Below are 288358 nucleotides of genomic sequence, written 5' to 3' on the forward strand. Positions count from 1 at the left end.
TTTTATATTTTTTGTAGAGATGGATTTTTGCCATGTTTCCCAGGTTGTTCTTGAACTCCTGTGCTCAAGTGATCCTCTCGCCTCAGCCTCCCAAAGTGCTGAGATTACAGGCATGAGCCACTGCACCTGGCCCTAGGATTTCATTATTTTTAATGGCTTAATAGTATTCCACTGTACATATATACCACATTTTCTTTATCCACTCATCTGTTGTTGGACAGCTAGGTTGATTCAATTTCTTGGCTATTGTGAATAGTACAGGAATAAATATAGGGATGTCTCTTTAATCAGTTTTATTGACATATAATTTATATAATATAAAATGCATATGGCTTATTTGTGTAAGTTAAAGAAGTTTTTGTATGCATAACAAATGTATATGCCTATGTAATCACTACCCCAATCATGATGAACAATATTTCCTTGTTCCTTTCTGGTAAATCTTTCCCTATCCACAGCTGCTGTTCTGATTTATGCTACCATAGTTTAGTTTTGCCTGTTACAGAACTTCATATAAGTGGAAACAAACAGCATACACACTTCTATATCTGCCTTCTTTCACTCAGCATAATGTTTCTGAGATTCATCCATGTTCTCGTGCATCTCTGTCATTTATTTTTTTATTGACATATAGTATTTCATTTTACAAATATACTACAATTTGTCTACTTAGTTTCTTGTTGATGGGTGTTTTGGGATTGTTTCCTATAGGAATTTTAAGTAAAAGTAGTGTTATATGCAGTTAAAAAACATACACATCACTGAGCAAATCCATCTTTTGATTTTAGTTAGCTTTTGTTTTTCTGTTCTACTCACTGCTGTTTTCTTTAGCTTGGGTGTTTTCCACATCCCTATTACCTTTATCATTCATCATCCATCGTTACTGTAAACAATCCACCAGAGTTCATCGTAAATAGGGCAGGTGTGACCCTAGCAACCCCTCCTTCATTTGAGGTTCTAGTTCCTGATGGCAGTGCTATCTGGTTATAACCTTTATAGGTCTATGTGATGCAAATCATATATTCTAATTAATTAATTGTGTTAGGAAATCTTAGTAGTAAGAGAAATGCCTGTTTGCCATTCCTGGATATTCAAGCTAGAAACCTTGTTTGAAGTATAAACAAGAAGGACCGTGAGTGAATTTATTACCACTCTTATGTTAGCTGGTCTTGAGTAATTAGCCAGGAAATATTTGTGAATGTAAACCTGGAGATAAAATAGAAAATATACCAGATATTGGGATATTTGATATATATATTTATGAATTTCATATTCACTCAACAAGCGTTTATATTTTTTTGTTATGATTTTTCAAAAACAAATAATGTGACCGGATACAGTGGCTCACACCTGTAGTGCCAGCACTTTGGGAGGCCAAAGCAAGAAGATAGCTTGAGGTGAGATGTTCAAGACCAGGCTGGGCAATGTAGCAAGACCTTGTCTCTAAAAAAATAACAATAAGTAAAAAAAAAAAAAACCACACTATAGATACTGTTGAAACCTTTCATACTATTTCATAATTCTATTTCCTTCTCCCCTTCTTAGTGAAGACCACTGTCCTGAATTTGATATGTAACATTTTCATGCGTGTGTGTGTATATATATGTATATATCTACACTTTTAATAAATACATATCCATAAATGATTTTTAGTATTGTTTTGCCTTATCAAACATTACATAAATGGCATTATCTTGCATTTATTATTTTGTAGCTAGCTCTTTTGCTTAACCTTAGGTCTGTGAAAGTTCTCATGCTGATACATATAGTTCTAATTCATTTTAATGTCTCTGTAGTATTCGACTGAATGAATGTGTCACAATTTATTCATCCATTCTCCTATTGATTGTCACTCAGGTGGTTCCTACTTTGGTTATTACAAACAATGCAGCAATTATCTTTTTTTTTTTTTTTTGAGACGGAGTCTCGCTCTGTCACCCAGGCTGGAGTGCAGTGGCCGGATCTCGGCTCACTGCAAGCTCCGCCTCCCGGGTTTATGCCATTCTCCTGTCTCAGCCTCCCGAGTAGCTGGGACTACAGGTGCCTGCCACCTTGCCCGGCTAGTTTTTTGTATTTTTTAGTAGAGACGGGGTTTCACCATGTTAGCCAGGATGGTCTCGATCTCCTGACCTCATGATCCGCCCGTCTCGGCCTCCCGAAGTGCTGGGATTACAGGCTTGAGCCACCGTGCCCGGCCCAGCAATTATCATTTTTATGCTAGTCTGCTTATATACACATGGAAGAGATTCTCTGGGTTTTTACCTAGAAGTGGAATTGCTAGGTTTTGGGGTATGTGCACCCTGCCCATCCTCCTTACCAGATGTTTTCATAGCTTATTAACAATTATTTAACTTCAGTTTCTCTGAGAGTTTATGAGTGCCTTGTAATAGAGTTTAGACTAAGTCAATATGACAGAGTTACAAAATACAGTGGTCCAAACAAAATAGAGTTAGTTTTGTCATGTATTATAGTCTAGAGTCCAGTTCAGGTAGATGACTTTGCCACATGAACGCAGGTTCCTTGTGCCATATAGCTCTGACATTCCCTAGGGCAATGTTCTGCAAACTACAGTCCTTAGGCCAAATCCTGCCTACACTTGACTTTTTTACAGCCATGAGCTAAGAGTCGTCTTTATATTTTTAAGTGGTTAAAAAAGAAACAGAAGAGTATTTCATAACGCATGAAAACTATAAATTTCAGTGTTTATAAATTAAGTTTGATTGGAACACTGCCATTCCCATTTATTTCCATATTGTCTAGGGGTGCTTTTGAATTACAGCATCAGTATTGAATAGTTGGGGCAGAGGCTATATTGCCCACAAAGCCTAAAATATTTATTATCTGGTCCTTTAAAGAAATAATTTGCTGACCCTTACCTTAGGATGTTGTCCATGTCTACATGGTTCAAGCTAGATAATCACCACAACTTTACTCCAGCAATGGGATGGAGGAATGAGGAGTGCAGGACAGCCAATTTCCTTTTCAAAAGATTTAATCCTCTCTTGTCTCATTGGCCAGAACTTAGGTATCTTTTTCTTTTATTGTTCTAATTTCTTCAACTTTATTTTCCAGCTTTAGTTTCATTATATGTATATAATATGGTTTGGCTCTGTGTCCCTGCCCAAATCTTATGTCGAATTGTAATACCCAATGTTGGAGGAGGGGCCTGCAAGGAGGTGGTTGGATCATGAGGGTGGACTTCCCCCTCGCTGTTCTCATGATAGTGAGTTCCCAGGAAATCTGGTTGTTTAAAAGTGTGTAGCACCTCCCCCTTCTTTCTCTTCCTCCTGCTCTGGCCATGTAAGACGCGCCTGCTTCCCCTTCACCTTCTGCCACGATTGTAAGTTTCCTGAGGCCTCCACAGTCATGCTTCCTGTACGCCTGTGGAACTATGAACCAATTAAACCTATTTTCTTTATAAATTACCCAGCCTCAGGTAGTTTTTTATAGCAGTGCGAGAATGGACACACACACACACACATACATAATTTAGATATATAATATATATATTCATTTATGCTATCCAGTTTTTAATTTCTAAGAGCCCTTCATTTTTCAATCTTTAAATGTTCCTTTTCTAGAACCCTGTTTTGTTTTGTGGATGCTGTTTTCTTATCTCCATCTATCTTGATATTTAACGATATTTTAAAAGTCTTCCCCAAATCATCTCTTTCCTCCAAATCGCTTTTTTAAAATTTTTATTGTAAATAAAAACAGATGCAGAATATAAACAAAACAAACATATATAGCTCAGTGAAGGACTGTATGAAAACATCCTTTTAACTATCACCCAGATCACTAAACAGAACTTAGCCAACTACCCCAGAAGCCCTTCCACGTTCTCCATTCCAATGACGACTTCCTGATTCCCATTCTAAGTAACCACTATCCTGATTTTTGGTGTAATCACTATCTTACGTTTTAAAAATAGTCTTACCAAATCTGCACATTTTGATATATCTTTTTAAGTCTTTTAAAATCTGTTAGTTCACCCTTCAGATCTTTCTCTTCTTTATAATTTAGCTGTTGAACTCAGAGAATAACATCTGTAATTTCTCATAATCTGAGTTTTGCTAATTTCACATTTATGTGGAGTCCACCACATTTTTCTGTCCTTTGTGTTTTTGACAAATTGGCAGGTGGATCCAGAGACTGCATCAGACTCAGATTTGATTTCTTTGGCAAAATTTTAGGTGGTGTTTGGCCAGACTATGGGAGGCAAATAGTGTCTGGTTGTCTCTTTTTTTGTGATATGAACAGATATTAATGCTTAATGCCTATATTTATCAAGTCACGGAGGTTGTAAAGTTGTGGTATTTTAATTCTATAGTGTTTCCTACTCATTAGTTGAAATAGTTTTATATAGAACAATTATCCTCATCTACTATTGGGTTACCCAACAGTACAGTTCATATGATTCAAACATATTAGACGGGTTTCCATCCTTTGTAACTTTTATTAGTTTGGCTAAGCTGGAATTACGTTTTCCAGAATCCCCTTCCCTCCATGGCACCAGGTGAGAGTTGGCCAAAAGAGAAATTTGTGCAAGATTTGGAAGACAGAAATGAAGTAACTGTTTCACTCTCTGAAGGTCGTTGTTACATGCAGCGAGAACTAGACATAGAGGTGCCTGCTGGTTCCAACTTATGCTTGCTTTTCTCCATTCAGAGTCCAGCTCTTCTTCCCAATTGCCAGTAAGAGTGAGTAAACCCAGGCTAGTATTACAGGTTGCCAGATAAGATGCAGGACACAGAGTTAAATTTGAATTTTAGATACACTATATTTATTAGTATAAGTATGGCCCATGCTCTATATACACATGTATATATATGTTTTACATATGTGTGGTTTTATGCATATTTCACACATATAATTTACATACATATTTTACACACATTGTAAATATACACATACAGTATGTGTGCACGCATGCATGTGCAAAATCTGGCTACCCTACCCTAGATCCACCACTAGATGCAGAGGGAAACAGCTTTCCAGAGACTTCTCTATCAGCAATCCTTTCCATTCCCACTCTGGCAACTGGATACGTCTGACTGTTTAGTGACTTTCCTCTGATCTTCTAACTCTCTCTGGTCCTTACTTTCCCAGCCGCTTTCCCAATTATGTATGTTTGACCCTTGAATAACACGTGTCTGAAATGTGTGGGTCCACTTATATGTGGATAATTTTCAACCAAACACAGGGATGTGAAACACTCCTATACAGAGTGCTGACTTTTCATATATGTGGGTTTCACAGGACTGACTGCGGAACTTGAGTATATTTGGATTTTGGCATACACTGGGGATCCTGAAACTAATTCCATGCATATAGCCAGGGATGACTGTAGTTTTATTACTATAACAAATATCTTCCTCCATCATACTCATAATGGTTCAGTTTTCCTGGCTAAATCCTGACTAATACAATCCTGCAAATACAACCAAGGCTTTCATGCCTTGTCCATAAGGTAGACTGTAAAATTTGAAAACCAAGTAAAACAGTGTATATATTTATATGATTATTCAATTCTGAGTCATGTAATGTTGGGCCAAGAAATGCCAAGACAGTCAGTGTACTAAAATTACATCACATCCTCTATGGATCCTAATCATTTTTTTTTTTCTGAGATAATGTGTCACTCTGTTACCCAGGCTGGAGTGCAGATCAAGGCTCACTGCATTATCTACCCCCCAGGCTCAAGTTATCCTTCTACCTTAGCCTCCTGAGTATCTGGGACCACAAGCATGCACTACCAAGCCAGGCTAATTTTTCTATTTTTTGTAGAGATGGGGATTTGCCATGTGATGTGGTTTGGCTCCGTGTCCCCACCCAAATCTCATGTTAGGTTGTGATCCTCATGTTGGAGAAGTGGCCTGGTGGGAGGTGATTGGATCATGGAGGTGGACTTCCCCATTGCTGTTCTCATAGTGAGTTCTCAAAAGATCTGGCAGTTTAAAGATCTGTGGCACTTCCCCCTTGGTTCTCTCTCTCCTGCCAGTCATGTGAAGATGTACTTGCTTCCCCCTTTGCCCTCCTCCATGATTGTATGTTTTCTGAGGCCTCCCCAGCCATGCCTCCTTTACAGCCTGTGGAACTGTGAGTCAATTAAACCTTTTTTTCTTCATAAATTACCTAGTCTCAGGTAGTTCTTTATAGCAGCATGAGAACAGAATAATATACCATGTTGGTTTTGAATTCCTGGGTTCCAGTGATCCTCCTGCCTCAGACTCCCAAAGTTCTGGGATTATAGGAGTGAGCCACTGCACCTGGCCTGGATCCTAGTCTTAAGGTGAAATGGATATTCTCTATGTGGGTGTTTTATGGTATTTTCTTAAATCCATCAATTGAATAAAACCTGTTCTATTTCAGTTTGCTTGATGTTTGGATCACGATTTTTCTGTACATTTAAAAACTTTTCCTGGAGTTTTCTTTTATTTATTTCTCTCCTCATCCTCTGCCCCTTTCTTTTGTCATTAGAATTTTGAAAAAAAAAAGCCAGATGAAGTATTGGAGAGTATATAAAATCCAATTTGTTGTTACTTAAATATCTAAAGCATTGCAGCCCTGTTAGGATAGAAAATATTAAGAAGACAGAATGAGACAATCAAGTGGTGAAGCAACCTGGATGTGGGGGTATAGACTCAAATTAGAAGGAAAAATTAGGAGTGTATAAGTTGAATTCAGTTTTTTGTATTTGGGCTATGAGAGCACACCACTGGAAAATCTGAACATGAGGGTTTCTACTAGCATGATGACTATTAGAAAAAGCACTCAAGTTTTCCATCCACATTGCAGAAGGTATTAGAATCCCAGGTCCCAGCCAAAAACTCTGGTCAATAAACAGATTAAATCCTGTGTGATAGTGATCCCAATTTTGGGAAAGTATTATTACTTCCATAGTGGGTACCTTTTTAATGTTGGGAAAGCTTAGAATTAAGTATAGACATCATTAAATAAATGAAAATGAAAACACCTGTACATTCATGTTAAGTTCAGAAATGGTGTTTTTGTAATCATTGAGGCAATTTGTATATGTGGTGTTTTAAACATTTGTAATGTTTAAGATAATTTGACATATAAAATTATCTATCAGATTAGTTTTATGATTCCAACTGAGTAATTGATTTTATACTTGTGTTTTCATCTTGAAAAGAAGAAGAATGCTCTAAGTTTCTAAGCAGTATTAGAATGTTCACACAGACTTAAAGATTCACCCATATTTATAAATTTCATTTATTGTATTTACTAGAATTGTTTAAGTACTTGTTTAATTGTTTAGTGCTTGCTAGGGTCATTTTAAGTATTTAAAAAGAAAATTAGACATATTAAATGTACAAATGCAGCTGAAAATGTTTAAGAGAATTTAGTTAAGTTAGAAATTGGACTGACTAATAAGTAGAATAATATTTGTAAATTTAAATTAAAAGTTAAGGGAAAACCTAGCTTTTAAATTTCCTAATTTAAACAAATTGAAATTAAACAAACAATGTAATCATAGTCTTTGTGTGTGTGTGTGTGTGTGTAGAAGTCACCTTTAATCACACTAAGAAACTTGCATTGTCAGTTTCTTCTAACTTTATTTAACTTTGTAATATCTTGAGATTTTTTTTTTCTCCCAAACTTATCACTATGCCATTTATCCCATTGAAGGCACATTTCTTTTTTAGATTCTCTGTTTTCCTGTTCTGATCTGGTCCGATTGTTCCTGAGGCCTGCTGCACAGCTATAATACCAGAACTTCCCTCTCTTGCTTTTCTCAGATAAATCCACTGTTTTCTACATCAGGTGTGACCAAGACTGCAAGTTGCCCTTCAATTTCCATTCTCCCTTTCTAAAATAGTGACAAATCCCTTCATTTTTAGATGGGCAAATAAAGATAAGTTCTGGCATTTCTTGCAGGTAGGTGTGACTATGTTACTAAGTTCTGGCCAATGGGATACAAGTGGAAGTAACACTTGCAATTTCCAGATTGTGCCCTTCTTAACCCACTTCATCCTGTTGCCTGGAACATAGATGTATGAGGGTATACCAGCCTGGAACATGCATATGAGAGGAACAATTTAGGTAAGATAAAACAACAGGATGAAAGAAGCCCAAATTCCTGATACTGTGGATTCCTGGTTGCTCATTCACATTGTTTAATTAAACAAAATATTTCAACCCTTTCTTTTGAAATAATTTTTAACTTAAAAAAAGTTGTAAAAATAGTACAATGAATTCTTATATATATGTAAATGTCTTACATATAACAAAAGCACAATTATCAAAATTAGGAAATTGATATTGATAAAACACTCTGATTTCATCAATGGAATTTATTCAGATTTCACCAATTGACAACTAATGTCATTTTCCTGGTCTAGAATACAATCCAGGACCATATGATGTATTTAGTTGTTAAGTCCACTTTAATGTGACAGTTCCTCAGTGTTTCATTGCCCTTCATGACCTAACACTTTAAAAGAGGACAGTCCAGTTATTTTGTAAAATGCCACTTTATTTGGGTTTGTCTGATATTTCTTTATGATTAAATTTGGGTTATGCATTTTGGATAGAAATAACAAGTGATGTTGAGTCATCAGTACATCATATCAGGAGGCACATGATGTTGCTTTGTTCCATTACTGGTAATGTTAGTTTTGATTGTGTAGTAAAGTTGCCCATGTATTTTTAAAATTGTGTTTAAAATACAGTCAAATTCTAACAGATGTTATACAAAGAACAGCTGGTACCATTCCTACTGAAACTATTCCAAAAAATTGAGGAGGAGGGACTCCTCCCTAACATATTCTATGAGGTCAGCAGCATCCTGATGCCAAAACCTGGCAGAGACACAACAAAAAAAGAAAACTTTAGGCCAATATCCTTGATGAATATCAGTGCAAATAGCCACAACAAAATACAGGCAAAATGAATCCAGTAACACATCAAAAGCTTGTTTACCACAATCAAGTAGGCTTTATCCCTGGGATGCAAGGTTGGTTCAACATATGAAAATCAATAAATGTGATTCATCACATAAATAGAACTAAAGACAGAAACCACATGATTACCTTAATAGATGCAGAAAAGGCTTTTGATAAAATTCAATATCCCTTCATGTTAAAAATTCTCAATAAGCTAGGTATTGAAAGAATACACCACAAAATAATAATAGCTATCTATGACAAACCGATAGCCAACATCATACTGAATGGACAAATGTTGGAAGCATTCCCCTTGAAAGCTGGCACAAGACAATGTGCCTCTCTCACTACTCTTATTCAATATAGTATTGGAATTCCTGGACAGAGCAATCAGGCAAGAGAAAGAAATAAAGAACACCCATATAGAAAGAGAGGAAATCATACTATCACTGTTGGCAAATGACTTGATTCTGTATCTAGAAATCCCCATAGTCTCAGCCCAAAAGCTCCTTGATATGATAAACAACTTTAGCAAAGTTTCAGGATACAAAATCAATGTACAGAAATCACTAGCATTCCTATACAACAACAAAAGCCAAGCTGAGATCCAAATCAGGAAAGTGATACCATTCACAATTGCCACAAAAAGTATAAAATACCTAGGAATACAGGAAATTAGGGAGGTGAAATGTCTCTACAATAAGAATTACAAAACACTGCTGAAAGAAATCAGAGATGACACAAACAAATGGCCAAACATTCCATGCTCATGGTTGGAAAGAAAAACTATCATTAAAATGGCCATACTACCCGAAGCAATTTATCGATTCAATGCTACTCCTGTCAAACTACCAATGACATTCTTCACAGAGCTAGAAAAAATCATTTTCATATTCATATGGAACTAAAAATGATCCCAAATAGCCAAGGTAATCCTAAGCAAAAAAACAAAAACAAAAATAAAACAAAACGAAACAAAAACAAAAGTAGAAACATCATGCTACCCAACTTCAAACTATACCACAGGACTACAATAACCAAAACAGCATGGTACTGGTAGAAGAGTGACACGTAAACCAATGGAATAGAACAGAGAGCCCCGAAATAAGGCTGCACATTTACAACCATCTAATCTTCAACAAAGCTGACAAAAACAAGCAATGGAGAAAGGACTCCCTATTCAAGAAGTCATGCTGGGATAACTGGCCAACTATATGCAGAAGATTGAAACTGGACCCCTTCCTTATACCATATATAAAAATCAACTCAAGATGAATTGAAGACTTAAATATAAAAGCCAAAAGTGTAAAAACTCTGGAGGACAACCTAGGCAATCCCATTCTGGACATAGGAATAGGCAAAGATTTCACGATGAAGATGCCAAAAGCAGTCGCCACAGAAGCAAAAATTGACAAATGGTGTCTAATTAAACTAAAGTGCTTCTGCACAGCAAAAGAAACTATATAAACAGAGTAAACAGATAGCCTACAGAATGAGAGAAAGTATTTGCAAACTATGCAACTGACAAAGGTCTAATATCCAGCATCTATAAGGAACTTAAACAAATTTGCAAGAAACAAAAAAACCATTGAAAAGTAGGCAAAGGATATGAACAGACATTTTTCAAAAGGAGAAATGCCTGTGGCTAACAAGCATATGAAAAAATGCTCAATATCAGGGGTGCACCCAAGATGGCCAAATAGGAACAGCCCCAGCCTCCAGCTCCCAGCATGAGCGACACAGAAGATGGGTGATTTCTGCATTTTCAACTGAGGTACCAGGTTCATCTCACTGGGGCCTGTCGGACAGTTGGCGCTTGTCCGTGGGTGCAGCCTGACCAGCGAGAGCTGAAGCAGGGTGAGGAATTGCCTCACCTGGGAAGCACAAGGGGGAAGGGAATTCCTTTTCCTAGCCAAAGGAAACTGAGACACACAACAGTTTCTGGAAAATCGAGTAACTCCCACCCTAATACTGCACTTTACCAAGGGTCTTAGTAAACGGCACACCAGGAGATTATATCCCACACCTGGCCCAGAGGGTCCCACGCCCACGGAGGCTCCCTCATTGCTAGCACAGCAGTCTGAGATCTAACTGCAAGGCAGCAGTGAGGCTGGGGGAGGGGCACCCACCATTGCTGAGGCTTAAGTAGATAGACAAAGCTGCCGGGAAGCTAGAATTGGATGGAGCCCACCACAGCTCATGGAGGCCAGCCTGCCTCTGTAGACTCCTCCTCTGGGGACAGGGCATAGCTAAACAAAAAGCAGCAGAAACCTCGGCAGAGGTAAATGCCCCTGTCTGACAGCTTTGAAGAGAGCAGTGGATCTCCCAGCACAGAGGTTGAGATCTGAGAATGGACAGACTGCCTGCTCAAGTGGGTCCCTGACCCCTGAGTACGCTAACTGGGAGACATCTCCCACTAGGTGCAGACCGACACCTCACACCTCACATGGTGGGGTACACCCCTGAGACGAAGCTTCCAGAGCAAGAATCAGACAGCAACACTCACTGTTCAGCAATATTCTATCTTCTGCAGCCTCTGCTGCTGATACCCAGGCAAACAGGGTCTGGAGTGGATCTCAAGTGAACTCCAACAGACCTAGAGCTGAGGGTCCTGACTCTTAGAAGGAAAACTAACAAACAGAAAGGACACCCGCACCAAAACCCCATCAGTACATCACCATCATCAAAGACCAAAGGCAGACAAAACCACAAAGATGGGGAAAAAGCAGGGCAGAAAAGCTGAAAATTCAAAAAATCAGAGCACATCTCCCCCTCCAAAGGAACGCAGCTCATCGCCAGCAACGGACCAAAGCTGGATGGAGAATGACTTTGATGAGTTGAGAGCAGAAGGCTTCAGTCAATCAAACTTCTCAGAGCTAAAGGAAGAACTATGTACCCAGCGCAAAGAAACTAAAATCCTTGAAAAAAGAATGGATGAATGGATAACTAGAATAATCAGTGCAGAGAAGACCTGAAAAGAACTGATAGAGATGAAAACCATAACATGAGAACTACGTGACAAATGCACAAGCTTCAGTAACTGACTCGATCAACTGGAAGAAAGAGTATCAGAGATTGAAGATCAAATGAATGAAATGAAGTGAGAAGAGAAGTATAGAGAAAAAAGAGTAAAATGAAATGAAGAAAGCCTCCAAGAAATATGGGATTATGTGAAAAGACTAAATCTATGTCTGATTGGTGTGCCTGAAAGTGACAGGGAAAATGGAACCAAGTTGGAAAACATTCTGCAGGATATCATCCAGGAGAACTTCCCCAACCTAGTAAGGCAGGCCAACATTCAAATTCAGGAAATACAGAGAACGCCACAAAGATACTCCTCAAGAAGAGCAACTCCAAGACACATAATTGTCAGATTCACTGAAGTTGAAATGAAGGAAAAACTGTTAAGGGCAGCCGGAGAGAAAGGTCGGGTTACCCACAAAGGGAAACCCATCAGACTAACAGCAGATCTCTCGGCAGAAACTCTCCAAGCCAGAAGAGAGTGGGGACCAATATTCAACATTCTTAAAGAAAAGAATTTTCAACCCAGAATTTCATATCCAGCCAAACTAAGCTTCATAAGTGAAGGAGAAATAAAGTCCTTTACAGACAAGCAAATGCTTAGAGATTTCATCACCACCAGGCCTGCCCTACAAGAGATCCTGAAGGAAGCACTAAAAATAAAAAAGAACAACAGGTACCAGCCATTGCAAAAACATGTCAAAATGTAAAGTCCATTGATGCTAGGAAGAAACTGCATCAACTAGCAAGCAAAATGACCAGCTAATATCATAATGACAGGATCCAGTTCACACATAACAATATCAACCTTAAATGTAAATGGACTAAATGATCCAATTAAAACACACAGAATGGCAAACTGGATAAAGAGTCAAAACCCGTCAGTTTGCTGTATTGAGGAGACCCATCTCACATGCAGAGACACACATAGGCTCAAAATAAAGGGATGGAGGAAGATCTACCAAGCAAATGGAAAAAAAAAAAAAAAGCAGGGGTTGCAATCCTAGTCTCTGATAAAAGAGACTTTAAACCATCAAAGATCAAAAGAGACAAAGAAGGCCATTACATAATGGTAAAGGAATCAATTCATCAGGAAGAGCTAACTGTCCTAAATATATATGCACCCAATACAGGAGCACCCAGATTCATAAAGCAAGTCCTTAGAGACTTACAAAGAGACTTAGACTCCCATACAATAATAATGGGAGACTTTAACACCCCACTGTCAACATTAGACAGATCAATGAGACAGAAAGTTAACAAGGACATCCAGGAATTGAACTCAACTCTGAACCAAGCAGAGCTAATAGAAATCTACAGAACTCTCCACCACAAATCAACAGAACATACATTCTTCTCAGCACCACATCACACTTATTCCAAAACTGACCACATAGTTGGAAGTAAAGCACTCCTCAGCAAATGTAAAAGAACAGAAATTATAACAAACTGTCTCTCAGACCACAGTGCAATCAAACTAGAACTCAGGACTAAGAAACTTAATCAAAACCGCTCAACTACATGGAAACTGAACAACCTGCTCCTGAATGACTACTGGGTACATAACGAAATGAAGGCAGAAATAAAGATGTTCTTTGAAACAAATGAGAACAAATATACAACATACCAGAATATCTGGGACACATTTAAAGCTTTGTGTAGAGGGAAATTTATAGCACTAAATGCCCACAAGAGAAAGCAGGAAAGATCTAAAATTGACACCCTAACATCACAATTAAAAGAACTAGAGAAGCAAGAGCAAACACATTCAAAAGCTAGCAGAAGGCAAGAAATAACTAAGATCAGAGCAGAACTGAAGGAGATAGAGACACAAAAAACCCTCCAAAAAATCAAGGAATCCGGGAGCTGGTTTTTTGAAAATATCAACAAAATTGATAGACCGCTAGCAAGACTAATAAAGAAGAAAAGAGAGAAGAATCAAATAGACGCAATAAAAAATGATAAATGGGGATATCACCACCAACCCCACAGAAATACAAACTACCATCAGAGAATAGTGTAAACACCTCTATGCAAATAAACTAGAAAACCTAGAAGAAATGGATAATTTCCTGGACACTTACACTCTTCCAAGACTAAACCAGGAAGAAGTTGAATCCCTGAATAGACCAATAGCAGGCTCTGAAATTGAGGCAATAATTAATAGCCTACCAACCAAAAAAAGTCCAGGACCAGACGGATTCACAGCCGAATTCTACCAGAGGTACAAGGAGGAGTTGGTACCATTCCTTCTGAATCTATTCCAATCAATAGAAAAAGAGGGAATCCTCCCTAACTCGTTTCACGAGGCCAACATCATCCTGCTACCAAAGCCTGACAGAGATACAACAAAAAAAGAGAATTTTAGACCAATATCCCTGATGAACATCAATGCAAAAATCCTCAATAAAATACTGGCAAACCGAATCCAGCAGCACATCATAAAGCTTATCCACCATGATCAAGTGGGCTTCATCCCTGGGATGCAAGGCTGGTTCAACATACGCAAATCAATAAACGTAATCCAGCATATAAACAGAACCAAAGACATAAACCACATGATTATCTCAATAGATGCAGAAAAGGCCTTTGACAAAATTCAACAGCCCTTTATGCTAAAAACTCTCAGTAAATTCAGTATTGATGAAACATATCTCAAAATAATAAGAGGTATTTATGACACACCCACAGCCAATATCATACTGAATGGGCAAAAACTGGAAGCATTCCCTTTGAAAACTGGCACAAGACAGGGATGCCCTCTCTCACCACTCCTATTCAACATAGTGTTGGAAGTTCTGGCTAGGGCAATCAGGCAAGAGAAAGAAATCAAGGGTATTCAGTTAGGAAAAGAAGAAGTCAAATTGTCCCTGTTTGCAGATGACATGATTGTATATTTAGAAAACCCCATTGTCTCAGCCTCAAATCTCCTTAAGCGGATAAGCAACTTCAGCAAAGTCTCAGGATACAAAATCAATGTGCAAAAATCACAAGCATTCTTATACACCAGTAACAGACAAACAGAGAGCCAAATCATGAATGAACTCCCATTCACAATTGCTTCAAAGAGAATCAAATACCTAGGAATCCAACTTACAAGGGATGCAAAGGACCTCTTCAAGGAGAACTACAAAACACTGCTCAGTGAAAAAGAAGAGGACACAAACAAGTGGAAGAACATACCATGCTCATGGATAGGAAGAATCAATATTGTGAAAGTGGCCATACTGCCAAAGGTAATTTATAGATTCAATGCCATCCCCATTAAGCTACCAATGACTTTCTTCACAGAATTGGAAAAAACTGCTTTCAAGTTCGTATGGAACCAAAAAAGACCCCACATTGCCAAGACAATCCTAAGTCAAAAGAACAAAGCTGGAGGCATCACGCTACCTGACTTCAAACTATACTACAAAGCTACAGTAACCAAAACAGCATGGTACTGGTACCAAAACAGAGATATAGACCAATGGAACAGAACAGAGTCCTCAGAAATAATACCACACATCTAAAGCCATCTGATCTTTGACAAACCTGAGAGAAACAAGAAATGGGGAAAGGATTCCCTATTTAATAAATGGTGCTGGGAAAATTGGCTAGCCATAAGTAGAAAGCTGAAACTGGATCCTTTCCTTACTCCTTATACGAAAATTAATTCAAGATGGATTAGAGACTTAACTGTTAGACCTAAAACCATAAAAACCCTAGAAGAAAACCTAGGTAATACCATTCAGGACATAGGCATGGGCAAGGACTTCATGTCTAAAACACTAAAAGCAACGGCAACAAAAGCCAAAATTGACAAATGGGATCTAATTAAACTAAAGAGCTTCTGCACAGCAAAAGAAACTACCATAAGAGTGAACAGGCAACCTACAGAATGGGAGAAAACTTCTGCAATCTACTCATCTGACAAAGGGCTAATATCCAGAACCTATAAAGAACTCAATCAAATTTACAAGAAAAAAAACAACCCCATCAAAAAGTGGGCAAAGGATATGAACAGACATTTCTCAAAAGAAGACATTCATACAGCCAAGAGACACATGAAAAAATGCTCATCATCACTCGCCATCAGAGAAATGCAAATCAAAACCACAATGAGATACCATCTCACACCAGTTAGAATGGCAATCATTAAAAAATCAGGAAACAACAGGTGCTGGAGAGGATGTGGAGAAATAGGAACACTTTTGCACTGTTGGTGGGACTGTAAACTAGTTCAACCATTGTGGAAAACAGTGTGGCAATTCCTCAAGGATCTAGAACTAGGAATACCATTTGACCCAGCCATCCCATTACTGGGTATATACCCAAAGGATTACAAATCATGCTGCTATAAAGACACATGCACACGTATGTTTATTGCAGCACTATTCACAATAGCAAAGACTTGGAATCAACCCAAATGTCCATCAGTGACAGACTGGATTAAGAAAATGTGGCACATACACACCATGGAATACTATGCAGCCATAAAAAAGGATGAGTTTGTGTCCTTTGTAGGGACATGGATGCAGGTGGAAACCATCATTCTGAGCAAACTATCCCAAGAACAGAAAACCAAACACCGCGTGTTCTCACTCATAGGTGGGAATTGAACAATGAGATCACTTGGACACAGGAAGGGATCATCACACACCAGGTCCTATTGTGGGGAGGGGGTAGGGGGAGGGATAGCATTAGGAGATATACCTAACGTAAATGACGAGTTAATGGGTGCAGCACACCAACGTGGCACAAGTATACATATGTAACAAACCTGCACGTTGTGCACATATATCCTAGAACTTAAAGTATATATATAAGAAAAAAGCAAGAAAGCAAGAGAAATAAAGAAATATTTAAATACTTCAATATTTTAGATTTTTGCCATCATAAAAAAAAAGAAAAAAAGAAAAAATGCTCAATATCATTATATCATTAGAGTAGTGCAAATTACAACCACAATGAGATACTGTCTGACACCAGTTTGAATGGCTGTTATTAAAAAGTCAAAAAATAGCAGATGCTGCTGGGTTTGCAGAGAAAAGGGAACACTTATATGCTGTTGGTAGGAGTGTAAATTAGTTCAGCCACTCCGGAAACAGTGTGGTGATTCCTCAAAGACCTAACAGCAGAATACCATTAGACCTTGCAATCTCATTACCGATATATACCCAAAAGAGTATAGATAGTTCTACCATAAACACACATGCACGTGTATGTGCACTGTAGCACTATTCACAATTGTGAAGACATGGAATCAACCATCAGTTCCATACTGGATAAAGAAACTGTGATACATGTATACACCATGGAGTACTATGCAGTCATACATATACACCATGGAATACTATGCAGCCATAAAAAAGAATGAGATCATGACCTCTGCAGGAACATGGATGAAGCTGGAAGCCATTATCCTTAGCAAACTAATGCAGGAACAGGTAACCAAATACTGCATGTTCTCACTTATAAGTGGGAGCTAAATGATGAGAACTTATGAACACAAAGAAGGAAACAATAGATACTGGTGTCTACTTGAGGGTGGAGGTTGGGAGGAGGGAGAGGAGCAGGAAAGATAACTATTGGGTACTGGGCTTAATTCCTGGGTGATGATGACATAATCTGTACAACAAACCCCTGCTATGAGTTTACGTATGTTACAAACCTTCCCATGTGACTCCAAACCTAAAATAGAAGTTTAAAAAATTGTGTTAAAATGCATGCAACATAAAATTTGTCATTTGAGTATTCAATTCAGTGATATTTGAGTACATCTGCAATGTGCAATGTTTAGTCCTAGAACATTTTTATCACCTGAAATGGAAACCTCATGCCCACGAGAGCAGTCACTACCCATTCCTCACTCTCCCAAGCCTTAGCCGCCACTAATCTGTTTCTGTCTCTGTGAACTTGCTTACTCTGAATATTTAATATAAATGCAAGAATACAATATATGGCCTTTTGTTTCTGGCTTCTTTCTCTCAGCATATTGTTTCAAAGTTCATCCATGTTGTTACATGTATCAGTACTTTATTGATTTTAGTAGTTGGTTATGTTTCATTGAATGGTTATTGCCCATCTTGTTTGTCCATTCATCAGCTAATGGATATTTGGGTTGTTACCTTTTGGCTATTACAAAACAATTCTGCTCTGAAGATTTGTTACAAGTTTCTATGTGACCATAGATTTTTAGTTCTCTTGGGTATATACCTAGAAGCAGAATTGCTGGGTTATATGATAATTCTGTGTCCAGTGTTACTGAGGAACAACCAAATAATTTTCCACAGTGGATGCACCATTTTCTTTCCCACCAGGGAATGAGTGAGGGTGATAATTTCTCCATGTCCTTTTCTGTTTTTTGATTGTAGCCATTCTAGTGGGTGGGAAGTGGTATTTCATTGTGGTTTTGATTTGCACCTCCCTAATGACGAATGATGTTGAGCATCTTTTCTGTATGATTGGTAATCATATGTCTACTTTCATTTCTGATTTTAGCGGTTTCTATTTTCTCTCTTTTTTCTTAGTCAGTGTTGCTAAAGGTTTGTCCATTTTGTGGATCTTTTCAAAGAACAAACTTTTGATTTTATTGATTTACTTCATAGTTTTTAATATACTATTTCATTTATATCTGCCTTAAAATTTATTATTTCCTTCCATCTACTATTGTTTATTTGAAAGCATGTTGTTTAATTTCTACATTTTTTTGTGTTATTGATTTTTAGGTTTATTTTATTGCAGTCAGAGAAGATATTTTGTATGGTTTTAATATTTTAACATTTATGGAGACTTATTTTGTAGCCTACCATATGGTTTATTCTGGAGAATACTCTACTTGCACTTGAGAAGAATATATATTCTGCTATTTTTTGCATGGTCTAGTTGGTTTTGTTAGGTCTAGTTGGTTTATAGTGTTATCCTCTATATATTTATCGATCTTTTGTCTACTTGTTCTATCCACGATTGGAAGGGGGATATTGAAAAGTTTTTTATTGTACACCTATTTTTTCTTCCATTCTGTTAATTTTTGCTTCATATATTTTGGGACTCTGATGTTAGGTATGTATACATTTATAATTGTCATACCTTATTGATAGGTTGACTCTTTTTATCAATATATAAAATCCCTTTTTGTCTCATAATAATTTTTGACTTAAAGACTCTTTTGTCTGATATTTGTATAGCTACCAGAGCTCTCTTTTGGTTACTATTTACATGGAATATCTTTTTTTGCATGGAATATCTTTTACCATCCTTTCACTTTCAGCCTATTTTTATCTTTACCTCTAAAGTAAATCTCTTATAGACAGCATATAGTTTGGGTAATGTGATTCTTTCCATTCTTCCACTCTGTCTTTTAATTGCTAAGTATAATCCCTTTGCATTTAATGTAATTACTGATGAGGAAGGACTTACTTCTGTCATTTTCCTATGTATTTTCTATACATCTTATATCCTTTTTGTTCCTCAGCTCCTTCATCACTGCTTTTTCTTTTTTTCTTTTTCTTTCTTTCTTTCTTTTTCTTTTTTTTTTTTTTTTTTTTTTGAGACAGAGTTTCGCTCTGTTGCCCAAGCTGGAGTGCAGTGGCACCGTCTTTGCTAACTGTAACCTCTGCCTCCTGGGTTCAAGTGATTCTCCTGCCTCAGCCTCCTGAGTAGCTGGGATTCCAGGCGCATGCCACCACGCCTGGCTAATTATTGCATTTTTAGTAGAGACGGGGTTTCTCTGTGTTGGTCAGGCTGGTCTCGAACTCCTGACCTCAGGTGATTTGCCTGCCTCGGCCTCCCAAAGTGCTGGGATTACAGGGGTGAGCCACTGTGCCCAGCCCATTACTGCCTTCTTTTGTGTTTAGTTGATTTTTTCAGTGTACCATACTTTCTCATTTCTTTTTCTGTATATTTCTCAGTTACCTTCTTAGTAGTTATCCTAAGAATAACAATTAATATGTTAAATTTATAAGAAACAAGTGTGTGAATTAATATTAACCTGGCTTCAATAGTATTAAAAACTTGTATATACATCTCTGCTCCCATATAGGGCCATCCTTCCCTCTTTATGCAAATAATGTCACAAATTACATCTTATACATTGTGTGCACATTAGCATAGATTTATAATTATTGTTTTATGCATGTGTCTTTTAAATCACTTAGGTAAAAAAGAGGCATTACAAACCGAAAATACAATAATATTAGATCTCCCCAGTTTTATTTTCATATAATTGAGAAATAAATATTATATATATTGAAGGTGTACAACATGCTTTTTTAATATATGTATTCTACATTTACCTATGTAGTGGCATTTACCAGTATTCTTTATTTCTTCATAGGGCTTCAAGTTACTGTCCAGTGTGTGCTTTCATTTCAGGCTAAAGAACTCCTTTTAGTATTTCTTATAGGACAGGGATACAAGCAATGAACTTCCTCAGCTTTTGCATATTGGAGAATATCTTAATTTCTACTTCATTTTTGACGGATACTTTTGTCAAATACAGAATTATTGATTGACCAGTTATTTTTTTGTTTCAGAGGCACTTTAAATATTTCATAATACTGCCTTCTGGGCTTTATGGTTTCTGAAGTGAAATTGGCTGTTAATCTTTTTGAGGATCCTTTATGTGTAATAAGTCACTCTTGGTGATTTCAAGATTCTCTCTTTGTCTTTCAACAATTTGATTACTAAGTGTTTTGGTGAGTTTAAATGTTTTACTGAGTTTATCCTACTAGATATAAATTGAGTTTCTTGGATGTTTAGATTCATATATTTCATCAAATTTGGGAATTTGGGGCCATTATTTCTTCAAATTTTCTTTCTGTTCATTTCTGTTTTAAAAAATTTTAATATATTTATTTATTTTGAGAGTGGGTTATGAGACTGGCTAATTTTTCAATTTTTTTTTTGTAGAGACAAGTTTTGTCATGTTGCACGGGCTGGTCTCAAACTCGTGGGCTCAAGCGATCCACCTGCCTTGGCCTCCCAAAGTGCTGGGATTACAGGCATGAGTCATCGTGCCCAGCCTGTTCATTTCTTTCTGTCTTCTCCTTCTGAGACTCCTATTATGCCTAAGTTGACATACTGGATGATGTCCCACATGTCCTTTAGGCTCTATTCATTTTTTTAAATTCTTTTTTCCTTCTGCTCCTCAGACTGGATAATTTCAATGGGCTTGTCTTCAATTTCTGTCATTCATTCTTCTGCCTGCTCAAATCTGCTGTTGAATAGCTCTAGTGAAATTTTCGTTTTAGTTACTTTCTTTTAGGCACCAGAATTTCATTTTATTCCTTTTTAATAATTTCTTTTGTTTTAATTGGATTTATTCTTTTATTCTCTATTTGGTGACACAGTGTTCTCTTCGTTTCCTTTAGTTCTTTGTCCATGGTTTTCTTTAGCTCCATGAGCATGTTTAACACACTTGATTTAAAGTCTTGTCTAATAAGTCCATTTTCTTCGATTCCCTCAGGAACAGTTTCTGTTGTTGATCTCATATTTTCCTCATAACAGACCATACTTTCCTATTTCTTTGTATGCTTTATTTTATTTTTTTAAATTAGAGATGGGGTCTTGCTATGTTGAACAGGCTGGCCTCAAATTTCTGGCCTCAAGTGATTCTCCTATCTCGGCCTCCCAAAGTGCTGGGATTAGAGGCATAAGACATGAGTTACAATATTTTGTGGAAAACTAGACATTTTGAACATTATTATGTGGTAACTCAGGAGATTAGATTCTCACCCCTTCTCTTGAGTTTTTGTTGCTGCTTGCTTTATTTATGCTTATTTGTATAGTGCCTCTTCTAAACTATTTTTGTAAAGATGATATTCTTTGTTGTATGTGATCACTGAAGTATGTGGTCCATTAGCTTGGTGGTTAGTTATTATTTTGACAGGGTTTCCTTAAATGCTTAGAACAGGAGAAAGAAAAATCTTCTCTCAGTCTTGACATATTAGCTCTGTGTTGGGGCACTCATTCATAGCTTCACCACATTGCTTATAAGTCTGCCTCAGCCTTCACTTCATGCTTGTGCAGAGCCTAATGGTCATCCAGAGGTGAAAGCTTAGGGTCTTCTCTGGCTTTTTCTGTACATGTATCCATCCTTGGGTAGTCTTACAGTTTTCTCAATTTGTCAGTATATCCAGGAGCTTTAAAAAGTCATTTTACCCACATATAACCCCTTTCCTAATCTCTTCCCATGCTTCTTGGTCTATCTATTGCTTGTCCCCACTGTTGTTCCTCGGCACAGTCCACTGTGGCCAATACTTGTACCTTTACGTGTTTATGTTAAATGCCGCCTTAGAAGTTGTCCCAGCCCTGGGAATGCTCTGAGTCATGTAAAACAAAGGCAAGCCCATGTGCCTGTTCTTCAGTGGGCCACCAGATTGGTAGAAATGGACATCCAGAATTATTTGAGAAACAGTTCTGTATTGCTCTTTCTGGTACTAACAACCTTCACCAGGAGTGTGGGCTGCTATCCTTAGAGCCACTGCTGATCTGAGAGTTGGGGGATGGTAGGCAGGCCATTTTAAATGCTACATCCCTCTCTTACCCATGTTGCAGCCACTTCTTTCTTCACCATGCCTTCCCTAGTGATTGTACATTTTTGACTAGATTTCAGAGTTCTGCAAAAGTTGATTCTGACAGTTTTTGACAGTTTGTTAGTTGTTTTTGTGGATGGAGCACTGGAGTTCCCTTGCCATTTTCAGTGATATTACAATCCTGTTCTTTTTTTTTTTTTTTTCAGAGTCTCGCTCTTTTGCCCAGCCTGGAGTGCAGTGAAGCGATCTGGTCTCACTGCAACCTCCACCTCCTGGGTTTAAGTGAGTCTCCTGCCTCACCTTCCTGAGTAGCTGGAATTACAGGTGCCTGCCACCACGCCTGGCTAATTTTTTTATTTTTAGTAGAGATGCGGTTTCCCCATGTTGGCCAGGCTGGTCTTAAACTCTTGACCTTGTGATCCACCTGACTTGGCCTCCCAAAGTGCTGGGATTGCAGGCGTGAGCCACCACGCCTGGCCCCATTTATTTTTTTAAGAAAAATTACTGGGTAGCTGGTGTGGATTTTCCATTTGCTATTGCATAAAGCAGCTTTGTTTTCCAGGTACATCTCTCCACTGATGACTGACTGGGATATCTGACAGGGATGTCTTTATGTAGTAGGGTCGGGATGGGGCCTGGTTGCTTGGAAAGTTTTGTTTTGGGGTGAGTAGGCTGGAAATTGGCTGTTTGGCTATTAGCCTTCTAAATGCCTAGTGAGAAGGATATTTCTCTGAGACGCCTATATTCAAACCAAAAGTTTTAGCTTTATTGATAGCATTAATTTCTTTTCAGATAAAAGTCTTCTAGTTTTTGTTTGTTTTGTTGTTTGTTTGTTTGTTTTTTCTTGTTAGCAAATGCCAGTAAATGGTATTCTGGTAAGGAATTTGGGAGGAATATGGCAGTGGGGACTGATGCAACTGTTCTGTTTTACAAATCTTCAATTCCTCAATTTAAAGCCCCACTTCTCATTCCTGTTCCCCTCTGTACTTGCTGACTTACAGTCCAGAGTATCTCCAGGATTCTGCCAAATAGGCTGGCTCCCATCTCCTCTGGAGCTTCCTTATAACATTTTCTAGGCTGTGGTTTTATCTATCTGTTTCATCTGCCAACTCGCTCACATCTACTTTCCTTCTTCCAGAAACGTGTTGGGATCTCTTTTTGTTAGTAATTTCCTCAACTTCTGTCTAATTCTTTTTGCCCTTGGAGGTTTATTCCCTTATGTAGTGCTGTACTTTTATATTAAGGGAATCTAGGAGGCTTTGGGAGCAATGTATGTAGCTAGTCCACCATCTTGAACGGGGGACAACAAATAGTTTTGAGTACCTTCCCTGTACCGGGTACTATTCTAGGTGCTAGGAGTGTAAACATGAATGAAACTTATTTCATGGTATCAAGGAGCTCATAGTGTGGTGGCATAGGCAGTCGCATGCAATGGATATTAAAATGGGACTTGTCTCCAAAGCTGAAAACAAAGGGTATTAAGGGCTCACATATTCTAAAGAGAGGTGACACACCATTTTTACAGAACTTGCTAAAAAATAACTTCCAAAATATGATCTGTGTCCATTAAATGTCTTGAAGGCACATAAAGGAAGCTGGCGATTGACTGATAGGAGAGTGGTAGAGAAGATAGTTTTGAAGAGAGGTATGGGAATGCTATGGAGTTTCTCCTGCTCATGGGGGAGTGGAGGAGATGCTTCCCATTCACTTAAGTGGAAGGCGGCTACAAGAGAATCACTCCAGCATCTTGACATGTGTTCCCTGGGGATTGACATTTATAGGAACTGGCAACTTACTCGTACCTAAAAACGAAGTCTAGAGGTGAAAGAGGCTATGGCTACAGCAGCCTGTGAAAACAGAGGAAAGAGAGAGGGTTACATTTGCAGGGAGCTGTACTTCTGCCAGTGTATGGGCGAAGCTGTCTGTTTCCCAGGGGCCAGAGGTGGTCATCATGATAGAAAGTTAGAGTTGGATCATCTTATTAGGGGTCTCCCCTAAGAGGATTGCTTAGAGGTATGCAGTGATCCAAACAGAGGAATGGACTGATGGAAACCCGGGACAGAGGAGTTGAAAAGGGCCTGCCAGATGAAGTTGCCTAGGCCAGGAAAACTGCAGGTGAGAGATCTCCAGTGATGGGAGGCTCCAAGGAACCCTTTAGAGAAAGTGTCAGCTTTGGACATACGCCACACTCTTCAATCAATGCCAGGTTAAAATTTAACCAGTCAAGGAAAGCTCTTTTTTTGGCCCTTACTTTTTCTAGTCCTTCCCTGGCAGACTTCTTTCAACTCCTCTGTCCTAGGATTCCATCAGTTCATTCCTCTGTTGGAATCATTTCAGAGTTGGAACAGCATAGGGAGTGTGTGTGGTGGGGTGTGTGTGAGGAGGGATCAGATGAGGAAATGGACCAATGGGGAAGCCAACCATGCTCCAAACCCTTCCCCTACTATGTTTCTTGGCTGAGTTAGACCTGAGCTTGGGGAGGAGATAAGCTTGGAAATGGGTGACAGATTGAAGCTATAATATACTAGACTGAACTGAAAACTTTAATGCCTGAAAACAAAACTATGTTTTAATATCTGAGAGTGACTGAAAAATGTATGAGATCTGTCTGAAATTTTATGCAGGGGTGGGGAAAAATGATTCCACAGAGCTTGTGATGTGAAAGAATTATATTGCTTTCTGCTTACACCCTACTGTGTCTAGCTCATTCAAAAAACTAGTTTATATAAGTGCTACACTATATGTATAGTCAAGGTTCAGTGAGTAAGTAGCACACAGAAGAAAGTAATAAACTCTTTCCAGGGAGGCCAGGGAAGGCCTGACACTTTCTCTCAGAGGAGTTAGTGTTTGAGCTGGGTCTTAAAGAATAAGAAGGAATTTCTTAGGTGAGGATGAGGCGGGAGGACATTTCAGAAAGAGGGAACAGCATGCACAAAAGTAGGAGGTGTATGTGGGTGATTGCATGTGGTTTGGTGATTCTGAATCACTGTAGTGTAAACTGCTGTTGGGTGGGGAGGGAGGTCATACTTGCATTTTAAAAGGCCACTTTTGTCACAGTGTGTTAAGTGGGGTAGTGAGAATTGTGGAGACTGGGAAACAATGTCATGTTAACCCAGACAAGGAGAGCTCTTGGTTATCTAGAAACATCCTAATAATAGACTGACCTACATTTAAGAACATTTGAAGCCAGGCAACGTGGTGCCTGCCTGTAGTTCCAGCTACTCTGGAGGCTGAGGCAGGAGGATTGCTTGAGCCCAAGAGTTTGAAGCTGCAATGAGCTATGATGGTACCACTGCACTCCAGTCTGGGTGACAGAGCAGATTCCATCCCTTAACAATTTTTTTTCATCTAAATATAGTAGGATTCCCAGCTTGAGTTCTACCTGGGAGTTGGACCTGTCTGGGCTTATTCAATGAACCGCAGGGATGGGCAGCCATGTCTTTTAGCATCAGGTCCTGTAAGGTCCCCCTAAAGTGAGCTCATTCTAAGCCAGTGGTCCTTAACCTGAGGTTCACAAATAGAATCCATGGGGTCTGTGAACTTGGAAGGGAAAACAATTACATCTTTGAAACTTAGTGTTTTTCCCTAATTATGAACATACACAGAAAACTACCGTGGCATTAACCATATCTGTGACCCTGTCATGGATAGAAATCCCAGATATTTTCATATCACATTGCATTTTTTTCAGATGTCTCAAAATGCTATTTACTCATGCATTACTTTGAGTTATTGTGGTGTTTGATCTGCTGCTGGATCATTTAATGTGTTAATAAAAAGCATACATGCTATATAAAATTTGTTCTAAAAATAGTTAGATAACTATATCACAGTGTAACGGGTTTCCTTTGTAATCCTATGTATTTTGTTTTATGCATTTAAGAACATTATTCTGAGAAAGGGTCCATGGGGTTCACTAGAGTGCCAAAAAGTTGCATGGCACAAAAAAATGGTAGGAAACCCTGTTTAAGGAAAAAAGAATCACCCAAATTTGTCTCCTTGTCCACTTACATGCAAGACTGAGTAGCTGATGATGAAAAGGGATACCTGCATGCTCCCTATGAGAAAGAGACTTTTGTTAACTTATACTAGCCACTCTCCCTTTTTTCAGTAAAAAAAGATAATAGAGCACAAGCGGACTTCTTCCCCACTTTTTAGCAGAGCACCACGCAGATCTGCCATCTCTAGGCTCCTCAGCTGCAGCAAGACATCAAGGAGCCTGGTAGGAGATGCCATGAAATGCCTAATGGGGGACAGTGATGCCTGGCTGATGCCATAACGTCCAGCTAAGAGAGTGGGGAAGGGAGGTGGAGGCAGAAGAAAGAAATGGTAGGAACCGCATGGTGGGTGATTGGACAGCTGGTTAGACTAGTTTGTGCTTACAGATGATATCCACTTCCTAAGAATGCCTGGAGACACTCTGGGGAGCTTTTAAATGAAGAAGCCCTCGACCCACAACAGGTCCCGGGGTGTGATGTTCCCTGCCCTGTGTCCAAGTGTTCTCATTGTTCAATTCCCATCTATGAGTGAGAACATGCAGTGTTTGGTTTTCTGTCCTTGTGATAGTTTGCTCAGAATGATGGTTTCCAGCTTCATCCATGTCCTGCAATACAAAAAAACAGTAAAATTTGGTGATTGCATTTAATAGAACCCCTTTTACAATCCACAGGCTAGAGAAACCTGAAGAAATTTGGGTTCCAAAGCTATTTGTTGTGGGAATGACAGCCTGATTATACTGGTTTTATTACTTTTTATATGAAAGAGAAAAAACAAGTGAGTTCTCTCTTTCATGTTCAATATTCCATTAGTTGAACATCCGCTACATGTGTCCATAGAAATATTTTATGTTCTGAGAATAACTTCAGAGTTTGAGAGCATATTTCCCCCAGCGTTTGCTTTAGAGCTTACTTGAATAATCAACTCCCTGTTTTCAGAACAAATCTTAGTTTTCATGAACATCAGTATCATCAGTCATTCATTGATGGATATTTGAATGGGAAAAGTGCCAGGTGTTTCAATTTCATCCCCAGCAGGTTTACAATTAAGCTGTTAGTAGTTTGCTGTTGGTTTAAAAAATTTTTTTGGTTTGTTTTATGACCAGAAAAGGAATTCCCATAATCTATCAGATGGAGATGTGCTGCTGGAAATGCTGCTACCTTGTGACCAAAATAAATAAATAAATAAAAATAAAAATTTGCTGGGTTTATCATCAGCTGTGTCCATTCAGATTTATCAATAATAAATTGAGGTTCCTTGCATTACAAATGTGGCCTATTCTTTTTTTTATTATACTTTAAGTTCTAGGGTACATGTGCACAAAAAGGTGCAGGTTTGTTACATAGGTATACATGTGCCATGTTGGTTTGCTGCATCCATTAACTCGTCATTTACATTAGGTATTTATCCTAATACCATCCTTCCCCCTGCCCCCCACCCTGTGACAGGTCCCAGGGTGTGATATTCCCCACCCTGTGTCTGAGTGTTCTCATTCTCCTTGTTCAATTCCCACCTATGAGTGAGAACATAGGGTGTTTGGTTTTCTGTCCTTGTGATAGTTTGCTCAGAATGATGGTTTTCAGCTTCATCCATGTCCCTGCAAAGGACATGAACTCATCCTTTTTCATGGCTGCATAGTATTTCATGGTGTATATATACCACATTTTCTTAATCCAGTCTATCATTGATGGACGTTTGGGTTGGTTCCAAGTCTTTGCTATTGTGAATAGTGCTGCAATAAACATACATGTGCATGTGTCTTTATAGTAGCATGATTTATAATCCTTTAGGTATATACCCAGTCATGGGATCACTGGTTCAAATGGTATTTCTAGTTCTAGATCCCTGAGAAATTGCCACACTGTCTTTCACAATGGCTGAACTAGTTTACGTTCCCAACAACAGTGTAAAAGTGTTCCTATTTCTCCACATCTTCTCCAGCATCTGTTGTTTCCTGACTTTTTAATGATCGCCATTCTAACTGGTGTGAGATGGTATCTCATTGTGGTTTTGATTTGCATTTCTCTGATGACCAGCGATGATGAGCATTTTTTCATGTGTCTGTTGGCTGTATAAATGTCCAGCCAACAGACACATGTATAAATTTTGAGAAGTGTCTGTTCATATACTTTGCCCACTTTTTGATGAGGTTTTTTTTTTTCTTGTAAATTTGTTTAAGTTCTTTGTAGATTCTGGATGTTAGCCCTTTGTCAGATGGATAGATTGCAAAAATTTTCTCCCATTCTGTAGGTTGCCTGTTCACTCTGATGGTAGTTTCTTTTGCCGTGCAGAAGCTCTTTAGTTTAATTAGATCCCATTTGTCTATTTTGGCTTTTGTTGCCATTGCTTTTGGTGTTTTAGTCATGAAGTCCTTGCCCATGAAATGTGGGCTATTCTTTAAAGTAGGCCATGTTATTAAATAAAATGATATGCAACAAGTACTTAGAACAGTGCTTGTTGCTACAGAGCAAGTGCTTGATAAATGTTAGCTATCATCATCATCATTGTCATCATCATCATCCAGCCCAAGAAGTGCATATTTAAATATACACCCTAAGTTGTTGTCTTTCTATATAGATTATATGTGTGAGCAGAGGGGCAGAGAATTAAAGTGATAAAGAATGTGTCCTCACTTAGGTGTGTGCTGGCTTTCTTGCAAATTCCTATGGAAAAGGAGATAAACTAAAGCCTCAGTTTGCTTGGCAAGCGCTTCATTTGTTTACGAGAGCATTTGTTAAACCCTTTTCTGTGGAAAATTAGTCCTGTAAGATCCTTAAGTGAAAAGTGATACCTTTCTGAATAAGTTTATAAAGTTCTCCCTCTACCCCACCTTGGAGGGTCATTTATCCTTGAGTACATTAAGCAAGCTGAGAAGACCTCCAGAAAAAAAGGCTATTTAATTTTTTAACCTCAATATGGCAAAGTTCCTTGACTACATAACTTCTTTTTGTTGTAACACTTCTTAATATCCCCAGGCACTAGTGTTTTACATGTAGTGGGGTGTCCTATCAGAGATGATTATTTTTGTCCTCTTCTGAGAAAGGAATTTCCAGTCACTCTCCATGCAGGCAGAGTGACAAGGGCATCTTGGAACAGGTCTTCAAGAGGTCATCTTAGTTATCCAGTGTTCACTAGACAGATGTGTGTATGTCTGGAGAGAGGGTAGGCCATTCACCATACATCCATGGAAAGAACTTCCAATCCATTTGTTGAGACTTGGAGTTAGGAAGAATGATCAAGATAGAGAAGGTCATCCTTTTCAAGGCCCACTGTCAGGAAAGGACAATAGTATCCATAAAATAATGTATCAAAAAACCAGAGTGTGCTCTGTCTGGTGGGCTGGCTCTGGTACTGAGTAAAGAGGAAGAAAGGGGATGGTGGTGGGATTGACTATATAATTTACAGTGCCCAGTGTAAAATGAAAATGCAGGGACCCTTGTTTAAAAATTATTAAGAATTTCAAGGCTGGGCGCGGTGGCTCACGCCCGTAATCCTAGCACTTTGGGAGGCCAAAGCAGGCAGGTCACCTGAAGTCAGGGATTCGAGACCAGCGTGACCAACATGGCAAAACCTTGTCTTTACTAAAAATGCAAAAATTCGCTGGGCATGGTGGTGCATGTTTGTAATCCCAACTACTCGGGAGGCTGAGGCAGGAGAATCACTTGAACCCAGGAGGCAGAGGTTGCAGTGAACCGAAACTGCACTACTGCACTCCAGCCTGGGTGATAGAGTAAGACTCTGTCTCAAAAGAAAAAAAAAGTATTTCACGACAGCAATAGTGGAGCATTAAGCCAAATATGGGGCCCTTCCAAACACAGTGCTCTCTGTGACTGCATAGGTTGTATACCCATGAAGCCAGCCCTACATTGTGGTCTTGGGTTTTCTGAGTCTGTACACAAAAGGACTGTCTGGAAGTGGCTCTACTAGGTCTATATTAAGACCTGCAGAAGTAATTGAGTATGAAGTGAGATTGCTGGTCACTAAGAGGTGTAATGAGATGTACTGAGGGACTTCTGGTCCTAAAATGGCAGTATAGAGACATCCTGGCTTCACTCTCCCACACAGAAAAACAAAAGCAGATATAAAACACTGAGATATTACCAGCAACAATCCAGAGCGCAGGTATGAGGACAAGACAGTTCCCAGGGCCACCAAGTAGTGGAAAAACTCTAACTAAGTGGTGGTAAAATCAGACTTTCACATCTGTGATTCCAGTTCTGCCAGGCACCAAGTGTGTGGAAAATCTCGCTCCAACTTATGGTTTCTATGCTGGAAAAAGTGAAATTGAGGTAGTGAACTAGCTTCTTCACTTTCTTGGGTTCCCTGGCAGGAGACCTGTCGTTGCCTTAACCTAAGAGATGCATCTTGACTGCCTGAAGGGAGAAATATCATTGAAGACAGGCAGAGTCAGGAGAGATGGGGCTACTATTTTCAGCCCTGGAAACTCTGCTCTGTAACTCAACCAAAGGAGATACCAAATCAGAGTAGCTGTTCAGCAGCACCACACTGTAAGAAGTACATTCTGCAGGTCCCCTGGGCATGAAGACTTCCCATACTGCTGGGATAATCCCTTTGGGACTTCCCCATTTGCAACAGGCAGTGCTCCAATCATTTACTAGAGCTGAGGTGAACCTGGGGTTAAGGTGCCACCTAGAACTGAAAAGAAGGCAGTGGCCTAGTGGCAAAGATTTGCTAAGCATATTCAAAATTGCTAACATATTGCTATTGATGCTAATATAAATTGCTATTGATGCTAATATGAATTGCTAACATATTCAAAAGGAAAACAAAACAAGCCAGAAAAAGAAAACTGGAATAAATAAAGAATCATTCAATGCCAAGACATAAATGTATAAACCAACAAAAAACAATAGCAAACAGGGAATCATGACCTCCCCAAAGGACAAAGCAAAAATCCAATGACTGACCCTAATAGGATGGCAATTTATGAGCTCTCTGACCAAGGATTCAAAATAGCAGTTTTAAGGAAACTCATAGTGAGCTCCCAGGTAACACATAAAAACAATTCAGAAATTTAGCAGAGAAATTTAACAGGTATTGAAATTAAAACAAACAAACAAACAAAAATCTTGGAAATGAGAAATGTATTTGGTGAACTGAAGAACTCTTTAGAGGCTCTAGACAGCAGAACAAACCAATCAGAGGAAAGAATTAATGAGCTCGAAGAAAGGGTATTTGAAAGTGCACAGATGAGAAAAAAGAAAAGAGAATGAAAAGGAATGAAGACCACCTACAAGATATAGAGAATTATCTCAAAACACCAAATCTAAAAATTATTGGTATTCAAGAGAAAGCAGAGCAAGAGAAAAGGGTAGAAAGCTTATTCAAATAATAACAGAAAACTTTCCAAAACTTGAGAAAGATATAAATATCTTGGTACAGGAAGGTCTTAGACCACTAAGCAGATTTAACCCAAATAAGACTGCCCCAAGGCAGATAATAATCAAACTCTCAAAGGTCAAGGACAAGGAGAGGATCCTAAAAACAGCAAGAGAAAAATAACATATAATGGAGCTCCAATTTTTCTGGAATCACACTTCTCAATGGAAACCATATAGGCAAGGAGAGAGTGGAATGACATTTTTGAAGTGCTCTAAGAAAAGAACCTGCCATCCAAGAATATTGTATCCAGCAAAATTATTCAAATGTGAAGAGAGATAAAGTCTTTCCTAGACAAACAAAAGCTGAGAGAATTCACCACCAACAGATCCATCTTACAAGAAATGCTGAAAGCACTTCTTCAGTCCGAAAGAAAAAACACTGATGTACAAAAGAAAACATTTCAAGGTATAAAACCTACTGGTAAAATTAGGTACGTAGGTGGCCCAGCATGGTGGCTCATGCCTGTAATCCCAGCACTTTGGGAGGCCAAGGCAGGCGGATCACGAGGTCAGGAGTTTGAGACCAGCCTGACCAACATGGTGAAACCCCGTCTCTACCAAAAATACAAAAATTAGCCAGGTGTGGTGGTGCGTGCCTGTAATCCCAGCTACTCGGGAGGCTGAGGCAGGAGAATCACTTGAACCTGGGAGGTGGAGGTTGCAGTGAGCTGAGATCGTGTCACTGCACTGCAGCCTGGGTCGACAGAGCAAGACTCTGTCTCAAAAAAAAAAAAAAAAAAAAAAAATTACACAGGCAAACCCAGAATATTGCTGTATTTGTGGTGTATAATCTACTCATAACCCTAGTATGAAGCCCAAAACACAAATCTATCAAAAGCAATAGTAGCCACAGTAACCTATTAAGAGATAGGTAATACAAAAATATGTAAGTTGAGATAACTAAAAGTCAAAATGGGGGTAAATTGAGTTAAACTGCAGAATTTCTTTGTATTTTTTGCCTTTGTTTGTATTATTTGTTATCTAAGATAAGTTGTCATCTCTTTAAAATAATTTATTATGTTTATAAGATGTTTTTTGTAAGCCTCTTGGTAACCACAGCACAAAAGTCTGTAATAGATTCACTAAAAATAAATGCAACAAATTAAAACATACTAACAGATAATCACTTAGCCACAAAGGAAGACAGGAAGAAAGGAGGAAAGGAAGAGAGGAGTCTCAAAACAACCAGAAAACAAGCAACAAAATGGCAGTAGTAAGTCTTTCCTTATTAATAATAACACTGAATATAAATGGTCTTAATTCTCCAATTTAAAAAACATGGAGTGACTGAATAAAGAAGTAAGACCCAACTCTGCTGCCTTTGAGAAAGCCACTTCATTGATAAAGAACATGTGCTGAGAGTGAAGGGGTCGAAAAAAATATTCCATGCAACTGGAAACCACAAAAGAGCAGGAGTAGTTATACTTACATCAAATCAAATAAAAGACTGTAAAAAAAAAAAAAAAAAAAGACAAATAAGGTCACTATATAATGATAAAGGGGTCAATTAAGCAAGAGGATAGAACAATTATAAATATCTATGCACTCAACACTGGAGCTCCCAAGTATATAAAGCAAACATTGATAGATCTAAAGGGAGAGATAGGTTGTAATATAATAATAGTAGGGAACTTTAATATCCGACTCTCAGTAATGGACAGATCATACAGAAAATCAACAAAGAAACAGCAGAGTTAAACTACATGCTAGATCTAATAGCCTAACTGATATTTCACATTCTTTTCATCAGTCTATGAAACATTCTCTAGAATAGGCCGTATCTTAGGCTTCAAAAACAAGTATGAACAACTTACAAAAAATAAAAATCATATCAAAGTCATATATCTTTTCTGACCACAATGGATTAAAACTAGAAATCAATAACAAGAGGAGCCTTGGAAAATATACAATGCATGGAAATTAAACAACATACTCCTGAGTGATCAATTGGTCAAGGAGGAAGTTTAAATTTGATTTTTAAGAAAGAAATTTAAAAATTTCTTGAAACAAATGAAAATGGAAATACAGCATACCCAAATCAGTAGGATATGACAAAAGCACTGCTAAGAGGGAAGTTTATCACCATAAGAACGTACATAAAATATTGGAACGACTTCAAATAAACAACCTAACAATGCATCTCAAGGAACTAGAAAAGAAGAACAAAACCAAACCCAAAATTAGTGGAAAGAAAGAAAGAATAAATACCAGAGCAGAAATAAATGAAATTGAGGCTAAAAAACAATATAGAAAATCACTGAAACGAAATGTTGGTTTATTGAAAAGATAAACAAAACTGAAAAACCTTTAGCAAGACTAAGAAAAAAAAGGCCCAACTGAAATTGGAAACAAAAAAGAAGACAAAACAACTGAGACGTCAGAAATACAAAGAGGCCAGGCATGGTAGCTCATGCCTGTAATCCCAACATTTTGGGAGACCGAGGTGGGTAGATTGCTTGAAGGAGTTTGAGACCAGCTTGAAGGAGTTTGAGACCAGCCTGGCCAACATGGCAGAACCCTGTCTCTACAAAAAATACAAAAATTCAGCCAGGCATTGTGGCACGCCTCTGTAATCCCAGCTACTTAGGAAGCTGAGGCATGAGAATTGCTTGAGCCTGGGAGGCAGAGGTTGCAGTGAGCCAAGATTGTGCCACTGCACTCCAGCCTGGGTGACAGAGGGAGACTTCACCTCAAAAAAAAAAAAAAAAAAAAGGAAGAAAAGGGACTGTCTCCAAGCTCATTCTATGAGGTCAGCATTAGCATATCAAAACCAGACAAGGACATAACAAAAAAAGAAAACTACAGGCCAATCGCACTAATAAACATAGATGCAAATATCCTCAACACAAATACTAGCAAACTGAATTCAGCAACACATTAAAAAGATCACTTACCATAATCAAGTGGAATTCATCCAGGGATGCAAGGATGGTTCAACATATGCAAATCAATAAATGTGATCAATGAATGTGATACAGAGTTGAGAATAAAAACCATAGATGCCGAGAAAGTATTTGATAAAATTAAGCATCCCTTTATGATAAAAACCCTCATCAAAATGGGTATAGAAGGAATGTACCTCAAAATAATAAAGGCCATATATGACAAACCCATAGCTAACATCATACTGAATGGTGAAAAATCAAAGGCCTTTTCCTTTGAGGACTGAAACAAAACAAGGATTTTCACTTTCACCATTATTATTGAACATAATACTGGAAGTTGTAGCCAGAACAATTAGGCAAGAAAAAAAAAAGTGCATCCAAATTGGAAAGGAAGAAGTCAAATTATCGTTGTTCACAGATGACATGATCTTATACCTAGGAAAACCTGAAAACTCCACAAAAAAACTGTTCAAACTGATAAATGAATTCAGTAAGTTTGCCGGATACAAAGTCAACATATGAAAATCGGTAGCATTTCTTTCTTTCTTTCTTTTTCTTTTTTCTTTTCTTTTTTTTTGAGACAAGAGTCTCTCTCTGTTGCTCAGGCTGGAGTACAGTGGCATGATCTGGGCTTACTGCAACCTCTGCCTCCCAGGTTCAAGTGATTCTTGTGTCTCAGCCTCCCGAGTAGCGGAGACTACAGGTATGTGCCATTGCACCCAGCTAATTTTTGTATTTTTTGGTAGAGATGGGGTTTTTCCATGTTGGCCAGGCTGGTCTCAAACTCCTGGTCTCAAGTGATCCGCCCGCCTCGGCCTCCCAAAGTGCTGGGATTACAGATGTGAGTCACTGTGCCCAACCCAAAAATCAGTAGCATTTGATATGCCAACAGTGAACAATCTGAAAAAGAAATCAAGAAAGCAATCCTATTTACAACAGCTACAAAAATATAAAATACCTAGGAATCAATCTAACCAAAGAAATGAAAGGCCTCTACAAGAAACTATAAAGTTCTGAGGAAAAAAAAATAGAAGAAGACACAAACAAATGGAAAGCTATTTCATCCTCATGGAATAAAGAATTAATATTGTTTAAATGACAATACTACCCAAAGAAATGTACAGATTCAATGCAATCCCTATCAAAACACCAATGACATTCCTCACAGTAATAGAAAAAATATCCTAAAATTTATATGAAACCACAAAAGACCACAAATAGCCAAAGCAATCCTGAGCAAAAACAAATCTGGAGGCACCATACACCTGACTTTAATGTTTACTACAAAGCTGCACTAACCAAAACAGCATGGTACTGGCATAAAAACAGACACATAGATCAATGGAACAAAATGGAGAACCTTGATGTAAACCCATGCATTTACAAGCAACTGATCTTCAACAAAGGCACCACAAACATACAAGGGGGAAAGGACAGTCTTTTTGGTTAATAGTGCTGGGAAAACTGGATAACTATATGCAGAAGAATAAAACCAGATCCCTCTCTTACATCATACACAAAAATCAAATAAAAATGATTAAAGACTTAAATCTAAGACTTGCTAAATTCAACTCCTAGAAGAAAACATTGGGGGAAATGCTCTAGGACATTGGTCTGGGCAAAGATTTTTTGTGTAAGACCTCAAAAGCATAGGTAACCAAAACAAAAATAAGCAGTTGGGATTACATCAAGCTAAGAAGCTTTGCAAAGCAAAGGAAACAATCAACAAAGTGAAGAGACAGACCACAGAATGGGAGAAAATATTTGCAAGCTATCCATTTGACAAGGGACTAATTATCAGAATATATAAGGAGCTCAACTCAATACGAAAAAAAAAACCCAAATAATTTGATTTAAAAATGGGCAAAAGATCTGAACAAATATTTCTCATAAGAAAACATACAAATGGTCAACAGGTATATGAAAAAATTCTCAACATCACCAATCATCAGACAAATACAAATCAAAACTACAATGAGATACCATCTCACCCTAGTTAAAATGGCTTTTATAAAAGAGAGAAGCAATAACAGATGCTGGCAAGGATGTGGAGAAAGGGGAACCCTTGAACACTGTTGGTGGGAATGCAAATTAGTACAGCCACTATGGAGAACAGTATGGAGGTTCTTCAAAAAACTAAAAATAGAACTACCATATGATCTAGCGATTCCACTACTAGGTATATATCCAAAAGAAGGGAAATCAGTATATCAAAGATGTCTGCACTCTCATGTTTATTGCAGCATTCTTTACAATAGCCAAAACATGGAATCAACCTAAGTGCCATTCAATGGATGAATGGATAAAGAAAATGTGGTATATATACACTATGGAATATTATTCAGCCATAAAAATAATGAAATCCTGTCATTTGCTGCAACATGGATGCAACTGGAGGCCATTATGTTAAATTAAATAAGCCAAGCACAGAAAGACAAATATCACATATTCTCACTTACATGTGGGAGCTAAAAAAAATGGATCTCATGAAGATAGAGAATAGATTTGTGGTTACAAGAGGCCAGGAAGGGGAGGGAGGGGGGATGAAGGGGACAAAAAAGAATATAAGTGTATTTATTACCACTGAACTATACACTTAAAAATGGTAAAGATGCTAAATTATATATGCATATTTTACTTAAATAAAAAATGCATTGAAATCAGTTTCTTGCAGCAGCAATCCAATGTTTTAAATTTTTATTGCTGCTATAACGAATTACCACAATCTTAGTGGCTTAAAACAACATAAATCTATTATCCTATAGTTCTGTAGTTTAGAAGTTTGAAATAGGTGTCTTTGGCTAAAATTAAGGTTTTTGCAGGGTTGACTCTAGGTGAGAATCCATTTCCTTGCCTTTCCCACTTTCTACAGCCCACTTATTTTCCTTAGCTTGAGGTTCCTTTCCTCCATCTTGAAAGCCGGTAATGTTGCATTTCTCTGTGTCTGTACTCACATCTCCCCAGGACTCTACTCTTCTTTCACTTTTAAGGACATTGGGCCCCCCCCTGGACAATCCCAGATAGCCTCCCTATCTGCTGATTAGCAATCTTAATTTAATCTGCAATAGTAATTTTCTCTTTCCATGTAACCTAACATGTTCACAGGTTCCAAGGATTAAGACATCTCTGGGGACCATTATTCTGCCTACCATACTCAGAGATAAGCAAGACAAACTGGACCTTGATTTTAAAACAGATTATTGGAGTATAACATGTAAAATGTGCTCAAATCTTAACTGTACAGCTTGATGAATTTTCACATACATATATAACTATTTAATTTGTAAATATACACCTGTGTAACCACAACTCGACCAAGGAATGAAATATATCCAGTACTTCAGAAGGCTTTTATGTGCTCCCTCTCAGTCACTATCCATCCCCCAGGGGTAACCACTATTCTGTCTTCTATCACTGTATCAGTTACCTATTAGAAAGCATTCCAAAACTTGGTGGCTTAAAATAACAACCATTTGGCTTTTAATTCTGTGGGTCAGAATTATAGGCTTGACTCAGCTGGGCAGTTCATCTGCTGGTCTCACCTGAGGCCACTTAGGTGACTGCAGTCATTTGGCAGCTTGACTAGGGCTAGATGGTCTAATATAGTGTTATGCGTATGACTGTGGTTGGTGCTGGCTATCAGTTGGGCCTCTCTCCCTCCATTTGTGTGCTTCACCCTCCAAGAGGGTAGAGTGGGCTGCTTTACATGATAATCTCAGGGCAGCAAGAGGGCAAGAGCAGAAGAATGCTCGGAAGTTGTACAATGTTATCCCTGCTGCATTCTACCGGTTAAGTCACAAGGCCATTTTAGATTCTAGGGGTAGGGAATAAACTCGTTTGATGGCAGGAGCTGCAGAAGAGCGTGTGGTTATTTTAAAAATCCACCTCAATTACTGCTATGGCTTGACGGGTCCCCCCAAAAGCATGTGTTGGAAACTGAATCCCCAATGCAACATTATTAGGAGGTAGGGCTTAATGGGAGGTGTTTAAGTCATAAGGGCTTCACCTTCATGAATGGATTAATGCCAATTATAAAAGGGGTTGAGGCTGAGAGTTTGACCTCTTGCTCTCTTTTGTCATGTGATGCCTTCTGCCATGTTATGATGTAGCAAAAAGGCCCTCATCAGAAGCTAGCACCTTGATTATTGACTTCCCAGCCGCTGGAACTGTAAAAAATAAATTTTCGTTCTTTAGAAATTACCCAGTCTCAGGTATTCTGTTATAGCAGCCCAAAACAGACTAAGATAATTACCATATGTGTTTCCTGTTATTGAATGTCATATAAATGGAGCATACTGAAAATACTGTTATGTCTAGCTTCTTTTGCTCAACATATGTGAGATTCAACCATACTTTTGTATGTGACAGTAGTTCTTTTCCATTGTTGCTTGTCATATTCAATTGTATGACTATACCACTATGTATCCATTCTACCATTGATAAATATTTGACTTGTTTCCAGTTTGTGGCTATTATAAATAATTCTGCTATTAATATTCTTGTGCATGTCTTTTGAAGGGTATATGTACTCAGTTATCTTGGGTATGTATCTAGAAGTAGAATTGCTAAGTCAGAGGGCAGCTTAATAAGCTTCAGAAGATATTCTCAAGTAGTTTTCTTAAGTGGTTGTGCTATTGTACAGACCTGTCAGCAGTGTATGAGAGTTTTGTTTGTCCCACATCCTTGCCATCACTTGATGTTGTCAGCCTTTTAAATTTCAGCCATTTTGATAGATGTTTAATGGTATCTCATTGTTTTCACTTGCATTTCCCTGATGACTAATGATGTTGAACACATTTTCACATGCTTAATGGCCATCTGGCTATGTTTTGTGATGTGCTTATTCAAGTAGTTTCGTGAAATGCCATTTAAAAAACTGAGTTACTTGTCTTTTTCTTGTTGATATGTAGGAGGTGTTTTTTCTAGAGTCTACATATGAGTCTGTTATTGTATATATGTATTACAAGTGGCTTGTCTTTTCCTTCTCTTAATTGTGTCTTTTGCTGAACAGAAGTTCTTAATTTGAACAAAGTCCAATTTATCAATATTTTCTTCTATGATAACTTTTTGCATTCTGTTTTGAAATCTTTATTCCAGTGGACCTTGATTGTAAGAGTTTTATAGCTATAACTATTATGTTTAAGTCTTTGGTCCATTTTAAATTCAGTTTTTTATATGGTATGAAGTAGGGGGTCCAAATTTATTCTCTGGTATGTGGTGTTTCAGCAGCATTTGTTGAAAAAACTGTTTTTCCCTATTGAATTGTCTTGGAACAAGACAAGTCTTTTTCTGTCCCTTTAGTGGGAGTTTCTATTTCAAGGACACCAGCTATCTTTGTGTTGGATCATCATTGTCCTACATATGTGTTATTTTCTAATTACTTTAATCTCATGGGCATTATTTTTTGCATTTGCTGTAATTATCTCAAGTTTTACTTTATGCCGTAATTTGATTTTTTAGTAATATCTATTCTGTTTTCTTGTTATTTTTAATCTATTTAATAGATCTGTTAAGGTTCCTTTTTTTCTTATTTTTTTCTTCTGTAATCTCCCCTTTCTGCTTTTTCTGTTGTTATATTATTTGTCTTTGAGCCCTTGGTTTATTAAATTAATATGGTTGTTAAGTTCCTTTATAGCACAACAATCCTATGGGGAATATACCTCTATTCTTTGAATTATGTTATTTTTATAGTCTGGATTCTTTTTCCATGATATTTGTTTTCATTTTTGCAGAGTTAACTTGGTTATGCCTAATGTGAAAAGCTTCACTTAGCTCTTCTATTTGCTCTGACAGAGTTTAGGTACATTCTCCTTGGCAACCTTCCCACCTTATCTGGGATAATTTTGTTTCTCCCTAGGAGTTAGAATTTGGAAACCGAGTGCTGCTTTCAATTTGCCTTTAGGCCTTCTGGTTTCTGGTAACGGTGAATAAGTTTATTCAGACCAATTCTCCCACTGAAAACAACAAAAAATTTTGGATACAGTATTAATGATGGCTTCTCAAAAGCATTGAAGATTGACAATATAGTAAGAAGTTACCATGTCAAAAATGAAGAAAAGGTGGTAAAGAGCAAGGAAGCTCACCATTATTAACATATAATATAGACTTCAAGGTAAAAACATTACTAGAGATAAAATTCTTACTATGTTTGAAATTTTTATACAAATAAATGTTTTGATTTGCCAGAAAGACATAACAATTAAAATTTTTTATGCTCCTAATAACATAACTTCAAAGTATAAAAGCAAACATTGAGAGTACAAGGAGAATTAACAAACCCATAGTCATAATGGTAGATTTCAGTATACTTCCTTCAGTAATTGACAATACAGGCAGAAAAAATTCTCTCTCTGAACAACATAATGAATACATTTTTAAAAATAAATCTTTTATTTTGGAATAGCTAAATATATAGAAAAAATTGCAAAGTAGTACAAGGAGTTCCCATATTCTCTTCACCCCACTTCCCCTGATTTGAACATCTTAAGTAAACTACAGTACATGTGTAAAAACTAAGAAACTAACTAATGTACAGATGTTATTAAAATTTCACTAGATTTTCTACTAATGTCTTTTTTTCTTTTCCAGTAACCAATCCAGGATATCACATTTCATTTGGTTGTCATGTCTCCTTATCTTCTTTGATCTGTTACAGTTTCTCAGTCTTTCTTTGTTTTTCATGATCTTGCTGATTTCAAATGGTCAGGTATTTTGTAGAATGTCTCCCAATGTGCATTTGTTTGATGTGATGTTTTCTCATGATTAGAGTTATGAGTTATTGGAAAGAATACTATAAAGGTGAAGTACCCATCTCATCACATCATCCATAGAAGTGAAGTACCCATCTCATCGCATCATATCAGGGGTACATGATTTCAATATGACTTATCACTGGTGATGTTAGCTCTGATCATGCCAGGTTTCTCTACTGTGAAGTTACTATTTTTCCCTTTCCATACTCTATTCTTTGGAATTGTGTCATTGATCTCAGCCCACATTCAAGGAATGGACAGTTACGCTCCCCTTACTTTAGGGTGGAGTATCTACATAATTTATTTTGAATTCTTTTGCATAGGAGATTTGTACATTTCCCCCATCTATATATTTATTCTATCATTTAGTTATATCAGTATAAACCCTTATTTTATTCTTTGTGTCATAAGCCAATATTATAGTTATTAATTTTGTTGCTCAAATTGTGCAATTAACAAAATTGATTTGATAAAAAAGATATAGATTACTATGCCAAAAGCATCAGAATTAAATAGTTTTCAAGCACACATAAAACATTTATCAAATATGACCACGAACTGGGCCATGACAGTCATAATACATTTCAAATAATTGAAATCGTGATGTGTGTTTTCCTACTTCAGTGCAATTAAAATAGATATCAATAATAAAAAAAGAAAATCCTCATAATTTCGACAGTAAGGAATAGATTTTGAAATAACTCTTGTATCACAGAAGACAACATAATGGAAATTAGGAGATATTTTGAACTACATGACAAGGATATATTACATATTAAAACTTGTGGTATGCAGTTAAAGTACTACCTGAAGGGAAAGCTACAGTCTTAAATATCTATATTAAAACAAAGAAAGGTTCAAATTTAATGAACAAAGTTCATGATGTTAAAAAAGAAAAAGCCCAAAGATCGTAGAAAGAAGAAAACAAAAAGGGTAATGTAAAAGACAAAATACACCAGATAATTAAGAAGATGATTTGAATCAGGCTATTGCAATCCAGTGAATGTACCTCAGTGAAGAATGTCTCAAAGAATAGGAAGGGAGCCTGGAGGTTTTAATAGAGGCAGATAAAGAAGGAAACTGTAAGTAAGTCTTATGGGACATGAGGAGGATAGAGATGGGTCTTTTCTGCATTGTGGAAGAGTGGAGGTGGGTGTTTTATTGGGATATATGAGAGCATGGTGGTCCTTTACAAGTTAGCCAGAGCACAGAAGGGTAGGAGTACACGGCTCAGATAATGTTCAACATTGTCAGTAAGAACAAAAATATACAATGGACTCTGGGGACTTGAGGGGAAGAGTGGCGGGTGGGGAGGGATAAAAGACTACAAATATGGTGCAGTATATACTGTTAGGGTGACAGGTGCACGAAAATCTCACAAATCACCACTAAAGAATTTACTCATGTAACCAAATACCACCTGTACCCCAATAACTTACAGAAAAAAGTACATGGAAATGCGAAAAAAAAAATCATTTCTACTTCAAAGAAAAAAAAAAAAGAACAGAAATTGACTGGGCACAGTGGCTCACGCCTATAATCCCAGCACTTTGGGAGGCTGAGGTGGGCAGATCACCTGAGGTCAGGAGTTTGAGACCAGCCTGGCCAACACTACTAAAAATACAAAAATTAGCTGGGTGTGGTGGCATGCGCCTGTAGTCCCAGCTACTCAAGAGGCTGAGGCATGAGAATAGCTTGAATCCAGGAGGCGGAGGTTGCAGTGAGCCAAGATGGCACCACTGCACTCCAGCCTGGGCAACAGAGTGAGACTGTCTTAAAAAAAAAAAAAAAAAAAAACAAAAAACACCAGAAAAACAAAACAACAACAACAACAGAAAAACCCTGAAATTAATAAAATAGAATACAAAATAATAATGCAACAGATGCAACAGAGTGGACCAGCAAAAGTCATTCCTTCTAAATGAAATGGAGAAATCTCTACCAAGACTAATGAAGAAAATAAGAAAACGTCTACTCAATATCAGAAATGAAAAATGTGGTATCACTACTTATGCTGTAGATGGTGAAGAGATGAGTATATTATAAATGAATATATTGGAAAATTTAGATAAAGTTTAAAAATTCCTAGAAAATATTATATAACAAAATGGACTCAAGAAAAATTAGGAAATTTTGCTTCTATTCACTATCGCAGACCACATCTCTGTAATTGGAAGAAAATTACTGAAAGTTGCCAGACTTTTGTCGAGACTCCTTCTTTCCTCAGTATTAATTATGAAAGTGAAGGTGGGTTTAGAGGCATCATAAACTTTTTCTCCTGGTTCTCTTTTTTTAAAGTTTACAGCATAAGGTGTTTTCCTTTCCTTGTCTGGCTGCTGGTGATAAATTTGGGCAGCTAAAAAAAGTACTTTTTTCTTAATTTAATTAGAAATCTTAACACAGAATACAACAAAATAAAACAATTACATAATAACCCCCCCAATATTTTTTTTTAAAGTTCAGCTTTTTATTGAACACATTATAAAAGAGGATTAGTCAAAAAGACCAAAGCCCATGTCATCATCGGACTCCTCAGATTCTTCTTTCTTTGCTTCTACTTTCTTCTCCTCAGCTGGCAGTCCTTTGGTAAAAGCCAAGTACATGTTCTATGGTAGTGCAGCCACATACATTGCTTTCTAATAGTCTAATTAATATATGGTTAAAGAAGAGAAAAAATCTGGAATAGTGCGCATGGTGTGTGGTCAGAATATAGCTGATACAAACTCTGAGTTCACAGATCAACTGTATCTGGATCATGTGGTGAGCATTTTGAGGTCCCACTCTTTTTTTTTTTTTGAGATGGGGTCTTGCTCTTGTTGCCCGGGCTGGAGTGTAATGGCATGATCTCGGCTCACTACAACCTCTGCCTCTTGGGTTCAAGCAATTCTTCTGCCTCAGCCTCCTGAATAGCTGGAATTACAGGCGCCCACCACCACGCTCAGCTAATTTTTCATATTTTTTAGTAAAGACGGAGTTTTACCATGTTGGTCAGGCCAGTCTCGAACTCCTGACCTCAGGTGATCCACCCACCTTGGCCTCCCAAAGTGCTGGGGTTACAGGCACGAGCCACCTTGCCCAGCTGTCCCGTTCTTAAAAAGCCTAATTGAGTAGGTCTGGGACCACACCTTGAAATCTGCATTCTATAAGCCTATTGAGTGATTGTCCATGGACAGTTGGCTTGGGAACCACCATCTTGTTTTCTCTTTCTTAAGCATCAGTTGTCTTAACTGTGCTATCATATTTTAGATGGCCCTGTTTAGTAAGTTCCCAGAATACAGAAATTCTGTATTTGTAGTCAGACTGAAGTATAATCTTGTAAGACTTTTCTGGAGAACAATTCAGTAACATCTAATAAAATTGTAGATGCATGCATCAGGAAATTCCACTTCTAAGTATATACTCACAAATGTATACCACCAGTCGTGTACAATGTTGTTAATTACAACTGCTGCTAATGATGATAATACTGGAAATAACATAAATGCACATTCAAAGAGTGAGCAGCAGTTAAAATGAATGAACTAACCTACAGTTATCAACATAGGAAGATATGGAAAATATCATGTAACAATGCAAATTTGAAAAAAGTTGATATTGTTTACCACAGAGGTAATACTACATATTGTTTATAGATAAATACATATCTATAAAAACATACACAGGAAGGTATATGGCTTGGGCTACTTTTGGGGATGGAAGGCACAAGGGAGGGAAGGAGAAAATGTGATACAGGAGGACTTTAGTTGTATCACCAACATCAAATTTCTTTAAACAGTTCTAAAGCAAGTATGACAAAGTGTTCACAACACTGTTAAGTCCACCACTTCCTAGCTGCGTGATCTTGGGCAAATTACTTATGCTTAACCTTTATGAGCCCCAGTGCCTCTGTCTGTAAAATGGGTTGATAAGTGTACCTTTAATACATGGAGTTGCTTTGAGGATTAAATGAGGTAAAGGCATTTTTTGTGTAATAACCCCATAGTAAACACTCCCTAAATCATGGCTGTTATGATGAGTAAGAAAGTGTTAAAAGCATTCGCTCAGATGTGGGTCAGTAAAGGCAGATGGGAAAATGTACATTCCCGAGAGAGACGACATATGGCACTTTAGAGTAAAAGCCTCTGGTGAGGGCACAGGGCTCTGAGTGTGCCCTTGGGCAGAGAGCAGGGCTGATTTATTTATTTATTTTTCTCCTTTATTGGGTGCAGTGTCTGTCTGTATGTGTGTGTGGTGTATGTGTGTGTGTCGGGGTCGGGGGTTATATTTATTATGGGAGTGAGTGATGAGTGCCTTTACCTGGCACAAGGCACTGTGTGATCTGGATTCTTCTAAACTCAAATCCCAAATTTCTAAAGAATGTGGTGGCACCTTCAGAGAGTGATCTGCTTTCTAGCCACTGCCTTGTGGAAAGCAAGATAATAATGGAGTACAGATTCCAGGCACTGGACAAATTGGTGACGAAGTCACCATCCTCTCTTCTTAGCCATGAGTGAAGTCTGAAAGGAAAATTGATTTCTTCTATCAATGGCTTTTGGGCCTGTCCTCCTTAGATTAGGAAATTTTGGTAAAATCCTACTGGATCTCACTGTCTAATAGCAATCTGTACTTCATTGCTCAAGGCTCAAGACAGTGGTGGAAAAATGACAATGATAGCTCAAGTGGCATTTCAAAAAGAGATTGTAGGGTGGTGTGGGGTTGGGCTTGTCAGTACTGTCCTCACCAGTGCAAAATAGATGCTGACTTTACCTCTTCCGGTTTATTCAATAATCAGATATAACCTACTGGACCTTCAGGTATCCAGTGCTTTCAGAAGTCACCCTCTTGCCATTAGATCAAAACCAGAGTAGTAGTCATTTTATACTCCTAGTATCGATGTATTTATATTAATTTTTGTAAGTGGCACTATTGATAGGCTATTTCTAATAATTGCTAAGGCAAAGGAGCCTGTCAGTTTCCTCCAATTCAAGTCCAGTAATTTTTCTTAAAGGTTGTTTCCCCCAGCCTTTCTGTACCAGTCAGTCTATGCTTATCCTGGGGTAACTAACTGCTCATAGATCTGCAACCTACTTAGTTACTTCCTTTATGTTTCAGCCTCCTACCTTCTGCCCTAACCTTAAGACTCTAGATCCTTGGAGATTCAGCATCCATTCTTCTTTGTTTCATACCCCTCTACTTGGCTGATGAATCATCTGCCCCTGCCCTTCCCTCCAAGAGTGGTGATCTAAGTCTGACTTGCCAGCCAGTTAGTTGGCTAGAGCTTAAATGACCCAGAGTTCCTGCTTCCTTGAGTCCTCCAGGCCACATTGGCATGTAAGCAGACATAAGAGATTGTTTGTAGGGGCATGTTTGTGGTGGGGGTGGAGGTGGGAGGTGTAAACTTGTGAATGATTTCCGTGAAAATGTTCAGTAGGGATGTCACTTACAGATACTAAAGGGCTAACAAGTAGAAAGAAAATACAAAAACCATTTGTCTATGGAAAACAAATTTATGTCTGCTTACTCTTTATGGCTAATTTTACCACATATGCAATAATAACCGTGAGTGTTGTCAAGATGGGTCTGATGAAATTGATTGTAAAGTATGTTCACTTACAATGTGCCGTTGTGCTCAGCTGTGCTCACACTTGCGTTGATTATTGACTATGGGCTTCTGCCCATGTATTCTGCTCACATGGAAACAAAAATTAAGGGGATGTGACTCTAGTCTTTTTGAGATTAACTGCCTAGCTGCCTCCTTTCTTTTCTTTTGGCATCTGTTGGGTAGCTATATTGAATAGGTCACTGTGGGTACAAAGTACAAGAAAAGAAAGTATATGTAATAAAAGGTGTAAATTTTCCTAAAGTGGCATGAAAATTGTTCCTCAGTACTCAGCATATATAGGTTATATTTACTCTATATGCCTTTTCTCTATTCTATTTACCACCTTTGATTCCTAGGAGATTAAATCTGCACAAACGTAGATACATACTAATACTATGAACTTTAAAATGTTATTTTCCTTCCTTTATCATCAATGATTATCATTTAGAGTTGTTATGAAGGCTTTGTGACAGAGCTTATACTAAAATTGAAAGTATAAGAACTTACTGAAAATCATGTAAAAATTAGCTATGTTTTTAATGTGGTTTCTCAGATTGATTAATTTATGCAATTGAATTGTTCTACCTCTTGAAACATACATTCACACTTTGCAAACTTGCACACCTGCAAAGTAAAGTGTGGTGGTATTTTTGATATTATCATTGTTTCATCAAGAATGATAACTCAGCCAGGTTACCCTTTAAATCTCATTTTATAGGCCATTATATATCACCTTCCTGTCTCAATATAGTGGAAATTGATTCCATAAAGGGCTCAAAGGCCAAAAGTACTTTAAACTTAATAATTTAAAAACACATTGGCATTTATGAAGTGTTGTTACATTAATTTGGAAATAGTTTGAAATTGTTATAAAGTTTAACAGTATATGAAAGCACTTCCCCAAAAGATAGATACATCAGTTTGGATACAGTCAATTTTTTTCCTTAGGGAAGTATGTGTCTTTAAAAAATTGTTTTTCTCTGAATTGAAAATATGACAAGAATATTCCCTTATAGCTTTCAGTCTGACTTTTAACCAAGATTCTAGAACTCATGAAATAGTCTCTGTTTTTCCCTTTTTCCTTCCTTTTTCACTATCTTCTATTGCTTTGTTCCCTCTTTTTGGCATTTATAAGCACTACATGTAATAGGAACCATATCAGGTGCTAGAAATCCAGAGATGAAAGGACACAATCTCAGTTCTCAAGGGACTAAGTCTAATTGAAGAGAAAGAAGAATAAAAAATCTAATTACACAGTATTGGTGGTGTAGTGGTCAGGAAAAACTTCTTGGGAGAGGTGGTGATTGAGCTGGAAGGATGAGTGATAGCTGACAAGGAGATAAAATGAATCTTACTTGGGATATTAATAGGTTTGGGGTATGATAGCTCTCTTTATACAAAAAGTGGCAGAGTAGGGCAACTGGGGTCTCTATCCCTTCATAAAAGCATCTAATGGAGCTGGAAAATACTGTTAGAATTAAGTTTTGCAGAACTCTAGAATCTAGTCAAAGCATATAACAATTAGGGGAAAGCTTAATGAAGAAAGAAGCTGCTGCCTTGCAGTAAGGGAGTTCTCTGGTGTTTCAAATTGCCTGTCTCCCTTTCCGCACACACTAGATTGGAGGCAGCCATGAAGACAATAGCATGTACTCCTGGTACAGGATGACATGTGCCAGATGGAGCAATATGGACCTTATTCTCAAAGAATTGTGGTTGTGTGTTTCAATCTGTCTGGTAGCTCCTTGAAGGACAGATGTAAGGGCTTACTTCTGTTTTGCCCATCTGACTCAGCTTTCCAGGTGGCATTTACCAAAAGCATTTAAAGGCAAAAGTATTGGCTGTAGCAGCCTGGGACAAGAGATAGCAGTCAGGACAAGCAATAGATAGACCAAAAATCCTGGGAAGAAAGAGGGTGGGAAAAAGAGATATGTGGGAGAATGAGGGCCTTTAAAAACCCTAATGTAAATCAGGGAATTGAGAAAGCCTTGTACATGCCCAAGACTGGACATGCTCAGAAAAAGGCCTGAGAAGACCCCATACTTCTACTTGTTGCTGACTTTCAGATTCGCCACAAGCAGGAAGTAAAGGCAAAGGCAGCATTATAAATGATCTGGGTAAGCATTAAAGGAGTTTCCCAAAAGAGTCAATCCTTAAAGACTGGGAAAATTTAAAAAATTCTCTCTTCTCTTCTCTTCTCTTCTCTTCTCTTCTCTTCTCTTCTCTTCTCTTTTTTCTTTTCCTGATGGAGTCTAGCTCTGTCGTCCAGGCTGGAGTGCAGTGGTTCGATCTTGACTCACTGTGCAACCTCCATCTCCCGGGTTCAAGCGATTCTCCTGCCTCAGCCTCACGACTGGCTGGGATTACAGGCACTCGCTGCCACGTCCAGCTAATTTTTGTATGTTTTTTTAGTAGAGATGGGATTTCACCATGTTGGCCAGGATGGGCTCCATCTCCTGACCTCGTGATCCGCCCACCTCAGCCTCCCAGAGTGCTGGGACAACATGTGTGAGCCAATGCTCCCAGCCTTCTTTCTCTTTTCTTAAAAAAATATTTTTGGGGCCAGGAGCGGTGACTCAAGCCTGTAATCCCAGCACTTTGGGAGGCTGAGGCAGGTGGATCACCTGAGGTCAGGAGTTCGAGACCAGCCTGGTCAACATGGTGAAACCCCATCTCTACTAAAAATACAGAAATCAGCTGGGCGTCGTGGTGGATGCCTGTAATCCCAGCTACTTGGGAGGCTGAGGCAGGAGAACTGCTTGAATCCAGGAAGCAAGGTTGAGGTGAGCTGAGGTCCCGAACACTGTACTCCAGCCTGGGCAACAAGAGCGAAACTCTGTCTAAAAAAAAAAAAAAAAGGAGGTTACAAGCCCAAAATACATTAATCCTGTCTTGTATATTGACCTACATTGTTATCTTTACCATGTGGTTTTTGTTTGAATTCTAGTTACTGTCTAGTGCAGCCCAGAGGACTCCCTTTAGCATTTCTCCTAGGGAAGATCCAGATCATGGATGAGCATTTAGTCAAAAGGAAAAAGAGATACCCTCTGAGATCTGGGTTGACCAGATAAAGATGGGAGTGAATTTACAAGGACTTCATGGCTCAATTACTTGCTTTTCTTGATGACAGGGACTATAAGTTCACCTGTTCAGGAGCTAAGGGAAGGGTGCAGATAGCATGACTGACTCTATGGAATGTTTGAAGTAGTAACTGAGAGTACAAGAGATGGAGCTGAGACAAGAACAGCACCCGTATATACACCTATCCAACTCCATCACCTGGCTAGGGATTCATTCTATGATACTGGATATTGTCCTTCCTAAGCTATTGGAAACGGGTTCTGTTGGGACACTACAGTCTGCAGCACACCCATTTTCCCTGTGGGGAGCGCTGTGCCAAAAGAAGCTGGTCCCAGCAGGCCTTGTGGGTCCCAGCCAGCCTTGCGGCACGACTCAGCTTTTCTCTGTGACGTGTCGCGGAGTCGCCCATAGGGTTCGGTGTGGTGAGGGGGGCCTGGTTCTCTCTTTGTGAGAACAAGGGAGTGAGGGAGGAAGGAGGCCGAGGAGGAGGCCAGGACTGAGCAAGGACTAAAGTAAGACTGAAAGGGGAGGTGAGGGGCGGACTGGTTGGTGGCAGCAGCCTGTACCGGAAGCGACGGCGGCAGCCGAGGCGACGCACTGTGAGGCAGCTGCTTGACTAGGCCGCAGCCGTCATGGCGATGAATTTTGGGGACCATGCCAGCGGGTTCCGCCACAGTGATGTGATCAGGTTCATTAACAATGAAGTCCTCACGGACGGCAGCGGCCCAGCCTTTTATGTGGCCTTCCGCTCGCGGCCGTGGAACGAGGTAGAGGACGGGCTTCGGGCCATTGTGGCTGACTCGCAGGTGCCGCGCGCTATCAAGAGGGCCTGCACCTGGAGCGCGTTGGCTTTGAGTGTGCGAGTGGCCGCGAGGCAGCGGGAGCAGATGCTGTATCACGTTCGGCGGCTGCAAAGGCATGTGGAGGAGCGCCAGGTGACCTCCTGGGCTCTAACGTCCCAGTTGCAGCAGCTGCGCCTGGAGCATAAGGTGGCGGCAACACAGCTGCACCTCGCGCAGGCTGCCCTGCAGCAGGCGCTGAATGAGCGTGATGGGCTGTATGGGAGGCTGCTCCAGGTCGAGAGGTTTCCCCAGGCCGCTCCACTGACCCATGAAATAATGTCTGGGCCTCAAGCAGAGCAGAATGGGGCTGCGGCATGTCCCCTGGCTACAGAGCAGCAGAGAGATATGGTGGCCATGGGGACACAGCCTAATGCCCAGATGCCAACCCCAACAGATGCTCTTTATGTGCCAGGACCTCTGAGTCTCTGGGCCCAAGGCATGCAACCTCCTCTGCCAGTGCCACATCCATCCCCACTCCCACCACGATTTCCAATGAAATCCCCATTTTTGCCACCTCTACCACCTGCTGTAGTCATGGGGGCAGAAGCAGCAGCAGTCCCACTTCAGATGCCTCCTACTGAGATCCACCCACCTTGCCCGTGGCCTGCAGTGGGCTTGCAGGAGGAGATGGCCCCTCAGTGGTACCAGAGAAGCTACATCCAGGAGGAAGATTCCAAAATCCTTCAGGGGTCATTCCCCTTAGAAGACAGCAGAAGCCACAGTCAGGGAGAAAGTTCAGAGAGGTCCCAAAGAATGCCCCTCCCTGGGGACAGTGGGTGCCACAACCCGCTGTCAGAGAGTCCCCAGGGGACAGCTCCACTGGGGAGCAGCGGATGCCACTCCCAGGAAGAAGGTACAGAAAGACCCCAGGGGATGGTTCCCCTGGGGAACATAGAAAGACAAAATCAGAAAGAAGGTCCAAAGAGGGCCTGGAGGATGCGCACCCTGGTGTTTCGCAGGAGCCGCAAACCAGAAGGTTCAGAGAGGCCTCAGGGGACTGTCCCCCAGGGAGACAGAAGTTACAGCCAGGAAGGATGTTCAGAGAGGGCCCAGGAAATGGCCACCATGGTGTTTATCAGGAGGCGCAAACCAGAAGGTCCAAAGAGGCCCCAGAGGACTGTCCTCCAGGGAGACAGCAGAAGCTACAGCCAGGAAGGAAGCCCAGAGAGGGCCCAGGGGATGGCCACCCCGGTGCTTAGCAGGAGCTGCAAACCAGAAGAAGGTCTAGAGAGACCCCAGGGCACTCCCCTGGGGGACAGCAGGAGCCATGGTGTCAGAGAAAGCCCAAAGAAATGGCAACGTCGGAGGCAGAAGGCCAAGAAACCAAAAGTGAATAAAGTCTCAGGATCCCAGCAACAGGAGAAGCCTGCCTCATTTCCAATTGCAGTGAATTGGAAATGCCCATGGTGTAAAGCCATTAATTTTTCATGGCGTACAGCCTGCTATAAATGCAAGAAAGCCTGTGTGCCATTTGAGAGTGGAGGACAAACTCACTGATTTCAGGAAGGTAAGTAAGAATGGACATACTTCAAAGAGAAACCAATTTCCTAAGACCCTCTTCTGATTAAAGTATAACTTATTTACTTCACAGAAAAATTGAAACCAAAATTATGGAGAAAATTAAATAAAATAATGTATTATCCCATTACCCAAATTAGCCATTTAAAAATTGTTTTGGATACACATACATACAAATGTATATGTATTTATATTCTAATTTTATTCATTTACTTGAACAGAGATGGACTACTTTTGATTTCTCCTGATTGCATTTAAATTTTGCAGGTGGTGGATTCTGGATGGCTGATGCTGATTGTTTATACCCTGGAGAAGCTGAAGTCATGAAGCCTTTTCTTTTCCTTTTTGTTTCATTCCTTTTCCTGAAAATGCCATGTATGTGGCTGGGAGCAGTTGTGTGATTTTAGAGTTAGAAGCTATGTTGAATTTTAGGAACAGTATTTTCCTTTAAAATGCTATTATTCCTTTGGAAACAAATTTTAGAAACACCACACTTCCTTGAAAATGCTATTAATCCTTTTGAAACTACTGTAATGTTCATGTTTTCTTCATTTTGCTTTGTTGGCTTTATAGGTGAGGTCCTATTTCTGTATCTCAGCTCCACCAAACTTGCTTGTTGCTGAGGAAGCTGAACCTGTCCCATTAGAAGATCTTCCTAGGCCAAAAGAAATAACACCTCACTCCTAATGGACCCACACCTCAGTGAGACTGACTGCAAACTTACTGTATGCAGCAGAGAGGAGTAAGAGGAAGTCAGAGAAGAAGAGATGATTTGACACTCATTAGGAGGAAAAGGAAGAGCAGAATTGTTTTGTTAGAATTGAATTTTTCCATTGGGACAAGGAATTAACTTGGAAGAGTTTGGGGGTTTGTAATGTTCAGTTCTATAGATGATAGCATTTCATCTATGATTTTCACTTCATTTAGATGAATTTCATTTAGTTTGTTAAATAGTTATTGTCTAATATGTGTTAGGAGCTAGACTTATAGGTTGTTATTTGGTGCACAGATCATAATCCTTGTTGCTGAGTTGGTTAGAAGATAGGAGAGAGCGTAATTTGGGATACAAATTAGATCAGGGGTATCTTCTTTGCCTTGCATGTAGTGTTGCCTTAGGTAAAACCAATTTAAATAACATCTAGATCCATTTTTGCAGTTGTGTGGGCAATGTGAAAGAGACTTGCATGAGAGGTCTTGAGTAACCAAACTGCTAGTCTCAATGGTTTGCAGGTGAGACAAATAAGCAGTGGCAAACTTCAGGAAAGTGGCCTTACAGAAGTGCAGGCAGGGCTTTTATGATTTTCTGCTGATTTCCTCCTTTGAGAGGGACAGATATTTTCCTGGCTGCCCATAAGCCTGCCTGAAAGACCACTGGGGTGTCTTGAAGAAAGACAGTGCTCTGAGGAGTATTCACTGCACACTCCAGCCCTCAGCCTTGGGCTGCCCCCATTCCAAGTCCCTTTCTAGTCAATAGGTGGTTGAAGAACAAAATGGATTTCAAGGACAGACAGACAGACATAAGGGCTGTGGGCTATGGATGGTGTTTCTCTTGGGAGGACTAATTGGGTTAAAAATAAAACTGGACTGGGGCGAGCACTCTTGGGAATGCCCCTGGACCCTTCCTCTTTGGTATGTTCTCTGCAGGCTCCCCCAAAGCAGCTGTTGCAAGGCAAGGCGGGATCCAGGGTGAAGCTCAGGGGTGGTGGGTTAGATCTGCCTCCAGTACAAGCTAAAGATATCTTCAAGTTTCCCTGTGAGATCCCGCCCAGCTCACCAAAATCAACCTTTGTCGGGGGTTTTCTGATCCTAACTAGTAATAAAGAGTGTGCACTTGACTGCTGTGTCTTCTGCGTAGTGTGTATCTCATGGCAAGTTTTCTCAGAGGTGAAAGCTTAAATCTGCATCTTTCCTCCATCCTACTGAAGTTCAATCTCATTTACTACTGGACGGGTCTTCCTCTTACGAGGAATTACCCAAGAATTGGGGGGACTTCTATAGGACCTTCAATCCATCATGATTGTCCTTTCTATCCTCAGTCCAAGTCCATATGGTCCTGTGAAGGTTAGCATGTCTTCTACTTCAGAGTGGTGGGGCAGGAGGGGTGAGTTGGAGAGGGTGCTTCTACCTAGGCTTGGAGCTCTGATGCCTGGAGTCCAGCCTGCTGTGTACCAAGAAGCCATTTCCCTGAGATCCTGTCTCCCTGAGGTCCCCTGATGTCCCATGAACAGAAAACTTCCCTCCTGCATTTCTGTCTTCCAAGTCACTGTACCCTCTCCCCTATGCATAATCCTATCAAGTTGTTTAGAATTCTGGAAAACAGCCAGGCTGTAGCCTGTCTGCTCACAAGACAAATGTTCCCTGAGGTGAAGGGGAGTGGAGGCCAGCTACCTGCTTGGTATGGGCACAGGAATGGGGACAGAGAACAAAAGTGACCTTGCACTACTAGCATTCTCACTTCCCTCAGAGTCATGATTACTGGGAGGGCCTTGGTTACTTTGGAGGGGAGCACTTCACAGGAAGGGATCCATTAGGGATGTCAGACCCAAGGCTAGGTTTTCTGGATTGGAGGCTGGTTTTATGATACTTATGTGGGCTGATAGCTCCTTGGAATTTTGGGAAGATGGGACACAGATGAGACTTGGACATGTTTCAGCATAATCCATTTTCGCATACCAGCAGGCTTCACTATAGTTGTTTCTTTTATGGCTTCAAAATGGACTCTGTTGTTAATTGGCATGCTTTTAGGCCTTTATAAAACAGACTCACCCTGTGTATAGCTTTTATATATTTTAATATGATTACACAGTCTTTCAGGGTCAACCTTTTTCAAAACAATCGGAATCATTGAGGCTGTCAGATCACTACTCTCTTCCAGGCTGCATACATGCAAGAAAAGGCAGCAGGTTTCTGTGGCATAAACCTGGGCTTTGGAGACAGAGAAAACTGAGTTCAACTACTTGATCTATTATTCAGTAGCTGTGTGACCCCAAAGAATTTACTGAAAGTCTCTGAGCCCCACAAGTGTTAGTTCCCTTTCTCTATCTTCAGGGTTCCACTCTGGATCCTGTGGTCATGAGTATGTGAGATTATTAATCATAGTAAGAGATACCATTAGAGTGTTTACTATGTGTTAGGTACTTTAAGGACATTGTCCCTTTTGATGACTGTGAGGTATTATAGGTACCTATATTAATAGTTTTCAAAGTGGGTACTATTGTCCCCAATTTACAAGTGTGGTAATACCCAAATTTGGGACTTAGTGAAGCCTGGCTTCAAAATGAAATTTTACTAGTTCCAATGTCTGTACACCACCTAAGGTTTTACCCTTACTGAGGGATACTGTGCATTTTAACAGGGATCATAATACCTAAACCCAAAGAAATGACTGTGATGGAGGGACTCTGAGGTATAGTGGCAGTTTGGTGGTTGTGGAGCTGCTCTTTTAGAATATCTCAAATTTTGGCTGGGCGTGGTAGCTCAAGCCTATAATCCCAGCACTTTGGGAGGCCAAGGTGGGCAGATCACCTGAGGTCAGGAGTTTGAGATCAGCCTGACCAACATGGTGAAACCCCGTCTCTGCTAAAAATACAAAAATTAGCTGGGTGTAGTGGTATGTGCCTGTAGTCCCAGCTACTCAGGAGGCTGAGAGAGGAGAATTGCTTGAACCCGGGAGCTGGAGGTTGTAGTGAGTGGAGATCACGCCACTGCACTCCAGCCTGGGTGACAGAGCAAGACTCAGTCCCATTTAAAAAAAAAAAATCCCAAATTTTGGGATATGTGATCGATAACCCAGGATGCCACTGAGTAGGGCCATTTATTATCTTAGTCACCAAGACTGCAAAATAAGGGCAATGATTTAGGCAGCAGGCATGACTTGTGTTGATTCAGCAGACTGGACTTATGAAAAGTTTATATCTGAGTTCAATATTAAGATAGGACACATCTTGACTGCTTACCTAAAGTCTGTCTGAATTATTCAGTTTTTGTTTTAAGTGAATAAGGTGCCAGCTGTAAAAGTCCAATATACTCTGTGTGTGTGTGTGTGTGTGTGTGTGTGTATATATATATATATATATATAATATTTTTCAGTGAGGAAGGAGGGGAAAATTAGATTTTGAAAACATCAGACTCATGTTGCCAAACGGGGATGTTTTTTACATTATGGTGCTAAATCTACGACAGAATGGCAAATAAACACATAACTTCCTTATCACATGCTTTGTAAAGACTCAACACAGAATGGTAGCGGCTGCTTCTTATGTGGTACAGGCGCTGCATAACACTCTTCAGTGGTTTCTTCACTTCTAGCATGTGATAGAGTCAGTGCATCCACTGGCACTAAAACTCACATACACTTAATGATACTCAACTGCCCTAGCCTGTGACCTTAAGAGATTGCTGTTGAACAGATTTTTCTCATTCTCTATACTGTTTATTCTTTGGTGTTTAAGAAAAGCGTTCAGAAATAGTGAAATAGACATAGGAAGTGTTGCTGCACTGGGTATTAATAACCCCAGGAGACCTAGCAAAATTTTTTGAGTACAACTCCCTATTTGGTTCGCTGTTGGAGGCACTCTCTTCAATGGACTTAAGAATTGCTCTAGTAGGTCAGATCCTGGTCCATTTAGGCTAACTTCTCTGGGGCATAAAGCAATTGTGGAAAAGCACCATATCATCCTGAGTGATAATTTTAAAGGTAAGCAATGCCACTAGAAATCTCTAGCTTGTTTTATTATTTTACACATCAAGTAAACAGCATGCATTCAGGGCAGGATTGTTATAAGCTGGGCAATATGCTTTACTCTGTGGAAGTGATCTTTGTTACCCTCAGTGACCTTGTATTCTATTACAAGAAATAAGGTAAATATGCAACAAACAGTTTCAGTCTTTTCATCAATTGTTCCATCATATTTTTTTGCTTGTAAATGCCAGTTTTTAAAAGATTCTGTATGCATATCAAATGACATCAATTAATAAAAGATTACTTGTTCGTTTAAAATTAAGAAAACCTATATAACTATAAAGTTCTCTCATACAAATTCTAATCAAATATAATTATAACCAAAAAGCAGCCACTTGCCATTTTTCATTTAGGATTTTGGTGAGGATTCAATGAATTCCATTGTTTTTATTATTGCTATTATTATTATTACAAGCAGCCTAATCCCAGGCAAATGGACCATTTTACTAGGCTCTTTGTAATATTGACAATGTTTCAAAATCAATATTACCTTCTTAAAATTCTATGAACCTTGGGAACATAAGTTAGGAACAACCTCTGTAGAAAGCTAGTAGTTTTAATATGTGTTAAATGCCAGTAAGTGCTAAAGGATTTTTGACAAGTGCAGTATATACCATTTTGGGTCCCAAAGCTTCCATGATAGCCAGATGGTTCCAAATTGTGTCCACAGTCTACAAAAAGGTTGCTAGGAAAATTGGCTTTGTTTTGTTTCAAAATAATATGTGGTATTACAGCTTCACTTGAGACATTTTCCAGCACTTTGTTGCTTGTGTCTATATATACTATTTTAGATTTTACTCTTTATTCTGCACTACATTATAAAAATAATTTCACACAAGGCCGAAACCTATGATTACTTTTGTGGTAGGCAGCAGTAAACCATACCCCAGTGTTTATAAAATGATGACAATGAGCTATCTGAGGATTTTGTCTGTATTTAAAAGTTTTAGGAGATTTAATCTCATTTATTTTTTGCTTGATATATATATTTGTTTTGGTAGTTTCAGTGAACCATATTGGTTTTAGGAAGGAAAAAGATTGGGCAAGTATTGAAAATTTCATACCTTTACCACTACAATTCCTGATATTGTCTAGACAGTTTTGAAACTTCAGAACGTTTATGACTTGCTTTATAAAAGACTCATAGTATTTAACTCCTCACTGATCAGTGATTCTAGCATTTTTTTCATGAAATATTTATTACTGAGAAGGAAAAGCAAAATAATGTCAATGTTGCATATGTAACTACAAAATGCATTTAGAAATTCACAATTCACCACTAGCTGTTTTGTTTGCTGGGTTATAATATTTCATTTGTATTTATAAAACTGCTTAAGGAAATGTTTATAGTTCATTTCATTCCATTGCTTTGCGAAATTTTGGTATTTGTGATGTACAGATCAAAGTGGTCATCTGTGTTTGAAAACATCAGAGATTTCTTTAAAAATGTTCAGGCAAAAATATATAGACAAAATAACAGTCTCTTGGACTTTAATCTTTTCGATTAAAGCTCCAGTGGTGGAATTTTGTTCTTGAGCTTTCAAGAAAGAGAACAGATTTTTTAGATGAAAAGCTGCAGACTCATTTACAAAGACGTAATATTTTCTTGTGCCGATAGCATACCCTGAGGGCCCCCACCCAGGGTAAAGAGAGGCGGAAAGAAGATTCTGTCACGACCCAAAGGCAACTGGTTGATGAGGCCAAATAAGTACATGATGATTTATTTGTGTGTCAGGTGCCAAGGTGTGGGATGTGAAGAGTTGTATCTATAAACCAAAATGAGGCAGACCACAGGGTAGACGTTGGTAAGTGATGAATGTGAAAGAAGTCAATGTCAGAAATGATACACTTCTTGAGGCAAATTAGAAGCCACACTCTCTGCAGAGGCTTCTCTCTATAAAGGGAAAGAAGAGGGGGAAAGGAAGGCAGCTAACTAGGTGCCAGGTACTCTTTTAGGTTCTGGGTGTGCTAAGAGGAATATGACATCATCTCTGTCTTCCGGGAGTTCACAGGCTAATAGGAGAAAATAATATTGTGTATTTGTTAGGCTCCAGGCACTCTGCATATACCATCACATTTATCTTCATGGAAAAAGATAAAAACTAGTGGCCTTCATTTGGTCTAGAAAATGTTCAAAAAGGAGAATGGGGTGATAAGACCTTATCTGTATATCCAGGTCTTCCCAGGAGAGAAAATATCCTTATCACTTTAAAAACAAAACAGAACAAACCAACCAACCCCAGACTACTCAGTGTTCTGTTACTTTGGATGGATGAGCTTATGATCCTGATTCCAGACCCATAAACCCAGGAAACAAACCTTGACTCTGAACTGAAGACCCTTCCAAGACAGTAAATAAAGAGAACGAGGCTAAAATAGTATATCCAATTTGATAAGACATATAGTTATATATAGATACTCTATGGGTCAGGGCATGGGACCAGTTGACACTTAAAATATAAGAAGAATATTCTAGAAATCCAGATTACAGTTGCTAGATAGGAGACTGAAGCTTGAGCAATCCAGTGCAGTGACCCCTGAATTAATGTTGGGAGGCAGAAGAGGATAGTGGTGAAGTGCACAGGCTCTGCAGTCAGTGGCCTGTGTTCATATCCTGGGTCTGACATTGACCAGTTGTACCACCTTGAATAAGCTATCTAGGTTCTCTGGGTTTCAGTTTCTTTGTCGGTAAAATGAGACTAATAATAGTATTTGCTTCACAGGGTTGTTGATATAAATAAATGAGATAATACATTCAAAGTGCTTAGAAGGATGCCTGGAATGTAGTATGCAGTTAACAAATATTAGCTGTTGCTATTATTCCGAGAATGAAACCTCAGAAGCAGGCAGAGTTTCAGCTAGAATGAGGGAACTTCCTTTGAGTCGTGAAGGAGGCAAAATTAGTGCAATTAAAAAAAAAAAAAACCTGTACATAGCAGACAGAAAGATAAAAACACTTGCCATCTCGAATAGATTGTGCAGGTTAGAATATAAGTTGAGTTAGATATGCCACTACTATGTCCCTAGAGCCCCATCCTTTCCTCTATCTTAGCTCTTGTTAAATGAATTATAAGTGTCTCTTTGCTTGTCTGTCTTCTTCACTGGACTATGAGCTACTTAGGGGCAGATACTGTACTTTTCTGTAACCTAAGTACCTACTATAATGTCTGGCATATGGTAGATGCTCGTAAGTGTTGGTTGAAATAATAAAAATGTTTAAGACAGGCTTAAATAAACACACACAACAACCCTGTCTCTGGCTTCTCACTTAAAAAGGGCATTTAGAAAGATTGGCCTCATAGGTAAACCCAGAGATTATCAAAAGGAGGTGCTCTTTAACAAAAAAAAAAACCCCAATTCTTTTCTTTAATCATTTTTGTAAAGGAAGTGAATTTTAGTAAGTGCTGAGAGAATGTGTAAACTCACCACAGGTAACACTATCATAACACTGTCACAGGAGAATTCACACCTATAGATGAGCTAGTGGAAGAACAAAGTTAGTTTTGAAAGGTCAGAGAAAAAGATTTTGAAATGTCAGAGTCACTCTATAAAACTGACCACCCTTGGCATTATTCCTTTAATCTACCTGGGTTTGAGAATAGCCTAGGGCATTTGAAATGAAGACAATTAGCACCTCAGACAGGGCTCCCACATGCAAAATCCTGTCACCTCTCAGAGACCTCAGGAGTTGACAAGTTTGGATAAGAAGATACTTTCAACCTTGGCTGGCAGTTTTTCTAAAAATTCAATGCTTTTATATTTGATTTAAATGGCATCTATATTCTAAAAGGTTGTAACTGTGAAGCTTTCTTCCTCCATTCTATGATTTTTCCCCTTAGGTTACTGTAAAATGCCAAGAATGAAAATATTTCCTTTATTGAGGGAGATTGAGGAAATAGGTCTTTATTCTTGTACACAAATAAGTTCAATTCATTTCCCCTCTGTTTCTCTCTAAAGCACATATGGCTTTTGTTTAGAGAATAGAATGTTAAACCTAGAAGTGACCTTAGGGGTCATCTGCTTAAATTCCATTTGACAGATGGAGAAAATGAGACTCAGAAGAAGTGATTTAGTGGCAAAACATGGCGTATATTTAAACTCTCCTAATTACTGGAATACTGCTCCTTCCAATTCATCTTGTCATTTCAAAGATGACCATAGGCATGTAGAACCAATATTGTGTGTGTGTGCATGTGTGTGTGTGTGTGTGTGTGTGTGTAAAAGAGAATTTCAGTATTTTTTCTTTTATTGAGAGCATTAATTTTATTCTTTCATTCACACAACAAATATATGTAGCATCTACTACTTGCCAGACACAGGATACAGTGGTGAGCAAAGTACACAAAATCCCTCCATCATGGACCTTACATTCTAGTGGGGGAGACAGACAACAAATAATTAATTAAATAATTCTGCTCCTAAGTGGTTTATACTTGTATTTGGGGTCCATTCTTCCTAACTCTTTCTCTGTTGCTGCCTCTACTATCTTCATTGCTCCCCTCTTTCATTTTCTCCCATTTCCTCTCGTGTGTATGGGGAGAGAGAAGGAAGAGAGTCATTTCAATTCTTCTTTTCTCTACACTTCAAGCTCAGTGTGAAGTTTTGAGTTTGCTAAAGTCAGGTTTAGTACTGGTGTAGGATTATAGTGAAGATGTCAGTATTTTTCATCAACACGGCACTAGTGGGCTGGCTCAGCTGTCAGCTTGCTTGTAAGATGACAATGAGGTACTGGATGTGAAAGTTGTACTATTACCTTATAATTTATCTGTTTTTAAATGCAATTTTAGTTGTACTGAACCCTGTCATACCTGGGTGCTTTGACAGGTGTGCATTTTAGCAACACGGAACAAAACAGAAAGAAAAGAAGAATGCACGGTATGCTTGTGCTGTCAGATCCAGGTTGCTCTGTTCCTAAGTTTATGGATGATTTGTTCAGAATTGTTAAGAGACACACAAAAAAAAGGTTAGGTTTTGTTTTCACTTATGTGACACCAAATGTTCTCACAGTTCACCTCACAGGTCGACTGTTGCTCATATGGACCGATACAAAGGGATCCACTTCTCTGTCTCCTCCCTTCTATTTGAAATTCCACCATTTTGATTAATTCCTCTGGGCTAACCATTTGCCTGCTCAATATATGGAGAGTCCAAGGTGGACAACCTTTCAAATCCTTAATGTTGGAGTATGCATTCATATATCAGATTAATTTCTTCCTTGATACAAAGCACGAAAAGGGGTAAGAGGTGGAGTTGGTCAAAAACATGTGAGGAAGGAAGATGATAAGATAATATTGGTCCAATTCCCCAGAGCCATCCCCAAATGTCACCTTGAATGCTTTTAAAAAAAAATTCTTAATGCTGAAAATGACTAGTAGGAGACTTATGTTTATACTTTGCATACTAAGGCTGGACACTCTTCAATCAAGAAGAAAAATTGTTACCAGCTACCACTGAAATCTTGGAGGATTGTTCTTAACCCTAGTAGATGAAGAGCAAATATCTGCCTTTGGTGCAGGTCAGCTCTGTACATCCAATCCATTGGTAAGCCACGTGAGGAATTAAGTGTCGTTCTCCCTGTTGAGCTTCCAGGCTTGCCATATTCTCCAAGAACTACACACTGAAGTTGCAGAAAGCATATAATAGACGACATAGCTTCAGCTATTTAAGTTCCAATTTTAAAAGTACTTTACATAATCTAAAGGTACATGTATAAGACCATTCAGCTTCAGCAATAAATAAAGTCTTACTCTAGTGAAAATGCAGGAAGTTTTGGGGAAATATTACCTAGCACATTTTGAAATAGAAGCAATGCTTTATTTCAGAGAAGAAAATGCAGATTGAAAGGTTTTAAAATATTAAAGACAGTTTAGCATCAATTGAAGAAATAACATTTTCTAGAAACAACAGAGAATAAAAGTTACAATAATATTATCAACAACTTGCAAATGATTCAAAACAGATTTTATGGCCAAAATGCTGAAAGTTGGGCCCTATACACCAAAGGGCACATACAAATGCATATAAAGGCAAAGCACCAGTTAAATGATTCACAGTCTCATGTAAAGCCCATCAAATAGATAAATCTGGAAAATCTTTGGATGTACATTGTGACTTTTGTATCTCAACTAGCACTTTGGGACCTTGGACAAGGTGTTAGGAAAGAAATCAATATTTACTCAGGACCAAGACTTTCAAGATGACTGCGTGAGGTAGAAGGAAGAGGGAGAAGAAGAACTTGCCCAAAGTTCACTGTTAATCTACTATGTCCGATTCTGTGGGAGTCTTCATGGCCATGTTCAGTAATGATTGCATACTGACAGTACTGATAAAACCATCAGTGTTTTGTTCTCAGAGCTTTTGATCCTTTCATTTTGTTAGTATGTTTTTGCCCTACATGATGGGTCCACATACCGACAGAGACATGTACAACTTGCCTCTATCATCAACTCCTTACCGGCTAGTTGAGCTAAGTTATTCCTGGTGGCCTCTGAGTAAACTGCAAGAACAGAAGCATTACTAAGCATCCCTGTCTGAGTGCAAGGGTGTGTGTTGGCAGTACAGCCCCAATCTTGCAAAATCCTTCTTCCAATGTTCCTTCCCGCTCTGTATGAACCCTGTGTTGGGGGGCAGGAGATGGAAGCCCTTGGCAAGCTCGATTGAACTAAGCTACTAAATTGCTGAGCTCGTTTTAGTTGAAGTGTGAGAAGGAGGTTTAAGGCAAGTAGACAACATCCTGTTGTTTGGGTGCTTCTCTCTTTTTTGCACATCTGGCTGAACTGGGAGTCAGGTGGTTGACTTGTGCCTGGCTGCAGTAGCAGTGGCATCTCCCTTGTACAGTTCTCCTCCTCGGCCTGCCCAAGAGTCCACCAGGTCATGGACGCAGTGGCTGTGTATCATGGCAAAATCAGCAGGGAAACAGGCGAGAAGCTCCTGCTTGCCACTGGGCTGGATGGCAGCTATTTGCTGAGGGACAGCGAGAGCGTGCCAGGAGTGTACTGCCTGTGTGTGCTGTGAGTATGATACAGTGGGCATGGGCCTGCTGAGGGTGTGGGCGGTGGGCAGCGGCAGCTGGGGCCAGGGTGGAGGCCGAGGCAGGCAGGGGCGCCGGCATTAGCAGCTCGCCGACGACGCCTCCATGGTCCGCCCTCAAGTCCAGCCCAGGGCCGTGGTGAAACACACTTTCGCCTGAGTCCCTCGCTGGGGATTTCATTCCCTGGGCCACCTGCTCTCCAGAAGGCCCTCACCAGAGCCTTTTGGGGCAGCCGCAGAGAATACCCTTTCGGGTGCTGAAATGTGGTCTAGAGTTTACCTTCGCTCCAGGAAAGACCCAGGCTCCCCACTTCTATTTTGAACCCTATCGGGTGGTGCCCTGGGAGCCTTACTCTAGCTCTCTTTAAACGACTTTTGAAGTGTCATCCCAAAGGAAGGGCATGACATTCAGGGAGAGGAGACACATTAAGAAACAGAGTCAATTACTTTAAGAATGCAATGCCAGTAAAGTCGAGATGCTGAGAGAGGAGGGGGATGTGTATGAGTAAAATCACCTCTCTGGATCTGCTGATGTAGCATCCTTTAGAAAAGTAGTGGGGGGTGGGGAGGGGCAGGGGATTTCAGAAATAGGACCCTTCTTGATAAACGTTAGGACTCACAATAGTCTTAAAGGGAATGGAGGGAAAACACCCTTGTTATGATTCAGCTTTGCCATTTGCCTAGGCATGTCTCAGTCTAAGGCTTCATTTTGAATCAAATTCATCTGCGTCTTTGCTCCAGGGCTCCGGAGTCAGGCAGATCTGAGACTTTCTCCTGTGCTAGTCAGATGTTAGGCTTGTGACCTGGGCAAATTAACCTCTCAGTCCCCCAGTTTTCTTATCCATTGAATAGGTATCATATTACTGCCTACCTCATAGGATTGTAAGATTAAGTGCTATAATGCAGTAAAAAAATTAGCACTGGGGCCTGACACCTAGTAAATGTTCAATAAATGTAAGCTATTGGTATTGTCATTATACCAAAAATATATTGTTATTTTATCTTCTCTTTTCAGTTGATTTCTTTTAGGAATCATGGGGGCATTTCTAAGGAAGGACCTAGCTCAAGCATTATTGTCAGCAGGATAAAAAAAATCCATGAAAACAGCAGCCCTGCATAGTAGGTTCTAGACAGAAACCAAATGAGGTTAAATGCTTGGTAGTAAGTTCAGCATCTGATGATACCCCACAAGAGTTTGAAATACCTTATGGGTCAGTGAAGAAAGATTATCCTGATGCTGGTGCTAGAGGATTTTCACTGTATATTGGTTTTCAAAAATGGTCAAGCCTTGTTTGTGGCAGCTCTCAGGTCATGCTAAATACATTTTTCATAAAGGCTTCCAGGGAAATACGTGGAAGTTATTGAATGTCTTGGGCTTGAATCTTTATGTTTTGCTTATATAATTATGTTCCCGTGTGGAACCTAGGGAAGGGCAATGAAAATCAGCTAGGATTCTTAGGCTCTTTTCTCATTGAGAGAAGGTGGAGTGAGTGGGTGGGTGAAAGGCGCTGCTTTAGGGAAACTGACAAAGGAGATAATGTGCTCCTTAACCCAAAGGTGAAAAAGAACATACAAAACAAGTCTGGGCAGGGGAGGGACAACAGGGTATAGTGAGAGGCAAGATACACCTAAGACTTCAGCCTCACCAGGCTCCTGGCCGTTTCTCAAGCTCCTCAAAAATGCCCCCACTTAGGATTTCTGTGCTTATTGTTCCTTCTGCCAAAAATACCTTCAGTTCACATGTTTGTTCAACTGCCTCCTCCCTCAGAGAGGACTTGCTTGGCCACCTATCTAGAACAAGTGCCCTCTCTCTGTCCCTGATACACTCACTCCATCTCTTTATTTTTGTTCAAAGAGCTTTAAACTATTTGATAATTTGCCTGTTTACCTACTTATTGCTGGGCTGTCCTGCAAAAATATAATCTCCATGAGGACGGAGACATTGTCTCCATCACCAGGAACACAGGAACACATAATAGGCACTCAGCAGATATTTTTGAATTAACAAACTGTTAAGGCAAATTCTATTCTTTACTGCAAGAAAAGGAATGAACATCGAGAGGTTAGGGTGTGGACCCTGGGAAAGTCACTCAAATTCTCTGGGCCTCAGTTTCCATATTTATAAAACAGGAATAGTAATGTGTATCCTACCTTCTGCAAAAGATTGCCTTAAGTACCATATACAAGAGAGAAGGACAACTTTAGCCTTTTTCCTATGTGGGCCAGAACCACATGAGGAATTAACTTAGGCAGGTGAGAAATTCTCAAGCATTTAAGTTTTTGCCCAAAGTGAATCTTGCATAAATGCTTTTTTTATGACTCTCAGTTCTCCATGAAAACTGCCTTGTGAAGTAGCGGAAAATACTAGACAAATTGGGAGTTCCCTTACGGTGTCTTTCAAATGGTACACTGGGGACTCAAAGTCTTATGAGACTGTTTGGGTGATAGCCAGAATGTACTGCAGAGGGAAGATATAAGGATACATTGCCTTTTATCAGTTTCTCAACGTTTTTGAGTTGAGTGTCCCTTTTGACAAATGTAAAAAATTCATTCCCTCTTTTTGGTGCTACACTGTAATTATAAAATCAAATTTTATTTAGAAATAAACCATGTACTCATTTTAAACCAAAACACTTATGCTTATGATATGTAGTCGAAATAACAATATAAATGGTGTCACGTACACATGGACAACAAGGTATAGCTGACAAACATGCATTGAATGTAGGGTTTACTCAGAATGGTTTCTCATTCTATCTTTTGTTTACTCCTATTAACCAAGAAGATTTAATTGAGCTATAGTTTTTATATTTTTATTGTAGAGATAATACATTTCATATGCCTTTCAAACTGTACTTTAAACTGTACTTTCAAACGATGCTTGCCCTTTTCCCCAGTTCTGAAGCTCCTAATCATGGCTTTCAGATATGGCCTTTTCTTCTGTTCTGGTTTAGAAAATTGAACTCCTTCATAAAGCACTAAAGGAGTTTTCCATTTGTAGGATTGCTCACCTTCATTTTAAGTGATAAGTTTTTCTTTCAATTACTTTCTCTAAATAAATATAGATTTTTGTATAAGTCTATTAAAAATAGTTCCTTATACCTATTCGTTATAGAAAAATTGAAACATATAGACAATAGAAATTAGAGAAGCATCTATAGTTTTTTTATTTTTTTTCTGAGATAAGTTTAGTTTAATCTTGTTTTTTTTTTTCAAATTTTTACATCTACTGAAACATCATGTGTAAACCAATACAAGAAGGTTGATTCAATATGAGGATATGATTTATTTATTTTTGCCTTTCCAGATAATTTTGGGAAAGAAGTCAAGTGAGATAAAACATTGAACATACGTGTGAAACTAACTAAAGACTAGCTGTAAACTTCAGATAATCATTGTATTAATGAATTAACACTTTTTTTCATATCACAGTGCCTAGACTGTGATCAAAAAGGTGTTTTTTAAAATCAAACCTATCTAGGCCAGGCATGGTGGCTAACGTCTGTAATCCCAGAACTTTGGGAGGCCAAGGCGGGAGGATCACTTGAGGCTGGGAGTTCAAGACCAGCCTGACCAACATGTTGAAACCCCCTCTCTACTAAAAACACAAAAATTAGCCAGACTGGTGGCGCACACCTGTAATCCCAGCTACTCGGGAGGCTGAGGCTGAGGCAGGAGAATTGCTTGAACCCTGGAGGTAGAGGTTGCAGTGAGACGAGATCACCTCACTGGACTTCAGCCTGGGTGACAGAACGAGACCCTGTTATTGCTAAAAATTAGGTGAATTTTCTTCTATATTTTAATAAGATGAATTGTTTTTTGCGCACGTGTGCTCTCACAATTGTATTCTTACGAGTGACATATTTGACTACTAAAGAGTTTGATTTTTGTATGTGTCAAAAAAAGTAAGGGAAAACACCAAACTTAGAAAAGATACCTTACAACAGATCAAGGATTAGTTTGTGTGTGTGTGTGTGTGTGTGTGTGTGTGTATACACAAATTTACGTGTGTTAAAAAAGTATGATTGTATTCTTACAATTGTATACACTTCCCATTTCCCACTTAACATGAAAAAAATACACTCATATATAATGTTCTTAGAGACAACTTTAAGATGTTATTTTTAATGGCTGCATGGTAGTCCAGCTAGCTAGTAAGTATACCATATTTTGCTTAGCCAGTCACCTACTTTTAGACATTTGACTCATTCCATATTTTTGTTATTATAAATTCCATCAGGATGTATATTTCAGCACATTAAAGTTTCCTTGTATTTATGATTATTTCCTTATAATGAATTTCTGAAGTGGAATTTCTAGGTCAGAAAACATAAACAGCTTAGGATTCTTGATATATACATGATCATGAGATATTTTCCCTAAATGGTTATTCCAATCTACATGCTCACCTGTAATGCATGAGTGTCCGTTTCACTACACCCTCACTAGAAATGGGTATTATAGTTAAGAAAATTTTCCTTTGACATTTGGTGTGTCATTCTTTATTTTATATTTACATGCTATCTCTTTATTTTTCTCATTTTATATTCCTTTGATTAGTGACTGTCATTTTATATGGTTGTTAAGCTGTTGTATTTCCTGACATGATTTGGCATTTTGTGTATTTTTCTCGTTTAACTAGTTGAATCATACTTTTTTTTTTAACACACTGTATTAGTATATATATAAAATATATTAATCCTATTATATATAATATATAATATCCTATTGTATATATAATATATTATATATAATAGGATTATATATATAATAGTGTGTATATATATATATACACACACACACACACTAATCCTTGATCTGTTGCAAGGTATCTTTTCAAAGTTTGGTGTTTGCCCTTACTTTTTTTGACACATACAAAAATCAAACTTTTTAGTAGTCAAATATGTTACTTGTTTTCTTTGTGTTTGATTTCTTCCTTGGCTAGAAAGTCCTTTCCCCTTGAGGTATGCCATAAAACTTCACTGCAGTTTTTGTTTTAAATTTATGGTTTTGTTAGTTTACATTTACCTTTTTAATTCCATTTGGAGTTTTATTTTGATGCGGATAAAGGATCTAATTTGATTTTGTTTTCAGATAGGTAGCAATTGTCCTAATATAATTTATAAATACAACTTCCATTCTTCATTGATTTGCTAGCCGACTATACCATATATTAAATTCTTATATATAACAGTTACTGTTTCTGGACTATCTATTTGTCTCAATTGATCCGTTTATTCTTGCACTGATAGCACTATAGTATGATAATGTTTTAATACATTTTAAAAATTATTTGCTATTCTTATCTGTTGGTTCTTCAAAATGAAATCTAGAATCATTTTATTAAGTTAAAAAAAATCCATTGGACCAAATGTTTTAGCTCTCACATTCGAGTGAGAACACATGATATTTGTCTTCCTGTGCCTGGCTTATTTCACTTCACATAATGACTTCCAGTTCTATTTACATTGCTGCAAATAACAGGATTTCATTCTTTTTAATGGCCAGATAGTATTCAATTGTATATACATAGCACGTTTTCTTTATCCATTCACCTGTTGTTGGACTCTTCCATATCTCGGCTACTGTAAATAGTACTGTGATAAACGTGTGGGCACAAGTATCCCTTTGATATATTGATTTCCTTTCCTTTTGGTAGATACCCTGTAGTGGGATTCCTCAGTCATATGGAGGTAGAGAGTAAAATGATAGTTACCAGAGGTTGAGAAGGGTGGAAGGCGATGAAGAGAGGCTGGCTAATGGGTACAGACATACAGTTAGATAGAAGAAATGAGTTCTAGTGTTCAGTCGCACAGTAAGGTGACTATAGTTAACAATATCTTATGTATTTTAAAATAGCTAGAAGAGACTAGTTGAAATGTTCTTACACATAGAAATGATAAATATTTGACATGATAAATATCCTAAATACCCTGATTTGATTATTATAATGCACACATGTGTTGAAACATCACACTGTACCCCATGAATATGTACAATTATTATGTACTAAAATTTTTTGAAAATACCATTGGGGTTACATTAAATTTATTAATACACTAAGAACGAATTGTCATCTTTAAATGATTTAGTCTTCCCTTCCCATAAGTCTCTCCATTTATAATTTTTTCCTTTATATCCATCAATGAAGTTTTATAGTTTTCTTTTTGTATGTCTTACACATTTTTTTATTTCGAGTTATTGTGTGTATGAATGTGTATGCTGCTTTTAAATATAAATGGGATCTGTTTCCACTATATTTTCTGTTTCATAGGAAAGCTACTGATTTTATGTTCTGTTCTTGTATTTATCCAGTGTACTGAATGCTCTTATTAATGCAGATAGTTTTTTTTAAAGTTTATTCCCTCTGTTTTTTTAGATACATCAAGTTTCTTTTCACCGACGTACATATGTGCTCTCAGATTTCTTCCATTCTCACCCTCAGTGTAGACAGCTATTGGGGAAGTTCTGACTGCCCAGTAGGATTGTTTGATGGTGATAAGAGGAGAACTAATTTAAAATATTTAAAATAATTAGCTCAAAAATAGTTTATTTCCATAGTTGGCATTCTTCTGGACATATCTGCCTTTGTTTGCTACTTATCTGATGGAAGATTTGGAAGAAGAAATGCTGTTATAATTCTTTAACGTCAAGGACACATAATGAAGTCATTTGACATATATGTCTTTAGATAAAAGCATAATTATCTTTTTGTCCTTTAAGTTTTAAAGGTACAACTGGGAATAAAGTGCCTGTCAAACAACTGAACTGGAGAAATGGGGGAGGAGCAGTGATGAAATAAAATTCCAGTTTATCAGTTGCACTAAAGGGGAACAGTGTGGCAAAGAACTTGAAATTATAACTTCATTTAGTGAGAAATTACAACTGACATTTAGTTTTTGAATTCAATTGGATATGTGCCTTAGTGCCACATTTATCTTCATGATAACTTAGGCCACCAACATTGTTTTTGATTTCCTGAATACAATCCAGTGGTAAAGTGAGCCTGAAAACCAGCCTAGGATTAAGTTTGCCACATATAAACCATCAAATGGATAATTCATGGCAAATAAGCCAAGTACTGACTCCGGCTGACAATGTAAAATTAAAGTTGCAAGATTAGTCTGAAGATGTCATTTAGCTTAAGCAAAGGGGGAGTCTGGATTGATCTCTTTCAGGCTCTCCCCACCTGGCCTCTTCCCTTCAGCTCCCTCCACTGCCCTCCTTCTCTGGGTGGACAGTTCCAGCTCCATGTCCAAGCAGATTCCCTCCCTTTTGAGAATTGTGCTTTTGGAATTGTGTTAAAGACCAATTTGTTAATACATTCCCTCTAGTATAAGAGAGGGGCAGCACAGAATGGTGGTTAAGAGCCCAGATCTTCCAGCCAGATCTCTGGGTGTGCATCCCAGCTCTGACCCTTAACTAGCTATTTTACCTTGAGCAGGTTACTTTAACTTTCTGTGCTTCAGGTTTCTTACCTGTAAAACAGCAGATGGTGATAATGAGAGTACTTACCTCACAGGGTTGTTATGACGATTATGACATGAGTTAATATTTGTAAAGTTAACATGTAATATGTGTTTTTTTTAATTGTTTGTTTGTTTTTGTTTTTTAGACAGAGTCTCGCTCTGTCGCCCAGGTTGGAGTGCAGTGGCACGATCTCCACTCACTGCATGCTCCCTCACCTCCAGGGTTCACACCATTCTCCTGCCTCAGCCTCCCAAGTAGCTGGGACTACAGGCACCCACCACCACGCCCGGCTAATTTTTTTGTATTTTTAGTAGAGACGGGGTTTCACCGTGTTCGCCAGGATGGTCTGGATCTCCTGACCTCGTGATCTGCCCGCCTCGGCCTCCCAAAGTGCTGGGATTACAGGCGTGAGCCACCACGCCCGGCCGTGTTTTTTAATATAAATAAAAGCTCTATAAATAATTGTAATACAAAGTTAGACCCACATAAGTATACATAAATAAAACTTGATATGAAAGTTCGGGGGAAGAAGTGATTATATTTATTTTCATGACTTATCAAAATATCAGATAGTTTTACCGTCAGACTTGAAGTTGAATGACTTTCAACTGTTTCAAAAATTAAAATTCTCTCTGAAAGAATAAAGTTTGGGCCATTGGAAGTTTGGAAAGCTCTTGAATCAGAGTATAGTCTCAAAAATAATGGCTTTGTGTGGGATACTATTCCTCTGGATATAAAAGTTCTGAAACATTTGTTAAAAATCATTATAGTAGGCTGGGTGCGGTGGCTCACGCCTGTAATCCCAGCACTTTGGGAGGCCGAGGCGGGCAGATCACGAGGTCAGGAGATCGAGACCATCCTGGCGAACACGGTGAAACCCCGTCTCTACTAAAAATGCAAAAAATTAACCGGGTGTGGCGGCGGGCGCCTGTAGTCCCAGCTACTTGGGAGGCTGAGGCAGGAGAATGGCATGAACGCGGGAGGTGGAGCTTGCAGTGAGCCCAGATTGCGCCACTACACTCCAGCCTTGGCGACTGAGGGAGACTCCCTCTCAAAAAAAAAAAAAAAAAAAAAAAAAAAAATCATTATAGTTGTGTCTGAATTTTGTATGTAGCATTAGTTCATATAGACATAAAGGGCATAGGTACTGGCTTGCTTTATTTGCAGTGTCATGAAGAAGTCAGGTGTAGCTAAACTTTTTCTTTTGTGTAGTCCTTGAAGTGGTATAAAAAAGGAATTGATGTGGTTTTTTCAGTTCTAAACCAGGATCTGTCCCCAACACTGACCCACTGAGAAAATAAGAAACAAGTCAGGTTGGTTGCTTCTTGTCCATTTCTAACCTGAACACTTTTTTACAGTTAGGGACAACTTTTGATGAAATAAAGACAAATTTCAATATCAGCAGAGACTAGATTAACACATGCTTTATAGTAATTAAAATAAATTAATGGCAATGATAAAACTCCACCGTTCTTTAACAATTATTCATTTTCTGATTTTTTTGGTGATGCATTTTAAATTCTAGGATTATCAAAAAGTCCAAAAAAACTTTAATGAGGGAAGGAAGTTAAAATTACACGACATTGCTGGTTTGTCTGTATTAATGAAGGGAGTCAGAGGAAATATAATCCTAAAGGGGATGTAACAATTTAAAAAATGAATTATCTTTTTATGAGTTGTGATTTGCTTAGGCTAGGTTTGTAAGCCTCCAAATTGTAATTCTGCTTGTTTTTTTTAAAAAAGTATTCACTTAAATAACTATAGGAAAAAATAACATGCAAGAATGCATTTATGTTAGTTTAAGTTTACTTCTAGTGTATATATACACAGGGACAGACAGTTTTGAATAGTTGTAATCAGAGTGGGATCTCCTTGTGCCCACTTTTTACACATACTATCATTTTATGTCAACATAGTCCACATACTTAAAGTTTTTTTGAAAACCTAGGACTCTAATACTTTTGAATTTTGGCATAATATTTTATTTATTTATTTATTTATTTATATTTTTTGAGACGGAGTCTCTCTCTGTTGCCCAGCCTGGAGTGCAGTGGTGCGATCTCAGCTCACTGCAACCCCTGCCTCCCAGGTTCAAGCGATTCTCCTGCCTCAGCCTCCTGTGTGGCTGGGATTACAGGTGTGTGCCACCACACCTGGCAGGTTTTTTTTTTTTTGTATTTTTTAGTAGAGACAGGGTTTCACCATGTTGGCCAGGCTGGTCTCGAACTCCTGACCTCGTGATCCACCCACTTCAGCCTCCCAGGGTGCTGGGATTACAGGCGTGAGCCATCGTGCCCAGCCAGCGTAATATTTTAAACCTTCACCTTTGACAGAGAAAGTGTAATTTTGAACCATTTTTTCTGCTGTAATTCCCTTATTTTTTTGTAATTTATATATTATCTCTAAATTGACAAAAATTGTATATATGTATTGTGTACGACATGATGCTTTGAAATATGTATACATGTGTAATAGCTAAATTGGAATAATTAGCATACGCATTGCCTCACATACTTATATTTTGTGATGAGAACACTTAAAATCTACTCTTAGCAACTTTCAAGAATACAATACATTGTTTTTAACTATAGTTGCCATGTTGTACAATAGATCTCTTGAACTTGTTCCTCCTGATCTAAATTTTTTATCCTTTGACCCAAATTTCCCAATCCCCACCCTGCACGCCCCTACCAGCCCCTGGTAGCCACCCATCATTCTACTCTTGGCTTGTATTAGTTCAACTTTTTAAGATCCTGTGTATAACTGAGACTACGCAGTATTTGTTTCTCTGTGCATAGCTTATTTCACTTTACATACTGTCCTCCATATTCATCCATGTTGTTGCAAATGACAAGATTTCCTTTGTGTTTAAGGCTGAATAGTATTCCATTGTGTATATACACCACATTTTCTTTATCCATTCATCTGTTGATAGACATGTAGGTTGATTGCATTATGTCTTGGCTATTGTGAATAATGCTGCAATATACATGAAAGTGCAGATTTCTCCTTGACATGATGATTTCATTTCCTTTTGATATATACCCAGCAGTGGGATTGCTGGATCATATGGTGGTTCTATCTTTAATTTTTTGAAGAACTTTCATACCATTTTTTATAACGGCTGTACTAATTTATATTTCTACCAACAGCGTGCAAGGGTTCCCTTCTCTCTGCATCCTCTCTTATTTTTGATAATAGGCATCCTAACAGGTGTGAAATGATATCTCATTGTGGTTTCATTTGCATTTTTCTGATGATTAGTGAGGTTGAGCATTTTTTCACATACCTGTTTGTCATTTGTATATTTTCTTTTGAGAAATGTCTATTCTGGTCCTTTGCCCGTTTTTAAATGGGATTATTTGTTTTCTTTCTATTGAGTAATTTGAGTTTCTTATATATTTTGGATATTAACCCCTTATCATATGTATGGTTTGCAAATATGTTCTCCCATTCTGTAGGTTGTCTCTTCATTCTGTTGATTGTTTCCTTTCCTGTTCAGAAGCTTTTTAGTTTGTTGTAATCACATTTATCTATTTCCGCTTTTGATGTCTGTGCTTTTGGGGTTATACCTAAAAACAATTCCCCTATTTTGAGTAATTATTCCTTATTTAGGGGTACTTAGGTTAGTTCAATGTTTTCATAATTAAAATGGGCTAGTATGAAAATCTTTGTCAAATTGCTTTTTCCTCTTGACTTGTTTCCTTGGAGTATATGAAGATAAGCAAGGTTATGCAGTCAAAAATATGTATGGTTTTATAGCTCTTATTATATAACTTGCTCTTATTATATAACTAGTGATTTTCCATGGACAGGGACAGAGTATGTTTTGTTTGAAAAGGCATATTCAATATTTTAGTTTAATTTTATATTACAAAATTACTGGTTTATAATAGAAGCTATAGAAAATAAAACTAAGAAATATTATTGGGGAAGAAAGGAAAAAATGGTTCAGAAACACTGTCCTATGAAGACTGAAATGACTGACAAACCTTCAGCTTATACTAAAATAAAATTGCATTCTTAAAGCATAGACTGAATGACTACGGAGGAGGTGGTACAGAAGTACCCTGGGCAGGTGGAAGAAGCCCGATTGACATCAGGGAAGTTGCCATCAATATTCCCAATGAGATGTGGGCGTTCTCTTTGCATTTTAATCAGTCCTTCTGTAACTTTAATGTTCACACAAATCACCTGGGCATCTTATTAAAATCCGGATTCTGATTTAACAGGTCTGGGTGGGGCCCAAGAGTCTACATTTCTAACAAGCTCCCAGGTGATGTTGATGCTGTTATCCTGGGAATGCAATTTGAGTTGCACTGTTTTAGATCTCTTCCATGTATGACATATAGTAAGAGTTGACTACATGGGATCCTTGGTCAGTTACTTCAGTAACTTGAAAGTGAAAGATATAAACTGCTGGCCTATTTGAGGAGTGAGACAATTTTGCTCATTCAGAAATTGGAGGGGTTGTGGGGAGAAAGAAATTGTTAATATTAGATGAGTTAATCATGAGAAGTTTTATGTACCATTGACACCAGGTTGTTCAGAAACTGAAGGAGGTAGGAACTTTTGAAGTGGTACTCAGGTTCCTGCTGCTTAACTGAAAGTGAGATAAGATCAGATTCGTTAGGAAACAATTCTCAAAACAGACTCATTTACTTTGACTAAATACGTCTGAATGATAGTAGGGAGATAGAATCATTGCATTGTTTAGAGACCCACTGTTTTAGAAAGTGGAAAACTTGTTGCTTACCATTCTGCTTATTTTGTTGCTGAGATTTTAAATAATGAATCTCCACATCACTCTTATGATGCTGAATTATTGCCATTAATCGTTTCTCATAGGGAAAATGGAACTAACAACCTATGCTGTTTCACTGCTTCCATCTCCATTTTGCTATATCGCTTTAAGAAAATCACTTAAAGGCTTACGTTGAGTTCCCATGGTAAAAAATGGAAATCAAAGCTCTTGCCTTGTTCCCCATAGAGTACTTGCTGAAGTTAGTGGGCTTTGAGGTAGATTTCAAGTGTTTAAAAAGACAAAAGACTTTAACATTGTAATATTGTATATTTATTCAGCATATTATATATAGGCATATATCAAGCTATTTTATATATGATCTAAATATTCTGGAAATCCTTTGTAAAAAATAAAACATCATATAATCCACATCAGTAGTTAAATTGACCTTTTGTTTAGTGTCATGAATCAAGTAAATCTGAATAGTGTATTTCAGATATTTTTTGCCCTTTGGGTAATCAGTCCTGATGGATATTGATGAAAGATGTAGTAATTTTTTTTTTTTTGAGATGAAGTCTCACTCTTGTCACGTAGGTTGGAGTGCAATGGCGTGATCTCAGCTCACTGTAACCTCCACCTCCTGGGTTCAAGCGATTCTCCTGCCCCAGCCTCCTGAGTAGCTGGGATTACAGGCGTCCACCACCACACATGGCTAATTTTTGTATTTTTAGTAGAGATGGGGTTTCACCATGTTGGCCAGGCTAGTCTCGAACTCCTGACCTCAGGTGATCTGCCCACCTCAGCCTCCCAAAGTAAAGTGCTGGGATTACAGACGTAAGTCTAATTTAATTCACGTATTTAAATACTTTTATTTCCAAAGGAGGTTAATGGTAAATGTGATCATCAAGTCAAGCATGACCTTCTGCTTGTAAACACATTGATTTTAACCAGAGTTCAGTGCGTGTCCTGGCTAGGTGTGGTGGTTCACACCTGTAATCCTACCACTTTGGGAGGCCTAGGTGGGAGGATAGCTTGAGGCCAGGAGTTCAAGACCATTGTGGTCAACAGAGCAAGACCCTGTCTCTGCAAAAACTAAACTAAACAAACAAACAAACAAAAATTTGCCAGGCACAGCAGTGTGCACCTGTAGTGGCAGCTACTCAGGAGGCTAAGGCAGGAGGATCGCTTAATCCCAGGAGAGCAAGCCTGCAGTAAGCTACGATCACCCTGCTGTACTCCAGCCTGGGTGACAGAGCAATACACCATTTAAAAAAAAAAAAAAAGCACGTGTCCTAACCAAAGATCTCTATTGACTCAAACTTGTGCCCAAGAATAGCAATCAGAAAGTTTATTAAATAAATGATTTAGTTTCACATTCAATTGATTCACAATAGATTTAGATTCACATTCAAAATCTGAAACAATTCATTATAAAGTTTACCTTACGGTTTTATGAGGTAAAATTTATTAGGCAAATTAAGTGGCATTACTATATATACTAAAATATAACAAATAATCTGTATCAGTACAGTGTGGGGATCAGGAACTGGGGATCTAGAAATGGGCCTGATTCAAATCCCATTTTTGCTTTTTAATCTCTAGTCTGATTTTGGTTACTTAACATATCAAAGTCTCAGTTTCCTCATCTATAAAATAAATATTACAATATAAACCTAATAGGATTTTTGTGGGGTCCAAAGGAGATAATGCATGTACTATAAACTTAACTTTTTTTCCTCCTAAATTCACATGTTTAAACCCTTACTTCCAATATGCTTGTATTTGGAGATAGGACCTCTAGGATGTAATTAAGGTTAAATGAGATCATAAGGATAGGGCTGTAATCTGATAGACTTGGTGACCTTATGAGGAAAGGAAGAATGCATGTACAAAGAAGAGGTCATATGAGCACACAGCAAGAAGGTGGCTGCCTACAAGCCAAGAGAAGAGGCTTCAGAATGAAACTTACCGTACTGGCACCTTGATCTTGGACTTCCCAGTCTCCAGAATTGTGAGAAATAAATTTCTGTTGTTTAAGCCACCCTGTCTATAGTATCTTGTTATGGCAGCCTGAACAGACCAATACAGATTTTGGTACTGAGAAGAGGAGTACTGCTGTAACAAATACCCAAAAATGTGGAAGTGGCCTTAGAACTAGGTAATGAGTAGAGATTGGGGAAGTTTTAAGGTGTATTCTAGAAGAAAGCATAGATGGCTGTGAACAGAATGTTGGTAGAACTGTTTATTCCGATGAGGTCTTAGATGGAAATCAGGAAGATGTTACTGCAAACTGGGAGAACTGGGAGAAAGGTGTTCCTTGTTACAAATGGTAAAGAACTTGACTGAACTGTGTTCTAGTATTTTGAAGAAGGTAGAATTTGTTGAGTAAAAAAATTGACTATTTATCTGAGGAGATTTCTAAGCAAAATGTTGAAGGAGTGGCTCAGTTCCTCCTGACTGCTTATGGTAAAATACAAAAGGAGAGAGATGAATTGAAGAAGGAATTGTTAAGCAAAAAGGAACTGGAACTTAAACATCTGGAAAATTCTGAGTCTTTATGTATTGCAATAAATGAGGAAGCTTGTGCTGGAGACAACACTAGGGTGTGGCTGGATTATCTATCACTCCTTAAGATTACTTATGATATTAACCACCATCTCAGCAGAAGTCAGGAATAGAGTTTGGATAAAAGCAGCAGAAATATTACCAGTTTGGACCAAAGAGAACAGGACAGTATGGTATAGTTATTTGGCTGCAAACATGGTTTATCCTTCAAGAAAAAGGGAAGAACGACCCTGAGGGTGATTCAGAGATCACCAGGGCTGCCATTCCTACTATAGGCCCAGAGTACACAGGCCTGGAGGCTAAGGCTGCCTCTACCTTGGTTTCAGAAAGTGAGACTGACATCCAACAGAGCCACATGGGTGGGGCCATCACCCTAGCCAAAGGATGTGGCCACCTTACAGAGCTGTGGGGGTGATGCTGCTTTCCCAGTGAACCTGAAAGGCAGAGTATTGAATCAAAGAGGATTATTCTTGAGCCTTAAGAGCTAATGGAGTTTGCCTTGCTAGGTTTTGGACTTGCTTAGGACCTGCAACCCCTTTATTTCTTCCAATTTCTCCCTTTGGAATGGGAATGTCTATTGTCTTCCTGTAGTACCATTATATTTTGGAAGCACATAGCTTGTCTGGTTTCATAGTTTCACAACTGGAAATAAATTTTGCCTCAAGATGAATAATACTGCTAGTCTAACCCACATCTAATTTTATTTAGATGAAACTTTGGACTTTAGATTTTATGTTGATGCTAGAATTAGTTAATTTATTTTGAGGCCATTGGGATGGTATAAGTGTGAGAAGGACATGAGTTTTGGGGGTCAACAGTGGAATGATGTAGACTGAATTGTGTTCCCCCCTAATATGTTTAAGCTCTAACCTCCAACATGACTGTAATTGGAGATAGGGGATAATTAAAGTTAAATGAGGTCATAAGGGTGGGGCTCTAATATGATAGGATTGGGGGCCTTATTACAACAGAGAAGGCTGTGTGAGCACACAGCAAGAGGTCAGCTACTCGCAAGGCAAGAGAAGAGGGCTCAAAATGAAACTTACGTTGCTGGCACCTCGATCTTGGACTTTCCAGCCTCCAGAACAGTGAGAAAGTAAATTTCTTTTATTTATGCCATTCAAGGTATGGTATTTTGTTATGGCAGCCAAACAGACTAATGCAGAAAGTAAAACTCTTGGCATGTAGTAGAAATCAATTAGACAGATATGCAATATAGATATAAACTGAGTAATGGGAGGGAATATTTATCCCATTTAAAAGGATAAGCTGCTTTTAGGAAAATAAAGTTACAGCTAAGGCACTTTGGAGATAGTCCTAGTTTACAGCATTTTAGAGTTGCTCTTCCACAAAAATATAATAAAAACAAGCAGCACTTGTTTTGAATTCATATTTTTTTACTATTATTTCATTTATAATATATTATAGAGTAATATAGTAATACAGTTATGTGCAATATAGCAACATTTTCCTTAATAACGAACAGCATATACAATGGTGGTCCCATAAGATTATAATGGAGCTGAAAAATTCCTATCACCTACTGATGTTGTAGCCATTGTAATGCCACAGCACAGTGAATTACTTATGTATTTGTGATGACACTGGTATAAACAAACCGACTGTGCTGTCAGCTGTATAAAAGTATAGCACAGGCCAGGTGTGATGGCTCACATCTGTAATCCCAGAACTTTGGGAGGCTGAGGCAGGTGGATCACCTGAGGTCAGGAGTTCAAGACCAGCCTGACCAATATGGTGAAACCCCGTCTGTACTAAAAACACAAAAATTAGCCAGTCATGGTAGCGTGCACCTGTAGCCTCAGCTACTTGGGAGGCTGAAACAGGAGAATTGTGTGAACCTGGGAGGCGGAGGTTGCAGTGAGCTGAGATTGCGCCACTGTACTCCAGCCTGGGCAATACAGCGAGACTCTATCTCAAAAAAAGAAAAAAAAATAGAAAAAAGAAAAAAATGTATAGCACAGACAATTATATACAGTACACAATAATTGATAATGATAACAAATTACTGTGTTACTGGTTTATGTATTTACTGTACTACACATTTTATCATTATTTTAAAATCTACTCCTACTTATATAAAAAATGTTAGCTGTAAAACAGCCTTGGGCAGGTCCCTCAGGAGGTAATCCAGAAGAAGGCATTGTTATCATAGGAGATGACAGCTCCCTGTGTGTGACTGCACCTGAAGATCCTGCAGTGGGATAAGATGTAGAGGTGGAAGACAGTGATACTGATGATCCTGACCCTCTGTAGGCCTAGGCTAATGTGTGTATTTGTGTTTTAGTTTTTAACAAAAAAGTTTAAATAGCAAAGAATACATAAAATAAAAAATTTAAAAACAGAGAAAAGCTTATGGAATAAGGATATAAAGAAAAACAGTTTCGTATAGCTGTACAATGTGTTTGTGTTTTAAGTGAAGTGTTATAAAAGAGTCAAAAAGTTTAAAAAGTTTAAGAGTTTATAAAGTAAAAGAATGGAAGCTAAGGTTAATTTATTATTGAAGAGATTTTTTTTTTTTTTTTTTTTTTTTTTTTTTTTTTTTTTTTTGAGACAGAGTCTCGCTCCCTCACCCAGGCTGGAGTGCAGTGGCGTGATCTCATCTCGCTGCAACCTCCACCTCCTGAGTTCAAACGATTCTCCTGCCTCAGTGCCTCAGCCTCCCAAGTAGCTGGGATTACAGGTGTGTGCCACCATGCCCAGCTGATTTTTTGTACTTTTAGTAGAGACGGGGTTTCATTGTGTTAGCCAGGATGGTCTCGATCTCTTGACCTCATGATCCGGGAAATATAAATATTTTAAAATAAATTTAGTGTAGCCTAAGTTTACAGTGTTTATAACATTCTAGTAGTGTAATGTCCTAGGCCTTCACATTCACTCACCACTCACTCATTGACTCACCCAGAGCAACTTCCAGTCCTGCAAGTTCTATTCATGGTAAGTACTCTCAACAGGTATACCATTCTTTATCTTTTATACTGTATTTTACTGTGCCTTTTCTATGTTTAGGTAGGTTTAGATACACAAATACTTACCATTATGTTACACTGCATACAGTATTCTGTACAGTAACATGCTGTACAGGTTTGTAGCCTGGAGTAATAGGCTATACCACATAGCCTAGGTGGTATACCATATAGGTTTGTGTAAATACAGTCTATCATGTTTGCACAACAATGAAATCACCTAATGATGCACTTCTCAGAATGTATCCCCCTTGGTAAGTGATACATGACTGTGGCAATATTATATTGCTATACATTAAAATAGTAATTTTATAAAAATATAGTTATATTCATATTATAGTATTACATCCTTATACTATTGCTATTATATTTATAACAAATATTATTAATATTAATAATTATGTAGGCCTGATAGTGTATTATCCCAGTGAAATGTTTTCACCTTAAGGTTCGATATGTACTTAAAAATAAGTCTATTGTTTGTTAAAACTATCTAATAATTCATGGTTTTATCAATTACAACAGGTCCCTGTTGTAGTTTCTTTCTGTCCAAATAGTCTCTCAAGTTGACAAATCTTTAGGAGCATGAATTTCCATATTTCAAAAAATGAAAAGATAAATCTCACTGGAAACTGTGGTTGGGCAGTTACAATATGGAGACAAGTTAGATTCACTATGCTTTGCTTCCTGTGAATGCAATGGCACCATATACGTGTGTCCTAGTATAAGTGACATTTATATGTAATATTAAGCTTAAATTTACAGTATCCATTGTCCTTTTGGAATATTCTAGTAATGGAAGTTTATTCTCTCACAGGTATCACGGTTACATTTATACATACCGAGTGTCCCAGACAGAAACAGGTTCTTGGAGTGCTGAGGTATAGTTTTATTTATTTTTGCTTCTGGGGGTGTCAAGGAGGTGTTTGAAATTTAGGCTGGTTTTATAAAAGAGCAAATTCTACATTATGAAGTATTCATAAGGTTGAAATATTTAAAGCTCCAATCAAAAATTGTTCTTGGGTCATTAAGAAAGCTTTAGAGAATTTTGGTCCCAGTCCTGTTTAGCCACCATTTTGCAGAGTTGTATGACTTCAGGAGAAAGATAAAAATGTTGAAGGGTTATGTCAAACTTTTAGTGACTATGTGAAATCTTAGAAAGCATATCAAAATCAGGTAAAATAATTAAATGAACAGTTATTTACCAGATGATACCAATATGAGTGTTGGTATTATGGGAGATTAAAAACCATGATGCTTGTTTTCTAAGAGACTACAATATCCTTGGGAAGTTATAACTTGAAATTAAACAGTTATGAGTGGAAGAAACTCAGCTTTGGGAAGAAACTAGGCAAATCTGGGTTCCAGGTCTGGTCTCCCCTCCTCTCTGATAGGTCTATGATCTTGGGCAGGTTACTTAACTTTTCTGTGAGCCAGTTTCTTCATTTGTAAACTGAGCCTAAGAATCCTCCCTTATGCACAGGGCTCATTTTGAAGAGTAAATAAGATAACACACATAAAGAAGCTCTTTGCCATGGGGCCTGGCACACAGTGAGCCCTCAAAAAAGTGAACTCCTGAAAATTGCCACAGCTCCTATTAATAACTCAATCTATACATTTAAAATTTTCTGAAGTCTATACTTCAAAAAGTTAAAATAGCTCTCCCGTTTACTAATTTATCAGTAAATTGGAAAGCACAAATTACAGACCACAAATGTTTTGAACCACTGAGATGAATTAGGCCAAGTTTTCAAACATACTGTTGCTGTATTATGTAAGGATTATTAAAACTATAATACTAACTAAAGATAAAGTTATGCCATTTCTAATCAAAATGATTTATAGTTGTTTATTTAAAAAAAATTCTCTGTATCACTGCAGAGATGATTGAATAAGAAATTAAACTTTATTATGAAGAAAGTTACATGTAACATATACTGACAAAAACACACACACACATATATGTTTGTATATTATTTCACCAGAAATAGCTCTTCTCCATAGAGAAATACCCTTCAGCTGCTGAAGAATATTATGTAACAACAGGATCTTAAATTCTTAGGGTTTAACAACTTTGTTTTTAAACTTTTTTCCTGCATTTTGAGTATAACATCATATGAGATTGTTACATGCTTGTGATCATGTTAAAGAAGAGAGGGCTTATTGAACACAAATGCCCCCTCATCCTGTTGTCTGATCTGACCTTGTTTATTTAATAATATTGTAATTTTCTGCATCAAGAGAGCAGAAGATTGGCATGACTTATCCCCAAATAGAAAATAGTTTAAAAAGTTCTTTAATTTTTGAAATGCATATTGCGTTTTTTTCTATCTACTAAATTTACCTTATTAGCAGTGCTGTTCTAAGGTGAATATTAAACTAGTATATATTCTCAGAGCTCATACCACCTGACTGGAAGAAATTTCTCTAGAGCATATTGAAAACCAGCTGTGATCTAATACATGTTTCCATGGATAACTAAGAGGTGACAGTATGGGAGATGTGCAAATTTGAAGAATAGCTGAGTTCAGTGACAGGATGAGAGTTGTCAGTGGTACAATTCTTGTGATAAATGTATTTTCAAAGCTGGGTAAATGATAGATATTAATACTGATTTTTGGAACAATGTTTTAGTTTGCCATGCTGCAGGAAAAATCAGGGCAGTAACACGCCATCATCTGTGCATATATTGTGCTAGAAATGTAGGTAAGTGAGATTTGTTTTAAAGAGTGTAATGAAATCGAACCCTGGCCCCACAGAATTATGAAAGACAGATATCATGTGTATTTCTAGTTTTAGAGAGATTTTTAGGTTAAATCATTGCCTAGTGTATTATCTTATATGACTCAGACTAAAATTTTGCTAAATTGTTAATTTAGATAATTCTACAATCTACTTTCCCTTATTAATATGTGAATTGTTGGCAATACATTATTTAAAATGTACTGACATCACAACAGTGATGTCACCCTGTTGACATCACTGTCTTCAGGCTTTACTGGGTATATGATCAGGAGATCAGCAGATGTTAAATAATTGTCCTTATTAATCTAAGTAAAACACTGTAAAATAGGCCAGTCATTTGCTTATGAAACATCAGATCCCCAATTCAAATAGCTTCCATACCTCCAGTGCTATTATTCCTCTCTGTTAGCATGGATAATCAAGTGTTAACTACATATCAGTACCCATAAAAATGATGCTTCTCTGTTTTGTTTTGTTTTGAGGCAGAGTCTCACTCTGTCGCTCAGGCTGGAGTGGTGGAATGGCACGATCTCGGCTCACTGTAACCTCTGCCTCCCAGGTTCAAGGGATTCTCGTGCCTCAGCCTCCCAAGTAGCTGGGATTACAGGTGTGCGCCACCACGCCCGGCTAATTTTCATATTTTTAGTAAAGCTGGGGTTTCACCATGTTGCCCAGGCTGGTCTTGAACTCCTGAATTCAGGTGATCCACTGGTCTCAGCCTCCCAAAAAGCTGGGATTACAGGTGTGAGCCACTGTGCCCGGCTATGCTTCTGTTGATAAATGGTTTTACAAGCCACAAGAACAGCCAAAAAGATGTGTGGTTTGAAATCTTTCCACACTTGGGGAGTGTACAGTTTCTCTTCTGGTTGATGACCCTAGCTTCGCTAGATCCTGTTTGACCCAGTTCTAATCTGAAAGGCAAGAGACTGGGTCCTGGGATTCAGAGCCAGTTCTGCCTCTGGTTGTCTGTGTGACTTTGGGCAAGCTGATTAATTTCTTTACATTCACATTTTCTTATCTGTCAAATGGGAATAACTGAATAAGCCAATAACTGCCATTTTGTGAGGAAATAGTGAAGGCAAGAGATAGGAATGTGCTTTGCAAATGAAAAAGTGCACTGAGGAGAGTATAAGGAGGCAATTTGTGCCTATGGCCTGCATTTGCAATTTGGAGATTCTATCTTGGAACCAAAGAACTGTTTGGATTTCTGCAAGAATGGCCATGTTATTTTGGATGAGTTCTCAATCAAGCTTTAGGAAGGTGGAGGGTAGGTGAGAGAGTGGGGTGGAGCTGGGTGAGAGAGTGTTCTACATCTACTGTGAACATATGGGGGAACACTAATATAGAGCTAAAGAGAATTTTTGTCATGTTTTCAATGAAAAATTACCCCAACATAAGGAAATGACTGAGAGTTACTATGGATAGTGTAGTATGCTATCTTCAGCATACCGCTGTCTAGCTGACAGAAGTCTTCATGCCAGCCTTCATGTTTTCTCATTAAATTCTAAAAAAACAAACAGCTCCCACCTCAAAAATCTTCCAGATGGAATAGCTGAAAAACAACTTAAAAAAAAATACTAGTCATTGTTCAATTGCTCATAGCAATACTACTTTATTTTATGTAAAATGACAGTTTTGAGCTGATGCCTGAAGCTTGGCTCATAAGCTTTTGCAGGAAATTGTTGTTGATTTCAGGCAGTGTCTTTGCAAGACAACTGATGTCAGGAAAGGAATACATTTTAATAGTTACCTGCAAATAACTGTCTCTTTAAAAATACACAAATAAATAAAGGTGACCTTATATAGTCTTTCATTTTCATGTCATAGAGAAAACCTTGTTACAGTGACATGCTGATGAAGAGAATAATTTTGGGAGTATAGGGAAGTTTCCCAAGGAGGAAAAATTTTAATGTGAAGAATGACGCAGGAAATATTATGAGATGAAAGAGTATGAGGACTGAACTAGCCGTGCACTGTGTGTATCATAACAGCCAATTTTTAATTTCCTGTGTAGCATTTTATATTGTGGGATGATGGCAGGGAGGATGGGTTGTTGGTTTTTCTTTTGTTGTTGTTCCTCAGGCTTTTTATTAATGACCTGTAGGATCTGTTTTTTTTTTTTTTTTTCCTGTTTAACTGCATCCCCTCTGTTGGTGAATTCATTGTGGGTAATGGCCTGTATACCCTTAGAGGTTTGAGATGTCTGATGGGGAGCAGGCAGGAAGGGCAGGGCGATGAGCAAGAGCTTCTACAAACTAATACCACCCTTGGGAGAACTGAAATGACAGCTCATTAGCTCCTCTTGCAGGGAAATTCAGCCAACCAAAGTAAACTCTTCTGGAATGTTGTTTTTCCTTCTTTCTTACGTTTTCAAATATTTCAACAAGTTACACAACTGTTACCTCTCTTAGCATCCCTAGCACATTTTGTAGGTCTTTTTGTATCATTTTGAGATAGGTAAATAATTTTCTTGGCCTTTTATTTTCCAGACAGCACCTGGGGTACATAAAAGATATTTCCGGAAAATAAAAAATCTCATTTCAGCATTTCAGAAGCCAGATCAAGGCATTGTAATACCTCTGCAGTATCCAGTTGAGAAGAAGTCCTCAGCTAGAAGTACACAAGGTACTACAGGTATGATTTACTCTTAATTTTTGACAGGGTTTGGAAGCTCAGATTTATGAGTCAACCTATTCATAACCATATAATCAATTAGAAGTTATGTAAGAAAAATGCAATGAGAAAGTAGATGTAGCCAGCAAGTCAAATGAGAGGTGACAATTTATGTGCTATAATTTTAATCTATTACTCTATAAACTTTTAATAAATCACTGTAAAATCATCAAAAATTCTATAAGCCCATAACGTTTTAACTGCTCTTGTCTGTCTCATCTTGTTCTTTCCTGTCCCTTTTATAGGTAGCTAAGTATCATTTCACTTCACTAATTCAGACACAAATAATGTGAAAGATGGTATAATTCAGAGAACACCTGAGCTGTGCTTTACCTTTGCTTAGTAAACTTTTTTTCCTACAGGGACATGAAAGCTAATGTTAGCCTGGCACACACGATTCTGGTTTCTGAATCGGTGGTGCTTGAATTAATGACATTTTTCTGAAGCAAAGGAAATTAAATAGTAGACTTTATTGTTCCACTGGCACAAATTATTACATATCCTGAGCAAACCTATTTTAGTGTATGTGTCATGCTAAAGACTGAATACCAGCCAATGTCTGTAGCTATCTGATACGTGACTGTTTACTCCTCTATTGAATGGGGTTTATCATTTGTTTGGAGTAAGAGGATCGGCCTTGATTGAAACAATAAATATTTATGATAAAAGAAAATGAATTGTTATGTCCCTTTTTGACAGGGACCTAGGCTCAGGCATAAACTGACAATTAGACTAAGTGGTGAATTAAATTAATGAATATCCTTTTTAATACAAATGCAAATAGAACTCTAATTTCCAAGTTGGCTAGTTGTTTTTTTCTGCCTAGTATTCCATTCTTCATAACTCAATTTTAAATAATAGTTGCTTGTGGTGTATTATTGTGTTGTGTCATTGTGAGTTTTATGCAGTTGGACATTTTATAAGTATGCGTTAATCTATAATTTTAATAGCTTGCAAGTTTATTTTTTCTTGATTTTTGTTATTTTTCTTTAGGGATAAGAGAAGATCCTGATGTCTGCCTGAAAGCCCCATGAAGAAAAATAAACACCTTGTACTTTATTTTCTATAATTTAAATATATGCTAAGTCTTATATACTGTAGATAATACAGTTCAGTGAGCTACAAATGAGTTTCTAAAGCCATTGTAGTCCTGTAATGGAAGCATCTAGCATGATGTCAAAGCTGAAATGGACTTTTGTACATAGTGAGGAGCTTTGAAATGAGGATTGGGAAAAAGTAATTCCATAGGTTATTTTCAGTTATTATATTTACAAATGGGAAACAATTTAAAGCATAATGAATACTTTATAAATGATTAATGTCAATTCTTGCCAAATATAAATAAAAATAATCCTCAGATTTTGTGAAAAGCTCCATTTTTAGTGAAATATTATTTGATAGCTACTAATTTTAAAATGTCTTGCTTGATTGTATGGTGGGAAGTTGGTTGGTGTCCCTTGTCTTTGCCAAGTTCTCCACTAGCTATGGTGTCATAGGCTCTTTTGGGATTTTTGAAGCTGTATACTGTGTGTTAAAACAAGCACTAGAAAAAGAGTGAAGGATTTCTGTTTAATTCGAAAGCAACCTTCTTGCCTAGTGTTCTGATGTTGGACAGTAAAATCCACAGACCAACCTGGAGTTGAAAATCTTATAATTTAAGATACGCTCTAAACATGTTTATCGTATTTGATGCTACAGGATTTGAAATTGTATTACAAATCCAATGAAATGAGTTTTTCTTTTCATTTACCTCTGCCCTAGTTGTTTCTACTACATGGAAAACCTCATTTTGAAGGGAAACTTCAGCAGCTGCAGCTCATGAATAACTGATTTGTAACCAGCCTCCTTTTGAAGTAACCCTACAAAATCACTGGAAAGTTTATGATTATATTAAGTTTTTAAAAAAATTCCAAGTGATTGAAACCTACATGAGAGTCAGAATTTTATGTGGTATTTTCTTCTCACATTTATATTTTCATGATTTGTGATTGATTATATGTCACTTTGCTACAGGGTTCACAGAATTCATTCACTCAACAATATAATAGGACACTGAGGGTATAGAAGTAAAAACACCTGGTCCCTGCTCTCAGTTCACTGTCTCGTTGGACGAGAAAACAATAACGATAAAAGACAGTGAAAGAAAATAACAATAAAAGACAAGGAAACAATAACAATGAAAGTTGATAAGTACGTGATAAATGAGGTTCCCGTGTGTAGGTAGATCTGGTCTTTAGAGCCAGGTAGATCTGGTCTTTAGAGGCAGAACGAGTCAATGCAAATACTCTGGTCCGTGGGCCATATGAAAAGGCTAAGCTTCACTGTAAAATAATAACTTGGAATTTTGGGTTGTGTATGAGTGTTGGTGAACTTGGTTTTAATTAGTGAACTGTTGAGAGACAGAGCTACTCTTCATGTACTGTCAAGACCTGATTTCTGAGCATTTAATATGGATGCTGTGGGAGTGAAAAAGTGGAGTATGGCCCCAGTAATGCATTATGGGTGGTTTACCATTTCTTGAGGTAAAAGCATCACTTTAACTTGTAAAGGAATTTAAAAATCCTACTTTCATAATAAGTTGCATAGGTTTAATAATTTTTAATTATATGGCTTGAGTTTAAATTGTAATAAGTGTAACTAATTCTAACTCTATAATGTGTTCATTCTGGAATAATCCTAAACATATGAATTATGTTTGCATGTTCACTTCCAAGAGCCTTTTTTTTAAAAAAAGCTTTTTTTGAATCATCAAGTCTTTCACATTTAAATAAAGTGTTTGAAAGCCTTATTTACCTAATTTGTCTTGAACTATTCCTTATAATTCCTTATAAAATATTCAGAGACTGATGCTATTAATAAACCAAATAAAGGATTGATGATTATCTTATCTTTTTGGAGTGATTCCCTGGAAAAGGTAAGTGCTTTTTCGATTTTGTTGCTGTCAAAGTTCCCAGTTGATGAGCCTACTCCCTGTCTTCTTTGGCTGGCCTTTTATTCATCAAGTTTTTTTTTTTTTTTTCACCTTTTCTTTCCCAACATGAGCATCCCTGCTATTTTCCAGTATGTAATAACTTGCACCTTTACAGAAAGGTCATATCCTTGCCATATCTAAAATATTGCCATGCTAACATATTGTAAGATGCTGAGTCAAGGTAGAAAAATGCACAATATATTTCCAAGTGTGCAGCTCTCTTCAGAAAAAAAAGTGTGTCAGCAAGCCCAAAAAGGAACATGACAGCTTATCAAATACTTATTCATTTCCTCTGAAATTTGCTCTTAAGAGATAAGGTCAGTACGGAGACAAGCTTAGGTAATTGTCTGTTTGGCTGTTACAGGCAGGGAAACTTTGTGGTAGTGCACAGGTAGAATAAGTCTATAAAGAATGCCTCTGATTAAGTCCTCTGCTCTAAATAAAGGGCTGGATTTAAGATATTCTTTGGGGTAGAATGGACACAGAATTAAAAATGTGAGGAACAGCTTTAAATTCTGTTAATAATGTTTCAACATCAGCTTATGTTTTATTTGATTCACTTTGTTAAGCTTAGAATCCAGTCTACTACTAGTACAACCCAGATTTGCCCTTGAGCATTTCAAGGTTATGGGATGCCTGGTCTTCCTGTTAGGATGCCATACATTCAACTTTGACACTTATATTTTCTCTTGCAGTAAATGGGGTACCATTATTTTGCAGTTTGCAACTAGGGGGGAAGTCAAACTACCCAGTTTGGATATTTTCCTAATTTGGGGTCATTGGCCAAACTTGTAGTAAAAGGCTAATTCTTATCATTAGGTCATTTAGTTCTTAAATGAAGGTTTTTTTTTTTTTTTTTTTTTTTTTTTTTTTTTTTTTTTTTTTTTTTTAACGTAACAAGATACAATAAGCCTGACCAACTGTTTGGATAGAACCCATTAACATATATGGAATTGAGATATATATACATCTTGGTTGCACACATACACACAGAAATAGAACTGTTTTCTCACAAGATGACAAAAGGCTATAGTACGTATCACATTCAGTATTGGACAGAGAGAGTAAAAGCAGGAGTGCATGAGATCTGATTTTTTTTTTTTTTAGTCACCTGGTGGGCCATATAAACATTTTTTTAAAAATTTTTATTTTACTTTAAGTTCTGGGATACATGTGCTGAATGTGCAGGTTTGTTACATAGGTATACATGTGCCATGGTGGTTTGCTGTACCTATCAACCTGTCATCTAGGTTTTAAGCCCAGCATGCATTAGGTATTTGTCCTAATGCTCTCCTTCCCCTTGCCACCCACCTCCTGACAGGTCCCAGTGTGTGATGTTCCCCTCCCTGTGTCTATGTGTTCTCATTGTTCAACTCCCACTGTTTTTCATCTTTGTCACTGATTATCCACGTGACCTTAGGTAAGTCAGTCTGTTACTGTTATTGTATTTGCCAAGTAGGAATAATTAAGTCGTACTAACCTCACAAGATTATTAAGGTACAATAATTTACATATATATATGTGTGTAGTTATATATATGTATAACTTTAAGGTAGTAATATTACTGAATGTTTAAATAACATTGATATTCACAGATCTCTAAAAAGGAGAGTGAATAGGGAAGGAATATACAAAAATCTCCTATTTCCTTTAATAATTATCTCCCTATAGGAGCTCCTGCCCTTTTAAAAAATACCCTGAGTGTGAGGTGGGATGCATATTTTGAAAAAAATCCAGATGATTAATACTAACAACCCCCTACTCCCATTATTTTTTACTGATGGGTTGTGTTGAGATGATCAAGGTTGTCTTCTGCTCCATGATTCTTTTCACTATATATATACATAGTGAAACACACACACACACATAAAAAAGCAGCAGGGCATTTTGAAGTGTAAATTGCAGGATTCCAAGTTTCAGTAATGGGCTGTTTGGACTATATGTGCTCCGCTAGTATGAAGATGAATTTTTGAAGATCTGTTGGCCAGATTTTCCAGCGTCACTTGTAAATGTCTTCTTGTGAAAAACAAGTGCCAAATGGCAATTGTAATTGCATAGGATTTTTTTAGTGTTTCATGATTGCCTCCCCTCCCTGACACCCTTCCCCACTGGCTGCCGCCCCAACATCCATTTTTTTGCCAGTGTGTTTGGACACCCTGAACTCCTATATCTCTCCCACCCCATTTTTATAATTTTTTATTTTCTTTCTATTGCTGAGAAAGGCACCAAAAGCAGAGCGAAGCCTTTTTAAAAGTCATAGCCTAGAGGCATTTACATTTGCAGCAGCTACTCTTCTTTGTTTATTAAATGGTCATTTGTGTCAGAGATCCTATTTGTATGAAAAATAAAAATGAAGAGACGTCTGCCTAGGATTAGTGACTTTTTTATTTCTGTACCTACATTTTCAAGATGATGTGTTTTTATTGTTCCCTGTTAGTGAGCCACTTGTCCTATCTAAGGTGACCAGACTGACTTGAGAAGGCAGTTTGGCGCATGAATAAAATGGGACACATTTTTCATTGGCAATTTTATTTTTTAAAAATGAAATATTCAAAGTACTTTTCTTTCAAATATCAACACATAATGTTTAACTTTAAATATTTACAGCATGTTGTTGTGATGCTCTTGTAGAAAAATGCATGCTTCTGGCCTGAAAGCCAGAGCAAAATGCAAAAGACCATTTAACTGCAGCCAGAGAACATGAACCTGTACAGTATCCAGTCACTTTTCAGCACAGGAGAGCAGGAATACAAAATTGGAACCTATTGTTTCCTAGCAACATGGCTCAGACCATTATAACACAATTTTCAATATGATTAGAACCTCTAACTGTTGTTATACAGAAACGGAAAACTTGACATACACTGTAAACATCTTTACTTTTCATGAGAAAGTAAGCAGCTAAAAAGAATGTTTTTCTGACATAAAGGCTATACTTCTCTTTTTCGCCTTCTCTCTTACTGATGCTTTTGCCAGAAGAATAGTAAAGATTTAGACGTTGTCATGATTCATACAAGTAAAATATTTTTCAAGGACACAATCTGATATACTAACATTTATTTAAGAGGTTAAAGTCCACCACTAAATCTAAGGAAAGATTTTTAACTGCCAAACACATTTCCTTTGACAAATAATGTAAGATGACAACTGCCAAGACAAAATCCACAGCAAGTTTAACTCTAAGTATTTTCAGTTACTGTTTAGAAAGTAATTTCTTCATATAAACAGTAGTATATTTGGTCCTTAATAGCTTTCACATGAAGGACACACTGAAATAATAGTCACTATTTATGGTTGAATTCTTTTTTGTTGTTTGTTTTCTGTATTTTTAAATTTCACTTTGCTTTTTTTTTCGTTTTTTGTTTTTTGCTTTTTTTCTGTTTTTTTTGTTTGTTTTTGTTTGTTTTTTTGTTTGTTTTCTTTGCAGAAGAAAGAACCTTTATAGAAGGCTGTGGAAGAGCTGAAGTACTAGTCAGGTCAGCTATGTGTATGTGAATTTCTTCAAGAAAACAGGAATGCTCCATTCAATCTGTAGCCTTATGTCTTTCCACAAGCTATATATAATATGCTCCAATCTCTCCAAAATTTTCTTTTCAATACTTCATTACTATACTTTTGCTTCTATTACCAATGAACTCCTTTACAATCACCCTTACATGGACACATCTTCATAAATGCAAAAACTTTGCCCTGACTCTCTTAAGTGATATTATAGTGGGGCCTGGTCTAGTTAAAAATACACTTTTAAAAAAAGAAAGAAAAAAAGAAAAAGAGTCAAAATAACATGATGGAATGCTTGAAACTGTGTCAACAGTGATCAAAAAGTCTCATGAAAATTATAACTTAATTTCATACCTCTCTACATAGGTAGCATGTGAATTCCAAATTATACATCATTGTCAAGTTTTCATACATTTGGCTATGTTGTATATATTATATATATGCAGTCTATATATTATCGATCATCTAGATAAATTGACAGCAAAGGACACACTTATTTCATACATTTTTTGGGTTAAAAATAAATCATATACCTATTTATATGGCAAGTGTTTTGTTGAAAGTTAGTATGAATTGAGATTTACTTCCCTTTCCTTCAGGAGTCATGCTTCTAATCAATAACGATTAGAATGACAACTAAAAATAAACATATTTAAATGTGTTAAACTTTGAACTTTTCAGTTCATTTGGATCTCTAGACTGTAGTGCAAGAGTGAAAACAAAACAAAACAAAACAGAAAAGCACAAACAAAATGGGCTTAACTAGGAAAAAGAAACAACCATGGAGTATTCCTTGCCTCCAGCCCAGAATGTTCTTCATAGGAGAGTCTAACTACTATGCTCTCACTTTAACTTACTCGAATGGTGTGTGGCTGTGCAGTGTCAGCCATCTGTCTGCTGGGTATGAGAAATTCATATGTTTCTCTGAAAAATGCTTTTACTTTCATCAGGAAATGCAAATGAATTGTTCTTTCAATAATTTAAACTTCAGAACTGCAAGTCAATGAAGGCATTCTTTCTATTCAGCTGAATAGGAAGTGATATACTCAATATCTCCATGTTCTTGTTAAGAAATGCCAAAATGTTTCTCTTCGATTTACTACTCATTAGTGCTAACCTTTTTTTTTTTTTCTTTCCTCCCTCGAACTTTAGGAGTTGTAAAAAGAATAATAATAGTTCAAGGCAGTATTAAAACCACAGCTGTAAGTAATAAAAAGTGCATTTCCTGAATATAATACAAATGTAACTTTAAGAAACTAAAGGCACGAACCAACTAAATATGTATTACAAACTAGAAATCCACAGTTCAAGGTAATCACTATTAAGTAAAAGCTTCAAATACTTGTTTCTGATGGATACTTAAAGCAGTTTGAAAATGATACATCATCAGTGAATTGCAAAAAAGTATAATTGCTTAAAATATAAGCAAAATAGACTCTAATATTGACATTTTGGATTCGTGATAAAATACATAATCACATTTATGAATGCACTCTCTATATACAGTTCACAAATTATTTTTCCATTAATTTAAAAGAACATCAGAGGTTCTAGGAACTTAAGGTCCTTTTTTAGGTTGATGTGGAGGTATTCAAATTTTCAACAAGTTTGTTAGTAATTTTAGAATTCCCATTCTGAATAAATACTGTACCATTAACACAGGCCTGATTCAGGAAAAACCCAATAATATGATTTTAGTATGGATTAGCAATATATCAAGTTGGTATGTTTCCAGTTATAAAGAGAGATGAGTTCATCATGAATTCTCTTTCTCAGAATACATGTGTAAGTGGTATTCTAACCCAAAGGTTTTGAAAATGAAATGTTTGAATACACCCTTCCCTACTGTTTGCCAGGGTCATTTCCTTTCCCTTGCTTTCCTTTGTGTAGTAGGAGGCAGATTCTTGAAAACCTTAACATGAGCTTATGACTTTGCATATTTTCAAAGAAACTGTCATCGCAAAGCAAGGCAATGACCCCACACTGCATTTAGGTAGCAGCTGGAAAGAATCCAAACTAACATTCCATCATAAATTTGCCTTCAGACATAGCAAATGTTCAGACTCGGTGATGAAAGTGCAGAAGCTGGCTCAGGGGAATTTTCTACGGGCCACATTGTGCTGTCATGTATTTTCATTTGTGGTAACTTACAATTACACAGCATTTTACAAACTGTCTCTTTGTCACTGGGCACAAATCTTTCAGCTCACCAAGGGGCTTCTTTTACTGCAGGATTCCTAGAGATTGAGAAACTGCAGCTGATATTAACACTAATCCTGACCTTTCTCCAAATTTTAAATGATCACAGAACAAATAACCCGTCCTGGAAAACAGTTATTTTCCTAGGCAGTAGAGATGATTAAATAAAAATAAATGGGTAAGGACGGAGAACGAAAATAACTAACCATATAAATTATTTTAGTAAAAATGAGTCTGCGTCTCTATAATTAGTTGAAATGTTTTTGGTTGGAAAGGATTCACTTGATTCGATTTCCTGAGTATGGCTGGGAGATGTTCAATACAGAATTGTACATTTGAAAGATAAATCTAAGTGGGCTGAAACAATGTGGCAGCAACTGCTGTGATGTTTGGTCTGGTCTTCCCTTTAGTACTTTCACTTAAGTACTAGGTGTATTTTTTCACAGTTTTGGCTCTTATGAATTTCTGCAGTAGTAGTTAATGTATGTATCGGCATCCCAGGCACGTATGCCTGCTAAAGCCTCTTTTTGTTTTTGTACCAGAATCATACTTTTAAGTAAATTACCTTTCATGTACACAAAACCATTGGATTAGTGTATAGATGCTGAATCACTAATGTGAAACTATGACCAAAATACATCCTATATATAAATGAGAAATTCCTACCCAGGTTAATAAAAGCTACGTTTACATGATACCAATACAGCTGGACAACTTAGTAAAAAGTTGAGTCAAAACAGGTTGTGTGAGAGAGGTCACGCTGGCCAGCTGCTTTGGTATCACGTACACATGAGCAAATAGTGGCTATTCAGTCTAGTTACCACACCCACAGGGAAGCATGGTAGACAGAACCCAGCCACCACATGCCAAAACACAGCACAACAATATGGCATTTACTTTAACAAGCAAGGAGGAATAATCAAGAAGGAAGGGCAATTGGGTCCTGACTCTAGGAGATGGTGGCTGAAGACATTTTACACCTGTTTTTAAGTTTCCTATAACAGATCTGGAAAATGTGAAAGGGCTGGCAGTCTTTTGAAATGCAAGGTTCAGATACTACTGCACCACCTATTCAAATAGCCCACAATTTCTGCCAACAGTTAAGGATGAAACTGCTTGTCACAATAGAAATAGAGAACCTTGGGTTCTTTCTGGATATTGGAACATATGCATGGCTCGGCAAATTGAAAGTGGTGCTTTCCGAAAACTGTTTTTAGCTGTTTGAGTTCTACTTGTGTTATTTTGAATACTGCCACACAAGAAATAAAAATCTCTGTCATTTCTTAAAGAGTTTAAACAAACAATATTAAAATACCATCTTCCGTCACATTGAAAGGCAGTTGGATATGTTTTTCCTCCATATTTACATATACAGAGTTCTGATCTAGAAAACCAATACAATAAACCATTTTATGTTTTAAAAACAGGCAGTCTTTGGTGACGCAAAGGCAGAGATTTTTTTTGTTACCTCCTGCCTATTTCGCTCTGTCTCATAAAGTGAATATTGTTGGCACTGTCAGAAAGTTCTAAATACTGCTCAACAGACAAAACAAAATACCCATCATAACCTTGTACCCGCCCAGTGCTCAAAAGCTGCTGCTTTTCCCCTTCTGTCCATGCCCTAATCCCCTCTTCCCCCTCTTGCAGCCTTCTTTGTTCCTTAGTCCAGGCCTGGGCCACAGCACGCTGTCTGGCGATCTCCAACACGTGATTCTTTTCCTCTTCGACAGTTGTCCCGTACCGGATGTTGAAGCACAGGGCTCCATGCTGGAGCTGAATATCTGCAAACCGTCTAGTCCTCCCATTCAACACAGAAGTCATCTGGGACACAGTGACATTGACACCATTCTCCAGAATTCGCCTCCCCCCAGTGTTACCAATGAGCACCAGGTCTTCCTCCAGAGATCCAAGCTTAATGAAGTAATGAGTGTCCCTCCCCTCTATGGTAAAATGTAGGTTTTCCAGGTAATGGGCATTATTGAGAATGGCAGCAAGCCGCCTGCTATCTTCATTGGCTACTCCTATAATATCAGCTGTTACTATGCCATCCTTGATGGCAAATTTTATACCTTTCCCAAAAACAGAAGGGACAGCAGCAAACCTTGGTTGCTTCCCTCCTTCAAGGCACCGTCCATCATTGTATCGGGGAGTCATAGGTAGTTGGTCCAAGGAAATGAAATTCCTGAGCTGTTTCTGGAGTTCACACTGAATGCCCAGGATAGTCTAGGAAAGAGAGGCACAGAGCAGATGCAGCATGGAGTTAGACATCTGTCAGATACTTGGTGATTGTGGAAAGGACAGGCTTGCAAGGTTGCTTCCTTCTCTCTTTAATTTGCCAGTGAGTGATTTAAAAATCAGCCAGATTTGGAACCTCTTCATCAGAGATTTGGAAAAGACTAACAGGTGATTACCTAGCATTCTTATGTCTTGGAGTTAAGCATGAAGAAATACATTTAAACTTGAAATCACAGAATTGCAGAGCTGAAAGGCACATTAAGTGGGTCCAGCTCTCCCAAAACACAGGCATTTTATTTTCACTGATTTCACTCACATTGACTAGATGTTATTACTACATGTAGATTAATACTTAGGCACAGCAAGGCACACAGAAATGCATAAGGCATAGTTTCTACTTTAAAGAGTTTAAGACCTTATAATTAACTACGGCAAATCAGCCAGAAATTCACTGATCTTTTTAGGTGGACTTAAAAAAAAAACCTTTTTATTTTTGGCAATTTTCAAACATACTAAGAAATAAAGAGAAAAGACTAATGAACCTCCAAGTATCCATTACGAAGCTTCAGCAATTTTCAACATTTTGCTAAATGTTTTTTAGAAGGACTTTTAATTACAAAAAGCATTTACATCTTTACAAAGGGATGGATTCATAGGACCTATCTAGAACTTCCTGTCCCTTATAATTTTTTAGACTTAAATTTCAAGGTCTCACACCCACATTTCAGTTTTATTGTATCAAGCTCATTTTGTTTTTGCAAACACAGATATTCACATTTCTTTCAGTTGAAAGAAAAAGCTCCTTCTTATTTTCATTTGTACCTCACACGTCTGATGAAATCATCTGCTGAATCTTAAATGTTTTGATGTTCTTATTTTTTCCCAAAACTGTACCCTTGTAATATTCATTATTTTTGCTTCATTGTGCTTATGTATTTTTTCTTTATCAGAATAATTTTATTCTTTTATTCCCATGCTCTTAAGACATCATCCCCTAAATTATTTTACAGTTGGAAATCTGATGTTTTCATGTCTCTTACTGAACAATTTTCTCTAGGTAGAATCCATAATTGCTCTTGGTAGCCCATTTCAGAATTTTAAAAGTACAGTTCCTCTTTCCTCTTATTTACCTATTGCAGCAGTCATCAAGTAACCTGTTAATCTTTTTTCCCCCAAAATTCCAATTCTCTGATCTTTTTCTCATGAAGCTTTTTTTCTACCTTCTCATTAATTGTGCACATTTTAGTGAATATTCAAGAAGACTAAAATGTCAGTAAGCAAATATATGTAAATATAATTTCTAGGTATGGAGTGCCCTTCTGTTGTTTCAGCTAAAAAGAGGTGATAAAACTTTTACTAACCTTTCCAGGATCCCACTCTTGAGTTTTTGTCTGAAGCCGTAGAAGCTCATAAGTTAATTCTAAATTTTCTAATTCAGGTTTGGGAAATCCAGGTAGTACATTGTGTAACTGGAAACCAAATAGCTCCAACCAACTTCTGATGTCTGTGAGACACAATATTAAAAAAGAAAATGAAAAAATCCCATACTTTATAACCTTTGTTGAAGACTTGAAAGATACCTCTCCTGCCTTCAAACTGTTTAGGCAATAGAAGTTAGGAATAAAACTTTTATTTATTTATTTATTTATTTATTTATGAGATGTAGTCTCAGTCTGTTGCCCAGGCTGGAGTACAGTGGTATAATCTTGGTTCACTGCAACCTCCATCTTCTGGGTTCAAGTGATTCTCCTGCCTCAGCCTCCTGAGTAGCTGGGATTATAGGCACGTGCCACCACAACTGGCTAATTTTTGTATTTTTAGTAGAGATGGGGTTTCACCATGTTGGCCAGGCTGGTCTTGAGCTCCTGGCCTCAAGTGATCTGCCTGCCTCAGCCTCCCAATGCTGGGATTACAGGCGTGAGCCACCGCACCCAGCCTAAAACTCCCCTTTATATGACCCACACTAAAACACCTGATCCTCTCTCTACAAGGAAAAATTTTGATTTGTGGATAACCCTGAATTATAAGCTCAGCCTACTACATTGAAATTCCTAATGTGATAGTGGTACTAAGGCCACATGGATCATCATATTAGGTTTATATGATGAAACAGAATCCTGAATTTTTCTTTTACGTAATTATTCATATAAGCATGTAAGAGTAAAACACAGAAACAGCTAAAAAAAATGTAGCAGGATGCAAAAGCATTATGTTTTATGTTAACATGCATGTTTTGCTCACTCCAAAAAACTAAGGAAGACAGCAAATGCACAATAACCTGTGGGCTAACTGTCAGGAAGAGGAAGCATATTTACAAAGGCATTGAGATTCTGTGATAAAATCAACAGCACTGAGTTACTCAGGTTTAGTTTAAAGTTTTAAATAGTTTAAATACCTGTGGTATACTTTGCAACATCTTGAATTTTGCCAACTGGGTAGTTATTTTCAAAGGAGTAGAGGTTGAATGGTTTAGGAAGGAGGTTCAACTGTTTCCATATGTGATGATTAGGCGTTGTCCATCTGCCAGCGACAACATCATAATCCCTTTGCCCCAGGTGCACTAATTTAGTAAGGAAATCATAGAGTCCTCCATGAAAACCAATAATGACCTGAAAGTCAGGGTAAGTGTCATGATAGATATCGCCATAAGGTGTGTATAGTATCTCCTTTATGACCTGACCTCGGCTGCTGAACACAGCTAGTGGGGTACCTGTATTATCACAGGCTACGTAATATTCTTCACCACTGCTTAACTCCATGGCAATAAGGTGACCTTGGAGATCATAATACAGAGATGTAATCTCCGAGCTTGTGTGGTTGTACAAATGAGTAACTCTTATGGGGTTGGTAAGGTCTGCATAAAAGAACTGAAGGTGCTGCCCCAGGCTGGACTTACTCGCGACGCGTCGCCCAAGCCCATCATAGTAATACTGCACAGTCCAGCCAGAAGCCTTATTGTAGGCTTTCTGCAGCAGGCCATTAGAATTATATTCAAAAATGTCATTTCCCCTCTGCCTCAGAAAGCCATCTTCATCCATTTTATACTGAATTTCTCCTAATCTGGTGATGCGGTCTCGGAGGTCATATCGGAGAGGAGTAAGACGAGCACTATTCCCATGGCTTAAGAGGTTGATGTTTCCATTCAGATCATAACTATAACGCCACTGGGTTTTGTCATTTACAGAAACAGTTTGAAGTTGCCCATCAGCATCGTATTCATAGAAGTACCTTGTTATATTGGCATCTACTCCTACCCTTATGTCACATATTACCATGCGGCCCACATTATCATATTGAATAGTCATCCAGTAGGCAATTGCCTTTAGGATTTCATATTGGACTTCAATGACTTGTCCATTGGCACTGAAGATTTTGGTGTGTTTCATCACTGTAGTAGTTATGACCTGATTTAAATCATAATTAATTACACTGAATTTTCCAAACTGCTCTGTTCTGCCAGAGACATCAACATATCGGTACAGATCTATAGGCAAAGGGGTTTCATTGATTACAGCTTGCATGCTGGTGACACGGAAATTGTTGTAGCTGTAGTCGAACCGTGCATTCACAAGACCTTCTTCACTGAATCTGAAAATCTGGCGTCCAATAAGAGGTCCTATAGGAACCGAAACAAAAACAGTAAGAAGCTAGGTGATCAGTGTGGAAGAGTCAGAAAGGTCTAGTGTTATTTTATTTAGTACCAGTGCTTTTATATTCATAATAAAATATTAGAGATTGATCTCTGATATCAAATGCCTGGGCATATTATCTCCTGGATATATATTCTCATAGTGGTAATCCTGAAATATAAAAAAATTAAAATACTGTATAGTTATAGAACATTTTAATTATAGAAACTACAGAAGTAATAACATCCAGTAGCCCAGGGTGATGAAATTGATATTATGAACATGTTTTCTTGCTATAATCACTTGACAAAAATGCTTTCATTTCATTTAACCTTTGCTACAAAGTCAGAGGGTCAGGTTTTGACAAATTCCAGCATTAAAGTAACTGGATTTCGGCATTCTATAAACCCAAAGGGTAAAATACATTAGAAAGTTCTGACTTGTGAAGATATTTTGTCATCAACTGAGGCTTATAAAGGTTACACAGGGCTTGAGCTAGTTTCAGTGAGGCTTATATCTTGCAGTTTCATCTTTGAGAAGATTTGGTGCTGAGCAGGAATGGGTATACGGTTACACTAGGCACTTGGATTTCAAATTACTTGAGAGCTGAAAGAAAGAAATGCACTATATGTTTTTAAGAAATCAGTTTTCATCAGACTATAACATGCTTTAAATTTTCAATGTCAGATACTTTGATAAGTAAAGTGAAAGTTGGGTTGAAGGTGTGTAGATTAATGCTTCTATCTCACACTGTGGTCAGTAAAAACGTCATAAGAAAATAGTGATGTTGTTGTAGACATCATCACTCTTTCACAACAAACCTGTTTGCCTGTATCTGATTGTGCAGATGAATCCGTCATGCATCAGGTGTATTGTCTTAATCACTCCAGAAGACTCTTCATATGTTAATGTGACCTGAGTGGTATCATAGAGCACCTCAGAAAGCCTTGCTTGCTTGGTGTACTTGTACAAGACTCTGCGCCCTGTCCCCAGATGCTGGGTCTGTAGCAATCGGCCATCTCGACTATAGTCTTGGATAAAAGAAGTGCTACTGTCTGGTGGGGTGTAGATGTTCCGGTAGTAGCCCACTGAAAGCATGGTTTGTAAGCTGTGACGCACCATGCTAGGCATGGTGACTGAGAGCAGACAATCTGGTTGGTCATACTCAAAGATATAACGCCGCTGGCTATGTAAGAGAAGCATCACAGACTGAAACGAGACAAAGGCAGAATAGCACATTATGGACAACTAAAGTTGAGGCGATTAAAGAAAATACACATTCATCCATTCAACACAAATTAATCAAGCACTTTCTGTGTGCCAGACACTGTGGCAAATCCTAGTGGATACAGTAGTGCACAATAGTGGTGTCTATCTTCATGAAATTTACAGTTTTAATGGAGGAGAAAGACAAGCAACCAAGCAATTACAATATAGTGTGAAATGTATTATGACGGGGGAGTTACAGAGTGCTTCTGAAAGGCAGAGAAAGACCAACTTACTCAGACTTGAGAGACCAGAAAAGGCTTATTGGATAAAGTGGCATCTGAGTTGAGACATAAAGATTGCCTGGGGATTGTCCAGGCAAAAGCCTGGGGCCAGGGTAGGGAAAGAGTATTCTTGGCAGAGAGCACAGCCTTGTGAGGGTCTGGATATGAGAAAGAACATGGCTTTTTCAGAGAATCAGAGAAATTTTGTGTGGCTAGAGCTTGAGTGTGTTGGGAATGGTGGGAATGGCAGGAGATGACGTCAGCTACGTAGGCTGAGTCCAGATCATGCTAGGCTTTCTAAGCCACACTAAGGAGTTTGGATTCAAGTATGTTGGCAACAGGGAGTCATCAAAGGGTTTCTGTTTTATTTCATTATTTTTTAGAGCCAGGGTCTCACTGTGTTGCCCAGGCTGGAGTGCAGTGGTATAGTCATAGTTCACTGCAGCCTCAAACTCCTGAGCTTAGGCCATCCTCCTGTCTCAGCCTCCTGCGTAGCTGGGACTACCAATGTGTGCCACTGCATCTGGCACTCTTGAAGGGTCTTAAAAAAGTTAAGGGACGGTTGCAAGAGGGCACGTGCAAGCTGGGAGAAACCGTCAAGTTGGTATTTTAGAAAGGTTGCTTCAATGTGCATATGTTTCAGAGGAAGGTAAATGGATGGCAGGGCATTTCACAAATTAATTTATAGTTACCATAAAGTATTGATTGACTTCACGGAGATATCTTCCTAAAAATTGTGCATAAAATATTATTATGGTATTATTATTGTTTTGCAATTGATGTTTTAACTTCACATTTCCATTTGTGTTTTAATATTAGGGAAGCATGTCATTAAAATTGAATGATTCTCTGGTTATGCAACCCCTCTCCCCTAAACTGATCTGTATTTCAGAAACAGTTGTTTGTTGAGGTATAATGCTTAGCAGGTAATAGGTGTTTCATAAATACTGATTGTCTTGTTTTAATTGCAAATACAGACATAAAAGGAGCACTGTTTTAGGGAGGACTGTAATTGACTGACATGTGCATCTCATCTTTTAATAAAAATAAAAATTTCTCATCCTTGGAGATTCTGATATGACTCCCTAGGGGAGCTTTATTCTTCTCCTTTTGAAAATTACCTTTTCAAGCAAAGGGATTTAGTTGAGGGTTATTTATTCAAGTTTGTGTTATGAAAACAATAGGTATAGTTTCATTTTCTAAGCACAAATTATATGTTTATGAATGTGAATTACATAAGTATATGTAATGTGCATTTATATCTTCTAAATATGACATTACATTTTAATATTGAATGTGCTTTCTGAAACTGCATATCCTCCCTACCCTTCTGGGAATTATTGATTTTGAATTGCATCTCAGTACCATGAAGTCAAAGTCAGTGGTTATTTGGTCGGTTGTTCATTCTTTCTTTTCTACCAACATTATGCCTGGAGAGCCAGAGGTGAGCGCAGAAATCCTGTCAATTCGTCACTTGTGAACACCCGGCAGCTTGCCACAGCCTACCATTCCACCACTGTGACCTCTGAAAACCTCCTGAACAAAAGGAAAGAGACTTGGAAATCCTGAATGGGCTTGGAGACATTAAGGGATAACTGCCTCCCTGGACCAAGGCAGAATTCAATAGAACCAGCAAGAAATTTTCCTATGAGTGGGAAAGCAGGTGGCAGGGAGCAGGGGTGGAAAGGCTTTATACAGGAATTGTGGAAAAGCTTTTGCATTATCTCTAGGCTGAAAGTCACATTTCTCAGTTCCTTTCCACTCTCTTCTGTCAACTTGCCGTGAGTAAATGACATCTGTCACCTGTGACACGGGCCAGGGACTATCACCATACGGCCCCCACATATTATCTAGTACCAGCCTGCCTGGGCCATGCCTTTTTCAGTTGCTGTACCAGCCTTTCCAAGTATTTATGGCACGTCATTGTTATTCTCTCCTCTGTTCTCATCCTCCAGCCTGCAGTAAACTACTGCCTGAACCCTGTTCCTAGGTGGTGCTGATGCTGGGCTGTCTCAAAAGCCCTTGGTCTGTTTCAAAGCTTCCTGCCAATGGCAAGAATGTGGATGATGTGATTAGAAATCAAATGAATGTAACTGTTATGTTGCCAAAATACCATTTAGCTCTCATTTGGCTGCTTTTTCACTTTGGGTGGGCATTATTATCAGTTTGCTCAAAAACAATGCTTATGAATCTATCCAATGTCCACAATGCTGCTATAGGATAAAAGGCCATTTCTTATTAGTCCAAATAACAGAGTGGGAGACTTTTATTCTTTTAATTGATTGTGAGGTTCTAAAAGATATAATTGTAAAAGCAACAACAACAACAGCAACAGCAATCATGGCTGTATGCTTATTTGAACGAGACTAGAAATGAGAGCAGAAATTTGAAAAGTTAAAGCATTTGAATGACCACCAGATGGCAGTGTGGCGCCACCTGGAAGCTGAAGCCACAGTCGTCGTTCTGTCCCTCTAGGCAGCCTCTGAAAACGTCAGCCCCAAAGAGGCAATTGCTGTAAATGTATAAGGCTAAAATATCTTATTAAATGATTATAAAATATATTTAAATGCATTTTTAAAATGAAGTTCATAAGAATTATTTTAGGAAACTGAAAGATTTACATTTACTGTAATACAAAATTTTAGCCCACAAGTCTTCAAAATATAATTAACTCAGAGAAGTCTCATAAATCAAGACAGAGAATTAATGACCACATAGAGAAAATTTAAGAAATAATAATTGATTTTTTTAATAGGGAAGAGATCATTAAGCAACCACAGCCATTATCCAAATAATTATTTTTCTCCTAATGGCTACAAACCATTGTGCATGAAAATGATATGCATAACTTTCACTTACTCTAGAGGAGGTCAAACTATTTTTACAAAATTTCTGCATGTTAAGGTGAAAAATCTGCTGCTGCTTTTTAATACATCATGACACAGGTATGGCAAGCAAATTCACATGGTAATACCGGAGTATTTTGTGGTGTAAAAAGAGAAATCCATGTTAAAGCTTGGGAATTCTTAGTTTAAAATATACTATGAGAATCAGCCTCTTTATCCCTGCTCTGCCCCGTCATAGTGAGAGAATGTGCCACAAAGGCCATATTAAAGAGAAGACTGGAAAGAACACAAGGGGATGCAAAACCTCAAGTCACTGAAAAAGTTACATGTTACTTGGGATTTTGGTAAATTCAATGTTCCCTTTTTCCCTCTAGAATCACAATTTCAAAGATGCTTTAATTTCCTCCCTCCCTCCCTCCCTCCCTCCCTTCCTTCCTTCCTTCTTCCCTCCCTTCCTTTTTTCTGCTCTTTCTTGCTTTGATTTACCTCCAAGTGGCAGTAAGTGCTAGCTAGCATTTAAATTCTCTACTTGGGTGCTCTATATTAAGTTATTTCATTTAATTATATCTATTAAGCAAATTAGTTATGATTACTGGTAATAATAATGTTAATAAAATCAATTTTATGACAAATGATTTTTGGAAAGTAAAGAATCATTCCGTAAGTATGCGTTTTGTAGGTTCTGAGTTTTGCATAACAGGATTGCTTAAATCAGTAGCTACTCTTTTAATTAGAGAACAAATTAAATATAAAATCAAGAAAAGAACAAAAGTGAACTCAAAGGTACAAATAAGCTGGTTTGTCTCACTGGTCAGAAAGTTACCAGGACTTGTCTTGATACCTTATTCTGGGTGAGGAAGGTCTTATTTTTGTACACTGCAGACACTGGCAGTCTCACTGAGGTTTTTGTTTGTTTGCTTAGCAATTATTGCCAACTAGGTTTCTGTGGCAAAGAGAACTTATGAAGTTTGCTTCACGTGATTCTTTGCTTAAGTAAATTTGATGGAATAATCAGTGAATTCAGAAAAGAGAAACAATAAAATCTCCTCATTGGTGTCAGAGAAGAGGCTCAGTAACTGCACCCAGGGATGAAACTGAAGTTTTCAATAGGCTCTTATGTTATTGTGCAGATAATCTAAAGGGAAAGTCTTATGAGACCTAGATGTGACTGTCTATAGGCAATTAGCTCAGTTGGTTGGACTCTAGTGTCATTGAGGTTGGAATTACGAGTGCAAACCCACGTATGCTTCTAAGGAGTGCTGGCTACTTAAGTAGTCATGTGGAGGACATGTGGAAAGATTGGTGCAAACCTGTCTTCCTTTCTGGAAAACTAATTCAGCCAATATTCTGTTAGTGATCAGTAGCATCTGTTTTTCTTCATATGAAGGTCATCAATATACACCTTAAGAAATACTTTGCCTATGCACACATACCAGCAAATATTTGGATTCAGTTAATGTTATAACAGGCTTGGCACTCTGTAGGCACTAGTCATACGGTTTTGCCAATCATTCTTGTTACCAAAATTCAAAAGAGGAAAGACCTGCTCTATAAGATTCAGATTTTGCCAGTGTAGAGGATAGATTATAGATTTGATGAATGTCTTTAGCAGAAAAGGACACGAGGTGGATTCAGCAAAGGACTCCTTCCTTTTGCCCTAGCTCCCAAGTGAACTCTGCTTTATCTCCAGGCATTTCTAACTTGGTAAATTCTCCAGCAATAAACTCTGGGAACTAGTAACATGGTTTTATAATGACATATAACCACTGGCACACTGTTTTTATTAACTTTGGGGAGGGTGTATCAGAAAAGTTGGGCATTACTTGGTACCAACAGGGAAATCTGCCATGTGAGCTATGAGCTCCTATGACTTTTCTAAGAACATCTAGAAGCTACCTTATACTGATTACCCTTGAATTCTCAAGGGAAGGCATTTTTCAATTTTTGTAGAAATTAATTTAGGACTGATGAATTCCTAAATGTGTTGAAAGAATAGATTTGGGAAGCAAGAGGCACTATCTTAGGAGATTAGACATTGAGATAGAGATCAATTACTCTTACTGTCCTCTGGTACCAATCTGGCCAGAAACCATTTTGCTCTGTAGGGGCTGATGTTTGACAAATGGTTCCTGTAGTGGGATTAAAATGTTTTTCTATTATTCCCAGACACAGGCCACAAGCTCCCATTATGGATGCTATTGGAGACTCAGTGTACACAAAAAAGTATTACCAATGAGGCCCCACTACCACCATTCCCGCAGGCTGATTACTTTTGGAAATTAGTCTTCAAATGCATACAACTAAAATTTCACTGACTATCCTAACAAAATTAGAAATGCTTATCCTCTGGGTAAAAAGCCTTTTACCAGAGCTGAGTACATTAACACGATTTTATAATTTTCTAGCTATTTTTCCCTCAGTATGAGCTTTCATAATAATAAAGATACCTTTTCAAAAGCATGAACAAAGATGTTCAAATGAGGAGAAAGCTAAGCCATTATTCTTACTTTAGTCTGAAAGAGTACTTGGCAGAGTGTGGGACTGGGGAAAATTTTCAGCTGAAAAACAGTTTATCCTTATAAGTTCAACATCTTTTTGTTACTTTTACAGAACAGAACAGCTGGAACACAGACTTTTCTCCTGCAGGTCCTCACCAAGATGGACAATTAGGGCCATTTTCGATAGTCTCATTCAGAAACTTGAAACTTGTCTTTTACCCCTATGTACTTACTTTTTCTAAGTAGGTATAGCTCCAAATTTTCCCATCAGCCCAAGTTCTTGAAATAATTTTTCCACTCTGGTCATACTCCATTTTTTCATTCCATGTCCCTCTTTGAATAAACGTCACCAATCCCGAAGGTGAATATGTGATGTTCACTTCATTGTATCTGCTTACGGGAGACCACAGAATGGGTCGTCCAGTCTGGTCATAAAGAATTCGAAGGGTGAATTTTCGATGATCATCATAGATCTTTCCTGTGCGGGTTATATGATCAAAATCTATGGAGAGTAGGTTTCTGTTGTGGGCCTATGAGAAAGAAATATGAAATACATTTTAAGCACAGCCTTGTTCCCCTCATTAGAGCACTGACAATCATGAATCCTTTCCTGATTACCCAACGATAGATTCTCTCTTGCCTCTGAAGCCTGATGGCTTCACATTCCACAGATGCCACCTGTCTTTATTCCTCTACCACACTGTACACTCCCGGAGAGCAGGGCTATGTCTTAATTCCCAGGACAGTACTTGGCATACTCTAGACTCTCAATATGTGGTTGTTGATTGCTTTTTCCCCAGCTCAAGCCTGAAGTGTAGTGCTACAGTTTTCAGTAATTACGTAATCTTATTTTATGTAAGTCAGTTGCCTACTAAGGAGTGGGTCTTCCTTCACCCTTTTCACCAGTGAAGTGGCCATAACATAAAATGGTGAATTATCTGTGTGATTAGAAATCAGACAAAAGGAAGACAGTGAGCCCCCTCTAACTCACACAGATTCCCTTCTTTGGTTTCCTCGTTCACCTGGGCTTGGAGTTTTATATATGATTTCACACCTATTATAGGGGAACTCAGGTTGCCTTGCCCTCTAGTTATGGAGTCTCACTTAGCAACACTTTCATGGAGGCCCGTAGGTAAATGAACTAAGTGTTGGTAGGTCCCACAGCATTTGCAAGGCAGCACTACTAACTGTAGTTAAAGCATAGAGTTAAGTTTGGATTCCAAGTTTAGAAACAGTACTTTCACATGGTTCTGGTTCTAGACTTCTCTTACTGTATGGTAGCATTTTCTCTGGGCACCTCAGAACCTTGCAGTAGTCCCAGAGTGATCCTGATTCAAGGGATCTTGAACTGGATTCCACGAAAGACAGTACTCAATGGTGCCTGACTGATGAAATTCATCTGGGTTCACACAAGATAACCAAATAACTAAATGACCTCGTTAAAAAAAAAAAGTTTAAAAAATCAGCAGTTGGACAACTGACCTGATTTTTTCCACTTTTCAGCTAGTAGTGTCAGTGTTTCCTAGATCTACCAGTAACTTCTGCTTTGGGTAGCTGATTACAACACAGTCACTTAGAAAATGCAATCCTCAACTGTTTTGTTGTGTGCGTATTTCAGAAAAAAATAGGTGTTGTTCTTGATTTTAGTCATTAAGAGGTTCAGTCCCTACTGGCCAGTGCACTGAAGAAGGCCCTGTGGAAGAGGGGAGCTTTGAAGAAGGGGTAGGTGGAAAGTGCAGGGAAGGAATTTTAAAATTTATTTTATTTTAGCTTAGTTCAGTTTAGTTAAGTTTTAGTTTTAGTGGGTTTTGTGTTTTGTTGTGTTAAAACTTTTTATTTTTAAATAGTCTGACTCACAAGAAGTTGCAAAAATGGTAGAGGTGCTGTGTACCCTTCACCCAGCTTTTAGGGGACAGACTTCTGATTTGGGTGGAGAGAGTCCTACTGTATCTGGCAGGAACAAAAACAAGAATGAAAAAGGAGAGACTTTGAGGAGTCTAAGTAGCAGTGAACTGTAGTCAGGAGACATTTAAACTAGCTACTTGTCTGTTCACCCGTCATTTCTTCTATCTGGGCCTTAGTTGTCTTATCTGTGAAACAAGAGTGTTGTTACCATTTTACACCACAAACTTGTGCTAAGAATTAAATGAGATTACATATACAGGTACTTGGTAAACTACGAAATAACACTAGTAATTGTTATTTTTATAACATAACTATTACTTTTCTCATTTTATTTAGGCTTGTGAATAGGACCACATTTCAGATTCCAAGGTGATTGTAGCTTAGTGTACTAGATTTATATCTGTCAGAGTTGTCAACATGATCCTGAATGAAATGTTAAATATCTTGTTAATGAAGGGGAGGAGTGAAACTCACATTACGATTTGACTACATTAATCATAGTCAGATTAAACTGATTCACTGGCTACTCAACTAAACTTGATGTTAATTTTAACTTTTGTGGTCAAGGATCTGTTTAACTATCTGAAAGCTATGCAATGTATCCCAAGAAAAGTGCACATAAAATGCACATATAACATTTTTTAAATTTACTCTTAAGGGGCTTTCGGAACCTTTCTGAAAAACCCAAACATAAAACCTTTTCAGGTCTCAGGAATCCAAGATCAACATCCTGGTTCAAAAAGAGTTTTGATCTTAGAGGTCTGGATGGCTGCAAAGCTAATGCTCTCATATCAGACTCTGGTCTTCCTTTGTTCAGAATCTTGTGCTCTTTGCTTTAAAAAGTAACCTTTCCCCCCTACCCCCAATTATAAAAGTGATAACTTTTTCATGGCAGAAAAATTAGAAATATAGAAATGCACAAAGGATATAATTACATGTAATCCCACCATCCAATGAAAATCACGGTTAACACTTCACTGCATTTCATTTCATTTATCTTACTTTTTTGGCATAATCTGTGCATACATTCAAAACATACAACTAGGATTGTATTTAAAATTTTGTGTCCTACTTTTACAGCTAATGTTTTATCTTTAGCATTCCCTGTGTTATTCAATATTCTTAAAATATACCTTTTAATGGTTGCATGTCTTATTACATGATAAACACTTATTTATCTATTCTCCCAAATAGAAATCAGAAAGTAGAGTTTTTGTTTTTTTCTTTCATATCACATGTTTTGCTGAACATTTTTATAAATAAATATTTCCATAATACAGAGCCCGATGAGTGAAATTACTGGGTCAAATGAGACATATTAAAAGACCCCTGAGGCAACCTGAGAGATTACTTTATAGTGCACAGAGGTTGTACAAATTCATACTCTCATTAGCTAGTAGTGGGAGAGGTTATCTCATTCCCTCCTTACTAGCATTGAGTATTATCAGTTAGTTAACTTTCCCAATACTAGAGTGGGAAAATGATACACTGCTGTGGCTTAAATTTGCATTTATTTGATTACTAGTGAGGCTGAACACTTTTTAACACCTATTGGCCACATGTGTATCTTCTATAAATTGTCTGCTCATGACATTTGCCCATTTTTCTACTGGGGTGTGACACTTTGCTTTTTAAACCTCTGTTGGTTTCAGTTTCTTCATTGGTCAGCTGGAGCTAATGATATTTGCCCTTAATTTGAACTTCTGGAAAAAAAAAAAAGAAGACCTATCAAATGTTCCATGCCATGAATTGCATCCAGAATACTAGTGATTAGATGCTTAAATTATCTGGGGGCAAGTGCTGTTTGTGTCAGGGGTAGGTTTAATTCAGGGAGTACAACCACAAATTGGGACTCTTGACTCTTTATACCATCTGTGGCCAATGCATGTAGTGTTGTCTTGCATAAATATACAGCCACCTGTTGTTATGTGCTTATGTGTTGTTATGTGCACCTAAAAGGTGATAAGAAAAGCACATATTTCCTGTCTTTTGATACAACGGGCTTGGAAGACTATAGGAAACCAGGTGTTCTTTCTTGAACTACCCTTCCTGTGGTTTTACAGCCACATATCTCCAACTGTAATACTGTTCATTTACAATAGCTGTAAAATATCCATGTACTCCCAGAGACGGTTGTAACTGTTGCAATTTATGCTATAATGATAGTTAAAGAGCCAAAGTAACAAGTGATTTCCAGTTCAACTAAATTTGTGGTTTCATTTGTCTGATAGATTAAGTTTACTACTCAAGAACACATTTCTTAATAAAGTCATTATAGCTACATAAGCAGGGATCACTGTTTAAAATCCACCACAAAGCAAGCAGAGGACAACCCTGCCTAATTTTCTTTCTCTGCCTGTCAAGACGTCTGCTGCTGTGCTTCTCTGTTTATGGAAAATGCACTCTGATATTCCAGTGGTGCTGAAACACTAGTTTCAAAGTCAGGTTTGGAAGTTAATGTAAAATTCAGCTAAGAGCTAAAAAAGAGTGAAGGGACTGAAGATGCCACAGGTTCCTTCCTGAGTCTCCTGGAGAAACCATGTGTGAGAAGCCTGGCAAAGAGAGTGCTTTTCCAGCTGAGCTCTCCCAACCTCCTTGTTTTTTTTTTTTTTTTAATCTTTTTCGAGCTGGAGTTTTGCTCTTGTTGCCCAGGCTGGAGTGCAATGGCATGATCTTGGTTCACTGCAACCTCCACTTCCCAGTTCAAGCGATTATCCTGCCTCAGCCTCCTGAGTAGCTGGGATTACAGGTGCCCGCCACCATGCCCAGCTAATTTTTTTGTATTTTTAGTAGAGACAGGGTTTCGCCATGTTGGCCAGGCTGGTCTCGAACTCCTGACCTCAGGCAATCCACCCACCTCAGTCCCCCAAAGTGCTGGGATTACAGGCATGAGCCACCACGCCTGGCCTCCAACCTCCTTCTTGAGTACTCATGTGCCACCAGACTCTATGATAGGAATAAGAACTAGGCTGAACACTACCGACTACTGGGGTGGTGGGCAAGGCTAAGAAAGCTCCACATTCATACAAGTGCTTTCCTGAAAGATGATAGCGCTTGACCTAAGTGTGGACCATTAATCTTTATTTCTACTCTTGTTTCAGTATTCAATCTACCCTAATCCTTTCCCTGGAAAAGAGAAGGAGGAAAAAAAAAAAAGACTGAAATTTGGGAATAGCTCCAAGTTAAAAAGGGTATCTTTGGACAGCTGTGCATTGAACAAAACCTTTGAGTTTGGCAACTGACAAGCTACATGGTGTGGTAAGAAAACTGTTTGGTAATAGGTTTTTAATAAGGAAAGATGGATCTATGCTGTAATGCATCCTTTGGTTTCCCTTAGTTTTTTTTTCAGCTATACTAGGAGACAGGCTTGATTATTGTTCATACTAGGACCAGAGAGAAAAGAGGAAAGAGTGTGCTTTGGAGAACCATGAATAGTGTTGCTGGCAGAAATGAAAGGGCCTGTGAAAAGAAGGTATATGGGGAAAAGCAAAGCCCTTTCCTGCTCTTTCTGAGGACTTTGTGTTCTAATTGTTCAAGAGAAAATCCTTTCAACCCTTCTGATTTGAAAGTCATTCAGTTAGAAGAATAACATTGTACTAGGTTGATCTAAAGGCAATTGGTGATATTTAGCTGTTTTTGACCTACACAAAGGGCAATTTGCTATGGTTTAACCGACTACACACTCACACACCCACACCTGTGAATGTGCTGAACTCTGAGCTATGATCACTGCAGTTGATTTTCTCCCCTCCTTAAGGAGAAGGCTGAATTTTCAAGGACACTGTCTAGCATTTTAACTCACTAGACAACTGTGTTACTTGTTTAATTTTTGCTGAAGAACTTGGAAGGTAAATAAGTGAGATGGGCCAAATAGCCATGTCAGAGTTTGGAAGAGCCTGCATTTAATTTTTGTTTTTGAGAAGGAGTCTTGCTCTGTCGCCCAGGCTGGAGTGCAATGGTGCGATCTTGGTTCACCGCAACCTCTGCCTCCTGGGTTCAAGGGATTCTCCTGCCTCAGCCTCCCAAGTAGCTGGGATTACAGGCACCCGCCACCATGCCCGGTTGATTTTTGTATTTTTAGTAGAGACGGGGTTTCACCATGTTGGCTAGGCTGGTCTTGAAGTGACCCAGTGATCCGCCCGCCTTGGCCTCCCAAAGTTCTGGGATTACAGGCATGAGCCACCGTGCCTGGCCTCCTGCATTTAATTTTTATGAAGTTGTGAGAATGGATAGAAAAGTCACAGTTGGGGCCGGGCGCGGTGGCTCACGCCTGTAATCCCAGTACTTTGGGAGGCCGAGGCAGGTGGATCACAAGGTCAGGAGATCGAGATCATCCTGGCTAATGTGGTGAAACCCCGTCTCTACCAAAAATACAAAAAATTAGCCGGGCATGGTGGCGGGCGCCTGAAGTCCCAGCTACTCGGGAGGCTGAGGCAGGAGAATGGCACGAACCCGAGAGGCGGAACTTGCTGTGAGTCTAGATTGCACCACGGCACTCCAGCCTGGTCGACAGAGTGAGACTCTGTCTCAAAAAAAAAAAAAAAAAAAAAAAAAAAAAGAAAAGTCACAGTTGATCTTAAAAAGTACCACATGCTACTTTACTCTCACTAGTTTTAAGGTAATTCGTATTTGATTTTTAGAGATCAATCACTACATTAATTCCACAGATATTTTTTTATTGGTATCTCTTGGTAGACAATCAAAAGCTTACTTAAGCCTACTTTTATTTCACAGAGATGTCTACCAATGAACAGGGCATATATTCAGTATTAGCATCAGCCTCTAATATTTCACCTGGAATTCCCATTTTTTTCTTTCTTTTTGAAAGATGACTAAACTTACTTTTTAAAATAGATGGAATAAATGTATAATTTCTCTAGACATTTTATTCTTTAAAAATTATTTCATATTTAACAAGAATCATTGTATGACATTTATGCAGGATTTTCAATTGTTTGTTTACATAATGGTAGATTTCTAGAAAAGAAAAGTTTACATGACATCATCATAATGTTTGATACAAAACTGCTTGAGTTAGAAGGAACCCTTCTGTTCACTCTTACCCAACTACCCACTGTAACTTACAATCACATACAACTAGTTGTTTCTAATTCTTTTGAAGAATTTGATTCAATAATGTAATTTTTTAACTACCAAGACACTCCCTTTACTTTGCCAACATATAGAACCTTATCACCAGAAAGGATCTTAGGAAATGGTCTTTTGAGCCAGACTGCCTGAGTTCAAATCCTGTGATCTCTGCTTACTAGCTGTGTGACCTCTCTGTGCCTCAGTTTCTTCATCTGTAAAATGGGAATGATAATGATAAACCCATCTGATAAGGTGTTATAAACAGTAAATGAGTTAATATGTGGCAGTATACATGGTAAGGCTTCAAGGAACGCTAATTGCTGTTGTTATGGTTAATACTACCACTAATAATAGATTGCACCATCCATGTCCCTCTTTTTATAGATGAGAAAAGTGCAAAATTATGGGCATACCAGTTCTTCCTCAAAATCATACTCATTTTTCTCACTCAACTTTGGCTATGTTATTTACCTTGGACCTTTTTCTCTCTAAGCTAATTTGCCCTTGCTTGAATACTTTGCTGTTGACCAATTCATCTGTGTAACCATACAACAGATATTTAAATTTTTTATACCACATCATTAATGCTCATATATAGGTGAAATGGTATATGAAATAATTCTTTCTTTCTAGTTATCTTAGTAAGGTTGATCCGAGGTTAACAAAAATAGGCCAGGTGCGGTGTCTCACGCCTGAAGTCCCAGCACTTTAGGAGGCTGAGGTGGGCGGATAGCTTGAGTACAGGAGTTCAAGAACAGTCTGGGCAACATGGCAAGACCCCGTCTTCACAAAAAACAAAACAAAACAAAACAAAAACAAAAACAAAAAAACACACAAAAATAAAAAACAAACAAAAACAAAAAACACACAAAAAACAAAAACAAACAAACAGACAAACAAAAAACCCCAAAAATTAGCCTAGCATGGTGCCATGCACCTGGAGTCCCAGCTACTCAGGAGACTGAGGTGGGAGATTCGCTCGAGCCCAGGAGTTAGAGGCTGCAGTGAGCCAAGATCGTACCACTGCATTCCAGTCTGGGAGATGAAAAACAAAAACAAAAAGAAAAACACAACCAAATATAGCAGGTTCTATGATTTGGAAGCCCCAAGAATTCCTGGACCCCAAAAATCAATACTGCCCAGTAGCCTTGACATGGGAAATCTCCTGTCTCCAGGGGGCTCCTTAGGGGGAAAAGCACTGTTACTTGACTGAAAACTGCAGATATATTTTTAAATAGATGAATCTGATTAATCTATCTCCAGTCAGGCTCCCTATCTAAATTTTCACAAAATAAATGCTTCCACCAAACCTGAGGAGAAGGAAGTTAAAATAGTGTTAAGTGAATGAAAATCCAACTCTGAGCACCCTGTAGCTGAGGACCAAGGCAATTTCTGAGAATAGAGGGAGAGGCCAGAGCCTTCTTGGCTGTCCCCACCAATTCCCCATCATTTATCAGCCTGAGACCCTGTGTTCAACTGAGCTTGTTTCTCCTTCTCAGCTCACATCTGAACACATATGTTTCATTTAAAAACCAATCTATCCTATTCTCAGTTATCTTTGAGTAGAGGAAAAAGTAAATTGTGAGAGTTTTAGATAAGTCCTTGCTTCATTTCACTTGTAAACACATAATAATCCTACTTGATTTTATAATTTTTGTCATAAAGTACTAAGCCCCCTCCATTATTTTTCTTTTAATAAAGGAGGTTGCAGTTCAGGGATTTTGCTATAACCTTACAGCTCAGTCTACAAAATCTTATAAACAGCTCTGGGATCCAAAGCTGGGATAAATCTCATATGACAGCATTATTATCCACGGACATAGCAAGGTACAAACTGGATGTAGTTCCTAAACCAGTATGCTTTTGGTGAATGTCCAATTCTTTTACAATTGCCTCTATTGTTATCTGCACTCTAATTTCTCTATTGTCCAGGAAAATGTATTTATGGGGACAGATTGATGCAGCAGATGAGCAGATACACTGACTAGATGCAAAAGTGCTTTGCAAGGAAGGAAGATGAGTCAAACACAACTCAGGTTGGGGGGAAATGGATTTTTTAAATAAATGAAATTTCAGGATGTTAATGTGACCTATTTCACTTAATGGAGCTGGTGAAGGATGGCTCAGAGGTAACAAATCCCTTGCCTGCTCAGGCTGAGCAGGGTATCATGTTTCCCAAGAGTTTGCCTCCCTCACCTTGAAAGGGATCCTGACTTTGTATGAAAAAAAAATCACTGATTATTCTCCAAAGATAGGTCTATCCTTTTCTGACTTTTTTTTCTTTCCAGCTAAAAGGTCTGGGGGAGGTGTGATCAGCAGCTTTTGGGAACATTTGACATCTATCATCTTACCAAATGGGCCTTTAAATGAACCTGTCATTTTGTCGTTGAACAATTAATGCTTTATGGCTTGCACACTTGCAAATTACAATCACACTTTTGTGTGGGTTTTCAAAAGGGAGCCCCATTTCCCACAGTACAGAAGGGGTTTCTATGTTGTATGACTGGAAATTCTGTCTCAACAGCTCTGATAGTTCCACCTGCCCTCACTCTGAAATGACAGCTTCACTAGAAGAAATAAATGATTCAGTCCAAGGCATTGAGGAACTTGAGAGCATCAGAGAAGCTTATTCTTTGTATGCTTACAAATGGGTCATTGCATATTTTGGTCCAGGAAGAGAGAAAATTGTCATTAGCTTGTCCCTTGAAAAGCTACCAGAAATGAAGGAACACCATCTCGGAAATAATAACATCAGTGGGGAAAGAGAATTTACTTTGTCAAAATTGGATTCACATGTCCCTTTTGGGAGCATATTCATTTCATTAAATTAGAAATGCCAAATCTGGGGAAATCAAGGCACCAGCGTAAACAAAAAATCACTAGGAATGGGGAGAGCAGGTAAAAATTAACCAGTTAAGCAACCTCCTTCCTCTTTTTGCCTGCTTCATGCTTTTCCTGCCTGGAAGCCAGCCAGTTGTCCTGTGCCTCCCACACTTGCCAGTACATTAGAGTCGATTATTTGTCTCTTTTTGTCAGCATTGAAATGAGGAGTCAGGCCCTTCCAAGGTAGCTCCACTGAGTGAGGCAATGATTTATAGATTAATTATTTTAAGGAACAAGGCAGCACAGTGTGATGCAGTAGAAAGAGTGCCATGCTAGGTGAGGACCTGCATTTCAGCCCTGGCTCTGATCCTTAATAGCTGGTTGACTTTGGGCAAATCACTTAACCTATCTGGGCCTTGGTCTCCTTATCTGTAAATTGAAAGTAACAGTTGACGGCTGTGGTGATCAAATAAAATCCTGGCTATGAAACCATTTTGTTCACTCTGAGGCATGAAACATACGTAAATGATTGTTATTGTTATTAGACTTCTAGGGGCATGCATGGTAACACCACCTGACCAATAAGGGGCCTTGTTTTTCAGTCACAGGACCTCAGGGAGTAGCCTAGAAGTGATAGAGAGAAGAAGGCCTTGAATTTGTTGCCCTTATAATCCAGTCCACAAATCTGCTCAACTCTGCCACAGGATCGGAAATGGGTCACATTATAATTAGTACTAACTAAACACTTTACTTCTTAACACTAATGAGTTCCCAAATGTTTTATGACCATTAGCTTCTCAGGATTAAGAACAATTTGGGATATGGGGTGTAAATTACAGTTTATATTTTCTCTCCATTATCTGTGCATATGGAGGACAGAAAACAGGATGGGTTGTTCTAGAAAATGGAAACTTCCAAGGTCACATAATACAGGATGAGTTATCCTAAAGAATGAAAAATCCCAAAGTCACATAGTATATGATTTGGTTCAGAAAGTTTTATTGAGGCTATAAGCTGGGAGAGGCACTAAGAAATCACGTATTCAATACAATTTTTCTGTGATGAGTCCGTGAGGTCGATAAGCCACATGTAAATAATTCTTACTTTCTCTAGTAGTACACTTTTATTTTGCAGGTGAAAAAAAATTGAAGGCATTTCTTAAACCATTTGTAAAATAGGGTATCAAGGCCAGATTCTCTAACTTCCCCATCCAGGGTTCTACCCAGGAGGTCCTATTTCTCAAAGAATTCCGATAGAAATCTTTACTGCTACCCACGCAGAGGTTTGACTATTTGGATTGGTTTCACTTCTCCATTCAGTGGCATATCTGGCAAACATTCCATTAGAAACTTGTCAATAGAATCGAAACATAAAAATTGACTTGTGCACATAAAAAACTTCAGTAGCTTTTACAAACAAACAAAACCAAACAAAAATAACCACCCACTAAAGTCTGTGACTGTGTATCACCAATAGAACTGATTGAAAAGTGAGCACTGGCCGGGCGCGGTGGTTCATGCCTGTAATCCCAGCACTTTGGGAGGCCAAGGTGGGTGGATCATGAGGTCAGGAGATCGAGACCATCCTGGCTAACATGGTGAAACCCTGTCTCTACTAAAAATACAAAAAGAAATTAGCTGGGCGTGATGGCAGGCGCCTGTAGTCCCAGCTACTCGGGAGGCTGAGGCAGGAGAATGGTGTAAACCTGGGAGGTGGAGCTTGCAGTGAGCCAAGATTGCGCCACTGCACTCCAGCCTGGGAGACAGAGCCAGACTCCGTATCAAAAAAAAAAAAAAAAAAAAAAAAAAAAAAAAGAAAAGAAAAGGAAAAAGAAAAGTGAGCACTGCTGTAAATTATTTTGTTCATATCAAGCCATATGACTGGTTTGACTGCCTGTCTCTGGAATTGGGTGGTTGTTTGGTGGTTGTACTTCCACAACCTTAAGGTTACCAAATTTTTACTGTGAGCAAAGAAAATGTAAATGTTAGATATAAGTTCTAAATTTCTTTTCAAAGAATGAATATGTCAGTATGTTCAATTCTTTGCCTTCTACTTTTAAACATAACTTCCTCCTAAAGCAACCTTTTTCAATTACCTACTCCACCGTCTCATTCCGATTACCTGCTCCACTCTAACTCATTCCGATCACCTGCTCCACCCTAATTCATTCACATTACCTGCTACCTGCTCTGTCCTGACTCCCCCCAAAACACTCACCCCGTCATTCTCTTTAAATTATCCAATCGGAATTAGTTTAGTCTGTGTGGTCTAACCCTAGTCAATAGGGGAATGACACAGCAGCACGTGCGTCAGGGATAAGAACCCCTTCCCCTCCCTTGTCCAAGTGTGTGCTCACAATTGCTCCATCTGTAAGGGGGCACCCTTCTATAGAAGTAACTTGCCTTGCTGAGAATTAAAAAGAAAATTTTATATTCGAGTGCTATTCCTTTTGCGGCACCGAAACTTTATATATACCATAAACCTTCCCGGTATGTCAGGCGTGACACAGGTGCTGAAAACAGATCTGGCCTCAATAGTGAGTGATTATTTCCCACAGGCTGGCAGTTGCTCTAGGGCAGATATTGAATGTTACTACATGTAGAAAGTTGGCCACATCATCCTAACACTGGTTAATGTTCAAGAGGAGACAGGTAGACAGAGTGCTATGGCGATTGTAGGCTTTGTGTGCTGCAGAAAAGCTGACTGAGGTCTCTTGGTTAACTCTGGTGAACTGTGCTTGGTAAGGACTTTAAAACTCCCTAATCTATAACTTCCTCAAGGCAACTCTGAGAACCTCAGCCCAATCTCAGTACCAGTCCTTTATCCCTCTGGCCCTGGATATGTATTCATGGCAATGCTATAATTCACTGATTTTTCCTTTTAACTTGCCTTTGCCCAAATGTTGCCTTTTGTCTCACATCCTTTTGTGTGTACCTGCGAGGTATTTCCAAAGAGCTACCTGAAAAGCAGGGACCTCGGTCAACTCAGTGAGCCTGATAAGCATCTCCAGGGCATGCTGGGAGGGGTGCTGGAGGGCCTCCTTTGACTAAACACATTTCTTCAGCCAGACTTTCTTGGTGCCTGAAATTGCTACTATTAGAGCACTTTAGCTGGCTAATGACAAAGAAAGCTCCTATTAGAATACTCATTTAAGGATACTGAACCATTATCGGCCATTAGCACCCTCTTTTGAATTAGTATATCATATAAGCCAGTCAGTCACCTAGAAAAGCTTTGGAGAAATGGGACTTCAGTTTAGGGAGGCTCTGCAGTTAAAAAAAAAAACTATAAAAGTTCTATATCTTGTATAAAGTCAAGCCTTACCCTCAGCCTCCTTTCAAAAGCTGAAACGTTGCCTTTGTTTTGCTCCTTCCTCTGCCGCCACTCGATGAGGTTTGCACTGTGCTCTCCGGGCAATGAGATGTTGCATTTGCCCAGGGTAGGGTTGACTGCCCCTGCCAGGATGTGGGGCTCTGAGCTGAGGTTGATCTCCATTCCGCTGGCAAAAGTGACACGCAGGGAACCATCTGGACTCACCCGATAGGTACTCTGAGTATTTTCTGTAGACAGAAGAGCAAAGGAGGAAGAGGGGGAAGGAAGGGAAGAGCAGGAAGCAGAAAAGAGACAGGTTTAGTTTTAGGAGGCATGTTTGGGAAGGGATAAGCAGGTGGGGTGCTGTGGTCTAACTGCCTTCTGGGCTAGACTACCGCTCTGACAGGCAAACGTGTTCCCTATCCATTTGTGTCTTGTTATTTTCACAGCTGGAGTATCTGTTTCTTGGATAAAAGACTCTTGTCTAACACTGCAGGCTGTTTTTGTTTTTTTTTTCTTTTTTCATTTTTAAAGAATTCCCTCCCTCACTGATTTGTTGGATCAGCCTCCTCAGTTTGACATGCTGGGAGCTAGAATGAGAAGAGTATGAAGTTCAGCTTAGCACCTTACCACCTGGGGCCACCATCACAGTTGCTTACTCCACAAAATACCACTAACAAAAGTTGGGACTATTCCTCTTAGAGTGTCTGGCCTCACCACCTAACAACAGAATGAGGACTTAATGACAGGGCAGAGAGAAAGAAATTTCTCTTTGTGCACTTCTCTAGCTTCTAAGACATTCCTTCCAAATCCTATCTCCCTTCCTTCCTTTCTTCTTCTGTTCTTCCTTACTTTTCTGTCTTCAAATAGAATGAGTTTTTAATTCTCTCATTTCACTTATATTCTTGCTTGGTCTGTATCCTAAGATTTTCCTTTTTCTTCACCCATGTTGGCATTGATCTAGAATGCTAAGCTCAGCTGGAGCCCAGGCTCCAGTTATTTAATATAACCTAGCCAGACCCTGAAAGAGCTTTGCAAACAGCTGGGTGTTGGGAAATGAGTTGATAGCAGAGCAGACTTGGCAGGGATTGAACCTCATGACTCCTACAGAGATGGGCCCAAAGTTGATATGAGAACTTGTAAAAGGTGTGAATTTTGTCTGTGTTTCAACTTCCATAGCTGGAAAACGGGAAGAGTACATCTTCTCAGCTAGAGGTGTATTCTGTTTACGAATGGTGTACACAGGTTTCAGGGTGGATGTTGAAATAGGGGCTGTTATAGACAGATATCATTGGAAACAATCTTACCTTGTTTTAAAATATATATGGTACTAGTTGCCGTCAAGTTGGTTGACATGAGGACATTTTCGCGGTTGGAAGTATCTAGCTCCACTTTTGTCAGCTTCTCCAGGTCACTGTGGAAGCTGCTGACCTCTCCAGTGGGAAACGTTGCGTTGGTCAGATGTCCCTCGGGGTCATACCTGAGGAATGTAACCAATCCCAGCTTTGAAGCCTCTCGGCAGTGATAACAGGCCTTTGCAAAATAAAAATCACTTGGCAGCTAATACTGTTTAACTTTGAGTGATAACAAGTATTATTAACCTTGTTCAATAAGAAGAAAAAGGTCAGAGAGATGATTAATCAAACGAAGGTATTTTTTTGCAGCTTCTGAATTCTTGATGACTTCCTTGAGCTGTGCTGTTTTACAGAAAAAATATATCTGGTAATGAATCACCAGGGTGGAACACTGATTTATGAATCATGTCCTGCTGTGTGCAATGTTGCAGGGAGGCCTCCGTTTGCAATTTGGGTCGATCCCATTAGATGTGATGGATTACAAAGCCCAGCAGAGGGTGCTGTTGTCAAAGCAAAAGAAGGTACAAAAGAGCCCTCAAAGGCTGAGAAGCCAATATACTGACTTTGCGTTATGATGGGAAAATTATAATTTGCTGCTGTTTAAGTTGCCAAATTTGAAATGAATGAATCATTCTTCCAACAAAATGAACAGGCACAGAGGATAATGGAAACATGTTCATTAAAACATTCTGGAGCCCCCTGATCTTGATGTCACTTAAATTTTAAAAATCTTTTTAGAGTATAGTACATAATGTTTTGTAATTTGTCTACATGAGTAAGAGACAAAAAAGGGATAATAGGCTATAACCTATATCTAGAAATATAGTCTAGGGAGTTTACTTTTCAAAAAAAAAATCAGAATTATTGGCAATCTCACTGTCCTCCAAATGAAAACTGCTTCCCTGAAGGCTTTTGATGTGGAGCTGTTCTTTTATTGCCAGTAGAACCATGAAAAATAAACACTTCATTAAAAGTAAAGACATGCACTTGGAAACCCATTACTGTTTTCTTTTCAAGTTCCAAATTACAAAATATTTAAGCACTTTTATTTGCCTTTTAAAATGTTAAACAATTATATTCTTTTTACCCAAAATGAGCAGGATTCAGCCTGGACACAATGGTAGAGACTGGCTGTACTACTCCCTCCCCCAACAAGTACACAAAGTGGCATAGTAATTCAGTATTAATCCATTATATTCTAAAGAACTCAGCCTGGGTAGTTCTCAAATTTTAATAACTATACCAGCCTTTGGAAGGCTTGGGAAAAGTGGTTGGACTGTATTTTATAGGACAGACTTGAACTTGAGCCTATACATAATGCCACCTAAAGTTCAGTTCTGCATATACATGGGCGTATGTGTGTGCACACACGTATACACTATCAGTTAAAACAGTCACATATGTGAATAGAATGAATCAAGTAGGTTATTGACATCACAGATATGCCAAGCCTTAAAATTGGGTGTCTCCTTTGTTTAAATGGATTTCAGCCAAAATGGTTGGCACACTGCTACTATGCAGCTAAGGATTCATTATCAAAGAAAGACTGAAGAGTGCTGTTTGTTTCTGGGGTTAATAGCAAAATCCTTCCCTCTGCAAAGACTGCCCATGTTCTGCCTGCTGTGGGGCTCTGTGGCTACGAGAAGCAGGCTGCTGGCAAGAACAGAGCATGGGAAGGCTCAAATACCCACTTTAGCCCCAACTTTGTCTGTTTGGTCTTCCTTCCAGGGGAGGAAAACAATAATATCCAGCCTTTTAAAAAAAATTAATTAATTTTTTTTTTGAGACAGTCTTGCTCTGTCACCCAGGCTGGAGTGCAGTGGCGTGATCTCGGCTCACTGCAACCTCCACCTCCCGGGTTCAAGCAATTCTCAAGCCCTAGCCTCCCCGAGTAGCTGGGATCACAAACAAGTACCACCACATCTGGCTAATTTTTGTATTTTTAGTAGAGACGTGTTTTCGCCATATTGGCCAGACTGGTATTGAACTCCTGGCCTCATGTGATCCCCCTGCCTCAGCCTCCCAAAGTGCTGGTATTACAGGCGTGAGCCACCGCACCCGGCCCAATGTCCAGCCATTATTCTCCCAAGGTAGAGGAGGCAGGAGTTTGCAGGCAGTAGACAGAGGGAAGCTGCTGCATGCCTTTCTTATCAGGGGAACTGTGGCCCCAACAACCTGGATTATGCAGGCACTTCCTCTCTGTTTCACATGAGGCACCAGCAACTTTGCCTCATTGGTTTCCCTTTCCTGATTTCTAAAGGGATTCCTCAACCCTTGGCAAGCTCACTCTTTATCATTCTTCTAGGAAAGCTGATCTTAGATGCTGTGGATGCAGGTTCCACATGGACTTTGCAACTTGGGGGCAGTTTCCTTCAGTCACACAGCCCCTTGTTTTAAGGGAAGATCTCATATAAAGGTAAGATCAGTGGTTGCATCCACTCATCAGAGCAAGATAACAAGATCAGATACCAATTGAGCATGGTATCCATGCATAGTGGTACAAGGGTCAGAATTCCCAATGAACTTTTGCAGTGACCTGTGGCTAAATCTGGTTTCCTAGTCCACCCACCCAAACACCTTTTCAGCTAAGTTACTGGTGTTCTTTGTCCTAAACATTTTAAAGTTTATTTCCAAGAGCACAGGCATATTCCTACATATTTTGTACCCATTCCTACTTCCAATATTGACAGTAGTATATTCAGAGAGGCAAGCTAAAGATTCCTAGATAAGGCTGTAATTACCCAGATAGATTTAGCTGGGAGACTGCTTCGTGTATGTGTATGTGTGTTTGTGTGTGTGTGCGTACGTGTGTGTGTTTTCTGGTGAAGGAGGCAATGGTTTTGGGAATATTTCCCATGGGCCTGTCCAGTTGTTGGGTAGCTGGAAAGTTATATTGCCTCATTTCCTTTCTGTGGCCAGAGAGGCCAATGAATGTGTACATTTGACTGTAACTCCATGATAAACAGAGCACCCCAACTCCAACACACTCACATACCCCAATTCTGCTAGTCACAGTTAAAGCAATCACATTTGATGGTATCTACAGGTTGGTGTCTCTGATGCTCAATATGGCTTTGGATCAAAACATATAGATCCCACCTCTCTTCTGTTGGGTCATTTCCAAAGGAAGAACAATAGGCAGATGTACACATCAGTGGGTAATTCCTACAACTTTGGAAAGATTGCTCAAAGTGGATAAGAAATAGGGGGAGACTTTGATTTCCTATAGCTTACTTGAGTTTTTTTCCGTCATCACAGGGGAATGCATCTTTCCAGACTGAATGTCGAAGAAACAAGAAATCAAAATCTCTTCTGCTGTGTGTTTCCCTTTGGTGCCTTCATCCTTTGGTGCAGAGAGTACAAGCCGATCTGCTCCAACTGATCCCCTCAGGCCACAGCATGGGAGCAAACCCATCCTCTCTGCCTGCAGGGCAGAGCACTCACCTAACCAGGCTGCAAATTATAGCTGGTGAATTGTGCCATCAGGAAATGACAGTTGCCTTCATAGTCATCAGAAGTGGGTTTGGTAAGAGGAGATTTGATATCAAATTGTCCCTTGCTGTCCTGATTTTACAGAGTTCCACTGTGATGGTCCCAGAGGGCACCAGCCAGTTAAGTATTGAGTACACTCAGCCAGTTAAGTATTGAGTACACTCACCCTTTTCCTCAGCACTGTCATAGGCTGTGTGCATGTGCACTTGAGTGTGTGTGTGTGTGCATGTGCACACATGTGCACCCCAGTGCATTTATAAAGAAAATTCAGAATCCATTCTTGTCCTTGAGAAGCATATAGTTTAGTTGGAGAGATGATATTTACACATGATTAAAAATATATTTGGTCTGGTATTTTCTCGTAAGGGATAGCTTGCCCTTTCCTTTGAGGACAATTTAAGCCAGAGTTAAACTGTTGAGAATAAAACTAGAGGCTCCTACATCTTTGCTTTTAAAAAATATTGCAGATAATAGAAGATAAATTCATTACTTATTCTTTTAAAGGAAGTATGAAAGAGTCAGACCCTCTTTACACTTTCATGTCAGAAAGCTGACCAACCTAATAAGAATTCTTTAGGAAATATGAGATTCCCCTTTCCTCACCAATAAATTCCTTTGGCTTCCTATGATTCAGTTCCAAGTCCGTAATGCCCTTCTATCTTCATTTGTCCTTCATTCAATAAATATCAGAGTCTTGTGCTAGGGACCAGGGATACAGTGCTGAATGAAATTCACAGTCTAGTAGGGCAGATAAGATATCCACACAAATAACTCTAATACCAGAATATTGCCATGTATTTCTGTAAAGAAGAAACTGTAGAATCTCAGAAGAGGCAGAGGTCATTTCCAGCTGGGCTGAGCAGAACAGGAGGAGGAAGAGCAGAAGCAGGTGGTGTTTGAATCCTAGAAGGTAGGTAGAGATTGGGGAGGGGAGGAAGGCATTCCAAATAGAGGTATGAAGAAAGGCACGCTGACTGATGGGATGTCTACTGGAGGACCAGCATTGCTGGAGCACAAGTTTCCTCTAGGAAGGTAGTGAGAGATAAGGCTTAGACAACAAAGAAGCATAGACAGTTTTTCAAGGGGATAAAAGGATGATCCAAACAGTGTTTTGGTGGCAATGAGTCTTGGAAGGGGAGACAAGGAGCAGGGAGAACTGTTAGGAGGCTGCAGCCTCACTTCATACAAGAGAAGATGGTGGTCTGTTGCCTTCGTTAAATATATTGTGATTGCCTATCATTGGGATTTGTCTTCCCCGCTAGTCTGTACAATTCTCACATCTTTAGAGGGAGGACACAGTGTCTCATTCATTTTTATATTCTCTGTGTCTGGAACAGAGTAGATTCTCACTCCATGTACTTGTTGAATGAGTATAATTAGAATGCTGCTAGTGAAAAAAAGGATGTGGGTGGATATGAGAGCCAATGTGGTTATAGAACAGACAGAACCATCGATAGTGCTTCTGGGAGGGCACACTCAGGTTACATAGATGTGCTGTGGAGGTCAGCTAAACTTCCCTACCAGCCTTTGTTACTTCTGTTCACTCTCCATCCTTATTTCAGTTCTTCCCAGAAATACCCACGATAATTCTGTTTTACCCACTCTTGATCCTTATTAAGGGCATAAAGCACAAGGAGAGGTGACTGAGCAAGGGTGTCAAGTCTCTATTTCTAAAGATCTGAAGGAATAGTCAACATTTCTATGTTCTTGTTTAATTGAAATCATTCCCCTGCCTGGAGGCATGGGGCTGAACTATACAATGCCTTAGTTCCTTTTCTACTCTGGGATTCTGGAAGGCATTGGAAACATCACATGTGTTTCGAATGACTGATCATTACATAAGCATTTCTGCATGGGAATCACATCCTATCCCCAGGCAAATATCTCACCCAGAGACATGGCTTGTTTACCTTGCCCCCTACCCCTTCTGATCTTATAAGGGAGAAGGGGGAATCTGTCATTAGCCATCCATGATAAAACTGGTCATTTGTAAAACAGTCTAAAAGGTACCCAGAGATATTATGAAGGCTTCTCCAACTTGTCAGTGGGTGGCATTTTTGTTGTTGTTGTGGTTTTTTGTTTTCTTGATGGGAGGAGAGAATGTGTTAATAAATTCTGGAAACAGAGAATGCAGAAGACCAAGGAGCAAGAGATCATGTAAATGGAGAGTCTCCTTTGAGTGGGAGGGCTTCCCACAAAGGGCAAGGGGCCTGAGGAACTGTCAACTCAGAATGGACCAGCAGCAGTGACATGACTGATGCTTTGGCCTTAGTCTGGGACCTTTTCAGTTTAGTGGAGCAGAATCCTTTGCCAGGGAAACAAACAAGGGCAACCTGGCTACTCTTGCAGCCTTGTGGAGAATGGCTTGTCTGCTGTGTGAGTTGCTAGGTCCTTCCCTCAGATCTCAGCTGCTGCAGGGTTATTACAATTAGGAGCCCACCCGTGCCGCCTCGGGCCAGTATTCCTGCCTTGACAATCAATTCCTTGTTAGCTGTTTCTCTGTGGTCAGCTTTTCCCCCTGACACTTGGGACACTCATGGGCAGTGATGCATCAAATACTAACACTTGGGGTGTGCAATTCTGATCCTGGTCCAAGTCAAATGGAATTATGAAAATCAGTGAACTATATAAACAACATCACACTACATAATAAAAGTCCATGCACTACCACTACACAAGATGCATTTTAAAATCCCATTTGGATTATCCACTGTTCAGGGTCATCTATGTCATTTTTCCTCGTGATCGCCGCAGATAATAGAAAGTTGAATGGATTACTGACTGGGCTACCTTTACACTGCAGTCTTTCATCCTGCCAAATTTCACTTCTGTTTCTCTCGTGCTCATCTCAGAACAGAATTTCTATTTCCACCTTTGCAAACAATTTGTCCCCTGTCCACACAAAGAAGCCTCCCTTTTACCTCAGGGAATTACTCGAGTTCTTTTAGGAGGGCCTGGTATCAGTGGTATGGCAACCTTCTACCGACCTTAGCACTGCTCTGACCCTGACTAGAAGAGTAGGTCAAATGCTGTGTTCTCCAACTTCAGAAGGACAAGAGAAAACTTGAAAGGTGCTCAGAACTAGCCAAAGCACTAGAGGACAAAAGTGAAAAAAGTCAGATATTGTATCAAGACTGTAGGAAGAATTAGTCACATTATGAAGGCTGGAAAGTTGCTCATTTCTGTTTACAGGCAAGAAGGGACAGGAGCTGTGTTTTGTTAAGGACTGCTGTTTAACACCAGAATTGACTGCGTCAGGAGAAGAGGTACCTTCTCCTTTCAACAGATGCTATTTGACCAAGAGGGTTTCAATATAATTCTGACTGGAGTTAAGAAGGTGGGAGAAAGAACAAATGGTTATTCAGCCTCCCTTTTCATCTCCTGGTGCTACCCTATTCCTCTTTTCCTGCTACTTGAGGGAAACTTTCTAGCTCTCTAGATTTTGTATGGTCACTCTCGTAAGCCCACATGATCCTCCTTTTTCTGGAAGGCAGTGTGGCAGCAGTGGAAAGAACACTGGAATAGAAGGTCAAGGACCTGACTCTGGATAAGCCAACTAGCATATGAATGGGCAAGTTACTTCCCTATTCTGGGTCTCAGTTTCTTCATTTGTAAAATGACATCTAATGTCTCTTTGTGGCCATAAATTTTTTATTATTATACTTTAAGTTCTAGGGTACATGTGCACAACGTGCAGGCTTGTTATATATGTATACATGTGCCATGTTGGTGTGCTGCACCCATTAACTCGTCATTTACATTAGGTATATCTCCTAATGCTATCCCTCCCCCCTCCCCCCACCCCACGACAGGCCCCGGTGTGTGATGTTCCGCTTCCTGTGTCCAGGTGTTCTCATTGTTCAATTCCTACCTATGAGTGAGAACATGCAGTGTTTGGTTTTTTGTCCTTGTGATAGTTTGCTGAGAATGATGGTTTCCAGCTTCATCCATGTCCCTACAAAGGACATGAACTCATCCTTTTTTATGGCTGCATAGTATTCCATGGTGTATATGTGGGTGGCCATAAAATTTCATGACTACTCCCATGTGGATGTCTGTGTTTCTCATAACTTAGTGGCTCGAGATTGGCTACTCAACAATGATGTTAGTTGATACCTTTTCACTCACTATTGGCCAAATCCTGGTTACAGGCCTGGGCCCCATTCACCATGAGAATCTTGCCTGCCACACAGTGCCTGCATCAATTTGATGCCAGTGGAAAACAGGCACACAAACTGATATGACAACAAAATTATCTTCTCTCTTCAGCGTCATCAATTTCCCCCTCTATATTAGATCATTTTTATCAGTATACAAATATGCTGCTATTTCTCTCACTTAAATAACTGTTCTGTTTACTCTGTTTCTCCTCCAGCTCTAATTTCTCTGCTCCTCTTTACAGCAAAACTCCTCAAAAGAGTTCTTTACTCACTGTCTCAACCTCTCTCCTCCTAGTCATTTTATATTATTATTATTGAGATATAATTCTCACACCATAAAAATCACCTTTTTAAATTGTACAATGCAGTGACTTTCAGTACATTTGCAATGTTGTGCAACCATCACCACCACTTCTAGAACATTTCTATCACCCCCAAAATAAACCCCATATGAATTAACAGTCACCCCCCATTCATTCTTCTCCCCAGCTCTTGGCAACTACTAATCTATTTTCTGTCTTTTTTTTGCATGCTCAGGGGCATTTATTAAAGTATTTATTATGATGGAAAAAATGGAGATAAGAAAAATATTCAACAATTGGGCAATATTTAAATTACGGCTTCTTTATACCATAGGATACCATTCAGTCTTTTAAAAAATAGCAATATCTACAATCAAACACATTTTCTATATTTTCTGTCTTTATGGATTTGCCTCTTCTAGACATCTCATATAAATGGAATCAGAAGGTTCCTTTGTTTCTGGATTATTTCACTGAACATAATGTTTTTGAGGTTCATCCATGTTGTAGCATGTATCAGAACTTCATTTCTTTTTATGGCTGAATACTATTTCATGACATGGTTATATCACATTTTGTTTGTCTGCTCACCACTTGATAGGCATTTGAGTTATTTATATTTCTCAGCTATTATAAATAATGTTGCTATGAGCATTTGTGTATCCATTCTCTCTTAAGAGAATATTCTACTCAGGCTTTGGTACGCCATGTGTCACAGTGCCTGCTCTTCACAGTGCTAAATCAAATGATCAATTATAAGTCCTCATCTAACTTATCAGGAGTATTTGGAACAGCTGATGACTCTTTCCTCCTGGAATCACCTGTTTTATTTGGTGCTATGGTCAGAATTTGTCCCCCCCAAATCAAATATTGAGACTTAATTGCCAATGTGATAGTACTAAGAGGTGAGGCCTTTAGGGGTGATTAGATCATGTTATGTTTTCTCTACCTTCATGAATGCAATTAGCAATCTTACAAAAGAACTGGAGAGAACCAGCTAGGTCCCTTTTCGTTCTCCACCTTCTGTCATACAAGGATTCAGTAGGCAGTGCCATTTTGGAAGCAGAGAGTAGCCCTCACCAGACACTGACTCTGCTGGCACCTTGACCTTGAACTTCTCAACTTCCAGAACTGTGAAAAATAAATTTCTGTTCTTTATTAATTACCCAGTATAAGGTATTTTGTTATAGTAGCACAAACAGATTAACACAGTTGGCTTCCAAGACATCCCACTCTCCTAGTTTTCTTTCCACTTTACTGGCCTTTCCTTCTCAGTGTCTTTTGTTGGTTCCTCTTCATATCCTCAATTCTTTTTTTTTTTTTTTTGAAACAGAGTTTCGCTTTTGTTGCCCAGGCTGGAGTGCAGTGGCGCGATCTCAGCTCACTGCAACCTCCACCTCCCAGGTTCGAGTGATTCTTCTGCCTCAGGCCTCCTGAGTAGCTTGGATTACAGGTACCAGCTACCACACCCAGCTAATTTTTTGTATTTTTAGTAGGGATGGGGTTTCATCATGTTGGCCAGGTTAGTCTCGAACTCCTGACCTCAGGTGATCCACCTGCCTCGGCCTCCCAAAGTGTATGTAGGGATTACAGGCATGAGCCACCGCACCCGGCCCATATCTTCACTTCTAAACATGGAGTGCTTCATGATCAGTCTTCAGATCTCTTTACTTCATTGTCTATACTCACTTTCATGGAGAGATCTCATCCCATCTCATGGTTTTAAATACAATCTAAACACTAGTACATCTCAAATATCACTCTCCACCCTCTCTCCTCATTCCCAGACTCATATATCCAATTGTCTACCTGATATTTACACTTAGATGCCTAACTAAATTGATCATATTCAAAACTGAATTCCCAATCTTCCACCTCACAATCTTCCAGTATAATGTGTTCCTTGTATAGTCTTCCCCTCTTGGTAAATGAAAACCAGTTGCTCAGATCAAAAACTTTGGAGGTATCTCCGACCCCTCTTTCTCCTGCACTCAATACTCAATCTTTCTGTAATTCCTGATAGCTCTACTGTCAAAATATATTCAGAATTTTAGCACCTCTTACTGGCCCAACTCCCTGGTCCAAGTCATCCTTTTTTGCCTGCATTATTGCAATAGTTCCTCCTGCTTCCCAGTTAGGTTCCCCTGTTTCCACTACACAGTTCATTTTTAATACTGAGTGATTTTTAAAAAATGAAAGTCAGCTTATACCACTTCTTTACTCAAAATTCTCCAGTGGCTCCACTTCTTAGAGTAAAATTCAAAGTCTTTACAGTGGCCTACAAGGCCCTACATGAAGTAGTTCTGGTTACTTAATTGATTTCATGTCCTCATTATCCTTACTCATTCCATGTCCATCACAATGGCTGCCTTACTCTTCCTTGAATGTGTCAGGCTTGCTCCTGCTGCAGGGCATTTATACTTACTCTTCCCTTTGCCTGGAATACCCCTCATACCACTCCCCACCCCTCCAGATATTCGTATGGCTTACTGTCATCTCCTACAGATCTTTATGCAAAAGTCACCTTCTTGGTGAGGCCTTTCCTGTTGACCCAATCTGAAATAAAAACATCTTCTGCTCCACCCACTTGATCTCCCTTACTCTACTAGATTTTTCTCCATAGAACTTATCATCATTTGAAGTTGTATACATCTTCCTCATCTTCCTCCAGTACAATATAAGTTCCATAAAAGTAGGGATTTTTGTCTGTTTTGTTCATACCTGTATCTGCAGCACCTATAACATTGTATGGTATATAGTAGGTGCTCATGTATTTGTTGAATAAACACATGAATGGTTGAACTGGTTCTTTTGAAAACTAGTTAATACTTCAGCCATTTCTTGCTGGGGAACTGAATTCCACCATTAGCTTTCAAAATAGTTGTTTGCCTAATTTCAGCCGCAGTGTGATCTGGCTTGAGTTTTTAAAAAAGACATTAAAACTTCTCATTAGAAATTTTATCTTTTCTAAGGGTAGTGTATTTGAAAACACAGGCTCTTGGTGGTTGAATTCTGGGTATCTATGTGAATCAGGACAAGTTAACTATCTTGTCCCTCAGTTTTCTCATCCATAAAGTGGGCATACTTAGGGGCACCTATCCCATGTTGTTATTATGGGGATCAAATAAAGTCACATATGTAAATTACCTAGCCCAGTACCTGGCACTTAGTAAATCTTTAGCTAACTGTAGCTTTTATTACTTTTATTAAGATGTAAGAGAATTACTTTCAAAAAATAGAGGAAGACTTGCAACAGAAACAACTGAATACATTTTTCTAAGTGAAAGTAAAATAGCTGTCTGGCCTTTTGTACAGATGGCATTTCTTTGAAAAATGATCCAAAACTTGAAGGCCAATTGTTTTTTCCCTTTCTTCAAGAGGCTTTCATGGGACTGGACATATTCTCTATATCCTCCCAAAATAGTCACACTTGGAACCCCTTATACTTTAACATCTCCACTTCTCACATTCTTCAACTTTGATGCCATTCCAGACTCTGAATTCAGATTCCACGGATTAGCTCACTCAGTATACTGGTTAAAAACTCAGCAATTCCTTTTGTGGGGAAAATGCTTCCTGAGTGCCAGCAGACCAGCTTTCTAGATGGGCTGACTTGCAAACAAGGTCATCCATGTCTTAAAAGGCAAGGACAATGGTCTCTATTTCCATGTTACAGCACCTCCTAGTAGCTTGCTGTCAGACATGCTTTGTGTTAGTTCCCCATTAAACAAAGTTATCACAGTTCCAGTCTGTAAATGCCAAAATGTGCTGGATTATTCAACTTGTGCAGGGACCCTGAGGAAGCCCAATCCCATACAGAGCATTTGGCTCTTCATTTTACAGAAGCAGCCAATGGAATGGAGCCTCTCCTATTCAGCATTTGCCCCATATAATTCTTCCCTTGCTTTCCAGGGTCCACTTCTTATATTTGAATTTCTCTCTTACCTCCCACAGCAACTTACACTGAGTTGGGCTGGGCTGGGCACACATTCATTTATTCATTCATTAAACCCCACAGGGCTCAATAAATACTTGTTAAGTCACACTGCTTCTTTGCTGCTTTAGAACTATACTCTAGTTTTGTTATTTAAATGAAATTGTACCTTGTCTTCCCTGGGATGCTGTAAATTTCTTGAGTACTTGTATTTCTACCTCATTCCTGTCTCCTACAGTGCCACACTTGAGTCTTCCTTCATGCAGTCTGTGTTTTTATTATTATGCTCTGCAAACTGCTCTGGAAAAATCGGTCTGAATTCTAGGAATTAGGTAAAATTTTCTCCTTGACTTTTCATTTTTTTATGGTGGTTGTTAGGAGAAAACAACATGCAACACCCAGCAATTACTAAGGCATTTTCCCAGTATATTACAATTTCAAATAAAAACCTAAAAAAGCCCATGTTGAGAATTAGAAACTTACTCATAAACGGTTGTCCATCCATTTTCGTTACTTTTGGTAGCCAGAAGCCCTGTGTTTCCTGGATAGGTCATCAAGGCCAGGTTATAGCCTTGGGCTGAGACTCTTTTCAGGACTCCATTGCTGCTTATAGTCAGCCAGTATACTTGCCCGCCAGGCACCACAAGCCATAGGGGCATTCCACCTGCATCACGGCGAATGTGCACTGAATTGCCATTGCTGCTGGTAATTGCACCCAAGTCACCTTCAGAATTGTAGGTGAAGTTATAAACATAGTCCCTTGTTATCAAGTTCAGGGTGTGTAGGTGGGTTCCATTTACAGTGAACTGGTACAGTTCCTGATCAGCAGGTGAAGCAATCTCATAAAGGTTCATGTCATTCAGGTGGGCTTGGTTCCTGCTGATGGTACGAATTCGAACATTTCCCAGGTCTGCCACATAGAGGGTACCATCAGGCGACACTGCTAAGGAGGAAGGGGCTTTCATCTTTGCATCTTTCGCATAGCCACCATCACCTGTGGGAGAAAGGCTCTGATTTTAACAATTGGCGTCATAAGCATTTACATGAACATACCACAGACAGAAAGCTCTGTGCATCAAGAATCATTTTAAAGGAAACAGTCAGTGAACCAACATTCTCTGTATTCCCTCCCTGAAAGATATGAGCCTATTATTCAAAAGACTGTAATTCTTGAGTCAGTACCACTGCAGATGAACAGTAAGATGCAATTATCTCAGTTACAACAATTTTGTGAAATCCTCAATCCTGCTGTTCAGAATCTATTGCATTGTAAGATACAGGAACTGCAAATAATGATAGCCACGTAAAATTTGGCCGGAAATCTGTGAGTTATGCCTGTCAAGGCTTTCAGGATCTGTTTCAGGACTTTCCAGTCCTACCGTGCCTAGATGCCCTTTCTTCTGTTAATTCCCATTGTCACACTGTCAAAGTACACTAAGTCTATAAGTGCAACAATGATTCAGAACATCAAATTTGATATCTGGAATAAACATTAGATTTGCTTTGACTGAAAGATACCAATTAGCAAAATATCTATAAAACTAATTGTCCAAGAAAACATTGGAAATACTGATCAAAAGTCATGTCGACCAAATTGCTCACTCCTGACTTCTCTGGCCTAAGGAAAGGCAAAGGTTAAGAGAACCATTTGGGCCTGGATGAGCAGTTTAATAGTACTGCATGTAGAATGGAGGGAGGGATTTCCATATCCCAGCAATAATTGTATCTATTGACATTAAGAGGACTGTTTGCCATCTGAGATATCCACTACATGTTTTGGGGAGAAGGGTCTTTTTTTTTTTTTCCCAATTTTGAATAGAAGAAAACTTCACTATGGGTTATGGAGAAAGTCTTAGATTTTTAAAAAGCAATGTATCTAGCAGACCAATGTCCTGAGAACTCTCCATTGCCAGATTTAACTTTGTGCACCTATCCCAAAGGCAGCCTGTTCTTAGTCTCTTTGAGTCTCAAATAGCACATGCTTTTAATCTGAAAACCAGCCACTTATGGGGAAGTAATTTTTTCCTCAGCTAAACCAGAAAATGTGGGTTTTAGCTAGTTTTCCTTTCTCTAAAGTACAGATATTTAATAATATCATGATCTTTCATTTGTATAGTAGTCTCAACTTTTTAAGAGTATCAACATTTTTATTATACTAGTTTATCCTCAGAAGAGCAAGGTGATATAACTGAGACAATGCCATCTTTATTAAACAAATTAAGAAAATGAGTCATGAAGAGATCTTGCAGCTTTCCTAGGGTCACTCAGTGAGTCAGTTGTGAGAACAATTAGGTGATCTGACTCCTAATCCATTGCTTTCTCCACTAGCTCATACCAATGTTTACAAGTAACACTTTCCTTTTCTTTTGACTTTGCTGGGGCACGTTTTTCTTTTCAAAACAGAGAGGGGGAGCTGGTGAATTGCTAAAAAGGTCATACCTGAAAAACAGTCACAGTTTGGATCAATTTTGCAGTCACAGTCAGTGGGGGCACCAGCGATGATGGAGATCTCCCCATTGGTGGTTACTTGCTGAATGCGGTTTACTTTCCTCTCGTCTGTTTCAGCTATGAAGAGCAGCCCGCTGTGGGAGACACTGATGGCCCTCGCTGACTCTAGAGTGGAGTGAATTGCTACCTTGCTGACCAGGAAATGATCAATGCCTGGCACCTGGCAGTGAATGGGGCGTCCTGCAATGATCCGCACGCGCCTATTCTCAGAAATTTGCAACACAATGTTGTTATCCAAGACATACAATGAATTGTCCATAGGATTGACTGCAAGGTCTGTTGGCCACTCTAATCGCACCTGTGAAAAGAACAGAACACATACCGTTAGGTTACCATATCTTTCCATAGGCAGTTTTACCTTGAAAAAAGAAAAAAAAATTTGGCGTATTGTTTCCCCTGTCTTATGAATTTTAGCAACATTGGTGATGTTGGGGAAAGTGGAGGGTGGTGGGGGGATGGTTAATCACATGTTCTGGCAAACATACTTATCATTTATGCCATTTACAATATAATGTAATTTTTTCCAATAATTTCAGAAGGATCATTTAGAATTTTCAAAGTGTGTTCTCTGGACCAGCAGCAACAGTATTATCTGGGAACTTGTGAGAAATGCAAATTCTCAGGTCCCACCCTAGAGCTATTGAATCAGAAACCCTGGAGGTGGGGAACCAAACATCTGTGTTTTGCCAAGGTGATTCTGAGGATCATTGCTGTAGGAATTCTGGTAGCTATGATGACTCAAATCTCTTTCACTGTCCTGTAGATTATAGGAGAGCAAGGTCATATAGGTTTCTGGATGACAGAATGCTGGAGAAGCCAGATTTTACTCAATGAGCAACCTTTTGCAACAGGACCTGCTATTAGCACAGACCTAGCATCCACCTTGTGGAACACTCAGGTACAGTTCATCAGCTGTTGATTTAGAATCCTGGGGTGTAGCACACTGCTTACTTAGCTTGACCTGGTTCACTCCATAGGTTCCCCTTTTCAGCAAAGAAATGGGTTGTGTTTTTCTTTCACTGAGTGTTTGTCAAGTGCCTTTCTCTGGGTTAAGCCTTGTGCTAAGCTTTTGGGGCTCAAAATTGACTATGACACAGTGTCTGTCCTCAAATGATTTGTGGTATAGTAGAGTCTTTAGAGGAACCATTAGGCAATTACTCTCCATGTTATGAAAAGAAGGCAACAGAGAGGGTAAGGTAGCACTTCACCTGGACTAGGAGTCAGGAGGCAAGATATTCCCAGAGAAGGTGGTACCTAAGTAAAGTCTGAAATGAACAGTAGGAGAAGAATGGGGTGGAAGTTGAGCCGGGAGGGGCATCAGAGTTGAGGAAAATCTGGGTACTGGGAAAAGCATGGGTGAAAGTCCAGAGGTTAAAGACAGCATGGCCTATCCAGGTTACTAAAACTAATTCAGTAAGACTAATAATAGGCTGGGTGTGAGGGAGACCTGAGTGATGAGGCCAGGTGTTATGGACTAAATTGTGTCCTCTCCAACTTCATATGTTGAAGCCCTAACCCCCAGTGTGACTGTATTTGTAGATAGAGCCTTCAAAGAGATAGTTTAGATTAAATGAGATCATAAGGGTGGGGATCTAATCCAATAGGACTGGTGTCTCTCCATTGAGGAAGAGATACCAGGAATGCTTACACACAGGGGGATGACTATATGAGGACAGAGCTAGAAAGCAGCCACTTGCAAGCCAAAGAGAGACACCTCAGAAGAAACTAAACTCACCAACACCTTGCTCTTAGATTTCTAGCCTGAAGAAATATGAGAAAATACATTTCTGTCATTTAAGCTATTCAGTCTGTAGTATTTTGTATGGCTGCCCTAGCAGACTAATATATCAGGTGCTCTGGTTTGAACGTGTCCCCCAAATACCATGTATTGGAAACTTAATCCTCAAATTCACATGTTGATGGCATTTGGAGGTGGGACCATATCCATCACCTCAAACATTTATCATTTCTTTGTGTTAAGAACATTTAAAATCCACTCTTGCAGCTAGTTGAAAAGATATAACAAATTGTTGTTCATCACTCTATAATGCTATAGAACACCAGAACTTAGTCTTCCTATTTAGTGGTATTTTTGTATCCATTAAGCAACCTCTGGCTATCCCTATCCATCTTCCCAACCTCTAGTAGCCACTATTCTACTTTCTACTTTTATGAGATCAACTTTTTTAACTTCCATATATTAGTGAGAACATGTGGTATTTATCTTTCTGTGCCTGGCTTATTTCACTTAACATAGTATCTGATATGGTTTGGATCTGTGTTTCTGCCAAAATCTCATGTTCAGTTGTAATCCCCAGTGTTGGAAATGGGTCCTGATGGAAAGTGACTGGATCATAGGGGTGAAATTCTTATGACTGATTTAGTACCATCCCTGCTTGGTACTGTATAGTGAGTTCTCATGAGACAGGGTTGTTTAAAAGTGTGTAGCACCTTCCCCTTCTCTCTCTCTTCCTCCTGCTCTGGCCATGTGAGGTGCCAGCTCCCCTTCACCTTGGCCATGATTGTAAGTTTCCTGAGGCCCCCTTAGAAGCCGAGCAGATGCCAGAATAATGCTTCTTGTACAGCCTGCGAAACTGTGAGCCAATGAAACCTCTTTTCTTTATAAATTACCCAGTCTCAGGTATTTCTTTACAGCAGTGTAAGGATGGATTAATACGTTGTCCTCCAAGCTCATTTATGTTGCCACAAATGACAGAATTTTGTTCTTTTTTGTTGCTAATTAGTATTCCATAGTGTATATGTACCACATTTTCTTTATCCATTCATCTGTCGATAGACACTTAGGTTGAGTTCATGTCTTAGCTGTTGCAAATAGTGTAGCTATCTCTTTGACAAACTGATTTCTTTTACTTTTCTGGATCATAAAATAGTTCTATTTTTATTTTTTTGAGGAAACTCCATATTGTTTTCCATAATGGCTGTACTAATTTACATTTTCCTTTCTCTGCAACTCACCAGCATTTTTTTTTGTCATTTTGATAATAGGCATTCTAACTGGGGTGAGATGATATCTCATTGTGGTTTTGATTTGCATTTCTCTGTTTGAAAGATAATTAGGATTAGATAAAGTCAATCATAAGGGTGGGGTCCCCATGATGGGACTGGTGGCTTTATAAGAAGAGGAAGACAGACTTGAGCTGGCATATTTTTGTCCTCTTGCCATATGATGCCATTCCACTATGTTATGATGCAGCAAAAATGCCCTCACCAGCTGCCAGTGCCATGCTCTTGGACTTCCCAGCCTTCAGAACCAAGAGTTAAATAAACGTTTTTCTTCATAAATTACCCAGTCTGTGATATTATGTTACAGCAACAAAAAACGGACTAAAACATTGGGTAATAGAGAGAAGCACATGTCCAGTTTTGTTCTGATGGCTGTGGGAAGCCACTGAAGGGCTCTAAGTAGAGGTGTGATATAGTCATATTTGGGTTCTAGACAGATCATCCTGGCTGCTGTCCAGACCATATTAGAGGAGGAGGCAAGATAAGAGGGAGGCAGGCAGTTAGGGAGCTCCTGCATGGGCCCAGGTTAGGGATTATGGTGCCTGAACTGGGATGACAACAATGGGCATGGAGAAAAGCAGATGGATTTGAGACATGTTAAAGAGTTGGAAGCAAAAGAACTGGTGTGTGTGTGTGTGTGTGTGTGTGTGTGTGTGTGTGTGTGTGTGTCTGGTGTGCCTTGTGTCAAGTGATGTGCTAGGCACTGGAGACATGCAGGCTAGCCAAACATGGCTTCACCTTAGTTCCTTTATAGACACAGCAATTGATTCGATGCCTGCCCTGACATCTCCTTGATAGTAACTATTTATTCCTGGGCGTTTCTCAGAGAACTGTGTTCCACACCATTCCCCACCCCACCACTCACTTGTCACTCACTTGTCCTCTATTTGTTTTATTTCAGGCTAAAGGCAGAAAAAAAGTCCCATTCATGGCCAAAATAGTAACAGTAATCTAGCCATTTTTCTTTTTTGCTTTGAGTGAAAGCCCACAGAAGTCTTTGTTTTTCTTGTGGAATCTGGAAGTCTGAAAACAAGATATGAGCTGTCATTGCATTTTGCAGCCCACTATTTCCCCAGCTCAAAGAGGCTTACAAGCAATCAGTAATGAAGTAGATAAAGGTCAATCTGAGATAAGGCCCTTCTTCTAATTGTGTCTCATTAGGGAGGGCAAATGGTGATGTTGTGAAGAGGACAAAGGTTGTCTTTGACCTCCTCTACTGCACCATGTGAGGCTCTTTGCCCATGTCTCTGAGTGTCTCTCACATACATCCAGCAGTCTCATTCTGTTTCTATGTTTCGGTGTGCCCTCCACCTCTATCCACATAGACTGGCCTTCTCTGGTCAGTACCAGATGCCTCTGTGCAGCTAGGAATTTGAGTGCTAATGGGGTATAAAAGCTGAGCTTGTGTTATGCATGTTCTACAGAGCCTTTCAGACTGAGGCCATTGGATAAACATTAAACACCAGCCTTAACAGCTCCCAGAGCAGTTTGCGGTGAATGTGTTCCTCAGCACGTCTGTCTGAGGCCTTTGCATGTCAGTGCCCTGCCACTGAGAGGGAGAGTGAACGTCTGCTGCTTTGGAGGGCGCTGACTCCTCCTCCACTGTGTGCCCCTGCCTTGGACCTCTATACACTATCATGCTTGTCCAGAAGCTGTCTGTGTGCACTGGTCCTATGGAGCATAGTCCCCCAGGAAATTAGCTGGGACTGGCTGAGGAAGAGGAAATGAATTCATTTCCGTACAACACTCCTATTTTGATCGAGTCTCAAGTCAGTGACCCAGAAAAAACAAACCTGGCAGAAATGACGTTCTAATTATCCCCACTCTAGGAGCCGAGGCCAGGGCAGAGGCTGGGGACAGCACACACCTGGCAGAAGCCAGAGAAGGAGTATGTTTCAGATTCTGTTTTTAGCTATTAAGGCTGCCTCTGAGATAAAGGCTGGTAGTTGGGAAATAAGCTGTTAAATTCTCCAACTCACCCAACCAGATTTAAACCAATACGATTGGTGTCATGTTTATTATATCTAATTTTGCCTCAAAAATACACCAGCTATTTTGTCTGTTTGTTTTCTTTTCCATGAAATAAGTCACCCTCTGGCATCTTCCTGTGACTAAAGTGCCCTTTGTGCTTCTGAGCCATTTTCTATACAAACTATACAGATTCCCTTTAATTCCCATTTGATTTGGCCAGGCAACTTGTCTATGCAATCTCCGCAGATGAAAGATGTGTGGCTACTTAGTAGCTGAGAGTTTGCCTTTTCAGAAGTTGGACCTCTTCACCTCTCATAGCTTATCAGTTCCTTTTATGTCCTTCTCATGTTAAATACTCCTATTGCCAGGTAAGTTTTCAAGGAACTGGTGCCTTATGCTCACACAACCGAAACACTGTATTTATTACCAAGACATTTTCATAACATACAGCTTGATATAAGGAATGAAGTCTTTGAGCTGATTCTGACAGAGAGACCCTAGAATTATATGATACTAGGGTAGGGATAAGGTTGGCCCCCAATTACTGCTAGCATTTGTCCAAATGATTTCTTGGGGTAAATAAACAATTCTTTTTGGGGGGTGGGAGCAGAGATTGAAGAGCAGCAGCAAAGCTCTGTAAACTCCGCATAGTGACCCAACCTACAGGCAAACTATTTGGCCTAATTTGTGGTGGTTGCCCCACCTTGTAAAAATACATTAATTTGTTTGAAATGTCAAAATGTATTTAAGCTAAACTAGCATTAAAGGTCACTCATGTAGCCGCCAGCTGGTGGAATGTGCCCATCTCCCAACAACCTTCCCTGAGAAATAACCCTGAGCAGAAAGGAGTTCTTGGTCAGGATGTCAACCTTTGACAGCATTATGTCTTCCTCTGCTAATTGAAAACTTGCCTGGAAGGGAGTTGACTCTCAGGTCAACCAGTCCCATGGTTAGTTTAGAGATCCAGCTAATTTTGACCTAAGTAGCAATTTATAAAGCAGCAGAATCCTATAGGGATAAATACATGTTTAAAAGCAATATCTAAATATAATCCCTTGGTTAGACTAAACTAGAAAATGTCTAAATTACGTATAAGCCTAATCCCATACTGTATGCTCAAACCACCATTTGTATACTTGGGCTCCCTCTAACAGTTTGAGTCCTGGTTCCCACCCTTATTAGTGTGTAACCCTGGGCAAATGAGGTATCTTCTATGAGTCTCTTGGTTTCCTTATCTGTAACAAAACAAGGAGGCTAATCATAGTATATCTACTTACAAAGTTATTGTGTGGATTAAATGAGATAATGGTGTAAGTTGCTTAGCCCAATGCCTGGCACATAGTAAGGGATGGCAAGTGGTATTAATAGTAATAACATTTTTATAGTCATAGACCTTTAGAGCTAGGAGGAACCTGGCCCATTAACCATTCAATGTAGCTCCTTTTCAACTGTGTTTCCCAGACTTCAATTGTCCCTGGGCCCACCTTTATGAGTTTTGCCTCACCCCTACATCACCTGCACTATTATTGACTTAATATTTTTCTTTAAATTGACTTTTAAAATGTGAATAGGTGCTGACCCTTCCTTTGAACTGTTATGTAATCAATAACACATGAAATTACAGGCCCAGTCATCTGAACAATTAATAGAAGTGACTACTGTTTACTGAATGCCTGCTGGGTGTCATGTACTTCATATGGTTTATTACTTGATATAAAAATTACCTGAGAAAAACTATTAACATCCCCACTTTCAGATATGTGCTTTTAGCCCCTATGTCATCTGATTCATCATTTAGAAGAGTGGACATATTTCTTCATTCTCATCTCACCAAATCTGGTCTCCTCTTATCCCCTTTTGAATCAACCTAAAGGTTGCTCTCTTCGGTTGTGAAGGTCAAGACTTTTTATGAGTTGAATGATTTATCTTTTTCTTTGTCATCTATTATCTTTCAGTTCAATGCTTTATGAGTTTCGACCACATGCCAGGCACTATGTTATAAAGGTAAACAGATTTCTGCTCTTGATTAGTTCAAGGCAGATACAGAAATAGATAATTTAACATAATGTAGTTAAGTGTCATGAGTGCCATGATAGATATATACCCAGAATGTCATGAAAACACAAAGGAGGGAGTTTGGGGCAAGATTCCTAGAAGAGAAATGTAAACTTAATTTTGAAGGATGAAGCAAAGGTATTGAGAAAAAGCAAGGTGGGAAGGGTGATCATGGCAGAGGGAAAAGAATGAACAAAAGTACAGAAGCATGAAATCATATGAGAGTGAAGGAACTAACTGCTGTCTGGGATTTCTTAGGCATAAAATAAGGTAGATGGTAGTGGTGAATGATTTCTAAATGTTTGCTACAACTAGGTCCAGGTTTCTCCACTGAGACACTATTGTCAGGTGGTTCCAGTCCTGTGCATTGTAGGATGTTTAGTAGCATCCCTAACTTTTACACACTAGGTGCCAGTAGCACCTTACCCCCAGTTGTGGCAACTGAAAATATCTCCAGACATTGCAAAATGTCCCTTGAGGGGCAAAAATGTCTCTTGCTGAGAATCACTGGATTAAGTCATGGAGAGTGGTGTATGCTGATAGCTTTAGACTTAAACTGTGTGTGTTGAGGGGTTTCCGCTTTAAAGTGGAGAGCTGACATGGTCAGATTAGTATTTTAGAAAGATTACTTAGGCTGCATTTTGGGGGACAGGCTGGAAGGAGACCAGACTAGATGCAGGAGAACCAATTTGGAGGACAGCCATTCATTGGTACATTCATCCATTAATATATCCTTCTATCCAACCATCTGACAGATATCTGGGTCCCGATCCAGGTAGACATAGTTCCTGCCTTCATGGAACTTGGAGTCTGGGAAACTGCTTCTCATACTTTTTTGATTTACTGATCCATTTGAGAATCTGATGAAAGCTATGTACTCTTTCCCTAGAAAAAGGTTTCAATGCACTAGAAGGAAGTAATCAGGAGCTCAGGCTCTTGAGTTAAGATTTCCGGAGTCAAACATTCCATCTGTGTCATTTGCTATCCCTGTGACCTTGGCACAAATCAGTTAACCTATCTGAGCTTCTGTTTCCTCATTTACAAATTGAATATAGTAATAATTATCTTTTCAAAAATTATTATTGGAATTAGATGGGAAAAATACATAGACCATCTAGCACAGTGCTTGGTACATTAAAAGAGCTTTGTAGAGGCTGGCTATTTTTGAAAATTATGGAACATGTGTGTATTTGTGCTGGTCCCTGTCTATTGTTCTGTTCCTTGGCTAGTTCATAAACTCTTAAGTTGAATCATATAGTCATGCTTTTAAGGTTTCTCCTGATTCTATGTCACCAGTCTTTTCCTCCTTGTTTATCTATTCCATTCCTTGAGAATCTTTCTAAGCTATATGTCCTCCAAGAAATATTTGGCTGATATTGGGATATATTATCTCAAAAATATCTGTCAGCCAATATCATAGCTAATATTTTAGCTTATTACTTAGACTTCCCACTGTTAATTGTAACAGTACTCTTGGTACAATTCCAACTACAGAAAATGCTACCTTAATTGATTTCCTTTCTTCTGTTAATAAATGTCTATTTATCTCATGTTAGGCACCATGCTAGGCACTAAGGAGCCAACTTTAGTTAGGACAGACTGGATTCCTCCCCTCATAATGTTTATGGTCTTTTGCTGACTTCATTTCTTCGTCTTCCAGTATGTACAAGGGGTTGTTAGTGACATAGAGCAGTAGACTATTTCTGTTCCAGTTTATTCATTTTAAGAAGTTAACATTTATGGAAGTGCCTCAAAAACATATCATGACTGTTACTATATTTTACAATTGTCACAAAGTGCTAATAATTTCTTTTCCCAAAGTTCAAGTGTGCTGAAGAAACCAGTTGTTTTCCAAAAGGTTCTGCCTCACCATTTCAAACATGACACTTCTAATATCCCTCCTTTTCTACATTGGGAGCCTTGTGGCTCATTTAAAAAATGACTCTGTTTGATTTTGATCTGTGAGTCCTCTTCAGTAGGAATTTCCAGGAAGTGTATGATTATCTCTTCTGTAGTATGCCAGCCCTGGGGAAGATACAATGACGGCACTGTGTGCTCTATGCCAGGTGTTCTGCCAGCTCCATGTTAAATTTTTCCGTACTTTTAAAAGCTGACAACTCCAGATTGTTAGCATCACTTTTTGTCAGTTTTCAAATGGCCTTCTCATTTCTTGACACTGATACTGTCTGAGCTTCTTCAAATTTATAAAAGAGGGAAAAAGCCATCTGGAGAAAGTTTGTTTTTTTTGTACTTGGAAAGCATGATGACACCTTTGAGAGTGATGGCCTTTATTGATCTTGCTTTTAAAAAGTAGAAATTATTAGAAGATGAAATACACCAAGATTACATGGCTTTGTCAACAGGGCAAATTATTTCCTATTATCTTAGATACACACGCAGTATCTCTCTGCATAACGGCTGAAGAGTTTGAAGAACCTCTCAACCTTTGGTCAAATTCATTGGCATAGTCTGTTTCCATGGCTTCCCAATTAGAATAACTGACACTTAAGTTGCATTATTCATCGCAAATGAATAGCTAGAATCAATCTAATCGAGAGTAACAATTTGGCTGATCTTGAGAATTATTCTACTGCAGAGGATATAGATTAAATTGCATCTACCCCAATGTTCCTAAAACATTTTGGAAGTGGGGAAAACAAAGCAAAACAAAACCAAACAAACAAAAGCAAAACTTCCAAAGTAGTCCTAGTATATTTCATCTTCTAATAATTTCCACTTTTTGCAAGCAAGACCAATAAGGGCCATCACTCTTTTAGGTGTCATCATGTTTTCTAACTGTAAAAAACCAAGCTTTATCTAGATGGATTTTCTCTCCTATTTATAAATTTGAAGAAGCTCAGACAATATCAGGGTCAAAACAAAATGTTAAATTTGTGGTTCCTAAAATTCCTGTGGCAGAGACTGCTGGTTCTAGGCCTATTCTATCTTACATTCACTCTTTCCTCCTGATTACACTCTCAGTTTTTTGTTTGTTTGTTTGAGACAGAGTCTTGCTCTGTAGCCCAGGCTGGTGTGGAGTGGCATGATCTCAGCTCACTGCAACCTCTGCCTCCCAGATTCAAGCAATTCTCCTGCCTCAGCCTCCTCAGTAGCTGGGACTACAGGTATACACCACCATGACTGGTTATTAATTAATTAATTTATTTTGTATTTTTAGTAGAGATGGGGTTTTGCCATGTTGGCCAGACTGGTCTTGAACTCCTGACCTCAGGTGATCCACCCACCTCGGCCTTCAAAGTGCTGGGATTACAGGCATGAGCCACCACACCCAGCCAATTCTGTTTTTGAATCTGAGTACATTGCTGTTTAGAATAGAAGACATTCCAGCCTTCTTTGCAATTATCTGTAGTCATGTGAAGTTCCAGGCAATAATATGTAAGAGGAAGTGTGCAAGCACCCACACTTACAAAAAGATACTTAAAAAGGCTGCTTAAGGAGAGCTGACCCAACTGGAAGGAAGCTCCTCTTGCCCTTTCTTCCATTCTGCAACGTGGATATACCAGTGAGAGTTCTAGCAGATGTTGTGGACCATGAGGTGGCCTTGAAAATGGAAGTTATGTGTTAGAGTGGCAAGGCAAAAATACAGAAACCTGGAACCCAGATGACACTGTGGAGCTGCCATCTCAGCCCTAAACCACACATCTAGCCTGGCTGCTTTCTTGCTTATATCACTGTCATGTTAGGGTTTTCTGTTATTCTTGGTTGAATCTAATCACAGGGAAGACAGTGCTCTGTTAGGCTTTGGTCTTGACTGGAGTTACTCACTACAACCTTACATTCAAACTGGTCTGACAGATTTCTAGTTTTACATCTCTGGATGAATCACCTATGATTGGAAAATTAAATTAAACTAAATTGAAATAAATTAAGTCTGAAAGAGACTGACGCATGTAGCAAAGTCCACTAGAGCAGCCCTTTGTTAAGAGGATGACTAATTGCTTAAATCTAGTGATTAACCTCAAACTTTCTTGAATACCTAGGCCTCCATCTTTGGGTACTTCAAGCTCTTCCAGCTCCATGACTCATTCATTTAGATCCAGTACTTCTCTCTTATCCTAAAATACTTGTTTCTCTTCCTATGGTCTCTAGCAGGCCTATGAGTTTTCAACGGCAAAGATGAGAACTCTTTCATTTTTGTTTTCCCAGTATCTGGCATTAAGTTGGCAAACGTTTGTTGAATTAAAACATTCATGCTTCATTGACAGTAATGTTTTCAGTCCATGAAAGCATTTAAAAAAATTATAACTTGCAAACAGACTGTAAGAAAAACTATTTCTCATCAACATGTTTGTGTCAGTAAATCTGGGTTTCCAGAGACCCACTGAGGTTAGTGTAAGTTGCCATAAATACCTCAATTTTAAGAAATGCATTTCCCACTGCCTCCATATTTTAACTTTTCTGAAGTGATGATGTATCTTATAGTCAATGTGTATGTTTGATGGAGTATTTCTCCCCATTATCCAAAGATATCAAATTGATGTTATGTCTTATAGTCCATGGTGTCTTAGAATTTAGGAAATATGGCATTTCCATTTTGGTCTGGGGAGTCTGGGAATCCCTAAGGCTCTTTCAGAAAGTCCATGAGGTCAAAACTATTTTTTGATTAATATTATGTGCATTTTGTACAGTGGGGCTTTCCAGAGGCTACCTCAGGCTACCGTATCTTCAGTTTTAAAAAATTCACACTTTTATTTTCTAATAAGGTAAATATTCACATGATAAAACCAACAAAAGAATAGCTCACTGGGGCCCCCAATGATTTTTAGAAATGCAAAGGGGTCCTGACACCAAAATGCTTGAGAATGGTTATCCTAGAGGAAAGAAACAGTGAAAGACACCACTCTATTATATAAGGGTTTCCTTGAAGCTCATTAAGAAAAAAGCATGTATCCCTCCTAAGATAGTTCCTGGGGCCATAAGTCCTGTCCAAAAGCTTACTGAGAGTGGCTGAAAATCTTCACTTCCTCTAGAGACCCAATGCCCGATGGGTACCATAAAAGTTTGTTCTTACAGGCTGCCTCAGAACAATCAGCACGTACACACTCTCTATGAGTCTGCTGTGTAATTGCCACTACCTCATCTTAATAACAGGCATAATTGCTCTGAGTTTCCGTTGACCCTTTCTTGCATCTCCTCTCTGAAGCCTCAATTTTGGAAATGGCACTTGTGAATACACAGAATGTTTAACCACTTCCAGTTTTCAATTTACAGTCAAAGTCATCTATCAGCAGGAGATGAAGGCCCAGTGTGAAAACTACAGAATGTCCTTCAGACTCCACAGCTAATTTGTTTGTAAATTTGATTGTTATTGTAAGGAGAACATATTGTACATGATGCTACTTACATGATGCTACTTGCCGATTTACTATTTGTGTCTCTATTTCTCGGGTTTTATCATTACAGCTAAAGAACTTAACCCTCTCAGCCCTTCTGGGGGTGGGGAAAGGAATATGAAAACGTTACTATGTTTTTTTTTCTTTTGAGTCTCTATTTTAATTTAATTTTACATGAATTCATTAAATATCTACTGTATATCTAGCACTGTGGGGGATACACATACAGAAGGAGAGGCAACCAGAGTATAGTTCCAGGTAATAAGAAATCAAATTTGAGGCTGTGTGATGAGCCCATAAAGTCTGAGATAATTCAGAGCAAGGACAGGACCTCTGCTGGTCTTAACACAGTAGGAAGTGAGACTCTTGTCCTCTTGAGATCCAAGGCTCTGCTTGCATAGGAGCCAGAGACTTATAAAGAAGCCCCTGGAATCATTCTGCAATTTGTTTCTGCTAAGAAGTTGCAGAAACTTGTCTGTTGCAGGTTGTTAATATTATAGTATTGGCTTGACAGGACAGACCAAGCTTCCAATTCCCTTTGGCACCTAAAGCAATTTACAGGCCAGAAGTATGACTGCACGGCTTTTATGAAATGGTCTGATTTCATTGATCAGCCACTATGAGATTATGTTTTCATTTCTGTAGCTACTGCTAACCCTTCTTTCTGTTATAATATTTCAGGAAGAAACTATTAAAAATTTTCACCATGGATATGTTAAGATATAAGTGGGCTGGGCTCTGAATGGGAAGGTAAACATCACAACTCATGATTGTTCTACTCAAAAGTTCATTTCAAGTTATACTAGAATTCCACAGATTGTCTCTCTCATCTTAACTCTGTAATGTTTCCAAATGATAAGGACACTAATAAAAGCAGATGGCCTAATGAACATTTAGAGGGACGATTTAACTGGTCATATTTTCATTAGGCCTCCAGTGTGCTTCCGGGTTTTGCCCACCACTTCCTTGTGTGTAATACAAAACTGCACTCACTCAACAGATGGCCCAGATCAAGCTTCATGCTTCTAGAACTCTGGAGATTGGCCACCTGACCACTTACCATGTGTATAGAATCATTTAAGGAAGAATGCGGGCTACAGACTTAAGCCTGAACAAAAGCAAAAAATGGTGATGAATAGTGAATACCTGAGCTTCAATAAAAGGGGAGGCAAAATCACTCTCACATACAGCAACTCTGGCTGAGGTCTCCCAATAACAGGTTGTTACAGATTCAGTAATGATGAAATCCTCTGTGATAAAAAGTCCACTCTAATTAATGTTTCATCTAAACTGTAAGCATATCTGAGTGACTCCAGTAGCAACAATGACATGAAAATCTAACACCTCATTGCACAGTGTGCTAGTTATTAAGCTATTGTCTCACAACTCCTAACTCACCCGTTTAAAGATGCTGCTTTGTGATGCTGGGGTTGGGACTCAGCAATCTACATTTTTCTTTTGCCAGCTAGATTTCTGATAGGTCCTGACAATATGGAAAATAAAGAGATTCTAAGAAGCTAAAGGAAGGAGAAGGGACTTGATCTTTCCTGCTTGCTTTCTGTTCCTGTCAGTGTCATCTCAACAGTAGCCCTTCATCCTGGAAGCAGTACCTGGCTGCACTTCCAGCTCGTTTCCCTACTCTGAGAATCAGTCTCATTATGCTGCCTCAGAGGCACCAGAAGCAACCGGCTGGCATCTTCTTCTTCTTTTTTTTTTTTTTTTTTTTTGAGATGGAGTCTCGCTCTGTCGCCCAGGCTGGAGTGCAGTGACGCGATCCCGGCTCACTGCAAGCTCCGCCTCCCAGGTTCATGCCATTCTCCTGCCTCAGCCTCCAGAGTAGCTGGGACTACAGGGGCTTGCCACCTCGCCCAGCTAATTTTTTGTATTTTTAATAGAGATGGGGCCAGCTGGCATCTTATTCTCAGAGGACTAGGTCCTACCTCCATGGAGCAAATTCTCCAACTTTCTAGGTTCTGACAACCCCAACCTCTTCCCTTTGTTTCTCCAGAGATATGGTGGCCACTTCCTGAAGATACTATCTCTCATTTTTTTCCCACCCTGTAACATCTGTGCATCACATTCTCTATATTAAATCCTCTCTGTTAAAATAATGAATGCACTTTCTGTTTTTCTGACTGCGTCTTTTTTTTTTTTTTGAGACTGAGTCTTGCTGTATCCCCCAGGCTGGAGTGCAGCTGGCGTGATCTTGGTTCACTGCAACCCCGGCCTCCTGGGTTCAAGCAATTCTCGTGCCTCAGCCTCCCAAGTAGCTGGAATTACAGGCACCCACCACCACGACTGGCCAATTTTTTTTTTTTTTTTTTTTTTTTTAGTAGAGATGGGGTTTCACCATGTTGGCCAGGTTGGTTTCAAATTCCTGACCTCAAATGATCTGCCCACCTTGGCCTCCCAAAGTGCTGGGATTACAGGCATGAGCCACTGCACCCAGCCTCTGACTGCATCTTGACTAACATTCACAACCTTAACCCACGTACAAGGATAGAGGAACAGCAATACACTATTGTGGGTCAGTGGTAACAGAAAACTAGTAAAGGTGAACAGGAAGTAGCAAGGACCATTTTGGCCCCAGAGAACTTATTAGTCAAATAGTTCCCTTACATATTTACTGGCCTAGGCACTTCCTAACTATATAGGTACTTAAATTGCTATGAAAGTCCAGAAATCTACTGTGCTTGCATGTTATAAAGTTGGTTGTGAATGATTTTATCCAGAGCTTCTCTGACTCTGGAAATGCCATGTTTATGTCATTATTCTCTAGAAACTTCTCATTCTTGCAATTTTTGAGAATGATTTCATGGTGGATCACGTGACTCTCCCATATGTTATTTGGAGACACAATTCTGGACCAAATGGTTCATGAAGTTGCCCCGTGACAACATTTCCTATGTGCTCAATTGTTAACAGTAATACATTATATATTTACTATTAAATTTCTTTTATATTCACTCTTGCTAGTTTTCTTGTCAGACATTGCAATTACTCCTTCAGAATCCTCTTCTCATTGATTTGGAGTTGGAAGTGTGTTTTGAGATGCACCAAATGAACCCCTGCTCTTTGTTATGTATCTCAAGATAAACATGTTTCAACAGGTGGAGCCTGTTGGTAACGTTTTGTATATCCCCATGTTTACTTTTCCAAACACACCAACTTTTGCATGAAAAGATGGCATTCCTGCTGACAGCCAAATAACTTTCTCTTTGAGTTGTATTTCCATTTGATAAAGAGGGGTTGGCACTGATTTGTGCACTTTACCCTCTCATAATTAATAGAGAGTTGGAGTAGGTTTAAAGGTACAGTGTAGTCTGAAATTTAGTTAGGCCAACTGGCTTGCATTGGGACTCAGCACAGGATGTTATCCCTAAAACCCGAAGACACTAACCACTGAATTTACTTCTCAAACTCCTGGCATCAGGTGATCCTCCCACCTTGGCCTCCCAAAGTGGTGGGATTACAGGCTTGAGCCACTGCACCTGGCCTCTGACTGCATCTTGACTAGTATTCACAACATTAACCCACATACAAGGTTAGAGGAACAGCAACACACTATTGTTGGTCTTCTGTATCTTAGATACTTCTGTATCTTAGAGAGCTTCAGGTTCACCTCAGGTCATGGCACCTGCTGAGCAAAATGTGTGGAAGACAGAGTGGTTCAAAAGCAGGTTTGCAAGCCTTGCATCTTGTGACTTGCCCTGAACTTTGAAGATGCTTTTCCTCTGGTGCTTAATAGTTTTTATAAGAGCTAACGTGCCATTGTCCTTTGTGTGGAAAGAGGACACTGCTGAGGGAGTTTTATTTATGTGATAAATTATGTTTTCGATATAGCATTGAGCACGGTACTTGACTTTTATTTTAAGGCCCCTGACAACTCTGGCTATTTGCTTGTGTGCAGACATTTCAGCAGAATTTGGATATGCTGGAGCTGAAGATGTTGGCCTGCTGTTCTCTACTTACATAAACAACCTGAGCTGTCACTTTGGAGGGAGCAATGGAAATATCTCTGATAACAGGTTATTATATTGTGATTTTACCTAAGAGATGCAAGCCTGAAAAACGCAGTTAAAAAAAGGTTTAAATAAATTTGGAGAAAGGATACAATATTTAAATGAACTCTGTGGATAATCTCATTGCATTGTTTCTCCCAGTTTATCATTTTGTTAAATTTGTTTTCTTATATAATAGACTTAAGAAAACTGATAGATGTGTTGGAAACATGAATATCTTGATAAAAACAGAAGTCATTAGTCAGAAGAAAAAATTCATGACCAAACTTGCTTCAAAAATCCTAGGACACTGCTTTCTTCTTATGATGTATCAGCTTCTTTCCTTTTGATTTCCCACTTAGCTGGGAGCCTTTTTGTTTTGTCCTGGGAAAGTCATATTCTTCATAGTGACCTAGATAAACTCTGTCTTCTTTCTTATCTACTCTAATATTTATTTGTGTGTGTGTGTGTTAAATTGACCCACTTGGAATGGCTGCAGGCCACCCACTGAATGAGCTGCTTTTTTACTTCTTGATTTCAAAGAGATGGAGGATGATCTAAAATCTTACATTCACAGATGTATAAAACTCATACTGCATTCCAGTCTCAGCTCCATAGTCATCACAACACTATGTGAAAGTAGAAAGAAAATGAAATATTTGGGGCACCATTCAATGACTATAGTGAACATTTATTAAGTGATCTAGATAGAGCTTCACATCAGCATTAGGGAGACAAAACATTCTGTGAAGGTCACAGCAGGTTAAGATCAGTCTCTGGAACATATGTTTGCTATAGCCCATCACACTCACCTACAGATCGATATATGCCTCTCTGTAAAAGGTACACTTATGTGAAAAGGACAGAAGGGAAGATTATACAATTTCTCTATCAGTTCTAAACTTCTTCTTGGTCCTTTTTATTCTAGTTTTGTAAGCTATCAGTTCAATTCTCTTTTGTGAGTAGAAGGTCAAATACTACTACTACTGCTATTACTAGTAATAGTAATAAAAACAATGATAAAATAATAATCTATTGAACACTTATGAGCCAAACACTTTGCTAAGTGATTTATGCATATTACCTAATTGAATTCTCACAAGCTCCCTATGGGGAAAGAAACATTATCACCCCCATTTACAGATACAAAATTTTTTCCCAGGGGCACACACCTAGCAAGTGGTGGATCCAGGATTTAAACCCAAGGCAGTCTATATTCCCATACCATTAAGCTTTACTAACTTTACATATTGGTATAATTACAAAGAACAGTCTACCCTAAAGGCCTGATTTTATCTCTTGCATCCTCTATTAAAGGATTAGAGAAAGGTTTGGCTCTTCTTTGCAGTTCCAGAAGGTGTTTTTCTGCGTTTGACAGAGCCAGGAGACTAGGTCTGGGCTGCATAAGCAATAAATAACATTATGCAAAAATGCATTTGAATTAGAGACTGACAACCACAGATATTACAAAATCAGAAAAACCACCTTGCAGACTTATTTGGTTCTCGTGTCCTCCCATTTTAGCAAGTGTATGATGAATCAACAGAAAATATGTCATGAAGATGCCAATTAACATGTTACATCATCTCTTTTATTTGCAAAGCACTTCATACTTTTCCAAGTGCTTTCACATTAAAAAAGAGAGGCCACTTAATCAACAATTGGGTCATTTATTTAATTAGCCTTCATAAGGAGGAATAAATAACCAGCTCCAAAATTCTAGTGTCAGTTTTTTACATCTAGTACTGAATCCAAAATCATAGAGAACCTTCATTTGGGTCACGAAATAGACAAAAATGATTTAACATTTTTTTTTCTGTATTACCATCTTTCAAAGGAGAGCAGAATGATTCAGAACGAAATGTTATTTTTCTAAAATATAGACCTGGTAACTACAAATCGTGTTTATTTAGCATTATTATGTAATTTTCAGCCATAAACTCTAATGGATCTCTCATTTACAGGTGAGTAATAATGTGGAGAGCCACTAGGGACTCCGAAAAAAGCCTTTTAAATGACTTTTGGTGCTGTTGTCAAATCAGAGTCTAAACAACTCTTCCTGCCATCTCATGCTCTGTGACAGCATAATTTGATTGCTATGTAGGCTGAAGTTTGTGCCACTTTCCTTCCACATGCCTACCTAACTGATGTGGCAAATGTACATATAAAAGCCAAGGTTACATGTAATGCCATATGGTCTCTTTTTTCAGTTCTGATCAGCTCCAACAATTTATAGTTGCAAGTGCCTTTCAAAAAAGAAACTTCCTTCATATGTGTTTTCTCATTTAACTGACATGACCTCCTTAGGAGACATTACATGTTTTTATCACACTTTTTAGTGGTGGAGAAACTCAGGCTCAGAGACCTTAATTAACTTGTCTGAGGTCTCACTGCAAATAAATGGCAGAATATGGACTCACACCCAGGATTGTCTATGCTCCTTCTACTAGAACACTCTAACTTAGTCAAAGGAAAATAGGTGAATTAGGCAATTGTCCAGAGAACTTTGGTAAAACATGCCTCTGTACTCCTGAAGAAATATGAATAATTGTTCCAGGCTTATAAACATGCCTGGTAGAAAGTTTGCTCATTTTTATTCAGTAGTCATCACTTTCTGATTTAAATACTTTCACATTTAAGGTAATTGACATATTGAGGTCTTTGAGAAGAGTGTGGCTAAGTTAACAATGCCTTCCTGCTATGGTTGATGTAGATTGAGCTCCCTCTTTATCTTGTAGGAACTAACACTTCCCCCAGCACTCCCATTTCTGCATTTATAATATGAGCCTTTGGATTAGCAGGAGGAATTGGCTGTGACTCGTGGTTTGACTGAGTGCATGTGGCTCAAATAAATAGAACAGAACATTGCTGATTTAGGATGCTTATGTTTGGACTCCTGCAATAGCCAATTTCTGAGCAGTTAAAATTGCTGCTCTATTGTTGTGGTCTAGGCATGAGAATAGTGAAAGAAAATGGGAAAATACACTGGAGGTTTGGTTGGTATGGCTTTTAATGCCATCTAATCTATTAGTTGATAGTTACTATGAAAATGGTTGATTCAATTGGTTAAACTAACCATGACCAATTAGGATAGAGTAAATGTTTGGCATAAGGGCCACCAAATAACTTTTTTGGTTCCATTCTACTACTCCCTGGGCCTCATTAATTTGCTGTTTGATCTTCTGTCCACTCTCTAATCTTCATCTTATCCTTTATTCACCTCTCTTTTTCTCCCACCTATTTGTGCCTACTGCACACTGGTATTACTGGCCCTTGAGAAATGTGTTTTCAAATATTTCAGATATCTAGCTTTCATCTTCCCTGTCTTGCTGTTTACCTGCAACTCACTCTTTCCTTCTACCACATGTCCTTATGTCTGAATTATCTGGAGTGTGGCCAGAGACCTTTTCTTTGCTTTGACAGTGAGATAAGTTCCATAGTAATGGAAACATTGAGAGGGTGTGGTAGGGGTGGAGGTGGTGAGATTTTCATCTTTGGTGGCAAGAACTTTTAAAATAAACTTTCTTTTCTTTTTCCCCTGGGAGATCCCTTTATTCAGCAAACTTATTATAATTCAGATTTTCTTGATTCCCTACAGAGCTTCACAAAACTCACAAGTCTGTCCCTGCAGGGAATTTCACTTATAATGGCCTTCATTTGAAAGATCTAATTCTGTTCTCTTTCAGTGTGCACATGGGAGAGTGATGGAAGTGCACAACGAAAAGCAAGTAACCCATGAAGAAGTTGAGTTTCAATATCATCTGTATCAGTATCACTCAGGATGATGAAGGACATTCTGTAAACATGAAAGGGTTGGCAAGGGAGAGAGGGAAAGACAATGACAGACGTTAGGCAAGAGTTTAAGAAGGGGAAAAGAAGGTGCCTTTTCTGTTAAATAATTTTTTTTGAGACATTGTTTCACTCTGTCATCCAGGCTGGAGTGCAGTGGCACAATCACAGCCCACTGCAGCCGTGTCCCCTGGGTTAAGGTGATCCTCCCACCTTAGCCTCCCGAGTAGCTGGGACTACAGGCATGCACCACCATGCCCAACTAATGTTTGTATTTTTTGTAGAGACAGGGGTTTTGCCATGTTGCCCAGACTGGTCTTGAACTCCTGAGGCTCAAGCGATCCGCCCACTTCAGCCTCTGAAAGTGTTGGGATTACAGGCATAAGCCACCGTGCCTAGCCCTTTTCTACTTTAAAACTATTGTTTTGTTTTCTTTTTTTTCCACCCAGATTGCTGTAACTTTTCATGCCTGGATGACTATATATATATGTGTGTGTATTTAAAACAACAGAAAATGCTGAACCCAATTGTATAAAATTAAATTGACATGTAGATTTTGAAGAGGAGGCTGCATATTACCCCTTCTATAGAGCTGTGGTTATTTTATCCGAAGCTTGCAAAAAAATCTAAGGACAAGAGAAAGTTGTTTTTTCAGTTATGTAGAGAGCAGAGGACAACCAAGGAAGGCAGAGGTCTGCTGCTTGGGGCAGGTAGTATAATACTGATGGATGAGAGAGAGGGGAAGGTTTTGTTTTCTCTGTTAAGGAGAATGACCACAGAGAATATTGATTCAGAGTTACCAAAGCCCAAAATGGATGAAGGGATTGTAAAAGAGCATCTAAATTCTTTAACTGAGTTCAAGTTTTCTAGCTAGGAAGAATCACTCCTTAGAACATGCAAATTGGGTTTAGAACTTTTTGTATAAGTATTGAGAAATGGTGGGCACTAGAAGACTAGAGATGGTTAAATCTAATTCTTACTTCAAGACAAATCAGAAATGTGCCCCACAACCTGCAAGGAGGGAGCTTTATGTTGGTTTAGAAAAGATCTTCAATTGTATTATTAAACAGTTGTATTTTTAGCTCTTAGATGAGGAAATGATGTTTACAGATACTGTGAGTAGAAACAAATTTTTTCAAGTGGCTCTTATTTCTTTTTAAACAGAGTTACCAACCTGGTAAGGTTTCTCATGATACCTTTATGGATAAGTTGGGGAAAATATCAGTGAAGAGAGTGGATTTCAAACTTGTTTTGACTGCGACACTCACTAAGAACTGTATTTTACACCATTATCCAGTTGAAATAAAAATATTATTAAACAATACTCACCCTCATTACACATGATACACCTTGATTTTTAAAATTGTGTTTTATCTTTTTAAAAAGCTGGTCATAGGCCATTATATTGATTTCCCAATGTATTATGAGGAATCACAATGAATAGGTGAGAGTTCAAACACATGGATTCATAACCTAACAGATAACTAGTCTACTGGTGCCACAATTGCATCTACCTATCCATCAATTTTATAATGGATGAAGGCATAGAAAGCATTCATCAAATACTTAGGCGACACAAGGCTGGGAAGGATAGTGAAAATATTAGATGATAGCAGAAGAATATAAAGAATTGGACTAACTCAGACAACATGGAATTGAATAGAGACTAAGGTAGGACCCAGCAGTATGTTGTAAATCACTAAGTGCAAGCATAAGATGAGGAGATGGGAATGAGAGATGTGAATTTTTAGTTTTCTGTAATCACATCACATCATATGTCAAATCTGTGATATAGCTGTGAAAAAATCCCAGTCAACTTTAGCTGTAGTTTTCTAATCTGTGCCCTTTATTTCTTTATCATTTTGCAAAAGTGCCTTTGAGGTCACTATGCAAGCTACCACTGCATGGAAGTAAGCTTGAATAAAGAAGGTTCTGGGACACCACCTCTTGTTTGAATCTGCTGTTTGCTTCTATTTTATAAATTGAGACTGATTTGTTTGAAGTAAATGTTCTGTGGCTAAAGGTTTTTTTTTGTTTGTTTGTTTGTTTTTTTTTTTGTTTTGTTTTTTTTTACAATCAATGGGCAAAAGGAAAAGAAACAATATAGAAAGGGAGTTGTGACAGTTCCCATTCTACCTCTGAGTACTCAGAGCACATATGGATTATTTTATTCATTCTGGAAGCCATGGTGTCTTCCATCCTGGAAGAATGGTGAAGGAACTCAAAACCGTGTAAAATGAAGTATAGTTAAATGAAGTGTGAATGTGACTTAAGAGGCATGAAAGAGTTGTTTTCTTGTACTAAGAGGGCTGTCATGTAGAGGAGGCAGTTTAATGTAGTTTGGTGAAAATAATGTGGGCTTTGGCATCAGGTTGACTAGGTTCAAATTCCAACTCTGCCATTTATTGGTTGTGTGACCTTGACCAAGTTACTCAATTCTTCTGAATCTTGTTTTTCATATGTATTAAAAACAGGGGAACATAATACCTATCTTGAAGGACTGTCACGAGGATTAAGTAAGATAACATATATAAACATACCCAGTATAGTGCTTGATTCACTAGTAGATTGATCTCATAGAAAACAGATTAAATTTATAATTCAAGAAAGCCTGAACAGTTGCAGTAAGACTGGATGGTGAAAGTTAAAGGAAGACAAAAAGTTAAAGGGATCCAAGAAGAGCTTGTCGTCAGAGGCATTCAAAGATGGAATGTGCTGCCTGGGGGAGGTAGTAAATTCCTTATCACAAGAAGCATTTGAAAATAGGTTGGATTGTTACTACATGGTCAGAATATTCTGGAGAGAAGTCAGGCATCAAATGACTGAGAAGAGTAAGATTCCTAGTGGACTAGTTCAATAGATGTAATATATGAGTACAAAGTTTGCTCCTCCAAAGAATGTTACCTTCCTTCCTGCGCAACTATGGATGATGCTTCCCCTACCCCGTTATACCCATCTGACAAATGGGTGCTATTGGAAACCAGTGGGAAACATTGGAAACCAGTGGGAAACATACAAATCATCCAGTAAGCACTTATGAAGCACTGGCTGTGTATCTGGATGCTCTAGACAAACAGCTCCAAGTGTGTACCTTATGGGCAGTAGGTCAACAGGATTTCCTATGCATGCAAAAGGTCCATCTTGCTTGTGTATCTCCTATTGGGCTGACTTTGGGAAAAGCATTAGGCTGGCTCCAAGGCGTAACTTGCTATCCCATCAAGAAATTTGCTCTAACTCCCAATTCCATTCTAGTCAGGCATCAGATGGAAGTGAGTTACCAGAGCAGGATGATTCAAAAGCAGCAACAGAAATAAAGCACCCAGTCTCTTGATAATCAACTTATCTCCTGAAGTGAGAGGCCTGGTTGCTTATAGCAGTGCTTACAAAGGGCAGTTATGCTTCAGAGTTTGTACTGAGAGCTCAGTTTCAGATTTCAATAAATCAAAAAAAGATATTGATTTTGAACAAATGGATGATTTTATTGTCAAAGCAAATTTCATTTCCTGAGACGATTAGGTTTTATTAAACTCTTTCCTAACTGCCACTAAACACACATTCTGTGAATAAACAGCATATTCTTCAACCAAGTGGCATTTGTCATTCAGCTAAATACAATGATATTTGGTCATCTCCAGAGGCTGGAAAAATGCACACTTGGGTTCAGAACGTTTGTGCCAAAATCTTAGTTATATCACTCAATAACTCTATGGCCATAGCACAATATGTAATCCTTCTGACTAACAGTTTTCTCCTCTGGCAGATGGGGATAATAATACCTACCTCTCAAGGGTGGTTGGGTTGTGTAGATAAAATGGAAGAGTGCAAATTAGATTCTTAGCATAGTTCCTGGCACATAATGAGCTCTCTATAAGTGGTAGCAGTTATTCTTAGACTTACTATAGGACTTAATGATTTGCTAAAGATTAGGACAAGCCCTGAGAACTGATTCTTCTTTGGGCTTAGGTTTGCCACAGAAAAGTGCAGAAGATGAAGGCAAGTAAGATGAAGAGGACCATTCTCTCACATCACTTTCTAACCTCCATAGGTACTATGCTAGCATAGATGGGCCTTTCTTTGTTGGAGATCTTTTGGTTTTGAAATGCTGGAATGCTGGAAAGGTAACAAGAAACTTTGGATATTTGGTTGTATTTCTGTGGAGACACCTTTGTGGAGTTGGAAGGAACTTTGAGAAAACAGTTGGTCCCTTTTCCTGGCTCCAGAGAGGCCTGTATGTCAAGCATTCATAGATTATTGCTATCCAATATTTGCTTGAAAAGTTTCAAAAGGTGGGAACTCCACAATTTTTTTTTTTGTAATATATGATGCTGCCACATAGTGTTAGAAACAGTAAGCTTTTCTTTTTTTTTTTTTTTTTTTTTTTTGAGACAGAGTCTCGCTCTGTCGCCCGGGCTGGAGTGCAGTGGCCGGATCGCAGCTCACTGCAAGCTCCGCCTCCCGGGTTCACGCCATTCTCCTGCCTCAGCCTCCCGAGTAGCTGGGACTACAGGCGCCCACCACCGCGCCCGGCTAATTTTTTGTATTTTTTAGTAGAGACGGGGTTTCACCGTGTTAACCAGGATGGTCTCGATCTCCCGACCTCGTGATCCGCCCGTCTCGGCCTCCCAAAGTGCTGGGATTACAGGCTTGAGCCACCGCGCCCGGCCAGAAACAGTAAGCTTTTCTTAAGGTCTGATTCAAATCTTCATGTTGCAGCATAGGCCTCTATTTTCTCTCCCGTCCATTCCTGTCAGCAGAAACAATGCACTCTCATTTAGACATTTGTCTGTGCCCTCACCCATCAATATATTTTGATTTACTGAAATATGAAACTGAGCACTGTGTAAGCTCAGCTGGATCACTGTAAGTACTACTATAAACAACTAGCGCTTTGCTCTTGGTGGGTGTTATGAAGCTCCCTGCTCAGCTTTCTTCTCTCTAGCTGAAGATGGCCCATGTTCTTAAGTACAGTCATGGGAAACATGGGTTGCCAATCTGTCACACTTGTCTAAACAGATGGGAAGCTCTGGTCATAATGGCTGAGCATCTAGGAAGCTGTGCCACAGACAGGCTTTCTCCTGGTAAACTCTCTGTCAACTGACCCATCAATTTCATTTGGTGTGCTCCAGCTTTAGTCCACCTGTGCCACACCTGGGTGCTGATTTTCCCACACCTGGGAGCTGATTTGTTTCAATGCCAAAGCCTCTTCTTTCCAGCCAAACATCTCAAAGAAGTGATGTATTTTCTGTTTCTCCATTTCCTTACTTCCTACTCTGCCACTGGTATCTGACTCTCATTAATTAGCACTCTATCAAAGGCACTCTTATCAGAGGTTTTAATGCTGTGAAATCTGATGGCTTCTTTAAAAAGCACCTCATTTTTCATGATCCCTAAGCAGCATTTGATACTGACCATTCCCTTTCTCTTGAAAAGCTTGCTTCTCTTGGCTTTTTTGACACCTTCATGGTTTTCCTTCTAATTGCCAGGTCTCCTTCTCTCAGCCTCCTTCGTAGGCTCTCATTCCTCAGTCTTTTCTTGAATACTGGTGTTCCACAGAGCTTGGTCTTAAGCCTTCTCCTCTTTTTTATACTACGTACCGTCCGTGAGAGAGCTCATCCACTCCCCTATTTACCATTGCCATGTGTAAACTAATAGCAATCACAACTCTAATCTGTAGTTAGACCTCAAGCTTTAAACCTGTATCCAATTTCCTGCCAGATATCCCTATCTAGATGCCACACAGGCACTCAACGTACCCCAAACTGAACCCATCATCCAACCATCATGCAAACCTGCTTCTCTTCCTCTTGTATTCTCTGTCTCAGTAAATGGTACTACCATACACATGTTCCCTCTATTCTGAAATTGTCAGTCAACAAGTTCTTTGATATTAGCTCCAATGTTTAACTAATCTATCTACCTTTCTATGATATTTTAGGTTCAGTCATTCATATTGCTTGCCTATGTAGCCTGCGTAAAGCTGAGCAGTGTCATGGAAAGTCTCATCCAGAGTTGTATCCCAAAGAAATATCAGCTGAACATCCAAAAAGCATTGGAAAACAGCTTAATTTTTATAGCAGTCCCTTGGAAAAGGGCTGATCATTTCTATATTGATATGTTTTGTCCTTGTCATACCTGGATTTCTTCAACTGCCTCTTAAGTGGTCTCCCTGCCTTTAGTGTTATTTTGCTTCACTTGATTCTCCATGCAACAGCTAGAATGATCTCTTAAAACTGATTTCCATGCTTAATACTATTTTTAAAATGCATTTCCTTTCTTTTTTTTTTTTTTGGAATAAAGGGAAACTTCTTCAATAGAATAAAGAACATTTACAAAAATATCCCACAGCTAATGATGAAAAATTAGAAGCTTTCCCAGAGCAGGAGCAGGTCAAAGATTTCCCCTCTTACCACTCCCTTTCTTTTTTTAAAAAAAATTTTTTTATTATACTTTAAGTTCTAGGGTACATGTGCAAAATGTGCAGGTTTGTTACATATGTATATATGTGCTATGTTGGTGTGCTGCACCCATTAACTCATCATTTACATTAGGTATATCTCCTAATGCTATCCCTCCCACCTCCCCCCCACCCCACGACAGGCCCCAGTGTGTGATGTTCCCCTTCCTGTGTCCAAGTGTTCTCATTGTTCAATTCCCACCTATGAGTGAGAACACGTGGTATTTGGTTTTCTGTTCTTGCGATAGTTTGCTGAGAATGATGGTTTCCAGCTGCATCCATGTCCCTACAAAGGACACAAACTCATCCTTTTTTATGGCTGCATAGTATTCCATGGTGTATATGTGCCACATTTTCTTAATCCAGTCTGTCATTGATGGACATTTGGGTTGGTTCCAAGTCTTTGCTATTGTGAATAGTGCTGCAATAAACATACATGTGCATGTGTCTTTATAGCTGCATGATTTGTAATCCTTTGGGTATATACCCAGTAATGGGATGGCTGGGTCAAATGGTGTTTCTAGTTCTAGATCCTTGAGGAATCACCACACTGTCCTCCACAATGGTTGAACTAGTTTACAGTCCCACCAACAGTGTAAAAGTGTTCCTATTTCTCCACATCCTCCCAAGCACCTGTTGTTTCCTGACTTTTTAATTATCACCATTCTAACTGGTGTGAGATGGTATCTCACTGTGGTTTTGATTTCCATTTCTCTGATGGTGAGTGATGATGAGCATTTTTTCATGTGTCTGTTGGCTGTATACATGTCTTCTTTTGAGAAGTGTCTGTTCATATCCTTTTCCCACTTTTTGATGGGGTTGTTTGCTTTTTTCTTGTAAATTTGTTTGAGTTCTTTGTAGGTTCTGGATATTAGCCCTTTGTCAGATGAGTAGATTGCAAAAATTTTCTCCCATTCTATAAGTTGCCTGTTCACTCTGATGGTAGTTTCTTTTGCTGTGCAGAAGCTCTTCAGTTTAATTAGATCCCATTTGTCAATTTTGGCTTTTGTTGCCATTGTTTTTGGTGTTTTAGTCATGAAGTCCTTGCCCATGCCTATGTCCTGAATGGTACTACCTAGGTTTTCTTCTAGGGTTTTTATGGTTTTAGGTCTAACATTTAAGTCTCTAATCCATCTTGAATTAATATTCATATAAGGAGTAAGGAAAGGATCCAATTTCAGCTTTCTACATATGGCTAGCCAGTTTTCCCAGCACCATTTATTAAATAGGGAATCATTTCCCCATTTCTTGTTTTTGTCAGATTTGTCAAAGATCAGATGGTTGTAGATGTGTGGTATTATTTCTGAGGGCTCTGTTCTGTTCCATTGGTCTATATCTCTGTTTTGGTACCAGTACCATGCTGTTTTGGTTACTGTAGCCTTGTAGTATAGTTTGAAGTCAGGTAGCATGATGCCTGAAGCTTTGTTATTTCAGCTTAGGATTGTCTTGGCAATGTGAACTCTTTTTTGGTTCCATATGAACTTTAAAGTAGTTTTTTCCAATTCTGTGAAGAAAGTCATTGGTAGCTTAGTGGGGATGGCATTGAATCTATAAATTACCTTGGGCAGTATGACCATTTTCACGATGTTGATTCTTCCTATCCATGACCATGGAATGTTCTTCCATTTGTTTGCGTCCTCTTTTTATTCCATTGAGCAGTGGTTTGTAGTTCTCCTTTGTGAAGAGGTCCTTTACATCCCTTGTAAGTTGGATTCCTAGGTATTTTATTCTCTTTGAAGCAATTGTGAATGGGAGTTCACTCATGATTTGGCTCTCTGTCTGTCTGTTATTGGTGTATAAGAATGCTTGTGATTTTTGCACATTGATTTTGTATCCTGAGACTTTGCTGAAGTTGCTTATCAGCTTAAGGAGATTTTGGGCTGAGATGATGGGGTTTTCTACATATACAATCATGTCATCTGCAAACAGGGACAATTTGACTTCCTCTTTTCCTAACTGAATACCCTTTGTTTCTTTCTCCTGCCTGATTGCCCTGGCCAGAACTTCCAACACTATGCTGAATAGGAGTGGTGAGAGAGGGCATCCCTCTCTTGTGCCAGTTTTCAAAGGGAATGCTTCCAGTTTTTGCCCATTCAGTATGATATTGGCTGTGGGTTTGTCATAAATAGCTCTTATTATTTTGAGATATGTCCCATCAATACTGAATTTGAGAGCTTTTTGCATGAAGGGCTGTTGAATTTTGTCAAAGGCCCTTTTCTGCATCTATTGATATAATCATGTGGTTTTTGTCTTTGGTTCTGCTTATATGCTGGATTACATTTATTGATTTGCATATGTTGAACCAGCCTTGCATCCCAGGGATGAAGCCCACTTGATCATGGTGGATAAGCTTTGTGATGTGCTGCTGGATTTGGTTTCCCAGTATTTTATTGAGGATTTTTGCATCAATGTTCATCAGGGATATTGGTCTAAAATTCTCTTTTTTTGTTGTGTCTCTGCCAGGCTTTGGTATCAGAATGATGCTGGCCTCATAAAATGAGTTAGGGAGGATTCCCTCTTTTTCTATTGATTGGAATAGTTTCAGAAGGAATGGTACCAGCTCCTCCTTGTACCTGTGGTAGAATTCAATTGTGAATCTGTCTGGTCCTGGACTTTTTTTGGTTGGTAGGCTATTAATTATTGCCTCAATTTCAGAGCCTGCTATTGGTCTATTCAGGGATTCAACTTCTTCCTGGTTTAGTCTTGGGAGAGTGTATGTGTCCAGGAATTTATCCATTTCTTCTAGGTTTTCTAGTTTATTTGCGTAGAGGTGTTTATAGTGTTCTCTGATGGTAGTTTGTATGTCTGTGGGGTCAGTGGTGATATCCCCTTTATCATTTTTTATTGCATCTATTTGATTCTTCTCTCTTTTCTTCTGTATTAGTCTTGCTAGCAGTCTATCAATTTTGTTGATCTTTTCAAAAAACCAGCTCCTAAACATGGAAAGGAACAACCAGTACCAGCCATTGCAAAAACATGCCAAATGTAAATACCATCGATGCCAGGAAGCCATTTTTTGAAGGCCAGGATTTTTTGAAGGGTTTTTTGTATGTCTATCTCCTTCAGTTCTGCTCTGAACTTATTTCTTGCCTTCTGCTAGCTTTTGAATGTGTTTGCCCTTGCTTCTCTAGTTCTTTTAATTGTGATGTTAGGGTGTCAATTTTAGATCTTTCCTGCTTTCTCTTGTGGGCATTTAGTGCCATAAATTTCCCTCTACACACTGCTTTAACTGTGTCCCAGAGATTCTGGTATGTTGTATCTTTGTTCTCATTGGTTTCAAAGAACATCTTTATGTCTGCCTTCATTTCGTTTTGTACCCAGTAGTCATTCAGGAGCAGGTTATTCAGTTTCCATGTAGCTGAGTGGTTTTGATTGAGTTTTTTAGTCCTCAGTTCTAGTTTGATTGCACTGTGGTCTGAGAGATAGTTTGTTATAATTTCTGTTTTTTACATTTGCTGAGGAGTGCTTTACTTCCAACTATGTGATCAATTTTGGAATAAGTGTAATGTGGTGCTGAGAAGAATGTATATTCTGTTGATTTGGGGTGGAGAGTTCTGTAGATGTCTATTAGGTCTGCTTGGTGCAGAGTTGGGTTCAATTCCTGGATATCCTTGTTAACTTTCTGTCTTGTTGATCTGTCTAATGTTGACAGTGGGGTGTTAAAGTCTCCCATTATTTTTTTGTGGGAGTCTAAGTCTCTTTGTATGTCTCTAAGGACTTGCTTTATGAATCTGGGTGCTCCTGTATTGGGTGCATATATATTTAGGATAGTTAGCTCTTCTTGTTGAATTGATCCCTTTACCATTATGTAATGGCCTTCTTTGTCTCTTTTGATCTTTGTTGGTTTAAAGTCTGTTTTATCAGAGACTAGGATTGCAACCCCTGCCTTTTTTTGTTTTCCATTTGCTTGGTAGATCTTCCTCCATCCCTTTATTTTGAGCCTATGTGTGTCTCTGCATGTGAGATGGGTCTCCTGAACACAGTACACTGATGGATCTTGACTCTTTATCCAATTTGCCAGTCTGTGTCTTTTATTTGGACCATTTAGTCCATTTACATTTAAGGTTAATATTGTTATGTGTGAACTGGATCCTGTCATTATGATGTTAGCTGGTTATTTTGCTCGTTGGTTGATGCAGTTTCTTCCTGGCATCGATGGTCTTTACATTTTGGCATGTTTTTGCAATGACTGGTACTGGTTGTTCCTTTCCATGTTTAGTGCTTCCTTCAGGAGCTCTTGTAGGGCAGGCCTGGTGGTGACAAAATCTCTCAGCATTTGCTTGTCTGTAAAGGATTTTATTTCTCCTTCACTTATGAAACTTAGTTTGGCTGGATATGAAATTCTGGGTTTAAAATTCTTTTCTTTGAGATTGTTGAATATTGGCCCCCACTCTCTTCTGGCTTGGAGAGTTTCTTCCAAGAGATCTGCTGTTAGTCTGATGGGGTTCCCTTTGTGGGTAACCCGACCTTTCTCTCTGGCTGCCCTTAACAGTTTTTCCTTCATTTGAACTTTGGTGAATCTGACAATTATGTGTCTTGGAGTTGCTGTTCTCGAGGAGTATCTTTGTGGCATTCTCTGTATTTCCTGAATTTGAATGTTGGCCTGCCTTACTAGGTTGGGAAAGTTCTCCTGGATAATATCCTGCACAGTGTTTTCCAACTTGGTTCCATTCTCCCCGTCACAATCAGGTACACCAATCAGACATAGATTTGGTCTTTTCACATAGTCCCATATTTCTTGGAGGCTTTTTTCATTTTTTACGCTTTTTTTCTCTAAACTTCTCTTCTTGCTTCATTTCATTCATTTGATCTTCAATCACTGATACCCTTTCTTCCAGTTGATCGAATTGGTTACTGAAGCTCCTGCATTTGTCATGTAGTTCTCATGCCATGGTTTTCAGCTCTATCGGGTAATTTAAGGACATCTCTACATTGGTTATTCTAGTTAGCCATTTGTCTAATCTTTTTTCAAGGTTTTTAGCCTCTTTGTGATGGGCTCGAACTTCTTCCTTTAGCTTGGAGAAGTTTGATCATCTGAAGGCTTCTTCTCTCAGCTTGTCAGTGTCATTCTCTGTCTAGCTTTGTTTCATTGCTGGAGAGGAGCTGCGTTCCTTTGGAGGGGGAGAGGTGCTCTCATTTTTAGAATTTTCAGCTTTTCTGCTCTGTTTTTTCCCCATCTTTGTGGTTTTATCTACCTTTGGTCTTTGATGATGGTGACATACAGATGGGGTTTTGGTGTGGATGTCCTTTCTGTTTGTTAGTTTTCCTTCTAATAGTCAGGACCCTCAGCTGCAGGTCTGTTGGAGTTTGCTGGCAGTCCACTCCAGACACTGTTTCCTTGGTTATCAGCAGTGGAGGCTGCAGAAGAGTGAATACTGCTGAACAGCAAATGTTTCTGCCTGACCGTTCCTCTGGAAGCTTCATCTCAGGGGGGTACCCGGTCGTGTGAGGTGTCAGTCTGTCCCTACTGGGGGATGCCTCCTGGTTAGCCTATTCAGGGATCAGGGACACACTTGAGGCAGTTTGTCTGTTCTCAGATCTCAAACTCCATGCTGGGAGAACCACTACTCTCTTCAAAGCTGTCAGACAGGGACATTTAAATCTTCAGAGGTTTCTGCTGCCTTTTGTTTGGCTATGCCCTGTCCCCAGAGATGGAGTCTACAGAGGCAGGCAGGCCTCCTTGAGCTGCAGTGGGCTCCTCCCTGTTTAAGCTTCCAGGCCACTTTGTTTACGTACTCAAGCCTCAGCAATGGTGGGCACCCCTACCCCAGCCTTGCTGCCACCTTGCAGTTAGATCTCAGACTGCTGTGCTAGCAATGAGGGAGGCCCCGTGGTCGTGGGACCCTCTGAGCCAGGCATGGGATATAATCTCCTGCTGTGCTGTTTGCTAAGACCCTTGGAATAGTGCAGTATTAGGGTGGGAGTGACCTGATTTTCCAGGTGCTGTGTTTCACGGTTTCCCTTGGCTAGGAAAGGGAATTCCCTTACCCCTTGAATTTCCCGGGTGAGGTGATGCCTCGCCCTGCTTCAGCTCTTGCTGGGTGGGCTGCAGCCACTGTCCAGCACCCACTGTCTGACACACCCCAGTGAGATGAACCTGGTACCTCAGTTGGAAATGCAGAAATCCGCATTTCCCTTCTTAATGCTGTTATTGTCTCCTCATTGTCCAGTATAAACTTCATTATGCTTATAAGGCCCTTCACCATTTCACCCTCACTTACCTTTCTAGCTTCATATCTCACTACTCTTTCATATTCTTTTCGCCATTATGTCCTTTTGGTTCAGGTATAGATGTTAACTGTACCTGTTGAGCCCTTCCTATGCCTGTTCCAGGAGCACACAGTCTACTGTGGGAGACCAGTTGGATGCACAGTTTGCCAACAAAGATCAAATTACATTTAAGCATGGTGATACTAAATTCCAGTAAGGGAATGAAGCAACAGTGAGGACTAGAGCCATCAAGGAAGGTTCCCATGGAAGAGGTGAGGTGTGAGGAGGATGGAGAATGGGATTTGGACTGGCAGAGGTACTTTCAGACTGGGGGAAAGGGGCCACGAGAAGTAGGCCTCTAATAAAGGTAGAGGGTAATAATCTGGACACTGATCAATATAGTATCCTTGTTCTGAGCCAGTCTGGGTGGACAAATTGGAGTTACTTTTTAGTGTGTCTCAGGCACAGAACAGGAAATGGTGGATAGCAGCAGAGTTACTGGCCAAATAATCTGTACATAAAACCTGCTTTCTTTCCTGGTAAATCCTGCTGGCTTCTACCATCCCCTTCTCATACCACACAACCTCCCTTGCCTCCAAAAGATTCTTCTGTATCTCTAAAGCTAAAGTTGTGTAAAGAAAGGGGAAAGAGAGTACTTCAGAGAAACTGAGGCTTGGGATGAAATGCCATAGAGAAAAGTTTCTGTCTCCTGGTTACCAGGGCTTCTTTTCAGTGGGCTGCATTGTACATCCCAACCTGAAAAGGGTGAGGAGATTTTATAGTGGGAATTATGTTTGGAAAGTGTCATGTGAAAAATAACCCTTCTCATGGTGATGATGATCATATGTTCGCTCTACTAAGACAAAGAATTCTCTTTCAACATAACTTTTCTACACAGAAACAGAAAAGTTGTTTAGAGTTGACTGATTGCAATACTAAGTGCCCTGTTTTAAGTTAAAAATATCCCACAAGTGAATCATACATGTGCATCTTCTCTCTCCCCCCTCCTCTATACAAATACATTCACACCCTTCTTTATTGCCATAAATAATGCTCCTTTTCCTTGCCTTCTGCAGCATTTTGAATCATGGAAAGTTAGACTATTCTAGGACTTGATAGCCTGATCCATTCAAATCTCTATTAAAAAGGGTTTGTTCATTTTGTCAGTTTTCCAGGCCCAACTCCCCATTTCACTTTTGTAGTTGACTATATATGAACATTTCTTGAGTTTCGGGGGCAGGGCAAGGGCACACAGAGAAGAAGAAATCCTAAATAAGCTAGTGTTTTATAGAGATGTATGCTCAAGGTGGGTGGAGGTGGCAGGAGATCTTAGGGTCAATGACTAAAGCAAGGTTTCTTAGGGGTGTGTTCCTTTTACTTACTAATATGGTTTTGCTGTGTCCCCACCCAAATCTCATATTGAATTGTAACTCCTACAATTCCCACATGTCGTGGGAGAAACCTGGTGGGAGGTGATTGAATTATGGGGACGGGTCTTTCCTGAGCTGTTCTCGTGATAGTGCATGAGTCTCATGAGATATAATGGTTTTAAAAATGGGAATTTCCCTGCACAAGCTCTCTGTTTGCTTGCCGCCATCCATGTAAGACATGACTTGCTCCTCCTTGCCTTCCGCCATGATTGTGAGGCCTCCCCTCCGTGGGGAACCGTAAGTCCAATAAACCTCTTTCTTTTGTAAATTGCCCAGTCTCGGATATGTCTTTATCAGCAGTGTAAAAATGGACTAATACATTTACCTTGTTTTTCTAGGTTTTAGGTGGTATGACAAATGAAGCAACAGGAATATCATAACTGTGGGGGACACTGCTCATTGCCTCCCCAGTAGAAACCCTTTACTCCTTGCTAACAGAACTCTGATTTTGGTTTAAGAATCAGGTAGCAATGTGCTCAGGGAAGGGGACCCACTTCTAGAGGGTCTGAATCCACTATGTAATCCCATTTCCCCTTTGCCAGTGACCGGTGAAGGCATGGGCATGTGATTCAATTCTGGCCAATGTGACACAAGAAGGAAATCTGCTGGCATCTTTGCTATCTTTGGACCTCTCATTATGTGAGATAATTAAACGTTGTTGTTTAAACAACTTTTAGACAAGTATTTTATTACTTGCAGCCAAGACCATCCTCTCTGATATGCTAATCAATTTGAAAACTCTCAACATCCACTTTAATTTTTTTGAAAATATTATTTAATAATCTACTTTATTAGGGTCACAAATTTATGGAATGTTAGAGCTGGAAGGTTTGAGGACTGTCTAATCTATTTCCTTCATTTCTTGTTTCTGCAGACTAAGAAAGTCAGACATTGAATGTTGGGACTATGCTGTATGCTCTATAATCTCTTTAAATGTCTAACACTGATTTTGTAGAATTGTGGTAAAATCAGAATTTTTGACCCAGATGAGAGCTACACTGAATTTTCTTTTATCCTCACTGGCTTAAAAAACAAAAACAAAAACAAAAACAAAAACAAAACCCAAACCCCAAAAAACAGATTTCCTAAATAACAGTAAAATAGATCTCAGAGGGGATATTGCTTTTACTTAAGAAAACTTCCAAACATCCTAGAAATAGCTATTTATATACACGTGAATAACAACATGCTCATATATTCATTAAAAAAGATGTCTAAAGAGCCGTCATAGTCACTATTTTTCTATATTTCAGTCACTGTTTCATTTAAAAATAATAGAATTACATATCTTAGAAATATTCAATAAATGAGATTGGCCTTACCTTCTGATTAATTCAAGTTTGAGAGACTTTACTTAATTGTATGTCAATATTCTACCTGACATTACTTCCATCTTTGCTTACCATTTTCTCCCAACTAAGCTTTTCTAATGAGGAAAAAAGTAACTTACATAAACAGAAACTTCTGCTATCTGGTGTTATAACAGATATACCAGGCTTCCATTCTACCTAATTTCTACATGAGAAAATTGTTATCCATTTCCATGATGCCAAATGACAATAACACTTGAAAACCAGTGGTGCCTACCTGAGTGATGTCCATTCCTGAGTCACAGCTCAGTGGTTGTGTGGAAGTTAGACCATTTGAGCCGATTACAGTTGCGATCACAGCATTCTCATCAATTTTGCGAATCATAGTCCCATCCACAAAGTAAATGAATCCATGCCTATCAACTGTGATGCCTGTTGGGAAAGAGCAAATGAGCATTAGTAGTCTAGTGAACCACATTTGTACTAAGTTCTGTATTTTGAAAAAAGCTATAGCAATGGAAAGGCATTTTAAAGACATATAGATTAAGTTTTGCTCAGCACAGACAGTACAGTAATGGGAGAGGTTTGTTGGGGCATACATTCACTTCTTTGTGTATTGAGAAGAAATGACAAAAAGTCACATGCAGAGATAAAGCCAGGTCTAATAATTTTGTTTTGTCCAGTTTTACATTTCCACCCCCTTGATACTTGCTTGCCCCCACAATTAAAAATCATCTTTAAGTGGGAAAAGACAGGGAGATAATGTATATTACATTTCTTTTAGGGTGCTGATGCACACGCTGCTGCTTATTTTCATGATTGCATTAGCAAATAACTGACTTGAAAAGCATTATAATTATTTTCATCAATTCAGACTTTGTTAAAAGGGAGTTTGTAATAACTCTGATAAACTGGGCTGAGTTTTTTCTCCATATTATCTATTAAGGGGGGTTGGAGAGCAAAATTATAGTATCACAAAGGGAATGGCTAAGTTTCTAGAAAAGATAAAAGCTGATAAAAATTTTCAGAGTTTTTACACACTGTGTTGATTACAGCCTGGTTTCTTAAAATTTTTATTATAATAGCAGTTCGAAGGCTTGGGTTCTAATACTGAATACCCCACTTACAACTAATGTGTGACTTTGAGTCATTCATTTGCAAATTTCAGACTCTTCTTTGGTAACATAGGGACGGGATCATCTGCCTTATTTAGCTAAAGTGATCTACTGCTCTGGTTTGGCTGTAACTGAGGCAGAGATCAGTTTTAAAGCTAGGACCATCCTTGACAAACCAGGATGAGCTGGTTACTCTATATCTTGTTTTTTGTTGTTGTTGTTGTTGTTGTTGTTTCTTTTTTAGGGAGTTTTGCTCTTATTGCCCAGGCTGGGTACAATGGTGCAATCTCGGCTCACTGCAACCTCCGCCTCCCAGGTTCAAGCAATTATCCTGCCTCAGTCTCCCAAGTAGCTAAGATTATAGGTGCCCGCCAGCACGCCTGGCTAATTTTTTGTATTTTTAGTAGAGACAGGTTTTCACCATGTTGGTCAGGCTGGTCTCAGACTGACCTCAGGTGATCCACCTGCCTTGGCCTCCCAAACTGTTGGGATTACAGGCGTGAGCTAGCGGTCCTGGACCTAGGTTGTTATATCATATGAAATAATACATATAAAAAGTATCAGATACACTTTAAGAACATATGGCTCTACTCCTATTTCCCTCAGAGCTTTTGACAGTGCTCTTGAAAATAACCACATGGCATTTTTCAAACTAGTCTACAATTTAGTCTTTTCCTCACTTCCCTTTATTTAGGTTTGGTGAAACTCATTGAATGGATGTTAAAGTCAGAATTTCTGTGCTAGCAAGCATGTCCTTTTAACACAACACAACACACAAACACACACACACACACACACACACATGAATTTTCTGGCAAAATGTGAACTCATCTAGAGTCATTTTATAAACCCAACTTAATAAACTGCTTTTAGATGAACTAATTCATTGGCAGGAAGTTAATATTAAGACTTGGCTTTATGGTATACTTTGATTAATCCTGATGTTCCTCATGAAGTATTAATTGTTAACATCTATAAAAGTTACAAATTCATTTTAATGTCCCCTGAATACTTCTAAAGTCATCTATGTTTTGGTGAGTTCTCCAAGGAAACCATCATATCCAAACAATGGATTTCCATGTCCATAAATCCCTTTATGATTTTTAGAGGCATAAGGACCCTTAAGGTGGTTTATAAAAAGACTTTTAAGACTGGGGCAGGTTAAATGATGATGGCATATGAACAATTATTTAATATCTAGAACATTTTGGGTGAGGATGAACCAAGGGGGAACTTCTGCCTGTTATTTTTGTGTTTTGGCAACATCAATTTCTTGATTGCTTAAAATTTGGTGTGGTTTGTGACAGACCTATTATTTAGAATCACCTTCTATGACCACTATATTAAATATTGCTGAGTATAAAATTTCAAATTTGGCTGTCATAAGGGGATAGACTGAAAGATCAAGACTCAAGACTCAAGTCTGGAGACGGAAGGACTGAGAGGAGTTGTGCTCGACATGTACGAAATCATGAATCATTTACTAAGCACTATGATTTCTAAATCATAGTGACTGTCACTATGCTAGGCTCTGTGAGGGTATGAGGACAAAGAATCTGGTGACACTGAAACTAAGACTAAGAGGAATACTCTGGAACTTTAGTAAGTTAAGGATATTAAAAATAAAATGAAGTGTTGCTCTTCTGAGAAGGTAGTAAACCTAGAGGATCTGATCCTCTAAAAATTTGAGCAGCTTCACAAAAGGTATAGAGAAATAAATGTATTCTTAACTAGTATATGTGGGAAGGTCTTTACATCTCTTTGCTGATATCAGGGAGGACAATTCTTTTCTTTGACTACCACACTTCTCATCCCATCAGAGTGCAAAGTTTAGGATGATCCAGGGAGGATAATCTGGGACTTTACACAGTGTTCTTACTTTTACTTTTTGTGAAGATCTAAACACTGTGAACTTCTTTCTCTCTGTTCATGTCAGCTGAATTCCACAGATGAGTGCCCTTTGAAATAAGTCTGGGCTTATTAAATACTCACTATTTGCCTTCAGGGCTTATTCTGCTGACAGTTTGTGGAATATTTTCCTTTCATATATTTGTGTAGCAACTTCTTTTATCATGGTCCAAATTCCAAACATACTTCTTTTTCCTTGAGAAGCTTTAATTAACTTTGATTGGGTTACACTTATGTTTGGAGTTGAAAAAGAAATAGTAGAAAAGGCTTTGAGGAAACTATGTGATAGGTGCTTCATAAATGTACGTAGGCATATTTTATATGTACATATTTTCCTCTCATTTGCCTTCCCTTACCAACCAATCAACCTACCAACACATAAATTCCCCAAACAACAATTTTGCAACCTCTTTGCTGGTGAAGTTTAAGGGGTATTTAATTTTCACTGAGGATAAAAATCAAATTGGAAACCCCAGGCAGGAAAAAGAGAATAATATTTGTCCATCATTTGGGGAGGTTTCCCCTCCCATAATGCTTATTGTTATAACCCAGGGATAGTGATGACACAGTAGATATATTACTGCTTGTCAGAATGAGTGAAAGGAGGTGACACATTCCCAGTATATATTTTAAGCTTTATTCTTTGGAGATGGGCATGTGAGTGATTTCAGATCACATAAAGCCAACTGGGGCTAGCAAGATCTGCAGATTCAATTTACTTTCCAATTTTGATATTGTTGTGCCCAGATCTCCAAAACTTGGTAACCAATGTTGTGGGCATAATTTGTTCCAACGGTCAGGTTCATTGATGTGCTCACTGACAGCATTTTCATTAGCACTTAAAACACAATCAAAGGTACAGTCTCTGGATGAGAAAAGATTTAAAGATTTAAGCCGTACTAAGAAAACCACTTCCAGGTTTAAAAATTTTGAACCAGAATTCATTTACAAAGCAAGTAAAAATATAGAGATCTCCGATATTACCACAAGGTTAGGCAGTGATGCGAGGCAGGTGGAGGTGGAAGCGGGAAGAAAACACACAATAGCTTGAGTCCCCTCACTTTAAATCTGAATTTAAAAATCCCCCTGCACCAAGGAAAACATCGGCCTCAGATGCCCAGACAGCATGTTTAGCTTGGAGCACATTTTTACATTTGGGAGAAAATAAATAAATCATTGTAAATTAGTGCATATAATGAAAGTACTGACAGACCATAACCTGGAAGTGTGAATGCTGCTGTCTCCATTCATCAGCATTAAGCCCTAACAAGCTCTTTCTATGGAGAGACCTGCTCATAAATAAAGCGCATCTTGTAAAAAAAATTATTCACAACATCCCATGCAAAGTAGGGGATATTATATAATATGCGAACTGCAGGCTCTTTTCTTTGTGAAGCATTGCTCTGTATGAAACCGCTGCAAATTATAGGCGAAATTATTTGACTTCTTCCCTTGTCTTATTATCCTCCAATGAATAAATACTATAATTCTTAAGAAGACAATTGCCTAAAGCTGGGGCAGCCTGGATAGTTACTTATAAATTTATCACCTGTGAGGGGAAAAAGACGTTACTGATCAATACTGAAGGAACAGGGGCATCCTGATGTAATCACTGAGAGTCCAGATGTGGTGCTTAATAGCCTGCAAATAGTAGCTAAAATCCCAAATTAGAAAACAGTGAAGATCACAGTTTTTGGCTGTGTAGAATGCCAATTTCAAATGTTGGCAGAAGGCATCTCTGTACTTAATTTTTTAAAATTACAGCTGTTGAGGCCACCTACATTTTTATTATTTCTATATAAAAAATGAAACATCTTTCAGAATATAAGCTTTGGAAAGCAGTCATAACATTTTCTTCATCTATAGCCCTAGCAACAAGAAAACTGAAATACTGGATGTTTTTTGGCCACAATCTGCTGTTTAATTTTATGAGACAAAGATAAATGGTTAAATCAACTTCCAGGGAAAGTCCTAAGCCTAATATGGTGTCAGCTCAATCTCCAATACTGAGAGTGCTGAATTGTGTAACTGATTCAAAAATATTCTTTAAGCCAAAGAGAATTTTTCTTTGTTCATGTGCATTCCAATTCTCTGAAAATTGGTATTATATGTGTGGTATATATGGAAACTCTACTAGGCAGAAAAGTCCATTCTTCAACCCACCTGACTACTGTCCACTTAATTACCCTCTGGGATCAGAAAGGGCCAAGTTACTTATGCGTAATAAGCCTGGTAAGTTCTCTCACTGTGTAGCCACTAAATGGAACTTCTAGAACTTGGAGGGTTTACAGATTTCTGTGTGTCAATAGAGGTTGGAAGGAGGCAGAACTTAATGACCAGCTGAGATGATTTCACTGTGTGGTTAACAATGGCATCATGATTTCTCCAGTAGGAAACACTAATAAACTCACTGTAATATTATATGACTAGTGAATAGTGAGTTATTTAATCAGATATTTTGTTTAGTAAAATGCTATAGTACATTCTACATAGTAAAGGTAATTTCCAAAGAACATAAACACAAATTTAAAATGATAAGCATTCAAAGTAATATTCTGCAGACTGGAACGTCTTCTTTTGATTACTCAAAAGGCACTTCAAAGGGCTTCATAGTCATTATAAGGAACAATAAATTTGTGGGCTAGTTAACTAAGACTTCGGATTGAGAGAAAGACACGATGCCAGTGTTTAGCATTTGTCTTGTCTTCAGCTCCTTCTGATCCTCTCAAAGCTTTAGACTTCAGTTTTGCCATAAGGCAAAGTGAATGGACAGACCTTTTAAATCCACCAACCACTATTTTTCTTAAAGCTTACTGAGAAAAATGTTTTCCTGTTTACTCATTAACTTATTCAAGATTTATTTTGCACCCTCTATGTGTGAGGCACTGTCCTAGGCAATGGGAGTACAGGAGACTATAAAACAGACATGGCATTGCTCTTAGAAAGCCTGGAAACTGGTAGAGGGAGACAGAGAAATAACCACGCAATTACAATGCCATTAGATAAACACTAGTTTGGGGTGAAGTCCAAGGTGCCATCGGAGCATCCTTGGGGGATGGGCTGGGGAAATGAAAGTCCCAAGTGATTTCTCAGACTTAAGTGATAGGTAAGCTGAAATTTGAAGATCCATGTTGAATTCTAGATGAGCCTAGTATGTATGAAACCCAGGTAAACACCACTGAAAATCCATGAAAGATGACTAATATTACTAAACAATAATCATTTCCATTTGCCAAGAATACTATGATATTTCAGGTACTGTGCTGGATTCCTTACATAGATTTTCTCATATAATCCTCACAACAGCCCTTTGGAGTTGTACTAATGTAATGTTTTATTTATTTTTTATTTTTTTTTTTGAGACAGAGTCTCGCTCTGTCGCCCAGGCTGGAGTGCAGTGGCCGGATCTCAGCTCACTACAAGCTCCGCCTCCCGAGTTTACGCCATTCTCCTGCCTCAGCCTCCTGAGTAGCTGGGACTACAGGCGACCGCCACCTCGCCTGGCTAGTTTTTTTGTATTTTTTAGTAGAGACGGGGTTTCACCAGGTTAGCCAGGATAGTCTCGATCTCCTGACCTCGTGATCCGCCCGTCTCGGCCTCCCAAAGTGCTGGGATTACAGGCTTGAGCCACCGCGCCCGGCCAATGTAATTTTCAGATGAGGAAATGGAAGTGCAGAGAGGTAGAGTAACTAACTCCAGGTTACATACCTAGAAAATGCTGTTTAAAGCGATGGGTAAAGGACTCTCTGTTCAGTAAATGGTGCTACAATAACTGGCTAGCCATATGCAGAAGATTGAAACTGGACCCCTTCATTATACTGTATACAAAAATTAACTCAAGATGAATTAAAGACTTAAAAGTAAAACCCGAAACTATAAAAACCCTGGAAGAAAACCTAGGCAATACCATTCCAGACATAGGCATGGGCAAAGATTTCATGGTGAAGACGCCAAAAGCAATTGCAACAAAAGCAAAAATTGACAAATGAACTTTTATACAGCAAAAGAAACTATCAACAGAGTACATAGGCAACCTATGGGAGAAAATTTTTGCAAAATATGAATCTGACAAAGGTCTAATATCCAGTATCTATAAGGAACTTAAACAAATTTACAAGAAAAAAAAAACAACCCCATTAATAAGTGGGCAAAGGACATGAACAAACACTTCTCAAAAGAAGACATACATGTGGCCAACAAGCATATGAAAAAAAAGCTCAACATCACTGATCATTAGAGAAATGCAAATCAAAACCACAATGAAACACCATCTCACACAAGTCAGATTGGCTATTATTAAAGGTCAAAAAATAACAGATGCTGGCAAGGTTGTGGAGTAAAAGGAACGCTTATACACTATTGGTGGGAGTGTAAATTAGTTCAACCAGTGTGGAAGACAGTATGGTGATTCCTTAAAGACCTAAAGACAGAAATACCATTTGACCCAGCAGTCCCCTTACTGGGTATATACTCAAAGGAATATAAATCATTCTATTATAAAGACACATGCACATGTATGTTCATCATGGCACTGTTCACAATAGCAAAGATATGGAATCAACCTAAATGCCCATCACTGATAGACTGTATAAAGAAAATGTGGTACATATACACCATGGAATACTATGAATCCATAAAAAGGAATAAGATCATGTTCTCTGCAGGGACATGGATAGAGCTGGAGGTCATTATCATTAACAAACTAATACAGGAACAGAAAACTAAATACCACATGTTCTCATTTGTAAGTGGGAGCTAAATGATGGGAACACACAGACACATAGAGGGGAACAATATACACTGGGGCCTATTGGATAGTGGAGGGTGGGAGGAGGGAGAGGATCAGAAAAAATAACTAATGGATACTAGGTTTAATACCTGGGTGATGAAATAATCTGCACAACAAACCCCCATGACACATGTTTACCTATGTAATAAACCCGTACATGTACCCCTGAACTTAAAGTAAAAGTTGGGGGGGGGGAAAGAAAATGCTAGTTTAATAAAAGTTTGTCTGAGTTTAATGCCCATTCTCTTAACCACTATGCCATGTAGCTTTAATGAGGTTATCAATTGCTTTACCATGGGGGTGGGGTACAGACTGGCTTAAGAAGGTTCAGAAACTCCATGAAATTATCGGTAGAATGTTTTGTGTATGGGTATTATCATGGGGAGAGAGAGTCCACTGGTTTTGTTAGATTGTCAGAAGGATCTCTGACCCATCCCAAAAATTGTTAAGAATTCGTGTATTCCTATAGATCTCTTAGACTTCTTCAGAATTATTCTTAAAAGGTATTCTGTGGCTTCATCTTCACAGAGCTGATGAGTTTCAAGAAAGTACTCAAGAGCTTCCATGTGGTGGGGAGTTTGGTGATTTTACTATTATCATGTGAACTACCACCTAAAAAGGAGACCCCACGCAATGGGATATCAACTCACCTAGGTCAAAACAGCTTTTATTAAAAAAGATAGGGAATAATGAACGCTGGTGAGGATGTGGAGAAAGGGGAATCCTCATATATTGTTGGTGGGAATGTAAACTAGTACAGCCATTATAAAAATGGAATGAAGGTCCCTCAAAAAACTAAAAATAGAACTATCATATGATCTAGCAATTCCACTACTACTACTGGGTATATATAGAAAATAAAGGAAATCAGTATATCAAAGAGATATCTGCACTCCCGTGTTTACTGCAGCACTATTCACAACAACCAAAATATGGAATCAACTAAGTACCCATCAATAGATGAATGGATAAAGCAAATGTGGCACATATACACAATAGGATATTATTCAGCCATAAAAAGAATGAAATTTTATCATTTGCAGCAACATGGATGGAACTAGAGGTCATTATGTTAAGTGAAATAACTCAAGCACAGAAACACAAATATCACATGTTCTCATTGATATGTGGGAGCTATAAAAGAGAGTAGATTAGTGGTTACCAGAGGCTGGGAAGGGTAGGGGAGGATGAAGAGAGGTTGATTAATGGGTATAAATATGCACTATGATAGAAGAAATAAGAACTAGTGTTTGATAAATCAGTAGAGTGACATAGGTTATAATAATCTATTGTATATCACAAAATAACTAGAAGAGAATAATTTGAATGTTTCTAGCATAAAGAAAAGACAACTATTTAAGGTGATGAATACCCTAATTATACTGATTTGATCTTTACAAATTATACAAATGTATGAAATAATCACACATAGCTCCCATATATATATGTATCAATTAAAATTAATAAGGTCCTTCATTTTCAGTATGGCAGAGACAATGCTATGTGTTCATGTCATCCCGTTTCTCTTTCTTTCTGAGAACAGAGTTAGATTACGTTTCTTAGCCTCCTTTCCAGTTAGATGTGGGCAAAAGTAATGTATGCGACTTCTAGGTCTGATCCTTAACGAGATGTCTATTGAGTTTCTTTATGGATTACTACCTTCCACTGTAGGCTGACTGCATGCAGATCATCCAGTAGAGGACTCCAAGGCCTAAGGCACTGAGGAATCACTAGATGGAAGAAGCCTGGTTCCTTGAATCACTGCTTGGAGCAGAGATTCTTCCACTCCCCAGGCAACCCATATTAAATTGTGATGTAAGAATGAAATAAACTACTATTTTTTGTGAAACTATTGAGATATTGTGCGTGTGTGTGTTTAACATGGTTGTTAGCTTGGCTCCAGTATTAACATTCAGCAACCCCAATCCTATTCACCTTTTAAGGCTTTTATAGGATGTTTCCCTTTCATGAATCCTTCCCTGCAAACTCCAGTTCATCGTGGTCTCTGTTTTCTAACCCACAGAAGCTGTTATTTATTTATTTATTTGTTACTGTGAATTCTCCAATCATGATCCGTCTAGGTAATAAGCTCCCTCAGGACAAGAACTGGATTTTAGAATTAGTTTTTATATCTCAAATAATTCAGTACACTTGGGCACAAATGTTCAATAAACCTTCCTAAATTACAGGACTAAATTTCCATGATTTATACTGAAACATATCTACCTTGAACAAAATAAAGCATGCCAGGAGGTCAAGAACTGCATATGAATTTCTCTAGAAATGAGCTTGGAAAGGATGCAGTGACAATGTCTTTGTATAAAGTCCTTTAAAAGGAATACAGTCCCCTATTAATTAGTGATGATTAGAATATGGGAAAAGTGGGGTTGACAACCAAGAGCAAACAGACAAAGGACCATGGATCAAATTAACTGCAAACAAATGTGATCCATGTGGATAGCTACAATGAATAGCTCATGACACCGCTCCCCCCACCATACACACAAATCCAGTTGTTCTGTCAACATAACTTTGTTTGTGATCTTTTTTTTTTTTTTTTTTTTTTTTTTTTTTTTTTTTTTTTTTTTTTTTTGAGACGGAGTCTCGCTCTGTCACCCAGGCTGGAGTGCAGTGGCCAGATCTCAGCTCACTGCAAGCTCCGCCTCCCGGGTTTACGCCATTCTCCTGCCTCAACCTCCCGAGTAGCTGGGACTACAGGCGCCTGCCAGCTCGCCCGGCTAAGTTTTTGTATTTTTAGTAGAGACGGGGTTTCACTGTGTTAGCCAGGATGGTCTCGATCTCCTGACCTCGTGATCCGCCCGTCTCGGCCTCCCAAAGTGCTGGGATTACAGGCTTGAGCCACCGCGCCCGGCCTGTTTGTGATCTTGTGATCTCTTCCGACCTTACCATGTTAGGAGTTCTGAAGAAACAGAAGTGCCTCAAGACTTTTTCAGGCTGATTTTTGTTACAGAATAGCTGTAGGACTTTGGATAATACATTTGACCACTCAGTGTCTTGATTTCCTAACTTATATACTACCTACTACACAAGGTAAAATGGTGTGAAGCTCACAAGAGCCAATGAAATGAAAGGACTTTGAAGAAGATTAAGTATTATGGTGGTGCTAAGTGGTATCTTAATTGCCTAGTTATTGCTATAATTCTTTCTGACAGGGACTTTTCTAAGCCTAGAATCATAGTCAAAAATTACCACACAGGCCCTGCTTGAACATTTTAGGCTTTTCTGTGTTCTGTAAATAAGATTTAAGTCCATGGAGCATTATGCAATCCTTGTCAGTAGGAGAGCACCCTATGTTAGATTCACCATAGAGACAAGTCAGTAGTTAAAAAGAGTTTGTTAGCTCAGGGGAAATACTACACTATTAAATTATTGGTGTAAAAGCCTTCAAGCTTTTATAAGATGGTTAAAGCTTTCATACACAGAATCAAATAAATGAGGTTCCATGCAATGCAACTCACTAAGGAGGACCCTTGGTCAAGGTGGTGGTAATGTCTCAACATTTAACAGTGAAACCAGACACTGATAATAACGTGATTTATTTTTCTTTGCTTTATAGAGGTTGGTGTGTGTGTGTGTGTGTGTGTGTGTGTGTGTGTGTGTGTAGAGAGAGAGAAAGCGAGATTAGGGTAAGTAGATGGTGCTAGTTCAAATTTAAATGCACATGTCTTGTTTTATTTTTGTGTTAGTGTTCCTGCTCAAAAGATGCCTGCAGGCTGAGATTTAAGGGTGCTCAGTATATATGGGCTAAGATAAATGAGGCTTACTAAATCTGTGCTGCATATTTTATATCTCCCCCTTTAGAAATTCCTCAAACATCAAGCAACGATATCTGAGACACTACTCAGATACATTTGAAAGAACTGTCTCTGTCATCCTAAGGAAGGAAACTGCCACACAAGAACCTTAGTGAACAATTAGCCCTAGGAAGGAAAGTTCATTTTTGCCCATGGACCAGCAAAACACTAATTGCAGTTGTTGCACTCTAGGGAAAATGAGTCTATCTCAAAGTCTGTGAATGACCAAGAGGTTCTAATATAAAAAGCAAACTAAGTATACCTTGTCCTGAATACTCAATAAAAGCAGGATATGAGGAATTAAGCCGATAGTGATTATTATTCACACAAGTGGGGTAATTCAAGAAGAATTAAAATTTCTTTAGGATAATGATTTGCATGTAGTGCCCATTCAAAAACAACACAGAGGGCCCATTTAAAATTCTCCCTGCATCCGTACATCTTGACTAATGAAGCTAGTGCTAGAAGAGAAGTTCACAAAGTCAGGAGTGGTAGACAGTCATTTGCAAAAGGTAAGGCAGGGTAATGAGCACTGCGTGAATACACATTTTAAACCTTTTAAGTGGAGGTTCAAGAGACATTTAGGAGAACTGATTTGGGCTCAATCAAGAATATATGAATATAACAACAGCATATACACACAGATACAGGTACAAATATGATAGCGGAACAAAAAGCAAAAAATAGTCAAAGCAGTTGTTTAATGAGATAAACAACTTCTTTTACTGTTTTTACCTTTCCACACTCTGCCCTACAAGTGTGACAATCTGTGGGCACAAGAATGTGACACTGAGAGGCATTTATAATGCTGGGATGTTTTCTTCAAAGGGGGCTAGTGATTTTCTTAGCCTTGTCTTGATTGAGATTGGAGTTTCCAAGGCCATTTCCCTGTCTTTTTTCCTCTAAACTCAAATACCCAGACAAGTTCATCAGAGCTATGAGAGGTGGAGGAAAGAGCCTGGGGTAGAAGCCAGAAGATTCAGTTGTGAGACTGACTGTGACTTTAACAAATTTAAATAGTCTCCCAGTCCTTAGGTTTTGCCCTTATCTAATGGTGAGTAGAAAAGCTGAGCTGCTCATGTCAGTGGATGACTGTAAAGACCATATAAAATAACTTCTATGTGTGAAATCTTTCTGAAAGGTCAACACAAGTGATGTTAGTATTATTTATAGAGATAGGGTGTTGCTGTGTCGCCCAGGCTGGAGTGCAGTGGCATGATCACAACTCACTGCAGCCTCGAACACCTGGGCTCCAGACATCATTCCCCCTCAGCCTCTCTAATAGCTGGGACCACAGGTGCATGCTACCACACCTGGCAGATCAAAAAATTTTTTTTTGTAGATATGGGGTCTCACTATGGTGACCAGGCTGGTCTTGAACTCCTGGGTTCAAGTGATCCTCCTATCTCGACCTCCCAAAGTGTTGGGATTACAGGCGTGAGCCACCGTGCCCCATCTTATTTATGTTTTTGATGAATTTTTCTGGCATCATACGGTGGTTTATCTGTTTCCGATTACCTGCTTCAGAATGGCTTGACTTAGATGGCAGGAGCCCTATGTATAATTCTGACAGCATCTCCTCCATGTTGATGGTGATTATCAGTCTGTGCAGGGTCCTATACTATTTCTCCAGTCAAACTGGTCTATGCACTGGCTCTAAAACATACTGCAACTTCCCCATCATTACAGATTTGCTGTACCATTTCCTGTGCCTGGAATACAATTCTGCTTATCTTTCAAGGTTCAGTGCAAGTCCAGCCTCCGAAATTACAATATACAAACTGACTTGAATACTTGCAAATATCCTGATGGAGGCATTTCCTTGTCAATTATATCAAACAGTTCCACTGGTCTTGTCTGATGGCAGAAATCTTCTGAACCTATTAGAAAAGATGTGTAATACCAATCCAAGTGGATAGGAATGAGATATAATATGTCATTAAGCTGCGAATCTAAAGCGTGAACTGCAACTAAGAAACTGGGGTGTTTTCAACTGGACTTAAGAATGCATTTTACATACTGAGTTCGGGCCATTTCAACAAATCCATTTCAGGACCACCCTATTCCTCACAGGAAGGGCTAAGTCATTCACTTCCCATTTAGCGTCACCTCTTTATTCTCCACTGGCCTACCTTCTCTCCTTTGCCTTATTCTTTGAACTCTTATTTCTTTTGGAGTTCACTTAACCCATCAGGAATAGAGGTTAGAATAGTTCCTAGTTCTTTTTTATCTTTGTGTCCCGTCCTTTTTCAGATTCCTTCCTTTTTCTCTACTTCTCCCCTCTTCTCATTTTTCCCCTTTTTTTCTCTCCAAACCCCAATCAGCTCTCCTGTCTGTGAATCCCTGTGGTTTTTAAAGTTTATACATGCAACCTAATCCTGTATTTTAGTCTTCTCTAATGAGTACTCCTATGTCTCCCCAATGAGATAATATTCCACTCAAGGGCAGGGACCATATCTTCTTAGTTTACTTATGATTTTCAAATTTGTTGCTGAAAAACTTAACAAAACAATAAAGCTCAGTGAATGTGGTTCTTTTTCTAAGAAGATATACCAGGGGCATGATGTGGATGTGCTAGAGTAGCTAAAACCAGTGGGAATCTTACGAATAGTAAGGTGGGGCCATTGACACTAGTGTCTTGTTGACATCAGTAAAATATATTGAAAGTATTAATTAAGATAATGGCATCTCTGGATTCCTGTCTGATAACCAGTAAGTTTGTGCTGCAACAAGAGATGGTTGTGGTGTTTGACTACAGCATTTAGCATAGTTCCTGCCATACAAGACTACTATATATATATATATATATAAACATACTTTATATATTCATAAAATAGATGATTAAGGTCTATTTTAGAAACATAACAATTTGAACAATTTAAAAATGAGTAATTAATAACAGGCAGTGACTCTGATAAAGGAAGTAAAACAAAACTAAACTGAGGTGTATGAAAATACTTCCAGATGCCATTTTTACAACTGCAATGATTCATTCCTTAATTCAACGGCTGAAACATCTCCAGCATTTCCAGGAACTAGGAAGATATCATTTTAGGGTCAATGCAGAAGCAAGTGGTTTTGGTCATTTGCAAATTGGCTAGTATTTTTTTCAACATTCAATAGATTATTTGAATAATGTCATGCTGTTAAAATTGGATCAGATATACTTGGGAAAAAGTGCCCAACATTAGTAAGAAAAGTACAACAGAAAGAAACATTTTAGGTGCTAACTGTTGATCTGTGGTTTCTCAAAATTTCAAGTATAACAAGTGAAAATCAGAAGATTTCAGAGTAACCCTTCTTCTGTCCACTCTCCCTGGAAATGCCCCCAGTTTTATTACTCTGGAAAGGTGAGATCTTGCCCCAAGTCATGAAATAGTGCTGTGGTAGTAGCCTGCCTGCAGTTCTGATTTTACTTTGTTCAAGAGAACACAGGGAAAGGATTATGAAAACCAATATAGGTAAGCTTAGCAGAATCTACTCTGATGGATTTTGGCTCGGGGAGGGACAAAGCAGACCTATCAATCTATTACTACGGCTTCAATTTCCCTGGGTTAGAGATGCTTTCCAAAATGAGAAATCATTCCTGCCCACTAAGAGAAACTACCACTGTAGTCAGCTTCCTTTCCTGAGTAAATACAGGTAAAATGGGGCACCGGCCCTCCTTCCTTTTCCCCCAAACCCATTAGACTACTTCCCCCAAATGTAGTCTAATAAGCTTTTTGAAAATTGTGTTTCCCCCAAACACAGTCTAATAAGCTTTTTGAAAAATCAAGTGGAAGAGCTAGTAAATGAAACGGGAAGAAAAATAGAGCAAATAACACTGGGGCTTCCTCGCTAGGCTTTGATATTTGAGGCTTGAAGATAACCTCACATTTGAATTATTAAGCCTGTGATTCCTCAGGGGGAAACTTTAAATGGGCCAGAACTCACTCCCAAGGGAACAGTGACTTTCTCTGGTCAACGATAAAGCTGACTCATTATACGGAGGCTCTCTCAGGAAGTTCACTGTCAGCCATTTAGAAAACTCCACATATGGGCACATACTAGAGGTGCTGATGTGATGATCTCCACAGCTAATGGAAGAGCCTCAAAACCAATCTGTTCAGAAAATAATGGATTAATGCAGGGGTCCTTGATGACCCTGCTCCAAGGCCAAAACTGGTGTGTGTTCTCATATGTTGGTACCTGTGCCTTACAGGATGTTAAATATTTTGACCATCATTTTTATATGAGTGAAAGTCTTATTTAAAACAAAATAAAACAAAACAAATCACTTTTTGAAATGGAATAGTCAGGTATACATTTGTAAGTTGATTTCTGACACCCCCCCCTTTTTTTTTTTGAGATGGAGTCTCACTCTGTCACCCAGGCTGCAGTGCAGTGGTGTGATCTCAGCTCACTGCAACTTCCGCCTCCCAGGTTCAAGTGATTCTTCTGCCTCAGCCTCCCGAGTAGCTAGGATTACAGGCACATGCCACCACACCCGGCTAATTTTTGTATTTTTAGTAAAGATGGGATTTCACTGTGTTGGCCAGGCTGGTCTCGAACTCCTGACCTCAAGTAATCCGCCTGCCTCAGCCTCCCAAAGTGCTGATATTTCTAAATCCTACTTCTGACTTAAAATGTTTCACAATTAGGAAATATTTCAAGTGATTAGAAAAGTCAGAAAATAATACTACAGACCATCATGCATACACCACCAAAATTTAATAGATGTTATCATTTCCTTCATATATTTCTTTCTTTCTTTCTTTCTTTTTTCTTTTTGAGATGGAGTCTCACTCTGTCACCCAGGCTGGAGTGCAGTGGCATGATCTCGTTTCACTGCAAGCTCCACCTCCCGGGTTCAAGAGATTTTCCTGCCTCAGCCTCTTGAGTAGCTGGGATTACAGGCACCCACCACCACGTCTGGCTAATTATTTTTTAATTTTTATTTTTAGTAGAGACGGGGTTTCATCATGTTCCCCAGGCTGGTCTTGAACTCCTGACCTTGTGATCCGCCCACCTCGGCCTCCCAAAGTGCTGGGATTACAGACGTGAGCCACCGCACCCCACACATATCTCTTTGTTAAAAAGGAAATTATATGGATATAGCCAATCCCATCTCCTTATCCCTATCCTCTTTTTCCTTCTCCAGAGGTAACTACTGTCCTGAAGTTAGTGTGTATCATTCCCATGCATGTTTTTATACATTTTCTACATATGTATATGTCCATGAATAATATATAGTATTGTTTTTGTGCTTTAAAAATTTATGTAGGAGATGGATGACAGTGATGGCTAAACAATAATGTGAATGTATTTAATGCCTCAGAACTGTACATGTAATAAAATAGTAAATACTATGTTATGTATATTTTACCACATAAAAAATACGTAAATTATATTACACCTTACATATCCTTTTGCAATTTTCTCTTTTATCCATGCAACATTATATTTTTGACTATTAATGGTTTTACATGCAGATCTAGCTCATTCATTTTTACTGTTGTATAATGTTTCATCATTTGACCAACCCCCTGTTAATGGATTATTAGGTTGTTTCTATCTTTTATACTATAGTTAATATCATAGCACATGTCTTATGCACATGTGTACTTGTGACTGTCCATACACTTCAGTCAAGCACCCTCTAGCTCATCTCTCTGATGTTGCAATTTTTCCCCTTTAGTTGAACGATGAATTTTGCAAGTAAACAGAATTAAATTAGGGCTGTGTCTGTACAATAAATGAAGTCTGAAAGAAGAAAATTTGAATACAGTCAAACAATTTTGAAAACAAAATGTTTATTACAAATCTTGAAAATAATCTACTTAATAATAGTTACTAGCTTAAAAAAGTATTTTAATACTTATTCTCATTCTCATCATCATACTTTACTCGGTACTTAATCTGTGCCAGGCACTGTTTAACCCATCTTGTGTCATTTCATCCTCTCTAAACCCATAATGAAGGTAGGTACTATTTCCATTTTACAGATGAAAAAACAGTGGCTCAAATACGGATTCAAAATAAATTTGAACCCATTTTTATCTGTACTATTCCAAAGTCTCTGGTTTTAACTACTGTAAACACTTCCTAAGTTTTCCAAATTTCACAGGGCTCAAATTGGAGAGGCACATGGTATGATTTAAGGGTCACTATAAAGTCTTCCCACCTGCCTTAAATATATTATATCTTTATGACAGGAAGATTTTTCCAGCTGGACACAAACTCTAGAGATGTTAAGAAGATATATTGATAAATCTGACCATATGAAGTTAGAAAATTCCATAGGGTTAAAAAAAGAGAGAAAAATCACAAGCCTGGAAAAATATTTGGAACACATATGAAACACAAAGGGATGTTCTTCTTAATTTCCAGAACAGAAAGGACAACAGCTCAGTAGAAAAACTGGAAGAGGATATGAAAGTGAATTTACTAAAAAAGAAATACAAATGGTCACAACAGATATGAAATGAGACTCAAATTCATTGATAATTAAAGGAATGGAAATTAAAGTTACAAGCTACAAGACACCATTTCCTGCTGATCAGATGGGCATACATTAGGAGGTTTATATTGAGAGCTGCTGAGGGTATTGCAAACTGGCACTCTGATACACTATTAGTAAGATTGTAAATGTGTTCAATCTTTTGGGAGGACAATTTGGCAATATCTACTACTGCTAAAAATTAACCCTATCTATGTACTCACAAAAGCGCTCCAAAATATATGAACCAGGTTATTCATTGCAGCACTGTAATAATAAAAGATTAAAAACAAGCAAGAAGTATATGAAGAGGCAACTGGCTTAATATATTATGGTGTATCCATACGTTATAATATCGTGCAGCTCTTAAAAACAAAGAGGTAGATATGTACCTGCTTTTATGGAAAGATCTTCAAGACATATTATTAAATAAAAGAATCAGGGTGAGGAGTAATCTATATGGTATGGTTTCCTTTTACGTAAGGGAAAAATATATATACAGGTCCGGAAGGAATCTCAAAAGCCTGTTAAAATTGGTTATCTTTACAGGGAGAGACCTGGGTATGTGGGTTTGTGGCAAAGAAGCCTGAAATTTGTTTTGTATCTTTCTATATAGTTAGAACTATCAAACCATAGACATTTATTACTTTTACATTTTTATGTTTCAATGTCAATAGCACTTATCTAGATGGGGGAATTGTGGGCCTTTTAAATTTTTCTTCTTTCTGCTACTCTTTTAAAAAAATAATAAATGTAATCTAAAGATCTTTTACTACTGGCCTGCCAGGATTCCTTCAAGGTCTTCCATTTAGGTTTCTTCCATGACTTATGGTATTACCCCTTCAGCAGGTCTCCTGTAACATGCTCAGGTGGGAGTAACCCATTGTCAACCATCAGTACTATGACACTCCTTCTTGGAGAGCTGTCATCTATAAAAACAGAGAGCTGAGTCCTCAGAAATCGGGCCATCGGACAAGACAGGGTGTGCGTGTGAGAAAATAACATACATGTATATTAAGAAAAATACAAAAGTTGCATTTTATTTAATAACTAGACATCATCAACTCAAAAAATAATATCTGGTCTAATGTTGAATTATAATAAATGCTCAGAAAATTAAAGAGAAGAAAATAAAAGTCACTTATAATTTCTTATGCTCTTAGTAGCAATTATCATTGCTAACATTTACATATACTCCCTTTCAAACTTTCTCTCTCTATATATAAATATATAATATATAGTAATATATATTATACAACATATAATTTACATATTATCCTTATACCCTTACAGATGAGGCAGCATACAGTACATACAGCTTTGCGTCCTGAACTTTTCACTGAATGTTATTTTGTGAATATCTTCCTTATATCTGCAGGGGTGTACCAAGGTTTGGGGGAGCGGGTGGGAGTGGTTGGTTCTGGGTATAGAGAGTAAGGGGAAGTGCATTTTCTGTTGAAATCTTAAAAAACAATAATAAACCTGGTGAATAGTAGGTCTGTTTTAACAACATTCGCTGGAAATTCTAAATAACGTCAGTGATAAAATACTCCTACTACTGTCCCATCCCCCTTTAGTATGCCACTTATATCCACCCAGTTCTGATTAGGGAAGAGAGGAGACAAAAGGGTGGATTTCTATCTAGGAGACATAGGCTGAGGGCTGCTGCAAGGGGCTCAGTGTTAGCCAGGGAATCACTGAAAGATGGGATGAAGAGGAGACATTTCAAACATCCCCTATTTCTGCTTAGATCTGTCCAGCTTAGTTAACTTTTAAACATATGCTTGACGTTAAAACAAAACAAAACAAAACAAAAAAAAAAGCACCTGATTATGAGTCACTCCTGTTTTTTTTTTTTTTTCTTTTTTAAACAAAAAAACCCAGAAGCTGTCTTTATGTTGCATTTAATTTATGTCATTAATGATGCTCTTTGTAAGTGCCCTGAGTAGTGACATCTATAAGCCCTGGGCTGAAGTGGCCAAAAATGCAATCAATTGTTCAATTATAAAATAAAAAAATGAATGTCCTTACTCTATTTCCAGCTGTGTTTTAGCCTGTGACAGTGTTAAATTCATGGATTTCCAAAGAAATCTTAGTTTGCTTCATGTTGTTTGAATTTTACACTGTACAACTACTAATTTATCCAGTATTTCTGGAGGATCAATGAAGCTAAAATGATCTTTTATGACTCCGCTGGTGTGGAGTGAATATTCTGCATTCCCTGGGAAGTCAACACACTGTAGACTTCAGATTTCTTCAAAAATCAGCAAAGCATGCTAGACTCACCAGGAAATGACTTCCCAATTTCTTTAATTTTATAGTCAGCTCCATGCATTTGGTAATTGTGAAATTACTGGACCATCTTGTATTGATGGTGGAGAAATATGGAGCCATGATCAAAGTTCAACTCTAATACAGCTTTATGTTTTAGAATCTTAAAAACAAACATTTTGTATGGAAAGAAATGTCCTAATTAACTTCTGAAGAATTTGTACATTAAAACATCTTACCCTGCTGGAGAAGACTGATAAAGCAAACGTACTACCTTCTGCTGAAGAGAAATTGTATTTAGAAGGAACTTGCTATTCTCATAAAACTTTTAATAGGAAGAAGTGAATCAAATTCCTTAATTACCATTTTATGGTTGGTAAAAGGGCAAATTACATGCCATCCATTTCTAAACTTCTAAATGTCTCTGGTGCTTTTAATTAAAGCTGCCATCTAGAAACTACTAAAGCAATTTTACACAATTAGTTATTTATAGGTTACCATAATACACCACTCAAAATATGATTTAAGTGATTTGCAGCCTGTTAGTGTATGATCTCTGTCACTTTTTTGGCAGGGGTGAGGAGGACTCTTCTTTTTCATCAGCTGAGGCAGATAAGAAAGGTGTGACATTGGGGAGCTGTGGTAGGGAAGCAGTTATTTTGGCTAGCGATCTTAAATAAAAAGAGGAACCACAATTCCAAGTTGTCAGTCTTTGCATGTAGGCGTCCAAGTTTCATTCTAGACAATACTGCAGAGGTGAAGTATATCAGTGCTATTCCTCTACCTCTTCCCACTTTGCAGCTATTCTGCCACATACCTAGCACCACACTTCTCCACGCATGCTACCTTCAGTGGTTCCCATCTAGGCTTGTCTTCCTCAGGTGATCTTGTCAATCCAAACATATCCATCTTCTGCTCCATTCCTTCCAGGCTCCCATAAAGTGTTTTAATGAAGAATTAATATGCTGCTCTCATAGACAATTCCCTGTACTATATACTAAGTTCACATCTGAAGAAAATCCTTATGGAATAAATACAATTGTGAAATAGTAGGCTGCTAAGGGAATTACTTTAGTTAGATGGACCTTGTGGGGCTCCCCAAAATACAACATGTACAAGGAACCAACACTAGAATTGCTGCATCTCAAGGTGAGGAGGGGTTGGCTAGTCAAATCACATACAACATGTGAATTCCATCCTACCTTGACTCTTGCTTCTTCTGTGGCACCCATCCTACCTAGAAATTATCAAGTCTCAGATAGACCTACAAGGACATAATGTTTCCTTCCTTCCAAAGTAACTTATTCCATATGTGGGTCACTATTATAATTATTATTACTATAGCAACAAAACAGCAAGACTGATCATAACAGTAGGTAATACTGTTATGTAATACAGTAACATACTTTATGCTGGGTGTCACACTAGGCAATTTACATACATTATCCAACAACTCCGTTGTGTAGGCACTATTACTGGTCTTCCAACTTTACAGATGAGGAATCTGAAGCTCAGGGAAGTTAGGTGACTTGCCTAAGGTCACATATTTAATTAGCATTGGATCTGAGATTTGCATCCATTTCTGTTTGACTCCAAAACCTGAAAAATTATCTACCATGGTATCTGGCCTCTAAAATATTACCTCTGTGTTTACTAGAATCTGATGCATACATGAAAATTAAGACAAATGCGGAAGAAAAAGTCATTTAATAATGCATCCGTGGCTTTATAAAATTTGAATAAACTTAATATAGATCTTCTCAACCATGGATGATACCTAGACTAGACAGGCAATGAGCCAAGGCTAGATGTAAGTGCCTTCCTTTTGTCTGACTTCTCTCACAAACAGCTTATGGCTTTGGGATTGCAACAGAACAGGCTGGAAGGTCCTCAAGTTCCAATTGCTGACATAATCTAAGGCCAAAATCTTTTGACTACCCTAAGCAGATGCATTAGATGAATTGTGCATTAAAACCAGGTTAAGCTCTAATTCTGGATGCATAATAGGCACTAAACTCTTCTGTTAAGGTTACAGTAAGCTGAGAGACCAGTAACAGCATTAGAGACAGAAAGCCCCCTAAATGAAAACAGCACAAGAACATTGAGGGATAAAGAACAAATATTTTGCCTGAATTTTAAGGCTTTATCAAACATATTTTTTTCAAGATGTTTCTGATTCTCAAACAAGGTTGTTGGAGTAAAGTTCTCATAAGAAATGTCTTGAAACTAGGCTAGGAATTTGGCCGTGGGTGGTAGAATAATGTCTTACCCAGAAGAAAGACTTCAGTAAGTACCTCTCCCAAACCTTTCACACTTACACCCTCATTTTCAGCAGAACAGATCCACTTCTCTGAGAACACTGAGACTATCAGGATGAAGAATCATCACTCTTCTAGCTTCTCCTACCTACAAACTTATCCTCATCCCTATACCCTACACATAACTGCTTCAGTCTCCCTTCCTATTCTAGGCCTACTTCCTTCCAGTTTCCTGCATGCTTTGATTTATTCCCTGTCTTCTTTATCTTTCCATTGACTGATAAACATTGCCACATCTCCCCTTATGGAAAAAGGCTTCCTGAGCTCATTGGCCTCCCACAATTTATCACTCCCCATCTCTCACATTCAAGCTTCTCAGAAGAGTGATCTTTACCAGTGATATTTATTTTCTCATCTTTCATGGGCTCATCAAATGACAAAAATCTGGCTTCCACCTCTACCACCATCCAAACCACCAATGGCAGGGTCACCAATGAACTCCTCATTGCCTAATGCAATAGCTACGAATGTGTGACATTCAATGCTGTTTTTCACACCTCCTTGAAATTAACTACTCTCTGGCTTCTTGGACAGTGCGCTCTTTTGGTCCACCACCATTTTTTCTGAAGGTTTCTGCTCTGTTTCCTTCATTAGATCCCCTTCCATTGCCAATCTTATACAGATGAGTAAGTACTCCCTGTCATTTCTTTGCCCCAGTTTTGCTCCAGTGCATTTATTACTCTGTCACCAACATTATCAAAAATGCATGCATAAGGTGGACATCTCTCCTGCTTCAAATCCTTTCCCTATAGGATAAAATTCAAACTTCCTTTTATTGCTTCTGCCCCCCTTTCCTATTACTCTCCAATATTCTTACTCTAAGAATATGGAATTATTTGCAGTTTCTTAAATATACCATTCTTTTCATCCATGCTATGGCTTACCCGTAATTTTGTTGAGGGCTGTCCCTAGTGTCGATCCAAATGACTTTGTTACCAAGATGGATCATATGCTAAAGGAATTTAGGAAAAACCATACCACTTCCATTGAACAGGAGAACCAAAAGAACATTCTATGCCTGTTTCTTTACTACACTCTCTCCCGCATAGACACCAGTGACATCAACAAAAAGTCACCGATTATAATCTTAGCATCTTTCCATTAACCCCAAATATAACTTTTCACAATAGCATGCAGATGACAGGAGAATGAGTAGGGCTTCAGGATGTGCTTCAACTAGATCTGGATAGGGACAAAAACAGATTGTTTGTGTCTAGACTTTATTATTCCCAGATTTCTTAATTTACAAAAAGTTAAGATGAATCCTGTAAGGTTAGTGTCATGTATACCCTAAAAACACTTTTGGAAGCCGTCAAGATTTAAGGATCACTTCCTTCCTATGGAACAGCTCAGAGACTGTTTGCACTTGTCTGGATATTGCCTAAGTTCTGCTCCTGCTGAGTTCTGAGGTCAGTTTGCCTGAAGATGTACATGAAAATAGAGATATAACCCTTGGTAAGGTCCAAGAGAACCTAATTAAGTCATTGATTAATTTCATTCTGTCCAGTCACTCCTTCACCCTCTGTATCTACTTAAAAAAATAAATGCATCCAGCTTGTCACAAATTTTATTTTATATCCCCACCTAGTACCATTTCACATTCTGCTTAAGTACTTGGTCATCTATTACATGACTCATTAGTTTGGGTTCTCTGTAGAATTAAAGAAAGTTGCAGTAAAAATAATAAATGGAACCTAAGTTTCAACTACATCATCCATGCATGTTTTAAAAGCATCTTTCAAAGTCAATTCAAACTCATATACAATGCCAGGGATTAGTACTCTGTCAACCTCTTTTCTAAACTTTTTTTCTTTGTCCCATTACGTTGAAGTATTGATGAGTAAAATGGCAAATGTTTCTCTTTACTGGGATTCAGATCAAAGTGCATAAAACTGGATCAGATAAAGACTTCCTCCCAGGAGAAGTACCCAGGGGCTATCATATGAAATTCTATTTGGCGACGCTTCCATTTCCATTTTTCCTTCAAACAAAATTTGTAGTTACTACTGTAGTCAAGAAATTTAATAAAATGAAGGTTTCCTGCCTGTGTCCCTTAAGGAAAATTTGGTGAAGTTTCTAATTACAGAATCTTCCAAAGAGAAGTGACAAGGTTTCCTGGAGATTTATTTGAATAATTACATTTACAGAGTATGTAAATGCTATCTATGTAGTGCACTATGGGTACACTACTAGGTCAGACAAATCTGAGAAATTGTTTTAATAGGAAAAGGAAACTAGACTAAAAGTTATTTATCTTATAAATAAAAATATTTTGTTCCCATTGAATACATGTCCTCAGATTGAAAAGCATTTTTTTCCTAATATTTCCAATCTTCCCAGAGATCACGGATTTTAGCAGAAAGGCAGACAGTGTGGTATGGTGAAGTAAAGCGTGGCCGAGGTGGGCGGATCACGAGGTCAGGAGTTCGAGACCAGCCTGAGCAACACAGTGAAACCCTGTCTCTACTAAAAATACAAAAATTAGCCAGGCGTGGTGGCCCCTTCCTGTAATCTCAGCTACTCAGGAGGCTGAGGCAGGAGAATCGCTTGAACCTGGGAGGCAGAGGTTGCAGTGAGCCGAGATCGTGCCACTACATGCCAGCCTGGGTGACAGCGAGACTTTGACTCAAAAAAAAAAAAAACAAAAAAAAGGCATCATGGGTTTTTCGGAGTCAGGCAGACCTGGTTTGAATTCCAGTGTTGTTATCTGTAAACTGTGTGATACTGGGTAAATTTCTTTTTTAAAAAATAACTTTTACTTTAGGTTTAGTGGTACATGTGCAGGTATGTCCGGGTGAATTTCTTAACCTGTCTGATTTTCTATTTCCTCTTCTGTACAATGGGAATAATACTATTTACATCATGCATTGTTGTGAAGATCAGAGAAACTGTGTGTAAAATATCTAGCACAGCATATGGCACACAGTAGGCACTGAGCAAGTTATAGTTACAGTTATTTTAATACATTAGAGCTGAAAGGCAGATCATCCTGAGCCCTTCAGTTTACAACTGAGGAATTTCAGGACCCAGTGTTTAAATGCCCAATGTCATAAAATTAGTCATTGGCACCATTCAGCCTGTCTATCTTAGTGTTCAGCTAAATGAAACCACAGTGAGGTACAGTGACTTGCACAGAGTCATTGAAAGAAAACATGGGCATTACATGTATTGAAAACGAAAGTCCAGGCTCCCTCACCTGGTATTTACCAAAACTTGCTGCCATTGCTAAACAAAACAAAACAAAACAAAACAAAAAAACACAAACAAACAAACCAAAAACAAAACAAAAACCAAACCAAAACAAAAAAATCCCATGGCTTCTGACCTATTACCTTTTGCTGACTGGTTTTTAACCCCACTGGATAATTTACTCCGAATTTAGAATGAATGATCTCAAAAGCAAATTTTATTTCATCCTATTTTTAGAATAGATTTAGAGAGTAAATTAGCTGTCGTACAGATTAACATTTATTTGCGTTACCTTGTATAATTAAGGACATGTTGGGGAGCCTTCCTATAATTGCAATATGTTGCTTGTTAAAGTCTTAGAGCAAGCTCTCTTCTCTAACCTAGAAATGGTGCTCCCTAGATGTACATTTCCATTTTCTACTGATCTACAGCTTTTTTTTTATTAGCTTCTAGGTGGAGGGAAAAATCAAACCTCTCCTTAAAGAAATCCATTAAACGTTTGCTGTCTACTAAGTGGAAGGAAGAGGGAGCTGATGTACAGGGTCATTTTAAAGCAAAAAACAAACAATTTGGGCCTTCTTGAAAGACAAAGAATCTGTAGGAGAACCTCAAAGATGAAATGAGCAATTAGCAATACTTTCCTCTCATTTTGTACACTGTAATAACTTTTTGCATGATTTTTCCTTTTATGGAAGTCTATGAAATCGCCCTGCAGCATTTCATTTAAAGAGAATCTGACTTCTAATTCACTGACAAAGGTGAGTGCTGACTATATTCAGCATGGAGATACATGCCATAGCTAGGCACCTAAGTGTTCTGACCAGCATTTTCAGAGCAACTGATGGCTGGACATAGGTTCTACCATCTGAGTTATTATAAAGATCACTAACAGGGTCTTCAAACATTGTTAGCATGGTTGAAGGAGGTGTGGTGGCTACCTAGTGTGAACCACACATCCCACTCCTTTAAGCATTCTAATTCACTCACTGGATCAAAGCAGATGTTGACAACACCAGCTTCAGGAACGTTATGTGTAAGCTGTCCCGGATGGATTAGACATTTAGCTGTCTGAAGTCTGGGCTAGATGTTCTCAGGGCTCCTTATTGCTTTGGAATGAATGAAGTGTACCAGATTATGGCAAAGGAAGCTCTTGGATAGAAACATGAGTAAATCAAGCCAAAGGAAAATGCAGTAGTGGCTATGACAAGAAGAAAAACTTAGTTTAATATTAGCTTTAATAGATACATAAATTTCAGCACTCTCATTACTGATGCTTCAAGAATTCATGTAAATCCTGTTCATCAGCACTTTATTATTGCTGCTTTCCAAGAAAAAAAAAAAAGCTGAAGTGAACCAATTATTTGCTTTATTTGGAAAAGCTGAAATACTCATTCTCTACGTGGCAGGTTGAATGTGGTAGTTGAGGTGAGTGGTTTTCAAACTAGCAGCAACTCAGGAGGATGTCAATTTAAGGCACAATACAAACTTGATTCCTCTATACTTTTTATGCAGAAATCTTTATAATACCCTCAAGAATTTTAAACCTGTGTAAAAGGTGAGACTCAGCCTAACGTATTTTCTTGAAAGATGAGCTGATCATATGTTGCACCCGAGTTATTTATTCATTCATTAAATATATATTGTGGACCCACTATGTATAAGGAAAGAGCTGGCACAGAGAAATAAAGAAAAAATTTACCATAATACTTGGGGGGGTGGGGGGCTGGTGTTCCCTTAGGGAAAATAAATCACTCCCTGTAAACACCATTGAAATTCCTTTTAGGAATTCCTGGCGTAGATAAGAGTTACTTAATTGGTCAATTACACAATAAGTATGTGTAGTGGGTCCCACACTATGCTAGAAGTTGGTGGGGAAGTGGGGAAGATTCCAAAATATTAGATGTGGTTTCCCATCTCAAGCAACTTATTTCAGTAGAAAAAATCTCCCATTCATGAAAGCACTGGAAGCAAAAGAAGGCAAAATAAAATCAAGTGCTAATTGTGTAGTGTAGACACTGTTAAATAAATTCAGATTTAATGGTATGGGGTTAGCCAGAAGGGCTTTATAAAAGACAAAGGCCTTGAAGAAAGTGAAGGCTTTAAACTGTGATACAAGTAGGAATTCAATCCCAATATAGCAAATGTCAAATGGTTAAAGAGTAACCTCTTAAAATTTAAAGTAATAAGCGACCATCTAATAAATTAAACACACTGATCTCACTACATTTATTGGCATGGAAAGACGTTCATAATACATTGTGTGTAAAACAGGTTACAGAACAGCATTGTATAATATGATTCTACTCTTAGAGAATTAAAATATCTGATATGCATTGAAAAAGTCTAGAAGGATAAATACTAAAATGTTAACAGTGGTTTTCTATATAAGCCTACAGTGGTAGACTTATGGGTGATTTTAATTAAATTTTTTTGTTCTCCCTTTTCTAATTTTTCTGCAACAAATGTTTGTATTATTTGTATAATAACTAAGAAAACACTGGCTTTGTAAGCCAAGTAAAATGAATAATTTCTAAAAATCACTAACATAAATGCACGCATGTATGCATGCGTGCAGACACACACACACACACACACACACACACACACACACACACACATCTTGGAGACGGAACTGAGAAGAGCAGTTAAATAACTAAGATGGCAGGGTCAATGATATATGATGACAGACTTAAAAGTTGACTATCCTTCAACTTTGTGGCCTAAGATTGGCATATGATTCAATCCAGAAAATCCAGAGGTTAATTGGGAGACACAGATTTGCTCACTAGATTCTAGGCAATTAAATTGAAGGTTGGTCCTTGAAGACTGAGAAGTAAATTTAGGACAAATAAAAATAAGGCCAAACTCCCACAGAAGGCAACAGAAAAAAATTGAAATTTGTTATTCTAGAGGCAATATCAACTGAAAATATAAGTAATTTCCAGAATGATTCAGATAAATTAATGGAAGAAAAGTTCATTGAAGATTCATAATTTTGTTAAGCAAAAGTCAGGAACGTTTAGGGTCTGTGAGATATTCAACATACTTAACAGTGGTGGAAGATAGGCACAGACCTTATCCCAAGCAATGCAGGCTGAAGAGTCAAAGCAGGGGCCTGCAGGTTCTCTGCTGGGTCAGGTTAACCCTTTAGTTGCTGGACTGTAGGGAGTTTCCAGGAGGTAACTCTGGGGCAGGTTGGGGTGCCAGGGAGGCACTCTGAGGGTTCTGGCTAATATTTATCAACTAGAAAAGGAAGCATTTCATTCTTTTAATAACAGTTATAACCATACTAATGTATATTGGCTAAAAATGCATTATGTGGCTTGGATGTGTCTACTGGGACAGACTTCAGTATTTTGACTCTCAGAGGCAAAATATTGAGATTAGTGGATGGGCTAAAGTGTGGCAATAGTCTCAGGATTTTATAAAGTCAAATAAAATCTTTAGATGACACAAGGGTGTGTGTGTGTGTGTGTGTATATATATATATATATATATATATATATATATATATATATTTTTTTTTTTTTTTTTTTTTTTTTTTTACCTCGAGGGCTATTCAGTGAAGCTTCCGATGCTCTCCCACCATCTCCACAATGACTCTGGTCAAAGGGAAGGCACTGATCACCAGTTCCTGCCACCACTTCAAAATTCTTGGACAGATCTTTCGTCTCCACAAGAGATTTCAACTTGTAGACTTTGCGAGTATTGGTGTCTGATAGATAGAGTGACTCAGACACAGGGTCCATAGCCAGATAGTATTTGTGAGCAGGACTTGTGCTAAGGAAGAGAAAAGTAAAGTTATTCAAGGCAATTTTTCAACATGAACCCCCTGGGCTCAGCCTTTTGTCACAAATGGAAAAATCTTTTGATAGATGAGTGAATTCATTTATCTTCCTTCTTAAGTATCAAGGGGAGGGATACTTCTCTGTTTTTCTAATAGTGGATCTAAGTATGAAACAAATCTAATGTGTACTGCTAACCTATAATGATGCTGACATTCCAATACCATCCATTTGGGGGTAGAAAGAAAGAGAATACAGGAAATCTCAGGAAATAATTTTTCTCTTATTATCCATACTGTTATCCAATTACCTACTAGATGACTTCTGGGTGCCTCAGTCACCTTAAACTCAACATATCCAAAACAGAAGTTACTTTCTTTTCCTGCTTTCCCCATCCTTCATAAACCGACTTCCTCTCTCTTGGGCTTCCTGCCTCACTTGGGGACAATACATCCTCCCAGGCCCCAGTTGTCAATTGAAAGGCATGTCCAAAGCTCAAGGAATGTCACTAAGGGAGGATCATGTTGGAGATATACTGCCAAACTTCTTTGCAAGCTTCCCTTTTTCAATTGACTACCACACTTTTCTAATCTGTTTTTTGTTCTTTCAGGACATAATGGAACTGGTTATATTTAACCTTTTTAAAGTTATAATGGCAATCATATGATTGTGTAATCACATAGTTATACCTCCTAAAAGTGACGCTAAAGTTACTTTGTTTGGATTTTGGCATTCTTAAAACTTTTCTATTACATATTCACATGGAATCTCAAGTTATTTTTATCTGTATAGATGGCTGAGTTTATTATTTTGATTCTTCCTAATTTCAGTTTTTCAATGACTACAATAACCTTAGTTTTGGAGACATTTTACTTGAACCTAAGGTTCGTGTAATATTGACATCATCCAAATCCCAAATGTGGAAGTCATCCCTAATCCCTCTTTTGCTCTCCACATGCAATTGTATCTGTAAACTAACTTTCAGAAACATGCTCATCTTCCATCCCTATGCCATTACATTAGTCCTATCTTTCATCATCTCTGGCCTGGAATATTTTCTATAGATCGACATGTAGGATGTGTTTTTGAAATCTTAAATCATTTTTTTTCCATGCTGCCTGCAGAGTTATTCTGATCATTTGGCTCCCATCTTTAAAAACTTTTTAATGTTTCTTGGTGTGTTAGCCAAGCCTTTCCTCTCTTAGTTCATTCTCACATGCCTTTTGAAGCTTTATTTGGGCATCATGTCCTGAAGGAAACCTTCCCAGTCTTCCCTTCTCCAGTCTGGGTTATTTGCATTATCTTACCTCTATTCTGGGGATTACATATCATATTAAATTATTTGTTTACGTGTTGTTTGCATCTCCCTCTCCTGCCCTGCCTGTTGCAATAAAGCTTGGTGGAGAGCAATCTTGTCTTGTTTATCTCTGATATGCTCATTGCCCATACCTCTGCCTAGCACCCAGTTGTCAAAGCCAGAAACCAGAAGCCATTCTTTTCTACCTCCTTCTTTCCACCATTTCCCACATCCAGTGAAAGGTGGTTTTTAAATTCTACTTTCTAAATTCTTCTCCAGTCTGCTCACTTCTTTTTATCTCTGCCGTTATTACTCTAAGGCCTCATTATCTCTCATCTGAACTACTTCCTTGGTACCATTGCAGTATTGTGTATTTGTTTACTAATTAATTAAAAATCATTTACTAAGTGCATACAATGTATCCAAGAACTGTGCTATGTTCTAGAGACCTACTTGTGTGCAAGATACACACGGTTTCTTTCTTTATGAAACTCACAGTCTAGTGGGAGAGACAGATAAGTAGACAGGATATGACTACCATGAGTCCAAGTGTTATAACAGGAGAAACAGAGGGAAAGAAATTAGTAAAGAGGAGGGACTTGTGTCTTAGCAGCACCTATCATATGGTATTAGCATTAGTTTTAAAACTTATTAAATGAAGTCCATATTTATTAGATTTCCTTAGTTTTTACCTAATGTTTTTCTGTTGCAGGATCCCATCCACGATAACAAATTATATTTAGTCGTCATGTCTTCTTAGGCTCTTCTGTGCTGTGACAGTTTCTCAGACTTTTCTTGCTTTTGATGACCTTAACGGTTTTGAGGAGTACTGGTCAGGTATTTTGTAGAATACCCTTGACTGAAACGTGTCTGATTGTTTTTTCTTATAGTTAGACAGGGATGATAGGCTTTTGGGAGGACGATCACAGAGGTAATAAAGTGCCATCCTGCTCAAATTATATCAAGGGTACATACTACCAACATGATGTACACTAATGGGTTTGACCTTGATCTCCTGGCTGAAATAATGTTTGTCAGATTTCTTCACTGTAAAGATACTCTTTCTCCCTTACTTTCCACACTTTACTCTTTGGAAGGAAGTAACTATGTGTAGCCAACACTTACGGAGTAGAGAGTTATGCTCCACCTTCTTGAGAGTGGAGTATCTACATAAATTGTTTGGAACTCTTCTAAATGGGAGCTTTATCTCGTCTCCATGTATTATTAATTCAACCATTTATTTATGTCAGTATGGACTAAGGGATATTTATTTTATACTTTGCATTAAATCCAATGCTACTTTATTTTGTTGCTCAAGTTATTCCAGCTTTAGCCATTGGGAGCTCTTTTTGTTGACTCATGTGTCCCTTTGCCATATCCCCATCAATGAGGGATTTTTTTTTAGCCCTTCCTTACTTTCTGGCACTATAAGATGCTCTGGGCTCATCTGCTATACCCCCTGCCCCAATCCTAGAATCAGCCATTTCTCCAAAGACCCCCCCCCGGTTCCCTTTATTGGAGAATGGTATTAGAAACCAAGATCTTGGTGCTGGGTGTAAGCACTGTTTTTTTTTTCCCTAACATATCTTTCTCTCCAACTACACTGTGAGTTCTTTGCAGGCAGGAACCATATTCATCTCTCTATTCTCAGTGCCAACAGAGGGCCTGACAGGATTGGTGCTTAGTAAATGCTAAACTAAACTGAACTGCAGGATATAAAACTAAGACATAAAAGAGTTCAGGCCTTGCTACTTAGGCAAAATGGAGGGGATAGGGTAGTCAGAACAATCAAGATATCTTTAAGGACCGGAATGTTATTAATTGTATTTGTAATTATATTTGCCCTCCAAGCATATTTATGTATGTTAATAATAATCAGGCTGGCAAATACTAATTTGAGACTGTTTATAGTTTTAATTGGAAAAAAATACGTTCAATTGGAATATTTCATTTTTTCCTACTTACCTTCATCAAGTAAGAGAATCCAGTAGATTCCAGGGACACTTCCAACCCTGGAACCACGATAACGGGTGCTGTAAATAAACTATGAAGGGCCCCAACAAACCCTAGAATTGATTTGGCAGCCATACCAGACAAGGCATCTCTGTGGGAAAAACTGCTTCAATAGGGGTTTGAGTAAAAGTCTTTACATATATAGTTAAATTTTTGCCTTCAGAATAAAATTTTTCCAATGCGCTCAGATCTTTCTAGAAAAAAGAAGGGGTCACAACCCTTCTCTGAAACAACTACAATACTTTGATAGCCAGTTTGTGGAGTTTCAATTCAGCCAGATTAATCATGCTTTGTTTAGGAAGAATCCATAGGCTATTTCTCCAAGAGAAATGCATTTGCACAAAAGCACTTTGGAATGCAGTACATTCATTCATTATTGAATACCCCCAATGTGCCTGTGAGGAAAGTTAAAATTAGCAATCTCCTCAAATCTCAGCCGGGGAAACCCAGACACATAGGGAGCTTGTCCGGGGTCACTAACAAGTTTGGGCCTGGACCAAGATTAGACTAGATTATATGTGATTTTGTGTGCAAAATACCATCAGAATACTCTTGCTCTGAAGGCAGCAAAACAAATCAGTGTTCCTGCCTTCTAATGAGCAACATGTCCTATTTTGCTCAGCCAGACTGTTCTTAAACTTTGTGTACTAGCCTTTAGAAAATAGAATAGCCCAACATACCGAAGTCAAATCTAATCAATGTTATTTTCTTGATAGCCAGCAGTCAGGAAGGTCCCTCCTATCAATATGTAACTTGCTGTTTTATGCCATTTCTCAAGTGTACTTTAGTTCTTTTTAGGTTGATTTCTTTCTACTTTCTGAAAACAAGCCATACCTGAGAAAGAAAAAACCACTGGACTATATTCCAATTTGCTTTAATCCCTTGTGTCTCAATGCAAATTGCAATTTGAGATATGTGAAGTTTCTTTTACAACTTGGGTGTTAGGCTTACTATCACCTTTTGGTTAGTTTTACATTCAAGCAATGCCCTTCAACTTAGCAAAGATCACTTCATTCATGCTAGTTAAAATCACATAGATTGTTAAATGGGCAATTAATGTTTATAATTAATACTGTGCAACACTTTACCAGTAAGCAATTTGACAACCAACTTAATTTGCTTAAGGAATCAGTTATGTCAAAGTAGCAAGGCTGATCTTCTGTACTGGCATTTAGGAAGTGGCATTGCCCAAATGAAATCCAGATTAGAAACCCCATCAGTGCCATTTTGATGACAATTGGCATTCAGAAGTGAACAAATTCAATTTTCTCCTTTGCAATTTCAGGTAATTTAGAACAGTTCTGACAAGTGTAATGCATAAACACATTGAATAGAAATATTCATTCTGATTAATTTCAGAGCTATGTGCCATTGTCTGTAAATGGTCATTTTAAGCTTTTCCTATTACTTCTTTTTGGTGGAAAAAAATAGAAACAGTGAGGTCAAATAAAAGAAAAAAATCATATTAAAGAAGGTCATCATGATCACTGTCTCTTAATACACTTGACAACTATATTTCTGGATCTAGGGAGATTGCTGTATTACCTCTCTCTCTACCTGCAATTTGAAAACATCAAATCTATTTGAACTTGTCAACTCATTTGTGTTATCACCTTAGGGAAACATAATGAGACTTAAGGCCTTGCTTTCCCATGAAGTACTGAACTGTCAGCTTTCACTTATTAATTGTTTTCTTTTCAGTATATTTTGATCCTCCAGCAAATCCTACATAGTGGACCCCTCTTCTTTTGGAAGACACTTACCTGAGTTACAACTTCCAAATTTATGTTCACACTATTCTTTAACCTTATTTAGGAAGAAAAATTTCCCTATTAACACATTATTAAGAGGTAGTCTCATAGGCAAGAGGGGACATTAGGTAGCTGCTGATGTGATTTGCTTACCTATGTCTGGTATCTCTGTTTCTAGGGTGCACAAGGTATCCACGAGTGGCAAGCAAAAGCAAACAGAGAGTCATCAGTATCATTGAACAAGCCAAACCTAACCAGACACACCAATTCCTAACTCAGATTGTGGCATTTAGAGAGACTTTATGGGGATCATTTAGTCAGGCGTACAGGCCAAAGTTGATCCAATCCCTCCAGGCTTTGCCTCCTAAGATGGTGTCAAGGCGATTGCATATTTTGCTTGGTGGATGTGCAAAGTTCTAAGGCAGATTTTTCAAAAGGTTCTCTCTGGGCCATCTGCATCAGAATCACTTGGATTCTTGCACTTGTGCACTTCCTAGGGTTCTCCCTAGCCCTATTGAATCAGAATCTTGGGTGGAGGTGGGGCCTGGAAATTTTATTTTTAACAAAGTTGGCTGGCAATTCTGATGCAAAATAAAATTTAGGAACCATTGAGCTAAGGGTTGAAGAAGCAGCCACGGCAGAGGGACTAACCATTTTAGGCTTTGGTTTGATAGCCATAAGCACTCTATCAAAGTGTAAAATCACTGTTTTATTATCAAGTTGTGTGTACAGACAGACATCCCAACACTAACCCTAAGCCACTTATCTGATCTCAGAGATAAGATAGGAACATCTGTTGTGCAAATTCCTTAGCAATACTAAAAAGCTCCTTAACAAGTTGAAACTGTAAGAGTTTTCTTTTAGACCATGACAGAATATCCCTGACATCAAAACTGCTGATCAAAACAACTTCAATAAAACACATTGTACATCAACTATTAGGGCTTTGTGTCTTCCAGCCATCCATGCTCTAAGGGGAAACTGGGGTAGGCGATAGAGGATTGTTGGGCCAGAAGAAGGAGAATACTTTGGTGGCTCCTGATCTATAAGCCTCTTGGCACAGGGTATTGCCTAGGGTATTTCATGATGGGACCCAGTATGAGGTTTCTCACACAGGGAGTGTGGTCTGTGTATAGGCCTGACTTTGGGACAAGTCTGCCCAGAATTAAAAAGCTATTATCATCTGTGAAATACGGTCATTTTAATTTTTAAAATCCTTTTAAATCTGGCCCTATGTCATTTTTAAAACATAAAGATAACCTTTTTTTTAAAAATCTAAACTAGGAAATGGTCTTATTCTTTGGAATCTCAGGGAAGAAGAAAATATACAAAATTTTTCATCTGAAACTATCTGCTACAACAGATTCAACTCTTTTTAAAAAGAACCTCTCTGAGATTTTACTAGTTGGGCCACAGGTCAAGGTTCACTGACTTTTCTGTTTCCTTTGCTCATCTCAAACGGGTAGGTATCCTGTAGGTTGAAACAAAGGTGAACTGATAAGGATGAGGAGCTCTGATTAGAAACCTGGCCGCAGGCATTTGTGCCTCTTTCAATTTGTTTGTCTCTAGACACTTTCATTTGCAACTCTTTCAATTTCTTTGGCTCTAGACACTTGCCTGTTTTTGTGGCCTCTAAATTATACAATGAGTGTGCTTGAGGCTAGCTGTAATTATTGTGACATAGGTGATCCTCCTGAAGGAAGTTTAGTTGTGAAAGTACTAGAAAGATCTCATTAAAACATGGTTTAATCTGAAACAGATTCTCATGGTACAGAACCATTTGTGTGGCTACAAAGGGTTTTGAAATTCTTACATGATGGCAAGGAGTGAGGGGGGATGGTTTGACTTTCTTGCAGCTGCTTCTGATTCTGCCAATAATGTCACTGTGAATTTGGAAAGATGTCCCATATTATGCAGAGCAGCTTCTCTCATTAACATCTCAGAGGGAGGAAGTGAAAATGACGGAATTTATTTCCAGTGTGTGACCTTGTTCTGTCTCAGAATTACTTTTCGTTAAGGATTTAGGACTGAGCCACCACCAAAGTCAGTCTGCTATCTAGCTACCAACTGACTACATGCTGAGGTGTCAGTGTGTGAGCTCTTCACAAGGGCCTGGGCCCATCCGTGGGCACCACCACCTGGCAATGGACCAACTTCAAGCTTGCCACGAGTTAGGAAGAGAAAGAAATGGAATTTCAAATCTTTTTAGAGCAAGACATGCTTCCAATGTTAGAGTCTTTAAGTTGACCTTTGATTTTCTCAAGATCCAGGTGATGAAAGGGTCATGTACTCTTCTTTTTTAATTTAAAAGAAAATTATTGATATGATTTGTATACCATAAAATTTACCCTTCTAAAATGTGCAATTCAGTGGTTTCCAGTACATTTAGAGAGTTGTGTAGCCTTTATCATTATTCAATTCCAGAACATTTTCATCACGCTATGAAGAAACTCCATACCTATTTGTGGTCACTTCCCATTTTCCCCCTCCCTCAGCCCCAGGCAACCACAAGAATGCCCTATTCTAGATATTTTGTATAAATTGAGCCATTTAATATTTGTCCTTTTTTGTCTAGCTTCTTTCACTTAACATAATGTACCATCTATTCCTTTTATATTTTTGTAAGGTAAAGAATGGAAAGGAGGACATATGCCAATTTTGGAGCTGTTTTCTAGTGACCTGGCATCATGGGAGTTTGAGTGGCCTGCACTGTGGTGGCTGCAGCCCTTTACTTGTTCTTCATGCTGTTCTCAGCTTCTTTTCGTATTCTTGGCCAGAAACATTTGACATTGAAGAATGGTCTGCCCTTCCTGCTCCTCTTTCCCTTGTCTTCTTCCTTTGGACATCAGAGCATACTCCTGATTGTCACTGACTTATCAGAGATTCCAACTCCAGCGACCCTCATCAAAGACTACCTTACCCCATGCTCTGGCTCTGTTCCTTGCCCTTATCACAACTTACCCGTCCTGTTTTAGGGCCCTGTTTTCAGCTAGCAGTCCCTTTGAAAAGCAATCTGATGAATGAATCCATATCGAGGGACTCATGAATGCTTTTAGCTTGATGAGCCATTCTAAAAGAGGTTCATGTTTTGGGAAATCTTAGAGATGCAATGTTTCAATTCAAAGGAACATATTTCTTAGAGTGAAATTTTTGGGCACCATGGAAGGCCAGTGAAGACGTCTTTGGGTGAGGTGGAGGGAATCCTTGCGTACCACTGCTAATACATGAGATCAAACTGGGGAGGTAACTACCTATTTCATCTACAAGTAGTGCTTCTAGTATTTGTAGCTCCAATGCTGTTGACAAGAGGATGGTTCATGGCCATTTCTGAGATATTTGTAGAGCTCTCAAAGCTCCATTTCCATTTGTTCCTTCAGCGGAGAGCTCTACAAGTTCTCCTGCCTCTCAGCATTGTAACTGCCCCTAAATGGCTGCTATTCCAGTTCTACTCCATTCCCAGTCAATGACAGGAATCAAGTCCAGAGCACAATGTATGAAATATTAAGCAGTTGCTGGAAAAGAAACAGGAAAATCTCAAGAGAAATTTTCATGTCACATTGACATTTGTTGAATCCAAATTACTTAAGATACCAAGAAGCATTTGCCAGGCTCTTATTTTCTTATCTCTTTCATTTTTAAAGGAAAGACAAAATAAATATCTAGAGAATAACGAAATCTTGAACAATAGCAGCATGAGGTTTTTATAAAGAATAAATCATTTCCAGTCATGCTTAATGGGTTTTCTAACAGAGTTGTGAAATTAGAAGATGAGAGGGGTACAGGGGGATATTACATATTTGAATTCTTGCAAAGCACTTGATATGGTGTCTCCTGTTTTTACTTATATAATTATCCCTGTTAGTTTCAGAAAACTTAAAAGTGGTCCTGAGGCTATAACAATTTAAAAAGTCAACTAAGTCATAATTGATGAGAAATAGTTGAAGGACTTGTAGATGTTTAGACTGAGGAAGAGAAAGCTCAGGAACCAATGACAGCTCCCCTCACACTTGTGAAAGTTTGTCAGGTAAAAGAGGGAAGTGACTTATGTACTGTTTTAGATGCTACTATTTGCCACTACCGAGTGAATTTTTCACAAAGGCAGATTTTGGCTGAATATAAGGAAGAATGTTCTAATGGAGCAGTCCAAAGATGCAATGGATCTTGAGAAGTACTAAAGCTTCCCGTGATTGAAAGAGATCAATGTAGAGACAACAAACATCAGGCATGGATTGGGCACAATTTTACACCTGATACCCTCATGGATCCTTCTAATACTAAGCTCACAAATCTGTGATGTCATTTTTGTTCTATTGAAATCTGTGGGTGTGTCTGCATATATATATGTATGTATACATATATATGTGTGTGCATACACACACACACATGCATATATAAGTATCTATCTATATATATATAAATACAAGGAGCAAATCCCTAGTGAAACCAACACCTAAACTGTCCCACCTAGAAGTGAATCTATCTTAAAAATTTTTTCAAGGGATATATTTTTAAAGTGACAGAGGTTTAACTGTATGATCTTAAAAGCTTTCCTTCTTTATTATCTTACCTCAATCTCCCACTGGAAAGAAGCTTTAAGATGTATACATATGAATGAAATCTGCAGGAAACAGGCAAAGGGGTACTATATACTTAAATAATAAGAAATAATATTGTTTCTCTTGGCAGATTTCTAATGATAGTGATATTGCTGACTTTTCCTTTTCCTCCTTGTTCTACCAATGGGGGACTAGCTAGAGGAAATAAATGACTGGCAACCAATGAAAATGAAGTTATTTTTGAGGTCAGATGTTTCAATTGGAAAGAGTTCAGATCAATAGGGCTGAGGCAGAAAATGTCTACAGTCTTCCAATCTTCAAACTTCCAAGGACATCTGGAATTGTTTGGTGTGGTCCAATATGAAACAAAAGGATCTAGAAGGGCATCCATTAGGGGCAAACTATACGTCCTCCCAAAATGTCATCAAACTTTGGGCTGAGAGCTACACATCTGTGGATCTCTAAACAGGTTAAATTGTATGTGTCATGTAAGAGGATGTTCAAGTATAAACCTGAAGTCAATTTTATAGATAGGGAAGAGAACTACTAGAGAACACAGTAGATCATTTACATAATGAATAACCTGACAGGATCAAAATCTATAAGGCTTTCTATCCCATTCTATAATCATCTGTTGACAATATTGCTTCTCCATTCACAATTTTAAATACAACTAATAACATAATGGCTATATTAGTCTGTGTTTCCAGGAATCAGATGACTCAACCAAGAAAAGTGACTAATTTGCATAGTGCACAGAGCAATTAAATTAACTGATCTTAAGAAAAAAACTGGTACAAAGTGAGGTTTTTATCTAAATACAGTAGAATCAATGACCATTATGGTTCTTAAGATAGCACAGCCTTATTAAATCAACTTATTTCTCCGCAGGAAGTTTAAATTTGGAAAATTTATAAAGCAAATATATACATCCACAAATTATATGTACAATGTACAGTACACATATAGGCAACTGATCAGGATAGATGCTTTTTTTTTTTTTAAAAAAAAGTGAATCTAATAAGAACTATATTAGTTTCTGAGTAAACATGACAGCTAATGACAGCTAATATGTGCTGACATAAACTGGTTTGATGGTTTTGACTATAGTCAAACAGTTAGGGAGTTACCTGTCAATTAGATCAAAATGGTCATGTATATTCAATTAGCTTATTTCTTTGATGGCCAATCACAGGAGTGTTGGAATAGAGAAGAAATAATTACCTTTTCTCCTTGAACCTAATGCAGGGGATATTAAACATGAGTCTATAAAAGGGCTTCATCTACAGGGACTGGTTGCTGGTGGGGCAGTGGGAGGTAGGGAACTCTAAGGAAGGGAAAAAAATGCAATCCCTTAAATCATATATGCCATTTTGTGTTATTTTGTTTTTCCTAAGGAGGGGGGTCCATAGCCTTCAGTAGATTCTCAAAGGAATCTAACACTAATAAAAAAATGTTAAGAAGAACTACTCAAAAGGATCTCAACTCAGAAAAGCCGGTTAGCTTGAGAAAAGCTCTCAAGCTAAGCGAGAGAGCCTTGATGCGTGAATTCAAAGTGTGTGCATGCCTAAGTGAAGAGCTGAGACAATGAGACAAAACAGTGTCATGGAATAAGAATGAATAGAGGCATTGGATAGTACTTCAAACTGTCAGAAACTAATTTTTCTTTATACTGAGAAAATCAGTTTGCAATCAGGGTCCAAGTTATTCTATTTTATACTTCGCATGGCTTTGTGTTGAAGGTCATAAGGTACTTTGGACTAAAATGCAAATCTGTAAACTGTTAAGGATCCTTGACCAAGAGAGAATCTCATCAATGAATGACAATTGTTCCACTTTAGGTAGATTTACATTTAAATTACAAAGAAAAGGACTAAATTTAGCTAGAGTTTAAAAAATATTAATATAATTTTTTGTTTTGTTTTTGTAGATAATTTTACTGTTTTTCCTTTGAGGAGTTAGCTATATAGGGGTTAGCTATACAGGCTTTATAGGGTTAACTATGTAGACTCAGCAAGACAAGGTCTCTGTCTACCTGACAGTCTGGATGACTGGAAACATTCACATGTTGAATGAATTGTTCAGTGCTCCCATCCATATTTGGCATTATGTAGATAGAGCATCCCTAGGGTTTTGAAAACAATGTGGACTATTGTATAAATCATTTCCACATCCAGGCATGCAACCAACCATCTGGGCCTTCCTGTTGACTTTCCAGTAAGTAGGTGCCCAAAGAGATGTGCTGCTAGAAATGACAAGTCGCCATGAGGTGTAACATCCTGAGGTACATGAACACTTGATTAGGGTAGGGTACTATGAATTAGTACCTCTCTAGACTCTCTAAAAGTGCTTTGTCTTTGTTATAAAGTCTTAACTTTACAGTCTATTTTTTCATTAGCTAAGGGATTTAACAGCTTTCTTCCCTATGACAGCCTTTGCTATTATAATTAAGAAATGTATTAAAACTGGAGTGAATTAATGTGAAAAGTGGATGGGGCTTAGGACCAGAAGATTTCCCCAGCTAGGTGTGAGGGAAAAATTCAGTATTAGAAAACGGAGGTATATTCCATAACAAGCATGATAATCTGAAAATTTTTGAGAAATGCCCTTATGTATTCAAATTTACATGCTTGTGTGAAAGTAAGTGTTAAATGAAAATGACCCAAGACTTCTCATGTGTTTTAATTGGCTTTGATGATGCCATGTACATACGAGTTGCTCTATCAATGTCTCTGCTCTCCAGTCACTATATTTGATCACTATTTGTCAGGTCATTGAGGAGAAGCCTGAAGAAAAAACTGTTTTATGGAATAGTTCATAGGATAGCATCTAGATCTTCTGGAACATAGAGAAACTTTAAGCCAAATGTTCCAGACGCATGTGTAGGGAATACAGCTATCATAACTAATTAGAAAGAAGGCTCTACCAGTTTACCCAGGGGAAAGGAAACAGGTTTGTGTATTCTTAAGGAGATGGGAGTTGAAGCTTCCCTATTCTATAACTCCAGAAGATACACACTTGTGTCTTATAATCTCAGAAAGGGAAGAAATAAGCGAATTAAGCCACAGTCAATTTAGTCATAATCTTTGTGGAACTTCAGGATATGGAATACTAAAAGCTACGAATTCCTTACAAAAGGTGTCAAAATACTTTGTACTCTCAAGAAAATTATTAAACCGTGTGAGAAAATCTAAGATAAGTGCTTTAATTATCATGGGGTAGGGCTTTTAAGGGTAAAGAACCAGTTCTTCCTTCTTTATCATGCCATGAAAACCAGATTTCCATTTTCTTGTTTATGAAATGACCATTTCCAAAGATTGGAAATAAAAACTTACGAAGTTTAGCCTTTTGGATCAGACAGTATCTCTCCCAACTAGAATGGAATAGTTTTGATGAGTCTTCACAGTGGCCAGCAGTGAGTGAGTGACTTACTTGAGTGCTTGGAAATATTGAGATCCATGTCAGTGTCAGCACTGTATACAGGGAAGGACATACATACAGGGATGTTAACACTTCCTGGTTCTCCAAAGTAGTGCTCAAAGGATCCTTCAAGTAGGAAGAGTGGGCACGTTGACCTTTGTCCCTATTCCTGCATCTTAACTCAGTGCTACAATAGGGGCAACTGCATTTTCTGCTTCTTCTGGCAATGCTTTGTCTTTTCATGTTATCTTGCTTTTTGCTTTATCTGCTAAGCAAATATATAGAGATTAGAGAAGACTTACCTCAATTCCAAAATACTAACGGAGTTCCCCGAGGGAAATATTCTCCTTACAAAATTGAAGTCGCCAACATACACACTGCCATCAGGGCCAGAAGCTAAGGCGACAGGAGCAAAGAGTTTGTTGTTGTGGGCTGGGCCATTGCAATTGGTGCAGGCTACACTCCTTTGGTGTCCATTACCCATTATGGTTGATATGACTGGGGGTTGCTGGGAAATGAACATATTTTCTCCATTCCCTTTATGTATGATTCCTAGATTCAAGGAAAACAAAAAGAGAATTTAAGAAAAGCAATTACCGCAAAATAATCTGTGCAATATTTTAATTTACTTTTCATCATTCAAAGCAGGAAGGAGCTTTGGCCTGGCATAAGAGAACCTGAGAATGAAATACACACTTTCCTCAGTTTTGTTTAATTGCATAACCACAACAAATAGTAGCATAATACTTTGCCTCAGTTTGTCCACCTGTGAAGTAGGGTAATGCAACCAGTCCTTATAATGTTGATTCTAAATGACTCAATAAAGCATTTGATGACTAACTTTTAATGACCTATTCACTCTGGGCTCTGTGAATCATCTGTGGCTACATTTCCATAACTGGCTGACTCTTTTCTGATGCCTAGCACATATCTGTCTGACTTCAAATTACCCTCACTGTGAAACCGGTTCCTGAAAAGAGAATATCAGTCAATTTTAATATTAACCTTAGCAAAACACAATCAGGAAGGTAATCTACTTCTGTGAAAAGAAAAGAAATCCTACTGCTAGAATGTACTTCAAAGATATATGAAAGAAACTTGAATTTTCCACTCTTTTGGACCATATCACACTATCATCAGTGCAGGAAATAGAGATACTGACTTATGAAAATGCTTTGCAGACATTCTGTGTGGGCAATCTCATCCATACCCACAGCTTTAACTCCCATTTCTATATGCTGAAACTTTCTCCCATCCAGAGAGTTCTTAACTGACATGCAATTTCCTTCTAGACCTTTTTACTTGGACCCCCCATAATTACCTCAGACTCAAACATATAAAAACTGAACTCACTATTTTTCTGCAACCCCTCCCAAACCCCGCTCTTCCTCTTGTGTTCCCTAATCATCTTGTGAGTGGTCGTACCATGCATACAATTACCTAAATTGGAAATCTAGATATCACCATGGCTCTTTTTTCCCCCCATTCTTGAAACCTGATTAATCATTAACTCCCATTGAGTCTATCCCTTAAAATGTGTTGAAACCAGTTTCTTCTTCACTATTCCCACATTAGTTTAGTTTTTCTTAACTTCTTGGTCTCTTGGTCTCCATGCATACCCATTTCCAGATCTTCGTCCCCACTCCTGCCATAGAGATTATTTCAGTCTGTGGCTTAATACCTTTCAATAGCTCCATATCCCTTTAGGATAAAGGGCACATTCCTTATTGTTAAGACATACAAAGTCCTTCATGATTTGGCCCTTGACTACTTCTTCAGTCTCCCCTCTCATCATGCTTTCATCTATATCCTGAGATCTAGCCAGAACAAACTACTTATGGTTACTTTCACCTACTTCCATTCCTCTATGTTTTTGTCCATGCTATTATCTTTATCTTGAATGCCTTCCTCATCGTGTCTGCTTGGGGAAGTTCTATTCATCCTTTAAAGCTCAGCTCAAGTTTTCCTCAATGCTCCATCAAGGCAGAGTCAGTTACTCCCTCCTCTGTGTGCCCATAGTTTGTTTTCCATAGCTCTGTTACAACATTTATCACATTGTGTGATACAGTTTTTATTACTTCTCTGTCTTTCTCATTAGAACATGAATGAGCTCCTTGAAGGCAGATCCTCTTTCTTACTCCTTTCTGTATTTTAGTGCCAATCCCTGTGGCCAAATCATTATAAGTGCTCAGTAAATGTTGAAAATAGGCTTTGAGTTTCTCATAGTTTCCTTGTCTAAATTCCAATGATTTTGCAAGCCTGCTGAGCCTGGGCAGAAAATCCAAGGAATAAGTACTGCTGTGCTAAATAGCTCAAGTCAGCCCAGAATGAGCCAGGGCAGGTGAAACATCCATGTTGTGGGAAGGCATGCCCATGTGTCAGACTGAAGTCACTGATAGCAAATGAATGAATGCAGTTATATGGTTAAGCCTTATTTTTTTCTCCCTTTCCCCCTGCTGTCTATCTCCTTGCATTGCCTGTTATTCTCCCTAAACATTTCCTGAAATGTCTCCTTATTTTTCTTCCAACTTTTGGTACCACAGTCCTACCATAGAAACTATTGATCACTCTGAGGTAGGAACATTGCTGGCAAAAATAAACAAGTGGGTAAAACATGCTACAATACCATGGTGGCAATACATGGTTGGAAAGAGCCTTCCAGCAAACAGAAATCCCATCCGTCATATAGTATTTGGATTTCAAATTTAAGTATTTTTACTTTTCCTTCCAGGGCGATTTCTGGCTACTTTTCCAACATATGATTTGCAGGAGCAGCTGTGAGTTTATGCCCTAACAAATTGGTCTTTTATTGCAGAACTGTGAGATTTCTTGAGGATCACTACTTTCTTATTATTTTATTAATAACTTTATTAGGTAGTAGAGACCTTTCTTAAGATTTAGAATAGTTAATTAAGTAAGATTAACAGGACTGAATTTCATTTCCCAAAAACATTTAGTTGCAGTGTGGTCAGTATTGTAATTCAAATAAATTAGGAGGAGGTGAATGAGAACTGGAATGACAGTTGTACAACACCATTGAAGAGAAATCTCTTGATGATTGCTAACAGAATATTCTACAAACGAGACTATGATATGTTCTTTAATAAATGAGGAAACCGCTGTTTAGCATGTCAGTATTTCAGCAATGCACTGTAGTGTATATCATTCAAAAATCTTTCCAATTATTGGCTTGGAAATACCAGATTTGCTATTAACATCTATTTTCACAGGTAGATCTCCATTTTTAAAATATCAATATAATGGTATAGTTAACAATTACCCTCAAAATGACATGTTATTACCAGCCTCCTGGCAATTTTAAAACTAAAGATGGCTATTCTAAACCATTCTTCTAAGCCTGCAATTCTAAAACTCCCCTTTTCTATTAGAAAGCCCAACACTCCATCAAAGAAGAAGAATGATTAAAGGAAATAAAACATAAGGCAATGTACTTTCTGATTACATCTCAACAATTGATGTCTGGCTTTCATGCAAGGTACTAAAGTGCCCGTGTACTGAAATTACCATTCCTGTTTAAAGCTGAAGCAATCAAAACAAAAATAGGCAATCCCCTTTTGTATTGCCCTGGAAAAATAGATCATTTTGAAGGGTGTTTTTGTTGTTTCAAGAATCTGTTTAACCTTCCATTACACAGAACCAGGGCATACCATCTAGCAACCATGATTTAATATCAATTCTTTTGCAAAATGTTGCTTTGAAAATATTTTGTTTATGTTCCTAGAAATCTTGATCAATTACTGCTGCCTCCTTTCCAGTTTCTTCTGCCACACATGCTCATTTTGAAAAGGGAATCAAATGATCCTAGGACAACACACATTATTTATGTGAAGGCCAACTTCCTGCTAAGGATTGGGCGTCTTATTTACAGTTAACGAAACCCCACTGAATGGGGCCTACTGCACATTTTATCTTCAAAGTTTTCCTTTTCTTTGCCAAAAAGCCAAGTCCACTGTATAATAAGGTAAGCACACTTTTAAACATACTAGTCATACCCTCTTGCTACTTTGTTCAGAACTTCTTTTGATGTTTATAAATATGTCTGAAATAAAAAATCTCCTTGAAAGCCAGTGGGTGGTGCTTTATGCTGATTTCAAGGAAGAAACCATTTTTCAGATTTATGAACAACAAAGAGACACAACACATATTTCTCTCAGTACTTGACTGAGTGGATATAAACACAAACTGGGAGGTATGCCAGTGTGATCAATGGATATTTACTTCTCCTCCCAGTAAAACCATTTGTCGGCAAACTACTGGCTTATTTTGGAGGATAAGTTAAAAGAAATTCTTTACCAATTTTGAGACAGATGACAATACCCAGTTAGTGCCCTAGATTGTTCTTTTTGATAATTTTAGACACTCAACTGGCAGGAAACCCTAGGGGATATGTTTGAGAAAAGATATAGCAAACAAATAGCTTAGTTCTGTAACAGATATGCACAACTTTCTTATAATTTTAAAGAACTGAGTTTTCTTAAAATGAATGAATATACCCTCTTTATAATCACTAAGAAGATGTACTTAAAAGGAATAATGTTGAAAACCACAAGTTTCTGGTGCTTTTATCTCAGTGAAAATCAGAACCATCTTTATATACCAGGTCTAATATTTGGGAAACAATTCTCCACAACCAATGGTTAATTGTCAGGTAATATAATTGCAGCAACGGAAATGACAAAAGGTCTGAAAACACTGCCTGCTAGAAACTACCCATTGCATAATGATTTTGGAGCCAAAGAAAACTGAGGAATAGAATGGCAGCAGACATCCAGTCTAATTACAGGTGTCTTTTTAACTAGTGAGAGGAAACTGGGGGAAGATAGATTCTTGTTTTTAATCTGCTATCTGTCTCTGATCAAAAAAGCAGGATGCCTAAAGAGTTACGTTTTTCCCAGAGAGAAGTGGAGTGGTGGAATTTGGAGAGACGTTGCTCTTGCCTTAATCAGTCAGAAAAGACTGTCTGACCCGAGGGGGAAAGAGCATTGCTTTCTAAATTGGTCTTCCCAAAGCTGCTCCGTCACACTTATCATTCCTGCCTCTAAAACTGCCTTTGTGGGTGGGATTTAGACTTCGAAAACATCCCAAGAGAGGTTTTCGTGTCCAAGGTCAGGCTGAAAGGCAGCAGCAGAGCTGGCTTCAGATCTGTTTCCTGGCAAGTGCGATGAGTTCTTGGTTGGAAATACGCGTCTACAAATGAGATGATAAAATGAACAAATGTTCCTTTTTAAAAACCTATCCAAAGGAAGGCTGCTTTCTCAGAATAAATTTCTCAGAAAGGTAGAAACACAAAGCAGATTTAGTGGGGCTGTGAATGAGCACACACAATCTTTTGGGGGTGATAAAAATATTCTAAAACTGGGTTGTGGTGATGGTTGCACAACTACAAATTTACTAAAGATCATTGAAGTGTATACTTATAATGGGTAAATTTTATGATGTATAAATTATACTTCAATAAAGCTGTTAAAAATTCTCAGAAATAACTTGATGCCTATTACCTAAAATCTAATTACTGGTGAATTAGGGGTGGAGATAACATATTTGCGGAAATCAGGGGGGCCCCAAAGCCAACTTTCTGAATGACTCCCTTCTGTTCTGAATGTTTCAAGTCTGTGTGAAGCAAATGGTAAGAGGATACAAGACTGGGAGCACACAGCTGGGGGCTGGCTCGATTGAGGTCATTTCCCACTTTGTGTTTAATGTCAATGACAGGCATTTCAAAGAGACAATCCATACAAGCCAATAAAAGTGAGTGGAAAAGAAACGGCTGCTTAAAATGTCAAACTCTTTCAAATCAAAACAAAAAACCTAATAATTTAATAAGTGGCATCTGCCCTTTCATTTTTGTACTTTTAAAACTGTGGCTTTCCTTTTGACAACAGAAAAAAAAGTTGACATTTTATATCTCATCCTGAATCTTTGCTCTTAAAAAAATAAACTGTTTGATATGGAATTCAGAATCTTCCTTGAAGGAGGGGAAAGAGGTATAATGGGGCATACAGCAATAGACTCATTCACCTTCAGAGTCCCACACTGAGACTGTAGTAGGCGGTCTCTTTCTATGGTTGAAGTAAATCTGGTTAGCTTTGCCATTCAAAATTTCTCAGCCGGTGGGGCTCGTTGACATAGCTGATTTGACTATGGTACAGATGAAGTGATATCATGGGTGTGATTATAAAATGGATCTCTTAGCTTTGGTCAGTTCATGGCCTTATAAGATCGCCTGGCCTCAGCCACCTGTTCCACAAAGTTAAGATGGATACAAGGATGGCTGGATGGAAGTGTGTAGGGGCCTCAACACATTCTGATCCCCAATTCTGGAAAAATTACCCAAAGTACATGTCCTACTATAGCTTGTTCAGAATCTGTCTCTTTAGATGAAAAGGGATATGATTCCACAGTAGACATTCAGAGGAAAGCTATATGAAAACACCAGTGACGGGTTTCCCACTAAGATGCAACAGGAGGTGAAGGAACTTGGATGAAGGAGTTATAACCAGGGTAGCAAACTCAGTTTGTCTGGGAAAAGCACAAACTCAGGGGCCACCTCTGCTCCCTTCTCCTGATTTATTTAACATTTAAATTGCAAACAAGGAGAAGAGCAGGGAGAGTGGTCCAAAGAAGGGACAGATTAAGATGAGAGTGTTGTCATTCTTACCACACTAAGAGTAATTCAAAATAGAATTATTACATTTGAAAGGAAATGTACTAATGCGGTCATCTCTAAGTAGTAGTCTTTTTTTTTTATTTTTATTTTTTTTATTTTTTTTTTGAGACGGAGTCTCGCTCTGTCACCCAGGCTGGAGTGCAGTGGCGCGATCTCGGCTCACTGCAAGCTCCGCCTCCCGGGTTGACGCCATTCTCCTGCCTCAGCCTCCCGAGTAGCTGGGACTACAGGCGCCCACAACCGCGCCCGGCTAATTTTTTGTATTTTTAGTAGAGACGGGGTTTCACCGTGGTCTCGATCTCCTGACCTTGTGATCCGCCCGCCTCGGCCTCCCAAAGCGCTGGGATTACAGGCGTGAGTATTCTTACAAGTAATTTTTATCTTGTACTTTCCAAATTTTCTGCAATGAATATGTATTATACAGCATTAGGAAAGTGAAAGTAGTATTAATAAAAATTTAAAAAGCTACTTACCACTTTGAGGATTCAAAATGTGATGCTTATTCAAAGACCAGCCTCCTAGGTTAGAAGCATCCATCTCAAAACCTTGTAAAACGACTGTCCTTTGCTCCCAGAGAATAAAGTCAGGGCATGTTTCATATTCATATCCCACAGATACTGCAGACAAAGAGTTAACAGCACATTAGAAAATTGTAAAATATTTGCTTCATGTTTATACTAGTTGACAATTCTGTGGATATTACATTGGCTACTGAATTCTGATTAGAGTTGAAATTTGACTGCAAATTTCTTTCACCTAGCACAGTACAACTTGCATCTAGCATAGCATTGGTCACTTAAAAGCGATCAGTGCATATTGGATAAATATAAGAAGGAGTGAGTAAATAAATGCTCTTATTAGGTCGGTACCATATGTTTATGGACATTAAGCTTTATTTTGGGCTTTTGGGTTGGAGGCTATGCTGTAAAACTGAAGAGAGTCACTTTCTGCAGGATTAAGCTGTGGTAGTATAATTTCTCACCACCTTTGTAGGAGAAGAGCAGGTAGGGCTAGTTTTTTACCACTATAGTGAAAAATGCACTCAGGAAGCTGCCTTTGGAGTACTAGGTCACTTATACAGCAAACAACTACATATGAAACTAATAAAAATGGATTTGCCTAATTTATGTTTTCCTGTGGTAACTGGCTTTTGGTTTGCTGAGAAGACTAAGTTTGCTTAGAGTGATGCAAGTGTAAATTCCACTTTGTGCACATTATGTTTTGGTTTCCGCATATAACTAACCAATGGGACATCACCCAACATTTGGCTTCAACTGCTATGCAGCACAGATGTTGTGCATTAAACTTGGAACCCTGGTATGCCACTGAAATGGGAAATGCAGAATGTGGTAGCCTGAGTGTCTTTGCGCTACTGAACTATGTATAGCTCAAGTATACCAAGTCCTAGCCATTTTCCCTTTTGGTAAACCTGCTTACCTGTTGGAACTCCAGATTTCTGATTCTTAAATTTACAATGCTTTCTATCCTCATAATGTTCTAAGCCTGAGAACACTGGCTCATTATACTGCATATCCTGAAGCGACTTGCCTCCTTTCTGGCAGCTTAAAATAGCCCCTGTTGGTCTGTGGTCTGCCATTGCTTTCGAGTACCTGCCTCTACCTGACTCTTTAGATGCCCCTGAAGAGCTCAGTCCTTCCTTTGTTATTTGGTTATGAAAACTGGAAATGAAAATGGGTGCTTAAACAATGCCAAACCATAGGTCCAAAAGTGAAAAAATAAAGTCAACTAGTTTTGGTTTTTGGCATTAGGTGAAGGGAAAAGATGGTAATTTTAGTCAAACTGATTTGTGTGTTCATGTGCATGTGTGTGTGAGCACATTCACAGACAAGCCAAAAGTCCCTGTAATCACAAATACCTAACTCTCTGAGTTTGTGGATCATTTGTGGCCAATTTTAAATTGCAGGCAGGCTTCTTTTTGTCCTCCACTCTACCAAAACTTATAATAGGGATCAGGTCCATCTTCATGGGTATGACCCATGTTTAGGAGGGCTCCACACTTGGTTTAATGCTCTCCAGTCACTGTCTTGACATTTGTAATACTTTTTAAACAAGGGGCTCTGTATTTTCCTTTTCATTTCACTGGGACCTGCAAATTATGTAGCCATTCCTGGCGGGGATGCCCTTCTATTAGCCATCAGCTGGTAAAGACTCATGAAATGCAGACTCATTTTAATATTATCCTCAACCAAGCATTATTAGCAAAGGAGGCCAATGGACGGGGGGCGGGGGATGAAACTAATCATCTCTGCCAATGCTGTTCTCTATTAACAGTGGAAATAGACTCTCAGAGGGGAAAGGAATCTCAAAGATAATCTAGTTCAAGTTACACTTACGGTACAAATCAATACTGTCTACAGTCTCCCTGATATCTCATACAGTCCTTCTACTTGCAAAAACAGCTCTGGTAAAGTGCAAAGAGTTGGTTTTGGACCAAGAGTCAGAAAAGACTTCAACTCTCAGGTCTATCATTAACTAGCTGTGTGGGCTCAGGCAAGTTATTCTCCATCTCTGGAGTTGGGCTTTTCACTGGTAGCATAGTGGGAGGGAGTGACTAGAATTGGTGGTTCTTAGATGCTTTTGGGTCAGGGAATACTTTGTTGTGAATCTAATTAAAGTTATGGACATTCTTCCTAGAAAAATGCATATGCATACAAAATTTTGTATATAACTTTAGGCAGTTCACTGACTTTCTGAAGTCCAAATAAAGATCTCAGATCAAAGACAACTGTAGTAGACAATCCTTTTAATCCTTCTTTAGTACTAACACTGTAAATTGCATTCTTTCTAGATTACATTTGATAACTTCTGGTTGAGGATCAAACCCCAAAGCCAAATAGAACACTGAATCTTATGCTGGAAAAATCAGGTGGTTAGAGAGCACACTGAGGGCCATGTTGGTGTGTAGGATAACACAGCTTCTGCTTCTCCTGCCAACATTTAAAAGTCTTGATTAATAAATAATCACAATGACAATAATTACAAGTTCCCTTAAAGCCATCATCTCCTTCCCCACAGTGCTCCTGGCAATTACTGGATCTGCCTTCTGTACATTGTAAGTCTGGTGAGCTTTCCTAGAATCCCTCCTCCGGAAGGTGATTGTGCAGTTTTGCAAATAAGTAGTGTGCCCTGGTGACCTGTGATGGTGGTTTGGAGCCTGCTTTTTCTCTCTCAGTAACAGTTAAAGATCCTCCCAACTCTGCAGCAGGAAATGCTTACATAAAGCATCAATTAAGGAGTTCTCAGGTAATGAGACATACGTATTCTTTTCACCTCCTCCTATCTGCTCTCTGAATTGCTCTCCAGTCCACAACAAAAAAGTGCATTGGCTGCAAACCTCACAATTATATTACTTTTTTTCCCCAGTCACAGCAAATAGCAACAAGGCAACCACTTACTAAGTTCCCTCTAATTTTTATTAGATTTACTTTCCCCCAAGAAAGCTCTATGAGCTAATGAAGTTACAATTTATATTTAAGACTTGTCCAAAATTTCCAGCTGACTTTAATGAGAATAGCTGTGTGTCGGGGTATTTTCATATGTGGTTCCTTGCTCAGGGTAACAAGGCAAAGTTTCTTTCTGACAGCAGCCCACTTTAACATAATCCTGGAACTTGCAATCAGCTTATGAGAAGGCAAATGTTTCACCCCATGGAGCTTCTCTCCAAGCTCACAAGAACTAGCAAATACAATAGCAACTAATCCTAGACTTTCTGTCATAGAAGCAGACTATAATGTACTAAATGCCTACTTTTTTCATATAATTAAATATAGGGGAAAAAAGGTTATACTGGAGCTGGCACTGAAAACGCTGTCTTGACACTATGCTCTGCCTGACACTATGACAGCTGAGCCTCAGCTAAATAAGCACAGTGGACCACTACCATTTCCTAGGCAGCCTGTTGTCTATCACGTCTGATCATCAACATAGCATGGTACAGGGCACAGATTCAGTCTCTAGCACTCTGGAGTAGGGACTAGGGAGAAGAGTGTAATAGAAAGGAAAAAGAAAATTCATCAACATCGCAGAGAAGCTGTAGAAAGTAGACTAGACTCGCAGTGAGCAGGAATAAGTGGATAAGGGGTCCTGGACTACACTTCCCAGGGATTAGCATAATGGGTTCATGCTGGTGTGCATATATTGAGAAGGCAGTCGAGAGAGAGTAATTATTATGGAATAATACTTTCTCTGAGCCATGTGATCACCTCCCTTGTGACTCTTCTAATTCCATATGGATTTCTGCCTTCCTGTATTCTCTCCTCCACCTCCACACAGAGATATTAACGGAATGTTCAATAACCAAGAGTCACTAATTGTCAAGATAGTCTTGTTACTTTTGCAGAAGATTCTATCCTCTGGTCACAGGACTGCACCTCTGACTTCACTGTTAGTCATCTTGCAAATATTACACTGGCTTGTAAAGAAGACTGAGTAAAAAATTGTAGCTTGCTCCTCCAAAGCCATTTGACATTGGAAAAATGACTGAATGTTCATTCTGCTTATCAGAGCAGCAGCATTTGTATGACATGGGGATGGCAAGAAGGCTGAGGGTCACGGCGTCTCTGATAACCTAGTTTAGCTACTGTGACATTCATCTATAAGGGCTAGGATAGGAGATTGACATTAAGTAGCCAAGGTAAAGGTACCATGCAGTGAAGCTGATGTGTGAAATATGACAAGATTAAGCAGATGACTTTCAACAGCTTCAGGCTAAGGCTTCAGAATTTATAATGGTTGCATTTATGAAGGCAATATATAATTAAAAGTAGTCTGATAGTCAATGTGAGAAATTTACATGTTACCTTCATGAACTCAGGGAACATCTAAAAATAATTTCATGATATTTAAAAGGTACTTAGTGACAAGATTAAAATCTTCTTCTCCAAAAGGAATTATTGAATATAACAGTAAATATTTTCTATTATTTTAAAATACAAGATAAATGCAAAAACAAAAACAACAGCAAAAGACAAAAAACCTAAAGAACCAAATGAAGGCCATGGCAACAACAGACCAATACTATGTAGACAAAATGCTATCTATTTAAAACAAGTACCTGCTCTCAGAGATTCTTCTATCTTTCCCTATTCTCTAGTGATTTATCGTAGGATAAGATGAGCCCAGAGGCTCCTCAATTTGACACACTGCCCAGTGGCCTGAAATGCTTTGTTTATCTATTATTCCTAGCTTACTAAGAGTGTCAGAATCAGGTGTTGAATTTTCATCAAGTGTCTTTTTGGCACTTACAGACATATTCACATAGTTTTCCCCTTTAATCTGTTAAGACAGTGAATTATAGCAATAGATTTCCCAATGTTGAACCATTTTTCTTGTCCTAAAATAAACTTTACCTGGACATGATGTATTATCCTTTCAGTGAATCACTGGATTTGGTTTGGCAATCCCTTACTTAAGATCTTTACCCTACCTATTTACAAAAATAAGGGTTAAACATGATAGTGTTAGAGTGAGGTAGTTGAATGAAGAGAAAGTACAGGTAGGAAATTAAAATAATCCAAGAGTGAGATAGCTATGCAACACTTTTGCCAAGAGGTTACATACAGTAAAACCTAATATTACGAGATTTTTTTTTCTGGCTGCTTTGTCCAAGTCTAGCTGTATAAAAGCCAACATGGATAACCTATATTGCCACCAAAGGCAGAGTGATACACTGGCTCATGAAAAACATTTGTGAGTGCCTTTGTGTACTTGGGCACTGCTCTCCTCTCTCTGGGCAGACCCACCTTTCCATTACATAGGCAAGGCTAAGGGATCACCCTGATCCTCTGTCGGTATTCATTTCTTTGTTCGGTCATTCAACAAATATGCAATATTTCATGGGTACCTCTCGTTGACAGGCAGTTTGTGGGGCACTGGGGATATGAGGTTGAACAAGACAGCATCCCTTCCCCCAGCGGAGGTTATATTCTAGTGGGAAGAACAAATATAAAAGTAAAACAAATACACACACACACACACACACACATTGTAATAAAGGTTATGATGGGAAAATGCTGAGCATTATGAGAGAGTGCAACCAGGAAATTTGTGTTGAACTGTGGAGGCAAGGAAAAGCCTCTTTACCAAGAAGAGGTTTACCTTTATAGGGAAGGGCATTCTAGGCAGAGAGAGTGGCATGTGTGGAAGGCCTTGAGACTTGGTAGCTTTGAGAAATTTAAAGAAGGTCAGGGTGGCTAGAGAGTCAGTTTCTCTCCAGTGCATCAAAAACAAGTGAAGAACAACAACCTTCCCTGTCCCTACCCAGTAAAAAATTGTAAGATTACTATCCCCTAGCAGTATTTAGGCATATTTTGGGGGAAGGAAGGGGTTTTGGAAATAGACTCACCTTGAAAATGGACTGGCTATCCTTTGAAACAATGTGATTGATTAAAAGGGATTCAATATTGTGATGGAAAGTGAGGTGCTGTTATTCAATGATGCAGCAAACCTTCACCAAGCTGCTCTATGTGCCAGGCAGGTGATCTGTGAAGCACTGGAGATATACTGAATATTATACAGGGCAGGATAATTTTTCATGTGAGAGAAGCCACACCTTGAAGGATTACCTACTTTCTGGAATTTTTTCATTTTTTCATTTTTTAGACAGAGTTTCACTCTTGTTGCCCAGGCTGGAGTGCAGTGGTGTGATCACAGCTCATTGTAACCTCCGCCTCCCAGGTTTAAGCGATTCTCCTGCCTCAGCCTCCCGAGTAGCTGGGGTTACAGGCATGCACCACCACTCCTGGCTATTTTTTTAATTATTATTGTTTTTAGTAGAGACGGGGTTTCACCATGTTGGCCAGGCTGGTCTTGAACTCCTGACCTTAGGTCATCTACCCGCCTTGGCCTCCCAGAGTGCTGGGATTACAGGCATGAGCCACCGCGCCCAGCCTACTTTCTGGAATTTTTATCAATGGTCTCCCTAATAATTACCAGAAAATAATATGCCTTGCATTTGTATAATACATAACAATTAAATATGTTTTTGTGCATATGATCTAATTTGAAGACTCAAAAAATCATGAGGAAACTACATTTACTCCAGTTTGATAGATATCATAGAGACTCAAAGAAATGAAGTTATTAAGTCCAAGGTTGCATGGCTAGTAAATGGCAGAGCCAGAGCTCACACCCAGCAACTCATAGGCAAATGTTTTCATCTTCTATGCTAGATAACAGCTATTAAGGGGGAAGACCCACAATTCAGTAGTGCTAAATAAATAACTTTTTATTTGTTCAGAATTTAAGGGACAAGGACTGGAAGCTAGGGTAACCTTGAAGTAGAAGTGCCATGTAACCCAAATGGCCAAAAATGGTGCTTGGTTATGTTGTTTTCTTGATGTAATTATTAACAGTATCTCCTTTTACTCTCAAAATGATCTGGTTTGAATGATAAATTATGTGGTCACCCAATGTTGAAAGGATACCTCCGTAGTCCCCTCTGATATGGGTTGATAGAGGGGACCGGAAGACAAGAACAGTCATAAATGCTGATCTGGAAAATAAGTCACATGGTTTGATAAGTCATTTAATTTTTCTGTTTCTGGGCTTATCATCTTACCAATGGCTTTCAAACTTTCAGGTCTGAAAGTCATGATAAGAAACACAATTTATTAATTGTGACCCAGCATCCACATGGGGAGATACACACACACACACACACACACACACACACACACACACGAAACAAAATTTTCCAAGACAATACTGTCTTTGCAGCATCACATTCTGGTATGTTCTATTTAATTCTGCTCACTTCGGTTCTATTATATTCCATCACATTCTATTCAATTTTTCAAAACAAAAGTGCTGATTGACTCACCAAATAGATTTCACAATCTACTAATGGGCGTGACCAGCAGTTTGAAATGGGCACAAGACCACTTGCTTATGAAAGTATTAGTGAAGGCCATTTGAAAACCTTGGTAGGAACTCTCACTTTTGGAAATGCTATCTTATAAGATATATTAAAATGTATACAACTTATATCCTACATTAAACATATTTCATATGTAAGGATGAAAATTGAGTTGTAGTTCACAAGCTGACATGATGCTCCATTTTTCAGACACTTATTTAAACCTTTATTAATGTTGATTTTCGCATTTCCTTTTCATCTTCTGGTGACAATAAACTTGTTTTTTAGGTAGCAAACATTTTGTAGGTCCTTGAAAAACTCATATCCTTGGCACTGTGCCTATACAGTTGAATGGATAAAACAGCCCTGCTCTCAGTTAACGATTATGAATTCATGAGTGGGGAGAAATGATATAAGATTATTATATCTGTTAGCTTCTCTGACAGAAAACCACTGGGGCGTTGAATTGGGTACTCGGTAAGGTGGGTTGGTTACTTTAGTGAGGAGAGGCAGCATTGAAAGGCATACAGAACTCAGGACTGGGACCCCCGAGTTTGAATCCCTGCTCTGTACAGGACTCTAGGCCAGTTACTTTCGTTTCTGACCCTCCCCTCTGCAACATGAAGATCATACTAATTCTGCCATGCCTACCAGGCAGGAATGTTATAAGGATTAAAATGAGAATAATGTATGTGAAAGTAGTTTGCAAATTGTAAAGCACTACCCATTTGTTATTAAAATATTCAGTGGATGCTATTTTTGTGGCTGCCCAACCTGCTTAGGTTTTACTGAAGGGAAATTTATGAATGCTAAAGCATCGCTTTCAGGAATGTTTTGTGTGCACAAAGCAACCATAGCTTAGCACCTATTACTATTAATGTTCCCCTGTTTCTCTCTAACACAATTTAGACAGACTCCTATGTGTCGTGAACCTTTAGGAAGTGTAGTCCTCCCAGAAACACCATTCTTTGTTGCCAAACTACTGTACTAAATAATTATGCAATTGTTGTTGCCAATAACCTTGAAGAAAAATAGAACTGTTTATGGCAGAGCTACTAACAGTGGATGGCTGATTTCCTGAACTTCCAGGACTCCAAACTGCTGCAATATAATTTAATTAAAATAAAGACGAGGCAGAATACATTATTACATATTGATAATGTACGCAGACACAGGCGGACATCGGGAATTATTTTGACAAAATTCACATAATGGATGCAGATCAGAGCCCCTGAACAAGCCAGTTTGTCAAATTAAATAAGCCATCTCTAGAATTTTAACAGCCCTGTGAACTTAACAGTAATGATTTTTTTTTTTTACATTGTTTTGCAAGCAGCAGAGTTGGGAAAGAAACTAAATAAAATACAATGATTTCCAGACATTGTACTTTATTTAGAATCAAAGAATAAAGCACTAAGTCCAAATTATTTAAAACGCTCACATGGAGTTTTTAGCAGGGGAGGCTTGTCTGTATATCAGACAACAAAATCTTTAAGCCGGATGAACTAGTGATTGTGGCTTTTGTACTGGAACCCTGGGGATGATTTTAGTCTTCTTCTACTTGATCAATATTGTACTTGGATTAATCAATCTTATCAGTTACCATTGATACTTCTCCAAGGAAGGAGTTCATACAACCCCTGTTTTTAATTTACTCACTCTGGTATTATCCCTTCAGTTGCAAAGTCTGTTTCCTTAAAAAAATGGTGGTGTATCCTAGGATCTCAAGCACTTCTTTTCTCATTTTCGCTGTCCCTCAACACTCTATTCTTCTCCTGTGATATTCTAGCCCTTAGAGATTATACCAATTCCCAACAGCTGAGCTACATGGAAAACAAGAGTCCCACATTTCAAATTAATTTAGATATTCACCATCACTTTAAATTCAGCTTGTTTAAACCTGAACCCTTCTTTCTCCATCACCCAGAAGTGAGTGGACCAGAGATTCATATTTAACTGGCATGGGAGGAAAAAGAGTGGGAGACATTTCTAGTCACAGTTTTAACCAAAATCCTTGCTCTAACTGGACTGCATGAATGCCGATCATATCTTATATTAGTTTCCAATCTCTGCTGTAACAAATTACCAAACACTTAAAAGCTTCAAACAAGAAAAACCATCTTGCAGTTATGGAGGTCAGAATTCTCAAATGGGTCTCACTGAGCAAAAATCAAGGTGTCAGTAGGGCTGAGTTCCTTTCCAGAGGCTCTAAGGGAAAATCCATTTCTTTGCCTTTTCCAGCTTCTAGTAGCTGCTTACATGCCGTAGTCTGTGGCTCTCTTCCCTCATCTTCAAAGCCAGCAATGTTGCATTTCTCTGTGCCTTTCTTCCATAGTTATATCCTCATGTAACTCTGACCTCCCCTTCCGTTTCCTTCTCTACTTATAAGGACCCTTATGACAAATTGAGCCTACCCAGATAGACCAGGATAATCTCCAATCTCAAATCAGAAGTTAACAATCTTAATTTCATCTATAAGCTTAATTCTCTTTTGGCATGCAACATAACATATTCATAGTTTCCAAGGATGGACATCTTTGTGGGGGTGGCTATTATTCTGCCTACCAAATAGCTATACTAGTATTTCTGAATTTGAAGCAAATCTGAAAAGTGTCAGATACAGCACTGTTGCTGGTGCAAAATTGAGTCTATTTCTTCCCATATCAGTTAAGTGATTATAAAATATCACCAGGAGTACAAAGTTCCATTTCCTTCTTTGTTTATTTAGATTTAATCATAAATATTAAGGTATCAGCTCAATGGTTGCATATTTGATCCTATTTGTTTCCATTCATTTATTATCTGAACTATTTATCATCTACTGTGTTCTTACAGAGCTCACAATCCATCTTCAGAGTAGTAGATTCTCCAACTTCATTCTACCAACTGTTCAGAAGTTTTACCATTGTCAGAATATGGATCTTTTGAAAACATTATGCCACGAAAAGCAAGCCAGACACAAAAGACCACATATTGTATGATTCCATGTGTTTCAAATATCCAGAACAGATAAATCCATATAGACAAAATGGAGATGAGCAGATTCTAGGACTTGGGGGAGGGAGGAGTTGGGAGTGACTGCCAATGTGTATGGGGCTACTTCGTGGAGTGATGATGAAAATGTTCTGGAATTAGATATTGGTGGTAGTTGTATAACCTTGTGAAAATACTAAAAACCAATGAATTGTACACTTTAAGTGAGTGAACTTTATGGTCTATGAATTATACCTCAATAAGCCTGTTATTTAAAAAAAATGAAGTTGAGCTGCATTTATGTGAACCCTAGCAAGAAATGACTACTAGATGCTGTACTGGTCAGTTCTTCATGAGAGGACTGGGTAAATTTCTAAGTGTCATGATTTTAGAAAAAAAGCAAAAAACAAAACCAAAAACAACCCCTCAAAACCTAGCTGGGGTCTAAGGATGATCATAAAGAATTAGAAAATATGAAAAACTATTTAAAAGATCAACAAATTCAGGTGTTGGTTTTTTGAAAAATTAGTAAGATAGGCCACTAGCTAGATTAATAAAGAAGAAAAGAGAGAAGGTCCAAATAAACACAACTAGAAACAACAAAGGGGATATTACCACTGACTCCACAGAAATGTAAATAACCATCAGAAAATACTATGAACACCTAGGAAGAGATTAATAAACTCATGGACACATACATCCTCCCAAGATTGAACCAGGAAGAAATTGATTCCCCGAACAGACCAATAATGAGCTCTGAAATGGAATCAGTAATAAATAGCCTACCAATCAACCAACCAACCAACAAAAAAAACCCAGGACCAGGTGGATTCATAGCAAAATTCTAGCAGATGTACAAAGAACAGCTGGTACCATTCCCAGCAGAATTATTCCAAAAAATTGAGGAGGGACTCCTCCCCCCCAACTCATTCTATGAGGCCAGCATCATCCTGATACCAAAACCTGGCAGAGACACAACAGAAAAGAAAACTTCAGGTCAATATCCCTGATGAATATTGATGCAAAAATCCTTAAAAAAAAAATACTTGCAAACTGAATCCAGCAGCACTTCAAAAAGCTAATCCACTATGATCAAGTATACTTCATCCCTGGGATGTAAAGTTGGTTCAACATACTCAAATTAATAAATGTGATTCATCACATAAACGGAACTAGAGAAAAAAACCACTTGATTATCTCAATAGATGCATAAACGGCTTTGATAAAATTCAACATGCATTCATGTTAAAAACTCTCTATTACAAACTAGATATTGAAGGAACATAGCTCAAAATAGTAAGAGCCATCCATGACAAACCTATAGCCAACATCTTACTGAATGGGCAAAACCTGGAAGCATTCCTCTTGAAAACTGGATGCCCTCTCTCATCAGTCCTATTCAACATGGCATTGGAAGTCCTGGCCAGAGGAATACAGCAAGAAAAAGAAATAAAGGGCATCCAAATAGGAAGACAGGAAGTCAAACTATCCTGTTAGCAAATAACATGATTCTATATCTAGAAATCCCCATAGATTTGGCCCCAAAGCTCCTTTAGCTGATAGCTTCAGCAAAGTTTCAGGATACAAAATCAATGTACAAAAATCACTAGCATTCCCATATACCAATAACAACCAAGCTGAGAGCCAAATCAGGAACACACTTTCATTCACAATACTCACAAGAAGAATAAAATACCTAGGAATACAGTTAACCAGGGAGGTGAAAAATCTCTCAAAGAGAATTATAAAACACTGCTCAGATAAATCTGAGATAACATAAACAAACAGAAAAACATTCTATGCTCATGGATAAGAAGCATCAATATCGTAAAAATGACCATACCACCGAAAGCAATTTACAGATTCAATGCTATTTCTATCAAACTACCAATGACATTCTTCACAAAATTAGAAAAAATATACTCTAAAATTCATATGGAACCACAAAAAAAGCCTAAATAGCCAAGGCAATCCTAAACTAAAAGAAAAAAAGCTGGAGGCCTCACATTACTCAACTTCAAACTATACTACAGTGTTACAGTGACTAAAACAGCATGGTACTGGTATAAAAACAGACACACAGACCAATGGAACAGAATAGAGAGCCCAGAAATAAGGTCACACATCTACAACCACCTGATCTTCAACAAAGCTGACAAAAACAAGCAACAGGGAAAGGACTCCCTATTCAAAAAACAGTGCTGCAATAACTGGCTAGCCATATACAGAAGATTGAAACTGGACCCCTTACTTATACCATATACACAAATCAACTCAAGATGGATTAAAGACTTAGGTGTAAAACCCAAAACTATAAAAACCCTGGAAGACAACTGAGGTAATACCATTTTGGACATAGCAACAGACAAAGATTTCATGAGGAAGACACCAAAAGCAATCACAACAAAAGCAAAAATTGACAAACGGGATCTAATAAAATTTAAGAGCTTATGCACAGCAAAAGAAACTATCAACAGAGTAAACAGATAACCTAAAGAATAGGAGAAAATACTTGCAAACTATGCATCTAACAAATGTCTAATATCCAGCATCTATAAGGAACTTAAACAAATTAATAAGAAAAAAATTAACAACCCTATTAAAAAGTAGGCAAAGGGCACGAACAGATGCTTTTCAAAAGAAGACATATATGTGGCCAATAGCATATTAAAAAAACTCAATATCACCCATCATTAGAGAAATGCAAATTTTAAAAAAGTCAAAAAATAATAGATGCTGGCGAGGTTGTAGAGAAAAGGGAACAATTAAACACTGTTGGTGGGAGCATAAATTAGTTCAGCCATTGTGGAAAGCAGTGTGTCAATTCCTGAAAGACCTAAAAACAGAATTGCCATTCAACCCAGAAATCCTATTTTTTTGGATAGGAATATAAACCATTCTACCATAAAGACACATGCACACAAATGTTCATTGCAGCACTATTCACAATAGCAAAGACGTGGAATCACCCTAAATACCCATCAATGACAGATTGGATAAAAAAGATGTGGTACTTATATACCATGGAATACTGTACAGCCATAAAAAAGAATGACATCGTGTCTTTCGCGGAAACATGGATGGAGCTGGAGGTTATTATCCTTAGCAAACTAATACAGAAACAGAAAACCAAATACCGCATGTTCTCTCTTATAAGTGGGAGCTAAATGATGACAACTCATGGACACAAAGAGGGGAACAACAGACACTGGGGCCTATTTAAGGGTGGAGGCTGGGAGGAGGGAAAGGAGCAGAAAAAATGACTACTGGGTACTAGGCTTAGTAAATGGGTGCCAAAACAATCTGTACCATAAACCCTGTGACACGAATTTACCTATATAACAAGCCTACACACATACCCATGAACCTAAAATAAAAGTTTAAAGATAAATTAATTAAAATAATTGGAAAATAAGGACCTATAGAGAAAAATTAGAGGAATTTTGGATTATCTGCCTAGTGAAGGAAATGCTGTAGGATAATATGGAGAAGAGAATTAGAGACTTTGAGTATGATTCGGTGAGGGTCTCAGCAAGAATGAGATGTCGCACTTGTAAATGTTCACTGAAGAGAGTTTGAATTAAGGCATGGGCAGAGTTAAGAGAATTATCAAGGAAGGGAGAGCCACCTAAGCACTGGCATAACTGGTAAACTTTCCGGGCTTGTAGGGGGAAGAGGAGGGAGTGATGATACAGAAGGCAAGATAGAGCATGGGGATTTGGAGGAGGTGCTACTAGACAGGAGCTGCTATTGTCTAATGTAGTCTGCAGTAAAGCAGGAAGAGGGATAAATACCCTGACCTTGTTCTCATTCTACAGTCTCCAGATGGTGCCACTCATTCAGCAAATCAAGTGGGAAGTTAAAGAGCAAGGAGTTCAGGGAAAGCAGTCCATGGAAACCAGCCTCTCAGAGCACAGAGAAGGACAGAAAAGAGATTATGTGTGTGTGTTTGTGGGGGGCGGAGGGGTGGGGTGGGCAGGGAGGGGAAATGGAGAGTAAATAGCACAAAGTGCCTGCCTGTTATACTCACAACACCATTCTTAGAGAAGCTGAGGCAACAAATACCTGCATAGACTCCATGCTTTATACTATGTGATCACAGTACCCTGGCCACAACAAAACTGAAAAAAAGCAATACCAGCAACTGACATTTGTTGAATGCTTACGATGTGCCAAGCACTTTATGTTACTCACCTCATTTAATCATCATATCATAACAAACCTATGAGTAACATAATCTTTATGATAATCACTTTATAGACGGAGAAACTGTGGCATTTGGGGATTAAGTAATTTATCCAATGTCACATAGCTCGCAAGTAGAGAAGGAATGATTTGTACCCAGGGAAGGAGGCTGGCTCCAGAGCTGTTCTCATAACCACTACACTAATAGAATAGCGATTAAGCAGGACTCTGTAGGCTGGTCAGCAACTTTCATGGTAGCCTAATGCTAAAGTTCTGCCTTACAAGGGTGTCCTGGACTGTACAGTAAATGGCTGACACAATACAATATTTTCTCTAAGAGGAACCTGAATGCAAGATACACTGCAAGTTAGCAGACCACATAGAATGTGAAGAGCTGAAAGAGAGAAGGAAGGTAGTTAGTATGGCAGGAGGAGAGATGAAGTCAGTCTTAAGTATGGCTGAGTCACCACTGTGGGAATCAGTGGACTTGGAAAAAACTTGAACTGGGTTTAAGTTGATCGAGCAGATGCTGACCTTCTAGAAATGCAATGCGTCCTGAACAAGGCTATAAGTTTGAGGCCTGCTTGTGAGGCTACTGATGGTATTTCTTGTACTTTCTTATTTTCTTGTGTGTCTTTACAATAATTTCCCATTTACTGAGGAAATATGAACCCATCCACATTCCTTGCTTTCCAGTAAAGTCCAACACAAATGAGTTAATTATTTAAATATATGAGGGTCTCTTGGGCAGAGAAGAGTCATCAGTCTCTCTCTCCCTCTCTCTCTCTCTCTCTCACTCTCCCTCTGGGAAGAGAAAATTGACATACTATGGTCAAAGAAATATAGTTCAGCTCTATGGGAATTATATCATGACAGACACTTCCAAGGGAGGATGTCTAAATGTCTCTTTTGGAGAACTTTAAAATAATCTTCTCATCTGTCCAAGGGTGATTTACATGAGCTACTGCCTGAAGGTACAAGGATCAAAGGCTCCCAAACTGCAGATCTACAAACCTGTATCAAGTTCCTTAGAAAGGTTTCTCTGTTTTCTACAGAGTGACAGAGATAAAGACTTTGGTGTTAGTCTATCTCACTCTGATTGTCAGGGTTTGATTGCTTGCCATCATTTCTTAAAACAGGCTATTTTTTCTTTTCTGCTATTAAGTTATCCCTCATTTATGAAATTATGGTAGTGGTAGGAATAGTATATTATAGTGAGTTCTTTTAAAAATATTCTTACTTGACAATATAAAACATTGGCAAATCTATCTCTGCCTCATTTTTTAAAAATGTCATATGTCTGGGAGAAATAAGTATCTGAAAACCACAGGCCCAAAGGACCTCTTCAGGTCCCTCCTATCTATAAGATGCTAGGTTTTAAAGTCTTGAGATTACAGAAAATCAAAAGGAATAGGAAGGCAGGATGATTTTTTATTTAACCTGAAGAAGTAACAAGTTAATGAAGTCTAACCATCTTAGACATAAAAGATAATAAGTGGAGATGGCTATAAGTTAGAATTTTGTAGTCTCTAAGTAGAAATGACAGTCTAAACGTCAAATCCAAAAACATGGCCTATAGAACGCCACACCAAAGGTCACATTTAGAAGGCAGCATTCGGCTCTGGTGACAGTTACAAGTCAGATATTGCGTGATTCTATTGGTATGCAGCCATCATGAAAGGGGAACTAAAATCTTTTTGAAGCAAAAATGTGTCAAAAGGGAACTCTAAACTGGCCTCAAGGGAGTGTTTAAATGAAAAATGCCTTAGATCCTTTAAATAGAAGAAAATCAATAATTATTCCAAATACAAATTAACACGCAACAAGTATTTTCTGTTCTGTGCATGTAATACTGCTATTTACATATAACTAGTTCAACGTACCCAAAGCCTCTGCCAGGCCCCAAACCTTCTGTCCATAGATGTCGGTCTTGTTCCAAGCAAACGTGTAGACAAGATTAATTGCGGCGGGAAACCACTTCTGTGTGAGTCGCCCTTCCACAGCTACTGTGAGGTGTACTTTTATCATCCCGACAGGAATCGTTGAATGTGTCAGAAGGATCCGTAGCAGGGTTTTATACCCAGGGGTGCGGCTGCTCAGGTAACTCAGCCTCACAAAGCTGGAGGGAATGGGAATTTCCTCCTGTACAACCTGAAATAACAATAATAAAAAAAGCCAAATAGGCTCTTGTCAGTGGTCGCAGGTAGATGAGGATATTGTGTGCTTAGTTATCTTTGAAACATGCCAAAGGAGAGAGCTTAAACAGGTCTAAGGATGTCAAGGCATTTGTTCTTGAATCTTTGTGAGATTGTGTAATAATGGGTTTTGAATTTTGCACCAAACATGAATGGAGACAAGACCCAACCTTAAGGATTGTTTTTATTTTTTTCCCATGCCAGGAAAGATTGTGTAAGGAACAATTTCAGCTTTTCAATAGTGTTCCAAAAACTGCTTAGTAGGAGTTGAAAAAGATCACACCGCTGAATGTCAAGCAATTCAGTACTATAGGCTCCATTAAGGGGTCTTTTTCTTATATAAACATACACAAAAGCTTGTTTGGTGTTAAGTCGTATATCATAAAACCATTGGTGTAATCCTTATTCAGGCTAGCCTCTCTAAGAGGAAGAACTTGAGAAGCAGGCCCAGCAAGTGATATTTTATGACAAAGATTATAGTTTCCCTAGAATTAATCTTTACTGATGCCATCAAATTCATTTTCTTTGGAGCTTTGAAATGACCCTGAGGCCAAATTTTTAATCAAATTTTTCTTACATATTTCTCTGTGCCTGGATGTAGCAATGGCTGGGAACAAGTTTCTCCAAGTTGGCACTTGTGACTGAGAAGCAAATAACTCCCACTAATTCCTCTGCAAATTTTACACTAAACGTTGGTCTCAGAGTAAAAATACCACTTGGCTTCTTTAATTAATTGCTATTACTTGTTTGCTTATCACCACAGAAAAAGTTAAATAACCAAAGGTGGTAACTAAAACTGAATCATGTGTTCTATGACTTTCATCTTTCAAAAGACTGCTGAAGAAAAAGCCCATCCTATTCAATACACTTAAGGTGACATGAGTAGTGTAGATATTTTCATGCTTTTATTCATTTTTACCTCAGAACCTTGTTCCCTCTTACTTTTCCAAACTTGTGCATATAGCAGAACTGATTGTTAAACATATGGTATCTCATATTGTCCAGGATTTTTGGTCTTTCTCCTGTTTCTGAGGACACGATCCCTTTTTTGTACACTTTGCCTAATTTTTCTCCCTCTACATTAGCCATTTGATACCAGGGTTGTCCACCAGCTGTCTTCTCAGATGGTGACAGAAGTACAATAGAGGATAGCATGACACTCACCAACTTAGTACTTCATTTTCCTAAGAAAACATGCAATCCTAGATAAGCCTGGAAATTTTCGTGCTGAAAGAAGACCTATACTTCCTAATGACATCTGTGAAGGGATTGGTATACAAATCAAATGTACTCATTAAACACTGTCTTGTTTTTTCTTCCTTTCTAAGCAAAGAGCAATGGAAAAGATAAGGGGTAGCTCTTTGGACTGCTTTTCCTGAAGGGCAGTATTTTTGTGTGAGCCTTTCCTAAGTGGTATTCTCTGGGTACTGCTAAGAGCTGGTGGGTGGTGTTATGATGAAAGAACAATCAATTCTATCTTGGAGCATGCATTTACTTCTGGATTTCTGGATCTGTAAGACCTATGAGTCCATTTTGGTGCTTCCACATTTAATTATCATTAAAATGTTTCTATAATGTGGTGCTGGAATTGTACTATGGTTGTTTGAATGGTTTAATATTGAAATGACAATATTGAATGCTCAATAAAGAATAATTCTCAGGAATGTTAAAATATCAAGGTTCAAAAATGTCTTCTCCTGACTATAAAGCTTGAACACTCAGAAGCAAAGCTTTTTTGAAAAAAAAAAAAAAAACCAAAACTGCACAGGCTTGAAAACTATGTTTACTTTACACAGCTAGACAAGAGAAGTTGTCATGTCTTCTAAGAATAATGACAATGATACAAACTAGACAATAGAAGAAAACTAGAATTTTTTTTCTTTTCTTCTTCTTCTTTTCTTTTCTTTTTTTTTTTTTGAGACAGAGTTTCACTCTTGTTGCCCAGGCTGGAGTGCAATGGTGTGATCTTGGCTCATTGCAACCTCCTTCTCCCGGGTTCAAGCAATTCTCCTTCCTCAGCCTCTGGAGTAGCTGGGATTACAGGCACGCACCCCCACGCCTGACTAATTTTGTATTTTTAGTAGAGACAGGGTTTCTCCATGTTGGTCAGGTTGGTCTTGAACTCTCAATCTCAGGTGATCCTGAAAGGACACAAAGATGTGTACCCCCCCCCCCCCGCTACACCCTATTGCTAAACCCTTTGCTCTGCTCTCTAATCTTTGCACATACCAGAGATTTCGTAAGTTCTGTGAGTACCTGTTTTTCTGCACGTACCAGAGATTTTATAAGTTCTGAGGCAGGGTCACAAGACGTGTTTAAGTAAGATAAACTCTTGCTGCCATAAACCGGTTGTGCAACCTGACGCAATATAATTAACTGCCTTTGTGTAAAACTGCTCTCCCGCCTCAAAGGTTTAACCGAAATATCAGAAATGGCGGGAACCAATCATAGTTAGCCAAATCGCCTTGTTCAAACACTAGCCAATCATACATCTGATTTGTATAATAATTCTATGCCCACTTTTCTTAGACTATATAACACTGTTCGGGGCTCAGTGGGGGAGCTCTCTCCTGCCCGTCTCGTTTCGCGAGCGAGTGAGAGTTCCAGGTTCGAACCTGTAATAAAGATCCTTGCTGCTTAGCTTTGACTCTGGACTCTGGTGGTCTTCTTCGGGGAATAAACGGTCTGGGCATAACAATCCCCCTACCTCGGCCTCCCAAAGTGCTGGGATTACAGGCATGAGCCACCACACCCAGCTCAAAAACGCAATTTCTTAAGGATTTTTTATTTCAGAACCACAAACAATCCAAGCTCATGGATTATACTGTTATTACTAATAAGCCAGCTAGCTTTGTTCTTAGAGCACAGTGTTTATTAGGTCAAGAATTGGGGTTTAATTCTCATGAAAGCTACTTAATCTTGTTCTGTTCCACGGCCACAGATAGCATTCTAATGCCCTGGCCAATTATGTTAAAAATGTGTGCCAGAAAAACATTTGAAGACTTCTCTTGACAAATAAAGGGCAGCACATTATAAGGATGGCAACAAGAATAGGAAAAGGAATGTAGCTATTATACACTGTTGACAACTCCATGATATTATTATTTTATACATTCAAAGGCCAATATACTCACCTGCAGCTCAGGAACAATAGTTCCCCTTTCTGGACAGGACCCTCCAAATGATGTGAGTGGTGAAGGAAGCACAATAGGGTTTGGGCTGATAAAGTTGGAGATATCGCAGGATGGCGGGTCTGATACAACTCTCTGCATGGTGACTTTCTCCACCACAATAAACTGATTCCAAGGCAACCAGAGTGTCCTCTTCTCAGGCAGGAAAGGTGATCGGTCGAAGATTAAGATGACGGAGATACCACCGATGGCTACGAGGTCAAAGCTGAGAAGGAAAAAACATAAGACAGTTGCAATCAAATGAAAAATTTAAAAATTCCAGTTAAAAAAATAGGTTAATTTCAGTGCCCTTTCCTTTTTCGGGGGACTCAACTATATCTACTTGTATTGTCTATCTTATAAATTCTCTCTAGCAATATATTCATTCAATAGATGACTTCTTTTTACTCTTTTCACTATCTAGCGGTCTTCTAAGAAGACATTCCATGTCACCAGTTGATATTCCCTTGAAATTTGTAAACTGTTTTTTTTTTTTTTTTTTTTTTTTTTGAGATGGAGTCTTGCTCTGTCACCTCAGGCTGGAGTGCAGTGGTGTGATCTTGGCTCACCACAACCTCCGCCTCCCGGGTTCAAGCGATTCTCCTGTCTCAGCCTCCCGAGTAGCTAGGACTACAGGTGCACACCACCATGCCAGGCTAATTTTTGTATTCTTTAATAGAGATGGGATTTCACCATATTTGTCAAGCTGTTCTTGAACTCCTGACCTTAGGTGATTCACCTGCCTCGGCCTCCCAAAGTGCTGGGATTACAGGCGTGAGCCACTGCGTCCAGCCTGTAAACCAATTAATTTTAACGCTGTCTTAAACAAAATCACTGCATGTATTTCTGCAAAGCCAAATCTGACACAGCTGCTCCCCTTGTGCTAAAGATAACAGAAAGATGACCATCTAACATTTAGCAGCATCTTTGAGAATGATGCATTATTCATTTTCCAAAAAATCCTATAATGTAACATAAGAAAAGTAAGGAGCCAAAAGGTTAAATATCTTGTTCAGGGTCACAAACATCGTGTCAGAAACCAGACAATGTCTTTGAGATGGCATTTGGAGAAAGACATCAGGAGATGACAATTGTTAGGGAAAATTTCTTTGAACTCAGCTATGCCCGACCGAGCCCTCTATATTTGACTACCCTCTTTGGCCTCTTAGTCTACTTGAACCTCAGATTTAAGATCTCTGGTTTGCTTCACAACGGTTTTTGGTTTCTTTTTGTAAGACAGCCTGTAATGAACCCTGCACAACTTCACCAACAACTCCTTCTCTATCTATGACAAAGCAAGACTACCTCTGCTGTAAGCCGACTCTGTCTATCTCTAGATGTGGTCTATGACAAGACTATTGCATTGGAGCTGAACAGATTCAGATTTCATTTTATTCTGCACTAGATGGTTCTACCTTACTTCTCTTTTAAGTATAATGACATCTTTGAGATGATGTACTTGAGAGCATTTGAAAAGCATAAACTCCCATATAAAAAGTAAGATAATGATAAATTATTATCATTTTTATGTTAAAAATGGATAAAGGGCAATATGATGTTCCTTAATATTCAAGGCAACTTAAATCCACAGGAGAGAGATGTAAGCTATTGACTGCATTAAAAAAGATCTTTCAGCAAAACACTTTTTCAATGATAAAAAGCCCTGATAGGGAATCAGACTTAATTATGGACATCTCACCACTCTCTTCTTATGACATTTGTTACATTTATTATAGTATTACCAATCGTGTTTTGTTGCAGAAATCTTGCAGATAAAGATAAATGAACAGTAACAAAGGATGGATAATACCGTGTTTTTTATTGCTGCTTTTTCAGTGAAGTAGCTTTATATTAAGGCAGTTTCCAAAAAGAGGATTTGAAGAACTGTGTTAGCTACAGAGAATAATCTAGGTATGAATTAAAGAAAACCCAAACGGTTTATGGTTTAAGACAGAGGGTCTGAATTCATAATAATACGGGAGCAGTTTAAGGCAAGTGTAGTGGGGAAAGTCTGACACTACTTGTCAAGAAACCTTTCCTCTAGTTCACCTTCTTTGTGGATTTAAGTATGTATCCTTGGGGAAGTTTATATGCCTCACCCAAACCTTGACTCTTGACTCAAAATTTAAGTGCTTATTTATTTAAAAACATAAAACAAACACAAACATGAAAACTAAATAAACTATCCAGATAAGAACATAGGGCCGGGCGCGGTGGCTCAGGCCTGTAATCCCAGCACTTTGGGAGGCCGAGACGGGCGGATCACGAGGTCAGGAAATCGAGACCATCCTGGCTGACACGGTGAAACCCCGTCTCTACTAAAAAAATACAAAAAACTAGCCAGGCGAGGTGGCGGGCGCCTGTAGTCCCAGCTACTCAGGAGGCTGAGGCAGGAGAATGGCGTAAACCCGGGAGGCGGAGCTTGCAGTGAGTTGAGATCCAGCCACTGCACTCCAGCCTGGGCGGCAGAGCGAGACTCCGTCTCAAAAAAAAAAAAAAAAAAAAAAAGAACATAGGTGCCCGAAAATTATTATCTCTCTTTTTAAAAAAATCTTTTATTCAGTCCTTCTAGAAAGATTACGCAGACAGGCCAGGCATCTTGTTTTGTAGAAAGAATGTGGGTTTGGTTTCACATATATCTGGGTTTGAATCCCAGCTCTGCCCTGTTAACTTTGTGTCTTTGGGCTATTTAACCTTCCTGAGATGCAGTTTTCTCACTAGTAAAATGAAGCCTCTATAATCTATCTCTTAGCTGCTATTGTAAATGAATAAATGAGATAAAGAATTAAGGGTCAAGAATATAGTAGGAACTCAACAACTGTTACCTTTCTTCTCAAATCAGATCCATTGTCCTACTACATTTGCCATATGTTTTCCTTTTTTTGTAGTTCAAGTGAACTATAGGCCAGCTTTTGATTATCTCCATGAGCAGATACTGATTTTAGGGTTTCCTTGGAACTTCCTTTAGGCTTCTTATGGTGGTTCATTTTATATCTCTACTTGGCTAGGTTATAGTTCTGCGTTATTTAATGAAACATCAATCTATGTATTGCTGTGGAGGTCTTTTAGAGATGTGGTTAATGTCTATAATCAGTTGAATTTAAGTAAAGGAGATGGTCCTTGATAATGTGGGTGGGCAAAACTGTTTCTGTGAGGAAGAAGAAATTCTGCCTTAAGACCACTGCATCTCTTTCCTGAGAGTTTCCAGTCTTCTAGCCTACCTGACAGATTTCAGACTTGCCAATCCCCACAATCTTATAAGCAAATTCCTTGGAATAAATCACTCTCTCAATACAATAATATCGATATATCTATGTCATATTTTGTTTCCCTGGAAAGCCCTGACTGATACGCTTCTCATCTTTCCACCTCGCAGTTATACACTCATTAATTGACATGGAGATGGAAGGTGGAACTGTGGCCAGAGATCCATCTAAACCATTTCCAATGCCAAATAGAATGCTCTCTGAATGATTGCTTCTTTGGGATTTCTCTCACCACAAAACACCTCCATTTGTATGGACCATTAAGAACAGGTTATTAAGTCATATGAGAGTGGATATAAAAGACCCAAGGGAGAGGATTTATTTGTTTGGAGATTGTTGTCAACACATAAGCCCAACCAGTCCTATCTACAGATGGAAGGCTATTGACACCTATGCAAATTGCTTATCTCTCTCTGCTTCATAGTATCCATAAATGAACAAACTTTTGCCTTGAGGAGAATCAAAGGGAAGCCTCTCTTCATCTTCTAGTCTTCAGAACAAAGTTCTTGAGACCATTAATGCTTCTCAAGAACCTTCTAAGAATGTCGTCACTTCACTTGCTTTGCTTATCATTAGCTGAACTATTTACAAATAGTTCTCTTTTAACACTTTACTGAGTACTGGTTATATATCTAAGTTGAAGGTGGTAAATCATAGAAGAAAAGAGCAAGATTACTTCGGTTTAAATCTTGAACTCTATCTTATTATCTGGATAAGTTTTCTTATACAACAAATGGGGAGGGTGATAATAATGATATTTACCTCGGATAGTTGTTGTGAGCATGAAAACAGAGACATTCATGAAAGTGTCTGACATACAGTAGACACTCATAAACATTCACCTTTCCTTTAGAATAGGCTTTTTTCTTTTCTGCTAAGTAGGCCCTTCTCTATGTGAGTATCTAATCTCTTCATACTTTTAAAGGGCTCAGTCTTTCACCACCATCCTTCCTTCTGCTTTGAATAAATTACTTTGGTCCCATGATCTAGACCTTTCCTGGTTCTTTAGGGAAACTTGTCAGTTTACTTTTGCAAGTAATTGATAATGGGGGTAAATAGTTCTACATTCCACATGACATTTGCATTCAATGGGGACTTTGAGAGAGCTGATAGCTTCACCCAAAGCAGTGATACCATTGGTGAGAATTATAAGCACTGTGGCCAACTGGAGGGATTGAGATTTGGACATGGAGGATCCTATCAGCAACTCTCATATCACACTCTGTCTACTAGGTATCTAGATACTAATCTCAGCCTTTCTATACTCTTTTGACCTCAGGTATATTTTTCTTACGATTTTCTACTTTTGAAATGTACTTACTCAAACTGAGGTAGCAACAAACAGAGACATATAAATGGAAACTCTCATCACACTGTCACTTTATGTCCAAGAAATGACAGTGGAACAGTCTGGTTGGCATTTGGGGACCATATTTTGAATGCTTACACCTTTATGGAGCCTGAGGAGAGTTATTGCTAGAGAGGATTCTGACTAGTATCTGTCATCTACATAAACTCAGTTCTCACTGTGAGTTCAGCAGAGGACGGTCTTGGGGCATTTCCCTTAAAACTAAAGACACAAAAGTAACAACAAAGATTACCCTCTTTAATGTTCCCTCTAAACTGGACACTAACATTTTTAGAATCTTTAGGTATCAAGATTCTTTTAGGCTCTTGTGCGAATATCAAATAATTCACCGAAACCTTTGTATGTAAGCTAAAAAAATGAGGGTTTATCAGGCCTCCATGAGAAGTCAAAATCAAATGGCTCAGAAGATATATTCTATTTAGAGACATAACTCATTTCTTAATTTATGGCATATGGTTGAAGATGTTAGCAAGGGTGAGGCTAGTTTTAAGCACCAGTTACTGGTGAGTGCACTACCAAAATTCCATTATTCAATCTAATTGGAAGAAAGACCCATTTGAATTAATAGAGAACTCTGATTATAGAATATTTGAAAAGAAATGAAGTTATATATATATATATATGCATATATATGTACATATATGTGTGTGCTACCAAAGTAGTTCTGCTGAGCTTGTTATAATGAAGAGATGGTTAGTAATAAGCAATATAATTTATAAATAAATAATTTATATAATTTACTAAAGTCCTTAAGAACTGTTTATTTTCTTAAGTAGGCTAAAACTCTTTCTTATCATCTTTTTAAACTAATTTTTTTAATAAGTACTTTCTTGACAGGATCTTGAAAAAATAAATCCAGCACAGCCCAAGTTGAACAATTAACATTTCTGAAGTGGCTAGGACTAATAAGGTTTGATTGTAGGTTCTTGAAATGAGATAGTTTCTCACAGTTTGATAAAGCTCCAAGCCAATAGGTCTTTTTTTTTTTGCATGTGATTATTGAAGTGGCTTGATATGAGTAGGACATTTAAAGGGTAGTCACCTGGAGACTAGGGCACCTCAAAGCCATTATTACAGTGTCCCTGAGAGTCATAAATAGGTACCTTTAAGTTGGACACATGGGCCTATTAACTCAAATACTCTGAATCAATGTGTGTCTAAATGACAGCAACAAAAATGTTGTTGTGAGCAAATCCTTTTCCAGGATGAGAAGGTTTTATTTACTTCAAAGTCTTGCTTCTCAGATGTTAGAGAACCTTGAGAAGCCCTTAGAGAGCAGCCTGGTGGTTGGTGCTTCAGGATAAATCACTATAATTAAATAGGCTGGCCAAGCTTGTCCATCAGTTGCAGCCAATAGTCAAAAAGGCATCCTAGGGAGGACACATTTTTAAAGCTTCTCCATTAATATGGTTAAATTCTGTACTTTTGAAAGAAATATTTTGGATGCATTCATTTCTGAAATATTTGGGGATTACTATGGAAAAATAGCCTATGTGTTCCATAGTTCCTTATTTGTCATTCGCATAATGTCACTGAACTTTAAAGTTGGATTTATAGATGGAATTAGATAAAGAATAGAAAACTTTTCACATGGCCTGGGTTTCAAGAAGACTTGAGAAGGATTAGAAGAGGAATTCAGTTTGAATTAATTAGGAAATAGAGGAAATAAATATCACCAATGACTTTTTGAGATATAACTTGAAGAAAGATGGGCTTACCATCACTGTGTCATCTGAGCCCTGGTTTTACCCCTGGCTAGAAGTCAGTAATTGGCCCCCACAATGATCAGAAACAATACTGACATACCTTCCATCTTGTCGGCTGATGGTAAACCCATAATCACTGTGGTGCAAGAAACTGACATTCACTCCCACTAGAGGAGTTCCATCTACGGCCACCACTTGGCCTCGAATCACACAGGCACGCCTGCAACACAAGACCAAAGGCAAACAGAAAAGCATGTTGAGACTAGATTCTAGAAGTCAAGTTGTAAAAACTTTGGAAAACAGTCAAGTATAACAAATAAAACAATAATTTCACCAACCAATAGAAAACTACTAATAACATTCTGGGGAGGAGTTGTTTTTTTTTTTTTCCTCTCAAAATTAGAATCATACTAAGTATGGTTTGGAATCCAGATATTTTAAGGTTAAAAGCATATTATTAATATTGTCCAATGTATTTGGAAATTCCTTAATATATCATTTTGTTATTATATAATACACCCTTAAATTAGTATCCTGTAACTTGCTTAACCTACCCCTGATTTTTGGACATTTTGTTGTTTCTTAATTTTTTTCTGACTTAAGTTTCTTATTATTTCCTTGGGAGAGAGTCCTAGTTGTGGAATGATACTTTTCTCTTATCAAAATTAAAGTTAATTACATTAGTTAATACATAATTATATTGTAAGATAAGACTAAAATCCCTGTTGACCGCCTTTTTCCTACTTCTTGGTGTTCTCATCAGAGGTAATCAGCACTATTAGTTTGTGTGTTCATTTTCTATGCATTTACATATATAGTATGAATATTTTTAAGCCTCCTGATATACACTGCCAAAGTGTCTTTTTCTGGTAAAACAACCAGCCAACCAAACAAACAAATTTAGTTGAGCACACTTTAAGTTAAAGTCTGCAAAAGAGACATGATCCCTGACAGTGGTATACTGCTTTTCTTGCCTAATTTAAATAAAATATTTCAAGGCACTTTCCCTTTAAACAAATGAGTCTCATCCCCTACTGAAAAATGGAATTCCATTAAACTAGTCCCTAAATAGGGCTCTCTTTCAGGGACATAGTCCACTAAAATGTACAAGACTTTCAGCACTAGCTTGGCTGACAAGCTGTAACAAATTTCAGGAGGCTGGCGGTTAAGAAGAGTGCCCCGGGACAAATCCCAAGCAAAGATTTTTTTCACTGGTCTGCTGTTATTTGGGGAGGAAGGGACAGTTTTTTCACCAGAGTTTGATCCTAGTCTTGGCAGCTCTGAGCTCTTGGACATGAATTTTATAGCTGGAGCTGGCAGGGTTGAGGAAGGTTGAGCAAGGTCAGTGATTTTTCCTAGGGCATCAATGCCACCTTTTTTTTTTTTTTGCAACCAAGTGGGATTCTGGGTATCCAGGGCAGCTCAATCTTGGATTAAAGGGGGCCATGTTATTCAGACAAACATGACTTTTCAGAGTAATCCTAATCATTTCATCCTGGAGTTATACATTCTTTTAACAGAATCAGAAAGTAAAGGGAAGGATGTAAAGGGAAGGATGTAAAGGCTCATGGCCACAAACATCATTTGAGAAAAAGTAAAACCCTTTGAATAAGCTATAGATGGTAGCTTATTCAACCAGCCAAAGTTGGTTGTATATGTTTAGCCAATAAACCTCACTACTAAATTCTGTTGCAATCAGAGGAATTGGTTATAAGTTATGCTAATAGGATTTATCCTCTTCTATGTAAGGCCTTCCCCAACAAAAATTACAAGCCATTAAGTATTATGCAAAGGTAAGTGAGTATAATTGTTGCTATTAGTGTTTGTGTATTTTCTGAACTCTCAGATCAACATTTGTAGCTCTGTGACATAGATCAGTGGTTTTCTCCAGTGAGCTGTCCATTTTATGAATTATGTAAATCATGGTTCTGAGTGGCATGCAAATGGCATATTGGCACTTACTTTGCCATGTTTGATTGTCCCAATTTCTGAATCATTTTGAAATCCCATTTGTTCTAATAGAGAAGTCATTTGAAGTCATTGAGTTCTGGATTTTGAACTAATTCTGACAGATCTGGTCCCAGGTTCTAAGTCCAATGTAACAAGAAATGAAAATAAAAGGACATCTCTGATTTTATACAGTAACCTTTTAGATGTATTTACAGAACAACTTTTGACAAGGTGGGTGTAGATTGAATGGAAACAAGCTGAGAAAATCTCCTGCAAATGACGTATGGATTGGTTCCAGGGGGGTTGTGAAGAGACTATAGCGATGCTAAACAATTTAAAAATTAGTTAAGCATTGTTTCCTGAGCTCTCAATGCTGTTAGCTGCTTTGCGAGTATGGTGGGGGTTAGTTATTACATTACCAAGCCTCCACCAGTTAAAAAGGTGGCCTTTACAACAATAACACCTACCTAGGTGCTTGCTGATTCCCTATTGGCAAGACAATTCCAAACTCACTCTTTTTATTTGCTCACATTAATCTAGACATTGTGTCTTTCCACAACTCTACTAGGCTCAATTATTTTTGTTTTTATTTTGTCAAGCTTAGTTGGCATTATTTTTTTCATATTTTATGACACACACAGACCTGTCTCTTCTTTCTGCTGTTCTTTTATTTTCTATATGGCTTATATTTATGAAGGATCCAAGCTGGTGAGTGAAAGTCTCATAAAAGTTATCATTATTCTGTGCATTTCCCTTGTATTCCTCTCTTTCTTCACTCTGTATCTCACTCTGAGTAGACTTGTCTTTTGACTCTTCTGCTTCTTAATATTCCTCATGTTTTATGAAGCACACAGATTTGTGTGATAACGACTCATCAAAGTCATCATTATTCAAGACATTGTCTACCTGTTCTTCTTTTCATTCATTTCACTCTTCATCACTCATAAATAATGCTCACAGACTTGTCTTTCAACTCCCCTACTTTCTTATTCCTCATATTTTATGATCCACACAAACTTGCAGCATATGATAAAGCCCCATAAAACTTATTATTCTACATTTATCAGAATTGAACTCCCTTTGTAATGTATTAGACTTTAAATGTTCTAAGATTCCCTGTATCTTGCTGCATTTGCTCCCATTATTTACACACTCCATGTCATCCATTTTTCACGAGAATAACTCTTAGGTCTTTTTATTCCTGGATTACTAGTACTTACTGTAATCTTTGAACAATATCAGTCATCCAGTGTCAGTTTAAATTGTCTAAATTTCAGGACAGTATTAAAGTATTCTTTTTAATTTGCAGTAATCTTGACTGACACTGCATGCAGAAATTTAGGAAAAATATACTTCTTAGGCAAAGTCTCCATTTCAAAAAGAAAGCTCTTGAGCGTACTTGCTTTCCCAGGCAGGCTACATCAGCTTCAAATGGCCATTAGGGAGCCTTCATATATATTCTTTGGAAGTATGGCATATTGTGCCACTTTGTTCAGCTCAACTGCCATTTTGTGCACTCCCAGATTCTTTTTTTTTTTTTTTTTTTTTTTTGAGACGGAGTCTCGCTCTGTCGCCCGGGCTGGAGTGCAGTGGCCGGATCTCAGCTCACTGCAAGCTCCGCCTCCCGGGTTTACGCCATTCTCCTGCCTCAGCCTCCCGAGTAGCTGGGACTACAGGCGCCCGCCGCCTCGCCCGGCTAGTTTTTTGTATTTTTTAGTAGAGACGGGGTTTCACCGTGTTCGCCAGGATGGTCTCGATCTCCTGACCTAGTGATCCGCCCGTCTCGGCCTCCCAAAGTGCTGGGATTACAGGCTTGAGCCACCGCGCCCGGCCCACTCCCAGATTCTAAATTCTATTTTCTTAATAATTGTGGATGGTAGCCTTATATCTGGTTTGTTTTTCCTGATTCCCCACAGCCACTAAAATATAGTTCCTTCTCCCCTATTTATATAAACTATTTTGATTATGCTTCTTATATCTAAGGCAGCCTGTATAGTTCATTTTTTTTTTCCAAAGTTAGATCCTACCTGAGTAGTGAGGTATGTATGGTAAGGGTCTGCCTTTGATATTACCACAGTCCTGCTTTCTGCGGTTTTCCTTATTCCCATTATGGTGCCTCCCTGTTTCCTCTTCCAGAGAGTCCCTGGCTTGCTCAAATCACCATTGAAATTAGTCAGTCCTACTTGGCCTGTACTTGGTCTGCCTCAAGGAAGCATCTTGAGCTCTTGAATTTTTGCCACGTCCAAACTACCCTCAACCTGAGTTCTGGTCCTTAAAAATCTGTCTTTTTCTGAAACATTTTCAATTCAATAATATATAGAACTCTTCTAAATCTTTCAAGCAAGAGGATAGAAGCTACTGTCTGGACTGTCATGCGGCTGACCCTGCATATGTGTACAGCAGTTATGTGCCCAGCATAACTGTCTTTTGTGTTGGTTTTGTGTGTGTATATGCATGTTCTTGTGTATGCTCAATGGCAGGCACTGCATATTTTTGTTTTTGCTTGGGCTCTCCTTTGATTCACAGACATGGATGGGATGGATGCTTTGCTTGGTTGAACCTTTGAAAACAAGAACTTCTCCCTGCTGTTGTTGGTTAGAGCAAGATAACTTGAACTTAGATGGGCATGTCCAATGTGACTTAAAAACTTGCATGGGGAATATCACCCCCCACAAGTGTCTTTTTTCCTGTTCTCTAGAGAATACAGGCTGCTGCCAAGCTGTCTACCTGCTGTCACTATGCTAAAGCAGCAATCCCAAAGGAATTGCTTCTCCACTTTAACTAAATGCTGAATCCTCTAGGTGTTTGGAGCTTGGTCTGAAGAACAAAGCATCTTGGGAAATGCAAGCCAGAATGCACTTTACTGAGAGCCTTATTTAACTAACAAGCTGCTTGTTAGACTGTTCTGATGCAAAAGGTCTAATTCATTCTGTATTTGTTATTTTCATGGAATAGTCAAATTATCCCTAGCCTTCAATCAACTCTTGGTTCCATTCTCCTCTTCCCTTATTTGTTGTCTTTTGTCTTCCATGTCAAATCTCTGATATTCGTTTAACACCTCAGGCAACAACATTAACCTCAAGCACAATAGTTGGTTTGAAAAACAAGGCTGAAAACTAAATTGCTGAAAGAAGATGCAATTTACTACATTGTATTTCTGATTAATGTCTTTTGAAAGAAAACTGAGACTCAGGGCTAGAAAAGTTATAGCGATTTGCTTTTGTTGCTAACATGAGCATAAGCAGCCTTTGAAGGGTAACATTCAAAATCAAGGACCTAGCCAGCAGGGGATCTAGCAGCAGGTGAGCAGGTTAGGTTTTTTTTTCCATAGGAACAGATGAAATCCTTTCTACAGCTGACAGCTCTGGTCAAAAGGTAGCATTGAGAAGGACTGGGCTGAGAGAGGCTATATGAATCCTCTGCTCACTAGTGTTTGAATTCTGCCTTGTAAATTCCTTTCTGAATTGTCAGTTGGCTCAAGTCTCCAAGGGATAGAAATTTGTCGCATATGAGATGTGACTGGAGGATTCCCCTGACAACTATAGCTACTGGGGTCTCTGTTGAAATGCAAATACCTCTGAATAGTTAGGACAAAGGGTTTGTGATATTCCTGTTACCACTGCCATCACATAGTGAATAAAGGGGCTTCTCTTTAGAATGTAATTTTGGGATTGTGGTGTTGGTCCTCAGTCCTGTATGACAATCTCTCTCTCTTATAGATCAGTGATTCTCAAACTTGATTGTCCACGAGAATCACTGGAAAGTCTTTTTAAAACACAGATTGCTGGGTTGTATCCTCAGAGTTTCTGATTTAGAAGGTCTGGTGTTGGGTAATAGAATTTACCTAACAAGACAAACCTTTGAGAACTACTGCTTTAGGAAAAGCAAGGCCATAACATACTCAGCCAATTAAGGCATATGAACTCCTGGAGAGGGAGGCAGAAGGTATAAACCATAAAAAGGCAGGCAAATCAACCACTGGTTCACAATCTTACACTTATAAAATTTGTCAGGCATGAATTTTAACTCTTCCTGGAAAAGGGTTTGCAACAACTGTAATTTGGGGAGTCATGTTGAAACTGTCATGACAAAGGGGTGGCTGCACTACAAGATGAACTACAGGGTCTTCAAATTCAGAGATTATAAAATGGAAATATGTTTTAGTCCAATTTATTTATCCCAAATAAGTGTCCATTTCTCCTCCATCCTCATTATTCTCATTATACAATGCTCATAGTTGTGTTATTGCACTTATCATAACTAGTCTTGGATGACAGTTATAGATCTGTCTGTCTTTTTATTAGATAGCCAGGGCAAAAACTGTGTGATTTTCTTCTCTGTGTCCTTCTCAGTGCCTGATGTACACAGCACATGCTCAAGACAGGTTCATAGAATTTCAACTCAAATATTTAAAAATACAGTTGTAAGATCCTTGCAACCTATGCTCATGGCACTGCTTCAAGCAAGGGCTTCAGTGACTACGTTGAGATTCCTGTGTGACAGATGACTTACACTTTATTTACTAGAAGCCAACACTCTGGATTGAGCATTATGACATTCTCATCAGGAGTGTTTTGTTTGATACTTGACTATTTTAGGGAATTAAACAGTATCTATTGTGATCGGGAAGATGAAATGAATAGTCTTCAAATGCTTAATTTATGCACACTAACCCCATTCTTCTTTTATATATTATTATATAATTACTATTTGCTATTTTATAATTTAAATGCATTTGGGACTTCTAATATCCAGATATTTTGGAGGTTTCCTTACAACACATGCTACTTTTGATATATGTTATCTAACCTGGCACAGCACTATGAAAACACTTAATGTTATAGCATAAACCTGTTTCCATGTTCTGAAAATTCAGATGCTGGGAATGTTCATATGCAAACCCAATACTATCTCCTCATTAGTTTTTATTTTAATATGGTGGGTTGATTTAATCCTACTCAGTTGGTCACTGCCCCAAATAAATACCCCAAATGCCTACCAAGTGGGTAGCATTAAAAGCAGCTGGGAGCATTAGCCATGAACATTCTAGGACTCTGGGAAAGGTGGTGCTATTGAAAATGCAGATAGCTTTTTAAGCAGAATTATTTTCCTCATGGCTAGTGATGTTTCAAGTAAAACAAAATGGGGGCACTCACCCTGAGGTAGGGTGGCTATTTTCCCATCTGCCCTGGTAATTGCTTGTCAAAAGTAGGCTGCTTTGGAGGCTTGAGATCCCCAAAGTAATGGGAAAAAGATCAAGTGTTTTGAAGCAATAAGAAAACTGACGACACAGTCACATTTTCAGGACTGCGTAAGTGCCAGTTTGCTTCATTTAGACACATGATTATTTTCGTCCAGAATTTGAATCCTGAAATATTTGTCCTGTAAGCCCTTGCAACTCTTGAATAGTCTGAAGTTAGTTTTTCCTTTAAAATTTTTGGTTTGTTTTTTGCTTGTTCTACACATGACTCAAATGTTTTATCTTTGCAATCAGCCTTATAGGGTTTTGTTAACCTCATTAACCTCTCTTGTCACTTCTCTGAATCTGCCTTTCGACTAATGGATAGTCATTAAATATAGGACAGATCCTTCTTGTTGGCCATCTCCTGGGCATATATTACTCTTTCCTCCACAGAGGAAAAAGTGTGTCCTTGCTCTAGCCACAGCTGTGTTCTAGCTCTGGCTTGCTAGTAACCACCATTGTGACTTTTCCTAAGAAAGAGAATTAACTCTCAGCTCTGTTTCCTCTTTATGTAGAGTGGGAATGATCTTTCTTCCCTGACCTCTCCCCAGTTACCTCATGAATAGGTCATCACAGTAAAATTACCCAGTAAAATGATCACTTTTTGAACTAGGCCTTACAAATTCTATTGTTATGTACCCTGATAATTATTAGATACATATGTTGTATAAATAAAATATTTATTATACTATGAATCAGGTACTATGCCAGATACTTTCCTTACCTTATTTCATTTAATGTCCACATAACCCTGAGTAGGTAAAGCTATTAGGCCCATTTAAAAAATGAAGAAACGGACTCAGAGAAGTTAAAAGTTTTGCGCTTAAGTTAATGCAGCTCATAAGTGGTGGAGGGGTGGAGATCTCTTGACCTGGCCTCCAAAGAGCCTGAGCTGTATTGCAGATCTTTCAGAGTCAAGATATAAACAATATGGCTACAGATGAAAAGAAAGTGATCACCTACAAAGATGGTGCTAGCTACAGAATTATCGTTACCTGGAGAAATATACCAACTGCTGAGCACTTCCTATGTGGAGGGTGTGTAGTGGAGAGATGAGCTACAGCATGTCATTTGTTCTTTCTTCCCAAACTTGCATTCACTTTGTCCTCTCCAGGGACAAAATGAGATGACAGAACCAGCTAGAGAGTCATTACAAGCAAATTGTATGACTGAGTAGTAGGTAATATGGATTTGAGCCTTTTAACTTTAGATCCTAATGGAGCAGCAAGTAGGATATTTAAAATACTAGAAAATACCTATTCATGCTGAGATAAGTTGTAGGTAGCTACTGGTATTATTAAGCATCTCAGAACAACTGAGTTTCAAAGTATCATAAACAATCAGTTGAAACAGCCTTTTGAAGATCTGTGTTCTGATTTTTGATTCTTCTTTGCCCAAGAGCGTTTGCAAAGAAGTGAAAGTCTCACATTGTTTCTTTTTGGTACCTTTAAGTGTTGACTGCTGATTTCAGGAGACAGTCAGCACCATAAATCTGGGAACCTTCTGCACTTTGTAATTTTTTAAATGTGTCTTGAACATGTGTTTTCTGAATTTTAGCATTAGACAGTATATATAATCTGAAAATCAAGAGATCCCATCTTCAGTAACACCTTTCACCTGAAGATCAAAGTGCTTTATTAGCAAGTAGCAACAACCTTACTTCCCAATTAGGACAGCAACTTCAGAGGTGATAAGCAAAGGAGATTGCTCAGGAAAAGCAACATGGACAGACAAACAGAATACCAAGTAACTATGGCCCATCCAAAACACACTGGAATTCTTTTTCCAAATGTGAGCAGGTCATCTGCAGTGCCTTCCTTTAGAAAGGAAGGTGAACAGAAGGTAGATTTGAGGATTTTGATGCTCTATAAAGAGCTTACCCAATTCTTGGTCTATTCAATTTATTCAGCAATTGTTGCATTGTATATTTTTATCAACCTCTAGTTGTGTACTTGGTATAATGTTTTTCATATTCCTAGATTAAAAATACACAAAAATCTGCCATTAGCAAGTAGACTTAGAGGTCTTTAACAAATAGATTCATGAAAAAGCTAAACACAAGGCATATGGATTCAAATTTGTACCTCAGTGAAATTACAAATGTTTATGTTGTGGACCTTCTGGGGTTACTCATAGATAGACAAAACTGCACATGTTAATTATGTGAATGCTTGAATACTGTAATAGCACTATATTTCCTTTTAAATATTTTAAAACATAGGCTTGGCTTATCTTTTTAAAAATAATTCCAAATCAGTAAGTGGTTTCTCAATATTTCATTTATTCTAGGATTAACACTAATTGATGAAGATCTGCTACTTTTTTTCTGTCATGCATGAGTAAATGGTCTAAGGCTGTGACTGATTTCTCTTGCCAGGTCCTATTCAGTTTGTCTGAGGTATTCAAATTTTCTCAATGTACTCCTGGAGGGCAGACACCCCATCCATTTATCAGTAAAACCTAGTAACCAATATGCAGTAATTCCTTGACAAAGGTTTGTTTTACTTTTCCATTGCACATTATGTCACAGAATTTTGATTCAACGGGCCCCTAAAAGTCAACAGCAGGCTCCAGTTTGTGTTAAAATCTATTGCATGGGGGTCCAGGTGGCAAGAAACATTTATACCAACATCATCTAATGTACAGATGAATGCTATTCAGGGTTCTGCTCTAGTGTCACCTCCTCAGAGAGGTGTCCCTGGGCCACTCTGTGTAAAATGGTCCTTCTCTGTCCCTAACCATTATCTCAGTTGACAGTATTTATACCTTCCCGACGTTCACTTTTTTCATTGTTTGCCTCCCGCACTAGACTGTATGGGGAAGAGATTTTGTCCACTATAACCCAGAGCCTAGAACAGTACATATCACTAAATGAAGAAATGAACCAAGTAAACATTATAATGTTCATACATTTAAAGAGTGAAATGATTAATCTTCCCCCAATATGGATTATCTTGAAAGAAACTGTAGGATCTATTGTTTTAAATGACTCCAAAGTGTGGTTAATGGGGATTTTTTTTTTCATTGTGCTAAATGGGATGTCTTTTGGATGATTGTTTCTTTTTTCTTCCTGGAATTTATGTTTGGTACACACATTTTAAATTGTAGAGAAAATTATTTATAGCCCCAAATGTCAAAGGATGAAACTGTTTGCATATAGTTAAGCTGTTCACTGTCCAAATAAGCTTTGTATTTTTCTTGCAAGTCATCAATAGTCTCCTGTGTGTGTCAATTTTAGCAGCTCTTCATGCTCACCTGAGCCAATTAGTCCCATCTCTGGATTATTGCTGAAAACTTCCAGGTCAGTTTCACTTCTATTACTGTTTAATGACTTTGTCTAATTTGCCAGACTATTTCTTGTCTTACAGGGTTACCTGTCTTCCCCGTCAAGACAGTTGAATTTGGATTCCTAAGTTGATGAACTCCAAGCTCCCTTAGAAACCTGATGTTCCATGATCCATAGGCTTACTGCAATTCATAATTATTTTAATTATTTATGTATTTACTTGATGTTTTGACCGCTTCTGCCACTAGAATGTAAACTCTGTGAATAAGGGGACTGTGTTTCTTTTGTATATCTCCATCTGCACAGTTTCTGGAATAGAGTGAGTACTCAATAAATATTGTTGAATGAATGAGTGAATGCATATCCTTCATCAGTGTTGAAAAATGAATTGATACTAGGGTATTACATTAAGAATGGCAGAGGAATCTGGTATCTCTTATATCTCTTTCTGAGGTCATAAAGTCCTCAGTTTTTCTGGAAATACTAATATTGTAATAAAATAAATACATAAAACAGTAATTAGTATCTGTCAATTATGGTTATTTTTAAGTCTCAGTCTTTATTAGAGATCAGCAGCTTCTGCAGCAATGACCATGTTCTTGTAACCTTCCCTTGATTTCAGTTTTGGGTCAATAATTTGTTTTGCCATTCACAGAATCTCAAATGGTATAAATTCCCAGCTCAACTAAGGGCAGAAAGCATGTTATATTAAACAAGTTATGATGAGTAATTATGGCTATCACCAGGTATCATGACTAATCGGGAACAAGAATCAAGAATTTATTATTGAGTAGGGTATAGTAAAGGAGGATGAAGGCTTAGGTAAATAAAGAGTTTGCCAGAAATTCCATGTTCAAGGCATTTGTAGTACTTCAGCTTGTTTTAGGGTACTTCTCTTTGGTTTTCTCGTGAGACAGAATAATGATGCCTACCCAAGTGAGCCAGTTAGCAGCAGTCTTCCTGCTGACTTCCTGATATTGCTCCTTATACCCAACTTTTTTCTTAGCACTAACTTTTGATGATCTAAAATTATTGATGCATACACAAAATCATAAATGATGCCAATTATTGGCAGGTTGCGACAGTGATGGAATACATCACAAGTTTTAAAAAAGAATAATTACTTTGCTATTGTTATATTATCACTATATCTTTTATGAATTTTGTTTCTTTGCTATTTGGAGAACTGTAGTCTTACCTTTAGGCTGGTTCTACATTTGAGAATTGGATTATTTAAGGTCCTAATATCACTTGTGTGTTCTAGGCAACCAAAATGAGTTTTTCAAGAGCAAATATGAGGAGAGCATGATATAGTTTGTATGTTTGTCCCTGTCCAAATTTCACGTTGAATTATAATCCTCAATATTGGAGGTGGGGCCTGGTTAGAGGTGATTGGATCATGGGGATGGATTTCTCGTGAATGGTTTAGCACCACCTCTTGGTGCTATCATCACAATAGTGAGTGAGTTCTCACGAGATCTGGCTGTTTAAAAGTGTTTGTCACCTCCTTCTCTCTTTCTTGCTCCTGCTTTCACCATGTGACATGCCTGTTGCCCTGTCACCTTCTACCATGATTGAAAGCTTCCTGAGGCATCACCAGAAGCTGAGCAGATATCAGCATCATGCTTCCTGCAAAGCCTGCAGGACTGTGAGTCAATTAAACCTCTTTTCTTTATAAATTACCCAGTGTCCAGTATTTCTTTATAGAAATGCAAGAATGACCTAATACAGAGCACTCACACTTCAAAATCATAACTAAGCTACTCACTTACTCACTTGTTTTTCACCTACTTCATGCCAGATACTGTGTTAGGACTGGGGATACAGTGGTGTCATAGATTAAAGGTGGCCAAAACTTATTTGATACTGCTCTCATCAAGAGGTGGGATCTATGTCCTTCCCCTTGAATCTAGGCAAGCTCTGTGACTGCTTTGACCAACTGTGTATGACACAAGTGACACTGTGACAATTTCTGGACCCAGGTCTTAAAAGACTGGCATTTTCCATTTCCTGTCTCTTGGAACACTCACTCTTGGAGCCCTAGGCTATCATATAAGAGCTCTGACAAACGTAAGGCTAGCTATCATGCCAGTAGGAGGCCCAACTAGTCAAATAGAGAGGTTGCCTGTAGAGAGAAGGATTCCCAGCTGCTGTCCAGCTGTTCCAACCCTCAGCTATTTGAGTCATCCCAGCTGAGGCTTCCAACATCATGGAGCAGAAATAAGCCATGCCAGCCATGCCCTATCTGAATGTCTGACCCATGGAATCATGAAATAGGATAATACTAAATTGTTTTAATCCATTACTTGGAATAATTTGCTACATAGCAGTAGATATTCAAAACAAGAAGAGAACAAATCAGACTTGGTCTTTGTCCTTACAGTACTTAAGATTTAGAAATGATGACAATTCAAAGTTAATATTATATATCCTAGTGTGAAACAAGAAACTGAAATGCAGCAATACCAAAGAAAGCTAGAAGAAACCTATCATCTTGTTTCATTTTTTTTTTTTTGCTTGTTAACATTGCTATTATGTGCTTAGTGCTGTACTAAATTTGGTCCTAATTGTAGAAATTTTCAATAAGGGTAGGCATTCTACCAGAATGGGCAGAACAGGTTGATTCAGCAGGGCTGTTGCAAGATTTTAGATCTTTAAGCTGTTCTTAAAATTTACTCTAAGTTATAGACATAATAATCAAATTCCTGCAAACATACACATTCTTTTCATAAAACGTGGACTTTTTTCCTACTTTGGTGGGACCTGGATTATCTGATATAATGGGTGGGATGTAAGACATAATAGGTTAAGATCCACTGGCCCAGAGGAGTGTATTAGCCTAAGGTGTGAGGCAGAGTGTATACCAACTTATTCATGAGATATGCAAAGGTACTCCAGTGAACTAAGGGGAGAAATATTGTTCCATTAATGTGATTTCTAGATCATGTTCAATCATCTTTTTTCCCTTTTTAAACCAATATAATAAAAGTTCAAAAATTAAGTGAAATGATAATGTTGGGTATTTAAAGGTTCTCAGGGAAAAAGATCAGAAAGAAAAACAAACAATTAAGATCTTTCCTTGGAAAGCTACAGAAACTGTGTAGACCAGAAATCACAAACTCAAATGCCAGCAAGGCCAGGCATGACATTGAAAGTGAAGGATGTGAGTCAAGTGAGTGGTGAGCTAGAAAGGCTGCCATGTCCCATCCAGAGGGGCAGCTGGCCCTTAGCGTCAGACCACCTATGCCATGCCCATGCATCCCAAGCTGTCCAAATTTTCTAGAGAAGGAAGATATTCTGATTTTTATGTTGGATCTCCTAATTTCTAAATGTCAGGACAGACAAAATACATCTGTGAGCTGATTTTAAGCAACCTCTGATATAGACACCTGACAGGGATTGATGTGAGGATCAGCCTCTCATGGTTACAAAACAGACAAATGAGTTTGGCCAGATCTTGCTGTCGGCTGCTGCACTAACCCTGGTAGGATTTTGTTTTTTTTTTAAATGCATTTCTCCATTAGTGATGGCGAGTGAAATGTCTGGCTTTGCAAATTACTGCTGTCATTTAGTTTAATGTACTCCTGTTTTTACATATTTATAAAAACCTTTTACATTATTAATAGTGATTAAATGCTTAGACACTGAAGATCAATAATGCTTCTGTTCACCTATTTACATTATTAAAAAGTAATGTCATACAGGGCTCGTAGAGTATGTGGTTTACTTTGTAGTCATGTTTGGAGTAGATTGAAGAAAACAAAGAAACCGGAGCTACAGGGTATAAATTGCATTTAGGAAAAAAACGGTAACTCAGTTGAGTTTGACCAAGATCTTCACCATGGGCAGGTTGCACATTCACATGGTTGTTACACCATCACAGGGCACAGAACATACATATTCCATGGGCTTTCACATGTGGGTGCAGCTAACTCAAAATAAGAAGGTCTAGTCTCCCTTGGATGTACAAGGATAAACAGTGTTTTGCAACACTTAGTCACCTGTATGCCACCATCTTTAGCTCCAAAGGTTTCTGATGGTAGCAACACTCAGCAGCAAATCAGCTGTGTGGGTCGCATTTTGCTGTTAGGCAAATGAACCCCTTCAAAATAATTTCTTCACCCGCCTACCCAGCTATCTCTCAATTACGCAGCAAAAACTAGAAAGCAAAGTGGTTTGTTCACCTGATTATGGCACATAAGTGTCCCAGATCTGTCTGAGAGCAATCCTACAGTCTGAGATGTATAAGACCCGTAAGTATTTCAGAGTCAGATAGTCCAGCTTTCTAAGTAGCCAAAATGGCCCAGCATAGTGGTTTAGAGACTGGCTGTCAGCACCAGTTCAAATTCTGGGTTCAAATTCTGACTGACACTCATTAATTGTGACCCTGAACAAGTCATTTACTTGACATCTCTGTTCTTATTTCCTCACCTGACAAATGGAGATAGTAATAGTACCTACCATATAGAATTTTCGTGAGGATTAAATAACACATGTAAAAGTTTAGCATGAGATCTTTGACATAACAAATGCTCAAGGATAATTTACATGTAGCAAAACGTCCATTTCATGAGTCATTCAATTGTGATCTACAAAGAAAAAGTTCATTAGCACTGATTTGAAGTTTGTAAATGATGTCACTGAAATGTATTAAATTGAACTGGATTTTTAAAGTGTCATCTGGTTTCTAAGTTTCTTGTGTTGACCCAAATACCATTTACCTAGTATAAATTTGGTTCACATCACCAGGTTTATTTAAGGACACATTGAAATGGGGCAGCTGTGGCGTAATGAAAAGGTTACAAGAGTTGCTACAATGCAAGCTTGCTGCATGTGTGATTTGGGGCAAGTTATTTAATCTCTCTGAACCTCAGTTTCCTTATATATAAAATGCACCTAATACAAGTATCTACTTTGCAGGGATAATGTAAGGATAAAATGACATAATGTATGTTTGTTTGCTTTGTAAACTAAAAAGTACTATATAGACGTAAAAGACTATAGCTATTATGATTTACATACATGTGATCAGAGTTGGACTTATTTTGCCCAAAGATATCCCAAATAAAAATGCATGTGTTGATTTTTTAGAGGAAATAGATTGTCCTCAGCTACTTTCCTTGCGAAAGGCCTTTGCCTTTTCTGATAGAATGGATATATCTGTAATAGCTGAGACCCCTGGATGAAGGAGACCCATCGTTCTGAATTTAAATGTGACTTGCAGAGCCAAATGATAACTTGGAGCATTTTACAAAAGAATGAGGAAAACTCAATCAAACCAGGATGAGGAGAAGGGCATTAACCACCACAAGTAATTGTTCACTCTGAGTGGCTGGCAAGTGCTGCTGATGCATGAAGCTGAACCGCAGGGGTTTAAGTTTGTCCTCACTTTTATAAGTTTATTGCTCACATGCTCTGCTCTGGGTCACAATGACTTGTCTCTTGTCTTTCTCAGGTCCTGACTTTCTCCCCTTATTTGAGTTTAGTGAGTCATTTAACACATCTCCATGTCATGGAGGTTATTTCATTTCATTTTTTTGGATCAACTTTTCTCTGAGTGAAGAAAGCTACAGAGTTGATGTCTTACCTCTACCTTAAGTAGGAAAATAGGATAATGGCTGCCTTTTGTTCTTTTTGTTCCTCTGGTGTATAAAAAATAAGTCTCGACTATCTAAATAATTACTTTGACTATACCCCATCTGAAAGTCACTGCAGAGTTGTTATTGAAACTGGAAGAAGTACTTCAAAATGGAGATGACTGAATCTCTTGAAAGAAGGAAAACTTTGACTAGATCCCCTGGCAGAAAAGCCCTTTCTTGTGATTCATTGGCATTTGGATTTTGGGTTCTGCCAGAGACCTAAAAAGTCAGAACTACACAATAAAAAAAATTGAAAACTTTTGAGTTTTAATAACAGTTCTAGTATACAACTGAAGGGAAGGGAGTTGAGAGTTTGAAATTTCCATGCACATCTTATTTTTCCCCTTTTCTACTGTGTATAGGTCAAGATGGAGTTGTAATTTTCTTAGATTGTCACTGATATCAATATAAACTCTTGACCAAGTTATTCTTGGGGAATGATAACTCCCACCAGGCTTCAACTGAGGGAGTGGGCTGTAGACAGGAGCTCCTGGACAAATACTTTCCATGTTTCTTAACAATTCCTATTTGCAATAGTCTACAAGGCCAGTAAAATATCGACTTGTGGAATGAATACAGGAGAACATTTTTGTGCCTGGAAATGTTGACTTTAGTGACTTACCTCTAATGCTAATTAGTAAAATATATCATCGCTGAAGATGAAGAATAACAATGAGCAAATTCATGTTATTATACTTCATATAAGTAAGCTTATTTTTAAATATTTCTTTGCCTTATGGGTTGGGCTTTGGTCTGAGGTCCTAAGTGACAATTCATGCATTTGAACTTTCCTGGAAGACAGACTTTTCACGAGTCTTGCATTTCACACTAGGATGTCAAACTTATTCAACCTTTTCCTATGGAAACATTTTCCATCATGAAATAAAACTTAAAATTTAGTTTTTGAAATTCAAGATTTTTTCAAGGAATCAATCCAGAAGCTAAACAATAAATTTGCAAATTATACTTCCCTCCTGTTTTTGTTATTAAAAGTCATATTATAAATATACATACACAAACATACACACATAATTTTATGACACAGAATCTCTAGAAACGAGTTTTTTCCTTAATCAGTAAGGGTTTTGGCTTTCCAGAGAAGTCCTGAAAAAGAAATTAATGTGGATTATGTGGAATGGCAAGTAACCTGATCTTTAGAAGATATTTTCCTTTCATAGTTAAGGAAAAACATGACCATTGTTCATTAAGGAATAAAATAAATATATATGTACCTGCTGTCAAATGACACCTCAGGTGGAATGACATGAGTACTGTCCTTGCCAATGAGGAATTTGATTCGATCAAAGAAAAGTCTTGAAGTGTGCTGAGAGAAGAGAGGTTGGCTTTGCTGAATGAGGTCAAGAGGATCTGGTGAGCCCTGGCAGAGAGGACTCACATAACAGTTGCTTTGTTGACAGCAATCAGGATCCACACAGTCAGTTAAACCATCTGGAAATAAAACCCAAAATCAGTATTGATTATTTAGCTTCAAGAGAAACAATATAGTTTAAAATATACATAAATGGAGAAAAATCTAAAATATAGCCAAAGATAATCAACCTTATTTTGAGTTCAGAACTTGTTAAATTCACATTTTTCATGAATTATCACTCACTCTGAGTTCACATGGCACCCCACAGAAATTCAAACTATTTCGTTCATAAATCTTTCTTTCCTGAATTCTCCCGCATTTATCATCTGGAGAATATAGTTTATATAGTTTTTGTTTAGAGTTTGGGTAAACAATTCTGTTAGATATCACTGTTTAGAAATTTCTTCTTCCTCAGTGAGACCATTCTTTCACAATGCCATGATTTCTTGTAAGCACACCTAGCACATCTATGAGCACACAATTAACAAGTACTTGCTACCTGAATTTGTATTTTTAAAAAAATCCTCCCAATATTGTCGTCTACTGGTAATGCTCAAAATAGAGGTTGGGATTCTCATGGTGAAAAAAGGTATTTAGAGCAATGATTTTCAAATGTGTTGTCAATTACCTAGGGAGCTTATAAAATATGCATATTCTTGAGCTCCAACTACTGACTCAGAATTTTTACAGACCAGGATTATGCGTACTTAATCTGGGTGATTCTGAAGCATACTAAAGTTGCAGAACCAGTTTTTAAAGGAATTTATAGAAGGAACTAGAGTTAACATGCCTAATAGCAGTTTTTTGACGCAATTACTATTAAACCTGACATATATGAATGCAATGACTTTCTCTGTTTCATTTTCTGGCCCTTCACCATTTGCTGTAGACTGCTGAATCCACTGCTGTACCACAAAAAAAAAAAAAAAAAAAAAAGTCATACAAAGGCTTTGTTCTTTGGTAGAGAAATGATGTGGGGAACAGGGATTCTGAGGCAGGGAGACCACTGACAATCTAACAGATGCAAAATACTGTTAGGTGCTTGGAGAGGTTACGAGATAAAAATACCCTTTTCCTGTTTTCAAGAGCTCTGGGCTTAGTAGGAGAAACAGATATGTAAACAGCTAACTCTTATACTACCAAAAATGTAAGAAGGGCTCTAAGAGAGTTACATGCAAAGAGAAGGGGTTGGAGTGATTAACTGAGCATACGGACACTTCATTCCATGCCCCATAAGCGAAAAAATTAAAGTCCTTCCTAGGTCCTTAAAGAAGGCAAGTGGTTCTAATTCAGTTGTTTAACAAGGGTAAACATAAAGACACTAATCTTGGCTTGCCTTGGAATAGGAAGGTTCGGATGGATCACCGTCTCCTTAAGGCTGCTGCAGCAGCAAGTTACTGGCACTGGTTTCCTGCAGCTCTTTTGCTTGCTCTCTCTCCCCACTTGTCTGCTCCCGTGGAGTTAGAGGGGGGTGTACCACAGCTGGGGGCAATGAAAGCGAGGAACACCAAGAGAGTAGACGTTTGGAACAGCAGCCCTAGGGCACCCGGGAAATATTTTTCCCCACATGTGGTCCTTTCAAATTCCCTGTACTGTAGACAGTACTTTGATTTAAAATGCAGTTTGCTTTTTTCTTGCCTTCCCTGTTTTTTCAATGTATTTTTACCCCTGATTTCTATTTCTCTGTATACATATTTCTTTTTCATTGATGACTTTTTAGTGTGAATTTGTTTCAATAAGAAGTTTCTTTCTGCTTCCCCTTTTCCCATCATTCAGCAAATTATATGAACAGATTTTTTACGGATTTTGGATGCCACTACCACCTCTCCCTCCAATACGCTGTTCTCAGCCTCTTATTAGCACATTATCTCTTTACTCTGCTAATTAAACATCTGGATGTGCTGAAAAGCTGGCTAAAATATCAGGCTGATTAAAAGAGTTCTCTGATGCCTGGAATTGGTGCATAATGCACTAAACAATGAAAAACTGCTTTTCAAATGGGCAGTCACTTTCACGTTTTTATTGAATAGTGAATTTGTTATTATTGAGCTAATATATGTGGAAGTATCTAGTGTCATGCCTGGCAAATATTAATGAATGCATTAGTAATAATCACATTGGGCAGTCACAGGTTTCAACCTGTCAACCACAAAATTGCGACTTATTTTTCAAAATAAATAGATTTTAAATAAATACTAATGCCAAAAACGATCTTAAAAAAACTAAGAAAATCTAAACATAGAACCAATTCATAATTGGGACTCACATTGTCATCTAGTAATGTTCTATACATTCCAAGCTAAAGTTTCATATTTAATAATTGCCTATTATGTAGGGCTGACCCTTTAAGACCTCTGTTTTCTGAGACAACAGCAAGGCTCCTGTTGAGTGTAGAAAGACCTCAGGCAAGCAGACCAATAATGGCATGCAAACCCCATATTATAATTTGTAGGTAAGTCCAGTTCATGGGCAAAGATGAACTTACCAATTATCACATTGGCTAACACCCCATATAGTATGTCTAGACTGTTGCAAAGAAGTGCAAATGACAATCACGCTGAATATGTGCTTTGTTTTTTGGCTATCAACAGTTTTTTTTTCCTAATTGTTCAGAATTGGAAGCTGTGGCACCCTACTGACAGCCAAGCTCAGCGTGGCAGATATGGACATGTCAAATATTAACTGATTTTTACTTTTAGGGCCTGTTCTCTTCAAAGGAATAAAAATAGTAGGTAGCTAAAAAAGAGGGAGGTTACACTGTCTTGAAGGACTATCTATGGCATTCATTGATCCTAGCTTTGCCAACCAGTTTGGGACTTTGCCAGTTGGCTCAATTGGTGCTGATGAAGCACTGGTTTCTTTGCTTTGTGATCAAGTCATCACTAGTAAACTTTTGCCAACTAATTGCATGCCCGTGGCTGAAAGGGGAAATGGATGAAGGAATATGAGTGATACAGGGGAAACCTGTATTACTTTCTAATCCTGAAAAATGAATTTACAAATATATATGGTTTAGAGACAGCACTTGTATTATCACCTTGATAATAATGGGCAGTTAATTCATGGTAGGTTATACGAAGGGATTTGAAAACACGTATAGATTAGTTAATATTTGCCAGGTGCTAGGTACATCCACATGTATTATCTCAACAAATCCCTTCAACAAGCTTGTTAGGTTGATATTCTCATCCCTATTTTACACATGAAGAAGGGGAGGCTAGATGTAGTTGCAGTGGGAAGTAACCTGGGAGTCATATTAACACCTAGTGTTATGCATGCAAATCACACATTCAACATCATCATCTAAACAGTGTGTACTACTAGTACTGATCTAGGCTGTAGGACTTCCAAGTGCATGACTATATATGTAGGCATTTAGAGCACATGAATTGGTTAAGGTAAAACAAAACAAAACAAAAAGAGACTACATTGGCTCTATTTATTTATTTATTTATTTATTTATTTATTTATTTATTTTTGTGAGAGACTTCCGCTCGGTTGCCCAGGCTGGAGTGCATTGGCATGATCTCTGCTCACTGCAACCTCTGCATCCTGGGTTCAAGCAATTCTCCTGCCTCAGCCTCGCAGGTAGCTGGGATTACAGACACCTGCTACCATGCCCAGCTACTTTTTTGTATTTTTAGTAGAGATGGGGTTTCACCATGTTGGCCAGGCTGGTCTTGAATTCCTGGCCTCAGGTGATCCACCTGCCCTGGCCTCCCAAACTGTTGGGATTACAGGCATAAGCCACCGGGACAGCCCTACTTTGGCTCTAATCTTCATTTGCCACTTACAGTCTGTACGATCCCGGACAAGTCAGTTCCTCATTTGTAAGATGTAAATAACAATAATACTCACTCTATAGGTTGTTGTAAGTATCACATGCTATAATAAAGATGAGATTGGGTGCATTCAGGGTGGTATAGCCATAGACTGGAGAACATTAGGCTAAGTGAAATAAGTCAGTCATAGAAGGAAAAATACTCCATGACTGCTCTTATATGAGGCGTCTAAGATAGTTAAACATATAGAAGTAGACGACAGAATGGTGGTTACTTGGGGATTCATTATGGGGGTATAGGGAGTTGTTTAATGGGTATAAAGTCACAGTTATAAGATGAGCAAGTCTGCGTACAACATAGTACTTATAGTTAATAATGAGGTACTGTGCATTTAACAATTTTTTAAGACGGTAAACCTAATGTTAAGGGTTCTTAACACACACACACACACACACACACACACACACACACACACACACACACTTTGCCCCAAAACAAAGGGACAAGAAGAAAACCGTGGGATATAATGGATATGTTTATTACCTTGTTTGTGGTGATGGTAACATGAGTTTATACATAAGTATGTGTAAACTGACCAAATTATTTACATTTATTATGTTCAGGTTTTGTACACCATTTATACCTCAATAAAGTTGGAAAGGTATTCATAAAAAGCTTACTATCTAGTACATAGCTAGCACTTGATAAATGTTAGCTGTTGTTATTATACCAAATTCTAAAACATAGAGACTGCAAAGAACCTAAGGATAGAGTCTTAGGGGTAGATGCCAATGGTTTGCAATGGCAGCTTAAAGTGTTCAACCCCACTTCTTTTGAAGTTGCCTTATCACTGGCCAGAGGGCAGTTGACTTCTGTGTAGCATGTTCCAGTTGTTGGAATGTGTTCATGTTATGAACTATGCTTGGTTAGGTTGTCAGGTAGGTAGGATCTTATGTGACTCTGAGTAGACAAACACTAATACTACAGAAACTTTTCATTCATTGGATTTGATTGATTCAGAATTTGTGACCATTTGGACAGGGGCTGGATTTAAGCTTAAGCTTTTCAGCATCTATAGAACAGTGGGTCTGTTGAGCAAATTAGTAGTGAAAATAAAATGGAAGGGCTGATCATTCCAATGACAATGACTCAGTAAAGCAAAATCTTCTTAGACATGTTAGAAAGCCATAAGCAGTGAACTAACTATAAATCATTCACAACTCTTTACTAAAGCAGGCCTCCTACTAGGCACTCCTGTTAGCTTAGTTGTCGCCTTTATATGTATTGAAGGTAAGAGGACTGTATTTCCTCTGGAAATAGTCTATAATTCATATTATTCATTTATTCAGGCTGATTTTCACCCCTGGATTTTACTGTATTAGGAAAAAGAAAGTGAGAGAGACTCAAGTGCACTCAGGATATGGCCTGCCCAAATCATTACTGTTGCTATAACCACATACCATTAAACTTTTCTGGGTTGGGAAAATACATTGTTCTGCCTCTTGTAACTAGAATGCCACTAATGTTCATGTTCTCCTGGTGCCTACCTGCCATCAATGACTTTTCATATCACTTAGAATAAAAGCCTAAGTCTTGACAATGACTTATTACCTCACAGTCTGATTCTTTGCCATCTCCCTCTTACCTCTCAGATCTTACCTCTTATGATCCACCCCATCTCCTTCCCACTCCTCTGGCTATTCCTTAATTTCCCAATGTCTTGTATCATGACCTTTGCACCTTTGCACACACTATTCCTGGAATGTTCTTCTCTCTGGTATCAACATGGCTTAACTTTCACCTCCTTTGGGTCTTTATTCAGATATCATCTTCTTAGTGAGATTTTCTCTGGCTACCTTATTTAAATTTTCCCCCTGTCCTACAGTCCCCGTCCTTCCTTTTCTTGCTTTATTTTAATTTTTGTTTTTCTAATTTTAAATTTTTGTGGGTACATAGTAGGTGTATATATTTATTGGATACGAGATATTTTGATACAGGCATGCAATGTATAATAATCTCATCATAAATGATGTGGTATGTATCCCCTCAAACATTTATCCTTTGTGCTACAAACAATGCAATTATACTGTTTTAATTATTTAAAAATGCACAATTAAATTATTGATTGTAGTCACCCAGTTGTGCTATCAAATAGTAGGTCTTGGCCAGGCGTGGTGGCTCATGCCTGTAATCTCAGCACTTTGGGAGGCTGAGGTGGATGGATCACCTGAGGTCAGGAGTTCGAGAACAGCCTGGCCAACATGGAAAACTCCGTCTCTACTAAAAATACAAAAATTAGCCGAGCGTGGTGGTGGGCACCTGTAATCCCAGCTACTTGGGAGACTGAGGCAGGAGAATCACTTGAACCCAGGAGGCAGAGGTTGCAGTGAGTTGAGATAGCACCATTGCACTCCAGCCTGGGCGACAAGAGCAAAACTCCATCTCAAAAAAAAAAAAAAAAAAAGTAGATCTTATTCATTCTTTCTAACTATCTTTTTGCACCCATTAACCATCCCAAATTCCCCTTTAAATCCCCATTACCCTTGCCAGCCTCTGGTAACCATCTTGCCTTTTTTTAAAAAAACAAAAAACAAAAAACAAATTTTCTCCATCACATTTACCACCTTCTATCATAATATGTATTTTTAAAATTTGGTTTAACTTCTGCCTCTTGTAACTAGAATATAAGCTTTATGGAAGCATGAATTTCATCTTTTTTATGTATTGCTATTTCCTCAATGACTAGAACAGTACCTGGCTTAAAGTAAGCATTCAAGGCCCGGCACGGTGGCTTACGCCTGTAATCCCAGCACTTTGGGAGGCTGAGTCAGGCAGATCACTTGATGTCAGGAGTTCAAGACCGGCCTGGTCAACATGGTGAAAACCCACCTCTACTAAAAATACAAAAATTAGCCGGGGGTGGGGGAGTGTGTGACGGGGGTGGCATGCACCTATAGTTCCAACTACTTGGGAGGCTCAGGCAGGAGAATAGCTTGAATCTAGGAGGCGGAGGTTGCAGTGAGCCGAGATTGCACCACTGCACTCCAGTCTGGGTGACAGAGCGAGACTCTACCCCCCTCAAAAATTGAACATTCATTATATATTTGAATAATGAATAAACAGATGCCATAAAAGTCCTATTTCGATGACATTTGTAAATTTGCCTAGAGATTAATAAATATCCAACTAATATACCAAATTATGTTATTAATAGATGCTTCATTGATAACACACTTTTATTACCCACTTCAAATGACTGTATTTCAACTATTTTCTCATTCATTTTCATCACTGCAAAGTAGGCAGATGTCAAGTATTAGTAGCCTTAGTTGGCAGATAATGTGATGGACCCAGTCATGCAGTGGTGAACAGTTACAGAGTTGAGATTTTCTACTTTGCAGTTGCATCTGGAGGCACTTGGGCAGTTTAGGCTCTTATAACTAAGTGATGATCCATTAATAAATGGGTTGCTTAGAAATTAAAGGGGTATGGTGAGAAAAGAATAATTAGAAATATGCTTTCTGATGCCAAGTCTTTTGTCTCCAACCAAATCTCAAAAGTAAATGTGAAGATGTCTGACTCTTAAATAGAGTAAATGTTATAAATTCATTGTTCCTTGTCTTTCATTTTCCTATTTATTAAACACTGAAGCATGCTGGTGCCATTCCAAACATGAGGCTCATTGATCCATGAGCTTATATGTGTTCATAACTCACCCGTGGTACTGTTTTCTAGATCCAGAAACACTACATAATAAAAGAGACTTGCAAATAGCTATTGCTCTTAATGAGTGATGACTTGTTATGAAGAATTATTCCTGGAAGATCATTCTCTTTTAGGCAATTAACTTATTGATTTTACCAATGAATATGAATATAGACCACTGGAAGAGTTTATACCACAGAAGCTTGGACAAACATGATAAATACTTAAAAGATCAGAGAAAAAAGGCTGTTTGGATTAAACACTCTTACTCTACATTTTTTGAGCCTTCTTGAAAATATTTCCACAATATCAGAGACCACTTTCCTTCCTCCATAAATAGAGTGAATGAAATGGAATCTTTGTATGGTAACTGAAGATCTTATAAAACAATGTTCTGTATGATCTGGCCCCTGCCTACTTTTCCATATTAATCTCTTCCTCACTCATGTTCCAGCCACAAAGACTTGCTTTTTACTTTAGAGCCTAGTACATTTCCACCTCAGGGCATATGTACATGCTATTTCCTCTGCCTGGAACATTCTTCCCCTGACTCATGTGAGGCCTCTCTCACCACCCAGACTAGGTCAGGTCCCCATGCACATTTATAGAATAACACAATTTTAAAATTATAAAATTTTTCTAGCACTCTTCACAGTTGTAAATACATAGCTATGAGGGATCTTCAAAAAGTTCATGGAAAATGTGTATCATGAGAAAATTATGCAAGGAGTTCAAATTTTTTTTTTGCACTAAAATAAAGTCATATTAACTTGTTGTAACACATCTGAACAGGATCTAGTTTGAGGCACTAAGAAGGATAAGACATCAGTTTGAAAAGAGTCCCTGTCAGAGCAACATGAATTTTGCTAAAATTGAAGCAAGAACAAACATCAAATTTATGATGAAACTTGGGTGGAAGAATGATGACATCACTGATGCTTTATGAAAAGTTTATGGGGACAATGCCCCAAAGAAATCAGCAGTTTACAAATGGATAACCCATTGTAAGAAGAGACAAGACGATGTTGAAGATGAAGCCTGCAGCAGCAGGTCATCCACATCAATTTGTGAGGAAAAATTAATCTTGTTTGTGCTCTAATTGAAGAGGACCAATGATTAACAGCAGGAGCAGTTCCGACACCACAGACATCTCAATTGGTTCCGCTTACACAATTCTGACTAAAAAATTACAGTCAAGCAAATTTTCCACTTGATGAGTACAAGACTGTTACTCCCAGAACAGCAGCAGACAAAAGCAGAACTTTCAATGGAAATTTTAAATAAATGGGATGAAGATCCCAAAGCATTTTGTTGAAGAATTGTAATAAGAGATGAAACGTGGCTTTACCAGTATGACTCTGAAGACAAAACACAATCAAAACAATGGCTACGAAGAGGTGGACGAGGTCCAGTCAAAGCAAGAGTGGACTGGTCAAGAGCAATGGTTATCCCAGCACTTTGGGAGGCCGAGGCAGGCGGATCACTTGATGCCAGGAGTTCGAGACCAGCCTGGCCAACATAGTGAAAACCCATCTCTACTAAAAATACAAAATTTAGCCGGGGGGAGGGGGGGACAGGGGTGGCATGCACCTATAGTTCCAGCTACTTGGGAGGCTCAGGCAGGAGAATAGCTTGAACCCAGGAGGCAACAGCTGTTTGGAATTCTCAAGGCATTTTGTTTGTTGTCTTTTTGGAGGGCCAAAGAATGATAACATCTGCTTATTATGAGAGTGTTTTGAGAAAGTTAGCCAAGGGTTTAGCATAAAAACACCCAGGAAAGCTTCACCAGAGAGTCCTAATCCACCATGACAATGCTCCTGCTCATTCCTCTCATTAAACAAGGGCAATTTGGAAGAGTTTCAAAGGGAAATCATTACTCATTTACCTTACTTACAGTCCTGATTTGGCTCCTTCTAATTTTTTTTTGTTTGTTTCCTAATCTTAAAAAATCTTTAATGGGCACCCATTTTTCTTCAGTTAACAATGTAAAGAAGACTGGTTAAGTTCCCAGGACCCTCAGTTATATCAGGATGGACTCATCCCTTACAAAATTGTCTTGAACTTGATGTAGAAATAAAGTTTATACTTTTGTTGAGAAACAAAGTTTATATTTTTAAATATTTATATTTTAAGTCCCCTTCTCCATGAACTATTTGCAGTCCCCTCATATTTGTGTGGGTTGTTTAATATCTATCTGCCTTGCTAGACCATAAGCTCCATGAAGGCAGAAACTTGTACTGTTTATCATTTTCTCCCCAGTGCCAAGCACAACAGTTGGCAAGAAGTAGTAATGAATTAATGGAAAACTGGGTACTTAATGTGAAATGTTTGGCTGAAAGGTAAACATTTGAGTGAGACATTTGGATCATCACCATCCAATATAACTTTTCCTAAAGATGAGAATGCTCTAGTACTGTGCTGTCTAGTACAGTAGCTACTAGTCTCGTGTGGCTATTGAGCACTTGAGATGTGACTAGTGCAGTTGAGAACCTAAATTTTTTTATGTTATTTAAGTTAAATTTAAATACATGTGGCCAGTGACTACCATACTAGATAGTGTAGATTTTGATGACTGCAAATATTTAGATATTGGATAGTCTGCACATTTAGCTAAACATTATAAAAAAGTTTTAAATTTTTTCTAAGTCAAATTTATTGTTTTTTTTTTCCTATTATGGTTTCTTTTCTTTTTATGTTTACAAAGTGCTTTCTCATTGTAAGATGTATCACCTATTTTTTTTAAATTCTGTTTGTTTTCTTTTAATTTTAACTCATTAATCCAGTTGAAATATTTTTATTTATCTTATTCTTTAGTATATGGTATGAATTAAAAAATCTAAGGCATTTTTCTTAAGAGTTGTCCCATTTATTTAATAATGCTTATTTTCCCCATTGATTTTTGATGCCAGTTTTATAATATACTAAATTTTGTACTTGGGTGTGTTCTAGAGCTTTTATTCAGTTGCATTAATCTGTCTATTCTCACATCAGTACCACTTTGCTTTAATTATCATAGCTTTCAAATATGCCTTAATGTCTGATAGTTCTATCTTCCTTTCACTATTATGTTTTAGCTATTCTGACTCAGTTAATATAATGTTCAAACTTTTTTCTGATGTTAATTCATACGTGCATGTAATGTATGGTGATCATATGTAACAAACTCCAAATTAGGACACATAATTAACAAATGAAAATGTGGTAACCATAATAAGTTTTTTCCTCCAAGTATAGGGTTGTGCATGTGGTAGGCGCTTCTTGATTAAAGAGATGAATAAGGTCAAGACATTTCCTAGGTTTGTGACTTCTATAGTAATTAGCTCTTATATATATAACACGTAAGATAGCTTTCCTTTTTTGCACTTAAGAAAAAACATCGAAATGTTATTTCTTCTCTGTTCTGTTTTTACTGTTCAAGGAGCTTTTAGGTAGTTTCTGGACCAGCGGTGTCACCCACATATTCAATGCAGCCCAATTAGTTACTGAGAATCACAATGCATTGAATCAGAGTGTAACTAAAGTCAAAGCTGCAGGAAGTAGCAGCAATACTAATGAGTATTCGAAACTGATTAGAATGCAAAAAATTTCCACCATTCTTTAAGTATCAGTTATAATATGGAGTAATCAGGTAGCAGCTACTTGAAGCAAATGCTTGAAAGTGATTTTTTTTTTGATTGGGAAGATTTCTTAAGAATTACATTTTTAAAATTAGGACCACTTTTTCCCAAAAAGGTTCAATTGGTACTTTCTAATGTAATTAAAACACACACATATACACACATGCACAAACAAGCATATTAGTATTAAAATTAAGCAAATATTAATAATTAGTCATATTTAACTAAATGAAACCAGCCATTATGGATAGCTGGAAAGCTGAGACTACCAAATGAAGGGCATTTAATGTATTCTTAGGGGTAATGTTTGAACAGTATAAAAATGGAATTATTGGTCTAAAATCTTAGTCATGGGGCTTTCAGAGTTTATTCAATCTATCTTTCCATCTCAAAGTTGAACTGAATCTACATTTATCATCAATATCATCTTAATCCTACTATAGGGAAAAATGGTGATTGGAAATCTCAAGGAGCCTTCCCCCCTGCTCCCTAAAGAGACAATCATAAAAATATACCGAGCTCATATCAAAGTCTTTGATATTTAATTTGCATATAGAGACATAGTTTTAAGGAATGTTCACAGGTCAATACACATTCAGTGAAATCTTCTATGTCTTCTGAATCTACATAGATCACAGGCATTGAGAATTGATAATTCATTAATTCATTAATATTTAATTGATCCATTCTTTAAACATTTTGGCTGCCTTGAGATGACCTTGAGGCCATAAAAAATGGTGATAATTAAATATTTAATTATTTTTATTACTTTACTAAGGCAGGAAACATTGGCTCAACCTTAACTGAGCCAGAAATTATAATTGCATAGGTTGTTAATGTGTTTTCTGAGCATAACATTTTTAATCAATACATAACTGAGAAATTCCTATTATTATATCAAATCCTTTTTTGAATGAAGCAGACCACCTAGGTTTACATCCAGGACCTATCATTTGCTTACTATGTGATTTTTAACAACTTACTTGACTTCTCTGTGTCTCAGTTTCCTAATTTGTAAAGTAGTGTTAATAGTAGTTCCTAGCCAGGTGCAGTGGCTCACACCTGTAATCCCAACACTTTCAGAGGCTGAGGCGGGCAGATCCCTTGAGCCCAGGAGTTTGAGATGAGCCTGGGCAGCATGGTGAAATCCCCTTTCTATTAAAAATACAGAAATTAGCCAGGCGTGGTGGTGTGTGCCTGTAGTCCCAGCTACTCAGGAGGCTAAGGTGGAAGGATTACCTGAGCTCTGGAGGCAGAGGTTGCAGTGGGCTGAGATTGTGCCACTGCACTCCAGAATGGGAGACAGAACAATACCCTGTCTCAAAAAAAAAAAAAGTTCCTACATAATGGGGATTAAATGAAATAATTCACGTAAGGGGCTCAGCACAGAGCCTGGCACATAGTAAATCCTGAATACAAGTGAGATACTATTATTTTCAACATACTGGGAATATAACAATGGGCGATGGGTCATGCTTAACATGTAACAAGAAAACCATATACAGAATATAATTAGGTGTTTGATTGTATGGTGCATATTATCAACACCATGGGTGATTAAGGAGGTGGATGTCAGAAGCTTCCTGGGAGATATGGTTTGATACTTAAAGTATGGACAGAGAATAATGGGTGGAGAAGGCATGAAGACGTTCCAGGTAAAAGGCATATAATGAAAAAGACAAGAAGGAAAGTGAAGATGAGTCTTAGAGGACCATAAACATAAACTAAATAGTTTATCAGTGGATCGTTAGATTAAAAACTTCTCTCCAGTTTCCAAAACAAGGTTTTCAAGTTATATGGGTAGTAAACAGTCTCTTCAGAAAATAGTCTCTTCTAAGTGTGTGTGTGTGTGTGTGTGTGGTGTAGTTTACTATCTTTCAAGTGGCTCACTTGAACTATCTCATGTAATCCTTATTACAACCCTATTAGACAGTGTGTGTCTAATTATTCAATCTATCTTTCCATCTCAAAGTAGAACTGAATCTATATTTATCATCAATATCATCTTAATTCTACTATAGGGAAAAATGGTAATATCATTTAATATCATCAACCCCATTTTAGAAATAAGGAAATTGAAGCATAGAGATATCATAAAACTTGCCCCAAATCATGCAGTTAGTATAAGAGCCAGAGCTAGTATCTGAATCCAGACAGTTTGACTTCAAATCTCTGTGTTCTTAATCACAAAGTTGCCTCCACTTAATTTTGATAAGGTCTTAAAACTTTTAAAGGTTAACTGTTAGCCAGAACAAGTAAAGGAAGAAACTCTTACACTGCAATTTGATGCTTAAGCCATGACTGCTACCTTATTAATATAAGTCTGCCCCATGTCTGAATTCAAATGACAAGGAATGCAATTGTCTAAGCAGATATAGAAATATGAGGAGTCAAATTTAATAATATATTTCAGTTTAAGCTAATATACAGAAATTAAATTTTTTTTTTTGTTAATTTTATGTTTCATCAAGTAGAAGGTATATGGAAAGTGAGGATTTGTTGTTTTAGGCTCATTCAGAGGTGGTTTGGGCAGTTTTGATGTCTGATCGTACAGTATGTTAGATGTTTTGTTGGCTTTCCTAAGAGAAGTGGTAACTCTGAGGTCTTGGAGCCACATACGGTTTTAAAAAATATCATGCGCAGCTCCTTGATTAAATATTTAAAATTCTACCAAAAATTGTCTTGATGCTATGTCCTCTGAAAGGTATAAAGTGTTACTAAAAGGTAGACACACAAGAGGGAGTTCCAAATAACTAACAACAAAGAAAAATATTTTAGTGTGTCTAGTGCAAACCATGCTAACATCAGACAACTTGAATAGTGGTATGTTAATTTAATTTGATATGATAAATGCCATGGGTATGGAAGGTAGCATGGTGTAGTAGTTGAGAAAATATGCTCTGAAATCACATAGTGCTAAATTGGAGACTTGGCTCTGCTACTCTCTAGCTATGTGATTCTGGATAAGTCACTTACTATCCCCACCCAGAGCATTAATTTTCCCATCTACAAGTAGGGAAAATAGTAGCACCTAAGCCTCATAGGGTTATTGTGAGAATTAAATGATACATAACACATGCAAAAAAAATTGGAGTACTGCCTGGTCATAGTAAATATTCAGTAAGTAATTTCTTAATGTGATTGAGACTAAAAGGTAGCATTACCCTATATAACTCAGTATCATTTATACTAGAGATTCCTAATTTTCACCCTTGGCCAGGTTGATTACCACTGTGCTAGAGGCTGGGCTATTCCTTTCTTACGTGAACATTTTATAAATGACTCACCTCCATCATTGTCCAAGTTATCTCCACAAAGCATTTCCATGACAACATTGCAGCCTGTCCCACTCCAACCCACCTGGCACACACAGTGCCAACCATTTTGATCCAGGGTACATCGTCCATTTCCAAAGCAGAGTCCTGGGCAGCCATCTGAAAAGACATCAGAGAGTAACCATCACAGAGACATCAGAGTGGGATTGGCAAACAATGATGTATTTGCCTATAGGGAAGCATCTAATCATCTGGGCCCCATTCAGATGAGGTGTTGAATAAATGGAAGAGGAGCTTGCTTGCTTGCAAAACCTTCCCAGGGAACTTGTTATCCCTTACTCTGCAGTGGTTTTCCTTAGAGAGCCAATTAAGCTTTATTAATGCTAACCCCAATTCCCAACCCCTGGTTCACACAGGAAGAAAACTATGGCGGGGCAAAAATTCTTTTTTCTTTTCAATAAACATATCTCCTCATCTCAATCAAAACTATATGGATGACACTGTATCTAGTTATGGCCAATATGTTGGGAAAAGATAGCAGTCCCTGTGAAGAAAAACTTTCCCTTACTACTTCTAGCTTGTGCTGATTTTCCCTTGTGATGTATTGCTTCAGAACTTAAGTATGTTGGTATACAGTTCAGACCACACCATTAAGTATTTGTTCACATGGTGCCTTAGAAATGTGCTGTAGTTGCTTCATATTTATTCACCTTTTCTCTTCAAGATTATTATTCATCTGCGGGCTAAGGATTGAAATCTTTACTTCTATGGTATCTCTCTCAAAAGCTTGCATGATATTATGCTTGTAACAATAATATTAAATGTTAAATAAGGGTTTATGGAATTAATACATGCTAGATTTAGACTTTCTGAATTATAGAAAACTGGAAAATATCGAGTCAAGAGGAAAGTGTAGCATTTAAATAACTTTTATTCATTGATGAAGCATCAACACTGACAATGGTTCCTCTTTAGACTTTAAATTTCTCAGGGATGCCCTACTCTTTGTACCCGTAGTTTGGAGTTCAGCTCTGGCAAAGGGTAACTTCACATGTGCCACATGCGCAGTGGGCAGATGAGTGGAGAAAGCAACTATAATGCTACTGGGTGTTTTCCTAGTAGCAACACAGGACCAGACCTGAATTTTACAGGGAATAGTCCAGTCAATATTCATTTCGGTTTCTTTCTTTGAAATAAAATTCCAAAAGCATAAAGAGCAAAACAAAAAACAAACAAAAAACAAAAAAAAATTTTAAAAAATCTGTAGAAGTAACCCAGTGTTCCTTCTAAATAGTTTTCCAAACAACTATCAATAGACCAGAGGAAGAAAAAATTTAAAAATAAAATGAGAGATGGCTGTTAGAAAATATGGAAAGCTTTATGTATGTAATATACTCATTACATGGCATATGATGAACATACATACGTTTGAGAAGGGAAATTTTGTAGTTCTACTCTAATGGATATGCAATAGATAATTAAGATGAAATAAAGAATAATTTGGGACATATTAAGCTTCTGAAGCTGAGGTAGTGAAAGGCACTAGGATATCTGGCAGAAAAACCTTTGCTGTCTCTGTTAAAGGAAGCTCCCTGGAGGGATGTATGATGGGATACTTCTAGGAGGATAATTATCCTGCCCTTGTAAGGACTTAGGAGTCCTTGTATATGGACTTGGAGCTACATTGTTATGTTAAAGAAAAAGTTCATCCTCTGAACCAAATTATTTAATAATTATTAAAGTATTAAAATTATTTAATAATTACCTGTGTTACACACACAGATCCAGACACACACACATATACAGAACTCAATATAAAGACAAGAGAAAATAGTCCTTAAAACTGCTTATCAGTCCATTCTATACTATGGCAAAAACTGACTCTTCGATGTTGAAAAAACAAATTACCTTTTAGTGTGACAATTTTAGCATGAAACTGAGAACACTATATTTAAATAAGATTGCCAAAAATAAAAACAAACAACACAAATGGCAAAAAACACCACCCTTTCTTTCTCACATGCATATTTTCTTTTAAAAATATATTTCTGTTATAAAATTAGTGAGAAAAATCTTACCTCGGACAGCGTCTAAGTAGTGAGCTAAAAGGGAGGGGAAAAGAATGATCAAACGAGTTTCTGACTATATGACAAATGAATTTCAGACTAAAGCTATACAATATGTACTAATCATCTGTTGCCTAGGAGGAGAACAGCAAACTGTGAACTGCTGAAATGCCTGCAGCTCAAAAGTTGGGTACATGGGTCTGTGTAGTCTGTGAATAATATTTTCTGTGAGAATGATATTAATGGCATTTTTTCAAGAAACTCTATTAGGCTTCCTAAAAAGTGTCATATTTCATTAGAAGTATAAGAAGTATACTGCATTTTCACATTTCAGTAATAACTTCTGTGAAAGAGCACTGGCTTCAACTTCTTATTAGTAATATCTTTAGAAGGGAGTTCTGGAGTAAACACCTATGGTAATCATCACAATATTTAAATCCTCTTATGTAAAGGCAATAAACCTACTGTAGTACAGGAATGTAACTACTTAAGCTACACATCTGAATCTCACCCCTCTCCACCTTTTTAATGAATCTTAAATATTTCCCACAGTCGCAGAACAAGACTTACTGTACCTTTAGTAGAGAAGTAATGCAGTTTATGAAGATTATATGTTATATGTATTATATATATTATACATTACTTTGGCAAGTTCCAACCATTATAAGAAAATACTTTCACCTAAAAATGAAAGCTGTAGTATAGTCTAGTGAGGGAAAAGCCTACAAACAATGAATTGGGCATCCAGAGGCCCACATTTGCCTTTGCTCTGCAGGAATTTTCTGCGTAGTCAAGGAATGCCACTGGAACACTCTATGACCCACTTTCTTTAGTTGAACAATGGGAATCATACTTGTTACTCTGTATTAGTGACAACCTTTCTATGCAAAGGTTTGTTGCATAGAAACCTTTGTGGTGGATAGAAATATATGTTAAGGGCTTTGCTTTTTTTTTTTCAGAAAAAGAAAGTGTTTTATAACTGAAATATTTATTTTTAATATCTTTTATAGTGTGAAGATCACATGATCGATTAATTATTACATAAGCTTCTCCGTATTCACAGATCATTTTCCCTTTGTGAAATTAGCAATAAGGGGTGAAGAGAGAGTGGTGGCTTCAGGACCAACTCTCTACACTACCAGATAAACAATTCAACACAAATGTTCTATTGATGATAGGTCAGAAGTGGCTTCCTCATATACATTAAAGACAGCCTATAATGATATTGAATGGCCCCTGTTAAAGTAGTCCCATTTAATGAAATTGCCTCTAAGTGCTTTCAACCGAAACAACCTATACTTTTCAAAAGGAAAAAACGGGCAGAGAATGTTACCTTCACAACAAAAGCACTTTTCTTATTAACTAATGACACTTTATTCCAATGTAACATCTTTCACTTGAGTAACTCAAAGCACTTGAAAGCAGAAAACATAAGGAATACTGAAGTAATAAGAAATGAAACAACACAAAAAATAAGTAGAATATCATCGACAAAAGAAGAAACTTATCAGTTCACAAAACTTTAAAACTTGTAACCAACCCTCCTTGTCCTCCTCTACTCCAACCTCAAATTCTACTAAATGCCTAGTGATTGACTCACTAGACTGCTCTTAACTTCAACTAATTCAATTTACTTTGATTAAAGTATGGTGGTACTTACCAATTGTGCAGTGGTCGCCCTCCCATCCAGGGCTACACTCACATTTTCCATCTTTGCATTGGCCATGCTCAGTACAATGAGAATGACAGGAGCGTTCCTCACATGTTGGTCCTACCCAGCCTTCTTCACACTGGCAAATTCCTCTTGAGCAGACTCCATGGCTACCACACTCCATGGTACACAGCTCTGTGGGGAATTCAAAGAAGATATATTAACATATTTTGTTAAAACCAGCATCCATTCTTCCAAAAAACATTAGAATTACCAAAAATCCCAGTCTATATTTATATTTTATTTATTTATTATTTTAATAGAGATGGGGTCTTGCTATGTTAACCAGGCTGGTCTTGAACTTCTGGCCTCAAGTGATCCTCCCATCTTGGCTTCCCAAAGTGCTAGGATTACAGATGTGAGCCACCATGCCCTGCCTATACTTATATTTTAAACAAAATGTTAACAAACAATTTATATAAACAAGATGTCACAAAGATCTCTAGCATCTGAATGAATGTGCAAGAAACTCTAAAAAGAGGTAGTTAAGTCTCTAAGAATAATATAAAACTCTAAGCCAAACTGATTTTGAGAAGTCTATAAAATGACAACGGCATTCAAGGCTTAGAAATGAGATTAATGACAAACAAATGCCAAGTGGGTTTCACTAAAAATTCATTAAGATCACAGATAATGTTGCAGGGATTTTACGATACTATAAGATATCACTAGGGGAAAAAAATCCTAATAAAACAGTGCCCTAACTTCATTCAGAAAGACAAGTTCATTAATTGGAAAGATAATAACTTTCTAATAAAATTCAAAATATGAAAAAGGTAAAGATGTCAATGATGACAACCAGCTGGTTTCCCTGATCATACTAACAATATTTGCATTTATTTTAAGCATATAAAATTAACCCTGGTTGATTAAAGTACACATCCTTCTTATCTTCAAATGCTACTCAGTATTTAGACAGTATAATAATGATGATGTGTACTGGCTCTGCTGAGTTTCTTTCCTTTATCACTTTGACTTTTTGTTGAGAAATGTTGAATATTAATAAAGTCATGACAGTAGATAAAACAACATAAAAGCAGGGAAGCCTCTTTCGTGATCTAATTCCCTTGCTGGAGGAAGAGAAGTAGGATAAAAACCTACGGGAAGAATGAAATATGTTTTGGGAACAATAGACCACATATTCCTGAAAGGAAAAGAGGGTGTTCTGGAAGCCGGATTGTCTCTTCCACAGTCTCAAATTCTGAAACTAGTTTAATATATTTAGAGGCATTGATATTAATATACTCCACAGATAGCAAAGTTATTTTTCAGTAGATGACAATATTCTTTTGAAAAAGCCATGATTATGAGTTTTATTATAATCTGGATCAATTTGTTCATAAGTTTACTCATAAGCATTCTTTGAAGGTCAGGGTATGATGGAAAGAGTAGTGGATTTGAAATAAAGATAACTGCATCCCTGATTCCTCTGCTTAGTACCTATGGACCCTTAGGCAACTTACTAACATATTGTCTTAATCTCTGTTTGTGTAAGAATGCAATAAAAGTAATAACACTTATACCTCACAAGGCTGTTGGATAGATTTGAAATATAGTTTAGAGATGTAATCAATAGGACTTGCTCAAAATTGGATATAAGGGATGAAGGAAAGGGAAAAATAAAAGTTTGGCTTAAACAAATGGACAGATAATGCTGTCATTAATGAAATGAGAAAGGCTAAGGGAAAAATAAGGATGGAAGATCAAACAGATTAACCTTAAGATATATGTAAAAAGCCAAGTGAAAATATCAGTGCAACCAGTAGGATATATGATTCTGACAGGCCAGGGCTAGAGATATAAAATTGGCCATCTTTAGCATATAGGTGGTATTTAAAGGCATGGAAATAACTGGTTGATATCCCTAAAGAGGGAATAGAAGAGCCCTGAAGAAAGATCAGGTAGAAAAAAGAAGAACCATCAAAGGAAACTGGGATGGAGAAGGCAGTGAATGATAGGAAGAAATCCAGGAGATTGTGGTGTAACTAAAGCCCAAGAAGACACTTTTTAATAAAGGAGTGTTTAACTACATCTAATATTGCTGAGAGGTCAAGTAAGGCACAGCCAGAGAAGTGCCCATTGGATTTATCAACATGGAATTTGTTGATGACTTTAGGAAGAGCTGTACTGACAAAGGTGTAGTTGAAAATCCAAATTGGAAGGGGTGGAAACGTGAATGGAAAGCTGTACAGGGTATCATCAGGTTGTGAGAAAAGTCTAGGACACAGAAAAACGTATCTTAAAAAGGTGGGCCTTGGCTTAAAAAGTGGTAGCTCAGGTAGAATTATCCTGAAAGAACCCCTGGTCCCGAATCTTGGTCTGAATCTCTGATAATTTGTATTTATAATTTCAGTTCTTGCAGTAAGGCTGATATTATCATTCTGTTCCCCTTCACGGCCTCCCCCCAAGACATTAAAAACTGAACTGAAAGGGCCTTTATAAGATTAGGCGCTAATTGGTTAAAGCTAGTCAAGACAGTTCTGACTAGAATAGTTAGAAGCAAACACTTTTCATATATTGCTTTGTACAACTATAAATGTTAGGCATAGAGGAGTATGACATTCTGATTTCTGTCTGAAAAGTAATAGAACTAGATGAACAGTATTGGCCAAATAGCAGACTAGGCTATTTTCAAACTATCTCTATATAAACCATTAGAAATGTTGGATATAATGTAACAATTTTTTAAATTGCATGTCTTGGCTCACAAAAAAAGAGAAATCTTCAAGTGCCAGAAGCAAAGAGGATGCTAAAAGCCAAAGCAGTCAATCCTCTAGTAGTCTTGAGAGCTATTATACCCAATTACGACTAGGGGTTTGGGTACTTATGTCCACAAAGAAAAAAGAGATGAGGTATTGGACCCATTTCAGATGGGGAGTTGGACTAAATCTCCAGCATAAAGTTGGAGACACTTGAAAGGCTGCAATTTCAGTAAGATGGTGAGTAATAAACTGGACCCACTAGCCCAGAGAGATGACAAAGCACTGACTATTGAGTACAAAATAATAATAATAATAAATCTGGAGCTAGGATAAATGTAGAAATAAAATACTATCTTTTAATAGTATGTAAGATGGAGTGTCCTGAATGAAATATTTGGGAAGCCTTGTATTATTCGGGAGTTAGGTAACTGGTAATTTGTCAAGTATGCATATGAAAACATAAAGGTGAAATTCTGTTTCTAGTAATAGGGACCTAAGTAATTTTTACTATTCCCTTCTGATGAGAACTAGAAAATCTAAACAAAATATATTTTAAAATCTTTTGGGAGTGAGTGG

The 288358-nt window shown here is 38.3% G+C and overlaps 3 protein-coding genes across 4 annotated transcripts; 2 read left to right on the top strand and 1 right to left on the bottom strand.

Annotated features, from left to right (window-relative positions):
- Positions 1-50526: 50526 nt before the first annotated feature.
- Positions 50527-52480, top strand: TEX13D (TEX13 family member D). Its single transcript, XM_002806389.4, has one exon. It carries the CDS (start codon positions 50774-50776, stop codon positions 52478-52480), a length of 1707 nt encoding a protein of 568 aa, XP_002806435.3. The 5' UTR covers positions 50527-50773.
- An 11446-nt stretch (positions 52481-63926) lies between these two features.
- Positions 63927-90241, top strand: SH2D1A (SH2 domain containing 1A). 2 transcript variants are annotated; one of them, XM_077987363.1, is made up of 4 exons: positions 63927-64253; positions 82853-82916; positions 87270-87405; positions 88447-90241. In XM_077987363.1, exons 1-4 carry the CDS (start codon positions 64117-64119, stop codon positions 88485-88487), a joined length of 378 nt encoding a protein of 125 aa, XP_077843489.1. In that variant the 5' UTR covers positions 63927-64116; the 3' UTR covers positions 88488-90241. The 2 variants fall into 2 exon arrangements, with proteins under 2 accessions (XP_077843489.1, NP_001028009.1); NM_001032837.1 differs by having other exon boundaries at positions 64117-64253; positions 87270-87414; positions 88447-88487.
- Positions 90242-93880: 3639 nt separating this feature from the next.
- TENM1 (teneurin transmembrane protein 1) lies at positions 93881-216554 on the bottom strand. The gene is made up of 13 exons (XM_015128153.3): positions 216310-216554; positions 208185-208205; positions 202733-202965; positions 173580-173734; positions 137636-138002; positions 135680-136190; positions 123261-123433; positions 121966-122201; positions 109056-109352; positions 102810-103197; positions 100755-101975; positions 99721-99863; positions 93881-98347 (listed from the first exon to the last, which is right to left on the bottom strand). Exons 1-13 carry the CDS (start codon positions 216528-216530, stop codon positions 97589-97591), a joined length of 4725 nt encoding a protein of 1574 aa, XP_014983639.2. The 5' UTR covers positions 216531-216554; the 3' UTR covers positions 93881-97588.
- Between the last annotated feature and the right edge of the window lie 71804 nt (positions 216555-288358).

This window comes from Macaca mulatta, chromosome X (genome assembly GCF_049350105.2).
Source record: "Macaca mulatta isolate MMU2019108-1 chromosome X, T2T-MMU8v2.0, whole genome shotgun sequence".
Classification (NCBI taxonomy): Eukaryota; Metazoa; Chordata; class Mammalia; order Primates; family Cercopithecidae; genus Macaca; species Macaca mulatta.

Bases quoted from the DNA above. Each gene is read 5' to 3' on its own strand.
- TEX13D (XM_002806389.4), top strand. From the start codon at position 50,774: ATGGCGATGAATTTTGGGGACCATGCCAGCGGGTTCCGCCACAGTGAT.
- TENM1 (XM_015128153.3), bottom strand. From the start codon at position 216,530: ATGTTCATTTCCCAGCAACCCCCAGTCATATCAACCATAATGGGTAAT. The intron at 99,864-100,754 runs GTATTTAAACTA...TGTGTCTCACAG, and splicing joins TGTTGCAAAGTATACCACAG to ACATCAGAAGTTGGTTGGAG. The intron at 98,348-99,720 runs GTTAGTAAAAGT...TCTCTTTCCTAG, and splicing joins AAGAGTGGGATCCTGGAAAG to ACTATCCTGGGCATTCAGTG.
- SH2D1A (NM_001032837.1), top strand. From the start codon at position 64,117: ATGGACGCAGTGGCTGTGTATCATGGCAAAATCAGCAGGGAAACAGGC. The intron at 64,254-82,852 runs GTGAGTATGATA...ATTCTCTCACAG, and splicing joins GTGTACTGCCTGTGTGTGCT to GTATCACGGTTACATTTATA. The intron at 82,917-87,269 runs GTATAGTTTTAT...TTTATTTTCCAG, and splicing joins CAGGTTCTTGGAGTGCTGAG to ACAGCACCTGGGGTACATAA.